The following is a 224,903-nucleotide window of genomic DNA, read 5'->3' on the forward strand; positions in this document are numbered from 1 at the left end:
ACCATTAGGGACCTGAAAAAGATGTTTAGCATACCTAAATGCAATGTGTCCGTTGTATCTGTTTGTTTTCTGTACTATCCAGTTTTGACCGTAACTATAACATTCAACTAAAAATCAGGGGTAAAATATATTTACTGGACCAGAACATCTGTAATTACTGACTGCTATTTACTGCACGCATGCCCATGTTCAGACTCTTACTGTATAATTGTAAAACTTGAGAATGGTTATTAGCGCTAGCTAAAAATGGAGCCCAGCTGAAAGAAGAGCATGACTGACTCAGTTTCAGACTCCACCCTCTCTCTGGAGTTAAAGAATTTTCTGTTTCTGTCTGCTGCTGTTTTACAGCTGTTCAATGATCAAGCCTACCACCTCATCAAAGATTCTTCTCTCCATCTTGATGATTCATGACTGAAAAGTTTTCCATATCCTATGCCAGTTTTCCTCAACCTAGCACCCTACAGATGTTTTAGCCTACAAGTTCCTTCACCTCTAACAGCAATACAAGTTGGTTGAAGCTTGTCAATAAAGGTCAATATGTCTGGAGGCTAGACAGTTGCAGAAGTCTAGGATGATTCTACCTGGGCTGCAGATGATAAACAGGGGGAAATAAAGGGATTGAGTTTTTGCCATGGAGTAGTCATTTGGATTTTCACAACCCAAACATGGTAGCATGCCTATCAATTTGCATTTCCACTGTTCACTTCACACTTTTAGTATTTATGAAACTCAGCTCCTAAATGGAGGCTTTTTAGGGTGCTTTAAATGTCTAATAGAGAACCAGTTTGCTGTAGTGGTTAAAGGCATCAGGCTAGAAACTGGGAGACAGTAAGTTCTAGTCCTGCCTTAGGCACAAAGCCAGCTGGGTGACCTTAGGCCAGTCACTCTCTCTCAGCCCTGGGAAGGAGGCAATGGCAAACCACTTCTGAAAAACCTTGCCAAGGAAACTGCAGGGACTTGTCCAGGCAGTCTCTGAGAATTGGACATGATTGAACAGATTAAAAAAAAAGTCTAGTAATGTACTGTTTCTCATTCACAAAAGGCAGCCAATATTTTCAGACAACTTATATATCTGGAACATGGGCAGGATATATTTTTTCTTTTTTTGTTGTGCCTTAAGTCAGTCTTGGCTCCTGGCAATCGCCTGGACTAATCCCACAGTTTTCTTGGAAAGATTTCAGAAGTGGTTTGCCATTGCCTTGTTCCTAGGGCTGAAAGAGAGGGACTGGCTCAAGGTCACCCAGCTGGCTTTGTGCCTAAGGCAGGACTAGAACTCCTGTTCTCCTGATTTCCAGCCTGATGCCTTAACTACTGTACCAAACTGGCTCTCACATGATCACTATGTCTACTAAATATTCATTTAACGTTGTACTTCTACTCAAGTAGTTTCCACTAAAATTTAAGTTTCTGAACCCTTCATATATAACCAGAGCAATATTGCTTATAGCAATAATTTCACTGAAGGATCCTGACTGCTTTTCACAGACTTAGCTTTTGTGATGTGTGTGTCTCCAGGCTACTGTGACATGGCATTTATTTTGCTTTTAATATGTACTTGGCATAGTATATCTGTGCTGAATGATAATGAGGCAGTTACTAGTTCTTGTTAAATATTTGCATAAAGTGTTCCTCAAACCTTGAAATATAGTGTTATGTATTTACTACTGTTTCAGGGTGATAGATATATCACTATCAAGGTTCAGTTCCAGGTAGTGTTATTTTTCCCATCTTTAGTCTAAACCCAAAGCATATACTTGTCTAAAATATAACTGTTCGAAGTATTATTAGACATTAGATAGCACTGGATATTGTTTGACCTTCAATATACCCTTTCTCACTTATTTGACTGTTCTAGAAGAGTCTGCAAGTTGAACTCTTCTGAGTTTACCTTCTTTGGCTGGTCTGATGTGATCTTTTTTGACTAAGTCAAAGGAAAGAAGGAAACTTGATTTAGTTTTCTTTCTATCAAGCTCTTATTGTGTGAGTACGTATGATTGTTCTCCCATTAAGGGACCCTAGGAATTCAGTGTGTCAAAATACCACCTTATCTAAAATGTGTCATTCCCCCATTTAATAATCTTTATTTCACTCTACCAATATCCCTTTATCTAGATAATAAGATTCAGGGAATGGTAATAGGCAGTAGTCTTGTGTCCCTTTTCTGCTTATTAACAATGTAATCACTGGGATAGCTGTTAAGTCAATGATCTTTTGACCTATATAGGTCACCTTTTCATTGGAGAAAGATTCAAAATCTTGTTTTGTGGCTATCTTAAAATTACTGCTTCTAATAGGTTCTTCACTGTGTGCCAGTTTATTTATCTATTGATTATATTTATATCCTATGTCAGTCAATGATAGATCCATTTAAACATCCGCAATAGGCTTAAAATCAAATCTCAGTGGCAATAAAGGTAACACTTCAAGAAACATACAACAGAAATATAGCCAATCTGGTTAGAGTGGCATCCCGAATGGCTCAGTCTTCAGGATCCCCTGAATAAAATCAGGGAGGGTACCAACCTGATCTCCACTGGAACACTGTAGCACATGTGCTGCAACCAAGAAGTAGCATCTCCTGGGTTCAGCTCCCTTTACTTCCAAAAGTGGGCCACCAGGAGTAGTTTCTTCCTACATGACTAATAGGTTGGATCAATTCTGGTTGGAGCAGCAACCTGTAGGTATCCATGTGCCAAACCCAAAAGGATGTTACAGGTCAATATCAGCACTTTAACCAATTTCTTGGCTTAGCAAAGAGCATTCCAAAAAAGGGAATTTGACAGTAAAAAACTGAACATGGAGAAAGATGCTTATGTCCACAGGCATGATGGACCTACTGACTATCCCTGTGCCTTATTATCTTGGGGTATAGCTTATTACACTGGCAATATCTATCTCAGTCCTCTTGATGCTGCCCAAGTGAGTTCAGAATGCAGTTCTTAGAACCTGCACAGTACAATGTTGGGGCCCTAGATAATGTCACTAAGGTCATGCAGTAAGTTTTCTTTCCTTACCTGTCCTGTGGAATCCTAAAGCTTGGACCACAGCTTGTTTCTAGAGATGAAGTCGGGAGCAAACCTAAAATCTAGAAAGGCAGCAAACAGTATTTGGTGGCTCAAAATATTTTTTTTTCAGGGGATTCCATGCTTCTTCAGGCCTGACAATGTAGTTCTCAGTTAAAAACTTTTGTACCAAAATATAAACACCAGAATAAATTCAGTACAAAACTGTAAATTGTCTCAGACTTAAAACAATAACAACCAAAACAGTTTAATGCAAATATTTGAGGGAATGGGCTGATTACTGAATATATGCAGAACTAAAATCGGACTGGATTTAAAACAATCTGTATATTCCTACCACTACAGAATGTAGTTATTGTTTGGACATGACTAAATGATGACAAAATGACATCTCAGTTCACTGAAGTTCTTTCCAACTGATGCAACTGAGGCTGGAATTGTCAGCAACATCTGCAAAGCTATAATAGTATTTGGGAATGCTTGCTGGCTCAGAGAATGTGAATGTGCAGTCTCCTATGGGAAAGCATCCCACCCACTGGTTTTTATATACTTCTGTCACATTCTCCACATCCACTTCAGGATCTAAAGAAAATCTGATACTGAACATTTTGATGTAACTGATTACCTATCATAAGAAATCCCCAGTTGGAAATCAATTTTGTATTTATTACATCCGGTACAATTTTAATAGCATTGGATGTAATTTGCAAGACAAGACAAAGAATGCTGAATGCTGACCTATCTGCTGACTGGCAAACAGCCACTTTGCAATTTTTATTCGAATTTTTCCTAGCATTCTTGCTGAGTCTGTAGTTGATATTCAAGAGGAATCATAAAATGCTCATAGCAATATGGAAGTTTAATTTCTGCTTGTTCAAAAATTATTGCTCAATAATCTTTGAAATTACCTTTGGGCTTCCGTTGGGGACATGGCGGACTGAACAGCTGTGCCTGAGGGCTTAGTGGGCAGAACTGACAAAGTGGCAATTTTTTTCGGGTTCAGGCAGGTTTTCTTGAAGCCCAGGAGTGTTCTCTGGATAAAGGAAAATACCTGGAATCACCCCATCTGTCCTCTGGATGGCTGCTTGCAGCCAGACGATCACAAACAGCGTTTTGTGTTCGACTGGTAAGAGCTAGCTGGGAGGTGGGGACATCATCATTTTCCAAGCTGTGCTGTAGCTTAAAGGGACACTAAGACCAGCCACCCATTTCTAAATCACCAAATTTATATATACCCTAAGAAAGGCTTTCTACAGCAAGGAGAAGCTGGCTCTCTTGGTGCTTATCTTTATTTTTGGGATTACTTTCTTTAAAAAAATATTTTTTAAGTTTTGGAATTTGTTTTCCTTCCAAATATAAAGGAGGATTGGCTTCTGGTGGGAACATGGCCAACTAAGCAGCTCTACTTGCGAGTGCTGTGGGCAGACCTGGCAGCGTGGGGGCTTTTTGGCGGTGCAGGCAGGGTTTTCCTGATGCCCTAGAGCATTTTCACTGACAGAAAACACTCGGAATCATCCCATTTGTACTCTGAAATGTCACCTTGTAGCCTGAGGACTGCAACCAGGATTACGTCAATCTGGTAAGAGAAGATGAGAATCAGGGACACCATCATTTTCCAGATCACACTGCAGCCCAAAGGGACATTAGGTCGAGCCTTTCCCATTTCTAAATCACCCAATGTATATATTTTTAAGTTTTCCTACCCTAACAGAGGCTTTCTACAGTAAGAAGAAACAAACTCCCTTGGTGCTCATTGTTATTTTCTGGATTAACCTTAAAACTTTCTTTTAACTGCTGGCTTACTTCCCATTTAAATTTTAAGGAGGACTGAGAATAAATAATCATCTCCCCATTACTATTTTTGTAATTAATTTGAAGGACTTAACCTTTGCCTACACGTTGATTTTGCTGTTTTTGAGATTTTAGTTTTTCTATCCACTTTCTTTGGGTTGCATTTTACTAACCCACTAGCTCCTATCTGTGCTAGACAAGTATTCAGGGGCATCTTAACTTCCTGCCTGAAAAATGGACAACCTTAAAGAAATACTCTCAGAGCTTTGTTCTGAACGTCATTGTGAGTTCAAACAGCTTCTCCATGATACCTGCTAATCTATTCTGCAAAATATTTGGGATATTGCAGAAAATATCAGTTTTAAAATGTGTCAACTGTTTGAGGACACCTTGGAGGAAGAAGAGTTCAATCAAGAACAAGATGCTTTTACTGACAGTGTTAGAGGCTTCGAGGAAATGCTAGGAGGCGAATATACTTTGGTGTGGAAGGAGTTAAGGCAGCTCAACTTGCAAGATACTGTTGGTTTTGTTTCCCTGAAAGATTGTTTTGAGAATGAAGCAGCTCCTTTCTGTGGGAGGTTTCCAGCTGGAGAATTTGATTTTGTAAGGAGGGCAGTTGGACTGTTTGATTTCTATATAAAAATTGCCTTATGTGTAATATGGAGACAAGTAAAGGTTCTGGTTTATTTTGAGGTGGGATAAGAAATGAATATGTATGTGGATTGATATTAAGGCTTGTATGATTCTGTTTTTCTTTAATGATTTGGATTAAGAAGTATCCTATTGTTTTTAAAGTTTATTTGTTTTTTAAAGATTTATTTTGGTTATAGGTTAAATAGGGTTAAGACTGTTATAGTATTATTAAGTATAAAATATTATCAGGTATAAAATTTAAATATAATTTGATTTTTATTACAGTGGTTAGAAATATATAGAATAGTGGTAGAAAGGTTCTTTTTTGTGGACAGAAGTGGACTTGGAGGTTTATATATTTGTTATCTCTCTCTCTCTATATATATATATGGAAATAGCAAATGTCTTTTAGTTTTAAAATGTATTAATGGATTGACTTATAGAAATAATGTGATTTTGGTTAGATATAGAATAAGGGATTAATTATGGAAATTGCTGTATATTCTTGTTGAAAGTCAGAAGTCACCCTGATATGTAATCTTTAAAAAAAAAAATTCTTTTTCTGTTTTCTCACTTCTTTCTCTTTTTTTCTTTTTGCAGTTTTTTGTTTTCCTGTAGTTTTTATCTTTGCTTAAACTTAATAAAATTCTGATTAAAAAAAAATATAAAGGAGGATTGAAAGTAAACAATTGTCTTCCTGTTATTATTTTGGTATTAAATTTGAAGATATTGGCATTTTCCTACATGTTGAATTGGCTGATTTAAAACTTCAGCTTTCTGTCTCTACTTTTCCTTGGGAACTGTCTGCTTATCTCACTTTCACTTTGTGTGAACACACTCCAGAACTTTTCCATATCTTTGACTTTCACTGGTTAAGCTCCTAGGGGGCATGAGACATGGAGGAATTTAAGCAGATTTTTTCTGACTTCCACCAAGATTTTAAACAGATCTTTTCTGACTCCTATCAAGCTTTTATACAAGACATTCAGGACATCATGGAAAATATGAGGTCTAAAATTTGCCATCTGGTTGGAGTTGTAGTGGAGGAAATTGAGAAATTCAACAGTGATAGAAATGTTTCTTCTAAGAACGAGATCGGGATTTCTGTTGAGATGCTGAATGAAGATTGGATAGTGGAGTTGGAGAAATTTAAGGGAGAGAGGGATCTGCAAGCAATAAGTGAAACTGACTTTCTGGTGAAATGCAATGAAAAAGAAGGGATCATTATGTATGGGAGGTTTTCTGAAGAGAAGTTGGAATTTTTGAGGGGGCAGTTGGACTGTTTGATTTTTTCAAGAGAAAAGCTCTGTGCACATTGTTGAGATATGTAAACTCTTTGGTTTATTTTGAAGTGGGATAAGGGTTAAAGAAGGTTTACCTGGATCGCTTTTAGGGTTTGACTGATGTTATTTGTTTTTTAAGGATTTGGATTAAGATTATTAGAGTATTAAAAAAAGTCTATTTTTATCAACTGTTATCAACATTGTAATATTCCTTTCACCTCTGTTGTTAGAAGTGGCACATTACACCTTGTTATCCAAATCAAGCTGTGCAAATAAGAAGGGATGTCATCCTCACACTGTCATTTGCCCTCCCACCTCTGCCCATGCCAGCTAAGCATAGTAGGAGCTCACCTTCTACCTATAAAAAAACCTCTGCCCAAGAACAGTCAGGATGCTGGAAATAGCATTTAGAAACAGCCTCACTGTATACTCAGCTTTGCTTACCTAGACTTTGACCTCTGATTGGAGTTTATGATGCTGCTCAGCTGATCCTTTGGACTGTACATTCTACCTCTGGACCAGGGACTGAATTTTGGCCATTTTTTGCTGTAAACTTGCCTTTAAGATATGTTTGGAAACCTGATCTTGGCTGTTTTGATACACTTCCCTTTTGGAACAACTTCAGATTTCCACATTTTCTCCTAGGAGAAGAGAGTCCTATGATTTCTAGCAACCATAACTTAATCCTCAGCACACCCACGCTTTCAGCTTTGTAGATTACTAAGGAAGGCATAGCTGGTAGAGTAGCGTTTTCCTTTTGGGCCAAAGAATGAATGAATTCAAATTTGTTCAGGGGTTTTTCTGTGGAGGCCATTCCAGTTGCCACATATTGCTTGATCTTGAGATTAGTTTCATCTGGGCAAGGGCTGGATGATTTTATAACAGGAATGTGTCATATAGTCTGCCTTGGGGCTTCTCCTAGTCCATACCCAATATTTGCATCTGCTAGATTTTCAGGTGCAATGATTTTTGGTACAAGAACAAAGAGAGACACAGCAATGGGACATTTCAATAAACATTTTAACATCCTCCTCAAAGGATCTCTGAAAGAGGCAATGGGCTGCTCCTACACTATGCATTACCTTGATTATTTATTTTTAGCTGGCCCTTCAAATTTGATGGATCATACGGAATAATAAGAGAGTGCCAGATGCTGAGCAAAGAACTAGGCATGCCTCTTGTGCCGGTTAAGGTTGAAAACCCATGCATTCGGGTGATGTAGCAAGGCTTAGGGTTTATTAATGTTGACCTTGTAAAACAATAAGAAGGACATCTCTACGCAGATCTTTTCAGCTCTACTCTACATGCAGAGTAACTTTCCCCAGTCTATCCTTTTCTGTGTGTGAATGGATAGATTCTCAGAGAACTCTCTCCTCATCACTCAAACAGGTTGATAAAAGTTATGAAAAAAAAAGGGCAGAGAACCATGGTTGTGTGTTTTAGTAATTTAAGTAATGTTTGATTCTGACAACTTTGGCCTAAAAGAGTAGATCTGACCTTGAAGTGAGTTAAGTAATCTTGGCTCTAAGTTTGCTGTCAAGCTTATAGTATATCTGTCATGTTCGCCATTTCAATGTCTTTGATGCATCGTAACGTTTCGCATGTCATTAATTGGATGCGTGTTTCATCTTTCTCGGGAGGATGGGAACGGTTATCTTTTGGCTTTGCTTTGGAATGTATTTGTATTATCTACTACGCTCAAGGTTACTTTCCCAGGCTAGCAACTCTGACGTTTGCTAGCACCTGTGCCGGGCGGGGCTGTTACGAGGGAGGCGGGATACGTTTGCACCAAGGGTTTAAGTTTGTATTTGGCGCGCTTTTGCTCATTCTCAGCTTTCTCTGTATTTGTCTTTAGTACTCTAATAAATCAGATTTCATTTAGCAGCCTCTTGTGAGTCTGAGTATTTGGGGCTAGGGCAATCATTACATAAAGCTGAGAATCTAAGTTCCTAACTCCGCTGGCCCCTGTCCAGGAAAGACAAGCGTCTAACCCTGTGAGGGAGAGAGCCCGCGATGACTGAACCCGACATCATGATGATGGAGGAAGGGGAACCGGACTCGACCGTGAGGCAGTCCGGCCGACCGTCCCAAGGTGGGGAGCTGTCAGCCATCCGAGAGGAGGCGAGCTCCGAGTCGGAGAGTGAAGCCGGGGGGCTGAAAACGGCCCCAGAGACCACCGTAAATTCTCCGGGCGAGCTGCTCACCTGGGATGAGACCCAAGGAGATGCCACGGCAGCGGGGGGTCCCTCCTGGAGGCAGAGATACCCATTATCCCCCAACGTGGTGCAGGTGCAGCCAACGGAGGGCTCACCCACTCCGGATCGGATCCGAGTGTTGGAGTCCAAAATGGATTCGTTGGAGGCTATATTGAAACAGCTGAGCTTGGATGTGACCTCGTTGCGAGAGGTCCGGGAAGAATCAAGCCAAAGGCATTCAACCCCCTCTTCCCAGGGGCTGTCCCCGGAACGGCGACGGGTGGTGCGGAGGCGCGAAGGGGACCAGTCGGTCCAGATGGAAATCGCAGCATCGCCAGGGCGATCGCCCCGGGGCCCCGTGCCGCCCCGAGCCAGGGAAACACAAGCCGCGGCAGCACCGGTGGTGGGGCGCAGCGCGGCGGGAGGCGGCATGCGAGACTTCCCTGTCAAGTTTGATGGGGACCCGACCAAACTCTCGTTCTTCCTGACGAACGCGAAAGCCTATATGGAAGAATGGGGGGTGTTTTTCCAATCGGAAAAGGCAAGGATCATCACCATTGCCACCAAACTGAAGGGGAGGGCGGCAGACTGGTATGTCCAGATGTGCCAGTCGGAGGCGCCTGAACTGGAAAGTCTCGAGGAGTTCCTCGGGGCATTGAAGCAACACTTCGAGGACCCCTTAGCAAAGGAGAGAGCAAAGCGAGCCCTGAAGGAACTCAAGCAGGGGTTCAGATCAGTGGCCGATTATGCTTTGGAGTTTAAAGCGCTAGCTGGGAAGGTGGATGACTGGTCCCAAGCAACCATTATCGAGCTCTTCAAGGATGGCTTGAATACAGAAGTGCTACGCTGGTCCCTGGGGAGGGACGACCCATACACGCTGTATGAGTGGATCCTGCTGGCGGGGAGGGCTGAACATGCCCAGGAGATCTTTGCCCAGTGGAAGACCGCCAAGTCGGGGCGGGAGGTGAAGCCCAGCCGCCCATCGACCACCGGGGGGAAACCGGGACAACGACCCTGGGACGAGGAGCGGGAGAAGCGATACGCAAAGGGCTTGTGTCTGAGATGTGGTAAGGAGGGGCATCGAGTGGCAGCATGCCCGAAGGCGAAGGTAGAGGAACGGCCCGGAAAACCGCCAGCAAAGTCCCCTGCATTGCCGAGGAAACAGAAAGCTGCGGTGGCTGAAACCGAGGGAGACGATGTGATGTTCTTCGAAATTGAGGGGGAGACCGAAATCCCGCAGCCGGCGGGAAACGCCAGCCACCTGCTCTAAAGGGCGCCGCTGGGCAGGTGGTAGAGGACGGGCGCGAGCCTCCATCGGTGAGTGGCACTTACCGCATACTCATGGTGAAATTGAAATTGGGCTCCCAATCCAAGACTGTGGAAGTATGGGCCATGATTGATTCGGGGTGTTCCCGGTGTCTTATGCACCCCGACGTGGTGGCGGCTTTGGAGCTCCCCACGTTCCCTTTACAGCGACCCATCGCTTTTACTCAATTGGATGGGTCCGTGGCAGGGGGCAAACCGGTCACCCATTTTACAGGGCGTGTAGCCTTGCAACTGGGCAGTCACCAGGAAGGGTTGTCTTTTGTCGTGGCTCCTGTTGGGGGGCCATTGGTGGTGTTGGGGGTACCCTGGTTGGTGCAGCAAAACCCCCAAATAAACTGGGTCTACCGAACTATCACGTTTAGGGATGGGTTTTATCAAGCGGCAGAGGGGAAGGGTGCCCCAGAGGAGATGGTGGGGGTTGCGGCAGCTGCGACTCCGCCTTACCCGGCCTCTCCTCTGGAAGGCTTGCCGGCCGAGTACTGGATGTTTGCTGATGTATTCGGTGAAAAGGAAGCCGATCAGTTGCCCCCCCATCGAAAGACGGACTGTGCCATAGAACTGTTGCCCAACACCCAATTGCCTAAACCAAAAATTTATTCCATGACGCAGAAGGAACTGACTCTGTTGAGGGAATTTGTGGACAAAAATCTGGCGCGCGGATTTATTGAGCCGGCGAATTCACCCGTGGGGGCGCCGGTTCTTTTTCGCCCAAAAAAGGACGGGACATTGAGACTTTGTACGGATTTCCGCGGATTAAATGCCGTCTCAATTTCCAACAAATATCCCTTGCCATTGATAAAGGACATGTTGTCACATCTGGCCAAGGGCAAGATCTTCTCTAAGCTTGATTTAAGAGAAGCCTACTATCGTGTACGAATCAAGGAGGGGGATGAGTGGAAAACTGCATTCAATTGCCCGTTGGGAGCTTTCCAGTATAAGGTGTTGCCGTTTGGGTTGGCTGGGGCCCCTGGGGTATTTATGCAATTAATCAATGAAGTTTTGCATGAACATCTGTTCAAAGGTGTACTAGTGTATTTGGATGATGTGTTGATTTATACTGAAACCATGAAAGAGCATGTAGCTCTGGTAAAGCAAGTATTGTGTAAACTCAGATCTGCTGAATTGTATGCCAAGCTGTCGAAATGTGCCTTTCATCAAACCCAAATTGACTACTTGGGGTATAGGATTTCAGCTAAAGGCATAGAAATGGACCCTGCCAAGGTGCAGGCTATCATGGACTGGGAGAGTCCCCGCACCCGCAGGCAACTTCAAAGTTTCCTGGGGTTCAGCAACTACTACAGATTGTTCATAAGGGGGTTCGCTGAGATTGCCTTGCCCCTAACTGAGCTGCTGCGAACCAAAGGGGTGGGAGATACTAGGAGAGTCAAGAATCCCGGAGCGCTGTTGAGGTGGACGCCTGCTTGTCAGACGGCGTTTGAGCAGCTGAAAGCAGCTTTCGTCAAGGAGCCCATTTTACAGCATCCTGATCCCTCAAAGCCGTTTGTTGTACAGGCAGATGCCTCCGATTATTCTATTGGGGCATTGTTGATGCAAAAGGACGAGGCAGGATGCCTCAAGCCCTGTGCCTACTTATCCCGCAAATTTTCCGAGACTGAGAGGCGTTGGCATGTCTGGGAGAAGGAGGCATTTGCTGTAAAAGCTGCATTGGAAGCTTGGCGGCATCTGTTGGAAGGGGCAAATCATCCCTTTGAAGTATGGACTGACCATAAAAACTTGGAAGCTCTTAGTACCCCTCGAAAACTGAGCCCCAAACAGGTTCGTTGGGCTCAATTTTTCAATCGATTCAATTTTCAGTTCAAATTTATTCCAGGGAAAAAGAACTTCTTGGCTGATGCCTTGTCAAGGCAACCTCAGGACTCTGGGGCAGCGCCAGATGTGGTAAGCACCCTATGGACGGCGCCCCAATTGGGCATGCAGGCTGTGACGCGAAGCCAAACGCGCGCGCAGCAGCCGCCCACCACAAGCGCTGTTCAGCCAAGTGCTTTGTCAATTCCCTCCCAGTTGCGACAAAAGTTTCTCAAAGAACTAAAAACGGATACTTGGTTACTTGCGAATAAAGACAATGTTACTTTTGACAGAGGCTTCGCTTGGAAATCCGACCGGCTCTACGTTCCTGAAAGCCTCAGAAAAGATGTGTTACTACGTTCACACGATGACAAACTCGCAGGTCATTTCGGGTTTGTAAAAACCTTGCACCTCGTTCGGAGGCAATTCTGGTGGCCCACATTACGTAAAGATGTTAAAGACTACATTGCCTCCTGCACTGTTTGTGCAATGTCCAAGCGCAAGGCGGGCAAGCCCCAAGGACTGCTGCAACCAGTGGCAGCCCCTTCTTCCCCTTGGGAGGAAATCTCCATGGACTTTATTGTCGAGCTACCGCCCAGCCAACGCAAAACGGTCATTTGGGTGGTCAAAGACTATTTCTCCAAACAGGCTCACTTCATCCCTTGCGTGTCCATTCCGTCGGCACGTCAATTGGCTCGCTTATTCCTTGTACACGTGTACAGGTTACACGGATGTCCCTCCCGCTTGATTTCGGACAGAGGTACACAATTTACCTCGCAATTTTGGCGGGCGTTTCTCAAGCTGTTAGGCACGAAGCAAGCCCTGTCCACGGCTTGGCATCCTCAGACGGACGGGGCCACTGAGGCGGTTAACTCTACTTTAGAGCAGTACCTTCGAGCTTTTGTGAATTATCAGCAGGACAATTGGGTAGACCTCCTACCGTTTGCTGAAGTGGCTTACAACAATGCAGTGCATCAAAGCACTGGCCAAACCCCATTTCGGGTAGCTCAGGGTAAAGACTTTGTACCTATCTCTGATCTACCACAACCTCCAACAGCTGCAGTCACTCCAGATGATTGGACAACACAACTGGCTGACTCCTGGCCAATGATTCAAAAGGCATTGGCTGATGCTCAAGCGGATTATAAATTGTATGCTGATCGGAAGCGGGCCCCCCAACCTGCATTCCAAGTTGGGGACTCGGTGTACCTTTCTACCAAGTTTATCAAGTCATCACAGCCTTCAAAGAAACTTGCGCCTAAGTTTGTGGGTCCTTTCCCGATTATCGCTCAGATTAACCCTGTGACTTTTAAACTTGACTTGCCTCATAACCTTAAACGCTTACACCCTATTTTTCATTGCAGCTTACTCAAACCGACTATTCCTTCTGACCGCTGGCATCGTCAACCTCCACCTCCCACCCCCATCATGATTGATGGTCAGCAACACTTCGAAGTTAAAGAAATTCTGGACTCTAGACGCCTTCGCAATACTTTGCAATATTTAGTTCGTTGGAAACATTTCCCTCATCCAGAGTGGGTCGCTGCACCAGATGTAGCTTCCCCTGTTTTGGTGGCCCGCTTCCACTCTGCTTATCCCACAAAACCGGGTCCCTAAGTGTATTTTTAGGGAGGCGGTATGTCATGTTCGCCGTTTCAATGTCTTTGATGCATCGTAACGTTTCGCATGTCATTAATTGGATGCGTGTTTCATCTTTCTCGGGAGGATGGGAACGGTTATCTTTTGGCTTTGCTTTGGAATGTATTTGTATTATCTACTACGCTCAAGGTTACTTTCCCAGGCTAGCAACTCTGACGTTTGCTAGCACCTGTGCCGGGCGGGGCTGTTACGAGGGAGGCGGGATACGTTTGCACCAAGGGTTTAAGTTTGTATTTGGCGCGCTTTTGCTCATTCTCAGCTTTCTCTGTATTTGTCTTTAGTACTCTAATAAATCAGATTTCATTTAGCAGCCTCTTGTGAGTCTGAGTATTTGGGGCTAGGGCAATCATTACAATATCTATGACTAGGAATGTCACTTTTCTGCATTTTTCCTGGATATTGGCAGAAGTTTAAGTTATGGTGATTAAACAAAACAAAATGAAGTTAGATTTTGGTATAATAACCAAGTAATGAAGAGAGATCTCTGTCTCTGGCAGTTAAAAAGATGTTTAGGAAATTTAGATTGGTAAGCCTGCTGGCTAATTCCTTTTATTTTCTACCTAGTATTTCCCAGGCTTTAGCAATACCTGAACTGCTTTTTAATTAAATTTTGGAAGCAGTTTGATCCCCATGTGCTGGGGCTTACCCAGGTAGATAAGATGAATGGGTATCCATCAATCATTTAGAATCTGAAAGACTCTGAGAAACATATTCCTAATGAGGAGGTCTTCCCATGGCTCCCCTGTTGTCTGAATCATTCCTTGCTTTTTGGGGGGATATTCTCAAGCAACCTCAAGCTGAACCTGTATGGAATGAAGCAGCTAAAGCAGGAACTAAACTTCCAGTTTAGAAAGAAGCAGGTGTCCCATCTATCTGAAGGCCATCAAGAGAATGGACAACTTTGGAGGGGCAAAAAGTCTAGACTTTAAACCATGGAGCAGAAACCTCTGTAAAGCTTTTGACTTTTCTGTACTGGAATTAGCAGCTCATCTGGCTTCATTGTTGTTTATAGTATCTAGCCAAGCCATGCCCGAGAATCTGCTGTGGACTGAGTTTTGCTTATTTTGGTGGTGTAGATGACTAATTGGGGCCATGGGTATTTCTTCTTGGGTGGATTTCTGCCCTTGAAATGAAACTGATGAGGAAATGGTGTTACTTCGTTGAGGGCTGGATCTAAGAAGCCACTGCTCCTCTAACATCTGTTCCAAGTTTGTGAAAAAACAATGAGTATTTTCCCCATATCTTTCCAGATTGTTCAGCTGTGCTTTTGGAGCCACAGTCATATATCCTTCCCTGAAAAAGAAAGTTTAGGTGGTACAAACTATTTTTATAATTCAGTCTACTGTACTGTCACATCCACATAGCACTGGAGTTTCTTGTCAGTGGAGTGCCTGATTCATTGTAGTCCTCTACTTTGATTTTTGGTCTTCAGCAGGCCTTTGCTGCAGAACAGCCTACAACAGAATGGTTGATTCCATGCATGTAGCCTTACTTTATCCCCAGGGATAGAGAGCTGCATCTGGGAGATTTAAATCTAGGCTTGTTAGTAATGTACATGACTGGCTTCCCAGCCACCACTGTTGCTGATCAGACATAGCCTCTGCTCAATTTTAAGATGTGTTTCCCTGGCCAAAAGCACTATCCACTGAAAATATCACTTCAATAATAGTTATTACAGTACACTTGAGCTGATGTATTCTAATTTAAAGCTTGGATCCAAAACAACCATCTCTTATCCCTAGTAGTAATTTGTTCCACAGCTGCTTAGAGAAATTTGATCAAAGGCTGATGTTGAATCAATACAAGCTGCCAACAACTTGAATTCTTTGGGTTTTGTATATTTTTCTGCTAAATGGAACAAAACTAAACAGTGAACCTGGACAGTGTTTTGATTTAAACCAATTTGTTCTTTTCCTAGGATTTTTGTCATTATATGTTATGTTAACTCTGGCTTAATTTCTATATCAGGCAATAAACTTAGCAGAAGAACTTCAGTCCTCTTCAAAATCCTTTTATCAATAGGACTGTAATAGTTTTTGAACATATGAGTGGAATTAGTCTGATTTGCCCTGAAGTTTTCCTAGTTTTGCTGGAAGGATATTTAACCACATTCATGTACCCAAGGGCCAATAAGGGAGAATTTGGGGAATTGTTGAAGATTGTTTAAAGGGATTTTCACAGGACAGCTGGGATATGACAATTAATACCCAAATTATGAGCCAAATCTTAAGAACATTGAGTTTCAGAAAGGGAAGCCATTATCAACCAATATTGGGATTCCAAGTCCAGAAATGACAGTGTCCTATAGCTCCACTCAGGCATTCATTGTCTGGAACATCCAAGCCATAAAAACTCATGGTAATCCTTCTACCAAGATCAATTTAATGCAGTGTTTCTCATCCTCAGCAATTTTAAGATGTGTTGACTTCTACTACCAGAACTGGTTGGGAAACTTCAGCTCCTATGGACTTCAACTTCCATGCTGGCTGGGGAATTCTGGGAGTTGTAGCCTATACATCTTAAAGTTGCTGAGGCCAAGAAATGCTACTTGAATGACACTGACCATTGTGCATTGAGTACAAATATCTGCAGCATCAGAGACTTCATGCATACAATTATATTATCAAGGGCTAGGGTATTGTCAGGATCCTAGACCATATGGAATTCAAAATCACTTTGTTGTTGCAGACATTTGCACTTGAGTGGTGTGTGTGTAGGGGGGAGGGGATATCCAGATTACTCATATATTGAGTGCTTCAGATTAAAGAAAAAAATTAAAAAATCTGAATGGTGTAATGGAAATACTGCACAGGAGATTAGAGGAATCCTTGTAGGACTTAAAAATGAAAATGCAAGTGCAAAAATCCCCATGTACCATTTCTGGAAAAACCCGAGCCATTGCAGAACAGTTGGGTGTTGATTGTTTCACAGGTATGGTTGGTATGTTACTTTAACTCATTCCATGTGGAATCCAGGAGAATTTGACCCTTATCCTTAATTTGGTTGGATAGCTCAGTATATACTATCTGTTACAAGGAACCTGTTACAAGGTTACTTGTTACAAGGTAGTTACAAGGTAGATGATGATATTCTAGAGGTGATGGACTTGACCTTGGGGGAGCTGGGGGTGTTGACGACCGACAGGAAGCTCTGGCGTGGGCTGGTCCATGAAGTCATGAAGAGTCGGAAGCGACTGAACGAATAAACAACAAAACAAGGTAGCCTGGGAGACCCTTTTTCAAAGACAGTTAGGAAAAGACCTACTATAACGGCTGCAAAAAAAATCTGAATGACCATTAGGTAGCAGGTAGTTTGCAAAGAGTTTGGCAAAGAGTTTACAGTTGCTGCTGTCTATTGGTCATTGGAATTTTTGGTCATTGGCATAGAAAAAAATATGATAGATCTAATTAGGGACTTTAACACTAAAAATGGTATTTTAGCTCTACACAACTGTATCTATAGCAGTCCTTAAATATATACATATTCTTAATTCCAAGCTTTTCATATAAGGAAATAAAAATAAGTATAGTAGGCCAGAAGTATTGCTAAAATAAGATACTGTGTATATATCATAGTGCAAATCATAGTGAATACCTGGAACTCCCACAGTCCCACAGTCTTTGCTATCAGCCTCATTGCTTAAAATCTAAAACCTCTGGAGGATGTCAAACTGTCTATCCGTGAGGTAAATAATTTTAGAACAGCTTTTAGGAAAGCAGACTCCTTAACACATACATGCATATGTGTGTTTGGGTATATCTATATCTATAACTATATACACAGTATAGTTACAGATACACCCAGTATATCTCTCTCTCTGACACACACACACACAAACACACACACACAGTTTTTAGCCTTAAATATCTCACATGTACTGTTACACTGTAAATTTTATAGGGGCATTCAGTCACGCTACATTTTGCTCCTAGTAGATAAATTCCCTGGGAATCCAGATAAGAATTTTATGTGAACCATCTTCTTCAGGATCTAAAACCATACATTACGTGTGCAGGAGCCAGGTTTTGTGTTGCTGCAATGAAAATAAGACAAAACCAGCTAAAGAAGTAATTCCCTTGTTTTAAAAGTTACTTTTAAATTGAATATCTTAATTAATAAATTGTTAGGGGATATAATTTTTTATTTTTATTTTATACTTACTAATGTTTTAGGCTCACACTACCTAGGAAACAAATGTATTAATATAGTAATAGTGGAGTGAATGCTTTATTATTATGTGATATGTTTTATTAGTTGGTAGTAGATTATTGTATTTCTTTGTTTTACTTTGTTTTTCTCCTTTTAAAATTTGCTTGTCATTGACCGAATAAACACTATTTTTTACCCAATCTGAATGCAACAATTCAGAGGAATTTGCTGAGCATCTGCAAGACAAAATCGCTCGGATCCGCTCCAAGTTGGACTCCAGGCGTGAGGCGTGGTCTGGAGAGATACCAGAGGAACAGGCTTACCCAGTTATCTGGGAGCAGTTTGATCCTGTTGGGCCTGAGGAAGTGGACAGGATCCTATGGACAGTAAATGCCACCACATGCCATCTAGACCCGTGTCCCTCCTGGCTAGTAAAAGCAGGCCGGGAGGTCACATGTGGTTGGGTCCATGTGATGGTTAATACATCCTTGGGAGAGGGGGTGTTTCTGGCAGCCTTTAAAGAGGCATTGGTACACCCCCTCCTCAAGAAGCCATCGCTGGACCCTACTGTTCTGGACAATTTTCATCCAGTCTCCCACCTCCCCTTTCTGGGGAAGGTGGTTGAGAAAGTGGTGGCTTTGCAGCTCCAGAGGGTCCTGGAGGAAACAGATTATCTAGACCCCTTCAGTCAGGTTTCAGGCCCAGTTATGGGACGGAAACAGCATTGGTCGCACTTATGGATGATCTCTGGCGGGAGTGGGATGGAGGCAGTACGTCCATCCTTGCTCTCCTTGATCTCTCAGCGGCCTTCAATACCATCGACCTTTGTATTCTTTTGGGGTGGCTCAGGGAGTTGGGGATGGGTGGTGTAGTCTTACGCTGGTTCACCTCCTTCCTCCAGGGCTGATCCCAGTCAGTGTTGATAGGGGAGGAGAGATCGGCCTCGCGGCCCCTTCTTTGTGGGGTGCCACAGGGATCAGTACTCTCCCCTCTCCTTTTTAACATCTACATGAAACCGCTGGGCGAGATCATCCGTCACCATGGGATGAGGTATCATCAGTATGCTGATGATACTCAATTGTATATCTCCATCCCGGGTGAAGTAAGTGATGCCATGACCACCCTCTCCAAGTGTCTGGGGGCTGTGGGGGCCTGGATGGGGAACAACAGGCTTCAACTGAACTGAGTGGCTGTGGGTTAATGGTTCTTCTGTATCCAGGACATTAACATCTCTGGTTCTGGATGGGGTTGCACTGCCTCAGACAGACCCAGTGCGTAACTTGGGGGTCCTCTTGGACTCACGGCTCCTGCTCGAAGAGCAGGTGGCAGCCGTGGCCAGGACAGCCTTTGTGCAGCTACATGCTGTGCACCAGTTACGCCCCTTCCTGGACTGGGAGGCCCTTCGAACAGTCACTCATGCCCTTGTTATCTCTCAGATAGACTACTGCAATGTGCTCTACATGGGGCTACCCTTGAAAAGTATCCAGAAGCTTCAGCTGGTCCAGAATGCAGCTGCACGAGCTGTTTTTGGTGCCCCCAGAAGGGCACATGTAACACCACTGCTGCGCGAGCTGCGTTGGGTACCAGTTTGCTTCTGGGTCCAATTCAAGGTGTTGGTCATCACCTTTAAAGCCCTACATGGCATGGGGCCAGGTTACCTGAGGGACCGCCTCTTCCCCATTACATCAACCTGTCCCACCCGATTGTGCAGAGAGGGCATGCTGCAGACCCCGTCTGTAAAAGAATTTCATCTGGCGGGGTCCAGGAAGAGGGCCTTCTCTGCAGTAGCTCCTGCCCTGTGTAACATGCTGCCCCCAGAGGTGAGATTGGCCCCTTCGCTCCTGGCCTTTCGGTGGAGTCTGAAGACCTGGTTCTGCCACCTCGCTTGGGGTGGAGAGGGGAATAGAGCTACATGGGGATGGTTGTTATAGACCACTCCTCCCACACTTGGACTGTTTTAGATGCTTCACCACTTGGATTTTTTATTTTTATTTCTATTATTTTTTACTGTATTTTACTCTTTGTATTATTGTGATGGTTTTAATCGATCGTTGTAAACCGCCCAGAGTCCTCCGACGGGAGGAGATGGGCGGGGATAAATTAGATAAACAAACAAACAAACAATATGTTTTTCCATGCCTTTTATGAAAAACCTTTGTGTGCTTCATAATATATTGACTGTTGATTCCAGTCTGCAGGATTTTCACTGAATTTAGCAAGGGTCAGAGCTGAATGATGGTTTCAATCTACATTTTCTCTTTCATTGCCATGTTTAATCTGTTGGAGTGAATTTGGGAACTTGACATCTAAGATACCCAAAAGGCAAAACTGAAGGTGACAGACAGCACTCCTGCAATCAGCAACTGTGCCAAAAACTTAAAAAAACCTAAATTGCTATGCAAGGACTTGATACAGACCAGATCTAATGTACATGTGGTATGTTTCTGCGAGTGCATGGGTGTTAGGGAGGGAGAGAATTCAAATCTCCTTACACCAGCCATCCCCATCTGTAATTCATTTTCCTTTTTTAAAAAAGAAGGCAATTCATGCAATCGTTAATTACATGTCATGTCCACTTCGGACTTTAGTTTCAAAATGACTGTGCACCACTGCCAGAAAAGGCAGAATTATTGCCCCTGTCTAGGGATTTCTGTGGTAAAATCACACACGTATATATCCTTACTCAGATGGCTTTACTTTTCTTATTCTCATTCAGTGGGAGGCATGATCCGTAAGGGTTTTTTTTTTTTTTTTTGCTTATAGAGGTTGTTATTCTAATTGTTGTTGTTATTAGAAACGAAGGAAGGTGGAAAACAGAAAAGCAAACATACCTTGTGTATTAAGGAAAACTTGTCTTACATATATATTCATGTCATGTTATACAAATTGTTAACACATCAGGCATTTTACTTAAAAGGCACTATCTCCTTAGAGCAGAGTTCCTAAACTTTCTTGGCTCACAGCACCCTTCATGCTTCAGTTATTTTTTTCATGGCACCCCTAGGCAAAACGACCACCAAACCCCCAGCTTTGCAAATGGATGCTGCAAAAATTTAAAATATCCAGTGGCGCCCCGTGGGTTGGTTCTGGCACCCCAGGATGCTGCAGTGCACAGTTTGGGAATGGTGGCCTTAGAGGATCTTTGTCTTGTAGGGGGGAAAGAGCTTGTGCACCCCAGGGATGCTATGACATATTGGAACTGTACACTCCCAGAAATGTTACCTGTGGTGGGCACGTCATAGAAGAGGGGTCAGATCAAATACAATTCACAGGAGAAGGAAATGGTAGCCCACTCCTCTACTTTGCCCAGAAAACCAAATGACGTTCACAACCAGGACAGGATGAGCTCCCCAAGGCCAGAAGGTATCCCAGCAGCTACTGGGGAAGAGCAAAGGGCAAGAATGAGTAGCACTGATGCTTGTGATGTGGCTGGATTAAAGCCAGAAGGACTTGTAGCTGCTGATGTGGCCAGAGACAAATGGAAAGTTCAACACCAGAAAGATATGCATTTTGTTGCTTTGTGGACAAGCTTATAAATAGCTATTACAGGCATGCTATTTTGTAGAGAACATGTTAGATTCTCTAATGCTAGAGGCTGTTCTGCAGCACTCGGGACTACTGGCTTATTTTTAAATATCCAAAGATGTTTTGACTGAAAATATTGGCACTGCACTTTTTGACAGATGATATTTATATCGCAACTCCTCAAATAACAACTGAGCAGCAGCAATAAAAATAATAATTTAATCATACTACTTAAGATATACACTCTGTAATCCATGCTGCTTTTCTACCAAAAGTATTTCTAATTTTTCATTCCCCCGTAAGGTTAATTTTGCATGATCTGAAGGATTAAGCCTGGACTAGTGGGCAATGGAGTCCCTACTAGCCAGTATAGCAGGCAGGGAAATTCTACTTTTTAAATTTTATTTATTTTGTGAGTCTGGGTGACTTAACAAGTGCTTGTGACAATCAAAATTGTTAAAACCCAGCAAATATTCAGAGCAAAAGGCCTGGGGATTTTTTTTTCTTCATTAAAATGTTATACTTGCCAAAATGGCTGGGCCCTCCAACTTGTAAAGGGCATTAAAAGTGCCAATCCAAGATGGCCCATGTGGAGAGGCTTCCGATAGGTTACACTTCCAATGTTTAAGAAAGTAAAGGTAAAGGTTTCCCTTGATGTAAAGTCCAGTCGAATCCGACTCTAGGGGGCGGTGCTCATCTCCGTTTCTAAGCCTTGGAGCCGGCGTTGTCATAGACACTTCCGGGTCATGTGGCCAGCATGACGACTCGGAACGCCGTTACCTTCCCGCCGAAGCGGTACCTATTGATCTACTCACATTTGCATGTTTTCGAACTGCTAGGTGAGCAGGAGCTGGGATGAGCAACGGGAGCTCACCCCGCCGCGCGGTTTCGAACCGCCGATCTTCCGATCGACAGCTCAGCGGTTTAACCCGCAGCGCCACCGCGTCCCTAATGTTTAAGAAGGAGTATATAAATCCAGAAAATCCAATACAGCTCATCATATCACAGATTACAGAGCTTCTGGAAGAAGGACACATTAGAGGATATATTATCCCAGCAGCACTTATTTTTCTTTCTGCATTTAGCATGAGAATGCCTGTTTTTTAGATATTACTCAAGATTTATGAGAATATTTCTCCCCCCCGCCCCCGGGTTGTCCTATTGTCTTAAGGAATTATTCTCTTTTGGAGTCTCTATCTCAGTCTAATGATTCTTTTCTGATACGTTTCATCCCTTTCTTTGCCCCTTAGGGACTCCAATGGTTTTATTCATAAATATCACAGTAGGAATACAGATACATGAGTAACAGTTGATATGCACACTGTACATGCCAGCACACCACAAGATAAAGCTTTGCAATGTTAATTTGCTCTCAAATGAATGAGAAAATAAACACCCTGCAGCTCATTTTTTTTTTGTTCTGGTCCCTGTTAGTTGAAACAGTGTTGTTCAGTAATGGTTTTCATTTTGAAAATAGGTATAATTGGCAAATCAAAAGAGTTGCCACCGTGGGCTATCCTACGGCTCTTGATACTGCCAATTTATTTATGGGCTTCTTCAAAGAACTCAATCCTCTACCACCAACCCCTACAGAACACAGTTAGTAGGGTGGTGGAGATATATTGATGATGATTCACCATTTGGAAAGGTGATTATTAAGGTTTTACAGTAAATGATTCACATGGTTGAACAAATGTGATACCAGTATACAATTTAATATACAATATAATAAGAATCAGATTAATTTATTGGATCTAAGTGTTTAAAAACCCACCAGGGAGTGATTATTTAAATAGGACAGCCAGGGCTGCAACTGGGTGGGGGGGCAAGTGGGACATGTGCCCCAGGTGCTGCACTGTGGGGGGGGGCACCAAAATGACAAAATAGTATTTGTATACTGAGGGGGGGGGCACAGAACCCATGTTTGCCTCGGGTGACACAGACCCTAGTTGCTGGCCTGGGCACAGCTCTCATCCCAGGGACATCAGGCACAATTGATCATCAGAACAAATTTTAGGACTCCAACATAGTGGTTCTTTGGAGACAAATGTTCAGTTGCAGTGTAAGGTTCTAAAGAAAGTAAAGGAAATCCAGCAGTGGCATCTACAAAGGGGGGAATGGGTGTCAATAAAATCAAGATGGCCATCACAGCTCTTTTCTTTCCTCTTCTCCTCCCTTTTCCCCAAAGCATTTATTTAAAATATTTCTTCATCTACAACAACAAAATTCATCCATTCCCTTTCCCAAGCATATTATTTTATTCAGTTAAACTTATCAAGTCAATTTCCCTTTAAGGAAAAGAAATCTCTAAAGACTAAAAGGAGCTTATTAACGCTAGAAGGTAATATAGCTGCTCTGTTCCCGTAAGTCTGATAGTGTCCTTTAACGGAAATGTTTTAGGTGATCAGCACAGGTAAGGTGAATGTATGATCTATATCTCTAATCCGCATTGTTAATCATCAGGACTAATGGTGACTTTATGGACATGTCCATATAGGGTTTTTCTGGGCAATAATGTGAAAGGGGATTGCCACTGGCTTCTTCCTAGCTAGCCTGCAGCCCTGGGACTTCCTTATGGTCTCCTATCCAAGTACTGTGTGGGTCTAGCCCTGCTTAGCTTTTTTATAAAGATTTGTTAGATGTTGCCACTGAGTTGGGCAAAAGGGCAATAAAACACAGCAATTATCCTTTGCTATTTAGGAAAGGAATGTAAGAAAGTTTTGTTGAAAGAGATGATTAGGAATGCCATTAGAAAATGAATTACATTATGGATAACTAAATAACTAGATAGACAGTCTACCTGGGTAAAATAATAATACCGATAATAATAGTAATAGATTATTACTACTAATAATATCATGGTGTAGAACAAATTAGAAAACACAGAGATCTTGAATTATTTTTGTTTTGTTTTGTTTCACATGGGATATAAAAAGGGGCCAGATTTCTGCAAAAACATTAAATCTCAAGTTGTTTGTTTGCTTTGTGGGCTGCTGATGGCCCACAGCTGCCTGCCTAAAAGTTTAGCAAACTGACTGTCAAAAATCATTTATTTCCTTTTCTGAGCTGAAAACCACAAGTGCCCCACTAGAACATGAAAGCTGTCAGGTTTGCCTTGGGCCTCAGCCATGTCTTCCATGGCACATTTTCAAGCCCACAAATGCTTCTCAAGTGCCCTCTCACAGACTCCTGGAGGAACACACTTCAGTATGGACTGGAAACAAAATCACCTGATCATTTCCTTTGCTGTGTTACATGTTGGACAGCTGTTTCCTTCCATCACGCACTGAAAAAAACTCCTGGAGAGAGGCATCTCTGCCCAAAATTCTAAGCAAAAATGACTCCCCCTCTTGGACAATTATATTTCTCCCTCCAATTAAATTCAGTGCACAATTCTTCTGGGCAGAGAGAAACTTATAATTCCCAGTCCCCAAAGAATACTGGGTGCAGCTTTTGAGATCACTCTGCCAGGTTGATTACCAGAAAAAAATTATTTGACAAGAGTTTTTCCAAGAGGATGTCCTCTCAGTGAAAAGCAAGCCAACTTTGCAAACGTGAAAAAGGAATGTGCTTTGAAAATGAAGTGTCCATTTGGTCAGAGTTGTTCTGGGATGGTGACTATGTGGATCAGAACTGGACATGGAGCCTTTCAGTTGTTGTTAAAGTCCTGATCAGCCCTAAGAGGCAGGATGGATGGTGATGAATGACAGAGTTATAATACAATATCTGGACCACTACAGGTTGCCCTATCCGGGGCTAGGTGTTAAAAGTGTTGGTATATTATTTTCTGCTACAGAGAGATTAAAGTTACTATGGTAACTAATCATTCTGGCTGGGTGAAGATGTTGAATTTAATTGTCCTCTTTTTAGGTGATAATAGTTACATTGCCTGAGGCAAGGGCAGCTTGCTTGTTACTTAGTTCCTTCTTTTTAGGTTTGCAGAGAGTATGCAGCTCTCAGAGATTTTACCTCTCAGCACAAAGCCTGTAAATATGTTTTGTGCTTTCTGTAAATACATTTATTTTTATAGAAATGCCTGGTGTGTGACTTTTCTGATCTCTCCTGGGCCAAATGCTTTCCAGCACTCTGCCAACAGGTTATGGGCCCAGTAAGCAGCCCAGTAAACCCAGTAAGCCCAGTAAAACCCCAGAGAGAATAGAGAGATCAGCTCCACAGCTCATGCACAATTTAAAGGCAGGTAGCAAAGACCTGTGAAGATTTTCTTTGGAGCCGCCTGGAGATTTTCCAGCAACTGCCAGTCTACAGGACAAAGAAGCCAGCTGAGGTGACTTGCAAAAGAAGGAAGAAGCCATGGCTACCTCCCAGCCCTCAGCAATGCCTCTGGAGTGCCTATCAGAGACCAACTATTTGAATTGGGCCCTGAAGATGGAGATGTATCTTCGCAGAGAGAATCTTTGGCTGCCAATTGGTGAGCAAACTCCCCCAAATCCCAGTGCTGAATGGCTTAGACAGGATGAGCAGGCTAGAGCCACCATTATCCTGGGAGTTCAGGACAATCAGCTAGTCCATGTGCAAGGTATGCAGTCTGCAAAGCAGCTTTGGGATGCTTTGAGAGACTTGTATGTAAAGGCAACAGCAGGGAGTAAAATTACCCTGACAAAAAAGCTGTACAAAGCCTACCTTGCAGAAGGAGATAGCCTTCCTGAGCACCTGCATTATATTCAGCAGCTGTTTGTTGAGTTGCAGGAGAGAGGAATGGAATTTACACCTCTCACAAAATCCTGTATCCTCCTGTCCTCACTGAATGAAACATGGGACACACTGATTTGGACCCTGGAGGCTATGCCTGAAGCAGACCTCACCCCATTGTATGTTACACAGTGCTTACTCGCTGAATGGGAGAAGAGAGAGGAAAGATTCCCCCCCCCCATCTCTTCTGGAAAGCTGCAGTACCAGAAAACAAGGGAAAAGAAGGGAAAAGAAGCTGAGGCCACAGCACTAGCCAGCCAGTGATGCTTCACTTGTGGTTCAGCTGGACATTTGCAGAAAGACTGTGCCTTGAGACCCAAGAGTAGAAAGACAGAGAAGAAGAACACAGGGGCAACACAGAAGAAGGCTCTTCAGACAACCCAAATTGCACAGGTTGCTGAGAAGGGTAATTCTGATGTATGGGTATTAGATTCTGGGGCCAATTGTCATTTATGCAATTGTAAAAGCTCTTTTGTGTCACTAAAACAAACAGACAAAGTGTATCTTTGGCTGATGGGTCTGTGACCAAAATTATGGGACAAGGTGACTTGTATTTATCCTGCTCAGGAGAAACTGTAAAAGGTGTGTTGTATGTGCCAAATTTACAATCAAACCTTTTATCTGTGGCACAATTGGCTGCAACAGGGTATGTCATAACATTTAAGAAAAATGGTTGTGAGATACGTAAACATGGAAAATTGTGTGCTACTGGTACATTAAAAGACTCCTTGTACATTGTGCAAAATGCAAGGAAGCCAAGCTGCAAGGCTGCAGTTGGCAACACTCCATATCATGACCAATGTGTACACCTGATGCACAGGAGATTTGGTCATGCTAATTTCAAGTATATAGCACAAATGCCACAGCTGTGTGCTGACCTAAAGATAAAACCCTGTGACAAATACCTAGATTGTGTAGTTTGCAAAGAATGCAAAACACTAAAAGCTCCTGTGAGTACGCACAGTGACAGAGTTACAACTAGACCTTTGGAAATTGTACACTGTGACATTATTGGTCCTTTTGCTCCAAGTCTTGGACAAGCAAGGTATGCAATGACCATCAGTGATGATTTCTCAAGATACACATTTATCTACATCTTAAAACATAAAGATGAGGCATTTGAGAAATTATACATGCAGCAACCCCCTGGCTATGAAAAAGGGGAGAATCTAGTCTGTGAACTGCAGAAGTCAATCTATGGGTTAAAACAAGCTGCTAGATCCTGGAACCAAAAATTAGATGAAAAACTGCAGAATTTTGGTTTTGAAAAAGGAAAAGTAGATCCATGTGTATATATGAAGAAAGACCAACAAGGCTGTATGTATCTATGCATTTATGTTGATGATTTGCTGCTGTTCACATCAACAGAAAAAAAAAAGGCTTGATTTTGAAGCCTGCTGAAAAGCCATTTCACATTAAAAGGCCTTGGAACAGTAACAAATTACCTAGGCTTGAAAATACACAGGGAGAAGGATGGTAGCTTTCTGTTAAGCCAAAGGGGAGATAATGTTGAAATATTGTGAATAAAAAGACATGATTGCTGATATTTTAACCAAACCTCTTGCTGTACCAAGACACAAAGAGTTAATAAAGCAAATTGGTCTGCATCTCATTCCATAGCATAAAAAAGGGGAGTGTTGGTATATTGTTTTCTGCTACAGAGAGATTAAAGTTACTATGGTAACTAATCATTCTGGCTGGGTGAAGAGGTGGAATTTAATTGTCCTCAGTTTAGGTGATAATAGTTACATTGTCTGAGGCAAGGGCAGCTTGCTTGTTACTTGGTTAGTTTTCTTTTAGCCTTGCAGCCAGTAAGCAGCTCTCTGAGAGAGTTCTCTCCTCTCTGAGAACCTGTGACAATGCACAATCCTCTAAATATGTTTTTGTGCTCTCTGTAAATAAATTTATTTTTATAGAAATGCCTGGTGTGTGGCTTTTCTGATCTCTCCTGGGCCAAATGCTTTCCAGCACTCTGCCAACAGAAACCACATCTCCACCAAAACTGGAAGGGCAAGGTATTGTATATAAACAGGGAGCAAACCCCGCACTGATGTTACCTAGTTGGGTAATGAAATGTTTGCAAGCAAACAACCAAGCTCAGAGAGCACCAAGGACTCCACAGTTCAGCCTTGAGCTACATACATTCTCTTCTGTTGGATTCATTTAAGCAGTTGGTGCATTAAAAGTAATGCAGTTTAAGGCAGCTGCATCTTTTATTCAAGGAAGCCTGATTAAAAGGGATACTTTTAATGAATAGTAGAGGTGCTGTGCTTGTGCAAAGCACTTCTTCCAAATCACTTTTGAAGTGTGCCCTGCCGAAATCATGATTCATTTCTCTCAAGCACCTTCTGGTGAAATTGCTTCTGGTGGGCTCTTAGCTTCATAAATTCTTCTTACAGAGATTCCTGCTCCTTTCAGTAACCAATTCATATGCATATCTTCTTCTGTTGGAGACTTCTCAAGGTCCAATCCTCTCTTGACTTTGAGTTTTGTCCCTTCAGCCAGTCAAGAAGCAACTCGGGTGTCTGGAGGATGTGGTCAAATATATCAAAACAGTGGCCAGTGAGATTGAAACCCCACCCATTTTTTGAGTGGCATGTGCAGCCTACATAAAAAACAGATGGACTTTCAGTTGCACTGTTGTGGTCACCATCTTAACTTTTTTAACCTGTAGAAGGAGAAATTCAGAGCTGCTGACCTGAGTTTTTAAAAGAGCAAAGGACCACACCTGTACTGCATAGAGACAAAGAGAAACACTGACGGCATAGGGTGTGAGTGTAGGTGGAAAAGAGAAAGGAGACTGAATTGGAGAACTAAAGAAGATGCTAGTTGTACACAGAGGAGGTGAAACTAAAATAGTGTGGTGGAATGAGCAATGAGACTCTGGAGCTACCACAGCTGAGCAAGGAGTAGCAGAGCCTTATGGCCTCACAAGCCTTCCAAAGATGTAAACCAGCTACAGCCAGCAACAAGTCATTCCCTTTTCCCTCCTTCAAACTGATAAGGACTCAGTGATGGAGAAGCCAATCAGTAAAAGGGAACAGTTACCAGGCTACTTCAACCTGCAGAAGGACCTGCTGAAGGATAGGTGCTGGAGGGGGCAGGATAATGTAGGGCTAAGTGTAAGGTACTTCAGCAAAGGATCATTACCTTGTTGTGGTGCTGGAGCTTGAGCACCTCAATGATGCCATGAGCTAAACCGTGAAGGGCCACCCAAGACGGGAAGGTCATGACAGAGAGGTCAGACTAAATGCGATCCCTGGGGAAGGTAATGGCAACCCACCCCAGTATTCTTGCCGTGAAAACTAAATGGATCAGTACAACCAGAGATATGTCGGTATACCATCGGAAGATGAGGCCCCCAGGTCGGAAGATGGTCAAAATGCTACTGGGGAGGAACAGAGGATGAGAGAGGTCAAACTAAATGCGATCCCTGGGGAAGGTAATGGCACCCACCCCAGTATTCTTGCCGTGAAAACTAAATGGATCAATACAACCAGAGATATGTTGGTATGCCATGGGAAGATGAGACCCCCAGGTCGGAAGATGGTCAAAATGCTACTGGGGAGGAACAGAGGATGAGTTCAACTAGCCCCAGACGTGATGATGCAGCTAGCTCAAAGCCAAAAGGATGGCTAGCGGCCGACGGTGCTGGTGGTGAATGGCGAATCCGATGTTCTAAGGATCAGCACACCATTGGAACCTGGAATGTAAGATCTATGAGCCAGGGCAAATTGGATGTGGTTATTGGTGAGATGTCAAGATTAAAGATAGACATTTTGGGTGTCAGTGAACTGAAATGGACTGGAATGGGCCACTTCACATCAAATGACCACCAGATCTACTACTGTGGACAAGAGGACCACAGAAGACATGGAGTAGCCTTCATAATTAATAGTAAAGTGGCTAAAGCAGTGCTTGGATACAGTCCAAAAAATGATAGAATGATCTCAATTTGAATTCAGGGCAAGCCATCTAACATCACAGTGATCCAAATATACGCCCCAACCGCAGATGCTGAAGAAGCTGAAGTAGAGCAGTTCTATGAGGATCTGCAGCACCTACTGGACAACACGCCTAAAAGAGATGTTATTTTCATCACGGGAGACTGGAATGCTAAGGTGGGCAGTCAGATGACACCTGGAATTACAGGTAAGCATGGCCTGGGAGAACAAAACGAAGCACGACATAGGCTGATAGAATTTTGCCAAGACAACTCACTCTGCATAACAAACACTCTCTTCCAACAACCTAAGAGACGGCTTTATACGTGGACTTCACCAGATGGACAACACTGAAATCAGATTGACTACATCCTTTGCAGCCAAAGGTGGCGGACATCTATACAGTTGGTAAAAACAAGACCTGGAGCTGACTGTAGTTCTGATCATGAACTTCTTATTGCACAATTTAGGATCAGACTAAAGAGATTAGGGAAGACCCACAGATCAGCTAGATATGAGCTCACTAATATTCCTAAGGAATATGCAGTGGAGGTGAAGAATAGATTTAAGGGACTGGACTTAGTAGATAGGGTCCCGGAAGAACTATGGACAGAAGTTTGCAACACTGTTCAGGAGCTGGCAACAAAATACATCCCAAAGAAAGAGAAAACCAAGAAGGCAAAATGGCTGTCTGCTGAGACACTAGAAGTAGCCCAAGAAAGAAGGAAAGCAAAAGGCAACAGTGATAGGGGGAGATATGCCCAATTAAATGCAAAGTTCCAGAGGTTAGCCAGAAGAGATAAGGAATTATTTTTAAACAAGCAATGCGCGGAAGTGGAAGAAGACAATAGAATAGGAAGGACAAGAGACCTCTTCCAGACAATTAGAACCATCGGAGGTAAATTCCAGGCCAAAATGGGTATGATCAAAAACAAAGATGGCAACAGAAGAAGAAGAGATCAAGAAAAGGTGGCAAGAATATACAGAAGACCTCTATAGGAAGGATAACAATATCGGGGATAGCTTTGACAGTGTGGTCAGTGAGCTAGAGCCAGACATCCTGAAGAGTGAGGTCAAATGGGCCTTAAGAAGCATTGCTAATAACAAGGCAGCAGGAGACGACGGCATCCCAGCTGAACTGTTCAAAATCTTGCAAGATGATGCTGTCAAGGTAATGCGTGCTATGTGCCAGCAAATTTGGAAAACACAAGAATGGCCATCAGATTGGAAAAAATCAACTTATATCCCCATACCAAAAAAGGGAAACACTAAAGAATGTTCAAACTATTGAACAGTGGCACTCATTTCACATGCCAGTAAGGTAATGCTCAAGATCCTGCAAGGCAGACTTCAGCAATTCATGGAGCGAGAATTGCCAGATGTACAAGCTGGGTTTAGCAAAGGCAGAGGAACTAGGGACCAAATTGCCAATATCCGCTGGATAATGGAAAAAGCCAGGGAGTTTCAGAAAAACATCTATTTCTGTTTTATTGACTATTCTAAAGCCTTTGACTGTGTGGACCATAACAAATTGTGGCAAGTGGGGATACCAAGTCATCTTGTCTGCCTCCTGAAGAATCTGTATAACGACCAAGTAGCAACAGTAAGAACAGATCACAGAACAACAGACTGGTTTAAGATTGGGAAAGGAGTATGGCAGGGCTGTATACTCTCACCCTACCTATTCAACTTGTATGCAGAACACATCATGCGACATGCTGGGCTTGAGGAATCCAAGGCTGGAGTTAAAATCGCTGGAAGAAACATTAACAATCTCAGATATGCAGATGATACCACTTTGATGGCTAAAAGCGAAGAGGAACTGAGGAGCCTTATGATGAAGGTGAAAGAAGAAAGTGCAAAAGCTGGCTTGCAGCTAAACCTCAAAAAACCCAAGATTATGGCAACCAGCTTGATTGATAACTGGCAAATAGAGGGAGAAAATGTAGAAGCAGTGAAAGACTTTGTATTTCTAGGTGTGAAGATTACTGCAGATGCTGACTGCAGTCAGGAAATCAGAAGGCGCTTAATCCTTGGGAGAAGAGCAATGACAAATCTCAATAAAATAGTCAAGAGCAGAGACATCACACTGACAACAAAGGTCCCCATAGTTAAAGCAATGGTGTTCCCCGTAGTAACATATGGCTGCGAGAGCTGGACATAAGGAAGGCTGAGAGAAGGAAGATCGATGCTTTTGAACTGTGGTGTTGGAGGAAAATTCTGAGAGTGCCTTGGACTGCAAGAAGATCAAACCAGTCCATTCTCCAGGAAATAAAGCCAGACTGCTCACTTGAGGGAATGATATTAAAGGCAAAACTGAAATACTTTGGCCACATAATGAGAAGACAGGACACCCTGGAGAAGATGCTGATGCTAGGGAGAGTGGAGGGCAAAAGGAAGAGGGGCCAACCAAGGGCAAAGTGGATGGATGATATTCTAGAGGTGACGGACTCGTCCCTGGGGGAGCTGGGGGTGTTGACGACCGACAGGAAGCTCTGGCGTGGGCTGGTCCATGAAGTCACAAAGAGTCGGAAGCGACTGAATGAATAAACAACAACACCTGTAAGGTAAAAGGATTTTAAGCACTGGGTAAAAGCAGCAGAATTCCCAGTCCTTAAAGGTGAGAGCTCTGGAAAGAACTGTAGTAATACTGCCTTTTTTTGCTAGGAAAGGTGGGCCGTTAACCACACAGAAGAAACAGGAAAGTTGTACCCTTATTAAGAGTTGCTACATGTCACTTACTGATATAACATTGCCACTTAAATCATTAGGTGGAGATGTTGTATATATTAGGGTTAACACAGTAGAAGTGTACATTTTGTATAATGAACCAACATTGTATACATATCAAGGGAAAGCATTCAGCCTCTAGGTCTGTGGTTTGTACTATAACTTAAGTGAAACCTTCTCACATACTGTTACCATACCTTGTGGATATCCCTGAATTAACTGTTGCTCGCTATTTCATTTCTCAAAACTGCTAATCTTAAACCCCCCTCTAAGGCATCCACAACTGATTTCTGAGATACTTGGCTACCCTATGACTTCATACAAAGGTCACTTATATCAGAAATACAACGAAACAGAATAATGAATTTTTCATATCTTACATAGAATGAGAGCCAGTCTGATATAGTGCTTAAGGCACCGGGCTAGAAACCCGGGGACTGGGAGTTTTAGCCTGCCTTAGGCACAAAGCCAGATCCCTTAATGTGAGAGTTTTCCCTATGCATGTGTGTGTTCAGAAAACAACAATACGTGGTTATTATTTTTCCTAAGTGAAGATGCATTTTTACCATATTGACTACTGATTAATTATATTGGCAATTCCAGTTGGGAAGAATGTCATATTAAGAGTCATAAAGAGACACCTCCAATGATACTTGGTGTGCTTTTTAATCCAGAGAGTTAGGACAAATGCAGGTTTTATTCTGTTTCTGAATGAACACCTTTATTCACAGCTTTATTCACGCTTGCCCATACATACAGTTCACAGTCAACCCAAAATCTAGCTGGCAGGCTAGGATTGTGTTCCAGAAGAACTGAGGTGGTAACCCACCATACATGTTACCTTGTTCTGTGTGAAGGCTCCAAAGGACTACAGTTCAACAGTTTTCAACAAGGCTTAGCCCATTTTTAGCATTTTTCTCTTACCTGCTGGTACTTTGCCAGCTGTGTTCCACTGCCTCTTCTAGTTCACAGGGGAACTTTCTGTTAATTTGAGAGCCTTTTTCTGTTGTGAGAATCATAATATCTGGTTGTATCTTCACAATTCCCTAAATTCTTCCAGAGCAAATCTTCCTATGGCCTGCTTTGAGTGGCCTGCTTCATATACTCCATTTTTCACATCTTCACAAAAATGGACAACACAAACTATCTAGTATTAACATTATGATAACTTCATAGCAATCCCGGTGACCATACAGTGGAAAGTAGTTACAACTCTCATTGCTACATGGATGATCTAAATTATGCTGTTGGCCTTGAAAGTACGCCAAATCAAGAAACATTTTTTTTTACTCTAAATAGCTAAACATTTCTTAAATCATTCCAGGAAATTGTGAAAAGTCACAGAATGGGGAAGGGCTACTAATTTTCAGGAAAAACATGGGCTCTTTTTCTACAGCCTTTGTATTGTCTTTAAAATCTAGCTTCTGGGTTTTAGCAGAGCAGACAACACTTTATGTCTTGCGCTAAGCACTGACCTGCTGGCATAGCAAGACTCAGGGCTGGATTTGGAAAGAAAAGTCAGTTGTTCAAAAATAATTTTGGTCTACAATGAATGAAAACAAGTGTCTTGTCAGGAAGCAGAAAAATGAGGACCATCTAAGTAGAGGGGAAATTGCCAGTTTTGCTTTCTGCCCAGTGAAAGAAAGCTTTTGCCAGATGTTGTGTGTTTCTCAACTTGCAAAATACAATAACAGAAGCTCAGTATTGCAAGAAAGGATGAATATATCATTATGATGGGGTCAGTAAATCCACAGCTGGAAGAAAAAGCAAACTCTGATCATGCAAAAGCTATCAAATGGCACTTCTGAAACACATATGGAACCATAAAGTGGAGAAAGATAGAGAATATGTTTAATAATGCAGCCTGGAAGTTAAATTGATGACATAAATGCTATTCTTGGATTTCCATGTAGTAGGTTTTGGAATGCAATACAATCCCACCTGGCATGAAAATTATATTTCAAAGTCCAGATGCTACCCTAAGTATGGTTTTCCAAACTTAATGGTCATATAAAGACTTCAGCCTGTTTTAAAAAGCAATGATCTCACAAATGCACTGTAGCTATATGTATTTATTTTAGGAGATATAATAGCTATTTTAATGCAATACACCCAGGATATTATTAGGTATTTTTACAAAATGGTGGGTTAAGCAAAAAGGTGTTCTATCTCCTTTTCTTTGAACTAAAATCAAGACATTTGGCAACTGTAGAAAACATCCCACTTTGTTTTATATATCCATGTAGCTCCATAAGCATCCTAAATAAATTGTCCTGGTCTGTTGTTTCATTCTAGGGATGCTGCCCATTTTTCTTAATGGGTTCTGGTAGCAAATTCTGGAACCTGCCCAAATTTCAAGGCATGATCAAGAACCATTCTATGGTAATTCATAGTAGGTTTTTAAAAAGATCTGATGTGCCAAAGTGAATTAAGAATGAAGTGGTTGACATCAGGATGCCAGGCTTCTACTTTCCCCTCAGAAAGGGCCATCACTGACAGGATGGTGAAGGCTTATTCCTGTCAGTTTCAAACTGAGTCTCTCATGGCAGGAGCCCCTTGGACTGAGGTTAGAAAAGTGCCCTATTAAAGTGCCCATTAAAAACTGGGGAGGCTGAACTACATGTTAATTACATGGTTACATTTAATTAAAGTTATCTGAAAACAATCTGAAGAATCCATACTGAGATAGTAAAGAATTTGGTTTATATTTATTGATTTAATTTATATGGCTGCCTAACTCAAAGAGTGACTCTGGGCAGTGAGCAGAATTAAAATAGAATAAAAACAATAACAAATATTAGAAAAATTAAAATACAGGCAGCCAAGAAACACAATCCAAATCACTAACAAAAAGAGCCAGTTTGGCCTAGTGGTTAAGGTTCTGGGCTAGAAACCAGGAGTCTGTGAGTTCTAGTCCCACCTTAGGCAAGAAAGCCGGCTGGGTGACCTTGGGCCAGTCACTTTCTCTCAGCCCAACTCAGTGCAATGTAGACTAGCCTCCTCATGGTGCACCCTGGGCAATGTGACTTGTCACGGCTAAATAGTCTACACATCTGGCTGCTGGACCTCACAAGGATTTCCCAGCAAGAAAAAGCAGCATGAACACCAAACTGCTATGCCATATGATTAAAAAAAAAAAACCTAACACAACCAAGAAGCAGGTCCCTGCACACATTTGGTGCCCAAGGCCTGGGCACAGAACTAGAGCCTTATGAAAGGCCAGCAGGGTCGGGGCCATCCTAATCTCTGGAGGGAGAATGTTCCACAGGGTGGGCACTATAGCAGAAAAGGCACATCTTCTAGGCCCTGCCAGCCAGCATTCTTTGGCTGACAGGACCCAAAGCATGCCCATCCTCCTGACTGGATTGGATGGGTAGAAACAACTGGAGAGAGATGGTCCCACAAGTAACCTGGTCCTGAGCCATGAAGGGCTTTAAAAGTGACAACCAGCACCTTGAATTGCACCTGGAAGCACACTGGCAACCAATGCAGCTCATGGAGTAGTGGTGTTACATGTGTCGAGTAATTGGTGCCATTTACTATCCATGCTGCCACATTCTGTACCATTTGTAGTTTGGTTATTACTCTGTTTGTTAGCAGATTGCTCTAATGCAGCAGAAGTAAATAAGAATGAGAGACCAGGCATTTCTTTATAAAAGATTGTATTAAATAAAAAAAACATTACTTAGAAGTAAAACAATAAACAGATTAACCAGCTAACTAACAACAGAGACTTAAAGAGACTGACCAGAGGCTGACCAGCAAGAAGCTGGTGTACATCATTAATATATTCTGTCCTATGTACATCAACCAATCAGGAGCTTCTTAGCCTTATAACGACATAACCTTTAGTTCCTGAGAGTAAGACCCAGACACCAAAGGTCCACTCAGAAAAGCAGCCCCCACCTTTTTTCCCTGTGAGGTGTCTTTAAAAACTCAAGCCTCTGTAATTCTTCTATGATTAAAAAATATTCAACAATGTTGCCCTTCTTCAACCTCTGTATTCTTTAGTTGTTAGGACTTCAATTCTCAGAATTCTGTCTATGGCCATGCAGGCTGGGGAAATCTGGAAGTTCAAGGCCATGCGTCTTGAAGGCACCGTGGTGGGAACAGGTACTCTACTAAATATGCTTCATACCCTACAGCTAATAGAGGTTTATTTCTTCAGCAGATGCCCACAATAGGCAGGAATGGAGGACCTCTAAATATTACAAAGCTACAACTTCTAGTAACCCCAGTTAGTATGGCCAGTGGTGAAGGATTCTGGAAGTTGTTCAGTAACAACTAGAGGGCAACAGTCCTCTCCCGTCTAGAATTCATAACATCAGTAAGCTGCAAAGCTATGGCAAGCTAACTTTGTAAAATATGAAAATTTAATTTGTGTCTGTCATTCTAGCGTCTATCTAGCTTTATCCCTTTAGAGAGAAGGGCACTTTTTTTTTTTTTTTTTTGCTTTTAAAAATATTCCCCAAAATAGTTGCAGATTTGGAGTCAAGGTTCACAGGTACCTTGAAAAATCGTTATGCCATTTGCTGAAGTTGGCTTTCTTTATCCATTCAGCTGCCAGTTATATTCTCTTGTGTTGTTCTGTTGTGTAGTATTTTGATGATCTCACAATATAGGTTTGGAACAGTCTCTTTCAAAGCATGTTGGATTCCAAGTAGAAACTATCCATCATCTGGAAACTGGAATTAATAGAGCTTCTTCTCTTGGCTTCTTTTCATCTGTCTTTGCTTTTTTCTGAGTACACCAGACCTTTCTAGGCAATTAGTATATATATTTCTGGCAACTCAGTGTCTTTTATTTAAAAGCCTTCCATTTTAGAAAGTGTGGGCTCTGCTTCTTAAAGCCAGATCCCACGTAATAAATCTTGGTAAGCTTAATCCTGTAGAACATATTTAAAGATATTTAAACATATTTAAAGATACTTCAGTTCTTGGAATATCCTAAATTGGGTGCTTTGCCTGTTTTCCAGAGCAAGGAGATTTTGGACGGAGTGGTTGGAAGAAGCTACTATTGTTAGTCAGGCTTGCCACTGGCCTTTAATTTAGTGGCTGCTCTCAGAACTCTGGAGACCAGTGATGGAACTAGGATGGAGAATGCACAAGCCTTCCAAGTCATATAGACATCAGAAGTCATAGCAATCTTGACCCATCCCAATTCAGTTTTAGTAAACCACTGCCCCATTTAAAAAGCCACACATGCACAGATACACAACTATGCATATATTTACTTGGATCTTTAGAAGGATTGTAGATGTGGACTTTTCTCTTCCTTTTCCCTGATATAATCTTTATGCCACCTAGAAAGAATGGGAAGAAATACGGTGGCTGCCATGGAAAGAAGAAATCTCTCCAAATTGAGCAGAGGCATATTATAAAAGCAGGAAGAAATGAATGGGAAAGTCTAATTTCTGAGCTGTGGGTATTTCTCAGTTCCCAGCCCTATACTTTTCTAGTTGCCCCTTTCCATAAATGTGAAGACTAAGGCCTTTCTACCAAAGGTAAGGGAGGTTTGAAAGACTGATATATTCATTTGCCTTTTACAAATACATATAAAATGTTATTCTTTGGGGTAAACTCTCAATTACCACATTTATTCCTGTAAAAAGAATATTGGACCATTGCAATGTGTTCTACATGGAGCTGGTCTTGAAAACCACTCAGAAGCTGCAGCTGGTCCAGAATCTGGTGGCATGGGCAGTTATGGGAAGGCCATGGCATGCCCATGTAACACATCTGCTCCGTGAGCTGCACTACTTAACCTGCAGTTAATGTTACTGGAGGGAGTAGCCGTCCATGAAACATGTTTCACAGAGCATGTTTAACCACAGTTTGTTTTAACTATTCTGTTTATTGAATTAACCATAGTGATTAGGTTTATACATAATGCTAAACTAGTCATAATCAGAAAGCCAGTGTGGTGTCGTGGTTAAGGCACCAGCTGGAGAGTTCTAGTCCCACCTTAGGCACGAAGCCAGCTGGATGACCTTGGGCCAGTCATTTCTCTCAGCCCTAGGAAGAAGGCAATAGCAAACCACTTCCAAAAAAATTTGCCAAGAAAACTGCATGGATTAGTCCAGGCAATCTCCAAGAATCAGACGCTGTTGAATGGATTTTTAAAAAAGTAATAATCAAACAAATTACACTGTAACTTAGTACAGTGTGCATGCAGCCAGTAGCAGATGGATCTTTCATTTCCTGCATTTCAAATATGACAATTGTTTCATATTTGTAGCATGTTCCCTTCTTCCTTCACTTTGTAACAACCAGATATTTCCCCATTATTTTAGAATGATCCGAGTCAGACCTGATTATAAAGACTAGCTTTAAGGGCTCTGGGCAGCAGAGAAAAGTAAGAATGTTTCCTTTAATCCATCTTCCATTCCTACTTTCCTACCTGCTGCTCTATATAAACAGAGACCCACTTATCTCACCATCCTGGAATTCTTAAAGTTGCAGAAATAATTTTCAGCCCAGCACTCTCAAAATGCATTCTGGTCCAGCAGGAAAAATTCCCTCCCAATAGCATAGTTATTTTTTCTAGTGACATGAAAGACTACTTAAGGGTGGCCATTGTCCTGGGCTCCCTGCCCAAAATAGAATCCGGTGTTTGAAATGATCAGATGGGTATCTATCTCTATCTCTATATTTCATTCAGGGCAGCAAAACTGAAAAATTAAAATACAAAGCCAAGGATTGTTCCACATGGTTCATATTACTGGGACACTGACTTTAATTGACCCCGTCCAAAAGAGAGAGAGAGAGAGAAAGAGAGAGAGAGGAAGGGAGAGAACACATTGCATTAATATAAGAATGAGAAGAAAGTTGAAAGGGGTGGGTTACTCAAATGAACATTCTGCCTTGGGTATCTCAAAGTCCTAAAAAGCCCCTGAGAACTTTTTTTATCCAGTATCTGGCCAGTCATGTCTTGAACAAAAGTTTCTTTGGGAAGGAATCCCCTCTTTATTTTTTACAGTAATACACTTCTCTCCCCAAGCTTTCTGACTGCACAAAACACAGCATGTATTATTTTTGGAACCGCAGTAACTTTTGTAGATGATGACACTTATTCACTCCCCCGCTTTTTTTTTGCTTTTTTTTTTTTTGCCTCCAACTAAGCAAATCAAACTTGGTTAGCTGAGTCAATGCAAGTGGCCAAAATTTGTTCACATGGTTTGTATCAGTGGTTTCCGCTCATTAAGATCTTTTTCTCAGACTTTCCTTCAAATGAAGGATACCTAGCCAGTGAGTCAGAACTTCACCATATTTGGCTGTCTCCATTTATTTTCATTCATCAGTTGTTGCCTGTGTTTTATGCAGGCTGCACAAAATGTAAAAGATGATGATGATGATGATAATGATGATGGCAGAGACTGAAATGTGACTCATCCCAACAGCTTGAGGTCTGGTTTTGCCAAAGGTGCTTCAGTCAAAGTGGCTGCATTTTCCAAAGAGTTTTATCAACCAAAGATGATCATTGTGGTTCTATTAAGCGAATGTAATGCAATCATGTATAAAGGACCAGGAAAGGACATTTCAATCCACGGGCAGCTCCTCCCTTTGAAATTCGTCTTCCCTTAGTAAATTTGCAGGAAAACATTATCTCAGAGCTTACCACACTGCAGTCTTGAAATGGGAAAGAGAGAGAGAGAGAGAGTTCAGCCTCACCACTTGGTGAATTCGCTCAGAATTTCCAGCATCTACCACTAGAAAGCAGATAAACCACAGCTTATCCGAGTCAGAAACTGCTGGGTGTTAAATCTTGTGGAATTCAGCACAGCAGCTTAGGTTTAGATTACTGTGATGTTGAATGCATGATTAGGAATTACCTTGGGTTTATTTTTATTAATTTACCAATGGAAGATTAGGGCTGATTTTGTTTAGTGACAAGACGTATATGGTCTGTGTATATGATAGTAATGCACAAAAGTGAATCATTTGAATACAAAGATATTGCAAGCTGTTTGACCATAATAATTATTTTTTTGAACTGTAGTAGGGAGGTGCAATGCTTTGGAGTCACAGGCAAAGAGGTTGTGCTGCCACGTGATCCCAGGAAAGATGGGTTTGATTTAAGGAATGACAGACAGATGCCATGTTTGCCCTGCACACTTTGAAACACCTTTCTGCCTTGACTTCCGAAGCTCAGCACAGTCCTAACTTCCAGCTGGTGAATTAAAGGCATTTTCATGAATCTGCTTTTGGGTTTCTGGATTTTCCCCACCCCCATACCATCTTGCCATTGGAGGCATCATTCCAGCTCCACAGCTTTTCATATTGTAGATTGCTCCGAGTCAGAATACAGCTGCTTTGATCCTGTTCATAGAGTCTGAGCTTCTTGCCAAAGATAATATTCAACTGCTTCTCTATAATTTACTACTCCACCAAAAGGTTTCCTGTAGTTATACCAATGGGTGTGCTAAGCTCTGCACATTCTTTGGTATTTTTTCTTAGAACATAATCTGGTCTTGGACTTTTCATTGGTCCTGTGCCAATTTTAGGTATATTCACGCTACACTGCAGAAGTATGTATTTCTTTTTTTAAAAAAACCTTTATATTTTCAAAATGTAGATTAAAAAAGATAAAAAAGATTGAAAAAGGAAACTAAAAGAAAAGAGAAAAACTAAAAAGATGCAGAAATATATAGAAAGGAACACATAAAGGGTGACTTCTGACTTTCTACAGCAAAGATATACATTAAAAATACATCAATCTCTTACTCCAATTTTAGTTATAATAAACATTATTTCTATAGTCCATTTTAGCTTACTAAATAACATTCCCATCTAACACAGATTTTTCTCCCACTTAAAAACATTAAAAAAACCCTCAAGTGCAGTTTTTCACCAAAAACAAATAACTAAATACTGTCCCTCATTCCTATACTTAATTTTTAGTCCTCTCTGCCAACTGTAACTAACAAAAAACAACATGAATACTTCTTATTGCTAACACACATATATAAAAGACTAGCTTTATTAATATCCTTGTTACCAAAAGTGAGAGTGGCATCCTGAAAAAAGCATTCATCTTAACTATTAAAAAATCATCCTGTCAAAAATATTTAAAATATATCCCACCTCAAAATAAACTAAAACATTTACATATCTTAACTTTATACAAAGAACTTTCCCTATTTGCTCCTCCATCTTTTTTTCATCCCACCTTAGAAAGGTCTGGTTTCTGCCAGACTGTTTATTTCACCATTGATTTCTGTGCCTCCTTCTTATCATCTGTGTGAAGATATGAAAGACGATCCTTGCTATTTAATAAGGAGGAAGGCAGCCTGTACTGTCTCAAAAGAGCAGTTACTTGCTGAAGAGCATCCAGGGGACTGCACAATCAATCTCCTGTCTGGCTGCATTGTTGTCCATCTTTATTCTGAAGATGGCCCCTGAAGAATATCTGTGTATATATAACTTTATGTTTGCAATTGGCTATTTGGGAGCTTGGTCTTGGACTACCATTCAGCAGCATGTCTTCCAGATCGTTTTCTTCATGTATTAGGCATCAGGATTAATTTCTTCATGTCTTGGAATCAGAAATCCAGGTAGTGCCTTTACCAGATCTTGGCAATCATAAGAGAAGTTCATGATTCCATAATAGTGACAAGACATTGCATATTCCCTGGTTAACAGTGATGTGCTGCTCTCCAGAAGTTGAGGCAACCTGGTGTCTTGTGCTGTCCCTCCCATCTTTCTCAATCAACCCAAGGAAAACCTCTGCGGCCACTTTGCACAGTGGCCTAACCCTCACCCTCCTCCTCCTCCTCACCCTTTCCTTGCTGTGAAACAAACATGGCAAGGCAAGGAAGAGGATGTGAGGGTGGAATACTTTCTGGAGCAATGATTCTTGGGTTCCACCATTAGCTAGTTGTAGTGGACAGGGTAGTACTAGCCAACTCATGAGGATTCTTGGCCTCCAGAAGGTTGGGGTGCTGATGAGGCGGCTTTAGTGCAATTGCAAGAATTTGGTGGGTAAAAGTGTCACTACCTGAAAGCAGGTTATGATCATCAGATTGCCCCATCTGTATTTAGTAGCAGAAGCTGTTGTTAATATAATGGAATATTTTTATTGTTATAATCTCATAACTATGCTTCAGAGGTATAATATTACTATGTTGCGCTGTTTGGGAGGGTTACCCAATTCTCCAAAGAAGCTTTTCTGAAGACTAGAAGAGACTTAGACCCCACCATATTCCCACAAACAGAACTATGCTGAATGCTTCAAGATCCAAGCTATTGTTTAGCTATCATGGCCTCAACAAATGCCAGAGAATTTAGATGGGGATTATACTGTGTTGCTACTCCTCTGGATTTATCTTTGTCCTCAGTGACCATTGGAAATATTTTAAGAGCTTTTACTAATATTAAGGGATCTCTTAGCCCTTCCTCTCACTTGATCTCACTTGATCTTCATCAGTGACTGATGAATTATTTTATGTTTGGAGAAGATAAATCTTGCTCACGTTAATCTAATGAGTACAGACTCCCACACCAGTTAAAATGTACATTTTAATCTCAGTCAATTCTCTGAGATATGTAGTAATGTCATAGTAGGTCTATAGTAAATCTTTATGTTGACATACAATTCTAGATTTTTAATAAATCTAAGTATATGATCCATAGATTGATAGTGCACAATCTTCAGTATATCTGTTAAAAATATCTTGCAATTTTCTCTAGTCCTATGCTGAGGATTCCATTAGTTTCAAAGCACTGTATGAAAAAAGAAAGGATAATACAATATTATATATTGTAGTATTTACTCTGGTTCTGCAGGCTCTTTACTACACATGCAGAGCTCATGTTGGTTTCGGTGAACAATCTTTTGAACTTCAGAATAAAATATGTGATGTACTTTGGTTGTTCTTGAAAATCTTTGCCTTGTGCTCTCACCCCATTTCAACAGAGTGTTCTAACAAGACTTTCTGATTAATCCCAGGTGTTCATAAAATTATTTCTCCAGAAATACAGGAAGGGAAGGATTCTAGTCTTCCAGAACTGAAACTGTTTATCTCTGGTTTTTGTTTAAGCTCAGCCATTTCTGATTTTGCTCAGAATGGTTTATAAAAAATTGGATATCTGTTCTCTTTCTTCACATTTCTACAGAATTAGCGAATGTATAACAAGTGGACATATCCAATGTAAATCCACTAATCTAATCTAAGACTTAGAAGTTTTAAAGCTGAGGAATGTGTGGATGAAAGATGTTGAGTAGGAAGTGATCTGAACATTCTGTGAACCTTTGGTGGTATGGATTTGTAGTTCCACATGCAAATATCCAGAATTTCCATTAGGGTTTGTATTTCCTGAATGTTCTGACACAATCTGCTATCAAATAAAATATTTTAAAATGTACCTTTCAAATATATTTAACAAATGGCTATGATGAAAGAAAATGTTTTAAAATATTAGTAAAATACAACTTTGTATAAGATTTTTAAAATATATGTATTTTCAAATTAATTGGAGGTAAATTAGAACCGATTTATGAAGAATTACACAAAAAGTGAGAGGAGTTGGATAATATAATATAAATTAACAAAATCTATTCCTACAAACATGACAGGTACAAGAACTATCTTTCTGACAAGGAAATAATGATGGGCCAAAACATATTCAAGTTTGCTTTAAAAAAATAAAAATAATAATAAAAAAATATATATATACACACACACACACACACATACACACACACACACACACAGACAGTACATACATACATACAATATATATATTTATCCTACAGTCAAAACCCTAATCCTAATAAACACTGTAATAGAGAAATTATGCAACAAAAACATACATAGTTCATAGCCTGTTAGATCTTAATTGTATAGGTTTCACACATTTTCACAAATGTTCACACATTTTCTATCTCTGCAGTGCAATCCTGTATATATTGATCTATCAATAAAACCCACGATCATTAATGGAACTTACTGATATTGTTCAAACAATAAATCATTGATAGGAAACCAGTTCTGAATGCCGGTAGCTACTAGGACTAGTTTGGTGGTCTTGTAGGTTAAACTATGGGACTAGATCTGAGGAGACTCCTGAAGATCACTGAGTGACTTTGGGTAGGTCATTATCTCTCAGCCAAAGCTCCCTCACAGGATTTTTGTAAGAATAAAGTGGGTGGGGATGACAGACATCTATATTGCCTTAATTTCCTGAAACAGAGGTGGGACAAATTGTCTCTGTGTATCTCATAAGATAAAGGCAAAATTGAAATACTTTGGCCACATAATGAGAAGACAGGACACCCTGGAGAAGATGCTGATGCTAGGGAGAGTGGAAGGCAAAAGGAAGAGGGGCCGACCAAGGGCAAGGTGGATGGATGATATTCTAGAGGAGACGGACTCGTCCCTGGGGGAGCTGGGGGTGTTGACGACCGACAGGAAGCTCTGGCGTGGGCTGGTCCATGAAGTCACAAAGAGTTGGAAGCGACTAAATGAATAAACAACAAATCTCATAAGAGTCTTGCTGGATCAGGCCAATAGTCCATCTAGTTCAGCATACTCACAAATAGTTAGGGTGGTTTAAAAATGTTATTAAATAAATAAATTGAATTAAATACAGGTAGTCCTCAGGTTACAATGGCAATTGGGGCCTGGATTGCTGCCCCTAAGTGATGCAGTTGTAAAGTGCAACATCACGTGACTGCATCGCTTAGCAACGCAATTCTGGCAGTCCCTGTTGCTGTTGTAATGCCAAGATGCACAGGTCATTAAGCAGGAAGCAGCGGGAGTCCCAGGTAAGGAGCATGGGGGTGCTGCTGGGGGTGGGGGAGGCCCTGGGAGGCCTGGTGCAGACCGCATGTGAGTTGGGGGAGGGAGGTGCTGCGGTGTGGTGTGAGCGGAGGGAAGCCAAGGGAAGGAGGGTGTGGCAAGGCAGAGTGTGCAGGAAGGCTGGGGTGGGGAGGACTTACCAGAGTAACTTGCAACTTTCCCTGCTGGCTTCGCTATTGAGTTTGCTTATGGGTGGGAAGCCAACAGGGAAGGTTGCAAGTCACTCTGGTAAGTTGTAAGTGCGAGCTGGTTTCCAAGTGCCCGAATCACAATCCCATGATTGCAGGGGTGCTGTGATGGCCGGAACTTCGAGGATCAGTCGAAAGAACCACTTGTTCAGTTGCAATCTTGAATGGTCACTGAACTAGTGGTCAGTAAGTGAGGACTACCTGTAGGGTTTTACACAGGAGAGCAATTCATTGTTACTCCCTTCCTGCTGCTATTTAAGGCATCCTGGTAGTAAACAGCAATCAGGACTACTTGTCATTGATAAACCAATGCTCAAAGATTTTTTGCAGTTCCCCTTTAAAACAAACGGATGGTGGCAAATTCTCTTTCCACATGCATCCGGAAGAGCAGAGATTCTTTACCTGAGATATATGTCCATGAATATCTGGTTAAAGAATATTTGCAACTTGAGGAAAATGCATTTTAGCCTGACTTACAGTATGGTGATTTTTTTTTTTAAGTCTCAGAATGAAACTATTCCACAGAATCCAAAATATATTTGGTTAAAGTTCAGAACAATAATTGAATTTACAAGTAGCAAACAGCCACAATATATTTTCAAGTAAGATTTTATTGAGACTTTTATAAAGCATTCAAAAATATGTTCCACATATGGATTCAATCCAGTACAGTGTAAAAAGTTGTAAAACCTTGGAAAGAAGACAACAGGGAGAGAAAATGGAAAAGTAAGACGAGTAAATAAAGGACTTTTCCTTTTAATAAATCTGTTTTTCATTCTGCATTTGAAATCACTAAGCAATTCTTTTTGCAGTTTTATAATATTATTATGCTGGCTACAGTTCCATGGTGACTTACCCAAGATGAATTATATGGTTGGCAGTCCTTCAGGTTCAAAGACATGCTGTTGTGCAGTTCATCTGTGGACATGGAGGTGGCTCTGCAGTCCCAGTCTGGAAGCGCAGAGTCTAGCACAGTGTGGGCACTGGAAGTCCATTGATGTAGCGACTGTGGGTGTTATTGTGTGATGCTGCTAATGGTTTTCTACTAGTTTTGGGTAGTGCCTGTCTTCAAAGCCTGTGGAGTCTTCATAGCACAGGGCTTGCCAGCAGGTTCTGTCAGTAGCCACAGCTTCTAGTTCCCTTGGCTGGATATCACAGGGGTGTAGGGTTTCTTTCACAGTGTCTTTGTAGCACTTGCATGGTCAACCTTGAGGTCTCTTCCCAGACTCCGGTACTGAGAGAGCAACTGGCAAGGCATACGGTGGTCATCCATTCTGATAACAAATCCCACCCACCACATCTGGGCTCTGATAATCAGGGACTCAATGCTGGTGGACCCCGCATGATCCAAGACCTCCAGGTTGGAGACATGGTCTTGCCAACAAATGCTGAGGATGGAGTGGAGAGTGTGCATGTGAAATTTCTCCAGTTGTTTGATGTGCCTTTGGTACAGAGTCCAGGACTCACATCCATATAAGAGAGAAGGGATAACACAGCTCTGTAGACTTTCAGCTTTGTGAAGATACAGATGTTGTGCTGATTGAGCACTCTAGTATGCAGACACCCCAGTGCCTGGCTGGCCTTGCTGATCCTGGAGTCAATTTCTTTGTCCAAAGACCCATCGCTCGAGATGATGCTTCCCAAGTATTTGAAGCTATTTACATTTGTCAGCTGGGTATTGTCAATAGTGATTTTTGGTTCTACAGGGTTGTATTTGGCATGGGCTGGTAAGGTACTTCAGTCTTGTTCAGGCTAATAGGCTGAAGAGCACTACCGTGCCTGAGAATTTGTTCAGCATCAACTGTAAATCACTGTCTTTGTGCACCAGGAGTTCACAGTCATCAGCAAGGAAGGTTTCCTGAATGACTGCATGCAGGCACTTTGTCCATGTGTTCAAGAAACAAAGGTCAAAAAGAGAGCTGTCCAGTTGGTACCTGATGTACACTCCCTCCTTCAGGCCCTGGACAGCATGTGACAACATGCAAGTGAAGAAAAGATCGAACAGGACTGGGGCTAGCACACAACCCTGTTTCACCCTGTTGGAAACGGCAAATGCAGCTGATGTATCTCCGTTGTAAAGAACCTGTTCTGTCATTCTGTTGTGAAGTAGCTGAATAAACTTCATGAATTTCCTTGGGCATCCATTATGTCTCAGGATGATCCAGAGAGTCTCCCTGTTTACAGTGTCAAATGCCTTTGTCAGGGCAATGAAGGTAGAGTAAAGAGGCTTGTTCAGCTCGATGCACTTCTCCTGGACTTGCCTCATGGCAAGTATCATGTCTGCTATACTCTGTTCTGGCCAAGAGCCACACTGTGCCTCTGGGAGGTTCCTTTCCGAGGCAGTGACAAATCTGTTCAGGAGAATCTGGGCAAAGATCTTGCCTGTGATGGACAGTAGTGAGATATCCCTGTAATTTCCACAGTCTGATTTGCTTCCCTTATTCCTATAGAGAGCCACAATGACAGCATTGCAGAAGTCGTCAGGCATCTCCTCTGTGGACCAAACGTCTTCCAAGATGTCTTGGAAAACCTGTAAGGCGTTTGGGTCCAGTGCTTTATAGATCTCAGGAATACCTTCCTGCCCTGTGGCTTTATTTGAGTTCATCTGCGAGATCACTTTCTCGATCTCACCAGTAGAGGGAGGCAGGGCTAGGGCATCCAAGACTGGCAGCTGAGGAATCTGCTGTAAAACCTCATGATCAACTGTGGCTGGCCTCTTGACTAGGTTGGAAAAGTGTTCAGCCCAGTGATTTTTCAGTCCTTCTTGGTCTTTGATCAGGCTCGACCCATCAGATGACAGCACGGGGGAACCTTCTTGACCACTGGGCCATTGATCAGTCTTCTCTGCTCAATATGCCAGGGCCAGACTTCACACGCTGGGATAGACAAATCCCCTATCTTGCTGAGAGTTGAAGACCCATCGGCTACTCTCACCTGGTTTGGCCTGTCTGCCGAAATGGTTTACTGGGGTGTGGCTGCTGTGCATGTTACAGCTACTTGGAGCCACAGGTGAGAACTGAGCTCCAGGTGAGGACCAAAGGTGAACAAGTAGCCCTAAAAAGGGCATGGCAGGCCCTTCCATCAGAGGTACTACCCCTCCCTGGACACCCCATATACCCCATATATATGAATTATATATTTTGTGGTTAATTAGCATACAGATCCTGACCATGGAACCGTGTCTGTTTTCTTCTTGATTTCTATTCTAAATCTATTTTAGAATACTGTAGCTTCCAAACTCCCATTTTTTCCCCTGTCAGTGACTAACAGTTCTTTTAATTTAATTTCCTGGAGACCATTTCTTTGTCCTGATAACTTCTTTGAAGTGTGAGCTCTGACACACTACTCACAGTTCAGGTGCAACACTTGGTCTGAAAAATACATTTTCACACTTAGCTTCACACTTAGGAATTACTTCTATAGAAAATTTAGCGGTTGAATCTTATGGGCCTTATCCCTGAAAGGAATGCACGCACTACATTTCATGAAAATTTATGCTTGAGTATTACACTTTATTCACAGATAACAAAGAAAATGGATTCATTCATAAAAAATGAGCTTTGAAGTCTGAAAGTTCTGTTTGCTCAGATTCTTAAAGCTGAAAATGCCCTTTCTGAAATATATGATTAAGTGAAATGCTACTTAGAAGATGATCTGTTTTTGTTTAGAGTCGTGTTTATTTCATTAATTTTCCTGAAAATTGCTGTTCTCGGTGCCATTTAGTCATTCTTTGTGCAAACAGTGTTCCCACTGCTCAGCTTGACATCTGTGGCTCTAGATGGCTAGTTAGAAGAGTGTTGATGAACTTCATACCCTTGAAACATGTACAATATTCTGCATGAATATTGGAGAGACCACCAGGTTTTGGAATGGAGTCTCTGGCCAAAACTGTTAGGCAGAAAGATATATGCACGTGCCAGCTTATGGAAAAGACATGTTTCTGTTTCCACAGCTGTGGTTTACCAATGTCTATCTTGCAAGCAGATATGTGTGTAATCTTTTTCACACAATGATTAACTCCTTCTCCACATAATTGTAACAGGAGTAACTTGTGGCAGAGCTGCATGCATAACTGTCTGTTAACTAGACTCTGCATTGCGTAATGTGTCTCTCATCACCCCATAACTGATCCTCGGAAAGAAAGCTTATGCTATTACTGTATGTGCCAAATATAAAACAGAGATTAAAAAGACAAATGAACATCCTTTTAATTTTTACTGAATGTAAATCATCTTGGTGATTGTGAATGACTTGTGAAAATATTTATTCAATGCTAGTAAAGGGGAATAAGAAAACACTAGCTACAATGTATATCCGTTTTGTCATTCTTGCATATAATTTAATTTAAGAACTCTGTTATGTCTGCCATAAAGTACAAACTTAGAATATTGAATTAATCGGTTTCACATTTTATGTGAAGATTTTTGGGGGGGGGGGAAGAATTCAGCTACCCGCTTCAATAATCGAAATGGAAAACCATGTCTGCTTGTCTTTGTAACACATTCTCATTCCTTTTCTGCTGCTTGATTACAAATTTTAGTTTGAAGTATGAGGTGAAGACTCCACACTGAGGCCTAATTCATGAGTCTTTCCTCTGAGTTTCTTGAATATCTCCCTCACATGAGGGTGGCTACTCAGCTGTAAAGCAGGATGAAGTAACTGCCTCAGGCAACTGACTTTACTGTCATGGAAGAACATTAAAATCATGCATTGTCTTTGGCATTTTTTGTACTAGACACCAGAATAATAATTTACAGTTGTTGTGACTGTACATATGGTTCCTCAGGAAACAACAAGAATCATCTACCAGATGGGCTTTCATTCTGAGACTGCCCTTTTGCAGTAGCTTCTGTGCCCCAGTCCTTCATTTCTCAGTTTCAAATTACATATTTTCAGGAAGTTAATATTTTCCACACTGGTTGGTAATTCCAGTTCTGAGGAATGTTTTAGGTATACTGAGGGAAATTCCAGGACTTCCTCAGAATTCTTCAGAAGAATCTCAGTGATTACCTGATACTCATCAGCTAGGTCAAATTCAGGTGCCTTTTCCAGAAACTTTTACATTAAAAGCCAGATACTTAAAGAAAATACTTAAAGAAACAGATTTGTTCCAGAGAATGTCCATCAAGGGACCATTTAAGTTCTTGGCTCTTGAAGCCCCCCCCCCCCCCAATATTAGGCCTGTGTAGATCCTTCAGTGAGGAGCCTTGCTCATGACTGAAGCACTTCTCTAAATCAGTTTCTCAAAGGTGAGGAGCATCTGCAGCAGCTTGAAAGCTTAGTGTGGCTACTTTAGGCAGAGTTCCACAAAGCAACCCTGCAGAGCCTTCAAGCAGCTAGAGATGCTTCACAACTTTAAGGTGAAGATCTAGAAAGCAATTTGGACCTAACAAACACTATTATTTTATTTCAGAGTAGTTGATGAACAATTTTCTTCTCTGCATAAACTACTACATCTAGGTAACATTCTCAAAAGTCCAACCCTATTTTCAGTATCTGAACCAGATGATTGACTACAGTAAGCTGTCAACTTTGAAATTCCCAAATGTTGATGGGGAAAGGTCAGACACTCTTATCTACTACTATCCACTACTGAATTGACAGCTAGAATACATACTTGCTTAACAACTCTATATTGGTATAATTTAACAGAAAGAGTCCTATATACTGTAGGTTGTGACTTACTTCTGAAGTGTTATCTTGGTGCAATAGTAGGATAACCAAAGAACTATAACAGCCTCCCATTTATATTGGTGGTAGATATATTGGACCAAAGTTGTCCCTCTCCACCAAATCAATAATTTACAAAGGTCATGAAAAGATGTTTAGTCATACCTTTGATAGCCTTAAAAATGAGATTATTCCATGTAAAAATCTGGCCACTTGTGCTTCTTAATCCAGTTTGCTTCACATGTGCAATGTTTCATGAATTTGTAGTTTATTCAAAAGGGTTCTTGATGTTCTCTGAGCTTGCTTCTCTTCCTGGAGACATTTTATTACCAGGCTAGGTAACATCATGGGAGAATAGAGTACACTTGGGTTTCTGGTTTGCCATCATTTTCCTTGCTGATGACTATGTTCAGAAAGTGTAGTTTGCTGTTCTTCTCTTGTGAATCTGATTCCATGAAAGGTGTTGTTGATGGTTTTATGCAGGTTCTCTAGCTGATCTTTTAAAATAATGATGAACGTGTCTTGCACATAATGGATCCATACTGTGGCTTGTATCTGTGGGAGTACTATTGTTTCCAGATGTTGCATCACTATCTCTGCCATGAATCCTGAGATGGGTGATCTCATGGGTAGTCCTCTGATCTGTTTGCATATTTGTCCATCATACTGGAAGCTGGTGGTGAGGCAGAGGTCCATAAGTTGGGGTATTATGATTTTTTGTGTGTTCTATTAGGTTTAGTGTGTTGTGTAGTAGTGCTGCATTTGATTCTTTGGCCAGTGCTGGATTTATGAATGTGAAGAGTCCCATGACATTATTTAAGAGAAGTTGGCTATATTATTGCCTCAGGGAATAAGCAGAACTTCTTTTGCATACTCAGCACTAGAAACAAACCAAATCATGGTTCAAAATACAACAATATATTTTAATGTTTCATCTGTTAAAATGTAAACACATTGGAGTATAACTTTGCTGACAAATCTTGGTCTAGAATCCTACTCCAATTTCAGCCTGATTTGGCAATGGCGGCAACAATTGATGCAGCTGCTTCAATTGTTCTTAAGCTGGAATCCTCAGCTCATTTATGAAAGTATAAATTCCACAGTATTGGGCTGTATCATTTTTAGTCCCAGAGAATAATTCATCTCAGAGAACATTTCATAACTGTTCTTAGAAGTTTTCCATTGATTTCTGTATACACAGGGCAATAAATAACATGGAAGACTTTCCCTGAAGCCCACTCCCTTCGTTCTGTGCTGGAAAGAAGTGATTGCAAGCCAGTGCCACACTCTGTGAGCTGGATGATTGTCTATCTAGGAACAATGAATGGATTTACTTCCCAATCCCTAATTTATTTTAGTAGGAATTGGACTTGGTCTGTGCCAAGCTTCTCTCTGAATTCTGTGAAGTTTTGGAATTCATTTTTTTTAAAATCCTCCTATGCATAGAAGCTGAAAGTGTGGGTTTAAATAATTCAACTATTTAAAGCTTTCTTTGTGTGTCTTATTATAATATATTTTCCATCCATTGGCAACAGAATATTATACAAATGTCAGCTTATTTTAAAAGAAAAAAGCCCCACTTATGATTTAAAATAATTAATTAAACATACATATTTATATAAATGAGAGCCAGTTTAGTGTAGTGGTTAAAGGCATCAGGCTAGAAACTGGCAGTCTGTGTGTTCTATCCTGCTTTAGGCATGAAGCCAGCTGGATGACTTTGAGTCAGTCACTTTCCTTTAGCCCTAGGAAGCATAAGCTGGCAAGCCACTTCTGAAAATCTTGCTAAGAAAACTGCAGGGACTTGTCCAGGCAGTCGCCAGGAATAAAAAAACTGACTCAAAGACATAAATAAATAAATACATACACAGACATATAAATAAATATATAAGGGGAAAAGCCAAATAATTTCATAAACAAAATCAAAGTTTGTTAAGATGTTATATTTGTTTGCTCATTTAAAACATATAGGGATGGCATCAGAGTTCAGAATAGCAGAACACTCAGCACTCAAGTCCAAAAATGTGCTTAAGCAAGTATGTAATTTAATCCCATTAAGATGTCTCCTGAGAAACCTTGTTGTTTATTCGTTTAGTCGCTTCTGACTCTTCGTGACTTCATGGACCAGCCCATGCCAGAGCTTCCTGTCGGTCGTCAACACCCCCAGCTCCCCCAGGGACGAGTCCGTCACCTCTAGAATATCATCCATCCACCTTGCCCTTGGTTGGCCCCTCTTCCTTTTGCCTTCACTCTCCCTAGCATCAGCATCTTCTCCAGGGTGTCCTGTCTTCTCATTATGTGGCCAAAGTATTTCAGTTTTGCCTTTAATATCATTCCCTCAAGTGAGCAGTCTGGCTTTATTTCCTGGAGGATGGACTGGTTTGATCTTCTTGCAGTCCAAGGCACTCTCAGAAATTTCTTCCAACACCACAGTTCAAAAGCATTGATCTTCCTTCTCTCAGCCTTCCTTATGGTCCAGCTCTCGCAGCCATATGTTACTACAGGGAACACCATTGCTTTAACTATGCGGGCCTTTGTTGTCAGTGTGATGTCTCTGCTCTTAACTATTTTATCAAGATTTGTCATTGCTCTTCTCCCAAGGATTAAGCGTCTCCTGATTTCCTGACTGCAGTCAGCATCCGCAGTAATCTTTGCACCTAGAAATACAAAGTCGTTCACTGCTTCTACATTTTCTCCCTCTATTTGCCAGTTATCAATCAAGCTGGTTGCCATAATCTTGGTTTTTTTGAGGTTTAGCTGCAAGCCAGCTTTTGCACTTTCTTCTTTCACCTTCATCATAAGGCTCCTCAGTTCCTCTTTGCTTTCAGCCATCAAAGTGGTATCATCTGCATATCTGAGATTGTTAATGTTTCTTCCAGCGATTTTAACCCCAGCCTTGGATTCCTCAAGCCCAGCATGTCGCATGATGTGTTCTGCGTACAAGTTGAATAGGTAGGGTGAGAGTATACAGCCCTGCCGTACTCCTTTCCCAATCTTAAACCAGTCTGTTGTTCTGTGGTCTGTTCTTACTGTTGCTACTTGGTCATTATACAGATTCTTCAGGAGGCAGACAAGATGACTTGGTATCCCCATAGCACTAAGAACTTGCCACAATTTGTTATGGTCCACACAGTCAAAGGCTTTAGAATAGTCAATAAAACAGAAATAGATGTTTTTCTGAAACTCCCTGGCTTTTTCCATTATCCAGCAGATATTGGCAATTTGGTCCCTAGTTCCTCTGCCTTTGCTAAACCCAGCTTGTACATCTGGCAATTCTCGCTCCATGAATTGCTGAAGTCTGCCTTGCAGGATCTTGAGCATTACCTTACTGGCATGTGAAATGAGTGCCACTGTTCGATAGTTTGAACATTCTTTAGTGTTTCCCTTTTTTGGTATGGCGATATAAGTTGATTTTTTCCAATCTGATGGCCATTCTTGTGTTTTCCAAATTTCCTGGCATATAGCATGCATTACCTTGACAGCATCATCTTGCAAGATTTTGAACAGTTCAGCTGGGATGCCGTCATCTCCTGCTGCCTTGTTATTAGCAATGCTTCTTAAGGCCCACTCAACCTCACTCTTCAGGATGTCTGGCTCTAGCTCACTGACCACACCATCAAAGCTATCCCCGATATTGTTATCCTTCCTATACAGGTCTTCTGTATATTCTTGCCATCTTTGTTTTTGATCATACCCATTTTGGCCTGGAATTTACCTCCGATGGTTCTAATTGTCTGGAAGAGGTCTCTTGTCCTTCCTATTCTATTGTCTTCTTCCACTTCTGTGCATTGCTTGTTTAAAAATAATTCCTTATCTCTTCTGGCTAACCTCTGGAATTTTGCATTTAATTAGGCATATCTCCCCCTATCACTGTTGCCTTTTGCTTTCCTTCTTTCTTGGGCTACTTCTAGTGTCTCAGCAGACAGCCATTTTGCCTTCTTGGTTTTCTCTTTCTTCGGGATGTATTTTGTTGCCGCCTCCTGAACAATGTTGCGAACTTCTGTCCAGAGTTCTTCCAGGACCCTATCTACTAAGTCCAGTCCCTTAAATCGATTCTTCACCTCCACTGCATATTCCTTAGGAATATTAGTGAGCTCATATCTAGCTGATCTGTGGGTCTTCCCTAATCTCTTGAGTCTGATCCTAAATTGTGCAAGAAGAAGTTCGTGATCTGAACTACAGTCAGCTCCAGGTCTTGTTTTTACCGACTGTATAGATGTCCACCACCTTTGGCTGCAAAGGATGTAGTCAATCTGATTTCGGTGTTGTCCATCTGAGGAAGTCCATATATAAAGCCGTCTCTTAGGTTGTTGGAAGAGAGTGTTTGTTATGGAGAGTGAGTTGTCTTGGCAAAATTCTATCAGCCTATGTCGTGCTTCGTTTTGTTCTCCCAGGCCATGCTTACCTGTAATTCCAGGTGTCATTTGACTGCCCACCTTAGCATTCCAGTCTCCCGTGATGAAAATAACATCTCTTTTAGGCGTATTGTCCAGTAGGTGCTGCAGATCCTCATAGAACCGCTCTACTTCAGCTTCTTCAGCATCTGTGGTTGGGGCATATATTTGGATCACTGTGATGTTAGATGGTTTGCCCTGAATTCGAATTGAGATCATTCTGTCATTTTTTGGATTGTATCCAAGCACTGCTTTAGCCACTTTACTATTAATTATGAAGGCTACTCCATTTCTTCTGTGGTCCTCTTGTCCACAGTAGTAGATCTGGTGGTCATTTGATGTGAAGTGGCCCATTCCAGTCCATTTCAGTTCACTGACGCCCAAAATGTCTATCTTTAATCTTGACATCTCACCAATAACCACATCCAATTTGCTCTGGCTCATAGATCTTACATTCCAGGTTCCAATGGTGTGTTGATCCTTAGAACATCGGATTCGCCGTTCACCACCAGCACCGTTGGCCGCTAGCCATCCTTTCGGCTTTGAGCTAGCTGCGTCATCACGTCTGGGGCTAGTTGAGCTCATCCTCTGTTCCTCCCCAGTAGCATTTTGACCATCTTCCGACCTGGGGGTCTCATTTTCCGATGGTATACCGACATATCTCCGGTTGTACTGATCCATTTAGTTTTCATGGCAAGAATACTGTGGTGGGTTGCCATTACCTTCCCCAGGGATCGCATTTAGTGTGACATCTCTGTCATGACCTTCCCGTCTTGGGTGGCCTTTCATGGTTTAGCTCATGGCATCACTGAGGTGCTCAAGCTTCAGCACCACAACAAGGTAACGATCCTTTGCTGAAGCCTGAGAAACCTACCCACCATTTAAAATTAACATACTGATGTTTCTAAAATTTGAACCAGGTATTTTCCACCTCAGCCAACTTGCCAGGGTTTTAACTGAATTCATGTATTGCATGAAGCTAAAATGTGGTTTGTTTAGCTTGGGCTTAGTGTAGTATGAACCCAACCATTGTTTGTTAAACATGGCTTATGGATTAATGTGCTGCATGTACCCCACGAATTATATGGTTTATTCAGTGAGCCACATTTAATGAAACTATGACATAGTGCAGCATAGGAATCCAGTCAGTACTTACAACTTTTACCATCTTGGGATGGTGGAAGTCTGAAGACAGATTCTTATTTTTCTCTATTGGATTTACTCAAGCCGCAGCGAAGAGACTAGGACTTAATTGTCTGCAAAATCCGAACTAACTGTAAGCATTTGATTGGTACATAATGACAGTTTTGATCTGACTGAGTTCCATTCAGTTCAATTTTCATGACTTCATTCATTATTTCATTCCAAAATGAGTGCACAGTGGTACAAACAACTCCCATTTCAAGAAGTGGGAGTCGTTACTCACTGTTGGTGGCAGCAAAAGCTGCCACTGCTAGTAATTGGACAAGTGGTGGCAGCAACAATAAAAAGAAATCTGGTTAGAAAAAAGCAGCCCGAAAACTTGTTATTAAACTGTTGAAGCAGAAGATCTCATTCAAACACATTTGTGGTTTGCTGAATATGCATATGTTAAGTGTATTCATTTTAGAAATGATCAAAATGTTAGTTTTAGTTTTTGTGGTTATTAAACATCTTAGATCAAGCTTGAAAGCACTATTGCATTTATTGGTTTGATTATTTGATGCTGTATGATAGTCCTTGTTTTTTTAGTTCAAATATGTTTTTTAGTTCAAATATAAATTTGATTTTTCCTTTCTACGTATTATTTCTGCATTCTAATAGTGCCTTATACATTAAGACTGTGCCAAGATAAACATTTCTTGGATTGGGGAACCATGCTGCAGGCACTCCAAAGGTCTGGAATCCACATAAATATTTAGCATGATAAACATTCTGATTGTGTTGAGTCTATAACAACCTTCATGCTGCAAACAATTTTTCATTCACTATTATTTTGCTTCTACACAGAGAGAGAGAGAGAGAGAGAGAGAGAGAGAGACTTGCTATCTAGTGGTTTCCGGGGAAGTTGGATGCAAGACAAATTGTAAGCTAAATAGCTAGATTGCATGAAAGAGAATTTTCTAAGATGGGTTGATAGGTAAATAGATACAAAGTTTGGGAAGAGAGAGGAAGATTTTCTTGTGAGACACATTGACCACCAGGTCATAGTTTTACTAGCCCCAGTCCTAAAGGTAGGCAATGGGAAGGAGGATAGAACTGAGGAAAAAAAGCTAGTCTGGGAAGGTTCATGAAAAGAGGGCTAGCTTAGGAATATACTGTATATATAAGACCCCAGCTATTGGTGTGGGACAGAGAGGGGGAGATGAGTAGGAGAGAGAAAGAGGAAAGAATGATTGAAACTAGCAGGGTGGGGAACCCCTCCTCTGTCTGGCAGAAAGGTTACTCATGAGCAAGAGGTGAAGGAGAGAAGGCATGAGGCTTTGCTTGAGATATCCCAGAATGTCTATTGGCAGATGAGTCAATGTGGTATGAAAAACTGGAGGAGAAGCTGAGAAGTGGTTTGGGATTCTAGCAGAGGAGGGGAAAGATATTATGGTAAGACGGAAAGTAGAAACACAGGTTGAAGATCTGACTTATGGAGCCAGCAGTGAGCAACCAACTACAGGAGACAATTAGAAAGAGCATATTTTTGAAGCGTGGGGGAGGAGTGTTGGTTGGTTCCTGGATTGTTCATTCAATAGCTTAGTATAAAGTTCCTGTTGTACCAGTGTACACTGTTCAAATGTTTGTATGTTGCTTCCTAATGACATGAGTAAAAGCTGTAAAAATTTCACAGAAGTGAATATTCTTTTTCTTATTGGATGTAGGGAGGTTACCCGTGCAGATCCCCCTCTTGACAGAAGGGTTGGTGGCAGGCACAATGAAGACCAATGCTGAAGGAGGCGGAAGTGATTCTGCTTGGAGAACTTTACAGGGAAGCAGCTCTCAAACCCAAGACTGGGTCCAGCGTTAAGCTGGAGCTGCAATCTGATATGTTCCACTATACCCATTATAATTATACAAATAATGTCAGTGGTGTATCTAATTGCAATGCTTGTCTTGTTCTCTTACAATCCATGTTGGAATTTAGCACAGAATACAAAGTAGAAGAATCCAGATAGATGCCTATACTGGGTAAGTTCTGCCAGATGATATTTCTCCCTTCCTATCCCTGTTTAGGGATTGAAAAAGCCACACAGGGGAAAGGACATCTTTGATAATGACATTTATGTCTGGGAATTTATGCCAATTTGGGCAAGTCAAGCCCAATCATGACAGACTTTTAAAAGAGCTCCAAAGATGATGATGATTCTTCTTTTTTTGGCCACATTTTCACTCACAATGATGTGCCTGGGATGTAGAATACAGGTTTACAGTTTTAGCTCGAATACCTATTGCATTCCAATGGAGTAGATATTTGCATATTTGAGTTTTTGTGGATTGCAATTATTTAGCCTTATTATTATTATTATTATTATTATTATTATTATTATATTTTATTTTATTTATTTTTATTTTTCCAATTTGTCCCCGCCCATCTCCTCCCTTCAGGGGACTCTGGGCGGTTTACAGTAATCAATTAAAACAACAATTATAAAATCCACAATATAAAATTACAATAATAAATAATATAAATAAAAGTAAAAATAAAAAAGTCCAAGTGGCACAAGAATCTAAAGCAGTCCATGTGTGGGAGGAGTGGTCTATCGCAGCCATCCCCATGTAGAACTATTCCCCTCTCCGCCCCAAGCGAGGCGGCAGAACCAGGTCTTCAGACTCCTCCGAAAGGCCAGGAGCGATGGGGCCAATCTCACCTCCAGGGGCAGCGTGTTCCATAGGGCGGGCGCCACTGCAGAGAAGGCCCGCTTATTGCAGTACAAGTCACATTGACAGAGCTTTTCCCCCTGAAAGATGAACTACAAATTGTTGAAATACAATAACTGAATAAATCATTGAGGGCTGAAATACTTGTCACATCAGTTTCCATAATAAAAGATACCAGCTTCTGCCTGTATGCATTACTTATATAAACAAGAAAAAGGGGGGAATCTGATACCCATGATTTAGTGTTGGCTGCTAAAGGGAAGTTGGGCATTCAAAGCTCTGGTGATTCCATGGGAACGTACATATAAACGCAAACTTCTCCTCAGCCATTTGTGCTCAGTACTGTCTAATATTGAAAGAGGCACATTCAAGAAGCCATGCAGGATTAAGGTCAAGACCAGTTGCCCCACTGTCTGATCCCCCGATCAAAGGTTTCACAGAAACCATTATCAGGGCATCTCCCATCATTTCATTCTCTCATGTTGCCAGATGGGAGGGGGTGTGAAGTTGTAGTGTAAAGTGGTTTATTATGGCTATGGAGCACATCAAGGATGCGGGGTTGAGATACGACAGGAATACATCTGGATGGGAGGGGGAGTGACATGCTTCATGGGAAAGGGGACTAACTAAGGGGATGTAGTTTTAAATTAGGTTTGAGTGGGAAATCTTTATTCGCAGCTTGCCTTCTGTACCGTTCATTACGCTTCATTAAAACAGTTCAAAGAGATCCAGCCTCTTGACTGTGTATGTGTGAATACTCGAATGATCAGGTGATGACACCCACCCCTTCTGTCCAAAGCTGGCCCTACCATTTAGGTAGACTGAGTCAGCAGCTCAGTCAAATTGATTGGTATTTATTCGTTATTATTTTTATTGTCAGGAGTAGAAAATATTTCTGGTATTTTCTCCTCATTTGTTAAAAGAATTTGATTGGTGTTGGGATCTAAGTGCTTCAACAAGAGTAGGCCAAGAGGTGCCATTTGCTCTGCCTCAGGAGGGAGAAAAATTGTGGGTTGGTCTTCCTGTGCCCCTTTTGTATCTTCTTTTGCCTTGTTGATCTGTTCTTTTATTGCTTCATCCTTGAAGTATGTGAAATACTTCCTATTTAGTATTCCTCGGCATGCATTAATGTGCAGATGGTAAAACAATAGACTAAAACATATTTCTGATAGAGCTTCCAGATGCTTAAATTAGGGCAGAGTATGTGTCTTATTTCTCACCCTTTTTTGTGTCTAAAGAATGGGGGTCAAAGAAGACAAACAAGGAATTCTGAGTTCTTGTGTTTATATTTTAATGCAAGGGAAGAGAAAGTTCAGGAGAGTGGATTGATGAGGAATTGATGTGCATTAACCCTTCACCCACTACCCCCTCTTTCCATATGTTCACAAAGCCCCTCTCCCAGTTTGTACCAATATCAGAAAGAAGTACAGATGTGGAGGACTCCTGGGGATAGGTCAACGAGCCAGCAACAGGTAGCAACGGACAATTTGTAGCAAAGGAAAATGATGTTTAACAGCATTGACGGCATCATATTAATTCTTGTTTTTGACTGTAAATGAAGATGACTCTAGGGACTGCCTAGACTGAGGTTGGAGTACACAAAACCCAATACATACAGTACATACGTATGTATATACATGCATGACACTTAATATGAGGCCCAATTTATATTTGCTGATATAATACTACAGGAGGGAAATGGATTGCATATGAATGCAGAATTGTGGTCATTTAATACTAACCCACTTCACTCTCTGTAGGAAAACCGAAAGCTGTGGCATGGTTTAAGATCACCATGTGTATGGAAGGGATTCTATTTTAATGGCTGGATTCATGTGTTGCATCATAGTGGCCTGGTACATATTTAAAAGAGAACTATACTGTAGGTATGGTTTACAAATCCTTGTGGCAGAATTCAACATCAGCCTAAATCAAAACCAAACCAAATTATGATTTGCTACGATCTGTGAACCCATAATGTGCAGAAAACACATCATTGCATACTGTTTCTAGGGCTTATTAAAACTTGTTACCCTCTTTTTCATTTTTTTAAAATGTACCCCCATGGTCCAGACTTGTGATAATCTCTTAGCAAATACATTTCTGTCAGTGGTGAATAGTCTACAGGCAGAACACCTTTTCCTCCTTGGCCCATCTCTAGTGTGGCCTGGCATGGCCCATCCCCTCCAGCAGCTGTTCACTGTCTTGGGTAGCCATTTCATCCTGGGCTCCAGGCAACAATATCCTGTGCTTGTTAGCAGTGATAATTTTTAAAAACAATCTTGCAATTGATCGAATGATGGCCCAATAAATCAATGCACTCCCATCATGCTCTATTCAGTCCTGACACCCTTTTGGTTCCTGGTCAGTTGGAGGAGGCATGGTCCCATAGTTCTGCAAAGTTTAAGAAACAGCTGGGAACAGCGCAAGAGACATGCAGCTTAGGCTGCTGTGTGGAATTGTCCTAAGTATCCTCACACAGAGGAAAATTCTGAGAGTGCCTTGGACTGCAAGAAGATCAAACCAGTCCATACTCCAGGAAATAAAGCCAGACTGCTCACTTGAGGGAACGATATTAAAGGCAAAACTGAAGTACTTTGGCCACATAATGAGAAGACAGGACACCCTGGAGAAGATTCTGATGCTAGGGCAAAAGGAAGAGGGGCCAACCAAGGGCAAGATGGATGGATGATATCCTAGAGTGGCAACGACTGACAGGACGATTGACAGGAAGCTCTGGCGTGGGCTGGTCCATGAAGTCACAAAGAGTTGGAAGTGACTGAATGAATAAACAACAAATCTTCATACAGCAGACTTGGATGACTGCCTGAGTCCTACCACTCTGGCAGGGCTCAGCAGTATCACTTGTCCTGGCAGTTAACTAGCTGTGCCTGGGAGCTGCTTTCTAAATTTCCCATAATTCCCTAAACAAACATTATATTAGGGAAATTAGAATGGCATCTTTAAGTCACCTACTATGAAGCAAAGCATGTGATTACCTATCAGCTCTGAAAAGGCCACCAAAGAGACATTATTACTATTTCTAATTGACTCTTGCCAGTGGCCTGATATAAAAAGCCTTGAGTCAGCGGGCAGTGTGGTGGCCCTAAAAATTGATTGAATGAATAAAAGGAAATTGAAGCCTTATGATCCTGGGCAGTAGGCAGCATCCATCCATGTCCATGTCCGTGTCCGTGTCCGTGTCCGTGTCCGTGTCCGTGTCCATGTCTGTCTATCAATCACAGCAGCCTCCGGACAGAAAGGTATCAGTGATGAGCAGTAGAAATGTTAACAGCAAGTCTGTGTAACAGCCCTCAGTATTCCTTAATTCACTGCTATGCAATTTCCCAGAGAGAACTGGGATCTAGCCTCTGGCTTACTGAAACTGAGGTGAATGGGGAAGCATCTGAATGACCTTTGTCACCTTGATGCTTTCTGATAGGAATGGACTTCATTCTCCATAATTTCCAGCAGGAAAGTCCTGCACATGCGAAGGGCACCAAGTTGGGGAAGACTGCCTTACAAATGCAACATCAGAAGAAGGAATTTTGAGGCTAGCTGCACCTAGGAAGGGGAATGCTTCCTCTCAGAAGTGAGTGTTTCTTTCTTTTCTTGACCCATCCTAGGAGCCCTCCACATCTGTATTTTGGTCTTTTACTATCTAAAGAGCGCTTCAGCATCTCATTGCCTCCTCATTTTCCAACAGTCTGAACGGCTGAATAATTCTTCTCTGTCAAATATGTGTGGCTCCCAACCCGTTCTTTCAAGGGAGAGCTTTTCCTGAACAACAGCAGGGAGAGGTAGCTGCTCTCAGAAACTGTGTGTAAAAAAAAAAAGAAGAAGAGAAGAAGAGGAAAAGTTTGAGGGAAGAAGAGCGGAGCTTGTCCTGATTCGATTGTTTACCATCAATCACGCGATTCCTTGCCAGGGACTGGATGATTATTAGCCTGAAGACGCTGAAAGGGGGCAGGCAAAGAACTGGAGGCAGCATTCTTCCTATTTAAAGCTGCATCACTTGAGGGGAGAAAAGTGTTTGCAGGCGGTGCAGGAACCAGAGCTGGTTAAAAGGAAAAAGCAAGCAAGAGGGGAGCTTGCAGGCTTTCCATGTGTCCTGTGGGAGTGCTGAAAGAAAAGAGCTGGCTTTATGATGCCCAAATAATTTTTTTTACACTTTTTTTTTGCACTTTTCCTCGCCTCAGGACGAGGAGGATATACATGTCTAATATTTAGACATGATGGCCATCTGGACCCAAAGAAGAACATTTGTCATTCTTATTGCTTTTCTAGGACATTTGGGGACGATACGAACACAAGAAGAGGACGAGTTTGAGGGGGGTGAGTTTCTCTTTGTAGTGCCGAGTGTCACTCTTATACTTTGAAGCTGGAATAAAAGTGGACTTGGAAGTGCAGGATGCTCTATGTATGTTTGTGTGTGTATATTGTGAACTAGGCGATTGATAGGAAGCTGAAAAGTCAATTAATGGGAGACAGATTTTAAAAAGTAAGGATTTTTTTTCCCTCTGCCATTTGCACAGTTCTGTGGACAATGAAGAGAGGAAGAACAATGGGGAAAAATCCACTGAGCTCTTAGGGATAAATGCAGTTGTCTGGTGTTATTTCTGTGTAAGACATTTTAAAAAGAAGTCTTATTACTGTTTGTGGCAAAAGAAAGCAGTTGTGATGAAACTGAAATGCAGTCCTTGGAGACAAGCCTAAACTTTCTGAACAGAGGGAGAGGGAGAGGGAGAGAAGTAAACACAAGGAATTGGAAGGGTGGAGTCCTTTTGCACTGCCTAAACTACATCTGTTTTATTCAATTCTTTGTTAGGGAGAATTGCACAGAACCTCTTTCTTTTTTTAGTTCCCTTTCCCCCCTCTGCTTCTCTGACTTTCTCCGTCCCTTTGCCTCTTGGAGATACCCATTCCCCGCTTTCCCTCAGTGACTTGTCTTGATGAAATCCAGACTTTGTGACACACTGTTTTCTCACCCTTCTGGCTGTGTTATCAGCACCCTGCATTTTGCTCCCTGGTGCTTGAGGACAGGAAGTCTAGTCAGGAAGCATCGTATTTGTCTTCGTGGCATGGCAATGGATTCCACTTAGCCAGCATGTTGGCTTCCAATTCATATCAGTTCAAGGTTAATGTTGGGAGGGTTCCTAAATGGCTTTCTGTGACACCCACTTGGATTCAGCTGTTCTGAATTTGTTCTGGCTAGGCGAAAACTCAAGTGGAACTGTGAAAAGGACAAGGATTTCTGCTTATCTGCATTTACTAAAATGCTACACTGATTTATCAGAAATTGGAATGGTGGATGAGATTTGTATGAGTGTGTGTGCCTGTGTGTGTGTGTGTGCATGCGCATATTGCATGTGTATCTGCAGATGGTTGGACTGCATTATTAAAATGACTTGGGTACTTTTGGGCAGGGGGACATTGCATACTGTATCCAACTTTTTGGGTGGACAATCAAATATGAACAAGGTCAAAGGTCTCCCCCACCCCTGAAAAGTCCAATAAGTCTTAAGATAAGGATGTTTCTGTGCTGTACATTGTGCAAGTAGACCTCTAGGGGGTGCCCTTTATGTAATCTGAGCTGGCTCTAAGAGAATGTCAGATTTGCAGTGGGACATGCTTCAGGGAGATAGATTTGCAATGGAAAGACAAGGCCACTACCCAAACTGACGGCTCAATCCTATGCAGCCTTCACTTGAAATGTGTGTCATGGAATTAATGGGATCTGCAGATCAACCCTTTGTAACTGTTAGGAAGTACTAAGTTCCACTAATTTAATGGGGCTTATTTCTGGGCAAGTGTGAATCAGATTAGCCAGTCCATCCTCACTGTTAAAAGATGGATAAAAGGTGACAGTGGAAGTTTAAGTGCAAGATTTTTAGCTGCCAAAGAAATTAAAAAGCATGCCCTGAACAAGCTGTCTAAGTGGGGTTAGGTTAGTACATGCCATTTGTTTTGTATATGTAGAGCCTGGGGGTAAGCCAGGGATCTTGTATTGGGCAACACATTTTCCACTATATGTCATATGGGGAGAGATTTATATTAAACAAACGAGACCAAAATAGGAGCTACTTGTACTAGGACTGAAATGTTTAATTGTTGTCTCATGTAATAATGTGATTAAGCCCTTGCATTTTAGAGGGCTGCCAGCCTTCTAAAATCAGAACCTAACTCAGCCCAGCTGTATCCTTGTTCTCAGTGGAAGGTTACCAGCTTGTTTCATGGTAAGGATTATCTGATGTCATGATCTCTAATTCAGAAGCAATGCATTTTCATAAGTCCAAGTAATACTGTACATTGTATTTCATATGGGATTATCCCCAGGCCAGACAGTGCAAGGGCTACTGACCAGCCAGCTCCCAGAATGTCAATTCTTCCCACAGCTCCCTCTGCCAACTGGATGGTAATTCTAGAAATGGGGTGATGTCTGGGATCCATCACTGAATGCCTACTCAGGGAAGAAAAAGAAGCTTGGAATCCCTAAGTTTTGCCTAAGTCCTCAAGGGAAACTAGGGCCTCAAGTATATGTTTACAAGGTGGTACTGAATGACATGGCAGCTTTTCAAGGGGTAAACCTAAATCCTTGCTGCTACCAGTGTTTTTAGTAGGACATGTAGCTAGACTCTTCATGTAGGCCTGTAGAGGAACAGAAGAACTGTTGATACTTCTTGCAGAAGCTTGTAGGCTCAACCCAGGTTCCTCCTGCCACTTTGAAATAAAATCTAAAGACTTACAAACTGGCAGAGTCAATCCTGTGTTCTTCCAATGTGATGAATCCCTTGTACTTGGCTATGCTGACTGGAACAGCTACAAGTTTAAAATCTAAAACCTTTGAAGGGTACCAGGTTGCCTATTCCTGCTTGAACTTCTGAAGGGATGTTTGTCATTGTGTGATCAACAAGAGAAGTCAAATCAGATGTCAGTAACATGAGTTTGCTGCAAAATCCTATGTATATGTTTACTCAGAAGACAGACCCATAGTAGTCAATGGGCTTACCTTCTAGTAAGGTAGGTTTTGGACCATTGTTACTAACTAATGTACATTATTATCTGCTAAGTGAAGAAGCAGTTATTTATATAACTTTGTTAGCAGAAACTGGAAATTACAGCTAGCAGAATTAGAGGCAATTTCTACATCTATTTGGCACTTCTCTACTTTATATTGTGAGAACCAGACACGTTACTCATAGTTCTGCAAGCTTAATCCTTTTCCCTCAGTTTTTTTTAAGTGAGTGGAAGGAGAAATATGCAAATAAAGCTAAAGTGTATTCAGGCCTGCATCTAGACTCCTTGCTTATACCATATTTCTACTTCATATGATGATAAGTTTTAGGTAAGAATTACTTTCTGGATGCTTAGCACAATAATGGTTGGTCATAGAATATTACAATTTAAGAAAATGCTAGCAAAATTGTGATATTTGCTTTCTAAATAGCAGTGGTATAATGACAGCTCTATAGGGAATATACAGCTAAAATGGGAGCCAGGGAGTATTGAAGATGTCTTCATGCCAATTTACTATAGAAGAAAACATTTTTTTCTCCTGATGATGAAATCCAGTTAAGTAAAAACTTAGTTTACCAGACGATAAATAGCTTTAACAGCAATGGAAGAAAAGTAAAGATTACCTGCCAAGTTATGCCAGTGATAATAAGCCCATATTACAGAAAAATGCAACCTTATTCAAAGGAATACAATAAATTACAATAAGATGCCAAGGATAGATCAAGGAAAGGCATGCCAGAAATGCCTGTAGGATATGCTATAATGAATACATTCAGAGCAAAGGCAACCCAGATGGTTCCAGTCAAGCAGATAGTGCATGTTTCATACGAATGCCAAGGAATCCATTGAAAATTGTTTCCTTACTTTACATAAACAAATGTGAACATGGTTGTATCTCCTTAACTCCTATGCCACCAATGCTGTCATTTCACTGCAAACCTGGCAGACTGAATTTTTGGGTTTGAAAGGATCACCCAAGCTGCACTACTAGCCCATAAGAGATCCCAGGGAACAGTTCTGTAAAGCTTTGGCTTAGAGCAGGGGTGCACAAACCTTGAGCATGTCCTCCTTAGACCCCTCAAAAAGTTATCTGGAGATAGAATAGACAATTATTGAATACATGGGGAACATGTCCTGTTCTATCCTAGAACCTACCTGATTTTGAGAGTGTTGGCCCAGGATATGATTCCAAGTTCAGCCATGGTCCTCATCCCCAGAGAAGTTGCACATTCTCACCTTAGAGCTTGTGTCTTAATCTGGCAAGTTGAATTTACCAAGGGGACCCTACTTGTAATATGGGGAGATAGACATTTTCCCATTCAGACAGATCTAAAGAGCAGAATGAGAAGTACTGTATTGGACCTCAGATAAACAGTTTACATAAACCTTTTCCTTCTTTCCAGCCCAATGGAATATTGGAAAGGAATTATGTGAAAGAACGTTGGTCTCTGTCTGTCTATTGGTCCACCAGCAAGATAACTGTCTAAGAACAGAATGGGACCAAATTTGGCATGGTGGGAGACGCTGGCAAAAGAAAGCTCAAATTTAAAAATGGGCTGGATCAGCTGGGGGCTGTGAAGAAAAACATTTCCCCAATGCATCCATATGGACAGCAGTTGGGCGGCAGCTACAGATGCTGGTGACTCTTTCATTCTAAGCTCCTTGCCTTTCTCCTTTCTGGTCACATGACCCCAAACAAAGCTATTCTTAAGGAGTTGGAAAGAATTCCAAAAGCTATGCTTTGCATGTTTTCCTATTTTGTTTATAAGTATCAAACAGGTACAGATGATGGAAACCTGTATGCTCCTGAAATCCCATATTTTTAAATGGGAGAGGGTGTTTGTGGGAACCTTCCCTCATGATTAACTGAATTGAGCTTCCAAGTGTAACAGCACTATGAATCTGAGGCCATAAAAAAAGCAAAGATTTCACACGTTCCTTTAAACCATGATTTGTTTAACAACAGTTTATTAAATAGATTGGGGTTGCACAAAACACTAAACTCCCAAATAAACCACTTTATGGTTTAGCACAGTGCATTAATTCAGCCTGTAATATATTTAAAACATTTTTAAAATGTTTGCTATAATGAACTAGAAATCATTTCATCTTATTCATGAACCGTTGTTGATAAACAGATTATACCAGATTGCATTTGTTGTACATTTATATAGGGGAAAATTCTATTGAAAATTATGGGCTTATTTCTAATTAAACATATTTCTGTTTAGGATTTAACATTAGGATTAGACGATGAGGCAGGATTTCTTGGTTGGTTGGTTTGTTTACGAAGGTGCCTGACTCCAAAAAGACATTGTGAGGCTTACAAAGTTAAAGGAACACACTATATAGAAAGGGAACCATGAATGCCCAAACAGAACCACACAAATAACAGCATAAAAGTCATTAAAAGCTCCACAGACTTTAGAGACTGAATATCTCCAATGCACAATTCTATTTCTTTGGGACTTCCACAGTCCTAAAATTGTATTAGTAACTTTATAAATTTTCCTTACATTTTTTCCCTAATCCAATCATTGTTATTCAGTGTGTTATCCCACACAATATTACTTTTTGGGAACATTTGCTGTTAGGTACCTTTTTCTTAGAATAAATTAGATTGCTGCTTTTTCATTTTTTACATTATTTTCCACATCTTCTCTTCCATCCCTCCATAAATCTGCCAAAAAGCAACTAGTTTGTTATCTCTTTACCTGGGAAAATCCATCTCTGCCCCCTGGTTTAAAGCAGGATTTACCCTCATTTTCAGCTGAGCTAACGGAGCCCCAGGAGGTTAAATGGTTTAACCATAATTGAGATTAGAAGTCCTAGCATCGCTCCTTTGCTCCCTTGATTCTTTGAATGATTAGACCACACAAGATCTGCTCCTTTTCAAGATGTAATATATAATGGCCTCTTTTGTAGAAAAGAAGGGAAAGCAGCACAGCTTCTGGATGAAACTAAAACAAATGACAATATGTCAATTCTTCTGCTTCTTGCGTCCTAAAAAGGCATAGCAGAATGGAACTACAAATTTTGTTTTAAATCCTGGATGGATGGCTTGAGAGCTGCATCTGGAGATGTGCTATCTAGTGGAAAAATTCTGGCAGCATTACTGTACCAAATAGTCACAGAAAAAGCTGTGGTAAACATTGCATGATGCGGTGCAAGGTTGTGTCCAAGAGAGTGCATAATACCTTGCATAAATGGAAGTACATCTTTGGATTTCAGTTCTTTCCTGGTGCAAAGGCTGTGAATTAAGTGAAAAAGAGAGAGCGAATGCTGTGCTGCATTTTTTGTTCCTTTATATTTATCTCATTTGTAAAGGTAGGGGTGGGGGGTGGGGATAGTATAAAGTGGAATAACGAGAAATGGGAAGCTGGGAATTCCTTCCAGAAGGAGAAGGAAGGAGGAAAATAAAAGAAGGGGAGTGAATAAGAGGCCTACTTTGCTAGCCAGCTGTTAGGGATTTTTTTTCTTTAAAACCAGAGCTTGTTACATGCACAGGGGTCTCTCCCTTCTTCCTCATCCTTCTTACAAGAATATTCAATTCACCCACAATGGTAAGGCATCCTGTACAGCTGTGAGCAAGAAAACATTTATTTTTAAAAAGAGAGAAAAAGGAAAAAAGGAAAAGAACAAGGCAAAACTATTTCTCTTTCTTTCCTTTGGGGTGGATGTAGGATGGATTAATTCCTAACAAAAGAGGCAGAAAAAACTATGCCTCTTTTACAGGAACTAAAGAATCTCAGAAACTTGGGGGCTGAGAAAAAGTTATTTCATATCACCTCTTTATCCAACTGTGTGGACAAGAAAAGTTTATAAAGAGAGTAGTCATTCCCAACCCACCTTCCTGAAGTGTTGGAACTACATTTCTTATGATTCTTAGCCAGCATAGCTGTTGACCATGGTGACTGGGAATCTTGGAAGTTATAGTCCCAAGACACATGGAATTTCCTGGGCTGTAAAAAGCTACAGAAGAAAAAGAAGACATTGAAGCGTTTACTTTCAGTGCAATCACTGTTCTATTATTATTATTATTATTATTAAAGAAATAATAATCCTTTTAGAGTCTGCTTTTGTTGTTTTGGAAGTGCAACAAGATTCACAGGAGTGTGTAAAGACATAACCTCTATAAAACATTGCACATACGTTCAAATGCCAAAAGGAAGTCTATTTTTTAAAATGGTCATAAAATAGCTAAAAGGTTGAGACTATGTAGCCCTTTATAAAAAATGGAATCATTCATATCCTATTTTATTTGACTTTTACAACCATAGCAACTCTGTAGTGGATGGCCCGGCCAATAGGGTAGCAGTCTGAAGGCCTCAAATCTCCTGTCCCAGGGGTCTTCTGAATCTCCCTCCTGCTCTGGGGTAGAAGCTTGATAGTTTCTGCTGCCATCATCTATCTTCCTAACCAAAATAGCTCTACCCAAAACATCTGTTCTGGCTCCCCAGAAATTATTTTTAAATACCCCCCCCCATCCTGTGGTTTATTATATGAGTAATATAATGAACTCTTCACTTTTCCTGGGCTTCTACTTCTTCGCAATTCCACCTCCACCATCTCTGGTAGACAGAGATGGTAGTCATCTGTCTTCCCCACCTCAGTTCACTGTTTCTGATGATAGTTTTAGAATGACCAAGGTTTTGCTCCCTAGCAGTGGCAGACGCTACGGTGATATGATCCTGAACATGTTCAAAGAGTCATATCTTACCCAAGAGAATATGGATTGAGGTCTGTGTCTTTGTACAAGCAGGCTTCCTTCACAAGTTTTTCATTCATTCATTCATTCATTCATTCATTCATTCATTCATTCATTATTTATACACTGCCCATCTCACTATAAAAGTGACTCTGGGCGGCTTACAAATAAAAGTTATAAAAACCATTATAAAAATACAAAAAAATACAAAAAATAGAAGATAAAAGAGGGAAACTAAAAGGTGGAGAGAGCATCCTTAAACCACCAATCACCCCCAGGGCTGCCACTGAATGTGAATAGTATTGAAAGTTTTCAGTTAATTAAGAGCTGCAAGATTGCACAGTCAGGTGATCAGGGGTCTGTAAAGTAAAAAAAAAAAGAAGAATGGCCACATACTAACAAACCCTGAACTCTGATCTATATCATTCTTTTTTTAGGTCACTTTGGAGTTAGCATACAGTACTCCTTTAACTAACAGGCCAAAGTCAATGCTTACAATACAATACTACTGTAATAGTTAAAGCACTGTGGAAGATCACTCACTGAAACCTCTGACTTCAGGGACGACCAATAGCACAGCTGAAATCTTGTTTAAGGCAAAATGATGCCATCTGGCACTTGAAAGTTTGGGGAAGGGGCAAACAGAAAGAAGCAAACACTATCTAAATAGGAGGAGGTGGGTTAAAAGAATGAAGTCAAGGGTAAGCAGTGTCCTAGCTATAGGAACTCATAGTTATGTGGGTTTAATTGTTTACAATATGAATATGATTATACATCTGAATTAGCATTTAATAAACAAATATTTGGCATACAGATTTGGAGGGGGAGGAATTTAGTAATACATTTTTTCCCTTTCAAAACAGCTGCCTAGATGTCCTCATTTCATCTGCTGTGCTTTGTGGGTTCCTCCCTTTTGTGTTTTTTTGGATTTACGAGTTAGTGGATTTACTAGTTAGTTTATAAAATGTTGCAATGTTACCATCAAGGAAATAACAAATAAGATTTCAGAAGTCACTGCTCTGGAAATCAGTCATTTTTCATTAATGAAAATATGCTAAGCAAATGGATATCGAAGTTAAAAATCCTTACTTTCTTTGACTCCCCAGAGATTATTTTTAAATTTCACCACCACCACCACCACCACCACCCAGTCCTGTGGTGGTTTATTATATGACTAGCAAAATATTATTATGTTGGGTTGGATGGGGTATGGAAAAAGCAAGGCCAATGTGAGTGGTTCAGATGCAATTGGGTAATTGACTCTGTGGCATCAAGTCAGCGTTGTCTCTTAGGGACCACATAGATAGATTTTCTCCATGATCAGATGCAATACCAAATAATAATTTCTCTATCTAAAACTTAGATTTGTATGTTCCTTTTTCTCTACTTCATATCACGATTTCTTTTCTGTTTAAAGGTAAATAATTATTTGCCAGTGTCTGAACAACCCAGACAGTTGTTTGGGCCTATTGTAAAAGATTAGAGATTGATCCTAAAAAGTTCCTGAAGGCATTTGCCTTATGCAAGTTGCATTAATTTATCTTGCAAGAGCCTTATTTCATTATTATCTAAACTAGGACAGATTAGTTAAGCGACCGTAACAGTTGTCTTAAACTAATAACCGTTAATAGACTGAGATTTGTAGCAAGATATCTGGGGAATGGGGGAAATAAAAAAGTAAAAAAAGTTATGATGGCAGCCACAACGATTGATCAAAACCCCACAGAGCTTTAATTGGCAGCCATCATCCTGACCACCCGGAGTTAATTGCAGCCACCATCCTGACTTGTTTGATTCTGTCCCGAGGATGCCCCTGATTTATAATGTAGCATTGTTTATAACACATGTGCAATGTTTTATAGAGATCATTCAGCAACAATATATATATAACCTTAATTCTGTAACATTCCATTAAGCAGTTGTGGGACTGGAATGGATGGGAAAAAACATGTGCAGGTATTCCAAATCTCTATATGTAGATCTGCTTGGGTTTGCACCAATGGATTGGGTTGTGTAAGAAGAGAGTCACTCATGCCCTAGTCACCTTGTGATGGGACTCTGTGTGGAATTTGTTCTACATGGGGCTGCCTTTGAAGACTACCCAGAAGCACACTGATCCAGAATACAGTAGTGTAGGCAGAGATGGGCATGCCACAGTATGCCCACGTGGTATCACATTCTGTGAGCTGCACTGGTTGCCAGTGAGCTTCTGGGCTCAATTCAAGGTGCTTATTATCACCTATAAAGCTCTTTATGGCATAGGGCCAGGATATTTGAGGAGCTGTCCTATATTCCATGGGTTTTGCCTGTCCAGTAACATTGGGCAGAGTTGGTGCACTTTGGGTCCCATTGATTCAACTGCCATCTATCAGGGCCCAGGTCTGTCCCAGAACCTGCCCAGAGATCAGTGTGGCTCCTACCCTGATGGTGTTCCAGAAGTCTTTAAAAACCTGGATGTTCTTCCAGGCTCTGTGGGATTTTTTTTTTTTTGGTAGTATACGGAGTTTGTTTCCTCTGCTTCTTACTGTTTCTTACTTTTTAAAAATGTAAGCTGCCCAGAATTGCTCTGGAGTTGGACCTTCTTTAAACCAACCAACCAACCATTACTGAACCCACTAGTACCCTCACCATGAAAAGCAGAAGGAATGTTTTAAGAAGAACAGAGTCCAGAAAATAATGTCTGATAAACAGGGACAGATGGAGCTCATATTTATTTATTCACTTTTTCTTTAATATCCTGCCTTTCATCCTAGAGACTCCTGGTGGTACGCTTGTTTCCCAAGCATAGGTTTTGTCTTCATAACCATTCAACAAGATGGGTAAAAAACATAAGGTAGTGAAAGTCTCGATATTGCATAGAGATTTTAATCTTGGTTTCTTCAGTCCTAGCCCAACCACTTTTACTTCAGTTCTAGAACCGAAGACAAAACCTTGATTTATGTTAACAACTTTGAAGAAGAGAAAACAAAACCTTTTCATAATAAATTCATGTTTATGTTCTCTCTGCTCTTTTAGTTTTTGTCTAAATGCATAATTATGTCTGCCCTTGATCAGTTCAGTTAAATTAAATGGCATTCCAAAAGATTTTGGCTCTGTACTTTGGCCTTCCAGTTGAAATACTTTTGCTCTTGTTATTAGGCATCCAGGTTAGCCAGTAAACCCAGGAAAAGAGGGATAAAGTTGGCAGATGAAAAGCATCTCCAATTCATCTTTTAAAGCATTTCACGGCATCTTTTATAGCAATTTAAAATAGAGCGGGTTATCACTTAAAATATTTAATCTGCTATGTTTTGATATAGATTCCCATCTTTTTCAAATGTAAGGCATGATATTTCATTTGGTTACATGTTTATTAAAGTATCAGGTATTGCAATCCACATGTTATAATCTTGGTTAATTATATCTTGAGGCACATTCAGATGAAAGTATAATGCATTTTACTAAGGGCTGTAGGTGATATAGATAATTAAGGTGCTTTAAGTACACTACAGTTTATATTTAATGTTTACAGTTATTCTGAGGAAATAAAGTTAGTTCGCAATACTATAATTTGACAAAATGTATTTTTATTGCATTTTTTATCGGATTATGTTCTTTGGCTTGTTTGTTTTTCTTTTAAATCCCCTCCTCCCATTAAAGTAAAATATATATTAAAAAAGTTTCTGATTATCTTATTCACAACTCTTACTGAAAATAACTGAAGCAAGTAACTGAATTCATAGATTAGAGAGTGTGACCACAGCCAGAGCTTGTTCACCAAGCCATGGTTAAAATATGGTTTATGCTTTAGACTAGCCTGATATATGTACCAATAGCTCCACACTGATATTGACAGAGAATATTTCATGACTCTATAAAATAGGTTGTATTGAAATTGATACTTTAGAGCTTCTTTTGTCTTCCTTAATTTTTTGGTTTCTTTGTCTCACAATATTTTTCCTGCAACCATGATAGAAGTAGCTTTGGGAACCACAATAATGGTTTGTCATAGTTTGACAATTAAGAAAGCATTGTTTGGCATTATTTTGCACTATTTATATAGCAAGCTAAATGTTTTTGCCAAACCACGATTTTTCTTTATGATTTATTAGCAACTTGCACAAAACCTGATCTGTAAATACAAATATAGCACAAATCCTAATTATAGTGATGTTTTCTTAATCACAGTTTTATGTGATAGTTAAAACAGATCATCATATAAAGTGCCTTACATGATGGTCCAGGGCTGAAAAGGCTAAAATGAATGAAGCCTGATCAAAAGGTTACATAGTCCATGTAGAGAACACTGAACATTCCTTCTTATGATGGGTTACGTGACCAACATATTGTTTTATCAATCAATCAATAAATTGTGCAATTATCTTGCATAATTAGAATAAAAAGGTAATGGTTTCCAAGTGGTGGCCATAGCAGTTAACACACTTGACCTTAAGAAGAATGTTTTAAGACCTGGGAAAAAACCCTTAGTTCTTGTACATGTAGTAGACCTTCAGATGGAGAAAATTAGTGGAGGAAGATGAATTATTATTATTATTGTTATTATTTTAATGGGAAAAAAAAGTCAATGTTGCTCATAAAAATTGAGGTTAGGTTGGTTTATGAAAAAAATCTGGAAGGTCGAAGATATGATGTAATGGACAGAGAAAGGACAGTAGTGCTATTTATGAAGAATGGATTAAAGCCTTGAAGTAACTCATGATGAATGATAGTTCATAAATGCAAAGCCAGAAACTGGTTGTATAAGTCAACGAATACTTTCTTGTTTCTTTCTTTTAAAAAAATGTTATCCTAAGGAATAGTCACACTGGTTAAGATAAATGCAGCATCTCACTAGTAGAAATTTTGAAGGATGATTTCCAGATGCTTGAAAGCTTGATTTGGCAATAATAAAGGAATACTGAAGCACTTACTGGCTCCATGAGAAAAAAGAAAGTGAAGCATTGATGGAAGATGCATGGAGTTCAGACAGACTGGCATAATTTGCAGAACATGACAAACTACGGAACATATGAAGGCAGTAGGAGCCAACAGAGTAATGTGGCTGCCCAGAAGATGTTGACTCTTAGAGCTATAATTCAAACTTGATCATAGAGAATTGAACACATACTGTATAATTGCAAGTCTATTTTTATTCATCCCTTTCATCAAAAATGCAGGCTGTCCACTTTGTCAAATGCTGCCAGTGCCAAGTTATCCTTTGATTTAAGGCTGGGCTAAATCCCACTCTTTATGTTCAGGAAATGCTTTATTTCCCAGAAGCATGGATTTTTATTCCTCTTTTGTCACATACCCCCCCCCCCATCCCCTGCATGGTCACCTTATATTTCCCAGAAGAAGCTGAAAGAAGCAGGACAGCCCTATGAGCATGCAAACTCACAACAGGATTTTTTTTAAAAAAAAGTTAGAGAAATAGTAAAACAGCACATGCTCTCCTCCTGCAAAATAGAGCATTATAATATATAAATTCCAAAGGACAAAGGTTACCTCATAAATATTTATTGTAGACACTCAAAATTGAGACTAACAACTCAGCTTACTCTAAACTCCTCCCTTTCACTTCCTTCTCAAAGCCTTTAAATCTCTCATCTTCAGTTCCTGGTATGCATTTTCCATCCCTCAGAACCACATACCTTCCCTTTATTGAGGTCTATCCCACAATGAAATCACTGTGAGCCTGCTGCTGAATGCATTTTACTGATGACAAGCCAGGGATAGGACACCTGAAGCTGGGAAATTCTGACTGTTGGAAAACTTATTTCCTCTCTGTACTTCATGACCTTTTTGAACATACTTTCCTGAGAGAGGGTTTTCAAATTATTTTTATTCTTGCCAGCCCAAATGAATGTTGCATGTAAGAGTGCTTGTCCCTCTGTCTGTCTGTCCATCAGCAGGATAATTCTCAACAAACAGAAGAGAACAGGACCAAATGGGCTGTTTGGGGAGAAGCCTACAAAGGAAAGGTCTAATTTGAAAATGGATTGGATCCAGCCGTGGGCTGTTGTAAGGGAGATAGGCTTGAAGAAGAAGGAATGCAAGAACAGTTTTATAAACACCAGCTTGGCGCTGAAAGGGAGGAATGGGTGAGAAAGAAACTCAGGACTGCCCTGCCTTGATCCTCTTGGGTATAATGGTGGTGGTGAATCTCTGTTAGGCTTTTAATATTTTATTATTAAACCCTATAAAGTAGAGATCCAGTAGCCCTTCTGGAATATGTTTCCTGACTTTGCTTATCTCAGAGGGCTGACCGCTACAAGGAAAAGAATTTTGTTTGAGAGAGACAGGTAGGAACCTGATTAGAATACCACTGACTCTTCCATTCTAAGGCCCCCCCTTCTTCCTCAGGGCATGTGCATCCTACCCTGTGCTTCCCAGAGCACACAAATGCACAAATACACACAGATGCAATGTGAGGAGAGAGCAGAGGTGGTGCACATGTACAAACACAAACATGTACATAAACACAGATACTACATGTTACTTTGCTACAGTGAAGAAAATACAGATATCACTTATGACCCTTGCTGAAATGGGAAAGAATTTCAGAAGATACGTTTTACATGGTTTCCCTACCCTTGTTTCTTAATTAGTGAGCTTGCCTTCCATGCACCCCACATCCTAGGTCATGTGACTAAATCCAGCTTGGAAAAATGCCAGAATCACAAAGTAAAACAATGCTGCAAATTGCATAAATCATGCACGGGGCTCATTCAAATAATACCTTCCTCATGAAATCAACTCATGAAGACCATAACTTGACTTCAATGAGTATGTGTGATATATGTGTATGTGTATAATATCAATATATTAATTATATAGTTTCTAGCCCCTATAGGTGTGCTTGTTCCGCTAGGGGTGCTGTTCAGGCATGGTCCCTGCTTGACTATTAATTACCGTCAACTAGGAGAAAGTCTATTTATGTAGTAACTAAGAGTTGGCACTGACTTGGTGGCAGGCATATAATCTGCCAGGATATTTATCATATTAATAACAAATCATAATGAAAAGAGCCAATGATTTGGCATTCTGTCTATGGCAAGCTGCAGCTGGAACACAGTAAGCAAGAGGCAGGTATTCTGTATCTAGTTATCTGACATGCATTAGGTAACTATCCTACACTATCAAATTCTGTACTTATCTAAAAGCAAGACTGATTTTTTCCCCAAATAATTCCCTTTAAAAATGGGAGGGTTGTCTTAGATCAGTTGAAAATAAGGCAATAGAGATAGATATATATTTTATTGTAGCCTTTCTGGATAATAATATTTTTCAGTGTAATAAGACTTCCATGTTGTGTCCCTTTTGGGTATATGTGATACTTCAAGGGAAACTGTTACTGTACAGGTAGTCCTAGGTTAACTATGGCAATTGGGACTGGAATTTCTGTCGCTATGTGACATGGTCATAAGTGTGATGCCGCATAACCATGTCAGTTGTTGTTTATTCGTTCAGTTGCTTCTGACTCTTCATGACTTCATGGACCAGCCCATGCCAGAGCCTCCTGTCGGTCATCAACACCCCCAGCTCCCCCAAGGATGAGTCTGTCACCTCTGGAATGTCATCCATCCATCTTGCCCTTGGTCTGCCCCTCTTCCTTTTGCCTTCCACCATGTCAGTTAGCAGTGGCAATTCTGGCACTTCCCAGTTGCTGTTGATAAGCAAATCCTGCACTGTCATTAAGTGAGGACATCATGCGGTCACCATTTGCGACCTTCCCTGCCAGCTCCCCCATTGACTTTGCTTGTACAAATCCAGCAAAGAAAGTCGCAAATGGCGACAACATGACCATGGGACACTGCAATGGCTGGAACTTTGAGGACTAGTTGTAAGTACCATTTGTCCAGCACCATTGCAAGTTTGAATAGTCACTGAATGAGTGGTTGTTAAGTGAGGACCACCTGTAGTTTCCCCTAATGAAAGATGCCTGGTTTTCTAACATATATAAATGAATCACTCTGAATTCCTGGTGTATTTTCCCCAACCATCATCTTTTTTGGCTCTTTTTCCCTTTTGTTGTTGTTTTTATTGTACCATTTGTCTCATATCTGGATGTAGAGAAATGTCAGTTCTTGTTTCTTTTCTGCTTGCTAGAATGTTTTTGTCCACCAGTGAGTTTGGTAATCACAACAAAGATATATTTGAATGCATTCTACATGATATATCTGTGCAATATTCATGTAACTGTGTTGTTGATAAATAAAAGTTAGCCTGTGTGAATTTATATGCCATTGGGCAAACCCTCTTTGACATGAGATTTTATCACTCGTGGCAGGCAAAAAGGGAACAAGAGCCAAAATGCCTAATTTAGTCGTCTGTGGTCAAGCAAACTTAAGGTTTCTATGTATCTTCCTTCATGTGATAATTCAGCTGATGACACTAGTTGTGTTGTCATGGCATGCCTTGTGGCTCATAAACTTGTAAAAATGGGTGATAAATAGTTTCTATGCTATCCTTTTCAACTCAGTGGTTTGAAGGCTTTTGTTCAAACTCTCTTAAAATATTCAGACCTTCCATATACCTGTAGATAATAGATTGATCAGAGTTAATGACAAATCTTCCTGACAGAAAAGGCTTAAATACTAAAGAAATAAACTGAAAGCTATTATCTGAAATCTAAGGTAGAAGATAATGTGCCCCCACCCAGAATTCAGTACAAGTTTATTTTAGGGGAAGAAGTGGGTGAATTAGCTACCTCCACTGCCTTAAAAAAGATGTGGCTGCTTTAATGGCTTGTGTTAAAGACATGGCTGCTTTATTTATATATTTGTTTATTTGTAGATTTTTATCTTGCCTTCTGTACAAGAGCTCAGGGAGGCATAGATAGCACTCCCTGCTGCCATTTTCCTCCACCAGCCTTGTGAGACAATGACTGGCCCCAAATCATCCAGTGAATTTCCACAGCTGAGAGTTGACTCATTGAAACACTGATAAAAGCAGCTACCCATGGAAGCCTGAAGAAAGCTATAACTACTTTAAAGAGGTAGTACATTCATGCCCCCACCCTTTTGGTAGCACATTTTCTGATTACAGTGACTGACTGATGGAACACCATTAACAAAACTTTTATCTACAGTTTGTGTCTGTGGTTGCAAAAAATGAACAATATGCTCATTGCTTCTATCATACTTTGTTTCTTGACTTAGTTTTGCCTCTGCTTCTATCTACCTAGCCATTTCCTTGGTTTTCCGTAAAACTAAATCAGGTTTTACCAGAAGTTGCTCTCTAATGTGAGAAAACATTGTATTGCCTACCAGTCAGTCCCAAATCATTGCCCCCTACTGTCTGTCAAATTAGAAGTAGCAACAATTTCCCTTAATGCAGCAATATATTGTTTTGCGATTTGTTCTTGCATTTTTCTCCTCTTCAGAATTTATGCTGTTATGCTGCAATGTTAAGTAAGTCTAGACACAAAAATTTTCCTTAACGTATATAAAGTTGTCTTATATTTATTATTTGCAATTGGCAAATTATATTTTCTGACTGTTTGCCCTCAAAGTTCTGGAAGAGTATTCCTGTTCCTTGCCTTTGGAACTTCCACATCATGAACAGCTTGTTTATTAATTTAAGACATTCTAATTCCACATGTAAACAGAATCCCAGACTCGGGCAGAAATGGTGGAATGGGAGTGGTGACTGAATGTAATAATAAATTTTGCTGCACAAATAGTATGCAAAGTAAAGACACCACCAATGCATTTTTTGGGTGTGTGTGTGTTAGGCAAGTATTACACAGATTAATGTGTAAATGGACTTGAGTTCTGAACACCATAGTAATAACTGTCAGCATACAATTTCCTTCCAACAACACCACATAACATGGATTGTCCTTCCTGGTGTCCCTTGAGAATTTTGGAGGAAATTCTTCCCTCCTTCCCCCCTGCCCCCAGTTCAAGCAATTTCCCTTCAATTTGTCTCCATCCTTTATGAGATGAATTAAGGGAAATGAAGAATTCAGCACAGCATTATCTGGATTATCTTCTCTGTGTTAAGGATGACCTCCTTTCATTTTAAGGAAGTTCGCCGACTTTGGTATGTGCAGCTATGATCTGGTGAGATACTGATATGCTTTTGCTTGTCCAAAATAACTATCAGTGGCTCCCTGGTTGGGCTTCAAAAGCATTTTGCTCTGGTAAAGGATTAAGAATTCATTTTTTCCTTTAGTATTGTTGTTTTTGATGATGATGGTGACTGTAATAATTAAAAGAGCAACTACAACAATGCCCCCACCCCCAGGCTTAGGGCACATGGTAAAATGTAGCTGCATGTAAAGTATTGTTAAATACAAATCTGAAAGGATAACTTTAAACTAGTTGCAGTTTTCAGGCCCAAACTAAATATGACACATTGCACATTATTGCTAATATTTTTTAAAACCAAAATCAGCCTGGAGGATATACACGTTGGAACGAAGCATGGGAAAACTGCTGATTTTTTCTTCATTTGTTTAAAATTACCATTTCAAGCATCCTTACATAGAAAAAGGTAGGACTATTAATATTTTTCATCTTGTGAATGGAAAAGCAGCCAGCCCCTCCTTCCCTCTCTCTCTCTCTCAATAAAGATAGAGCAGAAAGAGTTAAATTATATTTCTTATTCTTGAGCATTTCTCTACTTCAAATGTATACCATCCTGAGATTTGTTGAATTCAGATAAGTGTAGTGAGCTTCCTAAATGATTCTAAAGAAAGGTAGGAGGACAAATAAATACTATAATGTTAAGAAGGGTCACAACGGCATTCCTTGGCATAGAGAACTTTAGTATGGTATACTTTAATATTATACAAAGTATAAATATAAATTAGCAATCCAACAAGAGAGAAATTTTCCCTGGGTATGTTAAGTGACTGGCTAATATCCTCATTTTTAGTAATGAATTGGATAAGAAAATTTGGCCATTTCGATAGTCTTTTACCCAGTTGGGACTTTTGTTAAGATTATTGTCTTGGCACAGAGAATATGACTTGTTTTTAGCATATATAACTTCCCTTCTCCTCCTTGTGTTTGTTAACCTTTTTTTTTGGCAGAAACATTGGAATACTGAAATGTTTTCTTGAAATGGGCAAAGTTAATAATTTTTCTGATCTTTTTTTCCTTTGCAAGGAAATATAATTTAAGTTAAACTTCAGCATCCTAGTAGTAGTAGATAAGACTATTACTGCCCCCCCCAGTACATTTAGTTGTCTCTTTTGAAAATGTTTCTTCAACCCCTAATTAGGTATTACAAATGTCATTAGCCTCTTGTTTGTCTCCCTGGGCTTCTAGTATGGTTCTACCTATTTCTCAAAAGCATGAAATACTATCAGAATGATCTACCTACCTTGGAATTAGTTGGCTGTCATTTGCAGGGTACAAAAAAGCATTAATAAGTTGATGTCACACCATTAAGTTTCTTTCATTAAATGTTATTAAGGAGATGGAGATGGGAAGTGGAGGTTGAGGTTTCAGCCATGTGTCTCCCATCATGTGTAGTTTCTTTTCATTTAGCAAAGTTTTGGCTTATGTTAAGTAAAACTTGTGAATGATTCACACATTTCATCTTCACCACTAGTACATTTTATTTACAAATCAAACTTTATCTGAAAACTAAATGCCCTATTGTTTCAGTTTGCAACTGACAGGACTTTAGTAAAGGTAAAGGTTTCCCTTGACGTAAAGTCCAGTCGTGTCCGACTCTAGGGGGCGGTGCTCATCTCCGTTTCTAAGCCTTAGAGCCGGCGTTGTCCCTAGGGACACTTCCGGGTCATGTGGCCAGCATGACTCACGGAAGGACTTTAATGGAGCAAAAATCTGCATATTGTAATAGGTTAAGAAGCACTAGCTACAGATCAAATAAGTTTATTACAGCCATAAGGCCAGAAAAGAACAATATAAAACCAACAAGTGAATATAATTATACATTTATATAAACTGACAAGTATGTGTAGCTATAGGATATATAACCAGAAATAAGAATGAAATATAGAATATAAAAGTACAGGGATAAACATGCAATAATAATAACGTAACATAACATAAAATACCAGTAAGTAAGAGAGTCAATGTAGTGTAGTGGTTAAAGGCATGAGGCTAGAGACCAGGAGTTCTAGTCCCACTTCGGGCATGAAGCCAGCTGGATGACCTTGGGCCAGTCATTTTCTCTCAACCCTGAGAAGGAGGCAATGGCAAACCACTTCTGAAATCTTGCAAAAAAAATTGCAGAGATTGTCCAGGCAGTTGCCAGAAGTCAAGACTGACCCAAAGGTGTGCGCGCACACACACATACACACACGTCAGAATCTTCAATTTCAAGTAGAATGAATAGCACATATACAGTAGTTGTACTATATATAACAGCACTAGTTGTACTTAAGTCAGCCCTTGAATTGTAGAATGTTGTTGCTTCCAGACAAAATCCAGAAATTCTGAGTAAGTTGGCCAAGCAACCTCATACTTCTTTTCTAAACTCTTGCTCCATTGATGAGTGTGAAAAGATTTGGCATTTCTACTTAGCTTTATTCTGTCCTGATTGTAATACAAATTTATCAAGTTTGCATCTGTATGAGTTATAGGCAAATTGGAAGACACACCTATTGCAAAATGTTGGAAAGTGCAGGTTTCCATACGGTTTGCAGTTTTAAAAAATGTGAACAAGATAGATATGTTAAGGAAATGTGCACACACAACTGTATACATTAAGGAAAAATCCATCCAAAATGCAGTACTGTATATTAGGAAATATTGCTTACAGAAACTATGTATCCTGGGAAAAGGAGTGTGCTGGAAAAGCACAAAAGTCTTTTCTGCAGGCTTTTATTCGCAACTTGATGTAAAAATAGTGCCAAACCAAACAAATGTTTGAGAAAATGAAATATGAAGCAAAATCAGATGTGATAGTTTTGTTCCAGAATTGTTAGTGTAGTCCCTCTGTAGTTACATTTCCACAAATGGATCTAGAACAAAAATGTTTCACATTTGTTTTATACATGTACAACTCCACCCTGTAGATAGTGCCACATGGGAATTGTTTTCTGTGATGTAATTTCTTATGGAAGTTTAGGGTTAAATGACACAACCATAAGGGCAGGGTATCTCAAGTAATTTGCTTCGGAACAGCTGTATATAGTCCACATTTGGCCTTAATAAAAGAAAAAGGAAAGGTTGGGAACAATAACTCAATAACTTACCTCAACAGGCAAAACTAGTAGAGCTGCATGGCATGTTAGATGTAAGACAGAAAAGGTGTTTCAGAGCCTGCAGAAGCATAAATATAGAACTTAGCTACAGCCCTCCGAAGTAGTCATTGTCACCTAATCTTACAGACAGGAATAGGCATCTGATACAAAAGGCAATGAGAAAAAGTCACAAAACTTGCACCATGAGGTTGCAACACAAACCCTGAGCTTTCGTACTTCAGTTCTGATGTCACAGGCAAGCCGGTAAATGACATGGTTTGCATTATGACAAGGATGCCTCTGCAGACATGAGTGCTCTGAAGCACTTTTTTGGAATTGAATCTGGTATTTGAATTTTGGAGTTTTCATGGACTTATAGTTTCGTCTGTGTTCTTTCCCTCTGTATCCTAATTTGCAATATTTAGTTCCTGTGGCTTCTCATTTTTAAATGAATGTTTGGTGAAGAATTCCTCAGATTAGATACTCTGCTATCCTAAAGTGAAAAATGGCTAACCTCCCATGTGTGGATAGGCATTAAGTTCAATTTTCTTTTCTTGTTTTGAAGCTATACTGTATGTATGTGTGTGTGTGTGTGTGTGTATGTGTACACACACACTCATGCATAGATAGATAGATAGATAGATAGATAGATAATCAGAACAGGATCTTTAACACCAAAGAATTTTTTAGATAAAACTCTTTTTCAAACTAGGCATGAAGTACTGTAGCTTTGTAAAATTTTCAGTAGCAGTTCAGTTGATATTGTGCAGATTTCTATTCCTGTGAACACAATTCTCCTGATATAATTGGAATGAAAGCTACATGGAAGATGTTATTGAACTACAACTCCCAGACACCTCACTATTGGCCAGGTTTTTGGAAGCTGTATTTATAAATCTAGATTTTGTCGGTTCTCTAGTTATGTGTTCCAACATAAACTGGAATTAGAAAAGAGTGTTGCCTTTGGTGAAAGATGGTATGCATAGAATAAATGCTTCTGATCTCTGAAAAAGCTGATATGTGTGGAATCATCTTTTTAAAACTGTTATCATGTTTTTAAAATTTATTGCATAGCACAGTGCAGTTATGATAAGACCTTTTGGTGACATATATCAACCAAGGTGAGTGTACTGATAGGTAACAGGCATACGATCATGTATTTTAGACTAAACAAAAAGTATTTTTGATGTTTTACCTAGTAATTTAATTCCTCATTGCGTATGATATTGTACAGGAAGGTGGTCAGTAACGACCAGTGCTGCGTTTTCCATGTGTACCTCATGTAGCACACAATTACGCAGATTATAGTATCCATAACAATGGAGAGTATTGTCAGAAAGTGGGTAAGGATAGGAACTGATTTAGACACACATTCTCAGCCCTGAGAAATCCAAGTGTCAATTTTCGTGCTTTGCCAAATTGCAATAAGAAATGGTGCAGTTTGTATGTTTATGAGTGAGTGCAAAAGGGAAGACCCAAGGAAAACTTTAATCATATGTTCTGTATGTCCTTATCCAGCCCCTGTTGATGAGTTCCTTAGTATTTCTTCCTTTGGACACCACTTTCGCCTCCTCCCTTCTCCCACAATTGCTGACCTTAATTGCTGGCTTTGGAATGCTAAGTCCCCTCCTTCGCTAGCCTCGCTGCTGCCGCCACATTCTCTCTCTCTTGCTAGCACTCCAACTGTCTGGGCTTTGCGCTGCAACGATACTGCAAGGCTGCCCTTTCCAGCACTGCTTTGGTTCTTTTCCTCTCTGCCACTTTTTCCTGGATTCTTCCTCAGTCTCCTTCAGGCATCGCTTGGTTCCTCTCTGCTCCTCAGCCATGGATCATTTGGGCTCCCCACACCTCTGGTTGTCACTCTTTGGTCCACATCCCCCATCTGCCTGCCTGGTCCCATCACTTCTCTCACTGGCAGCATCTCCTGCAGAACCTCAAAGAAATGCCCCCTCTCTCTAGCTTCCTACCCTGGTCCTACATACCTTATCTCCCAAAAGCTTCCATGCCAGCTTGCAGCTTTCCTAGAGAATTCAAGCCCCATCCCCCATCTGCCTGCATGGCTGGGGCTTTGCACTCAGCAGTAAGACCTCCTGGGGGGGGGGGAATCTTTCCCCTTGATATGTACAATGCCGCAAAGAAGAACCACGTTCTCAAGTATGGCAGCTCTCCCTGCCACAGGTTTATTTTAACTGTACATTACAGAAAACCTAGAACCTGTATAGAGATTGGCCCAAATTACAGAGTTGTGAATTCTGTATCTCATTTCCAGGAAAGCACTATAACTATACTGTTTGTTAACTTATAGTTTGTACAGTTAAACTAGATCAGGATGTTAAGGTATATGGGTATAAAATGTATGTTTAAACTGCTATTATGGGGCTGTGGATGTTGATAGTACATGGGACAGTAGATAAGATTAGATATGCTTGCTAAGAATCCAAGGGCAGCCCACGTTCTCTCAGTCTTACTTGTTTATCTATAAAACCAGGAGTAAAATTATGACATCATGATTATTATGTGAATGAAATACGGGATACTAACATTGCTGTTTTCCCAGAGTCTTAATCAAGCTATAGTAACTGCAGAAGACTTTGAGATAGGTAGATTAAATGGATGATGTGATTGTGAAATGACTTCAAACATTGCTCCCACTTAGAATTTTCTTGTGACTGTACTAAGAGTTGCTCATATATGGTCCTGATTAAGTAAGCAAGAGCCAGAGCTCAAGATTCCCTTGCTGTTCTCCTTAGCGCTTTGATTTCAAGACGCTGGACAGATACAAAGCTTGTTTACTGTGGTTCATCTCAAGTTTCTGCCCCTTGGAGATTATGAAATATTTTCATAGTGAACCATTTTTTTCTTATTTTAGAACTAAACTGCAGGTCTCTTGCAAAGATGGGGGGAATCTTTAGGTTCTAGAGTCTTAGTGCTTTGGTACCTTAGGCAGGGATAACCCTGTGGGTCAAGGAAATACTCCATACTTCTACTCTGAATATCATAAGCCAGTCAGAATCACGAGACCAGTAAAGCCTAAAACCCGAGTCAGCATTTCAGCCTGAGTAACTGGCCATTTGAAGAAACTGCTGTGCAAACTCAGTCTGTTGTGGTCCCTCCCTGATTTCTGTCTGCTGTAAAATCTAACCTCCAACCTATCTTAGGTTATGTTCTCAGTGTCTTGCCTTTTAGCTGTAGCCTTACTATCTATATTTATTTTCCTATGTCTTTCAGGTTGTTCTTTCATTAAGGAGAATTTTATTATGTACAATGCTGACACACAGGCATCTGCGGAAGAAGTAGGGGAGGCAATAAAGGGTATTAGAACTCATGACTAGTGTACTTGTATTACGAGTATGTAAGGATGGGATTGGCATCATGATATCACACTTTGTGTGTGTCATCATGACGGCATAATCTCAAAATGGATGTTTGTATGCCAACCAAAAGTCTTGTTTCCTTAAAGAGCTCCTCTTGATAAAAGAATAATCTGGAATACATATGGGAATACAAACACACATGCACACACACACACGCACACGCATATATGTTGGTCAGGCAGAGAGGGCATGCTATGGACCCTGTCCATGAAGGATTGCCGATTTGCAGGGTCCAGGAGGAGGGCCTTCTCTGCCGCGGCACCCACCTTGTGGAACAAGCTACCCCTGGAAGTAAGACAGGCCTTTTGGAAGGGAGTAAAAACATGGCTATGCCACCTGGCCTGGGATAGGAAGGGGGACAGCCGTTCATGGGGGTGGTTGGCCCCATGAGGGTGCCAAGATTAAGAGCTTCCCATCTTGAATTATATATTTTATATGCTATATTTTATATTTTAGACCTTGTATTTGTATTTTTTATGTATTTATATTGGATTGTTTTAGTGACTTCCTATTTTAGTATTTGTAAGCCACCCAGAGTCATATATGAGATGGGCAGCAGAGAAATTCAATAAATAAATAAAGATAAACACACACACACACACACGCAGTACATGTGTGTGTATGGTTTTTGAGGGCTTCCCCCCATTGGCTCATTTAGATCCCCCCTTTTTGTCTTTTTTTCCCACCCAGGAGAATTTGGGGGCTCAGGGCTTGGTCTTTGTCTTCCTCTGTTCATTAGCAGGATAAGACTGCAGAGAAAAGAAATCCAGAAAAAAAAAATCTCTAGCACATCCCTGTGGGAGACACAGTTGTGCAGTGGCTTGGAATGTTGGTGACTGTTCCATTCTAAGTCTCACCCCTCTTCCTTCCTAGTTACATGACACAAAGCAGAACTGTTATGAAGGAGTTGGAAATAATTCCAGAAGCCAAATTCTGCATGGTTTCCTTAGCTTGTGTCTTTTTGACATATATCCTGGCTTTCTTTGCCTGAAGCCAGCCAGAAGTTATAGCTGGTCTCTGAACTTAACCAAAGTGTATGAGCAAAGGAAGAGAAGGTGAAGGCGAAGGAGAAGGAGAAGGCGAAGGAGGATATCTCCTTAAATAATCAGTCTTTTAGTATCAGGAGTGCTATCAGAACATGTATATTTGTCACCTGCTATTGTGGTCTATCCATCCAGTTCATGAGCAGATTTTTCAGTGGGTGACATAGAAACAGCTTTAAACTTTGTAATTCTGTCATCTTATGTGTGCTTCTAGATGAGGCTTTCTATACTGTATAAACACCCTGTCTTAGTCATGGAATGTTGTAGGAAGTCCAGACTTCGTTCTCTTTTGTTGTAACTCTTCTGTGTTTTCCATTGTGGTCCTTTCTTTTTTATCCCTTTGTCACAAAAAGTGAGTCACAGGATAATTTTGAACTGGTAGTATTAGGATCCATCTATTTGAATACATCAGATAAATGTAGTAGTAATGGCATTTGGCACAAAATGGTTTTTACATTCTGGGTCTGTTTAACTGATAAAAATAATAAGCAGAACATTATGAAAAAATTATGAAGAGTTGTCTTAGTTTTTTAAATATTTTATTTATTCTGGAAATTTACATAGTGGTCCATCTTAATCAAATAACGTGGGGTGGCTAACAAAGGCAAAAACAAAACAAAACAAACTCCATACATATAAAAACAGTAAAAAGAACAATAAAAGATGTCATATTTAACTCCTAAACAGTGCAGAACAAAAAACACAAACTCAGCTCCACTAACAGCCTGGCCCAAATGCCTGGGGGAATATCCATGTCTGTAATGCCTTAAAGGTAAAGGTAATGCCTTACAAAAGGTTAACAGGGTTGGACTATCCAAACCTCAGAGGGGAGGCTGTTCCACAGGATAGGTGTTGCGACTGAGAAGGTTCAGATATAACATACACAACTTATTTTTAGCATATATAAAATATATAATATAACTGCATGTAAAAATATATATATCCTGATCTCAGTGATATCCAAAGTCCTATGAGTGCATTGTACAAACATTCTATAAATAAAGATATTTTGTTGACATGAATGTATTTTTTAAAAAATAAAACAGTTTTAAATGCTTTTTAATCAAATACCTTTTTGAGAATATGGAGCTGTTTCTTATACCAATTTTAAAAAAGATGACACTTTTCCCAAAAATGATATTATAGCTGTTCTCAATAATAGAGAAATGCTCTGCGCAATTTCTGTACTGAATGCATGTAGCATATAGCATTTTCTGTATGCTACCTGGTATGAAATTAATTTGCTGCTGGGGAAAGGAGAGGGTAGGTTTCAATTTGGATATCCCATTTCAAATATATGTACAGTTACAGGTTGACTTAGTCTGAGGCAATTCTTTCTCCCTTTTGGGCCATGAGATGGATATTTTGGGGCTGCAATACATGAGTAATGGGAAAGTTAACCGGGGGCTGCCTTTACTTGATAACCAATTAGACGCACTCTTTTAGCTTCTACTGTGCAATGTATTCCCTACCAGCAGAATATCCCTTTGAATATTAAATTCCATGCATATCCTCCCACCTGGGGACCCTCCAAAGAAAAGTGGGTGACAGGAAGCAGAATCAGAGATAGATTTCTAGTGTGGGAATGCAGGTTGCAGAATGCATCAGCACAAGCAGTGGTGGACGTTCCTTGGTACATCCACGTAACACCTCTGCTTTGCGAGCTGCACTGGTTGCCAGTTTGCTTCCAGGTGTGATTGAAGGTGCTGGTCGCTACCTCTAAAGCTCTACATGGCAGAGGCCCTGGTTACTTGAGGGACTGCCTGTCTCCCATGGTATCTGCTTGGCCGATTAAATCCTGCAGGGTTGGGGCACTCCAGGGTTCTTCGATTTAACAATGCCACCTATTGTGACCCCGGAAGTGGACCTTCTCTGTCGCAGTGCCTGCCCTCTGGAATGAGGTCCCCCCCGATATCTGAACGCACCCCCCCCCAGTGGTGTTTTGAAGGGGCCTGAAGACCTGGGTCTTCACCCAGGCCTTTGCTGGGTGCCTGAAGCCTCCTTTTAACTTAGGTTGTTTGCTTTTGTTTCCACCTGGTTTGTTATTCTGCCATCTCCACCCTTTTTTTGTTTTTGTTTTTACTGTTTGGTTTTTCATATTCTAAATCATTTATAAACTGCCTAGAGTTGCTGGGAGTTGGGCAGCATATGATTTCAATAAATAATAAATTCGGCCTTTATGCTTTTCGTTCCTCTGCCCTTTTTGGTTCCTGTGTGGGAAAGATGGGAAAAATCTTCTCACCTGCTGTAGCTCCACCGGGTGTTCAATTTCCTTCTCTTTGAAAACACCCTTGCTGTTGAAAGTCTGCAGCACCATTCAAGACTGAGAAGGATAATAAAGATGAAAGCATATCCATTGCTAAAGAGGGGGAAAAGGTGTTTGTTTCCTTTGAATATGGGTGCTCCTCAGACATTGGGTGTTTCCAAAGCCACCCAATGGGAGCCACTCATGCATTTTTCTCTGGTGAAATGTTCATGCATAGAAAGAAGGGTCCCTTGAAGGTCCAGGCAATAATGCATGATCTGCCTTCCAAGAGGATGAGTGGTGTTCCTTTAGGTTTCTACCCTCCAATCCTGTCAAAGCAAGTCAGCAATGCAGTTCTGGTTAAGGAGGTTAAGGAGTTTAACCTGCTACCTAACTTTACAGTATTCTCTTTTAAGAACTCGGAGGAGAGTGGAAAGGAAAGGACACCTAATAGGAATCTGTGGATCAAGAACAGGTTAGTCCGAGGGATAGTGAGTGCCCAAAGTCACGGAATAAATACCATGGGTAAGCAGGGATTTAAAACTGGGTTTCCCCAGTGCCAGTCTCACATTTTAACCATTGCACCACGAGGTCTGCTTTTTCAGTGCACCTGTGTATATACTGGCTTTATCTCTGGAGACTATCTGGGGACACTTCAGATTCATTTGCAGCAATAATATGTTCTCTTTTCTCATTTCTTAAACTGGGAATTCATCAGGCAGTGGAAGGGAGAGAAAGCTGTTTCTTTCTGTATGCATATGGGAAAGTTACTTCTACTTGCAGAATGGAGAAGTTTCCTGATTTCTATGGCTTTCCCCCTCCAGCTGTGCCCCTCTTCCACATTCCTGTGGAATCACACCAGTCTATAACCGGAGAGAACATCCAGCAGGAGGGGGCGGGGAAGTCCCACTGCCTCTACTTCTTTTTCTCTGCATCCAACCCAATCACGAGCCATGTTCAAACAGTACAGAGGATATTTGCTATTGCAGGTGGGTGGGCTTTTTTACCAGGATGTTAAATTGGTCTCACAGAAATCATTACATCCTCTGATCTCATGGCCCAAGTATGTTTCATTCCAATGATGCCTGGGAAAACAACCAGAACAAAATATGGCAAAATGGCTCAGTTCAAGCTGAGCTCTAGGCTTTGTGTCATTTGAGAAGGAATAATAAAATCATTGTAAATATGAGTCCATACTAGGAGCAACCCTACAGATGGCTCAAGTTATGGCGTCTGCTAATGTTGCTGTAATGTATGAAGCAAGTCTCTCAGTGAAGCCTGGGTATTCTAGAGTGGATTTGCTATAAAGTATGTGACTTTCAGTGTTAGAGCAATGGGTTTCAATCTGTAGTCTGTGGAAACTGGTGATCTGTGAGGATGCTACAGGTGATTCTTGCTGAGATCACCCAAATAAATTTTTGGAAATGGACAAACTGTCACAAGTTTGCCCAATCTTATAATATATAATGATTCTTACCAGTACTCTTATAAATGTTTGGCATTATTGTCCCCCAAATCCACACAGTATTATTAATGAGATTGCCTTAGGGATGAAAACTCATTAGATGTAATTGGTATACAAAACCAGGAATTCTTTCCATCCTTGGCACCCCAATATTATTGAGATTCAGATCCAAATTTAGCTGAGAATTAGTGATTCTGGCAGGGATGATGGGAAGTTTGTAGTCTGCAGATAATCCAGACCAACATTGTTCAATATGCTGTACTATCCCAAGGATTTGGCAGATGATTGATTGGATTTATTTTATTTTTTTGTGCCTTCAAGTCAGTGTTGACTCCTTTTGACTGCCTGGATGAGTCCCTGCAGTTTTCCTGGCAAGTTTACAGAAGTGGCTTGCCCTTGCCTGCTTCCTATGGCTGAGAGAGAGTGACTGGCCCAAGGTCCCCCAGCTGGCTTTGTGCCTAAAGTGGGACTAGCACTCACAGTCTCCTGGTTTCTAGCTGGATGCCTTAACCACTGCACCAAACTGGCTCTCTCCCCCAATAGTTGCAATTAGAAGTTAGACTAACTTCTAATTTATGTTAGTCTTATATCGAAGCTTTAAATAATCCCCTTTTATTTATTCATTCATTAGATTTAAACCTCACCCCTCTGCAAGCTCAGGCTGGCATACATGGGTCTCTGTCCTCCAGTTTTCCCCACAGAAAGAGCATTGTGGTGTCGGTAGAGCAGAGTTAGTGACCTAGCACAGAACCACCTAGTGTGCTTCCATGGCTGAGGGTGGACTTGAACCTGCATTTCCCTGATCCTAGTTCAGGATCTTAGCCATTAATTTAGTAAGAGTTATTCTGATTTTTGTAAATGAAAATTTTATGTATTTATCTTAACAAGTTTTAGATAAGAAATAGGAAAAGAATACATAATTTAAAAAAAAAACTCTGAAAAAAATATATGAAAAACTTACAAAAAATACAGCTGACCTAAGTCAACAACAACAACAACAAAAAACAAGCAGAAAGGGGAGAAACTATGTATGCCACATATTAATCAAATATCAAATATTATTTATATAAATAATATTTATAAAAAATAAATAATGATTCTCCAGCATTGTTAGAGGAATTATTCGGAGTAAAGATACATAAGATTAAGTCATAAAATGGTTGCCCTGGTAATGATGAAGTCCACTTAACACTGCTGATAACTATCAAGCTGTAAGAAACAACAGAAAATTGAAACAACTAAGCAATGAGATTTCATGTACCACAAAGTCTGCACAATCCAGCTGGATTGTAGCCTGGCTTTTTTTTTTTTCCAAAGCATTGTAGGAACCCAAATATAACTATGATGATATATTCCAGGAGATCATTAAATTGGCTGCCTTAAATTTTTTTCTCTGCCAGACTTCTCTTATATAGACTTCAATTTCCTTTCTGAGTGGAGAAGCATCTGCTCCTATTCAACCCCAACTGTGGTATCCTTCCTCCACGTCAACAGGGCAGGCTTCCAGTTTCAGCTAGGCAATGTCAGCTGTATGCTTTCTGCAAATGCTTCACTTGCCAGTAGTGCTGGTTATAAATGAATGTTTCAGGACTCCATAATCCTGAGACTGAACATGACTGTAGATGTGGAGAATGGGAAAGCAAGAGGCTTCTGGGAAATGTCCAAACCTGAGCAAAGTGTCTATGATAAATGTCAACAGTATGTGTACTGTACATGTAAAATAATGTCTGGTGTGTTCACTCTATGGATCGCTTTGGATATTTCACAGTTGCAGCCAACATGTTTTCTTGTTTGGCAGAACTATATTTAATCTCAATTTTTGGGGAGTAAGAATCTGTATCATATATTGGTTATGGCCTAGAATGGGTAGTTTTGAAGGAGTCGTCTCCAGTTCATGTCAGCTGAGTTGAATCTACTGTAAAAAGATATTTAAAGCTTCATCTGGAGGGTTGGCCATTCTTTGCTCATAATGGTAGGGTATATGGAATCTCTTCTTGCTGTAAAATTGATACTTGGTTATTGGCTTCAAGTTTCAGATGCAGAGTTTCCATATTTACTGTTATGCTCATATACTGTATGTATTGCTTTTATTTGCCTGATTTCTAAATGCTATTTATTTCTGCAAAGCTTTGTTTCTATGCAAGGATATTTATTTGGGGGATTTCTTAACATTTTTAGAACAGTTATTTGGCTGCTGTCCCTTTAAGAATTTGGCAATATTCTGGTTGCTGAAAGAAGGCAGTTATTTGCAAGTGTTAAATAAAAGAATGCATAGCTTGAACTTTGCTTTGTTTCCATAAGGCTCAGATACTAAACTACTAATTTACCTACACATCCAAAAATATGTAAATTCAGACACACACACGGGGGTAGATGGAAGAACAAAAGGCATGAGAGATGTTCCCACATGTCTGTTATGTCAATTTTTAAACAGAGAATTAATATGTTTCATAGCACTACATCTATTCTTCCAAAGTACAGTCTATTACTTATGAGCAAGATTAATTCCTTGGTGAAATAGGTTATGTTTCACAGCAACTTACGAATGCATTTAGAACAGAAGAGTGCATATTATAGAGACGTACTTAGTAAAGTACATAAATGCCATACTTTTCTCCCGGCAGACAGGCCCACAAACATTTAACACTTATTTTAAACATTTAACCCTGGACCAGAATGTTGTGGGGATGAAGGGAAGTGGCTTACTAGAAGACTTCCAAGCCCCCTTCCAACCCTGTGATTCTGTGATGAGTAATCCTCAAGTCAGAGAGAACCGGACCACCACCTGAACAAGTAAGTCTTTGGATGCAATGAAGTGGATTTCAGAAATTCAGTTGGAAGTCTGAAATAGAATAGGAAAGTTGTACAGACAAAATATCACCAACACTTGGTCCAAAACTCTTTCAGGGTGGCTGCAGCTAGGAAAAACAGTTTGCAAAAGAGCACTGAAAATATTTTAACAGCATGTGATGTGTTATGGCAACTCCATTTTGGGGGAGCCCTTAAATCATTTCTTGTTGGAAGTCATAGTTACCAATCACAAAGCTTTCTTATCTCCCCAGCTCTTCATTTTTCTTTAATCAAGAACTTGAGGAGGATTTAAAAAATACCCATTAACTAGGAAGTGAAGCCCATTTCACTTTTGACAAGGCCTACTTCGTTGAGTAACTAATATTTGATATGACCTGCATTGGTTTGGTTGATGCTCTGCCTGAATTGGATGCACACCCTTAATATTAAAGATAATGAGCAAAGTCCACTCAGGGTTGTATACATGAAGAGAGTGCTGGAAGAAGTGTGTGCCTGAGTTGGAGGAATTTTGGTAAAGAATAATTTGAAGCATGTAGAATTACTCTTTTTCAGCCAAATTCCCAGACATACGTTACAAACATAGAGCTAGAAAATATCACCCAGAGAGCACCATCTGTTTTGAATAGAGTGCCGTGGCATTTCTAGTAGCTTTTGTTTATGTGTTGAAAATACACTGAAACCATAACTTTATGCAACTGGAAATAGCTATCATGACCTACTAGGTACTAATTATTCTAATATCACTTAGTTACAATCATATACTTAATTATGTTCTGTCTGCAATCATTTCATATTTTTGGATATTAAATGAACTTTTAAGGTACAGCAAGGAAAGTGAGATTTCTAATTTGTGCCTGCTGTGGGACATACGATGTGAGCAAATGATCAAGAATATATAGCTAACCAAGATGGAATGTACTCCTTCATAACTGTGACACATCACACGTTGAACATTTTTTTGAGCATGGCAAATTGTTTTTGCATATATATTAGGGAGATGGTCAAGAGTTTTTTCTGCTGTCTTCATAATGAAAAAAACTATCGTCCTTCCTAACTGAATACATACGTTAGGATGTTATTCATTACTTTCAATTTTCTTAACTTTACAGCACAGTTCTCAGCATAAAAAATTACTTAAATGTCAAAACATGTATGAGTGTGCATATCCTTTAAAATATGTATAAATATGCATTTATGGTACAATGTCAACAAAAAGCAGTCATGTGAAGAAGAAAGTGCACCCTCTTTGATACGTATGGTTTTACGTATCAGGACATAATAAAAACCATCTGGTCCTTAGCAGGTCTTAAAGTTAGGTAAAGACAACCTCAGATGAACAACCATACATGACATATTACATCGTGTCATTATTTATTTTACAAAAATAAAGCCAGAATGGAGAAGCCATGTGTGAAAACTAAGTATACCCTTACTGCTTCCATAGGTATTAAGAGGCTAAGTCGCAGCCAGGTGCTGCTAATCAAATGCCCTTGATTAATTGATCATCAGCAAGTGTGACCACCTCTATAAAAGGTAAAGTTTTAGGAATTTGCTGGTCTTAAGCGTTCAGGTGTGTGTTAACACAATGCCAAAGAGTAAAGACATCAGCAATGATCTTAGAGAAGCAATTGTTGCTGCCCATCAATCTGGGAAGGGTTATAAGGCCATTTCCAAACAATTTAAAGTCCATCATTCTACAGTGAGGAAGGTTATTTACAAGTGGAAAACATTCAAGACTGTTGTCAATATTCCCAGTGGACGTCCCAGCAAATTCACCCCAAGGTCAGACTCTGCAATGTTCAGAGAAATTGCAAAGAATCCAGGAGTTACATCTCAGAATATAGGTCTCAGCATGTTAAATGTTAAAGTTCATGACAGTACAATTAGAAGAAGACTGTACAAGTATGGTTTGTTTGGAAGGGTTGCCAGGAGAAAGCCTCTTCTCTCTAAAAAGAACATGGCAGCATGGCCTAGGTTTGCAAAGTTGCATCTGAACAAGTCACAAGACTTCTGGAACAATGTCTTTTGGACAGACAAGACCAAAGTGGAGATGTTTGGCCATAATGTGCAGCGCCCCGTTTGGTGAAAACCAAACACAGCATATCAGCATAAACATCTCATACCAACTGTCAAGCATGGTGGTAGAAAGGTGATGATTTGGGCTTGTTTTGCAGCCACAGGACCTGGGCACCTTGCAGTCATTGAGTTGACCATGAACTCCTCTGTATACCGAAGTATTCTATTCTATTCAAATGTGAGGCCATCTGTCCGACAGCTAAAGCTTGGCCAAAATTGGGTCATGCAACAGGACGATGATCCCAAGCACACCAGCAAAACTACAATGGAATGGCTGAAAAAGAAAAGAATCAAGGTGTTGCAATGGCCCAGTCAAAGTCCAGACCTCAACCCGATTGAAATGCTGTGGCGGGCCCTTAAGAGAGCTGTGCATAAACAAATGCCTGCAAACCTCAATGAACTGAAGCAATGTTGTAAAGAAGAGCGGGCCAAAATTCCTCCACAATGTTGTGAGAGACTGATAAAGTCATACAGAAAACAATTACTTCAAGTTATTGCTGCTAAAGGTGGTTCTACAAGCTATTGAATCATAAGGTGTACTTAGTTTTTCACACACGGCTTCTTCGTTTTGTCTTTACTTTTGTAAAATGAATAATGACACGGTATAATATATCATGTGTTGTTGTTCATCTGAGGTTGTATTACCTAATTTTAAGACCTGCTAAGGACCAGATGATTTTTATTATGTCCTGATAATAAAACCATAGAACTCAAAGAGGGTGTACTTTCTTTTTCACACAACTTGTATATAAAAATACTACATATTTTATTGGGTATTTTTTTTTTAAATTGGAAAACAGATTGATACAGAAATTGAATAGAACAGATTTATCAAGGATTACAGATGAAGCTGATGTAGGCTAAAATAATGTGATCCATATTCTTAAAAGATCTTCAATATAACATATACCAATTTGCTTTCCTCACTTTAACAAATGCAGAAAGAAGATGAATAGATATTTTTCATGAAAGCCTAACAATCTCTAAGTACAGTCAAAGACATACTTTTCAGAAGATTAAGAGACAACAGGGCTATTGGGAAACTCAGATTGCTGGTGTATATTGTATGATGTCATAGACACATTGCTGATCACTATGGAAATACATGTGCAACCAATTAAAGTTGAATTGCCAGCAAAAGACAGATGGAACGTTCTAAAATGGAAAGCATGAACAACACACACCAGCTACAGGATTCAGTGTCAACTACAGCCAATAAGTTTGGCTGATGTAATTTAACCAAATTATTCTTGATTGCCACTTGCTTTTGAGAGATCTTGAGTGATTTGCCTGATTAGAATGCACACTTGTATACTAAATATTAGGAAATTAAAAGTCTGGCTGGAAGAGACAGTGAGTGCCAAAGAATGGTTGTTATTAAGACCACATTTTAATGTTTTTGTATTTTGTATTTTTATTAAGCTCATAGAGAACAGTACATTAAATCCAGCCAAAGTAGGAGAAAATGTTCCATTCAGATTAATGTGTCATATGTACTTTAATGTACTAAGGGCAACAGAGCATATTTAAGTTGCAATTCTATACACATTTGTCTGGGAGAAAATCCCTTAAAATAAAATGGGGTTTATGTCTGAGTAAATATATACAATTTTCCCCACAACCTGGCTTCTTCTAAATATGCTGGGACAACTACCCCCAGGAACCATACTGGGTAGGATCTGGATGCTACAGTCTCAAGATATCTTGAAGAGACCCAGTTGGGGAAGGCTAATTTATATGTTTGCACTGTTTGTGAGGAGGGAGATATGAACACTATATATTTTTTTTTCCTAAGAAATTGCTATTCAGATAATGCTAAGAAACACATATTATTAAACAGTTGATCTCAAGTATTCAGCCAGGGCTATATTTGTATTCCTTTGTATTTAAACAATCACTCCCCAAATGCCTGGAGATACTTTTGCACTCTTTCACGAGCATCCCCACCATTGGTTTTTCCTTTGCACAGGATTGTTCATGAGGCAATCAGAGCTCCTTCAGCTGATCCAAGGGGAATGTAAAAATGGACATCTAGGTTGTATTGCCCAGTCTGTTTTGTTTTTCTGGCCAGGGCAAAAAAGTAGCCAGTGAAATGGTGGCAAGGTGTTATGGTGATTTGACTTCTATATTGCAGTTGAAATGAAGCTCAGTGCAAAGGTGGCAAACAGTCATGGCATCTTAATTTCTACAGCTGTGTGTGTGTGTGTGCTAGTTGTGGTGGTGGTAGAAAGCCAAGGATCCAGAATGCAAACTGAGGTGAGATTTCCCACTAAAGGGAACCAAACTGCCATGTTCTGCAGATGGTATCGCTGAAGAAATGATCTCACTGATGCTATACTACATTGATCTTAGCCCAAAGGCCAAGAAGTGATCTCACAGTGTTTCCTTCTAGGGTGCAGCTAAGCCAGAAAATAATCTATTCAGGTGCAGAAAGACGATAGAAGCTTCCTGATTTCATGCGGCTATGGATGCAGGGCTAATGCCAGTTGGACCCAAAAGAGAGCATGAATGATAAAAAATGAATTTGATAGATACTGGAATATCACCAAGCTGGGTATTTAGGCCACACTTACATAGGTACAGAAAAAGATATGTTAAGCAATTTGGAGAAGAACTGGATCTACTATCTGTAGTGTGGAATGAGCAAGTGGCAACTTAGGAATTGGTGTGGATAGACTAAAATGAGAATTTGCACCTGAATGTTTCAGCAGTAGCATACTTGACAAACCACAATTATATCGAAATGACATCTCTCATATAGTGAAGTAATTGGGCAAGTCACAATTACATACTTGCATCAGGATACCTGATACAAGCATATAAATTGTGGCATTTGCATTATTATGTAATTGTGCAAATGACTTTTGCTCTCCTTGTCTCCCATGAATACCCATTCTAAAAATGTTGGAAGATATAATTTGGACTTTGGGCAGCCAAATAATTTGGAGTAGCACTGCCTGGATTGCAAACAATTTTGAAGGAAAAGAGCTAATCACAATTTGACATTCTGCCACTTAACTGGGATAATTGCCTAACATTCAGTTACTGCTGTAACATTGAACTTGACTCTCTTGTTTTAGGAGTCAATTGAAATCCCCTCTTACATATAAAACCCAGTTTGGACCTCACATAGACTTATTGTCTTCCCCCATTTTACTTTTGAGCTTACTATTCCTTCCACTTTGGATAAAAAATGCTACTAAAGGAGCAATTCAAGAACTTTTTGCAAAGTAGTTGTTATTCAAATCAAATACCATACTTTTGATCATATATAATTCTACTCTGAAGGATCAGACCAATACATAAAGATCAATGATCTATTACGTTTCACCAGATCTGCCATAGATTAATTCTAGTCTCTTGGTGTGTGTGTGTGTGTGTGGGGGGGGGAGTTTTGACTCCTGAAGACTGCCTGGATTAGTCCCTGCAGTTTTCTTGGCAAGATTTTGGAAGTGGTTTGCCATTGCTTGCTTCTTAGGGCAGAGAGAAAGTGACCCAACTGGCTTTGTGCCTAATGTGGGACTAGAACTCCTGGTCTCCCAGTTTCTACCCTGGTGCCTTAACCACTACACCAAACTGGCTCTTGGCAAATTTTAGTCTAGTTCAAAGTATATTCATTGTTATTATGCTTACTTTTTAAAAAAACATTTATATCTCACTGAAGTATCAAATCATTTTCACACAACAAAGCAGTTTTTGTTTTCATCAGTGCTTGATGTTTCAAGTTTTGTTTTATTCCCCTAGTCTTCCTTTCAATAATTCACTCATGTTCCATTCTGGGTGCATATAAGTTCCAGCACTATTTAATTTTTACATAAATTCACTGGTGGCCATCTTAAGCAGTCCAGACTTCCATCCTCCTAAACTGGCCCAATGGCATATTAATTTACCATTATATGCTGATGATACGGTAGCTTTGTCCTTGATTTCTATTGGCCTTTGTAGAGCCTTGTGTGATCTTTTTCCTTTGCTGCAATAACAAAACTAGTCTAATAAACTAAATAAACTAGTCTCGGTTCCTATATTTTCCCATGGTCCCAAGTTACCAAACTGGCAAATACGAGGGCACATTGAATGTCAAAACTTTTAAATACTTAGGGGTAGTTTTCCAAGCCTATGGAGTCTGAAATGCCAATCAAGACCATGTATCCCACAGGGCATGAATATCCTAACCCTTACCAATGTTTTGCCATAGTGGCCTTTTCTTTTTTGTTCTGTGATTCTAATAAGGTCTATTTTATCCCATTCTGGATCCAGGATTGAACTGCTCTCCATGAACTGTAGTCTCTGAGACCTGCCTGATTGGTAAATTACATCCCTCATTGATTCATATTATGAGCACTACAAACTTCAAAATGCAGCATGCCTTAACATAAAAGCCCTCAAATTCCAAAGGCCATCAGAAAGTGAGAGAATTCTTGTGAGCACAGCATGGAAAGAATATGAAATATAGGCTGGAGTTCATTAGATACAGCTGCAGTTCTATGGATAATAATGTGCAGAGCTTGAAAGAAAGATTCCAGATCTTGGGCTATTACCGTCTCTCATTCCTCTCTGTAGGAAGTTTTGTGAACTAGATTTTGAAGTGTATTCTTCAGTGTACTATGTGTGGGCATTTTGTTTCTTTTCTGGCGCAATTTGAAGTGATAAAAATGGTGCCGGGGTTCTGCATATATCCAGTGGGTCGCTCATCTCTGTAACATAATATATGAAACTTTATTGCATAGACCAAGACCAAAGTTCTAGAAATTATAATTAACTTCATTAGACATCTGAAGATAATTAAGCTCTTTACTCCATTTTCAGTACTGAGTATGTGAAAAGCAGACTATATATTTTTAAATGTTGAAATGTTTTTCATTTAATAGACTTAATTAACATATCTAGAGATGAAGATTTTTTTTCTTATTCTTAATTTTGTTCTTCATAAAGCTTTTTTAATGCCCACAAAAGCCATACATCTGCATTATTGTAGGCTTGCTTATGCATGTTAGGAGAACAAGCAGAAATTATAATGCTTATATTCTGGAGCGATTGCTAAAAACATCATGCAGTTTTCCTCAGATGCATGTGTAATTTGTAAGCAAATTGGTTTTAATTGCCTATAAATAAGGCATCAATTATCTTGTTTGGTACTAGATGTTGATTATAAAATGCTGCACTAATACATTCATTTTAACTTGTTGAAGAACATGTCTTGTGAGGGAACAAGTTAATGAGGTAATATCAGAAAATGATGGCTGTTATTTTTGATGATCCAGTGCTAGCAGGTGTCATACTCTTTTTACTTAATTGTTTCTCTTTTACTATAATGTGAAGAATGGGAAATATCTGCACTTCCTTTCCTTTGTGTTAGTAGGTGATGTTAGGTGGGAAATGTCCTAAAGTAAGAAGAATGTACAAAATAGAACGGAACTACAATGTAATAGGAGCAAAAGGGAGAGTAGGCAGGAAGTGAAAGATTGGGATTTAGCCAGAAAAACAAGAGGATAAGATAGGCTAGTTGGCAAGGAGCCTGACAAAATCAAAATCAAGGGGTGGCCTCAGCAAAAACTCAAGCCCAGTTTGCACTGTAAGGGCCAAACTTACTGGCATAGTGATAGCAACAGGTTGTTGCCTCATATCAATCTTTCATTATTTGTCCTGAGTCCCTCGTAAGCATGGTCTAACGTGGTGACTGCCCAGCTGCTATGAGGCTGTGGAATTAAGCTGAGTGGCAGCTCCTTACCCATAACCCTCACTGTGTTGATGTAAATATGGAAGGCATGGGAGAGATGTTGAGTAAATGGTAGATGAAGTCACCATGGCTCTGCATCTGAGGAAAGAGATGGTGGATACCAATTGACCTTTAGCCTTCAGCAGGTGCCCAATTATCTTCACCCGATCCCTGCCTTGCTAACCTGACAGCATATATTAGGCAGGCTACCTTAGAGGATTTGATGAGCTGCATGGGTTTTAGGAAGACAGTACTAGGGTTTGTTTACTTGTTTGACAAGCTCTGAATTGCTCATCATTGCACAGAGGAAGATTCCTTCTTTGAGTAGCTAATACAGCCAGCTGATAGTTCTCAACTCTTTTATACACAACTAGTACTCAACAAGCTAGTGTGTTTTATTTGGGTGTATGGAATATATCTTGAAATGCATAAGATAACTGGGGGAGCATATGAATCACTTGGCATTTCTTGCATCTATTGCCATATTAGGAGATTGGAACCAAATGTTTGTCTGTGCTTCAGCTGTATGAAATGGAGGTCATCCAGCATTAACTTTGTGACTTGGGACACATTTGCTCATCATATCAGAAAAGTGAACTATCTGTTGAGGAATTAGGGTTAGGGATCTTCTTCTGTTTCAAATTTCAATAGAAGTTTATACATTTTAGCAATTACAAGTTCATCATTTCCTTACAATTCTATTTCAGACTCAGACTAACAATGTTCAAAACCATAAACTCTTTTGTCTACTTTCAATCTTTCTAATAACTGTAATGAGAATGAGAAATGAGAAAACCATTGACAACTACATCCCTCTGCCACCAATTCTTCTTTTGATTTTATTTTACATTCCCCTTGACAAAATTCTAGTATCTTATGATAAGTTAGCCATTTGTGTTTGCCTATTTCTTGTCTATAAATGCTTCTTAAGCTGATAGCCACAAAGGTGTTTTTGGGTGCAACCTGGGCTTGTATCTATTCCATATTCTCGATATGACATGTCTGTATCAAAGTGTAATTGTATGAATGTGGCTGGGCAGATATTTGCTATTGTTTCCTTGTGTCCAACAAGTTGTTTTGTCTTCTCCCACCTATAGTACTCTGCATTTGTGATTTATTTCTTTAACATGCAACCTTACGTTGGAAGAAAAAAAAAACATTTTCTTCTGTTTCTCACCTGGCTATGGAGCAATCTGTTTCTGATAAACTGCTGTAATTTCTTTATCTGCTTCCATCTTCTCCATGATGGTTACTTTTGGCTCTGCATTGAATGAGGTGTGTGTGTGTGTGTGTGTGTGTGTGAGAGAGAGAAGCTGAGTTTGAGCTGTAGGATAAAAATATATAGTATTTTCACAGATACCTGAACATGCCTTCATAGCAAGTGAAACAAAGCTCTTGAGTAAATTTGGGAAAGTTTGACTATTCTCCAATATACTGTAAATTCAGATTGTTATATTTAGGTAAAAATTCGCTGGTGTATTCCTTAGTTTTCAGACATTTGACTAGAATTAGATAAAAGAATGCTATTTTCAAACAATTTGAAAAGTTTACTTGAACTTATTAAAATAATTATACATCTTTTAAAGATGGCAAGATAGTTAATGTTAATTCTTTTGGGAGTGCCTAAGAAAAAATGAAGTCATATATGCCCTGAGAATGTTGAAAAATGTAAGTCTGTAGGTACAGATCGTATAACTGGAGGAATATTAAAATACAGATGTGATTTGCTTGTGAAATTGCTGTGATGTTGGCTGAGAACCTGAATTATTTGCAGTAAATGTTAGATTGTAAGATGGAATGAGGAGTATGGATCTGAAAATAGTATTGAAATTTGCAAGTTTTACATACATGCTGAAAATTTAGAAGAAAAAGAATTTGTGCACCTTGGTAAAATATTTACTAAAGATGGGATGGTGTGGGATCTGCTGTAATGAATGAACATTGGAAGTTAAAAAAAATGGCATGCTTCTGGAGATTTTGTTATATGGAATTGAGAGTTTGGCATGTCAGGAGAAACATAAAAGTAGTTTCATGCAGTGGGAATGGGGTACTTAAGAAGGGTGGGTGGTAAAACAAAAGGAGATAGGGTTAAGAATGAATGAATGTTGAATTAATACAAAAGAGAGTGACCTATATAAAATAAGCATGTTTGAGTGGTTTGATCATATAGAAAGAATGGCTGAGGAGGGAATTATATGAAGGAAGAGTAAATGGTCGAGAAGGAAGGAAAAGATCATGATTGGATGGAGTTGATCAGATCCTCAGAAAAAGAGAGGTGAAAAGTTTAAAGAACCCAAGGCAGTCGATGAATTACATGGATATGGTAGAAGCAAGGATGGTTTGCAAGGAAAGAAAAATACAGAGAAGTATAGTGAATGGTGTTAGTGTAAACTTTTAAACTATTTTTTATTACCTGTTTATTTCATGCCTTTAATTCTGCCTTACTAATCATGCTTACCCAGAAAAGGAATAGTGTGATAGGTATGTATGTATGTATGGGGGTTGAAGGCACTGAGTAAGTAGCATAACTGAAAAGCTGTACAAATAATTACAAAGCTAAGGGAAACTTTGCTTTTTTGATCTAATTAGTAACATTGATTTCAGTAATGTAATTTGCTTTATATTATGTTCACCATCAAAGCAATGTAACTTTACAAGTCTGGAAGGAGAGTATATATTTTACTTCCAGTTTCAGTTACTACACAGTAGGAAGGAATTAACTATTCCAGTTCCAGGAACACCCAATTGTCTCATGTTTGTAAAATAAAGGAAGTTTGAGTATGGTATACTGTATATGGTATCTTAACTGCTGACATCTCCTATTTCTCCTGATTTTATTGGCAGAATGTCTACCTTAATTTTGTGTCAGGCTGGGGAACTTCAAGAACTTCATAGGTTCATTCTGCTAGGATTCCTTCCTTCCTGACACAACTCAGTTGTTTTACCACTGAGGAGTTGAACTGCTGTAATGATATGTAGGTGGTTGCTTTAGTGTAATCCAAGTAAAGGGAACCTCAGGACTTCTTTATGGGGATAGCAGGACGGAGGTGTGAAAGAACAGGAGACAGGAAATACAGGAAACAAAGGAAAAAGTCATCAATTAGTATAAATGAAAGAGACTGGTGGCCCTTGTGAAAAAGTATGCCGTCATTCTGTAAAGACGCAGAGTTTTGTTGATGTTTTACTAAACAGAAGCGAGATGTCTTATACTAATTCTTCATATAATTATATTTAATTTTTTTTAAAAAAACTTTGAATTATTCATAATTAATTTGTCTTTTGAATAAACAAGACATAGAATATGACATCCCTATCTGTACCCCTAAGCCCGTGCTACTAGGAAAGGAAGTAACAAGAGGGGAGATGCTTTAGGTAAAAGGACTAAGCTACTGGATTACTGAACAACTAAGTATATATCAATCCACTGAACTTCTTAATAAAATCCTAATTTGGTAAACCTCTTACATATAAAATATTGAATTTGTTAAGATATGACCTTATTAGTCCATTACCAATCAGTTTATTCCAATTATAAGTCAGTGCCAATGTTTAAATTCCATACAATCAGTCTGCTGGGTTAAATCCAGTAATTGTTTAAGCATCTTTCTTATAATAACAGCATTTACTATGTTATTTACAAAGTAATTTTATAACTTAGTGACTTAGTTTTAAATATTTAAATATTTTTAGTATTTTAGTATTCTAAGAGTTAGGATTAGGTTAGTAATTGTATTTATAGTGTGCTTTAGTTTACACAATTATTTTACCTGGAATCTCTAAAGCCTTTTATAAAACTGTATGTAGTTCTGGTTAGTGACAGTGTAAGAATTAAAAAAATGTATCATTTTGAGATGGTGGCAGCTTGTTGTTCAACTTTATTTATTTGTTCAACTATATTAATTTATTTAAACTTAGAAGAAATTATGCCATTTCTGATCAAATAAGTCAAGGTTTGCCACAGCTAGTAACTACTTTTATGGAATAATGTATTTCTTTTTCAAATGTGTTCAGTATTCCACAGGAAAATATAGCAATAAAATTTTTATACTGCATACAGTTGGTAATTTGACATAGTGCTGAATGTGCTGCAAATCAAAAATGATTTGATCTGGCTGATTTCTGCTACCTACTCTGAAGTTTGGGCATTTAGTACAGATGTTGTATTTTTAATATTATGACTGTAGGGCTCATACAGCTCATCTAAACTTATTGCTTATCACTCAGATATGCATGCATGCCACACGTTTGTGCGCATGGAAAGAGTACATACCAACATGTGTTGTAGTTGTAATTCAATGGCTGAGTGCATGTCTCAGTATCTGTGCATCGTCAGCATAAAGACTGATCATAGAGCCCTACTAATTAATATTTTCATTTTATTTTTCACTCCCTCTCTCTTACACATGCTCCCTTTTGCCCTAAGCTGAATTTACCCCTTCCAAAAAAGGAACCAACCTAAGAATATAGCCAGATAATCATCCTTCTGCTTTACTTTCTGGTAGAAGTTAGGAGGACTATTAAATATTTTACAGGGAGAAATAGTGCCATGTCAAAACACAACACAAAGTCAAGGGGATGATAATAAATAATAATAAATTAACTGCACTGCCCAGCTTGGGAGTGAATTTGGTCTAGAGGTTAAGATGCTGGGGGCTAGAAACCAGGAGACTGAGTTCTAGTCCTGCCTTGAGCATGGAAGCCAAGTGAATGACTCTGGGCAAGTCATTCTCTCTCAGCCCCAGGAAGAAGGCAAAGCCAAACCATTTTCGAAAATGTTGACACACACACACACACACACAGCCCAGGTTAGGCATTTTTTTGCTTCAGTAGTTTGAAGTAGTAAATTTATTTTCTTTTACACTGCTAGTATTAGGAACTGAGAACAGCAAATAAACCTCAGATTTTGCAAGATCACTCTCATAATTTACTATAGTTCTGCAACTGATTGGTAAGTTTCCCCTCAGCATCCATTCTGACCCACCAAGCTTTGCATTGATAGAGCTACTTGCACTGCTTGGGGAAAAGAAGCATACTCAAACCAAAACAAAACTGAATCTGACGCAATTATTGACTTTTATTCTTCCCATAGAATATCAAAGTCATGGGGGGGGGGAAATGTCAGTCCAATCTCACCTATCCATGTAAGATTAGTTTCTTTGAAAGCAACTACAGCAATAACTGGCTTTGATTTTAATTTGTCATCATTCCACATTAAAACCTTTGAGAAGAATCAATTTGCTTAAAGCCTGCTATTTGAGCCACTGTGATGGAAATGGATGAGAACTGCCTTTTGGCCTGAATCCCTGAACATGTCCCCACTCAATTTTTAAATTCAACATATAAAATGAAGATTCAATAAGATCTTTCCAATTATTAGCATTACATTGTTTAAATGCTGTATTTATTAAATGTCGAGGCATGTTTAGTTGAAAATAAATTGCTCTGCTCTTGATTATGATAAGAACTCCATATGGAGAGAATCTCAGATTGATGTCATCTGTTTTGTATTTATTTATGGTTAGTGCTAAACCAGCATAGACAGATTTTCTATATATTAAAAATGCACACAGTCAGAATTGGAATTACATGAAAGACTTCAAAGATATCCCAAAGGGGAGGCAAAGAGAAGGCATAAGAGCAGAAATTAGTTTATTATTTTTTGTCACCCAACTTCTTTGGTGAGGTTCAAACACTTAACTCCTTGTATGCTTTTCTGAGCTAAAAAGTCAGATATACTGTACATAAACATACTTTATATTATGTGGTGATTTATACCTTCTTACTATAGCTTTTTTGTTATAAAGAATACCCAATAATCTTGATCATATGTTCACAAATTGTTTGAAATTTTGATGTTCACATTTTATAGCTAATGAGTAGAGACTGAGAAATAAATGGGTTGCTCAAAGTCACTCAAGTAACTGATGATGGAATTTGACTCTACAGGTATTTTACTTTATCTATGGTATGCTGCAGAGCTGGCTAATCAAGTGGCAGCTTACTCTCTCTTAGTAACTAAGACTTAGCCTTAGAAAATTATTCAGAGTATTATATGAGGTAGCCTTTGGTTTTTTTTGAAAGATTTTATATCACAGAACCATTAGTACAAATGTATAATAGAAAAATACATCCTTAAGAAATAGTATCAATTTAATGGTATTCTACTACTATTGCAAATGTATACTGTCAACATAATACCACTATTTCCTCTTCCTCTTCATGTTTGTTTATTGAAATAAAAGACTCACCAAGCCTTGTAAATTCAAATACTTCTCGCTTCTTCCTGTCATCAGATTTTGCTCTTCTAAAATATAGGTAGGAAATGCAATTTCTAAAATATTCTGGAATTAGTAGTTTTTGCAATAACAGGCTTAATGGAATAATGGTCTTCAAATAAAGGGTGCCTCCACACAGAAGATTGTCAGCTGCTAAATAGGGCATATTACTATTTATTATTAAATTTATAAAGCCACCCATCTCATTGCAGTGACTCTGGGTGGTTTACAAGGTTAAAAATAAAAAAAGTTTTAAAAAATCCCCAAATAACTACAGAAATAATTAAAAACATTAAAAAATAAAACTGTTTAAAACCATATGGCCACCCTAACAGGGAAATTTGCCTATAAGTTTGATCTGGCCTGATTTTTAGCCCCACCCCCATCCCCAAATCTCTGAGAACAGAGAAAGTGCTTCCACCATCCTTCCATCACTTGCTCCATGCTTTGGCAGGTGCCACAAACATAATACAAAGAATAATATATTCCCAAGTGGTGCTATAGAGTCTATACAGTTCCTTTGGGATACCTTTGAGTCAATCCTATTGAACTCCCGAATAGGCAGTGATGCAGAGGAGAGGACTACCAGTTGGCCGTGATTCTTTTTTCACTCCAAAACTTTCTTGCTCTCCAAGCCTACTGCTCTGTACCTCATACTGGCCACATACATTTTCTTAGCTGCCCTGAAAATTGCAAGTTTAAAATCCGTAGATGCATTATGCTACGATGGATTAATATCAACTAGGTAAATAATAAATGCACAAACAAGCCTTGTTTGTAAACTTGCCTTTTTGTGTATATGCTCTGAAATGATTTGAACATTCCAGCATGTGTAATTTTAGATTGGAAAATTTGTAGTGTAGCTGAGTTTCTATGATCTCTGGAAAAAAAAAAAACTAACAACTCAAACCAAACCACAATTCGTCCTTTGGTTGTCAAAGGCTTTGCAAGAAGAAACTCTAAGAACTGTGGGTGGATGTGGCAGGAAGCTGCCAGTTATATCCCAAAGAACAGCTCTCTTATTCTCAAAAATAGAAATGCAACGTGGCACAAAGACCTATTGTACCTTGAAGTTGGATATATTGCTAAATGGGTAGACAATCTGCATAAAAATAATTACTCTAGAAGGGTTTATTATATATGATGGAGCAAGGGTTGAGAACCTTTGTACTGGAAAGTGTTGCAATTTTTTAAGAATTATAAATTGTGAAATGCAAAGACACATCTATGTTAAAGACCAAAGTATCTTTAAACATTTATCATAATATGTATATGGTTGTTTCTCATTAGATAAAAAGTTAATTGAAAAGCTATAGTGTAAGTTGAGAGACTGCAGTATTTCTCACTGATATCGGAAATGTAATGCTGATTTAAAAATATCAGCTATTTGCTGTATCTTAATTTGTAAGAATTGATTTACCATCTCTTCAGTTCACTTTGCTAATCTGATGAAATGAATTGATTCATTCAGAAATACCATACTCAAAAATAAAGACACCGGTCTATAAAATGCATTTACTTTGTTATCTCATTAAGATGACACTAGTACTATACTATTGTATATATTATGTGCATTTATCTAGTGTGCATATATCAAGCTACTATTAAAACTAGTAGATAAGTGTATTAGACAATTACGGTTTTCTGCATGAAATTTTTAATTATTAATGATGTTGTAATCTGACATTTTACAAGAAATTATACTACCCAGTGACAATAGACCCTTGGTTATCAGCATCAGGCCCATTGGTTTATATTTAAACTATCTTGGCTTTTTCCAGGTCATCATGCTATAATTCCTCATTTTTTTCCCATGATCTTTAAATAGTGGGGTAGTTATATTTTGCCTCCTAAATATGACATCTGCCATCCTGGCCCAATAGAACATTTTATTTTTTATTTAATTCTGCCATAGTTTGTAAGAAAAAGAGAGATGTTATAGCTGATGGGTGTCTTTTTAAATAGAAAACAAAGAGAGCCACTAGCTAAATGGCCGAAAGATTTTGCCCCTTTTCTCCATTCATCCTCCTTCAAAGTTGTTTCCCACTTCATGAATGGGGGCACATTTGAAGCAGAGATAATTTTCAGCAGACTACCGAACCAAACATACATGCTAAGATCATATATCCCAACCAAACAATGCAGGTATGCATGTGGGTAGAAGTGGGGATCTACTTGGATCTGGAATATTATAATATACTGGCTGGATTTATTTATTTATAGGTTGACTGATTGATTGATATGAATGGAGGCTTGCTGCAAATGGGATCCACTACTTTTACTTTTCCCTGTGTGAGTGCAAACAAAATTGGGAAACAACCATTGACATTTGTGTTAAAGCACTCACTGGGACAGTAAAGACATTGAACTCAGTGGAATTTAGTTCCAGTAAACATGTCATAGTAATTATTCATCTCATTTTTTAACTTATATTTTTACAAGTAAAAATATTTTTGTAAAAAAAACGTGGAACACAGTGTAGGTTATATATAGTTAATTAAAAATGAATCCTTTCATCAACTCTAGAAATAGGGATAATGATATAAAATCTGAAAATGCATTTCTATATTATCTAACTTTGATGGCTTGTTAATGAATGAGAGCTTCTGTACTGTAGTATGTCCATTCCATTCCATTCTTCTTTACAGAGCTGACTTTGGGCAGGCTGATGTATCTGCCTCAGGCAGCAGTAAATAGATGATGGAAAGAAGTATTGAATTTCTGGAAGACTGTTTGTTTGCCCTAAATTTCTTTATTGCCATCAAGTATGGTAGAAGATGTCTATTTGTTTAGCATCGAAACTGTATATGTAATAGGAAAAGCAATCATATAGTGTGGCTATAATATTAGGGCAGAATAGATTACAGTTCAGGAAACAGGATCTTGTGGGTGGCTTTCTTAGTTTTAAATATTCAAGGTGCTCTTCCCATCTGGCATTCCAAGGCATTTCTACAATATCCTCTGGAGAAAATATACAGAATTTTTATTTATGGAATAGATTCATGGACTCATTTTGTTTTTTATAAAGCAGAGTATGGCAATTAACAATTGAATACCTAAATTTTATAAACTAACTTTTTAACCTGCATGTGCCATTTTAAGCAAACTATACCTCAAGTTCTTTTTCCATAGAAGCCCCTTCTATCCACTAAATTATTCTGATTAGTACAGGTGTTAAGACCAGTGTTGTGGACAAACAACAGAGGAATATTTTTTTTTCTGTGAATCAAAGTTCTACCCTTTTCTAAGGGGAGATGGCTGCCTTGGGTAGTTGAATTCAAGAGTCAGGAGAAGATATTTTGTAGTGGTCATTGTTGTTTTATTTTTATTTATTTATTTTCTATCCTGCCTTTATTATTTTTATAAATAACTCAAGGCAGGGAACATGCCTAATACTCTTTCTTCCTCCTATTTTCCCCACAACAACAACCCTGCGAGGTGGGTTGGGCTGAGTGACTGGCCCAGATTCACTCAGCCAGCTTGCATGCCTAAGGCGGGACTAGAACTCACAGTCTCCTGGTTTCTAGCCTGGAGCCTTAACCACTAGACCAAACTGGCTCTATTTAATGCCAAGAGGAGTGTGAGCATTTTCTGGGTGTTCTATCTGTTGTCAAAATAATTTGGCAAACTCTGAGGGGAAGTTTGGCTAGGGGAAAGATAGCGGAAAGATAGCAATTTTCTGCTTCAGGCAGCAACTTGTCTTGGGCCAGTCCTGCTTGATTGTAAATTTCTAAAAGGTATTTTGTAATGTGATTTGCCCCAGGCTCATACTGGGACTTAAGATTTCCCCAGAGAGAAACGCTCTCAAATCCATGTTTTTGTTTCTTGCTACATCACAATACAGATTTCTTTGGAAAGCATAAGAAGTTGAAGACAAAGTATGAAAGAAAAAAATAGCAGCCAAAATATAATAGCCATCCCCCTTCCAAGCTCACAGTATGACATTTTGTTCCTTTGATACCAGAAATAATATACTTGATGTGTGTGTGTGTGTGTGTGTGTGAGAGAGAGAGAGAATTTTCTGTAATTATGCTACCATGTTAAAAAGGCCCCTCTCCTGTAACTACACATTGGACTTGATTTAGCAGGGCCATCTGGAGAAAAGTCTTAGAAAATGATGACAGGATACATATTTCTCCTTCCAAAAATAGCTAGCCTTGACCAAATATTCATTGCAGTTCTATCTTCTCTCTCGATTCCCTTTTGTTATCAGAGACAACATGAAAAAGCAGGCAAATTCACAATTCAGTCTGTCAGCTGTGAGTTGCTAGGTGGCCATATGGATCCTCTATGATTGAAGGCAGTGATACTCTGAATACCAGTTGCTGATGAAGAACACGATAGAAAGATCATAATCTCCTCATTAGTTCTTAGCTTTTGGGAGACCTTCCAGCTTAGCCAGGTCTTGGTTTAACCAGCAGGGTCATCTTAGAGCAACCAGATCAAATAACCTGTTCCACATGTACTGAAAATATTTTCTGAAACTCTGTTGTGATATCATAGTATTTTCTTATGCTGGCACATCTCAATTCTTGCAGGAATATAGCCACTTCTTTTCTACGAAGCCTGAAGCTACGCAGATTTCCTTTTAAGATGATTAAACCTGTCTGTGTATCGTCAGTACATATCACATTCCACTACTGGTGTAATGACTACCACCTGTATGGCGGAATTTAATAAGAATTCCTTCTTTGCTTAGTACCTACTAACAACTTGTCCATGATAATGCGTAGTAAAGGTAAAGACTCTCTTGAGCTGAGCTGACTACACTGAGACATCCATGTGGTTTTCTTGGCAAGATAAAAACAGTTTGCCACTGACTTCTTCCAAAACCTTTTCTCAATTTCCCCAACGTACCTAGCTTTGCTATTTCCCGGAGGTCTCCCATCCAAATGCTAGCCAAGTCTGACCCCGTCCAGCTTTTTCAAACTGCTGAAAAATTACAAAAAAGAGCAGAACGTAGTTTTTAAATACGTTATTATGGTTATTTACACACAATCCACAGGATAGGATCCAAGACTGGATTTGGTACTTTTGACTATTGGATACTGTTGTAATATACCTGTTCCTTCCAAGTAATGTGACTTTTTGTAATTGACGTGTTGAGATTCTGTCCATTCCTATCGTGTCCATAGTAACATATGGCTGCGAGAGCTGGACCATAAGGAAGGCTGAGAGAAGGAAGATCGATGCTTTTGAACTGTGGTGTTGGAGGAAAATTCTGAGAGTGCCTTGGACTGCAAGAAGATCAAACCAGTCCATCCTCCAGGAAATAAAGCCAGACTGCTCACTTGAGGGAATGATATTAAAGGCAAAACTGAAATACTTTGGCCACATCATGAGAAGACAGGACACCCTGGAGAAGATGCTGATGCTAGGGAGAGTGGAGGGCAAAAGGAAGAGGGGCCGACCAAGGGCAAGGTGGATGGATGATATTCTAGAGGTGACGGACTCGTCCCTGGGGGAGCTGGGGGTGTTGACGACCGACAGGAAGCTCTGGCGTGGGCTGGTCCATGAAGTCACGAAGAGTCGGAAGCAACTAAACGAATAAACAATCGTGTCCAAGTGCTTTTCCAGATCTTCCGGTATGGCACCAAGCACACCAACCACTATTGGCACCATTGCTACTTTCTTTTTGTAAATTTGCTTGAAGAAATCATCAGCATCAGCATCACCATCTCGAAAGCACCTTTTCCCACCTTCAGTGCAAACTTCAGTTAAATCTGGCCGAGAGAGAAGAGTATGAGCAATGTTTTTACAATATGTAAAACAGATTATTCTTTCTTGATTTCTTATACAGACATCTGTTTTTCAGTTTCTTCTGTGTTTGCATGGATATATACAGTATGTGTGTATGTGCACATGCATACATATGAACACAAACATATACTCACACACATACCTTTTCTGTTCTCCAAAATAATGTTTATTCAGTGTTTTCCAAGCATATCATTCCTTGAGTGAGAACTTGCTAGTAAGATGTAGGGATAGTTACTGCCAATTTTGAGAACACTGAGAAGAGGGTGCTTATTTCAGAAAAGCTGACACAGCTTTACCTATAAAATAACAGCCCAAGACATCTGTTTTTGATAAGTTTGTTGTTATCTTTACTGCACAACTGAGATCATGGTGTTATTTTTTGTTCCTCTCACATATGGCAAATGCTCTAATTTTTATAATGCTCAGCAACTGCAGAGCTCTTGGTTGAGAAAGAAGGCAAAGGACCATGTGTTTCAATACTCTACCTTGCACCAAAGCTTGTGCGTATGGAAAATTGGACAAGAATTCTGCTAGCACTCCCCAAACTGCTTTCTCAAGTTGCTCAGTCTCAGGAAGTCTGTATTATGAATTTACATTGAATTGTATTATTTGAATTGATACATTTATGTATTACCCTTCAGTTTATAGGATACTGGGGCAGTTCATAATAAGCACCCTGAATATTTTCCATCATTATGTTGGTTCTAAAGAAGCTTTTTTTTTTTTGACGAATTTCATGATGTGACATCATGGAGAGAAAGTTTGAAGAGTTTAAATGTTATGCTGGTCCTGGAGTGAAATACAATAAACTTGGATTTGGATTTGAATAGTCCACTGAATCCTTTTCCTCCAAAAGCAGAACAGATAACTTCTAATGGCTCATTCCTCTTGATCTTTCTCAATTTCTAGACAACCTTTGGGTTGTACGATCAAGAGAAGAGCTTCATTTTCTGGCCAGGACATAAGAAAAACTGCAGCACGCTCTATTTGACTGTGAAGTGTACATTGTACCTTATTCATGGGCTGGGATTCATGATCATCCATCATAACTGATTCACAAATGGATAGCAAGCGGTGTTCCAAGCTCTACTGATCCCAGTTAGCCACCCATATGGTTGAAGGAGGTCTCTGTGGGCCTCTAGTCTGTACTCATCCAATTGATTTTACAGAACCTGATGTTCTCTATCATTCTTGGAATTCACAACCCACACATTCAAGTCACCTGGAGACCATTTTATTCTCACAAGGCTACACTTACTGTTGGTCACAATCTCTCTGAACTGAAGCTCCCAAATTGGAAGCTGCTTTGCTGTAGTTGGAATTGCCATCTCGTCCAACAGCCGGAGTTAGTTTTGGATCTGAGAGACCTGGATTCAAGTGCAATCATGGGGTTTTGAAACAATCAGTTATGTTAAATGTGGCTTATATAGCTTTATTTTAAAAAAGCATATTAAAGCAAGCTGTTGAAATTCTTTTTCTACACAGCTATTAGAGGTGTAGTAGGAAATTAAAAGAATCCTACTCACAGAATTAGAGAATCTTACTACTACTGCTCGGAGAATCTTACTACTGGTGGAGAATCTTACAACAAGAACAAAGTTAGGCTAGTGGTAATTCTTTCCCGGGGGAAAAATGCTACCGTGGGTGTATTTATAGCAGGGCCAAGCTCTTTGAAGCATACTTTCATGGAGTTCCTGGAATAGTTGTGCCACCTCTGTCACCTCACAAAGTTTAGAAAGTGAATGCCACTCCCATCTGGCATTGGATCAACCTAGCAAATGTTCTACAGAAATATACTTTATTAAAAAAAAATGGAAATCTCCCCAAGAGCAAATAGCTTACACTAGTCCACTTATCCCTAGTATGGAATCCTGTTCTCTTTTTCATTTAGCCATTAATGTAGACAAATGCTTTCTGTGGAAAGGTAATTGATGATAGATGAAAATAAAGCAGATTGGGACTAGATAATTCCTGCCTAATTATTAAGTGCATATCCATTGCAAACTAAGATAAAGCTGTTTTATGCAGAGATTTATGTACTGGAAAAGTTCATAGTGCTTGGTCCCAAAGCAGGGAGCCATATGAAAATAATATGGGCATTACGTGGAAGGTGAAAGGTCCCCTGTGCAAGCACCGAGTCATGTCTGACCCTTTGGGGGGATGCCGCTTTCACGACGTTTTCTTGGCAGACTATAGAGCGGGGTGGTTTACCATTGCCTTCCCCAGCAAGCTGGTACTCATTTTACCGACCTTGGAAGGATGGAAGGCTGAGTCGACCTGAGCCGGCTACCCAGAGAGAATCCAGCTTCTTCTGGAATTGAACTCGGGTCGTGGGGAGAGTTCTGGTCGCAATACTGCTGCCTACCACTCTGTGCCACATGAGGCTACGTATAATGGGCATTATAGCCTTTGTAAAACCTTCATTTTATTTCTGTGTCCCAGAAATCATAATCCTAGAAGAAAAGGAATAATAACTGCTATGGGTGTATTGAAAATCATTTGAGAAGTCTGCAGTTGTAAAATGACTTTGGGGCATGACGATGCAGTTCTTTCATTTCACTTTAAAGCACTCATGCCTTTGATTTTATTCGTTTCAGTATTTCTTGGTACGTTTGCCTAGGAAATACTGCCTTTGCAAGTCAATGAAAGATTTTTAACTGATCAGAAAACATTCTAGGTTCTAGCATCTACTGAAATATAAGAAAAATTGAACATCTGATTTTCTTGAACTATACTTAAATTCTAGGCTATGCTAAAATCAGCTGGTTTTGCAAACTGAACTGAATGATTTCTGAGCTCAGGAATTTGTTCTGATTTCCAAAACAGAACTAAACCCTGCCAATCTATCTCAGATCATCCAAAATTCTACCAGTCTGCCTTCTGTCCACTCCCGACTTAAGAGTTCCAGGAAAACACCAGGAGATTAATTAAATCTTCCCACCTCCAATCCTTTAAAAGGGTAGAAAGGATGGTGAAATACAGTGGAGAAACCACTGCCTCTGTCAACTGTGGTGCTATGGTAGAGCAAAGAAAATGGTGTGGTCTGCAGTGCACTTAAGCAGATGCTTATCAACATCATCACCGCTGACAGTGATGTCTTTGGAGCTTCATGAGGAGGATATTGCCATCTCCATGAAGCACCAGGAAGATTAATAGTTTTAACAATTTGGATTAATTACTTTGAGCTGTATGTATGGTGCAAACCTGCAGGTAAATGGTTTGTGCATGAGAGGAAAAGAAATTTGCTAGTTTGAGAAACAAATACAACTAGGATTCTAGGCTGTACCATTATCTTGTATACATGGTTCATTAGTTCAGAGATTCCTCTCACCCATATGTTCTTCCACAGAAATGTACATTTCTTTTCAATATTTCTTTTTTAATTGGAAAGATACAATCCAATGTTTCATGGTGAAAGACTTGTATTGTTGTTAACTCCTCTGCCTTTACTTCCTGGACCTGATACTAATTCACTGCACTTTGTAATAGATTCTCCTCTATGTGCATTTTGCTGTAGTTGTTTACTGTGCAGCAATCTCTCCTGCACCAATTTAGGATTAAGGCTGAACAAAAATGACCTCAAAAAATTCTCCAAGTTATTTTTGGGTGGTGTTCACCAAGTATTCTTGAGCATTTTTCAATAGTTTATGGTGTGTGTAAAAACATTTCTGAAAAAAATTGGCAAATTTAGCATTAAATTAAATGTTATTACAACATTGGGGAAGAGATGAGGACTGAAATGAATAGAGTCCAAGCTGACCACTTTCCACAGTATTAAAATAGCATTAAACAATATTAACATTGGCTCTGCAATTGCACAAAAAAGCTATCCTCACAGAATATAACTTCAGAAACACCATTTTGCCAAATATTCGTCAAGAAATAATCATGGATTTCCTAAGGCAGTTTTCCTCACCTGATTTTGAAGACAATTGGCTGTTCTAATATTTTTAGTTTATTATGTGTTTGATGTTTTATACAGAATTTTGGTATGTGACTGTAAATAAACTTTGATACTTGATTGAAACACAGCCTGATGGCATCCAGATGTTTTGGGGTCTCCTAAAACTGGAAGTTATGCTCCCTGGGAGTTCTGGAAGTTGTAAACCCAACACATTTCAAGGGCACTAAGTTGGGTAAGGTTGCATTAACAGTTCAAACTGATATTGAAAAATGAAGACTTCACACACTGATCAGAAAATATTTCTTCACAAAATTTCAGCATGACCTTAAAGAAACCATAGTTAAAAAAAAAATCTGCCTTAACTGGTCCTTGTGCATTTGAATTGAAGATTCATTCTAGTAAATAACCTTTAAACAGAAATAATACTTTCTTTGTAGTGATTGAATGTTGACTGCAAATCTTACATCACAAAAAGGGTGGCTTTTTATTCACTGCTGAGGGTTGGTGTGTTCTATCAACCTTCTGTGTTTATATAGTTAGCTAGTTACAGTGGGTAATATTTTTCATATCTTGTTGTCTTGATTCATTTTTATCCTCAGTACCTCACCCTGGAATGTCACAGATCTGTTCTTTGTCAACTTGAAAGCTAAACTCGATAACTGGGATGTGGGCAAAGTTGAATAGGAAATAGAAACAGAGTTTTTCTTCTTGGCCTCCTTGCAGCTTTTCTTGCTGGCCATTCTTTTTAATTTCCCACAGGCCCAGAATTGCATTAAATGAATAATTTTTTGTGCGGTCAGCCAATTATCTGCGCAGGATTCCAGCTAAAGCAAAAGCAGTGGTATAATCTGCTTAGGTTGGTGCTTTGGGCGTATCTCATTGCTGTCTTGACAGTACCAGCATAGGACCTGTGTCACAATAGCTGCTTTGCCAACTGAGAGTCAGTTGCCAACTGAGAGACACCTCACCCTTGACTGGGGATGCCACAGCTCATTCTGGGGCCAGAGCAAGAGAACGGAGACTGCAAAACAAATAGGATGTGGGAGTGCCCAGCAGGCAAGGTGAAGTCCAGAGTTTGAATGAATGGCTATAGAAGATCAAGGTCAAAGGTTTTTCTGTAGAAAACGTTTTATTTTTTAGACCTTTTCCAGAACAGGCTTTTTGAGCACAGTATTTTATTTTCAAAATGTCATTGCATTCTGCCTAACTTTCTGGGGCTGACACTAAATATACAAAGATCTGTGTCACGTTTTTAGAATTAAAACATACATACATACATACATACATACATACATACATACATACATACATACATATGATTATTATTATTATGTGCCATCAAGTTGTTTTTGACTCCTAGTGATCACATACGTACATATAAACAAACCAAAACTCCAACGTAGATATAGTGAAAGGGAGCGGGCAGTTGTTATTGGGGGAAAAAAACCCACAAGGAAATGAGGTTTAATCTTGATTTTCCTGCCTGTGATTATGTCTCCCATCCTCCCAGAGCAGTTACTATCTGTATGTGTGAGTGTATGTGTGTTAGTTACGTCAGTAGGAACTTCCTCCTGCGTGTCTAATATCTGCACTCTGTGTGTATATGTTTAGATGGTGCTGGAGAGAACCTTATATCTGTATGTACTATAGTTCTGATGAAAATAGTGCCCCCACTTGCTGTTAAATAATTAGGAAAAATGCTATAGTTTTTAATGAAAGCATCTAGAATCAAATCTTGTTTGGCTGCATAAATTGGGCTTATACAAAGCTGCTGTGTTGCTTAGGAAACTTGAGGGGATACTGGCATGCTTGGTAGATGGCAGAGGAATTTTGGAAGTCGATTTTATGTCATAGGGAGTTTTCAGAAGACAGTGCTCCAACGATTGACTGTAATACAGCTGTTGTTCTAAGTTGGGAGGCCACTGGAAAACTCAGTAATTTCCATAAACATGACAAAGATTTCTAATTCCCAGCTGTGTGACAATAGTGGCTACTCTAAGAAGAAAATATTGGCGGTCAAAGGGTATGTCTAAAAGAACACAAGAATAGATTTTGTAGTGAAAGGAACTTGGTTCTGATACCAACCACAAATTTGTGGTCCAAAATTAGTAGTGTGTATCTGCCTGACTGAGCCATGCTTTGCTTTTGGCTCTAATTGGTGGATCTCAGCTTCTATTAAAACAAAACAGATCTCATAAAAAAAGTCTGCATGCCCAGAGTAAATTGTACACAAGGCCTACTAAATGCACGACGCCCAAACATACTTCGCTTTAGTTTAAAATCTTACACTTTGCATATACTTTAGTTGACTTCTTTAATAATCTTAACAACTATCAGCTCCTGTGAAATCTCTAGATTGGACTCACAAGTATTGCAGCAGAGTGAGATACATGGATTTATCTTCAGCTCTGCAATCTCATTTGGCTCCCAGTTCTGTTCTGTAGGGTCATTCAGTCCTAAAGAGCAGGACTAAAGACAGCAGTGAAGGGACTTTATGCTGCCAGCTGAGTCTGTTCTCCTGACACTTGGACATATTTGGCACATCACTGCCTTCAGGTTGAAAAGCAGCTTTAAAAAAAAAGTTTATACAATGGTTTTAGTTTCATATTGGAGAACTGGGCAGTGTGATAATATGGGCTATATACTTTTTTATACTAATTCTCTTCCATCCCTCAATTACCTGGCAATTTTGGTAGCTGCTTTGCCAAGCTTTGATTGAATGGTCTTAGTAACAAGCCAATGGGTTGTCCTAAGCAAATGAATGTGAATTTCCAAATGTCAGTTTCATTCACTAGTGCAGACATACAATGCTGTTGTGATCTCACATTAAACAGCACAGGCAAGCTACTTATTTTCCTCAGCATCTCAGCAATGTGGTTATTACATCTGCAGAGAAAACTTCCTTTGGCGGAAAGTCAGAGTCCAAGACGACCCCAAGTAAGTCAGACAAATTAGCTTCTGGCCTGTTTTTTGTTCTCCGGGCAAACACAGTTTCACTCAGTTTTAGCTGGGTTCTTCTGCCCCCTAGTGGTTGTTTACCAGCAGATTCCCCCCCCCCCAAATTAGGATCTCTATCCTGAGAAATCAGCAAAAAAAAAAAAAAAAAGGAGGCAGGAATCATTTTCCAGTTCTACTTGTATCAGCCTCCTTAAGGGAAACCAATAAGGTCACACTAATTGCTATTCAGCCTTCTTCATTTATTGAATGCTTGTGTTCTTTTTGTCTTTGTATATAATATTTTAATACATTTTTTAGTGGAAATCAGCTTTGTTATTGTTTTTGTCTCTTTTCTGCACTATTTTCTCATTTTATTATTGTTTCAAAATGAAGTTTTTCTACTGCCTTCATCTCACTTCATTGGCTTTAGATTTGGAATACAGGAATCAACCAATCATGAGAGATTGGTAGAGCCCATATGAGAGAATTTGCTGTTCATTTGTTGTTTTGATACCTTGGGAAATGTTGACTCCCCTTCCAGAATGGACATTAGTATTGCTTGCTGTCTAAGATATTCTATTCAATTTATTTATTTTATTTGAAACATTTATATAGCCACCCACCTTGTACCAAACTCTGGAAGGCTCACAACCAAACAATAAAATGACATCTATCTACAATTAAAAAATATGGGAGTTAGGTGGCCGATACATTTAAACAAACAAACAAACAAACAAACAAACAGTATTAAAACCAAAAATATTAAAACCAGAAAACCAGGCGCCATAGCTAAACTTTCCCATGCAGCCCACAGCAAGTTCATCTCTTACATTTCACAAGATATACTTGGAAATAAGCTTGTAAGCCATGGTATGTGAAGTATTAATGAGCAGGGTTAGAACTGGGGAGACCCTGTACAAATCCTCCCCCAGCTGTGAAAGCTCACTGAGTGTCTTTGGGTTACTTACTATTTCTCCTACAGTGAAGGTGTTGCTGTGGGTAAATCAGAAGAATGATTATCGGGTATACAACCTTTAGTTCAGAAGATAAAGGGAGCTGTAGCGTTAGGTAGCTTTCAAACTTGATACTGTTTTAAGATGCTATGAAAACTCTGAAAACCACAATGTATGTATGTTTGTTTGTTTATTTATTTATTTGATTTCTATAGCCACCCACCTCAACAAGTGACTCTGGGCGGCTTACAACAATAAAACTATAAAATAGTTAAAACAATTACAGTCAGAACAATTAAAATATAAAATAAATACAAAATAAATATACAGTACATGGCTGCCAAGTAAGCAATGTATGGATGTTAATACAGCCAAGAGGCGGGACCATCCACATGCTTGAGGCCCTAGGCCCAGGCACAAAGCTAGGTCTTCACGGCCTTATGAAAGGCCCCCCATCAACACTGACTGGAACCAACCCCGGAGGAAGGAGGAGAACCAGCACAATACTGTGCTGCCCACCCCCAACTCCCGAAGCTGGTCCAGAAGGATACCATGATCGATGGTATCAAAGGCCGCTGAGAGGTCAAAAGAGCAAGAATGGTTGCACTGCCCCCATCTCGCTCCCGCCAGAGGTCATCTAAGAGTGTGATCAATGCTGTCTCAGTCCCATAACTCGGCCTGAACCCTGACTGAAAAGGGTCCAGATAATCCGTTTCATCCAGGGTCCTCTACAGCTGCCACATGACCACTCTCTCCACAACCTTCCCCAAAAATGGGAGGTTGGAGACTGGACAAAAACTGTCCAGACTGGTTGGGTTGAGTGATGGCCCCTTGAAGAGAGGACGCACCACCTCCTCCTTAAGAGCCAGCGGGACCACCCCCTCTCTCAAAGAGGAATTAACTACCACCCAGACCTAATCACCTGCTCCTGGGCAGCCTTGACCAACCAGGAGGGGCACGGGTCTAATACAGAACTGGCTGAACTACTAGCTGCGAGGGCCCTGTCCACTTCCAAAGCTGCAACCGGATCAAACTCCCCCCAGATAACCATGCCAGACTTTGCCCCAGTATCCTCCACTGGCCCTGCCTTAAAGCTGGAGTCCAACGTAGAGCGAATGCAAACAACTTTATCCGGTAGATGCACAGCATATTCCTCACAATGACCCTGCAGGTGAAGCTCGGTATTACTCCCTCCAAGGAGGGACCGAGTCACCCGAAATAGGGCCACCGGGCGGCAATCTGCAGATGCAATAAGAGTGGAGAAATAACCACGTTTCACCACCCTTACTGCTATGAGGTAGGCTCTAATAGCAGCTCTAGCTTGCGTTCGGTTGTCTTCACTCCTGGTCTTCTGCCAGCGGCACTCCAGGCATCTCTTAGCTCTCTTAAGCTTCCTCAGCAACTCTGTAAACCACGGGGAGCCACAGGAACCATGGGCATGGAGAGGCCGCTCAGGCGCGATCCGATCCAAGGCAATGGCCGTTCCCTCATTCCACGCAGCCACCGAGGCTTCAGTTGGACCATGCAGCAGACTTCCTGGAACAACCCCAAGCTCCCTCTGAAACCCAGCTGGGTCCATCAGTCGCCTAGGGCAGGCCAATCTAATAGGCCCCGCCTCCCTGCGGAGGGGGATGGTGCAGAGAACTGGAGGTTCACCAGGCAGTGACCTGGCCATGACAGGGTGGACACCAAGATCTCCCTCAATTTCAGAGAACTCTGACACTGCTCCGACAGAAAAACCAGGTCAGGCGAATGACCACTATTATGTGTTGGGCCCTGGATTACTTGGGACAGGCCCATGGCTGTCATGGTGACCATGAACTCCCGAGCTACCTCTGACACTGCACCCAAGGAAGGCAGGTGGAAATCCCCCAAGACCATAAGCCTGGGGAACTCCACCGCCAACCCAGCTACTGAGTCAAGGAGCTCAGGCAGGGAGGTTGCTATGCAGCAGGGAGGCTGGTACAATAGCAACAGTCCCAGCTGATCCCTGGACCCCAACCTCTGATGTTTCTTCTCCTTCTCCTTCTCCTTCTTCTCCTTCTTCTCCTTCTTCTCCTTCTCCTTCTCCTCATCATCATCCAATTGTTCTAACTTTGAAAACTATAGGATGTGTGCATGCATGGGCAAATTAAATTACTGCAATAAGATGTTGTTGGCTTTAGGCATGGGCAATGCTTTCAAAGGGGTATAAAGGTGGTCTATGGCTGGATTCACATGTTGCACTAATCACTGTGGGCTGAACATAATATGTTGAATAAACCAAGCACACTGCAATTCCAGATATGGTTTGCAAATTTCAGTGGCTTGGTTTATAGCCAAGTAACTGGTAAAATTCATCACAATATATGGTTATGGCCATGAACGTAGATGGCTTTAAAAGAGATTGAGATAAACTCATGGAGGACCGGTCTATCAAGTGCTATTGGTCTTGTGAGTCAGTATTACTTCTGGTTTGGGGCAGCATGCCTCTTAATATCAGCTGCAGTGGTGGGAGAGTGTTCTGTCTCTATCTCCTACTTGTGAGCATCCCAAGGTATTGAGTCGGCCAATGTGAGAAACAAGGCCTTGGTCAGAACCAGCAGGGCTATTCTTGTGTTCTTATGTTCTATACACTAAACCAAAATGAATCAATCAATAATATGGGTTCATGGGTTGTTTGAACCCTATCTCTGAGTTCTAGGACAAGAAGTCAGCATTTGCACAATGCTGTTTAAGTGTGGTGCAATGGGCCATGGATAATATGCTATATCTACTTTATTGTCATCAGCATATTTAAACAAACAAAGTTGATTCATGCTTGAATGGTTAAACTTGTAGCTAAGGTCCCTGTGTTTTTCCCTTCTCCACTCCTAAAAGTCAAGCATTCATATGATAGCCTCTGTCCTTTTGATTTGGCTTAGAGGGATCTCCTCAATTTCTGTGATATCCATATGTCAAAAGATTTCATTATGTTAGGAAAAGATTTCCCCCCCCTAAATGTTAGTGTAATTCTGCATATATGACCAGTGTCTGATGCTTGTTGTTTTGAGAAGGTTTCCTTAGCACTTCTCATTTTTACTATTTTTTCAGTATCAAAGGGTAAATGGGCAGCTCTCAAGGCTCCCACGCTGATTTGGTCCTGCTGCCTGTGCAGACAATAGCATCATAACCACATTGGTATGTGCCTCTCCTGGCTCTAGACTGCAGTTCTGCTCGGTGAATGGCTTTGGATAGTCGTGCTCATGACACCATAAATAAGCCTTCTGAGTCAGGAATATTTTCCTGTTCTTGTGTTGGAAGCTTTTTCTTTACAGTGGAAATCCAATACTGCTAATGTTGGCCTCTGTCCTTTCTCTCTTCTAGACATAGAAGATGAAGAAATCGCCTGCACTCAGAATAACCAGGTGTATCTGAACAGGGACATCTGGAAACCTTCATCATGCCAGATTTGTGTCTGTGACAATGGAGCCATTTTGTGTGATGTGATTCAGTGTCTTGAAGTACTGGAATGTGAAAACCCACAGGTTCCCGCTGGAGAGTGCTGTCCCTTGTGTCCAAACACAGCCCAGAATGGATTTGAAGGTTCTATTGGTAAGGTGTTCTTTTTTTTTAAATTACTTTCAGTAGATCAATTTTTTTAATCCATATATTCAGTGACCATCTGATACTTCTCTAAGTAAAGCATGAACAAGAGAAGATCACTTGTGTAGTACAACATAATCAGTGATTATGAAAGAAGGTAAGAAGAAACTAAATCAAAGGGCCAGGTATTGAAATGAAGAAATCATTCATTGTGAAACAGCATTAATCCTAAATGAATTCATTTAGAAAGTGGCCCTACATGTTACAGTTTTGTATTAATTTAAAGCACTCTCTCTCCCCCACACACATTTTGTTTAGAGATGGATGGTTCTATTTATTTCTAGTGTGCAAGCGTTACACATATAAAGTTGTTAATTCATTCTGTTTTCAGTTATTTTTAATGCATACAAGTTTAATTTGTATACCTTTTCCCCTAAAATGCACATCTTTTTTCACATTTCCCATCCCTGATGAGCATTTAATGTGTACCTCCTCCAAATACATAAAGAGAGCCAGTTTGGCCTAGTGGTTAAGGTGCTGGGCTAGAAACCAGGAGACTGAGAGTTCTAGTCCCGTCTTAGGCCTGAAAGCCGGCTGGGTGACCTTGGGGCAGTCACTCTTTCTCAGCCCAACTCACCTCACAGGGTTGTTGTCATGGGGAAAGTAGGAGAAGGAAGGAGCATTAGGTATTAAGACTATCAGAGTGAAAAAGATAGCCAATAAAAAGGACCACACAATACCAAAAACAATAAAGAACAACAAAATTAAACTAATCCAAACAAAAAATAGAAAAGACACCCCCCCAAAATTTAAAGACCCCAAACACAACTTAACAAATTGCAATATTAAACATCTAATATACTGTATATGTTAAACATATAAATATCACTGGTTTACAAAAATACTTTTATATATTACCAAAATTACCAAATAATATCACAAAATATATATCAAAGAAGAATGTATTGCTTCATTATTTGATTAGTTAAACATACTGCCTTTTCTAAAATGGATAAATTACACATTTCCAAAAGCCAATCCTTAATGTCTTGAATAATATCACTTTTCCAATTTCTCTATATGTATTTTTTCTATCTACCATGCCCAGTATAATCATAATTCCTCATAGATAGTCAGATTCCAGTGTTTTGGAATATAATTCTGCATCACATTAATGTTTAGAGATTTCCCCATGAATCTACTTATTCACATGGAAATATTATTCCAGATGAGTACCAATAGTTCACAAGATCAAATCATATGGGCCAATGAACTGTCAATATTTTTACATCCCCAATGGAGAAGATTTGATGTCCATCTTTTTGAATACATTCTTTGAGGGGCAGGGGAGCCCAATAAACTTAAACTACAATTTTTTGATGAATCAATTTTAGTTTCAAACCCATCAATGCCATTTTAATATTTTGAAAGGCTTGCTGAGGGGGCATTATCAGAGATTCCAATTCTTTACTCCCTGTCTGATATATCCCAGTAGAACTGACTTTAAAAATATTCTTGAACTTTTGGTAAAGATATCTTGTGAGTCAGACGTCTAAATTTATGAATTCATATTCTTCTACCATGCGCATAGAGATCAAGATCAACGAATGGGCCTGAGGCATTCCTAAGCAGAATATCCAATGAATTAATGCATGACTAATCCATGTTGATCTTACTTGAAATTTATTGGAGGCAGAACTTTGTATTTAGATGCAGTGCTAAAGAGCTATGAAGGTCTGCAACACTGCATTATGTTTTAAACTGTAGATGTAAAATGTCAGGACTTCTAAATGAAGTTTTCCTGATATAATCCTGGGATAGTAGAGATTCTAGTTAGCATTCTGCCTCTTTGGACTCATGTCTCTAGCTAATCTCAGTGTTGTAAGTAGCTCTGAGAATTGAGAGCTGCCTCCTGAAACTCAAAAAGAGTTGGAAATGAGAGTTCGGTTCTAGACTATGACCTTAATGCTGCGTAAGTCACATTTTTGGTTGTGTTATGGCATCAAATTGCTACTTGGGCATCTAATGTATACTTTGAGCAATTGGACCTGTTTTCAGTTAGTGCCAGGCTAGTTCCCCCTCCCCCCCCACCCCCAGAATATTAACAGTCCCTTCTGTAGTCACCTTTTATATCGAATTTGGATAAGATTGCCGAATTATGGCACTCTTATGTTTCCTTTGATTTTCTTTTTCTTTTTTAAGCAAAAGCAGCATTATCTTGCTATAAAAATTAGACTAATTTTTAATCAACTAATCAACTAATAAAATGGAATCTGATGTTGGGAAATTAAGAAGCCAGACAAAAGCAGTTAAGAGACTATATTCAGTCACTGATCCCACATTTATGGTTGAACTGCCCAGGGTCCCCTGAGTGGGGGAGATGGGCGGTAATAAAAATATGATAAATAAATAAATAAATAACAGAAAACAATAATGTGGTCCAGAGATGCAAGTACGAAACTTTTAATTGAAATTAGAAATACATTTATTGCATGGGACTCAATCCCTATAAAACTCTGCACTATAGAAGGATTTGGATCATAGAGAAAGCATTGCTTGATAATAAACAGCTTAGCAGGCAGAAGTGTCGCCTTGGCAGCCTTAATGGGCCCTAGCATGGAACCTGCCAGGAGACCAAGCCAGAGTTTCTGGTTCCCATATTAGAGTAAATAAAAAGAGATGGAGCAGCAAAGGCTTGCTAGCTGAGCTTGCTGGAAGAGAAAGAGAAGTGAGATTGATCAAGCAAAGTAAACCATTACATTATTCACTCTTAATAATCAAAGTTTCATTACAGTTTTGGCTTACTGTGACATCGGAGTGCAGCCAATAACTGTCCAGTTTCTTTCAGTGTCCAGCTAGCTATGGAGAAGCAATGCCACAACAGTGCTAAAAGATTCTAGTGAAGAAACAACCCTAGCCAATCTATTGGTCATCAATTATTCAGGAGATGGAAAGGAAGGAACTGAGCATCCCACTTTCCTCTGGTACCCACTATCTGCAGTTCTGTCAGTCTCTGTGGGATAATATGTGCCTAGTTGAAGCTGAACTGGAGGACTGCAATAACCCAGTTCCATGAATGTGCTTTTGTTTGCAATTTTGGTCAGTGACCGTAATAAAAAAATATTCATTCATTCATGCAATGACCCAATTCCATTCTTTGAGAAAATGCTGTTTACAGAGACTCTGGGATGAGCCCTTCCAGAGATGGCCCTCCTTTTAGGGAATGGCTTTACACCTTATTATCCAGTCCCTCTCCACCGTATTGGGGTCCAAAGGGCCATGAAGACACAGCACTTCAGGAGTACTTTGAGGATATGTTTAGCCTACCCCTGGGTTGGCACTATCCCTGTAAATTGATGGATTGATGGTTATTTATACGCTGCATGTATTTAACCCTATGTTTTGGCATTTTATCAGCTGTTTAGAATTTATGGGAATTTAACAGCACAAAAGCTTTAGTAAATATTTTTTAAAAAAATATTAACATATTTTAATTTTCCATGATTAATAATGAAAAGTTATATTATTACACATTGAGTACTTTCTTCCAAAATTCTTACTAGATAGTTCCAGAGTTCCTGAAAAGGGAGAAAAAATCTCTTTAACTTTTAAATGGCAACTTTTAAAGAGTGATTCATTTCTTTGCCCAGAGAAACAGAAACTGGAATGACTCCTAATTGGAAAAAAAGGAACCCATTGCTGGAGAAACTCTGTGACATTCTTTAAAATTGGAAGCCAGCAAGAGCGCACATACGGATCCACCATCCCTTCCTATCCATATTTGCTTTGAAGTAAATTCGCTGGGATACATTTGTATACGCTCCAGTCCCTTATGCCTTCTGAAAATAATTTGTCAGTGATAATACTGATTATGCATAAAGGGTGCTGAGCTGGTTGCTCTACAGTTAAGCAGTAAGACCAGATATGGCTGCTTTAATAAACAGGTAGTACGTGTCTGGAGTGTGTTTAGATGTTTTTAGGTCAAAGGCTGAATATTTATTCAGTAATACAAGTAGGGAAAAATATGTTTGGAAGCTGTAGGCTGCATAAGAGCTCTTAAATATATTAATTTACGTCAGCTATCCCTAACCTGATGTCCTACAGATGTGGTGAGACTACAGCTGCTATAATTCTGGGAACTGGAATCTCAGAATGTGCCAAAGAGATTACCTATGTTCCCCCATATAGTACATCTGTCTGTCTGTCTGTCTGTGTATGTAGGCTCAATTTTAGCATTTCCCCCTAAAAAAAGGTATGCATATGTGCTTGAGGAAAAACAGGAGATTATATGTAGACAATTTTTATTTAATGATTCATGCTACCTAGAAGACTTTTTACTGTGTGAAATAAAGACATAAATGCAAAATACTGGTGTTAAATCTAATCTTAAAAGCCCAGTGCATAGTAAATAGATAAGTTTGAGAAATCTATTCCAATTTAGCAAATACATTCAGTTTATTTTCTTTCCATTCTTAAATTTTTCCATCTCATTTCAGCATAAGTGTATACATCTATTTTTAAATAGTCTGCATTAAAAATGTATATGCTTTTGATATATGTGTTACTCTACTGATTTTTCAGTCTGTGCTTTTCCCTAATACATTGCTGTTTTGGATCATTTCCCCCAAGTATATAGATTTTAGCAGACTTTCCCCTTATACACATTTCTGCATGTGTTTTTAAACTTCCATTTTCAACATTTTAAGAAATCATATCTATATCAGTATTTAAGTAAGTTTCAGTGTGTAAAGTATGGATTTAGTCCTTTGTATTAAAATCTGAACCAGGTGAACTTGGTTTTCCTGCCATCCTGATCAGAAGTAAGACCCAATTAGTTAAATTTATTCCCAGGTAAGCTGTTCAGCTGGGATAGGCAACAAAGGCATCTCTAGATGTTGTTAAACTGTAGCTCTAACTTTTTGCCTAGTCTGTTGCCTGTCTTTGTTTCATTTAGTCTTATGACTCTGATGCCAAGTCCCATCCCCAAGAGTGCTGCCATCTAAGAATTTCTGTTTTTTCCATTCATATCAGTGCCTTGCAGTCAACCAGTCATAGCTAGCCAGAGGAGGTCAGAATCTGTCTTCTAGAGGACCAACTAATATTGGTAAAAAGCTGATCTTAGGAATGCAAGATGAGCTATCTTGTTTTGTGTTCTATATTTGTGTATCTGCACTCCAGTAGCAATTAATATTGAGCCAATATGTATATGCTCAATGACAGTAATAGATCTAGGGGCCTAGAAGCTAACTGATGACTCTTATGTGAGTGGTGCATTGGCTATATGGCTACTCTGAGTATTCTGTAACTATAGCCACTGTCCTATTCCAACAAAAGGTTTTGGGTATGGGTGGGGTTCAAGAGAGAGAGGATGTTTTTTTGCCCCTCAGCAATCTTGGTTGAGAGTCCTTAGAGAAGCAAGAAGGCTGGACCAGCATATGACTCAGGGCTTGCCTAAAGGCCCTCTGCCCAGAGAAATGGTAAGCTGAAGTTGGCAGCGAAAGGATAGAGTAGCCACAGGTTGTAGTGTTTCTTTTCACTGCTTAGTTCTCAAATTATATCTTTGCTCTCATTCACTGTCCCTCTCTCTCTATTTGTTCAGACTAACATTTTCTGGCTTCGCTCTACAAATCTCAGCAGCCACAGTTTCTGAAACCTTTCCACTGTTGCCTTTTTAAAAATTGAACTCCTTTATTCTTTGTTAGTCCAATATTGTGTTTGGTCCTCTCACCATGGACTTCCAAAATGGCTTGGGATTGGTAAGATGGGTTAAAAGGAGAAAACTGGAGCCAATTATTTAAAATCTAATTCCTGGATAGGGCAGATTTCCTGCTCTGCCATCTATAGACTGCAGGTGCGTGGGGGCTTCTTCCCTTGGTTGGATAGATCTCTTTCATCTGGGGGGAACAATCTTACCCAGACAGCCCAAAAACTCAGTAGATGGGATCCCAGGGACAGGGCAGGTAGGGTTTTTTGATGTTTGTGACCAAGTATAGACCCCAGCGTTCAAATGTTAAATATGTTGATCATAAGATATAACTCTACAGACATGAAGGTCACTGTGTGTACCAAGGCTTGGAAATTATCTGTGTCAATCGGTTAATTTTTTTTTTTGCTTCCCTTTTTCTAGGTAGAGGACTGAAGGTAAGCATCATCATCATTATTATTATTATTATTATTATTATTATTATGTTCTCCTAATTCCAGAAAAAAATATTTAAAAAATTATTAAAATAAAATAATAAAATATACAACAACAACAGTGTTGAATATGATACTTCAAAAGTAAGCATCATGGAGGAGAGAAAAAAGCAAATTCAATTTATTTATTTATTAGAGAAATACCAAATACCAGTAAATAAACAAAGAAACAGAAAAAAAGAAAAAAATAGTGATTAAGGAAGGAAGGAAGGATGGACAACTGATGTTTTAAAATGCCTAAGAAAACGTCTGGTGCCTGAATGGTATAAGAGCAAATACCAGATGACTGACCACGGTAATAGCACTAAAATGACAGGGTGCCATTGGCCTTTTGGCTAAGATCAAATATAGTATCTGAGAAGGCCTTTTCCTACCCAGCATCAATCAGAGTCTGGAAAAAGTCTCTTGAAGAAAACTTATTTGGGTATTTAGGCCCTAAGTCATGGCAGTACTAACAATAAATATTCTTGTGAACAGGAAAAAAAAAGTTTCCTTAGGGTGTGTACTCTAGGAGAAGCCTAAGCAGATTGTTGGATTCTTTTTTAAGGCAGTGGGAGACAGAAACCAGAACACTAGAATACGTCTATCCCATTTGGCAACACAGCCCTGTCTGCTCTGAAATTTCGGATCTTAAGTTAGGAAATTACATCTCAGGGCTAAATGGGCCTAGCCTGTGCTTAGTCCTGCCTTTCATGCTGAAAACATTTTCTAGCAATCAGGGAAGACTTTCCACAATCATGTCAGTTTATGCTTTATTGTGAAATGTGAAAAAGCTGAAAAACTATTTCTTGAGATTTTTTTAAAAAAATACTATTTGGCTCAGATAAATTTGTCTTCTTACCTTATAGGGTCAAAAAGGAGAACCTGGAGTAGTCCCAGTGGTAAGTTAGTGTCTGTGCATCTGTGTGTGTGTGTGTGTGTGTGTGATATTACTCTTCACTGACAAGCATTTTATAGAATGTAATCTGAAAAACTCTTTATTCATTTGGGATGCAGTTAGGCTATATTTTTTTACTATATAGATCTGGGCTCTTTAGGGAAAAAATACCAATACTGTATATAGATATTAGAATAGAATATACTATAAATATATATATATTTCTTTACCTGCCAACTTGTGAGGAACAGACACCAGGAATGGTTATTGCCATGTGCCATGCGTACTGTAGCACATAACCCAGTTTCTCTTACTGCTCTCCCCAGGATATATGTTTCTCTACTATGGGAATATTTCTCTTAAGGGGATAGAACCATCAAAGCAAGGTTTTAGTTACTAAAACCTTAGTAAACTTTTAAAAAAACTTTTAAAAAAACTTTTAAAAAACTTTTAATAAACTTTTTATTAAAATTATTATTATTATAAAATTATTTATTTAAAATTATTATTATTATTATTATTTTAATAAACTTTTAGGACTAGTTACTAAACTAGTGTTTGGCACAAGTAGTGTTTGGCACAAGTAGTGTTTGGCACTTTGGGAGCTGTCTTTTCTACCCAAACCAAGAAATATCTCCAAATAAAAGTGACAGCTAACTGGGGCTTGCTTGATCTCTCTCTTTTTCGCTCTTTCCTTCTGATGCGTCCATGCTGCTTCAGTCAATCAAAATGAAACAGATCATAAGACATACATGCATCCATCCATCATAACAACATAAATATAATAAAATGCATATCCATGCAAAATATATTATCAAAATATATATAATCAGTGTAACAATTACGTTGCCAGTGCCCATTACTCATCTCAGATAACCTCCATTCATTCTAGCACTTGTAGTGCTAGAAAATATGGTTGGTCAATGGTGGGATATTGGTGCTTGGACAGCTGATGTCAAAACTGATTAATGCTTATTTCTTCAAAGTATATGGCAGGTAAATCTGGGAAACTTTGCTAGTCTGTGTAACTCTATGCAAACATAGGAAACACAAGCAGGACAAAAGCAGAATACTGTAGTGCTCTTCTGCCCGTTTTTCCCAGCAATTTCAGATATACTTCATTAAATAGTAGGTGTCTTGATTAGAATCCATTGATGGATGTAATCTGCATGAAATTATGTAGATACATCCTACATGAAATTAAAACCATTTGGCGGTAGCACTCAATACATATTATGAGAGTAATATGTAATTTAACAATGTGTTGCATCAAGAAACAATACTTTTCATCTGTCCAGAATCTTCTGCCATTTTACTCCATTGAATGAACAAGGGTTTTAGGATTATGAGAGATTCACTTTTTCCGTCAATGTATTATATTATATATACCATTTTCTTGTCATTTTTTAAGCTAAAAAGCCACAAAAAAGCTTTCTGGTAGGGAAGATTCTTTATCTCCTGGTCCTTTTCTGTATTTCTCCAGCTTTACAATGTCATGATTGTGATGCAGTGTAAAGAACTCTATACACTATTTCACATGTGATAGCACCACAGATATGTATAATGGTATTGTGAAGTTAGCTGTCCTATTTTTTTCTTTTTCTAATGGAATAATTGTCTGCTACAGAGGAAATGGGAAAGGCAAATATCTCAAACTTCCTGCTTTTATCTGTCTCCTGCTGGGCAAGGATACAAATTTTGCATGATTAATCCATTCCCAAATAAGGTTGAGCACCTATATAAACAGTATAACTGTTTTATAATGCATCTGCCCATAACACAGGCTACTGAAGCAGGGTCCAAGTGAGAGTCTTCTTTCATACTAGTTTGTTGGGTTTTCATGTTTTATTTGATGGAAATGCAATGGAGAATCTCCACAATTTGTTTCTGGTAAGCGTTTTATTGCAAAAACAAAACAAAACAAAAAAAACACTGGCTATCCTGCAGTGGATTATGCTGATGTACTCCCACATATTTAACCATTTGATTCAGTCTCTCTTTCTTCCCCCTTCCCAAATACATCAGTAGTTTTGAATATGCCTACAGGTGGTTTTACACAGTTTTTTTTAAATATTCATACTCTGAATTTTAGCATTACAAAATTCTCCTAGGGTACTGATGTCCCTTCCCCAACTTCCTTTTCAGTTATTTGGTACAACTGCTAAATTATTTTTATCAGTTATGTAACAAGGAGGTAAATGCTATTTCTATTTCAGTTATTGGTTTAAAATAGAGTTTGTACTGTATAGTTTTGCTAAGAAGGAAAACCCCTTCTTTTTGAATTGATTGAAGACTTACATCATTAATTTTGCATTGCTTATGATGCTGCATAGTTGGGAGGGTTTGCCCTCATCCTTACCATTTGTGTTCCCCTTAGGAGACAGAAGGTTGGCTGGATATGACAGCAGTTTCATATTCTGTAGTACCAGATAGATTGGGAAGGGAGAAAAAATATAGAAGGAGGTAGAGATTGGAGACAAAGACCTCCACATCTCTATTTTTTAAAAGTATTTCTGTCCTTTGTACAAGGCTTCATACTCCACAGAAGAGCAAGCCAGGTTTGGTTGCCCCTGGCTGAAAATACACCGAACAGGAAGCTACAGCTCTTCTTGTTCATTTCATAACTGTATCCTGGATGACATAGATGTCTCTAGGGCACATTCTCTGCTTAATTTGACCCTTAAAATGCCTTTATCTTTTTTTTTTAAAGTAATCTACAAAAAGACTTTGGCTTGAAAGTATTCAGCGTGTTGACAGTATGCTAAAGGTCAGGGGTAGAATGAATCCCAGGCTGGATTGAGAAGTTACAGGACCAACTTCAAGGCTTGGTGTTGCTGAGCATTTGCCAGAGCCCATGGCTTGGTGTGGAATCGGAGGGGATTGCTAATCCCTAACTTTTGACCTTCCTTCGTATTACAACTGCCTATTCACCTGTTTTTGCTAATCAGGGGAGCAATGATCAAAGGAAAGAAACAAATAACCTGTGCTTATCTTGGGTTCTTATTTGGTCCCAACCTCTTCCAATATGGTGCTTTTGAGAAGTATTAGGATTCTTCCCAGTTCCCAGAATCCCAGGTGACTTGGCCATTGAGAGTTCTAGGATTATAGGAGTTGAAGTCCAGCACATCTAGAGGGCAGTGTATTGGGGAATTGGTGTAGGTATAGGACTCAAAAAATAGAGCAAGCAAGTAAACAGCAAGAACAATGAAGAGGAAGACTACCTTGAAAGCATAATGAGGGCATGAAACTGACACTGATGCACATCTGTGTTTGATGTAAATTATCTCTGTGTGTTTGAGTAAAGGGCACATGGAACAGAACAATAGACACTAAATAAATAGACAAAGAAATAAAGTCTAGCAATTACCGGTGTCTGAGGTTTTCCATTTCCCTTTCCCTTTCTTTTCCTAATGGAAGTTATCAAAGAGAAAAAGATGATATGTTTGCTACAGGCATTACCATGTCCTAGTATGTTATTAAAGTTTATGTCTCCTTTTTGTCAAATAGGTTACAGGTATAAGAGGACGGTCTGGACAACCTGTAAGTTATCACTCCTAGTATTCTTTGTAGAAGCATGAATAGTTTCCTAGTAGAGAATCATTTTAATGGCCACTTACCTTTTTTTTAGTATGATGGTAAACAAAGTATTATGGAGAGATGGGGAATCCATAGTGGCTTATTGCCTTTACCTAAAGCTGAATCTGTGGCTTCTGGGGAATTCTACATTAAAATCCAGCTACATGAAGATAGATCATATTTTATGGCAGTGGTTTTCCATATCAATGTCTTTGCCAAGGAGCAAATTCTAGGGCACATTATCATTTTTTGCAAAGTATGGGCAACCTTGTTGGAATCCTCCCAACCATCCTTTATGGACCCAGATTATGACCTGAAGTTCTTTTTTGTTACTTCATATAACAGGGAAAGATTAGCAGCAATGGATAAGTTGCAAGAAAGTTTTACCATTATCAGTTTTCTTGCTTATTAATTCCCAAATAAGGTCCAGAGACCCAAGCGGTTCTTATCACACAGTTTAAAATCGCTATGGCAATGTACACAACCAAGGAGAGTGGCAATAAATCTATGCACTTATTATTTAATTTCATACCTGTGGTATTATCACTATTTTATTAAATGCCCATAACTGTTCTAATCATTGATTTAGGGACCTCCAGGTTCACAAGGACCCAGAGGAGCTCAAGGACCAAAAGGAAGACCGGTGAGTTGGAAAGCATTCTTTCAAGGACAGTTTAAAAGATTGCTATACTCTCCCCAGATGTCTGAGATGAAATGTTTTTGGGTCAGAGCTACCTAGGTTTGGCTTCTTTTTGAGAGAAGAGATCATTAAAGTTTGGTGGCATTCTATAATGTTTGATTCATAAATATAAAAGTAAGTTAGCTTCAGGAAAACAGCATAAACACTCGTAGTAAATCCACTGCTCTTTCCAGAGATGTACATGGTGCCTTTGAGCCCCTACCTCCTTCCAAATATCACTCTTGCACTCTCTGATTCATTTTATCTCCCAAACTTTGCATTCTTTCACATACAATGAGTCACATACCCAAACAGTTCTCACATTCCATGGATGACTAAAAAAAAAAAATCCACCTCTGATAATTAGTCCTCAGAAAGTGGCATCTACCACTTATCCTTGGTATTTATCTGTAAAAGAGATGATCTGTCACCCCCTGGTTAGAATGTATAATGCCATATATAGTAATTTACTCCACTCTGGTTTTTTAAAAAAGGATTCTAAACGTAAAATTTCCAATCACCAATCCAAAGATAAGCACTGAAACATTCCAATCACCAATTCAACTTTATAGTAAAAGCAGTAGTGATTAAGCATAACAGTAAACTTAGAGGTATAAATCAGAACAATTCATTAAGCTATGAACCAATAGGATCAGTATAAATACAAATACAATGCATTTTGACTGAGCATGGAAAGGACTACAAGGTCAGTAGCACTAAAATGTTTCTTTGAAGGGTCTGAAGGTAGGGCCACCAAAGAAAAAGTCCTGTTCCTTCCGACTGTATCTTCCAGATTAATGGAATCTAGAGTAGAGCCACAAGGGAAAGTTGGAATGCATGGCGGACCAATATGAGATGAGGCACTCCTTTCAGTTTTTAGGTTCCAAATTACTTAGGACTTTAAGGGTAAAATACCAATACCAGGAAAGCAGAAAGAAGAAAATAGTTACCATTTATTCCTTCACAAAGTCATGTTCAGGCAATACGAATAAATGTAGACCCAACCATTTGAGTAGAGGCAAGCAGTCCCTTCCTTCCATTAACTGCTGTGGTGTCAGTGAAGATATGGTCATTCATATGCATATTGTACTGTAGAGGCCTTTCCATGTACCCATGTGAAGGCTTCCATGTAATCCTGCAGTATACACACATATATAGTGAAGTCACTATGTACACCCCACTCAGGTAAGCCGCCCTGTACATAGGAAACACCACATCTTTACTGAGGTCACAGCATGGCTTATGGGGGAAGGTTATCAGTGCTTGCATGGTAAATTAAAAACCTCTCTCTTTCTTCCCTGAATAAGAACAGAATGAGTGTAACATGGCCCCATCCAGTTAAAGTAGTCAGAAATCCAGGTGTTGAATGCCACAGTATTTGAATCTTCTGCCATCTCCAAGGACAATTCCAGATGTGATCCAAACCTTAAGCTGCAGTATGAAACATGGAGATTCAGAGAAGTCTTCAGTGAACCTATGGCTATGAAGGAGTTTGTAGTATTTGCAAACAAGGAACAGATATGTGAGGGTTTATCTAAGAAACAAGGTAGGTAGAAGAGAAAATTTTAACAAATGTAGCTTTTCAGGCAAGTCATACCTACTGAAATTCCCATTTTGCTAGAAGCCCTGTCATAGCTGATATCAAGCACCTCTACATCTTTATCATTAGGATGAGGTGGTTGGCAGAGAACTTGGGAAGTGTCAGAGTGTCAGATAGGAGCTACTGAAGCTGAAGTGCTGAAGAGATGTCGGAAAGGTGACATGGGTCAGCAGTTGCATCACCGGCAATCATCTATAGCACCATAGTGTTGTGGACAACGCAGCAGCTGTGTCTGATCTGATAACCCAAGTTAGTTTTGTTAGATTTTTAGCAGAAGTAGGCAATTTAATCCAACCCATCTTGGCCAATAGTGCATGATATCTGGAAAGTCCCAGGTTGCTAACTCTTGATCTCGCTTTTTAAAGCTGCATTAGGAGCTTTATATTTAATGTTTGTGTGTGTGCGCTGAATTAATTGATATGAATGAATAATTCAGTAACTTGACTGTATGCTTTAGGAACTGCTGAAACATTTCTCAAATATATTTAGGTATTGAATAGGGAAGTAGTGCAAGAGTAAGTGTGTTGAAGTGCCATCTAGTGGCCCTCCCCAGCAAATACTTTTTATAAATGTTTATAAATTTTCTTGAATTGTGGGAGTAACTGACATAAGAGACCTGTATGGCTTGCTTTTGGATAATTGAATTTTCAGCTGTTGACATGTTTCTCAAATAATTGAGCCACCAATGTTTTTTTGCAAAAAAGTAGTGTAATTTTCATTTCAGTTGTGTTGTTGTTGTTCTTTGAATTCTGATTAAGTATTTTTGTGAGTAGATAGCTCTAATCTTAACACTTTACTGTTGTGTACACTTTTACACAAGTAGTATAATATGCACCAATAAACTAATGTAATACTAATATATAAAGAAATAGCATATAAGCCTTTAACATGCAACCATAAATGTACCTATGATGTAAACCTATAGAATGGAGTGGTCCCATCTCCAATTTCCATATATCAGAATATCTGACATTTTGATATAAAAAAGGTGAAAATCCTTACTTGGTATTTTAATTGAATAATCATAATACTGAAGGTTTAAAAACTCTTGACATATTACTTGCAAAGCTGGTGTTAGAGACAATGATACTTACCAGTTAAGAAGGTAACAGATATAATGATCTTTATAATTACATGCAAGGTTTTTTAAGAAGCAGAAATAAATGAAAATCTGATCTCTTAGACCCAGGTTTTACTCGGGCAGAATAATCCAAACCCTTCCGCTCAACCCTAGCAGAATGAGACTACGGGGAGGCTTCACTGCGTTGTCTGGGTGGCCACATTTATCCCATATGCTTCATTAGGCCAACTCAAAGCGCCAATGTGGTGGGTCCAACATGGAAAATTTCAGGAATCGGTATGGGTATTATGACTTTAAAGCTACTGGATCTTAAATCCCCCAGTTTCCCTAAGAGAGACGCAGATGTGATCCCACACATTAGCTTAGTTAAAAGCCTGGTAAAGCTGCTGCCTATCCCACCATGATTAGCCTGAAGCCAGGTTTTTTGGAAGTGATGGGCAAGCTGCCATGACTGCACACCTTTCCTGGCTTCCCCTCCCATGGAAATCCTTTAATCTGCAAGCTTTTGCAGAATAGTTCTATAAAAGCCAGAATAAGCTTTTTTTCCCTCTCACATTTGCTTGGGTATTATGAATAAGTTCTTAAGCAGTACTGAGTTATTCTTCTCTTGACCTCCTTTATTCAGCCATCAACTTCGTTCATTTGCTTTCAGAGCAGTAGAGCAGTGCATAAATGGACCAGGCTACAGAATATATTAGATTACATTACCAAGTCACTTCAGATTTTATTCCAAACAGATTCATGAAATATTTGCACTTATTGTCTTCTGATTTTTCCAGCTGTCTTCCAAACAGCCTGTTCTACTTTTAACATACATTTTTGCTCCATACTCTCTGCCAATATAAATCTGGAATGGTATTCATAGACTTCGAGATATTTCTCTGAATTTATGCCTGCATAAATGGAAATCAAAGCTACTTGTGTGCATGCTTGTTTGTATTTAAACCTTACAGAGATGCAAAACAGGTAGTTTTGACTTTGTTAACTAGAAATGTCTGACATCCACAAAATTAATTTCCTGCTTTAATATTAATTTACTTCAGCAATTTCAACATATGTCCATTCCAAGGATTTTTTAAATTTATGATTAGCAATTCTTAGAACATACTTTATTGTCTCTTAGAGGTCAAGGACATTCATTGGACAGAACACTGCTGATGAAAAATATTAATCCCTGGATTCGTAATTCTTCCAAGAGAAAATGTGAGAATGAAAGTAGCAAAATCTTTCATTTTAGATCTTGTTATTTAAAAATGTGTTACTTAGCAATAAGCTGTTTGGTGTCAGTTCCATTTAAATGAATAAGATTTGCTCATGAATAAGGTATCTGCTGGTTTATCATTTGAGAGATCTCAGTTCCTGTGTAAATGTGATTGGAAATACTTAGTGCAGTGAAGACTCCATGGGAACACTGTAACTTTGGAAGCAGGTTTATGGATGCATCAGTTGTTGGACCTAATGATCAAAATGATTTATACACTGTCTACATGATGGATGTGTAGGCTTTCTTTAAATATGCTTTATATCTGCTCTCTTTTTAGGGTGGCCGTGGTCCTCCAGGAATGGATGGGGAACCTGGTGTACCTGGACAACCTGGTGACCCTGGGCCTCCTGGACAACCATCCACAGGGCCAGATGGCATCGGCAGAGTGAGTGACAATAATAAACCCAATTACCTACATTTAATTAACCCAATTACCTACATTTGCATGCTCTGATAATAATAAATTGAATGATAAACTAAGCACACAGACTGGATTCGCAAATACATCAGATTAAAATGTGATTGGCTAGCTTGTTGCGATGTACAAAAGGTTTCAAATCTGAAACGTCCCTGTTCAAAATGGATGGTTTGATCTTACTGGTAGCAGTTGAAACACTTGAAACTTTTCCAGAATGATGAAAATAACCTTTTCTGAACTCAAAACAACTGGTTTGAACTCTTAACAGGGCATGTCAAGCTGAAAATGTTTTGAATTTGGAGCATTTTATACATACTCTACTAACCTGAGGCTGAATATGTCATGTCACCCCTACCTTTTTAGCCTTCCAGAGGGCTGTGAAGACCTGGCTTTTCCCCCAAGTATTGGGCTAGGATGGGGGGTTGAGCTGTGAGGATGTTTGGTCTGATGCCTGGGGGGAAGGATATGGTTTTAACTATGTTCTATTGATTGTTGTGAGCCACCTAGAATCATTGTAGAGGGAGCACTAACACAGTGCTGCAAGGAAGACCAGCTAGAACTCAATTATCAGAAAACAGTGGTGAACAAAAATTGAACTGATGTATTTAACATGATCATGCTCTCTGTATGTACCATTTTCCACCTTCTGTCTCATTAAAGATTACAGTGTGAAGTCAACTTTTGGAGTGGTTGAAGGCTATACCCAAATCTTTTGGGAGCCACACAAGATGCACCTTGCTATAGACATGTGATAAAACAGTGAGGATTTCCAATAGATTTCCATCAGATTATTATCAATTATATACTCATATACTGCACCCCTATGATCCTTGATAGGGTCATCTCCTTCTCACACTCCATGCACATTAATAGAAGTTTATGTCTTTTTCTCTTTTCCCAGTGTAAGATTTCAGAGGAAACTGGAGGTTCCCAAACATTTTCCTTGGGCTTTTATAACCGTTCTCACCTCCTGCTCCCACTGCCATTGACTATAATCTTTCTACATAGTTTTTGGGAGTTTAAGCCTCAGTGATCCCATGGACCTTGGTAGATGGTGCAAAAAGAATAGAAAAGATATTCCTGTCCTCTCCAGTGCTTCAGAAGAAAACAGTCTTTGAAGCTGCAGTGTTGTTTCCTTGTTTCTACAAAATTTAAACCTGTCATTCATAATGCTTTAAGAAGAATTGTGAATTTCAGTGATACCTGACTTACTGGTGACATTTCAGAAAGGTTAGATCAACAAAAAAGAAACACAGAATGTTAGGAGTTTTGCAGAACAAAGACTGTGGTTTTCATGAGCAGTAAACAGTGTTTTAAATATCTGTGTATACTGATATTTAGCCTGGGCTTTTGTGTCTTGCAGAAAGTTTAATTAGTGTGGATTTAATTATAAATTGTTCCTTTTAAATTAAGTCTGGCATTTTTTATCACAACTTGAGAGAGAACAGAATCACCATTACGGGGCTTGCAGGTAACTGGTTAAGAACCTTGGATAATTTAATTTATGCTAATTTCTCAAATTCTTGAACATCAAGCCTCTATGAAAATATGATACATTTTGTTTTATTAAATTTGGCATATCTTTGGAAACAAAGGCAATCTGAACCATAGGAGATTCAGGGTTGAATTCAAATGATTAGTAAACTTTGGAATCAGTCATCCTCAAGGAAAAACGTAAAGCAAATATACATTCAGCTGTAACGAAACTTGTGTTTCTCTCCAAAGAGAAACTACTTTGAAACCACCATTTCAAAGACCACTGAAATCTGGTTGATAAAAAGAAGTATTAATTGTTAGCAGATGCTGGGAAAGCCTTTAGCCCAGGAGAGGTCAAAAAAGTCACACACCAAGCATTTCTATACAAATAATTTATTTACAGAAAGCAAAACAAAAGCAAAACATATTTAAAGGACTTAGCTCCCCTTTGGAGCAAGCCTTGCTTGGCTACATTGCCGGCAGAGAAAAAAGAGGAAGTAAGAAACAAGTCCGGGCAGGATCCTCCTCCCCCCCAGGCAATTTGCATGAAGCACGTGAAAGGAGACAATCAAATACAACCTCTTCACCCGGCCAAAATGATGAGGTACAACAGCAGTCTTAATCGTTAGTAGGAAAACCTCAACACTCCCCTTTTTACACTATAGATTAAGATGCAAACCAATCTTCTCTGACAACTTTATATGTCTTTCCATTCACATTACTTTACCATTATCTCCCCTTTGGTTTAACAAAGCTACCATTCTTCCTGTGTTTTTCCAAACCTAGGTTGTTATAATTCCAAGGCTTTTTAATGTGAAATGGCTTTTCATGCAGGCTTCAAAATCAAGCCTTTGTTTTTCTGTTGATGTGAACAGCAGCAAATCATCAACATAAATGCACAGATACATACAGCCTTGTTTGTCCTTCTTCATATATACACAGGGATCTGCTTTTGCTTTTTCAAAACCAAAATTCTGCAGTTTTTCATCTACTTTTTGGTTCCAGGATCTAGCAGCTTGTTTTAACCCATAGATTGACTTCTGCAGTTCACAGACTAGATTCTCCCCTTTTTCATAGCCAGGGGGTTGCTGCATGTATAATCTGTGGTCTAAATCACCATAGAGAAATGCAGTCTGAATGTCATAGTGGTTAACTGACATTCGTTTTAGTGCAACTTTTAACAGTAATCTAATTGATTCACCTTTAGTAACTGGTGCAAAAGTCTTGTCAAAGTCTAAATCTTTCCTTTGAGTGAACCCTTTTGCAACCAACCTTGCTTTATATTTTTGGATTTTGCCATCAGCATCCCTTTTCAGTTTGAAAACCCACCTACAACCCAGACAGCGTTCACTGGGAGGTAGATTTACCAGTTTCCATGTTTTATTTTCTTTCAAGGATGCTAATTCCTGTTGCATGGCAGAATGCCAATTCTGTGCAATCTCAGGTGGTAAAGCATTCACTTGTTCTAAAGACTCAGGTTCTGTGAATATGTGAAAAGCCTTTACTGTTTCAGCCTGAAAACGTGATGGAGGAACGCCTTTATTACTCCTCTGAGATCTACGAGGTAATACAGGGCTTAAATTTTGACTCCTATCACTTTGAGAAGCATCTGTCTCATCAGACAGATCTTCAGTTTGCTTTTCTGGTTTAATGTCCTCATCAGGCAAAAGATCACCATCAGCAAGTCCTTGCTGTTCTCTTGTGGTGGTCAGATCAACTGGAGAGCTAGAATTTAATCTCCCCCAGTTTTGTTCAGCAAAAGAAGCGCTTTTGCTAATTATTCATTTCTCTCCCATTATGAACCTGTAGCTCCTCTGGCTTTGTTCATAGCCAACAAAGATGGCTTTCTTTGTTGTGGGGCCTCCTTTCCTTCTCTGCTGTTTTGGAATGTGAACCCATGCAGTGCTACCAAACACTCTAAGATGGCTTACCTTTGGTTTCACACCATAAAACAAACGGAATGGAGTGTCCTGAATCACAGAGTTATACAACCTGTTCTGTACATAAGTGGCAGTAGATATGGCCTCTCCCCAGTACTTAAAAGATAATTGTGAATTTTTAATCATGCATTCCATCGCATTTTGCAAGGTTCTGCCCTTTCTTTCAGCAACACCATTTTGCTGAGGGGTGTAAGGGTTAGAAAGAATTTGTTCTATCCCCTTTTCCACTAGGAACCTTCTGAATTTGTGAGAAAGGTATTCTCCTCCTCTATCACATTGGAGTGCAGATACAGGCCTAGGGAATTTTCCATTTGCCCATGTCACAAAACTTTTAAATTTCTCAAATGCCTCATCTTTATGTTTTAAGATGTAGATAAATGTGTATCTTGAGAAATCATCACTGATGGTCATTGCATACCTTGCTTGTCCAAGACTTGGAGCAAAAGGACCAATAATGTCAGAGTGTACAATTTCCAAAGGTCTAGTTGTAACTCTGTCACTGTGCTTACTCACAGGAGCTTTTAGTGTTTTGCATTCTTTGCAAACTACACAGTCTAAGTATTTATCACAGGGTTTTATCTTTAGGTCAGCACACAGCTGTGGCATTTTTGCTATATACTTGAAATTAGCATGACCAAATTTCCTGTGCATTAGGTGTACACATTGGTCATGATATGGAGTGTTGTCAACTGCAGCCTTGCAGCTTGGCTTCCTTGCATTTTGCACAATGTACAAGGAGTCTTTTAACATACCAGTAGCACACACTTTCCCATTTTTTCGTATCTCACAACCATTTTTCTTAAATGTTATGATATACCCTGTTGCAGCCAATTGTGCCACAGATAAAAGGTTTGATTGTAAATTTGGCACATACAACACACCTTTTACAGTTTCTCCCAAGCAGGATAAATACAAGTCACCTTGTCCCATAATTTTGGTCACAGACCCATCAGCCAAAGATACACTTTGTCTTTCAGTTTTAGACAGTGACACAAAAGAGCTTTTACAATTACATAAATGACAACTGGCCCCAGAATCTAACACCCATACATCAGAATTACCCTTCTCAGCAACCTGTGCAATTTGGGTTGTCTGAAGAGCCTTCTTCTGTGTTGCCCTTGTGTTCTTCTTCTCTGTCTTTCTACTCTTGGGTCTCATAGCACAGTCTTTCTGCAAATGTGCAGCTGAACCACAAGTGAAGCATCGCTGGCTGGCTAGCGCTGTGGCCTCAGATTCCTTTCCCTTCTTTCCCCTCATTTTCTGGTATTGCAGCTTTCCAGAAGAGATGGGGAATCTTTCCTCTCTCTTCTCCCATTCAGCGAGTAAGCGCTGTGTAACATACGATGGGGTGAGGTCTGCTTCAGGCATAGCCTCCAGGGTACAAATCAGCGTGTCCCATGTTGCATTTAGTGAGGACAGGAGGATATATGATTTTGTGAGAGGTGTAAATTCCATTCCTCTCTCCTGCAACTCAACAAACAGCTGCTGAATATAATGCAGGTGCTCAGGAAGGCTATCTCCTTCTGCGAGGTAGACTCTGTACAGCTTTTTCGTCAGAGTAACTTTACTCCCTGCTGTTGCCTTTACATATAAGTCTCTCAAAGCGTCCCAAAGTTGCTTTGCAGACTGCATGCCTCGCACGTGGACTAGCTGATTGTCCTCAACTCCCAAGATAATGGTGGCTCTAGCCCGCTCATCCTGTCTCAGCCATTCAGCACTGGGCTTTTGGGGGGTTTGCTCACCAATTGGCAGCCAAAGATTCTCTCTGTGAAGATCCATCCCCATTTTCAGGGCCCAATTCAAATAGTTGGTCTCTGATAGGTGCTCCAGAGGCATTGCTGAGGGCTGGGAGGTAGCCATGGCTTCTTCCTTCTTTTGCAAGTCACCTCAGCTGGCTTCTTTGTCCTGTAGACCGGCAGTTGCTGGAAAATCTCCAGGTGGCTCCAAAGAAAATCTTCACAGGTCTTTGCTACCTGCCTTTAAATTGTGCATGAGGTGTGGAGCTGATCTCTCTTTTCTCTCTGGGTTTTACTGGGCTGTTTACTGGGCCCATAACCTGTTAGCAGATGCTGGGAAAGCCTTTAGCCCAGGAGAGGTCAAAAAAGTCACACACCAAGCATTTCTATAAAAATAATTTATTTACAGAAAGCAAAACAAAAGCAAAACATATTTAAAGGACTTAGCTCCCCTTTGGAGCAAGCCTTGCTTGGCTACATTGCCGGCAGAGAAAAAAGAGGAAGTAAGAAACAAGTCCGGGCAGGATCCTCCTCCCCCCAGGCAATTTGCATGAAGCACGTGAAAGGAGACAATCAAATACAACCTCTTCACCCGGCCAAAATGATGAGGTACAACAGCAGTCTTAATCGTTAGTAGGAAAACCTCAACATTAATTTAGTAGATAGATGGACACGCCATAGCCCGCAAACTGAATGAAGTTCCAAGCCATAGAGAAAGGTAACAAACATTTTTTTTAAAAAAAATTCTAGGCTTAAACCTATCCTCATACAGCAAAAACACAATACAATGAGTGAAATGTTGTGGCAAATGTGGCCCTGCCTCTTCACACTTTGTTATTGTAACCTATATGGAAGCTATAATATCCCTGGAGAAGTGTGGTCCTTGGCTGGCAATGTTTATCAGTTTCTAATTATAATATACAAACATTATAGTAATCACAGAGTTACACAACTCTTGACAGAAATAATGAGGAGAGAAAAGTGGTAGATATGAACATGATTTTCCCTATTCGTTCATGACATTGGGACAGTCCTGTTTTTATTTCCATACATTTGCAGCTTTTTTTAAAGAAGAAAATTTTAATAGCAAATTACTTTTATTCACTTGTAAATACATTAATAAGCCTCAAAGAAAGTGAAGTATAATTTTCTTGTGTTTTTAAATATGGAACCCAGAAATGAGCCTCACAACAGAATTCAATCAGTTTTGAATTCATAATTGCAATGATTTAAAAAGGTATTGATAGTTTTGTTTACATCCTGAACATCCCTGATGATGGGAGCAGAATTATATTTCATACAGTTCTTTAATAACTGAAATTCTTATGTTTGCAGCCATTTACATCTCAGATGGCAGGGCCAGATGATGGATTTTCACCCGTGATGATGCCTGGTCCAGTGGTAAGGACATCAATCAATCAATCAATCAATCAATCAATTGTGAAATAAGCATTGAAAAAATGAAGGTGGAGCTGGATGGATCTTATAGCACAATAAATTCTGTAAATGGTGCATCACAACAGCTTTATAGGTCAGACAATAGGAGAGACGTATAAAATGCTTGGGGTGACCTGGGAAGTCTATGAACAGGGATGTGATATAGGTACTATTTACATAGCTGTAGCATCTGCTCAGTTGTTTCTACTTCCCCAACCCCATACTTTTATAGGCCTCAGAATATTTTTAAATATTTATTGGGGACTTTTTTGTATGTCCCCTCATGCAGGCGTTTAGAGACAGCTTTTGGTAAATCTAGTCTGCAAAATGTTGCAGTGTTTCTCAGCTTTGGCAACTTTAAGATGCATGGACTTCAACTCCCAGAATTCCCTAGCAAGACCAGGGGATGATGGGAGTTGCAGATATAGAGAAGACTGGAACAGAGAGCCAAAAGTAAATTCTGGAGGGATATGTTGACTAGCTCTTCGTAATGTCACCCCATACTTCTATAGTCTTCAGGATATTTTTAAATATTTATTGGGAAGGAATTAATATTTCCTCAAATGCTTTTCTGGACTTTTCATGCTATAAAGTAATTTGCCATTATTATGTACTCTGTGCATGGTGCATGTATTATCCTTGCTCTTCCCATTGCGGCAGCCCTCATAGATCCAGATGTTGGGTTTGCAATTTAAGCTCAACATTTATGGACCAGAAGGCAGCTACATGTGCAGTGAACTCTAGAAAAATGGAAGGTGGACAATGTTTTCTGTGCATTTTTTACAAAATGAATTTTTGCCCCTGAAGAGGCAAGCTTGAGAACATTTTAAAGAGAAATTTGGGTCAATATGCCAATTTTTCAAGGTAAAATTACATTACCCAGTTTTCATATTTTGCTTTTGAGAACAATTAACTTTTAATTACCTGGCTGTAGGTTGTCCACCTTTGAGACGGATCACTTGAGGTTCTGCTTGTTAGATATGTAAATTCAAATCTAAGAAACAAATGTTATATGTATTTAGTGGTGCTATAAAAGATTCAAGTATTTTATGTGGAAGAAACTGTGTTGCTGTTTTTAGAGAAAAAAGTTTTGATAGGCTGTATTCAGTGATGTATGAAATTTGGGAAACAAGAAAATATTAAATTTAATGTTAATAATCTTAAAGCAGGTAGAATATTATATATTAACTAATTATTGGAAGGCAAATAAAGTTCCATCAACTGGGGAATAGTAAGAGAGATGATAATGCAGTATGATAATAAACAATATTTTTATACAGGTAACTTGAATGTGCATTATATGAGAGAGAGAGAAAACTGTCTAAGTAATTGATATCCTAATTTTCTTTTATGGCAATTATTGTGTTCATGATCAAGCTTTAATACTATCATGCATGTGTGTGTGTGTTGGGTGGTGCCTTCTCCTTTCTTCTTTGGGATCAAAGCAGAATCAGAAGTTGTCAGTCATTGAAAAGTTTAGAGAAATTGTTTCACCTAAGGCTCTCTCTACCTACTTCCTTGGTATATATTTTTAATAATTATACAGAAGTCTCCCATTTCTTTTCAGTTTTCTTTGCATTTTTTCTCTTTAAATTTCTTTTGCCAACATGATGCCTACATGTTGCATTTCTGCACTAGTTCTCACTGTGATAGTCACATCTATGTCCCGTCCCCAAATGTTCCTATGTAAACACATCCATGTGGAATCCATCTGTATAGAAAAGCAGAAAACCAGGGATAAAATTAAACATGAACCCATATCTTCAACATAATATTTTTCTAAATGTGAAAAATGTATTTTAGGATATTAGGTTATGTATGTGGGAGAGTGTAACCAAGTAAGGTTTTCCACCTCAATGAGAACTACGTCTCTCAGTCATATAATTCACTGATCATACAGAATACATATAGCAGCCTCTTTTACATAACCTTATCAGGAAAAATTTGACCCCTTTTTTATTCCTTTCTTCAGAATCTATTTGTTTAATAAGCATATCTGTCCTTCTTCCTAGGGTCCTGTGGGTCCAAGAGGATCTCCAGGTCAACAGGGGAAACCAGTAAGTAGTTTGCTTCAAAATATTTCTATGTAATTAAAATTAGAATGTACTGGCTATAGTTGGTGCCCTCCAGATTCAGAGATCATGCTGGCTTGTGGATTATGGAAGTTAAAGCTCATCTGTATATTTGGGTAGGCTGAATTATATTGGTCATTAGTGGAATAACTTTGGGGCTCATATGTTCCATGACTCCTCCTTTTACGAGGTGGTGCCTGAAATCGTTTGTTTACATTTTATTATTCATCACAGTTTACATTATCTTAAAATTTTTTGAAATAAGCCAGCTTCATAACTCACAATATAGGCTTAAGATGGCTTGTTTCAGTAAGCAAACCATAGTTAAGATTATCCATAGTTTATCTTGATTCAGACGTACTCACAAGACTTGCTTGATCTAACATGGAGGCAGAGAGGTTCCTATCTCTACCTGGGAAGTTCACTGAAAAAAGAAAGTATTGTAGGCTGTTACCTGAATCTACCGTTCTTTGCAACTTATGCCCATAATATCTGAGTGCGATTACTGAGTTATTTTGAGGGTGTGGATTTTTCAGTATGGAATACAGTATGTTTTTGGGCTTCTCTTGCTATACTCTCTTGCACTATAATCAATCAATCAGAGATTAATCAATATAACCAAATGAATTTTAATAAATGCATGGGCTGTTAATTTTCTGAATATTGGAAAGCTTATTGGTGGTGATTTTGTTTTCATGTGTACTTATTTACCATTATGTTTTAATCTTATTCTTTCTTCAAGAACCTCAGAGATAGATAGATAGATAGATAGATAGATAGATAGATAGATAGATCGAGCACCAGTAGTGGTCAAGACACCAGGCTAGAAACCAGGAGACCATGAGTTCTAGTCCTGCCTTAGGCACGAAGCCAGCTGGGTGACCTTGGGCACTTTCTCTCAGCCCTAGGAAGGAGGAACTGACAAATCACTTCTGAAAAACTTTGCCAAGAATTGGACATGATTGAACAGAGATAGATGAGAGATAGATAGATAGATAGATAGATAGATAGATAGATAGTCTTGACAGCCCCCCTCCATTTAAGCATTGAAAACTCTGAGCATTGTCTAAAAGCATAATATAACTTATTCCATCATTCTAAATTATATATAACTCAACTATTGTATTCAGTTGGGAATACATTAATTAATTTCTGTAAAGCTTGCATGGCAATTTACTGCAAGAGTAGTTAGCTAGACTATAGGTTTGCCCCTAGTTTTAAGTTTTTCTAAATAATATATATTTCTTACAATCAATGGCATTCATATACATACTGCAGTGATGATACCAAAATTGAATACTGATATCTGACACAAGTACATACAGTAAGTCACAACATTTGAATGATAATATTATCACACGCAGTTCATCATTTACCCTCCTGCCTTGCTTCTGCCCTGTTTATGTATTTATTTATGTCTGCTGAAGTCTTAGAGACCCTTGGTGGTTTACAATACCTCTGCAAGCAACACAAAAATAAAAATAATATAAAATAAAATAAATATAAAGTTACAATTAACACAATAAAACATCCATGATACAGAGTAAAAACCCGAATGTGTGCAGGGACCCGTTTTTGGTTAATTTAGTGATTATGATGCGTGACTTATTCTTGGCTGCTATCTATTCTAATTTTTGTATTATTGTAATTGTTTTTATTTTAAAAAAAGTTTGTTCGCTGCCCAGAGTCACCTGGTGAGATGGGTGGCCACACAAATTGAATGAATGAATGAATGAATGAATGAATAAAAACAAAATGAATATACAGTAAGTAGTTAGCAGTAATATACTTATGGTTACAGGGCCAATACAGTTGATAGATTTCATATCCCAAATGCTCTCCAGAACAATTCCCTTTTTAATAGCTTGAAGAAATCTGACAAAGGAGAAGCTGATCAAATTTCTGGAAGGAGGCTATTCCAGAGCACAGGAACAGCAACAGCAGCACCTGCATGCCTTTGCCCCCTCATGGCACAGAAGTGGGGATTCTCCCCAGACGTATGAGTTGGGCAGATTGAAACTGGTTGGAGAAGGAATTGCTGCTAGAACCTTGGTGCTAAGCCATTTGGGCTTTAGAAGTTAAGTCCAGCACCTTAAATTGTCCTCAGAGGCATATGGGGAATCAGCACAGAGTTCAGAAAACAGGTGTCACAATCTCATGTCAACCTACACCAGCTAACAATTGGGCTGCTGCATTCAGGACCAATTGAAACTTCCAGGTAGTTTTAAAGGTAGCTCCATGTAAAACACATTGTGGCAGTCCAGAGAAGTAAATACTGAGGACATAGTTATCTTTGGGAAGTCTTTGGGCTCCAGATAGAGCTGCAACTCTCACACTAGCTGGAGCAGGGCAATATTCCTCCCCTCCCCAACCAGCTACAGCTTCTAACATTCCCACTGAGCAGTGGCCAGGAATCTAAGACGGTGCCCCAATTTGTGGATCTGCTCTTTCAGGGGCAGTGTTATTGGGTCAAGAGTCAAGTCTAAAAACCTCAAAGAAATTTGAACAAAAGTCAACTTGTCTTGCTTGGGTTTAACTTCAGCTTCTTTTGTCCCACAGCTTCCACACATAATGAAAGAATGAAATTAGTTTTATGAAATTATGAATTAAGAAATTAGGATTATGGAAAATCTTAATTCTTATAATATATTACATTTAATTTTGTGGATTGTTTCCATTAATAGGTAGGCTACATCATTGTCCTGATTTGCACAATTTCTAATATATATGCATGTATCTAAGTATTTATTTATGTTTTAGGGTTCTGTTGGGCCCCCAGGTCCTCCAGGTGAATTTGGTGACTCAGGACCCATGGTAAGGTCAATTGTGCACATAATACCTAATGATGGGGAGGTAGCATAATAGAGCTTTATAAGTTCTGGCATGTCACAACTTTTTCAGAAGTTACATTGATCAGTCTGGTGAGCAAATTCCTTATCAAAATATGCATAGACAGTACAATTTGGATTGCTTAATATTCTGTTTATATATATATATATATATATATATATATATATATATATATATATATATATATATTTTTTCAGCATTTTAAAACATCATTTAACCTCTTAATGTAAATATGTACCTTTTCTCTACTAGGGTCCACCTGGTGTTCGTGGCCCAGAAGGTCCTCCAGGAAAACCTGGTGAAGATGTAAGTTTCAAAACAGTTATCCTGTTAGATTTCCCAGTGTGTGCTGCATTATATCATAATCATCAGAAAACTATCTTAAAATCAGCAAAGATGATTTAGCAAAGCAAGGGAACTCATGTCAAGGCAACTGTCACTCATAAAACATTTCTGTTTAAATAAAATTCTACTCCATCTGTTGAAAGGATCTTAAATACCAGCAAAAGAAGCTTCTTTGGTCAGGAAGTTCTAGAAGGCAGTAGGCACTAAATGAAAATCCTGTTCCTCATTGCCCTTTTTAATAATAAGACAGATATTTATGTTAATAAAAAAAACCTCTTCCCTTACTGCTAAACTCCATAAGTGTTGGGATTCTACTTCTCCAGAATTATTCACTCATGCAGGCTCAGAATTCTGGGAAAGTATTCCTAATGTCCCTGGAGGACACTAGATTGAGGAAAGGTGACTTAGCCAACAGTATGATAATGTGATGCAACACATTTTGGACTGTTTTCAATATTAAATATTCTCTGTCTATATGGGGTAGATATCATTTTTAATTCACACTGATCACTGACATACTCATAGTGGCGAAATACTGTAACCATCTTCACACATCTGCAGTGGTCCATAAAATATGGAATATTGACTTATCCTTAGTTATATAAATACAGTGGGCTGGATCCAACAAAGACTTTGTACTAGTGTACTCTGCTCCTGCAAGACAAAGCACCTGTTTTGGAGCCATTCCTCTTGGTCCATTGCAACCCTCTCTGTCAACCTGAAAACTGTGATCCTCTGGAACAGTATGGGATGTGGCACAGAAGACTGCTGTAGACAGTGGCTTTCCACAAAATGAAGTTCTGCCTTATGAGAATGGAAGACATTTCTGTGGGTGCAGAGTCACTTTTGCATAGACCTTAATGTTGATATTTAATTCCTGCAGTTGTAATAAAGCATGATTTGCTGTTAGTTATTACTACCACCACCAACTGCACAGTGAGTCAGCTTTCATTAATATAGCAATTGCTACATTCTAATAGAACTTCATTGTCTATTGAAACCTGGAGATACCTCAACCTTTTGCTGATGTGACAATTTCAAAGGAAAAGAGAGACACGCTGATTATAAAAGGCTAGAGTGTTACATATGGGTTAATAGAAACATTGCTTTTAATACGTATTTATGTTTCTTTTTGAAAATACTGGAACAATATTCAAAATGCATTATTTTGAATACACAAACTTTCAGGGCTCTCCCACACCTTCAACTTGAATGTGAATAACATGTTTCAGAGAAAAGAGACCCACTTACGTACAGGATATTGTAACACCCTTATTTTGTGTTTTATGACTTGATTGTTTTGCTCTTTTTAGGGTGAATCTGGCAGACCAGGGCAATCTGGAGAAGTTGGATTTCCAGGATCTACAGTACGTTCAATTAGCTGTGCTTCTGAACAAATCATTAAAATTAAAATCAGGAAAAAAAATCTGTAAAGGATCCTAGACTGCGCTTATACCATTTATATGTGTCATTAGCAAGTATACCTTTTTGACCCAAGAAAAGATTAGCGACCCCCTATCTTGTTAGACCAGCTTCTTAAACTTACCTGATTTTTAGAATGTGCAAGAGATTTCATCTTTGGAAACTATATTGTTGGGTAGGAATGAGAGTTGGGGATAGAAGATAAGAATGAAAAAAACCCCTCCTTATTCAGATATATTTAGGAACAGCTACTCTCAGCTAGGTCCTAAGTGTGAAAAGCAATCTTTCAAAGATCAAAAGATGTATCCATCTAGATCCATAGAGTTCCAGTTGCAAAGTGGATGTAAATGCACCCAGGAAATAACATCTAAACAGACAAAGAATTTGCATGTGGATAGTATCACTATGTGGCATAGCTGCTAGCTGGTACAGGACTTGTAATTATATCAGGATAAGACAGACACTTTCTCTGTCTCCTCTGTTCTCCTTGAAGAGGGACAATAGTTATATCGCTGATTTCTGATCATAGCATGGAAATAAGTTTATCATACCAAGTGTTATCGCTAGACAGAATTATGGAAGGATGTTTGTTAGTAGATTCTGCATGGGGAAAAATAATCAAGAAACCATTAGAAAAAAGGCTACTAAGTGTCACTTCACCTGTTGGCTCAGGAAGCTCTTATTTTTCTCTCATTGAATAATCAATGCAAAATTATTATTCTCTTCCAGTCAGAGTAAATGAATGATTTGCTGTCCTGAAATGCAATACAGTAGCACATTTGAAGGAACCCTATGTATAAAGCCTTATAAAGAAAGCTTCCAGCAATTCTCTTTGGAGGACTGTTGGACCAAAAACTGATTGTTTTCCAAGAAAACACAGAAAACTATGCATAATAGGGCAAATTCCAAAGCTTTATTGCTTATAAAGATGTACATTTCCTGACCAAGAGGCAAAACAATAGTGGCATGTTTCAAATAACAGGATCCTTTGAAAACTTGGGCAAATAAGTAAACATTAAAAGTTTCAAATACTTTTGAAGATTTTAATGACTCAAAATCTCAAGCCAGTATATTGACCTGTAGAAATAGACTTGGCCTTCTAGCAAGTTTTGGGAGTCAGCAGATCCGGTGGATGATCTGTCTGGGGGAAAAGTGAATAGAAAACTTAAGACACTTTTAAAATCAAGCCATTTCAGTTTGGAGGATGCCTTTAGTTGCTTTCTGACCAGGATCACATAATAAGAGAGGTCCCCACTTATTAAATGGTACCTCTTTCCCAGACCCTTGAAGGAAACATATTCAACTCTGTGGGAGACTAACAGGTTTTTATAGGGTATTGTGGAACAAGTCCTGCCACTTCACTTGGTACAATTTTTTTCCTCTTTTTTGAGATTATCATCTTCTTTTTCCTTTAAAGCTTTTCAAAGTTATTTTTTATTTAAACATATGCAGTGAAATTTCTGCATTATTTTCCATCCTGAATCTAAGATTTTCTAGTATAGAAAGCTGAGGTGTACATTATACTTATCCCAGAATGTTAATTTGTGGCCTCTGTAAATGTCTGTTTATTTACTTTTTAAAGTAATTTGCCTCCCTTCCTTATTTTATCTGTGAGCCCCTTTCTTCCTCCTTTTGCCAAGTACCTCAACTCTTCACCCAGCATTCGACTGTTCTACAATTATTAGTTTCAGTAGCAGATGTAGTTGCAGTGTTCGTGATGTGTGATGTGTAATTTATTATCTACCCTTGCACCAAGTATTTAATATTTTCCCATTTTCATCTCAGAAAGAGCCCAGTAAAAAAAAGTTGGATTGGCCTTCCCCAGCTGGTGTCATTTCCTGGGATTATGAAGGTTAAGATGTTAACTACATTATATGCTACTACCCTTGCATCTGGAGACTTGAATAATTCTGCCCTTACCATCTTCATTTTGGATTTCTTTCTCATCCACCCATAGTTAAAAGAAAAAAAAAATCTCTACTGAATGCACATTATGGGCATGATGTAGCATGTAATTTGACTTTAAATTACATAGAGCACTTCCAGGTCTAGAGCAGATTCTCTACTGCACAGATATACTGGACAATAAAAAAAGTGTCATGGTTTGGGCACTCGATCCTCTCCTTGTTATGTGAAGAGGCCACTGAGAAGGAAAGAAGAGTGGAGGGACACCACATTCTTCCCGGCATACCCTTCTCACATGCAGAACGTATACACAGTTCAAATGACTAAAGGCTTGTATGTGTGGATGGATACGTGGTGCAAACATCTGTACTATGAGGACAGGAATGAGGAATACCAGGGCAGCAGTCTGACCTGATATGAAGTGGCATCTTGGGTCATTATATAACTGTGGACTTTCTCATCCTGCTTCAGGGCCCTCGAGGTTTTCCTGGTGCACCAGGTCTTCTGGGTTTAAAGGGCCAAAGAGTAAGTGTGAATACATCAGCTTTCCTACTGAAAGAGTTGGTATTTATTGTTTTGCTAAATGTTTTTTTTAAAAACCCTTCCTTCCTTTTTCCCTTTCTTTAGTGAATGTGACTTCAAAGTTATTTGTTTATTTGTTTACTGGGTTTATATGCCACTGCAGTGGCTGAATGGACTTATATTTATATCACAGGGAGAGAAAGGACTTGAAGGCCCTAAGGGTGAAATTGGAGCTACTGGATCTAAGGTAAAAGTTTGTTTTCGACTGTGTAGTAAAACAGTATTGTTCTATTGCTGCAACTTGTTACGAGATGGATCATATACTTTTAGGGAAGGTATGGAGGAAACCTTCACTCAGTGGGCCAAACCTTCTATGATGTGTGATCTGTTTGCAGAAATATATGTCAAAAATAATTATGGCCCTGGCAGAAATCATGCAAGCAGCCAAATTTAGAGCCAAAAAAGAGACCCTGGTTTTATCATTTAATTATTTACTTACTTATGATGTAGTGGGAGGAGAGAGGAGAAAACAAGTGGCCAATCAAGACAGGATCCTTGAGTTTCTCATGTTTAGCAATAGACAAAATGCCAATATTTAGCATTATTGACTCTGTGCAATAGAAGTAGTTCTAGGAGGATTAAAATTGAGGAAACATTCAGCTTTGCTGCCCACTAGGTATTTTGTGGATAGATTTAAATAAGCTCAAATCACACATACTGTTGCTTCTTCCTGATGGAGAAAAAAGTTTTAGTGTGTTGGATGTACTTTACCCTTGTGTTAATTTAACTACCTTCTTCAATGTAGATAAAGCCAGAAAGAACTATACATTAGGAGGTTCATTAGAGTTTGTTTGTAGCATTTGCCAGGTGACAAAATATTGTAGAGGAACCCACAGAAGGATGCTCTCAGTGTTGCAAGGTTAGGAATATAATTCACACATGAGGAATACTGGCAGAATGAGTATGCCCTAATATTGCTTCATGGTCCTATAGTTCATGGACCAGATGGAGCGTTGAGGGCCATTTCCATCTGGTCCACAGCTGTCCAGCCTGTGCAATAACTAGGTTTTTAAAAAGTTTTCATTGGCAACAGTGGATACCTTTTAAAAATATAATTGAGGTGTACAGGGGGAGAACTGGGGTGGAATACATTCCTGAGAAGAAAGGACTATCCCTTCTAGTATATTGAAATCTGTCCTCAAGAACCTCTCATCCTCACAAGGCAATCTGGTATGAACAAAACACTTCATGTATACAGTATATTTGAAGCTGTCATGGAGGGATCAGTAGAATGAGAAGTAGAAAACATCAAAATAATACAGCAAAAACTCATGAATATTGAAGCAACAAAATCTGATACCTCACTTGGAATAATTTCCAATCATCTGCTATTTGGAATGCATATTGCTGTAGGGATTGTTGCAAGATGTGTACTTTCTTTTGCTTTGTTGCTGAAATGTGGGTCCCTAATTTTGAATAAGCTATTTTTTCTCCATTCAATTTATAGGGTGAATCAGGTCCATCAGGGCAGATGGGTGCAACAGGTCCTATGGTGAGTGTATCATATGCATTATTCACAGTTCTTTTCTTTTTTCCTCCTGTATGTTTTTCTTTAACTGTAGGATGATGAGTGCAGTTTTAGTTTAGTTGTTGAAGAAATATCTTAAGATGTAGGGGTGTGTATAAAACGGAAAATGTGTTTTGTTTTGAGCTTGGCCAAAACAGCTCCACTTAAAACTTTCCAGTAGAATGTTCTGAGTTGGTTGCATATTGATGGAACAAGCCTTAAAGCAGCTTGAGTGTTCTGTTGGGAAAAAAATTGAAATATTCAGGTGTTCCAGCCATAGGAAAAATTGGGAGTTCCTTAGATGTTCCTTGTTCAGTTGCTCTCTTGTTTCACACCCCAGTGTCACAAAATTCGTTGGGATAGCAATCCATGCCAGCTGCTACCTGCCATCCAAACTGCAGGAAAATTGGGCAAAAGGGTGATTTTTAAAAGTGAAAATAGTAATTCCCACAGAAACTATACTAGCAATTTGATTCCTATAAAGGCAGTCAGCCAGACTGTGCCTGGAAGTGATAACTAAATGAATGCAAGGAAATTTTGCTTTTTTTAAACAAAGACAATGTCACTTGTCCTCTACTTATGCTAGGGGAAGAGCTTTTCTCTATGAACTTGAATCTTCCTCAGCTTCACTCAGAAAAAAAATTCTCACCCATATGGGTGGTACACATCTTCCTTAACCTCGGGTCCTGTACCAGAGGCCTGGGAGTTTGAGGGTACTGCACAGTATCTTAGCTGCTACTAGCATTGCACTCTTCTGGACAGAGAGCTCTGATGTTGTTCCTGGGATCTGTTGGAGCCACTCTCCCAGCTTGGGGGTCACAGCCCCAAGTGTCCCTACCACCACTGGGACCACTTTGGCCTTCACTTTCCACCTCCTCTCTAGTTCTTCCTTCAGGCCCTGGTACTTCTCCAGCTTCTCATACTCCTTCTTCCTGATGTTGCTGTCACTTGGCACCACTACATCTATCACCACCGCTGTCTCCTGGTCCTTGTCTATTACCATAATGTCTGGTTGATTGGCCAGTACCTGCCTCTCTGTCTGGATCTGGAAGCCCACAGCCCTGTCATTCTCCACAACCTTCTGTGGAATCTCCCATCTGGACTTGGGAGGGTCTAGCCCATACACTGTGCAGATGTTCCTGTACACAATGTCAGCTACTTGGTTATGCTATTCAGTGTATGCTGTTCCTGCCTGCATCTAATGCCCTGCCACTGTGTTGGACTGTCTCTGAGGCTTCTCTGCAGTCTGCACCTTGGGTCCTGTCTAGTGTGGTGGACCCCTGCTTCTATCGATCTGGATCTGGTGCTTAGTGCCTGTTCTTGTGCTGCTATGATCAGTGCCTCAGTGGTGTCTTTTAGTCCAGCCCTTTCCAGCCACTGGTAGGATTTCCCAATCCTACCTCACCTATCTGTCGATGGTACATCCCTTGCAGGGTCTTGTCTTGCCCTGGCACTTCCTCTGCTTGATCTTCCTTCCATGTCTGCTGCTGCCTCAGGCATTCTCTCAACAGCTCATCTTTAGGTGCCATCTTATTGATGTCCTCCTAGATGCTCTGAGTCTCACCCAGGACAGTGACTTGGAATATATTTGAAATTCCTTAGAGCAACTGCCTTTTCTTTCACCATTGACCTTAAATGGTAACTGACTATACTCCTCCCTGTATCTGCTCCTTCTTCCACATTAACTTTATTTAAGATCTGTCTTTGAACCTGGATATATGATGGATTGTCTTATCCTTTATGCACCTGCCCAACAATCAACACCAAAGTGAAGATGGCACACTTGCATACGTTGCCTCTGTGGAAACTCAGGAGGCATTATTCTCAGTACAGGCACCTACTAAGGGATTTTCTTTGCATCTTCCTATATGGTCCTTTCATAGAGGAAAATGTGTGATACAACATGTTTACTTCATAATGCAAGAGAAGAAAAGGGTTATGTCTTGTTTGAAGGATATTTTGTATTCCATCTCCTGTACTGACTGGGTGTGTCTGTGTGTTTACTTAAGATTCACTGAACTTTTATTCTTTTTATGTTGACTGCCCAGATAATATTTGTTTGGGGGTGGATAAAGGAAATAATCAGTCAGTCATAGCTAGAGTTGGGGAGAATTACAAGCAGATGATCTCCACTTCCTATTTAATTTTGGACTAATGTCTTTTTCTTTTGGTGCAGGGTCCCCGAGGGATGGCAGGAGAAAGAGGACGAATTGGACCACAGGGTGCTCCAGTAAGTAGCTATTTATAGTGCAGAGCCAATATAACTGTTGAACTAGTTTGTTAAATCATCCTACTTAAATATCTCTTTGCTTGCTGTTCAGTTTAAACCTGACCTCTAGTGAAAGTCTAATTCTGAAAAGACTCAGTTTTGGCCAATCGCCCTAGAAAGCAATTAAAAAGCATGGGAAATTTCCAATGGCTTTCTAGAGCCACCATGTAGATAGAGAACAGTGATTATCAGTGCAGACCTATATGTTAAAAACAGCTGAAAATAATCTGAAGCACATTGAAGAAGAAAACTGCTACTGATCTGTTTAAGACCAATACTTTCCCATTAAGTAATGTTCAGAAAATAACAGAGATGACTTTCCTGTGCCAAGTTATTTCCAAGGAAATGTATTCAGAACTTCAGTCTTCCTTGTAAGAAGACTTTGTAATCAGTGAGAAATCAATCCCTGTCTTGAGTTACACGTGCACACATCCTCTCACACAGATACACATATACATAAAACTGGAGTCAATGTCACTGTTTTTCTACTGTTCTGTGTGAAGGTGTTGTCTTACAGTAGCCTTCAAAGGAATCTTGTCATGAGAAGCAATTTTCCAGTTCAACTGCTTCAGCTGTGGGTTAGGGTTCTGTCTTAGGCCATATCTATTTTGACTCCAGTCCAGAAATCTCTGGACACTTCCACAAGGTCATTATTTCCACTCCGTGCTACATCAGAAGGCAATCTGTGAATGTCTTCACTTCTTCCTTTGAAAAACATGGAACAAGGAGAAAAGAGCACCACTGCCAGTCTTAAACTACTGCAGTTTCAGTAATGAAAATCCCCTCCCTCCACACCCCCATTCTACACCGAAGAGAAATAAAATGAATTGCTTGTATTACCCATCGTTCCATTCATGTCCTTATTTCATATTGCATGCATCGGTCTGTCATGCATTTGCAATTTCTCTAAGTTGAGTTGCAAAGTCATCCAGTCACTTTTCCCCTTGAAAGATCCACTAGGGTAACCAAAGCCCAGGAACTGGGAAGTGATGTGAGGACAGAGGTTGTCCACAGGCTCTACAGTCTTCTACTATCGTTTGGTCCACAGAGTAGTTTTACTACGGATTGAGATACCATAAAACATGGCTCATCCAGAAATATATCAGCTCGGCTGCTGAACAGAGACATCAGCTTGAGCTCACACCAGTATGGAGATGATTGTGGAGCAGTGCACAATTGTTTGTGTGGAGCTGCCCTCTGACACAGAGCTTTGGGCTCGATTTGCCCAGTTCTGAATTGGGCTATGGTCCATCAGAAACAACGTTCCTTTTCGTATCTCTAGCCCATACAGAGTCAGTAGCATATTTGGAAATGAATCCCTTGTTAATTCTTAATGGCTCATTTGTTTAATTATTAGAGAGGCAGCTCTTTTTCTCTCTGAAATGAGATTTGATTTGCCAAGTTTGAACTGGCCCAAGAAAGGTTAGGATTGTGATTATTAGTAAGAATAATCTGTATTTCATTGTCTATGTTAGTAGAATAATTTCCCAATCCATGGGATAGTCAAAATGGATAGAGAGTGGGTGAGTGGCAACAAGTGTGAAGAAATATCTGTTTGCAGAGAGAGAGTAGCAGGAGAGGCTGTATATATATCAGGAGTAGGTGGATGAAGCTGAGAAGATAGATGGACAATAGAGAAAATATTTGCAATGAAGGGGTTGGAAACAACATCTTTTTCAGATCCATCTCTCATAAATGGAGAGTTTGTTCAGATTACTTATCAGTGAAGGGGGGATATTAGTAGACTTTGTTTAATGTTGCCTTCCATTCTGTGATGGAGTCCCTGTCTTCCTAATAGAAGCTGATGGCAGATTTCTTTGATGTCCCTAGTAGCAATCAGTATCACTTTGGAAATCATGGTCATATAATCCTGTAACCTCATTTTGTTTTTTATTAGGGGGCTCGTGGTTCATATGGTATGCCTGGGAAGCCAGGGCCAGGAGTAAGTATCTCTCTGGAATCCTTATTTTCTTTAAATGGATTTGGCAGATTGCAATTTGTAGTGTCATGTAGTTTACTAAGATGTTTTACAGAACCTTGCTCTGAACAAAACAGTGTAATGTACTAGTCATTGTTGGTCTTGGACAGCAAAATCTGGATTTTGGTCCCCACTACAGTATTTACTGGGTGACATTGGACCAGTCACTCTTTCCCACTCCAAATTATCTTACAGCCTTATTGGGTGGGGGGAAGGGATAAAATCCTTCCTTCCTTCCTTCCTTCCTTCCTTCCTTCCTTCCTTCCTTCCTTCCTTCCTTCCTTCCTTCCTTCCTTCCTTCCTTCCTTCCTTCCTTCCTTCCTTCCTTCCTTCTCACAGAGAGCTAGAGTTTATGTCTAGGTATGAGTGCCAAGGATATTCAGTTTCCCAATGACATAGGATTACTCTCTGACTTAGTTCACTGCTTATTTCCTTTAACCTCATTACATAGGTTAGAGAAAATTCAGGGTGTTTGCTTTTGTACCAATACTAGGACATTATTAGCTTCTGAGTATTTTATTTTATATAAAACAGACATACCTTTTTGGTAAGGTTCAAAAGTCCAAGCATCACATAAGTCAGGGGTCCCAAAGCTCTTCAGCTCATCAACCCCTTCATGAAATTTCAGATTGTTCACCAACCCCCAAACATTTATTATATGAAAATAATTTAATAAACACTACTTTAATAGTACCACAAATAATAATAATAATACATTATTATATAATAATATTAACAACAACAACGGATGGTCCCAACAACCCTTGGGGGTCGATATTGACCACTTTGGAGAACCCTGACCTAAGTTAATTGCCACTACCTTGTATAAACCCATGGAAGCATATGGCAGATTTCCTTTAAATATTCCTTTAAAGCTTTTTGTAAGGGTAAAGGAGGTTAAGTATGAAGGCAAGTCAGTTATTAGAGTTTGCAAAAAGTAACTGCAGAATTCTAAATTTAAATTTTTGTTCAGAAATGCAGAATAAGAGAGCAGGAGAGCTAAGGAATTACCTTGCTTCTTGCATAAACAAGAAAATGTAGCTAACTAAATCTATTGCAGAACGATTTCTAACTGTGTTCAGCATCTACAAGAAGAGCCTCTTATGTACATCAGTGCATGGGATTCCTCTGCAGGCATCAGGAACAGTCAATCAGCCAAATTCAGGGCCAAAAACCATAAAACCATATTCATTCAGCCTGGTTTTATTATTATTTATTTACTTACTTGTGATGTGGTGGGAAAAGTAAAGAGAAAGAATGTAGCCAATCAGACAGGATCCTTGAGGTTCTCGTGTTTAGTAATTGACAAAATGCCAGTACTATTGACTATCCAGTAGATGTAGGAGGGTTAAGATTGAGGAAACATCCAGCTTTACTGTCCACTAGATGCTTCCTGGATGGATTTAAACAAGCTCCAGATGGAGAAGAAATGTTTAGTGGAATGTATTTACTTTACACTTGTATTAATTCAACTAACTTCTTCACTCTAGATAAATCCTCTTGTTCATGGACCATTTCCATTTGGCCCACAGCTGTCTAGGCTGTCTACAACAACTAGGCTTTTAAGTTTTTATTGGCAGCAGTGGACAACCTTTAAAACCATAACAGCTGTATGCAGGGAGAGAGTTAGGGAAGAACACATCCCCAGGGAAGAAAGGACTATCCCTTCTCATGTACTGAAATGTCTCTTCAAAAGACACATTCTAGGGACCTGATCCACTTTAGATGTAATACAGAGTTCAGATTGATTTTCAGATAACCAGTAGAAGGCTTCACAAGTTAATAATATGATTGAAAGCTGCATTGTTTAAATTGTGAAGCACTTCCAAGCAGTCCCTAGAATCTGTCTCAGCAATCACCAAGTCTAGTTCTTTCCTTCCTCCTTTCTTCCCTCCAAAGTAATACGTTGTGGATTACGTCCAGAATGGATTTGACCAGGTTCATGAATCAGTAATGTTAACTCAACCACCATGATGTTATAGTTCTTGAAAAAAAGAATTTTTAAATAGTAAAAGTAAGGGAATATACAGTAAACTAAAAACATCACAAAAAACTACAATACATGCACACATACACACATGGCTGATAACCATTAGCATTAGATAATTTCCCCATAGTTAATCATTTCTGGAACAGATCAGTCTTCTTATTAAGATTGCCAGGAGATGCATCCTTTACCCAGACAATATTTTATAGTGGAATATGCAACTTGTTCTTCTTGAAGGGCCCAGCCAGCCAAGGAAAAGAAAAAGAAATCACAGGGGACTAGTGAACATTTGAAAGGATTTGGAAATGTTTCTGATTGCTATGCACCACTGCCCAGAGATTGTTCAAGCAATCAATTCAAGCCAGTTGCACCCATTTCTGGACCGGGAGGCACCACTCACTGTCACTCATGCCCTCGTGACCTCCCATTTGGACTACTGCAACGTGCTCTACATGGGACTGCCCTTGAAGAGCGTCTGGAAGCTTCAGCTGGTACAAAATGTGGCTGCCCGGGTTGTAAATAGTATTGGGCCACTGGGCTTAATTGTTAAAGTTTACTAAGCAGTAATATTAGAGCTCCATTAAAGTATCTTATTAGAGTGGAGGACAAATATATTAGTGTGTTGTTCTGTTACTGCCAAAAGCATTTTGCCTAATATGGATCAGAATTAGCACAACAGAAGAACAAGACCTACCTGGGCTAAATTGGATGTAATATGTCTGGCCTTCAAACCATTAACTGGTATGAAGGATGGGGGATTGGAACAGGACTTCATCATAGGGAAGGGAGACTTAACCATTTGCCCCATCATGGTCTAGACTGGGATCCTCCCTTTTCCCTGTAGCCACATAGAGGAATTCTTTGGCAGCAACCTAGACATTCTGCCATTTGCAGAAAGCGCTCATGTCCCTTTCTCAGTGCTGCTTAAAAACATGGTGTGGCCGAGGGTTAAGACTGCTCAAAGCAAAATCCCACTGTACCATTCCTGTACCAGCTCTTGGTTAAGGGGAAAAAGCGAAAACAAAACAGCTTTACAGTATCATACTATGTAATGGCACTACGGAGAATGTTGTAAAATTTCCCCTTCAGGATTTTCTCCCTTAATATTCAGAGTAACACATTCATCTAGTGCTTTCTTAGTTCTTTGAAATTTGCATTATAATACTGTGCTTTTTGGGCTTTCTCTGTCTTGAGATTAGTCAAGTTATATGGCCTTCACTTTTATTATTATTATTATTATTATTATTATTATTATTATTATTATTATTATTATTATTATTATTTTCCACAGAAGTGACTGTTATACTGAAGCTGAAAGCATTAATTTTCAAAATCTAAGTTGTCATTTGTTACTCTGGGGGAGAGATCAGGGTCAGGGTGGATAAATATGCCATTTTCACTTTCTTCCACAACCATTTTTTTAAATGATCGCATTTGTTCTATTCTGCTCATAAATAAATTAGTGAATTTTGTCATGTTCTTATACAGAAATTAACAGGAAAAAAAATGCTTACTTTCTATACCATCCAAATTTGGAAGCTGCAGTAGTTCCCAGCATGGAAAGGGGTCAGGCTGGACTTCTTGCCATGTGTCTACCTTTTAAAAGACAAGGAATCAGTCTGATAAAACCAGGTGACAATCCTGATCCAATGCTGCAGATATGATTGAATGCACTAATTCACACAGCTGAATCCTTAGCTGAGAGATCTGTGAGTTTCACTTTGTCCCACATTAAAAAAAAAAAAAATCTACGTCCATTCACAAGGAAATGTGAAAAAAGAATCCAATGAAAATGTTACCCATTTCTGACCTGAGGCTAGTCATTCCATGCACAGAACATTACCTGGGATGAAACAATATGCAAGTCCCATTGCATTGCTAAATATCAGTAATCCGATTATAGTCAAAATCTCACCACACCCCTTCCACAAGAAAGGTGTGCATGAAACTACATTAGTTTGTTTTGTTTTGTTTTCTTTTATTTGGATGGCTCAGCACTCAATAAATACTGTATACTGATATAGTCAGATGTGAGATAATCTAACACACGTAGAATGAACTTTGAACAGGCTTGATTTCATCTATTTATGCATGTAGTATATGCATTAGAAATATGTATATTACAAATTGCTTACTGCTGTCAAAAGGTCTACAGCCATTTGCTCTTCTTTACAGGTAAGAGATTTAAATTGTATTTGAGCATATGGGGTCATTTAGTCTAGTCTAGTGCATGAAACTGAGTATTTTATTTCTACGTACGTTGCCCCTTCGAGCGCCCTTCCACACTGAGAACCTGTTTCAATTCATGCTCTTGCAAGAATAGTTAGAAGATTTGCTCACTGACGCTCAGCATCTCTTCTTTGTAGGGTCCTCTTGGTATACCTGGTTCACCGGGTTTTCCTGGCATACCTGGCATGAAGGTAAGTGTTTTTTTTAACTTTATTAATCAGTTATGGAATGTACCATTAGATGGCAGCTCTTAGTCAGCCTCAGCTGATCCTCAAGTGGACCTACTTAGTACTTGGATAGGAAATTGGCCAGAAAATCCAGGCAAGGCAAGGACATCTGGAAACCTCACAGAAAGTGGTGATATCAATTCCTTCAATATTGCTGCTAAGAAATCAAGATACATGTCTCCATATAGACATCAGGAACAGAGCTCAACTTGCAGGAGACTTCATCTTTATGCAACAAGTATATTCCATAAAAAAGCCAGTTTGGTGTAGTGGTTAAGGCATCAGGCTAGAAACCAGGAGACTGTGAGTTCTCGTCCCACCTTGGAGACAAAACCAGCCAGGTGACCTTGGGCCAGTCACTTTCTCTCAGCCCTAGGAAGCAGGCAAGGGCAAACTGCTTCCAAAATCTTGCCAAGAAAAGTACAGAGACTTGTCCAGGCAATCACCCAGGAGTCAAAAACCAACTCAGAGGGGTATACACACAAACATATTTCATAGGGCAGTGGGAAATAAGATTGCTCATAATGAAAGACTCTTAATTTAGAATTTTTTTCTCTGATATTATGAACTGAACTATCTATCACATTCAGATTTTGGAAAAGATGAATAAACTCTCCCAGGGATTCCAATTTTAGGAACATGTATTCAGTGATTTTGAATGAGTTGATAGAACCTTTAGTTAATTTAATTTATCTCTCATGATCCAGGTCTAGATGTGACTCTCCTGCTTGCCGGGGTTTTGAATGATTTTTGGGAGAATCAATATTATAGAAAGACTATGCACTCTGCTTTATTTCAGAAGCTACAGCCTCAAACATGGTTTATTACCAAATCTTATTTATTTATTTATATTTCAAATTTTGTCACTGCCCATCTCACTCGAGAGTGACTCTGGGCGGTTTACAATTAAACTAAAACAAATACAGGGTAAAATACAATAAAAACAATATTCTTAAATAACAGTATAAATATAAATATAAAATCCAAGATGAGGATGGTAAGAAGTTTTTAATTAAATTCATGTAATTCACAGGGGCGTCTTCAAGGCGCTAAGGATCCCCAGGATTGACTGCCTCCCTTCCCACCCTAAGCTAGATGGCAGAGCCAGGTCTTCACTCCTTTCTGGAGGGCCAGGAGAGGGGGAGGGGCTGCCTCACCTCTGGGGGAAGAGTGTTCCACAGGGTGGGGCCATGGCAGAGAAGGCTCTCTTCCTGGATCCTGCCAATCAACACTTTCTCATGGACAGGGTCCGCAACATGCCCTCTCTGCATGACCGGGTGGGATGCGTCGATGTGATGGGGATGAGAGGGTCCCTCAGGTAGCCTGGCCCCATGCCATGTAGGGCTTTAAAGGTGATAATCAACACCTTGAATTGGACCCGGAAGCAGACTGGCACCCAGTGCAGCTCCCTCAGCAAAGGTGCTACATGTGCCATCCTTGGGGCACCCAGATCCTGAAGCTTGGCTTGTTTAGGGCTGATTAAGCCTGAGTCTTAGTTCAGATGAAATGCTGAGTGTTTTCTTGCAGCTTATATTCTGCTTGGCTTAGTATAGAACTAGAGAATAGTTGTACTGGGTGGGGGGAGTGTATTTAACATTGGGAGGTAGACTGGGCAGTGATGCAAATGTGGAAAAAGTCATGTCATACACACAGACAGGTCTGAATTGTTCTTTGAAGTTTTTCCATGTTTTTAAAAAAGGTGCTAAGAATGTTGTAGGGCTTGCACAGCAGTTTTTACATGTTTTCTGCTACAAGAAGTTAGAAACCATACAGTTGATTGCAGCAATTGGGGTAAAAAGGGGTTGGTGACCTTAAAAATGGGGAGAAAGGCCCTGAGAGCCCAAGTTGCCCATCACTATTACAATTTTTCACTAGTAGGAGGAGAAGCCTGCCTAAAACATTATTGTTTTGTGAAATAATGTCCTCCACTAAAAGAACTGTGGAAAAAGTAGGTTAGTCAGGATATTGTTGCAGCCCCAGATGTGGATGAATGTACTTTCAGTGGGAGGTGGGTGTGAACCAAAGACAAGCAAGTCTATCACACGTACATCCGGTTATGAAGTGAAGAGGCCTGCTTCCGAGATAGTCACGTAGAGTTAATCAGTTACGTGAAATAAACTTAACTTTACTTCCCAATATTTTTTTTTTACTATTGTGAATGTGATGCTATTTATTTGCACAGATCTGGTTGCAACATCCCTTAGGAAGCTGAAACAGCTGGAAATGCAATCCATTTTAATGGACTTTGGCAGTGCTCCTAGGATTCTGTGCCACGGAATAATAAAGAGCAGAAAAGCTGAGAACAGCCAGAATTTATTACTCATTTATATGGTGTCATTAGCTGTCCACTTCTCATGCAAAGTCGGTGGTAATGTCTCTCCTCCCATGCACAATACCTAAACAAAATTGACAAGAGAGGTCATTTAGTGTAAAGAATCAGAATAAGGAAAATACTCCCCTGTCTTCAGCACTGAAGGGCCCTTCCACGCATTGGCACTGCAGTTCCGAGAATTTCCAGCCAGCGGTGCGGCTGGCTGGGAATTTTGGGAGTTACTGGCTTCACACATTTGAAAGTGCCAGGCTGGGAAAAACTGCCCTAAATGTATTCATTGCCTCATTTCATTGATTTCTTTATCTGCTCTTGAATACCGTTGGTGGCAGATTATTCCGCCGTCATGATAGAAAAGGCAAGCTGGCCACTATCTAGACCAAGGCAGCAGCGCACAGCTCTGCCATTAAATCTGGCAAATCCTTGACTGTGCTGCTAGAGCTTACTGAATGTGATGGAAGAAGCAAATAACTGAATATGTGGAGTTGATTTTTTAAAAAAATATTTCAGTCATGTCCAATTCTCCAAGACTGCCTGGACAAGTCCCTGCAGTTTTCTTAGCAAGGATTTTCAGAAGTGGTTTGCCATTGCCTCCTTCCTAGGGCTGAGAGAAAGTGACTGGCCCAAGGTCACCCAGCTGGCTTCGTGCCTAAAGTGGGACGAGAACCCATAGTCTCCCGGTTTCTAGCCTCATGCCTTAACCTCTACACCAAACTGGCTCTCAGTGAATGTATTAAATTAGGCTAAATCCAGCTGAGTAATTATCTTTGCCCTGCACAATTCTTTGTGCTGAGCCTCCAGCCCCCAGCATGCCTATCAAAGAGCAGATGAGATCTTGGGCCCCCTAAATGTTGTACACCCTGAACTAAGAGCATAATTCTTGAGCAAGTTCTTTAAGTATACTGGGAAGAGAATCTTCAGTGGCCTTACAGAATACTTTTATTCCATGGAATTGAAACAGGAGAAATCTTGAGTATATTACTAGCTGAAGTATTAGACTTTTGTTTCACCAGCTATGGTGTTACCCTTAATTCTGATAAGGGTCTGCTTCCTCAGTCTCTCCCTATGTGTTACAAGTGAGTGTCATGGAAACATCATGGGTTCTAGTAATGAAGTCCTTTTTTCTTCATAACCCATATCCTTGATCATATGAGGAGAACTGAAGAAACTTGGAGAATTTCAGGCTCACTGAATGCTTTTCTCTTACTTCATCTGTTGCCCACACAACTAAATGTTGGTTGATCTCAAAAACCTAAGCAAAGTAAGATCTTGTTAGTAACAGGTTGGGAGACCACAAGAAAACCACAGGGCTATAGACTAAATTGGGAAGTTGAAAAACAAAAATGGAAGAAGGAAATGTAAACCACTTTTGTATTTCTGCCAAGGAAACAGTGTGGTCATGGAGTCACCAGAATATGAGCTTGACTTGGAGGAGATCAGCATTTATGCTGTGTCAGTATATTTCCTAGGAATGTACAATGGGAAATGAGAATGTGGCCATAACTTCTCCCAGACTGTGTATTGCACTATTCTCCCCTATTGAGCAAGACTCCAGATGTGTTGCAAAACAGGCTGGTAGATCAGCTGAAGAGAAACTTTTGTTTGTTTTTTGCTGCCTCTGAGAGTTTTAAAGGCTAAATTTCTGAAGTGCAATCTGGCAAGTGTTGTAGGATTTGGTCACCCGTATCACTGCAGTTAAAGTACTTGGATTTCCTAGCAACTCCCTTTTATGTCCCTTCTCCTAGAAACCCTTGTCTCTGATATGTGAAGCAAAGAAGTACCAGGGTAGTTCTGTGAGATGGTGGTAGTAATAGTTGTTGGACTGAAGTTTCCTGTGCCCTGAAGTGATGAAATCCTGCACAGCACAGCAAACATCTGTTCACCATGGTCTTGGAGAGAAAGGATAAAACTAACAGATGTATTATGTTGTATTTACAGCTGGCAGTTCTCACTGAACAAGAACTTAATAGCCAGTGCAGTAATGTAGTGAATCAAATCGTAACCCTTCTAAAACATGTGTAACAAAGTGAGGCCAGGATTTAACAAATGTCTAAAGGAAAGGCATGACATTTCTGTTTTTTATTGAATTGGAGGCAAGTCCCTCAGTTTTATAGAACAGTAGAATGCTATGAAATTATATTGAGAATCACCATATGCATCCATAATATGCTACCTCTAATTTATGTATTAATTGCATGTCATTAACATGAGTTATATATGGATGCAGTAGATAGATCATATGAGCCCTACCTGGATCTCAGCCCCATTTTTTAAACTCCAGGAGTCTTCCAAGGTCATTATGCCAAAATTTGATGGCAAAACACTGAATAACACTAGCAGTTTTTATAGGGTTTTTTTAAAGCCAAATAATGTCTGTAATAAGTCTCCAGTGGGTCTCACATGTTTATGTTAATTAGACAAATTACTCACTGTTAAAAAAGAGCCATCAGTTCTATCTCAACCCCCTTCTGATTATGGTATCACATCACCCCCAGCTCCCTGTGGCCTTTAGCAGCCAAAAAAAGTGTAAAGTGATGATGATGATGATGAGGAGGAGGAGGAGGAGGAGGAGGAGGAAGAGGAGGATTATTTTAATCCAAATAAGCACTTATCTTTTTAAAAAAGCACCTTCAGTTAATGAGAGACTTAATATGGTTGTTGGGGTGGTTAGTATTAATACTGCATTTCATACTTTCCCTTTAATGTGAAACTTCAGGGCGAAGCTGGTCCAACAGGTGCACGTGGTCCAGAAGGTCCTCAAGGACAAAGAGGAGAAACAGGCCCCCCAGGTCCCACAGGATTATTTGGTCTTCCTGTAAGTTCTTCAGACTGTCATAAGTTAAGCATGTAAGCTACTCATTCCTGACTTGCTACTATGTCTTGTTTATTAATATACAGAGATAGAAGTATAGCATGCAGATGGAAGTTCTATGCACTGTCTCCAACAAAGGCGTATGAACAGAGAATAATTCACTCAAGACCTCAACGTTAGAGATGATTGTAAACACATACACAGAGGCACAGGTTGTAAAAGAGAGCGATCACTCAGTAGGCCCAGTTTTTGGTACAGCAGGTGATACTGTATCCTGTGTCGAGTCATGGTGACACGAGTAGTCAGAAAAGGTTTGAAAATAAAAACTACCTTTGCATCATATATCTTAACTGTACAATAATTCCTTTACTTAGGACAGTCAGATATATGCGCAGTTGCTGGAGATTTATGGATCAGCCAGTATGCATTTTCTTTGCGTCTTTCCATACTATATGCTTTTTATGCAACTTTCCATATGGATGCATTTGTATGTGGTTTTTTGGGGGCCTGGAATCAAATCACACATTCTGGAGAAGTGGGGAATTTGAAGGATAAGTGTTCTGATCCGAGTAGCTGTGCACAAAATATGAATTGGATCCGTTTGTTTAAAAATGTAGACCAGATGAAATTTTCTGACACTTCTATCACCTTATAGAAATTGCTTAAAAGTTACAGTTTTTCAAGGAACTGTAAGAGCTCCCCAGAATAGGCAAGTTCAAAAAGCTTGAAACTGTTTGCATTTAAATGCATTGTCTAGGCATTGTCTAGGCATTTAAAGCACCTACTTCACCCCTTAAAACTCCTAATCCTGAAAAATGTACACTTTCCTATAACCTTTTGGAATGCACTTCTTCAATATGCTGGGCAAAGCTTGGTTACAATATTGTATTTAATTCTTACCACTTCTCTTGTGTCAGTTTAAACAAGTAGCAGCTCTAATTTATATTTCAGTGGAAATAACAAAAGATTTTGTGGCACCTTAAAGGCTAAACATTTTATTATGACATGTTTTCAAAGTGTATCCCGTGAGAGGTTATGCAATAGTAAATTAGTCCATTTTTAACTAAACCTGAATAACCAAAGCTAGATCAGGATCCAAGATTCTTGCTATTTTTAACCTTCTTTGTATGGTTTTAGGGTGGTTGCTTATGGTAAGCAAAGGATAGATGTCCGTAACATTCTAGTCTGTGACCAACTGTTATTAATGTTAAACAGCTGCCAATGTCTACTCACCATGAAAAATACTCCAGTCTATATTGTTCAGAAATTAAGTCACTTGGTACATAACAAATTGACATTTGCTTGTGATATTTCAGTCTAATAAGTACATAGGAATAGCTGTGCTTGTTGAAATTGTATTGATACATACCTGTTTTGTGCTGTTTTAGGGTGCCGTAGGTACAGATGGTTCCCCAGGTGCTAAAGGGCCTTCCGTAAGTAACTGACTCAAGCAAATACTCTTTTTAAGACTTTATATTCCACTCTGTGGACATTGTTGACCATATAAATGTATCTCATAGGGATCTCCAGGAACTTCAGGGCCACTTGGCTTATCAGGTCCACTTGGTTCTCCAGGACCACAAGGCAACACAGGTCCTCCTGGCATTCGAGGACAAATGGTAATGATTTGTAACATCAGAAATGGTAAAGTTTTGCATTTAACACACATTTATTTATTTTGAGTTTTATATCCCACCATAATCCTGACAATTAACAATAGGATTGAAACACCCATGGTAATAATACAGTTAAAACATTTGTATAAAAACAATGTAACAATAATAAAACTACTAGAGCCATAAATCAACAGACAGTGCTGCCCCAAGTACTCTCCAAATGCTCTCCAGAAGAGCTCCATTTCAATCTATTTCCAGTAAACTAATAGAGTGGGAGGTAACCTAACTTCTGACCAGAGGGAGGGTATTTCACAGAGTAGGGACCATCACCAACAAACACTGTGGCTGGGCCCCAATGCCCTTAACTCACAGAAGTGGGGAACCACAAGCAGTTTTTCCCAAGTTGTACTTATTGGACATGGTAACCTATTGGAGAAGGCAGTCCTGAAGCTACCTGGGAACCAAGCCATATACTGTAGGAACCAAGCCACTCTGAATTGCACCTGAAAAACCTACTGGGAGCCAGTGTAGGGCCTGCACTACTGGTGTTATATGGCCATGGAAGCTTTCATTTGTTATGAAACAGGCTGTTGTATTTTTCACCAACTGCAGTTCTTGAATAGTTTCAAAGGAGCCATACATACAGCCTATTGCAGTAATCCAAGCATATGGTGATAAGGGCCTGAGTTACCATTGCAAGGTCCTCCTGTTCCAAGTAGGGCTACCACTAGTGCACTGGCTAAAGCTGGACAAAGGTCCCTCTGGCCAAGGTAGGCACCTGCCTGTCCAGCAGGACACCCAAGCCATGGACCTGTCTTTCAGAAGTTGTGTCTTCCAGTCCAGAGTTAATACAAATATTAGTAGTGCAAGCATAGGGCCTGAAATAATTATTGACAAATTCATAGTGAATCTTAGACATATTTCAGTCAATCTTAGATACATTCCTTTCTGGGAATTCTGAAACAAGAAGTCAGGAGATGTGCAAGAATCCGTCAGATCTGATCTGAAGTATGGGCATGGAGTCAGAACTAAGGCATGTTCTGATATGTAACAGTTCCTGTATGAGAGGGACTGATGTCTAGATGGATGGGCCCAGTCCAGAACTTTAGAATACTGTAACGTCCAAAAAGATGCTCTGGATCACATCATGTGCTTTACTGTAGCATCTAGGGGCAGCTGCTCACACAGCAAAAAATTCCTTTTTCTGGCACAAGTGTCTGTTATCAGTTGATGTGCTAACTTGTTCATTATTTAGTATTTTAATTTATGTTCCATCTTCCTGCCCATGGGGCCCTCAAGAAAGATAGCAATCTAAAGAGAATTATTATTAACAGTAACACAGTTAACATTAAGAGTAACAGAATAAAAATAGGCCTATTTATTAAAACAACACAGGACTTTTAGGGAAATGCTTTCTATAACTTGCAAGCCACCAGGTGGTCAAGAGATTGAGACTGGAAATGACAGTCATATTTAAGGGAGCCTCTTTTGCTGATCGTAATGACTGAGTAATTTTATACTGAGATAAGCAAATTCTCAGATAGTGTTTTGAAGATGAAAATCAACCTTTTAAACTTCTAATGTTTTAGGGATTACTGACATCAATCCATGTTTTGTTTATTTACATACAGGACTGCTCTCCACCCCAGAGCATGGCTGAAGTATAGACCATATCATTACAATACTATTGAACAGATCATATAGATCATACCATGGTCTGTAGCACTGAAGAAACCATGAATTTTGCCTATAATCATAAATTCTGAACAAGACATGTGATTCACAAAAAATGTTGTACTTCCTATCACCTTGGATAATCAAAACATTATTTTTAATGGATGATACTTACTTTCAGGGAGATCCTGGTGTTCCAGGGTTCAAAGGAGAAGCTGGGCCCAAGGGAGAACCCGTAAGTTTTCAAAACATATCCTCTAGAAACCATGTTTAAAATGCCCTTTTAGAAAATAACATGCATTTTTTCTATTATTCAATTCTGTCCTTAATATGCCACAATCTTCATGGTTTAATTTCAAACTTTATTATTCATTTGGGTTGGTATTTTTTCTCATTGTTAATTATTCATTAATACTTGTTTGACTTATATTCTACCTTTCCTCTACAAAATTGCATTCCATCCTCCAGTTTTTCTACACCTTGTGTGGTAGTTTGAGCTGAGGGATAGTGAGTGGTTCAAAATCCTCCAGTGAGTTTCTGTGGCTGAAGTTGGATTTTAATCTGAATCTCCCTGATCCTAGCTGTGAACCTTAACTGCTAATAGTGCTGTCCCATTGATCTCTCCATATTGCAAAGGAATACCATTTTTGATTTTAAGAAAATAAATATGAAACTTGGCCCTGAAATCTTTTTTCTCTTTAAAGATTTATTTGGCTTAAAGGGGTGATTCAAATATGATTTTATTTATAGATATAGATATAGATATAGATGTAGATATAAAATCATTCTCCCCTCCTTGGCAAAGTAGTTGGTAATATAACAAGGGAGCCATCCTAATTTTCCACTTATAGTGCATGAAGAAGCCTTGTTAACAATTTCTAAAGGACATGTCCACATGACATTACTGCTGTCTCATTTGCAGCCTGCTGTGGAGGTGGCCTAGAGTTGTATATATTTATTTGTACACACAAATCTATTTCATAAATATCTACAATACTAGAAAATCTACATTCACCTAATAAACCCTTCCTATTTCAAATCATTATTCACTATTCAATCATTCAATCATTATTCCCAAATTTAATTGCAGAATTAACTTTTCCTCATGCAATTTGGCCAGTGTTCTAGAATTGCTAGATTCTTGGAATATATGCAAGCAAAAAAAAAAAAAATGAAGAAGAAATGTTTGCAGAAATGATATATTTTCAAGATCCTTCTTAAAGAAATATAATAGGATTTTAAATGGGCCATCAGTATTTGTCTTGTGTTAGTAGGAGGGTGATTGAATGATGGGTTTGTACATTTACTTTATAAGTGTAATTTTTTTTCACTAGGGTCCCCATGGCCCCCAAGGACAAATTGGACCTGTTGGTGAAGAAGGGAAAAGAGGTCCTCGTGGTGACCCAGGATCAGTCGGTGTTCCTGGACCTGTTGGAGAAAGGGTAAGAATAATGAGGAAAAAACAAAATCTCAGTAGTTTTATCTTGGGCTAGCTTTGGAAAAGCCCTGCTTATTTTTGTGCTCAAGAGCAGAAAATCCAAAAGGTGTCCTACCACGATAGCAAAACAATGGTTTGGATTTTGATTTCAGTCTCTTCAGAGGAAAGTGTGTAAAATAGCTTTTTTCTAAATTCCTTGCTTCTTCCAAAAATCTTCTCCGAATTTTTGGAAGGCATGTATGGCTTCAAGAGTAAGGAAGAAGTAGCAGATATCACCTTTCCATCTTTTTCTGTAATAACCCATCACAGGAACAAAAGTTTGTAAATCAAAGATTTGGATCCAATTCATTAATTAACAACTTCCTCCAATGATACTCCAAAATCTGTTGCTTTAGAAAAATCACTTTTTTCTTGTTAATAGTGAGAGTTTGTACAATGAAAAACATTTTCTATAAAGTTCAGAATGGCAAAACAATGTTAAAAAACAGCCATATGGGACTAAATGTGATAGGATGTTGTCTTATAATTATTGTAAATATGTTTTTTATCCAAAGAGATACAATATATTTAAAATCATAATTGAAGTGTAAAAGTAAGTTTAAATGTCACAAGCATGGATCATGTATGTAACTATCATATATGTAACTATGTTTCCATAGGGTCCTCCTGGCAACCGTGGCTTTCCAGGATCTGATGGTTTGCCAGGACCAAAGGTGAGTAAATAGGAATATCAGGATCATTTAGAATGCTATGCATATATGGGAAATGGAACCAAAAGCAAAGCTAGTCAAAATAGTGCATCATATAAGGAATTTAATGTCATCCCTTATTTTCTCTCTCAGCATGTCTCCACTTAAAAAAAAACCCCAGGGTATACCTCGGCTGGTAGAAGGATGCTGCTGCTGGAGATTTAGGAGAGGCAATTTTGAGTTTAGAGATTAGCCAAGAAAAAACTTTTCTTTTTATGTTGCTTTAGATTTATCTTGCTTTCCTGATGTATCTTTCTAAAGGAAATTACTCAATAGAAGAAAATGTATGTAGCTCAGGGTTGAACTGTAGAGTCCTTGGTGCTCTCTGACCTTGATTGTTTGCTTGCAGATGTTTCATTACCCAACTAGTAACATCATCAGTGCAAGTGAGTGTGGGGTTTACTCCATTTAGCTATAGTAGCTTGCCTTGCCAGTGTTGGTAGAGATGTGGTTTCCTCCTTGGTAGTTCCTTGATTAGGGTATTGTTTTCTGCTTGATTGTTTGCCTGGTGTTAATCAGTGTTAATAATTAATCTGGTGTTAATAATTAATCAGTCTGAAACAAATTGTTCTGAAAGAGCTGTTACTGGGTAACTCAGAAATTATTTGGAAATCAAATCCAGGCACATACCCTTAAAATCACCTCCCCCCACCTCTAATAATGCCTGAAATGCCATTGAGTAATGTTTCTTTTGATCTCCTTTTCAGGGGGCTCAAGGGGAGCGAGGTGCTGCAGGGGCTCCAGGCCCTAAAGGAAGCCAAGGGGATCCTGGTCGCACAGGTGAACCTGGCCTCCCAGGTGCCAGGGTAAGGAAAGAATCATAATCCTACTAGATACATCCAGATTTAACATGTCTAAGAAATGGAGAGGAAGTCAAAAGTCTTGGTTGATTTAAGAGCATGCACTGTATAAATATTAACACGATTTAGGTCAAAAGGAATGAGAGGACTATAAATGCCAAACAGTATAGAAATAATATATACATGGATAAATGGTTCTTATGAATATGTGTAATTTTTGGATCCAGCTGTTAATCAAGTGCCAGAATTAGCATTGGTTTGTAATACTTTATTTTTACAGGGTCTGACAGGGAATCCTGGAGTCTCAGGTCCGGAAGGGAAACCTGGTCCTTTGGTAAGTAACTTGAGACATTGGTGAGAGAATTTAGCTGACTTGTGTCTAGACTTATTTGACTATAAAGTCGGATTGATTGAGTGGAATATTACTCTTGATATCCTTACTCTTGCTTTCCTTCTGTATCCCTCTCAAGGATATTTTAGAGAGTGGTTCTCATTGGGGTAGGAATGAACGGGTTCTATTATCTGAAAACCCAACCTGGTGAGGGTAGGATATGGGACTGGCATTTTAAAGGCCCCACATCAGGAGCCCATGAATTCTAGTCCTGCCTTGGGCATGGAAGCCAACTCAGTGACTTTGGCAAGGGCAAACCACTTCCAAAACATATCACCAAGAAAACTGCAGGGATTTGTCCAGGCAGTCACCAGGATTCAAGGCTGATTTAAAGGCAAAAACAAAACTAAACAACCCCCACCCTGCCACCCCAGGCTTCAGCTGAACAATTGTTTAGAAGCAATCTTTTCAAAGTTAAATCTTATTTAATAGTTACTTCAGATATATGTATATATAAATTTAGGTAGTACTAACCTATCATTTAGCTTTAGCTGGTACCCATGCCCAAGATTGAACTGTGATTATCATTAGCTGTTAACCATGGGAGTTAAGTGAAATCTAAAGAGACCCAAATTCAGAGACTGTGTATCTTTGAATGTCAGAGACAAATAATGAGAGCAGAGTCAGGATGATGACGGGTGAGCAGCTCTGAATTTAAACTCCCAAAACCCTTTTATCTTTTATCTTTTTATTGCTTTTATACACACATTCAGACAAATAACAAAGGGAAGCCATTACTGTGAGGCCTTCAACATTAGGTTTCCAAAAGTTACTTCCTTCGGTCCCCTTCCCCTTGTTTCAGATGCCTGCAGACCCCACTTGAAAAGGGTTTGTGGGTCTGTTACTGCAATGGTGTGTATTCCCAGATGCCAATAGTTTGAGTGCTTTACTCAATCCTAATGTTGACGATATCCGTGTCACTGAAACTTTAAATCCTAGATCTAAATTAGAAGATGCACAGGTCAAGTGTGGGTCTATTACAATCCAAAAATACTGAAGCCATTTAGTGGCCTGCTAGAACCACTGAATGAGCAGAGTGTAACACAGCTGAGAAGCTGCACACAGAAAAAGCATAAGGAATCACACGCTAAGAGTAGGTTCAAAGTAAAAGTAAAAAGAGTCTTACTGACTTTTTTCTTTGGTCCAGTTACATTCATCTTTGGTGGAAAATGAAGTTCCTTGTTTCTTCTGTTCTTTACCTATACTTGGTGATCTCTTAGCCCTACAGCTACTAAGAGCTGCATGTAGAATGGGGAATTCCAGGTCCACCGCATGGTGCCCAGAGATGGAGGAGAGCAGCACACAGCCATGTGCTTAGCTCCTGGTGAAGAAGTAAAAGAGAGAGAGAGGAAGTGGGAGTGGCAACAAACAGCTTCCTCAGAGTTGCATTATGGGATGAACTCAATTTACATGCTAATGCACATGCTAATGAGGCATGCTGGATTTGCCAGGACCTCCAGAAAATACTGGAGATGATTAATCATTATTAGAACAATGATAGCAATATAGGAATAGGAGCATTCATTTACTGAGAATACTTTTAACCCTTTTTATAGATCTGAGAAGCTCTTAGATTACAGAGTATTTATTTATTTATTTTTCACATTTCTATCACCACCCATCTCCCCCTAAAAGGGGGACTCTGGGCGGTTTACAATAAAATTCACCTTAAAACCTCAACATCATAAAATCACCAAGTCAACAGCTATAATACTAAAATTATAAATAAATATAAATATGGAATCCAAGTGGGAGATTTCCATTCAGTAGGGAGAACTCTACATCACCAGCCACCCCCAGGAAGAGCTATTGCCCTTCCTATCCCAGGCGAGGCAGCAGAACCAGGTCTTCAAACCCTTCTGGAAGGTCGGGAGTGAAGGGGCCTTCCTCACCTCAGGGGGTAGACCCTTCCACAGGGTGGGCGCCACTACAGAGAAGGCCCGCCTCCTGGACCCCGCCAGATGAAATTCTCTTACAGACGGGGTCCGCAACATGCCCTCTCTGCATGATCGGGTGGGGCAGGTTGATGTTATAGGGATGAGACGGTCCCTCAGGTAGCCTGGTCCCATGCCATGTAGGGCTTTAGAGGTGATAACCAACACCTTGAATTGGACCCGGAAGCAAACTGGAACCCAATGCAGCTCACGCAGTAAAGGTGTTACGTGTGCTGATCTTGGAACACTCATCACTGTTCACGCAGCCGCATTTTGGACCAACTGAAGCTTCCAGATACTCTTCAAGGGTAGCCCCATGTAGAGCGCATTGCAGTAGTCTTAGAATAAAAACACATACAGTTGAGGTACATACATGACATGGCATGTATTTGGGATTATTATCCCAGTACATTTTACAGCTATGAATTAACAAATGCTAGAAGTGCTAAAAAAGCGAACTAGCCATTTTGTGATACATATGACCTATACTGAGGAAATAATCAAACATGGAGTCAATAGGACATGGATTTCCAGCTTTCCAGCTCCATTTCCTGAAAGACCCTGTATTGGTGTGTGAGAATGGTTCTGCAACCAATTTGCGAAAAAAAAAGTCTATAAGCAAACTAGATTTAATGTTATCCATATTAGGGATTAAATGCTTGATGTTACTTTAGGGTGCTCCAGGAGAAGATGGTCGGCCAGGCCCAGCAGGTTCAATCGGAATTAGAGGCCAGCCAGGTAGCATGGGTCTCCCTGGGCCAAAAGGCAGCAGTGTAAGTATTGTGCTTCATAGTTTGTTTATATTTATGAAGTTGGATGATGATGATGATGGATGATGATGATGATGGTGATGGTGATGATGATGATGATATATTTAAATAGGGGGATCCTGGAAAACCTGGAGAAGCAGGAAATGCTGGTGTCCCAGGGCAGAGAGTAAGTTAAAAGAAAAAAATTAAACCACATTTATAGTGTGTGTGTGTACACACACACACACACACACACACAGTACATGTATATACCACCTCAATCAACCTTATTTATTATATTACTTTAGGGGGCACCTGGTAAAGATGGTGAAGTTGGCCCTGCTGGTCCTGTTGGTCCCCATGTAAGTTCTGCCTAAATTCTTCTGGTGTGCAAGAATACTGTTCAAGATAAATGCTTTTGTCTGAATACCACTGAAGTAATGGATTCAATCCCTGCATAATGAGTGTCTGGTGCATACTTAGTTATGAATGCATTACCATTTCCTTGCTAAATTCATTTTTTTTTAAAGAGTGGTAGTGGGAAGATGAAGAAATGAGATATGCTCAATGATGGGGTAGAGAACTATTGGAGGACAACACAACATGGCTGAAATACAAAGGCAGAACATTTGCTATTCAGTCCTTTTGTCAGAGGAATTTTAATTCGTTCATAGAATTAATACTACATGTGTTGTGTAGCATACAGATATTAAAAATGTTAAAAAGGAACACTTCCCCCCTCTTCTGAAATGTTGAAAATCATACAGTCATTTTTCTATTCTGAACAGAAAAACAGGATATTGATGCTGACAATCCAGATGTCTTATTTTATCTGTTCTATTGATTCCTGACATGTAAAAAGTAGATTTAGAGAAAAGGACAACCATTCCTAGCCATTTGTTGTAACAACCACAGAGTATCTAAAATCATGCAGATTCAAAGGGAAGTCTGAAAGAATACAACAATAGGTCAACTTAGCTTTTTACTGTATGTAAATGTTAGCAGCTGGTATTATCAGCCAAACTGCAGTGAAATAAGCTATGGGGAGCAATTAACAAAGAACCGTATCTTCCTATTACTGCATCCAGGATATTGACGCATGAAGGTCTAAGCTGTCAAGGTACTATAATTTCAAAAGCATTTGTTGGGTTTTGTTTTCTACAGGGACCAGCAGGTGAAAGAGGGGAACAAGGTCCTCCAGGTCCTACAGGCTTTCAGGTGAGTCATTTTGAAAGCCATTTTCATTATAACCCCACCCCACCCTCGGGCTTTGATATTATTTCGAGTAAAACAAATATAACAAAACATTTACCAAAATAATGACCACCATGTCCTTGGTTAAATTTCTTCACAATGAGTTCAGTATAAAAACTTTATGCTCTTTTCAGAAAACATTGGAGATCTTCACAAAGTAATATTCACAGCAGAAAAAATAACCATTAAACAGCCCTCTAATGGGTTTCCCCGTTTGTATTTAGTGTGCAGATGCATTCATTTTCTGGGGCAGTGAGCAAATTTGGCAATTAATACCTATTGCGAACACTCTCATAAAATGACTGGCATAGTGGATCTGATCTGTCATAAATTTATGCATTTACCAGACTAAATTTACATGATTATTCCTCATCACTTCCTCTGGAACTCTAGAACACTCTCAATACCACCAATCTCTATTTACCTTTTTTTTTTCCTTTGGGCAGATGGGCCCACCTGCAGACAAAGGATTGAGCTATAAGTTTAATTTTCTAAAAACTTCTGTAGGTTTCATTCAATAAACATGATGCTGGATGCTGGTGCTTTGCATTGCTACTTATTTCTATAATCGGTTGTGTTAAAGAAACTATGTTTGATTCCCGTGGGAACTAGATTGGGACCAGGGTACAGAAGGAGTTTTGACTGATTCCACCTGATTGTTAGTGTGACAACCTGCAAGCCACAACAGTCTGTGTAGTAAAAGATATTTTCTTTCTTTCTCATAGTGGCATACCAAACCAAAATATTCTCAATAAACAACACTATAAAAATTAACCTCACTGATTAAAATTGATTCTAAATGGGTTAGGTTGCTGCCACGTAATACAGTAAACATTTCAATGTTCATTTCTTTATCCGGAAGGGCTACTTGGCCAAAAATAGAGCAATTCAGTAAGTTCTTTCATATATAATGGCACTGATGTCCTTCTTGCAAGCAAGTATTCTATCTGTGTTTGGGTTACCTATGAATTACTCTTTATTCTCAGTTTAAAATACCACTGAAGCAGTTCTTTCAATATATAGTCCAATAGATATGCTGACCATGTGCTTTATTTCTGGTTTATTTATTTCCTTTTAGGGCTTACCTGGTCCTCCAGGCCCTCCAGGGGAGGGGGGAAAGCCAGGTGATCAGGTAACTGCTTTATAATGGTTTTGTTTGGTTGATGAAGTTGATTGATCATATTACCTATCCATAACTCATTCATATCTACAATGTGAAAGACAAGGATATATTTCCACAGCTGTTTTTTTCCCCTCAGAAGTTGCCATGTTTTTGAGAGAATCCATATTGTAGTTTTGGGTGGCTTGTCAAATATGTACAATATATAATTAATTTGGCCAGATCGCTGGAGAAAAGCAGAAAATGTAATTCAGAATCTGGAATATCAGTATATTTTCTCCTCACAGTTACAGAAAACCAACCTTCCTTCCTTATTATTATTTATTTATTTAATATCCTGCCTTTATTATTTTTATAAATAGTTGAAGGCGGGGAACATACCTAACACTCCTTCCTCCTCCTATTTCCCCTACAACAACAACCCTGTGAGGTGGGTTAGGCTGAGAGAGAGGGACTGGCCCAAGGTCACCCAGCTGGCTTTCATGCCTGAGGCAGGACTAGAACTCTCAGTCTCCTGGTTTCTAGCCCAGAACCTTAACCACTAGACCAAACTGGCTCCCTCTCTCCCTCCCTCCCTTCCAGCACACAGTAGAAATATCAAGTAGAAGAAAGACATTTTTGTTTTTGGTCTAATTATGTATTTTGCTTCCTATTTCCTTGATACCAAGACACTCCAGTTGCTGGAGAAAGAATTCATCTGGCTGTAGGAAGGAAGGAGTTTGGGAGAAGGTATTTCAGCAACCAAGGGCAAATCCCCAGAGTCCCAACCTAGCCATCACCATGATGAGCTTTCTTCCTGTGCAGCTGTTCCTACTGCTGAACAAAGATACAGCTGGGGCGCAAGTGGGGAGTGCTTGTGGTTCAGCTTCTTGCACATGAACATGTTAGGCATCTCCCTCTTCCCTGTGCTTCAGAAAGGCATGGCTAGAACATTGTGGGCCAGGGGCCCTTTGGGTGTCTAGGACAACTGGGCAACAAGAAGTGTCTCAGTCATCCCAGGAACTCTCCTCTTTAGTCCTCGGACAGCATGTTAGCACGTTAGTGAGATATCCATCTAGGAATGCCCTGCTTCCTCACCTCCTAGAGGTGGGATATTACACTTAATGTTTCTATTGCTGCATTTGTGCTGTAATTCTGGAAGGTCTGTGATCATATGTCTCTTTCTCTACCCGTTGTAATTCCTGATCCTAAACAAGGGATAACTGTTTGCAAGATGCCAGTGTAATTGGTCTTATACAATATTCATGAAGAGGAACGTAGTGAGAAGAACCCAGGGCTTACTATCTCCTGCACTGTTGCTATAATTTTTAAATCACCAATAACTGGTCTCTAACTCTTTCCCTCCCTCCCTCTTCCTCTCTGTAGGAAGTTAGCAATACTTTATCTCTCTTTTTAATAATTGTCTTAGGGTGTTCCTGGTGATTCTGGAGCGCAAGGTCCATTAGGTCCAAGGGTAAGTTTGATTTCTTAATAACGACATTTCATAGCAAATTTGCAGAGTATTTTCTAAATCCAGTTTTCTAAGAGAAAGAATCGTGAATATTATAATACTGAGTTGCAGACATCCCTAAAGGGCAAATTGCATACATTACAGTTTCAAGTCCTTATGATGTGCACATTTTCTCAATGTGCTTTGATAAACAAACAAACAAACAAACAAACAGAACCCTGTGCAATGTTAGATTGTGCAGGCTTTGAATCCATTAATCGGAAATATTTTGAATTTATTTTTTATTCCAGTGGGACTCTTTTCTGTCTCAGATTCTAGAACCCCCTGTATTTTCAGTTTGTTTCTGTCCATTAATCTGCATGCTTATATTGCTTTGCATACTTCTGTGCTATGTACTCCCCATTGTATATGCAATTTTGGGTGCTTGCCATTCAGGTACTAGCTCAACACAGACCCACTGAGCTGTAGAGATGAAAGTTCATCAAAGGACACCACAGTGATGTCTACAACCGCATGATATGATCAAGTTTTAACGAGTAACACCTCCTCCACAATTTATGGCAATTAGGAGAAGCTCTTAGGTTTATATGAAACGTGAGACCACTGTACAAAATGTGCAATGTAAATAGAGGTAGCATCTCTAGGCAACCTGGTGCTCTCAAGTGTTTTGATCCACAACTTGACTTTGGCCACTTAGGCTGAACTGGATGCAGTTGAAATCCAAAATATATGAAGGATGTCAGATCACTATCCCTGAAAGAGGAAGGGCAGACAGTTTTTAATATTCTGTAAAAAAAAAATGTCGCCAATGTTGGCAGGTTGATCTTTCAACTGTTTTTTGTAAAATTAATTTTTAATGTATATGGAATGGGTTATCTCTTGTTTCATGTGATAATCACAAACTTTTAGCCAACACATTTACATTCACTAAATTATTTTAAATGCAATTTCCAGGGAGAACGTGGCAATCCAGGGGAAAGAGGAAACCCAGGATCATCTGGTCTTCAGGGTGAAAAGGGTATGGCTGGTGGTCAAGGTCCAGATGGTCCAAAGGTAAGCAGTACCCATACATACAGTAAATGGGTATGCATGTTTGCATGCACCATATGTCTCCATATATAGAGAGTGGATGATGTTACAGAATGCTTATTTATATATATATATATATTTCATCTAATCAAGTAGTAAAGTAGAGGTAAGGACACCCTTATGGTGAGCTTGACTCCTGGCAACTGCATTCATGAAACTTTGCTGGCAGTGTTACAGAAGTGGCTTGCCATTGTCTTCCTCTGGGGTGTTTTTCCATCTTCCCAGACTGGCCAACAATCCTGGAATTTCTAGGTGGGTTCCTGCACAAGGACCAAATCAGTAGTTAAAATAAATCAGTTTTATACAACTTAGGGCTCCTGTGGACCTCATTAACTCCATCTCAAGATGGTTGACAAGTAGCATTTGGCATCTATGGAGTATAAATAGTACTTGGCATATGTGGAGGTCAAATGAATTTGGTAATCAACCTGGGATTATGCGGAAACAGGTTTCACTCCTTTTCCCTCTTAAAAGGTTACAAAGCAGGAGAGGTCCAACTACAGTTAGGCCCTGTTGTTACGCTACCTAGAGGTTAAGCTCGGCTAGCCCTAGAGGAACTGTTTTTGTTTAATCATAACATGAAGCTTGCCTTGCAGAAAAAAGATAAGCCCTGTTGCTAGAAGTCAGAGAGGACTGACTTTTTAATTTAAAATAGGAGAGAGGATTAAAACACAACTAGGTTTTTTGCTAATTTACTAGTATGAACAACATATATTACACAGAACAGAGTTTCTCTAAAGCATATATCAATGGGACCGTATGAGTGAGGATATTTTGATGCATTACAGTCCTTCTTCTATGGACTTACTTTCCATTGCAATTGTCCCTAATTTATTTTGATAATAAAAGAGCTGAAATGAAGGGAAAGAACCCACATTTATATATGCCTTGGAGGGTTTGTCATCCTGAATTGTGTGAACTCACAACATCTTTGACACCTTTCAGGTTTTAGGAGACAGATCTAACTGAGCTCTAAATGAGCTCCAATAAAACCCATTCTGAAGTAGTTCTGTTGAACAACTACATTCAGACAGTGAAAAAATTGTTGAGTCACTATTTATCTGACACGGTCGCATTACCATTTATGGCTGGTAATGCAATAGTGGAGGGCTGTATTTTTGGTGGACCAGAAGTTGTAGATGTCTGAACTACTTTTCAGTTTAGGAGAAAAGTGACTCCTTATGGTACATCCTAACATGACATTCTTGTGTTCTGGACATAGGGAAATGCACTCACCTAGAAAATTCACGAAGGGTCTGTCCAATAAATAAATAAATACGACAACAAATTGGTTGCCACCCCCCAAATTACCTCCCACCCTTTAACTTCCCCTTTCTTTTGTTTCAGGGTAATCCAGGCCCCTCAGGAACCCCAGGGGATCAAGGCCCTCCTGGTCTTCAGGGAATGCCAGGAGAGAGAGGCCTGGCTGGAGCCCCTGGCCCCAAAGGTGATCGGGTAAGCCTTTTAGAAATGTCCACAGCTGCTTCTTCCCATAAGAAGAATTTTCTTTTTCTACACAATCTTATATCTCTATATAATTGTTTGTAAATGACTCAAGTTTTCCTTATGCTTTTTTCAGGGCAGTGTAGGAGAAAAAGGAGGCGAAGGCACGGCTGGCAATGATGGGGCCAGAGTAAGTGAAAACTCCTCTTTTTCTGCTAATAGTGCTGGGTCTTAATGAGAGATTGTAGCTAATAATGTGTTGCAGCATGTTTCTGATATCAAAGTGTTAGTAAACCAGAACTGATTTGTGGGAGGGGATCATGTGCTATAAATGTTTTGTTTTTAGAAGCCAGGTATGTTGTTTGAAAGCACCAGAGTTCATTCTAAATGAAGTTTTGTTCTGATCCACTGGGGTTCTCGACTCTTACGCTACTACAGAAGTTTTGATATGCTTAGCCTCATAAATATCAGTGGACCAGCATGGCTTTCTTCTCGGAAGAAAGGAAGAAAGGCAAAAACAAGAGCTTGTACAAACCATGAAAGTCTGCTTGTCTTACTGGAATGTATGATTATCTCCTAGGGGCTCCCAGGTCCATTAGGCCCCATTGGCCCTGCAGGTCCGGCTGGTGAAAAGGTAAAACAGCTGGTGATACTATCAACTTTGCCGTGGGTTTATTATTTTGTTATAGTATAACCATTCAGGACTGTGCGTGATAATATCTCATAGTCTTTTTTCATTTAAGGGTGAACCTGGTCCTCGAGGTTTAGTTGGCCCACTAGGCTCCCGTGGAAATCCTGTAAGTAAAGAATCCCATTTTCATAAATCGGTATTTTCATAAGTTGGATGATGGTATTGTTATTATGCATGATGGCAATTGTTTTCACAGTTTTTTCTTCTTTCAACTCATTCATTCCTCTTTTTCTCTCCTCTCTTTCCATGAAACTGCTAATTGAATAAATGATTGCTGCCTATGAATTTATAAAAAGAACATCCCATTCTGAATGTAATTGTACAATATTTAAAAATTATTGGATAGTTTGCTTCAATTAAATTATATATTACAGCAGCATAATTCTACATACCATATTTTCTCAGGAAGACTCAGATTTTCCATTCTAGCAGTTACAGAGTTCCAGTTAGGTGGTGGTGGTGATGACGATGATGATGATTAAAGCATTTAAGTATATTAATGATACAATGTCTATATAAATGTGGGTGGGTATTTATTGATACCATTAGTTGCTTCTGGGAAACATATTCTGTAGATTCATATAGCATAAATCAGCTTATTTTTTCCCAGAATAAATCTGGTTTATTCATGAACTGCTTAAGTTACATTATATAAAAATAGCGTTTTTTGTCCTCAAATAAATGTTTTTAATATTCTTTTGGAACCCATTTTCCTTTGTTTTTGTTTGCTCAGGGTTCCCGTGGTGAAAATGGCCCTACTGGACCAGTTGGATTTGCTGGCCCTCAGGTGTGCAGTTTCTTTGAATTATTACCTGTTATTTCAGAGAGGGAGATCTTGAACTATTTCGCAGGACTCTTAAACATGAGGTGCATTCTGGGATTTTTAAAAATATCATTTATATCAGTTAAAAATAACATTTATGACATAGGCTGGGATAGATGAAGGAGCTGGACTGGTTATTTCTCTGAATGTTTCTAGGGTCCCGATGGTCAACCTGGTGTGAAAGGTGAACCTGGGGAGCCTGGGCAGAAAGGAGATGCTGGATCCCCAGGACCTCAAGGTCTTGCAGGTTCTCATGGTCCACCAGTAAGTAAAAGCAGCACTGAAATAAATTCTGCTTATTCTCCATTTATTTATTTATTTATTTAATATTATATTATATTATATTTTTTGGCAACTGAATATTTATCTTCTCTTTCTTATTCCCATTCAGGGCCCTTCTGGGGTTCCTGGACTCAAAGGAGGCCGTGGTACAAAAGGACCCCCTGTAAGTTGAATGAATAAAGTTCCTATGAGGAAAGTGCTAGCTTTTATTCTGATCAGGATGTTTATGACTTTCTTAGCATCATTGTACATTTCAAACATGATGTTTAAATCTTTATACAATAAAGAATGCTTGTCAATATAGTACACAATATTTGCTAGGTCCCATGTATGTTTGTTTATTTCTAGGGTGCTACAGGTTTTCCTGGATCTGCTGGAAGAGTTGGACCCCCAGGACCTACAGTAAGTTAGATGTTTAATTAGATATATTACAGTAAGAATTTCATTAAAAACAAGCATTTTAAAACAATATGAACATACTGAAGACCAAATTATTTGTAATATCAGAAGTACAAGCCAATGCCATTTTGTGTTCAAATAATACAGAGGCAGAAAACTTGTGGTCCTCCAGGTGTTGCTGAACTATGACTCCCATTCATCAATGGCAAAACAGAGGGATGCTGGGAATTGAGATTCAGGAACACTGTTGTTTCTTGGCCTTTTGGCTAAGATCAAGTGTAGTATCTGTTCTTATCAGGATCACAGGTTTCCAGCCCTTGAGATAATATGTCAATGTGTTATAGCAGATTATGAAATATATGGGGAGGGTTTCTCCCCCACTGTTCTGCTGGTGCTCTTAGGCCAAGTCATTGTCTCTCATACACTGCAGGATTGTCATAAGACTAAAAAGGTGGAAACATGGGCATCCACAAATGGTGAGTAAAAATTTACAAGTTGGTGAGCATGGTGTTATAACTGGAATTTCAGTCACAACACTGTGCTCAACAACTTGCAGTTCTTTAACCCTCCTTGTGTATGCCCTTAGGTGGGAGGATGATATTAATATTAATAAAGACATTACACATAAACAGTTATGGCTGGAGACCAGTGCTACACAATACATTTCTTGTAAGATAGAAGATGTCGCAAATAACATGCTGTTTCATCTGGAAGGGAATTCTATTTTGGGTGCATGAAATACTATATATATTTAGAAGTTGGATGAATTCTTTCACCTGGCTCAAGACAGTACAAAGAGATTATTGGGACTCTAAAACTTTGAGGTCTGTCTTGCATTAAAGCAAAAATGACTGTCCTATGTGTATTGTTATATTGAAGAGTAAGTCAGTCAGTCAGTCTTTATTGCGGTCTTGGACCGGCTTGAGAAGATTTCAACGAAGAGATAAGAAACAGTAATATTAAAATCCAAATTAAAAATTATAAAATTAAAATTAATTACATGAATGTTGAGACCAAACACAGAGTTGTATTTAATAATACAGAGAGTATGTGGAAGATATATTTTGACAATAAGCTAATGATAATCTATTACATTTTCAGGACATGTAATATAGGCAACACAATTATTTCTTAGAAAAGCAAGATGGAGGAAATACTTGAAATAAATAGTACATTTTGCTGAGGCTTAGGTTAGGGTCTGGATCTGATCAGCATAAATAAGAATGGAAGACTGCTGATCAGATAGGAAGCATCCTAGCTAACCTCTACAGAGCAGTAGTACGCTGGAAATGCAACGAAGAAAAGAAATTATATCACTGTCCTGTCTGGTTCTAACTGAAGCTTCTATTTGCAGGGAGCTCCTGGTCCAGCTGGGCCTCTTGGTGAACCAGGCAAAGAAGGTCCTCCCGGTGTTCGTGGAGATCCTGGTGCTCATGGTCGAGTAGGAGATAGAGGGGCAGCAGGACCACCTGGCAGTCCTGGAGACAAAGGAGACTCAGGAGAAGATGGACAACCTGTAAGTAGGGGCTGGGGCTGGGAAGTAGCAAAAAGTATATGCATGCAATAGAAATAAGGAAAGTTTCCATTCTAAACTATTTCTTACTTCTTTCAAGAATTTAATCATTTATATACCCTTAGAAGTATATCAAAATCATCTCATTAGCAGGAGCTACAAAATCTACAGAATATATTTTTATGGCAATGCTTCTGTTCTGTAACATGGCTACTCCTTTTGTTTCCTAAGTTTGCTAACTCTCTTTTGCCATAACAGCCTCTACTTCTTCTGTTGTTTTTTTTCTTTCATCCATCCTAATCCACATTTCCTTCAGGCTTTTTTTTTTTTAAAAAAAAAACAAGGACTCTGTTTTGTAGCTAAAGAAAACAGTTAAGTGTTGGGTGGAGTTACCATATCTGAGCAGACAAATCCTGGACAACCACTGGACAGCAGCAGAGAACTAGAGCTTTCTGTATTTCTTTGCTGCTTTTTAGATGGTTGTCTGGAGTTTTGCAGCTCAGATATGGTAGCCCTGATGTTTGGGAAAGAGTAGAGAGAAGCCTTGATGCCAATTCAAAATTCAAAGGGTCATAGAGCCTTTATCTTCAATCTTTTTCTCCTAAATCACTCCTTTTAGGGCAAGGGCTTCAGCAAAGGATCGTTACCTTGTCATGGTGCTGGAGCTTGAGCACCTCAGTGATGCCATGAGCTAAACCGTGAAGGGCCACCCAAGACGGGAAGGTCATGACAGGGAGGTCAGACTAAATGCGATCCCTGGGGAAGGTAATGGGAACCAACCCCAGTATTCTTGCCGTGAAAACTAAATGGATCAGTACAACCAGAGATATGTCGGTATACCATTGGAAGATGAGACCCCCAGGTCGGAAGATGGCCAAAATGCTACTGGGGAGGAACAGAGGATGAGTTCAACTAGCCCCAGACGTGATGACGCAGCTAGCTCAAATCCGAAAGGACGGCTAGCGGCCGACGGTGCTGGTGGAGAACGGCGAATCCGATGTTCTAAGGATCAGCACACCATTGGAACCTGGAATGTAAGATCTATGAGCCAGGGCAAATTGGATGTGGTTATTGGTGAGATGCCAAGATTAAAGATAGACATTCTGGGCGTCAGTGAACTGAAATGGACTGGAATGGGCCACTTCACATCAAATGACCACCAGATCTACTACTGTGGACAAGAGGACCACAGAAGAAATGGAGTAGCCTTCATAATTAATAGTAGAGTGGCTAAAGCAGTGCTCGGATACAATCCAAAAAACAATAGAATGATCTCAATTTGAATTCAGGGCAAGCCATCTAACATCACAGTGATCCAAATATACGCCCCAAACACAGATGCTGAAGAAGCTGAAGTAGATCAGTTCTATGAGGATCTGCAGCACCTACTGGACAACACGCCTAAAAGAGATGTTATTTTCATCACGGGAGACTAGAATGCTAAGGTGGGCAGTCAAATGACACCTGGAATTACAGGTAAGCATGGCCTGGGTGAAGAAAATGAAGCAGGACATAGGCTGATAGAATTATGCCAAGACAACTCAATGTGCATAACAAACACTCTCTTCCAGCAACCTAAGAGATGGCTTTATACATGGACTTCACCAGATGGACAACACCAAAATCAGATTGACTACATCCTCTGCAGCCAAAGGTGGAGGACATCTATACAGTCGGTAAAAACAAGACCTGGAGCTGACTGTAGTTCAGATCACGAACTTCTTCTTGCACAATTTAGGATCAGACTAAAGAGATTAGGGAAGACCCACAGATCAGCTAGATATGAGCTCACTAATATTCCTAAGGAATATGCAGTGGAGGTGAAGAACAGATTTAAGGGACTGGACTTCGTAGATAGGGTCCCAGAAGAACTATGGACAGAAGTCTGCAACATTGTTCAAGAGGCGGCAACAAAATACATCCCAAAGAAAGAGAAAACCAAGAAGGCAAAATGGCTGTCTGCTGAGACACTAGAAGTAGCCCAAGAAAGAAGGAAAGCAAAAGGCAACAGTGATAGGGGGAGATATGCCCAATTAAATGCAAAATTCCAGAGGTTAGCCAGAAGAGATAAGGAATTATTTTTAAACAAGCAATGCGTGGAAGTGGAAGAAGACAATAGAATAGGAAGGACAAGAGACCTCTTCCAGAAAATTAGAACCATCGGAGGTAAATTCCAGGCCAAAATAGGTATGATCAAAAACAAAGATGGCAAGGACCTAACAGAAGAAGAAGAGATCAAAAAAGGTGGCAAAAATATACGGAAGACCTGTATAGGAAGGATAACAATATCGGGGATAGCTTTGATGGTGTGTTCATTGAGCTAGAGCCAGACATCCTGAAGAGTGAGGTTGAATGGGCATTGCTAATAACAAGGCAGCAGGAGACGATGGCATCCCAGCTGAACTGTTCAAAATCTTGCAAGATGATGCTGTCAAGGTAATGCATGCTATATGCCAGCAAATTTGGAAAACACAAGAATGGCCATCAGATTGGAAAAAATCAACTTATATCCCCATACCAAAAAAGGGAAACACTAAAGAATGTTCAAACTATCGAACAGTGGCACTCATTTCACATGCCAGTAAGGTAATGCTCAAGATCCTGCAAGGGAGACTTCAGCAACTCATGAGTGAGAATTGCCAGATGTACAAGCTGGGTTTAGCAAAGGCAGAGGAACTAGGGACCAAATTGCCAACATCCGCTGGATAATGGAAAAAGCCAGGGAGTTTCAGAAAAACATCTATTTCTGTTTTATTGACTATTCTAAAGCCTTTGACTGTGTGGACCATAACCAATTGTGGCAAGTTCTTAGTGGTATGGGGATACCAAGTCATCTTGTCTGCCTCCTGAAGAATCTGTATAACGACCAAGTAGCAACAGTAAGAAGAGACCACAGAACAACGGACTGGTTTAAGATTGGGAAAGGAGTACGGCAGGGCTGTATACTCTCACCCTACCTATTCAACTTGTACGCAGAACACATCATGCGACATGCTGGGCTTGAGGAATCCAAGGCTGGAGTTAAAATCGCTGGAAGAAACATTAACAATCTCAGATATGCAGATGATACCACTTTGATGGCTGAAAGCGAAGAGGAACTGAGGAGCCTTATGATGAAGGTGAAAGAAGAAAATGCAAAATCTGGCTTGCAGCTAAACCTCAAAAAAAACCAAGATTATGGCAACCAGCTTGATTGATAACTGGCAAATAGAGGGAGAAAATGTAGAAGCAGTGAAAGACTTTGTATTTCTAGGTGCGAAGATTACTGCAGATGCTGACTGCAGTCAGGAAATCAGAAGGCGCTTAATCCTTGGGAGAAGAGCAATGACCAATCTCGATAAAATAGTCAAGAGCAGAGACATCACACTGACAACAAAGGTCCCCATAGTTAAAGCAATGGTGTTCCCCGTAGTAACATATGGCTGCGAGAGCTGGACCATAAGGAAGGCTGAGAGAAGGAAGATCGATGCTTTTGAACTGTGGTGTTGGAGGAAAATTCTGAGAGTGCCTTGGACTGCAAGAAGATCAAACCAGTCCATCCTCCAGGAAATAAAGCCAGACTGCTCGCTTGAGGGAACGATATTAAAGGCAAAACTGAAATACTTTTGCCACATAATGGGAAGACAGGACACCCTGGAGAAGATGCTGATGCTAGGGAGAGTGGAGGGCAAAAAGAAGAGGGGCTGACCAAGAGCAAGGTGGATGGATGATATTCTAGAGGTGACGGACTCGTCCCTGGGGGAGCTGGGGGTGTTGACGACCGACAGGAAGCTCTGGTGTGGGCTGATCCATGAAGTCACAAAGAGTCGGAAGCGACTAAACGAATAAACAACAAAGGGCAAGGGAACTGAAAACATATATTACAGCTGAAGCTTTCAGTGGTATCACACTTTCTCACATTGGTTGTTTCTGGATAGGCTCAAATGCTAAACTGTGACACCCTGGTTGAATGCAAATGTTAGAGATACCTAATTGAGCCTATTTGTTACTTATATATTCCAGGGTCCTGATGGCCCCCCAGGTCCAGCTGGAACTACTGGGCAGAGAGGCATTGTGGGAATGCCAGGCCAACGTGGAGAGAGGGGCATGCCTGGCCTGCCAGGCTCTGCAGTGAGTATTGCCAGAACTGGCATTTTAAACTACTCATTCAACCCTGTTTTACACCTGTAAGAGTGTAGCTATGGTTGACTCCCATTTGAACTGACCTTCAGACCTAGACCATGTCTGATTGTTTTGCTATGTATCACTTCTGTGGATTTAATCATTGACATGGTCTCTCTTTTCTTGCCAGGGAACTCCTGGAAAACAAGGTCCAGCAGGACCATCAGGGGACAAAGGTCCTTCTGGGCCCATAGGTCCTCCAGGCGCCCATGGTCCAGTGGGTGAAGCAGGACCAGAAGTAAGTGGTTTTTCCTAGGTAGTTTTGACATAAGAACACATTAACAGCATTAAGGAGTCAAATAATTGCTGTGAATAAATGTATGAATTTCAGAGCTTATAGAGATCTATTTCTTTCACCAAAAATCTATTTTAATCTCATTGGTCCTTAAGGAAGTCAGTCCCAGGTGTGGGCAAGTTTTTTCTACTGAGGATCTCTCAGTAGAAGTACTGAGGGAGATAATCTGTTAGAGGCTACAATGTGGGTGGAACTGAAGGGGAAGAGCTAAAAGTGGCTGGTGGCATCTATTTCTTTTGGACATGTTGTTTTTCCCCGTCTTTCTGACATTCAGTTTTTCTCTCATTCATTTTTGGCTGAAGGAAAAATTCATATAGGTGTTACTAAGGGTTTTAACTGATCTCTTACATTTGAACTCTGAAAAGCTGAGAGCTACAGACTGTCCATTCCTGGCCTAGGCTATAAAGACTAGGAGCTTGAACAAGAGTACTTGTTTTAAAAATGGCAAGTACTGTAAAGCATTCTCTGTTAGCATTATAATCTACAGTAGTTGGTTTTAGTAGTTTAAAAAAAATGCAATCAAAAAGAGATTGCTGCAGCAAGCAATTCTTTTGTTAAGCAATATTCATGAAATAGAAAAATGAATATTACTCTTGATAAGATATTATCAACACATATTAAAACTGCAGTCATTGGAGCTTCCTTTTGTATGTCTGTGGTCATTCTGCAATTTCCAAGCCTTTTTTACAGGCAATCCCATATATAAAATACTATTTTAAGATGTATCTGGTGTCACATTTAATCCATTTTCCACTTCTTGTTCAACTTAGGGTCCTGCTGGTAATGATGGGACTCCTGGACGAGATGGAGCTGTGGGTGAAAGGGTAAGTGGGTTTAAAATTTCAGTGAATAAAGCTGTTGTTTCCTTGTTATTCTAGAGTCTTATATATCACACTTTATACTTTAATCTTTGAGAAAAATCAGTCAAAACTCTTAATGAGGATGGATGCTTTAAAGCAGACCCAGTTTTAAAACTGAAAAAATGTGTACTATAAATGTGTCTAGTCTAGAATATAAACCCAAGGATTTTGCCGGGTGGGTGGGGGGCTATATCAGTATAATTTTAGTAAGGACAGGAGTGAGAAGAGTATAATTCACTATGCCTTATATTATATGTTGGAAGCTAAGGTAAGTTAGCAGAAGTGGGGCCTGCAACGAAATGCTGTTTTTGCCCTTGTTATCACCTTTACTGTTATTAAAAGTTCTATGCTTCCCCACTCCCAATGGCTCAGAGTGGTGGAGACAGAAATACCTGAGGATTAAAAATAACAAGACAGTAATAATCAGTGTGCATTGTCATGGCACTGTTCAACAGGGGTAGATACCAAAATCTAATATCCCCCAAATGCTTTTTCCCAGAGTCAAGTTCTTACTTCTTCATAAACACACATGAGGGAGGAATGGCTCTTATACGCAAAGGCAAATTGTTGTATAAGGGGTGCAAAAACCTTGCCGTGTAGAGTGCTTCACTAATTCCTTCATCCCATTCTTTTCTTCTGGTATTCCAGGTTCTTTTTCTCCAACACACACACTCATTTGGCCGCTGAACATGCCCTGTCTGTATTGGACTGTTTTGCAGCCATGGTTCCTATCTCATGGTTTTCTACTGATCTGTCCCAGTTGTACATAGATGATAGCAGTATGCAGTATCAGCAGCAGTAGTAGTATACAGGATGGCATCATTTTGTCTATATAAAGATCTGCACTTGGAAATGATCTATATATGATTATAGATCTGGGATAATATTTATTGTAGGGTGATCGTGGTGAGCCTGGACCTGCAGGACTTCCTGGTTCTCAGGGTATTTCAGGCACCCCAGGGCCAGTTGGACTTCCAGGGGATCCAGGACAAAGAGGTGAACCAGTAAGTATTGCTGTTTCCTTATTATTTCCCTTTTGTTGACAGTTAAAACTCTTGATCAAGCAATCAAGTCCCCATTATCATTTACCCTTCTTAGACAGATTTCATGAAAGAAGGATTAAGGGATTATCTGGCCATGAAATGAGGTGGATGATGAATTTCTGTTAACATTTCTGAGTTAAGTAACTTTTTTATTGGCTAGTAGATTTGCTGCTGTAGTTTCTTAGATGGCCTGGACCTGTCATTTGCCAAGCTGTCCTGTAGGTCTTTTATGAAGATCTTATATGAAAGATGCTGACTAAGTGAATGAATTCTCTAAGTCCTAGGTTCTTAATCTGGGTTCCATGCATCCCTTCTGTGAATAGATTTCAGGGATCTGTGAGCTTGGATGGGAAAAAATTTACAACTCCAGCAACCTTGGGGATCCCATGGGGAGCCTGTGCTATGGTTGTACTGTGTTTAGATGGATGTTCTCCCACAGAGGAGGAAGGAGTATTAGGTATGTTAGCCTCCTTGAGGTATTTATAAAAATAATAAAGGCGGGATAGAAAATAAATAAATAAATAAATAATATCATTTTTATTTTTTTTGAAGTGTTTTTAACAGATGTGACATTGTTTTAATTGCTGGTTGCAAACCACCCAGAGTCACGTTCAGTGAGATGGGCAGCCATATAAATATGTTTAAAAAATAAATAATAAATAATACACTTTGTTTTCACAAACCTCTAGCTGAGATTTAGCTTTTCATTCAGTTATAGGCAACAAAGGAACTTATGGCTTCTAGTCTCCAAAAATGTTTGTTCAGTAAATCTCATTATCTAAAATTATTACAATGACTTATACTTTGATACCTGTATTTGAGCATAATTGGTTTCTTCTGCAATGCAACCTATATCTATGTGTTTTACTTTATGCATTTAACTACATTTTTCTGATAAGGGGTCTGTAGGGTTCAACAGACTCTCAAAGGGGTCCATGGCACAAAGACATTAAGAAGCTCTGCTCTAAGTGAATAAATGCAATCATAAATGAAACCATCTTTTCATTTCCTTGCAGGGTTCACGAGGCCCAGTAGGTCCTCCTGGTCGTGCTGGAAAACGAGGTTTGCCCGTATGTTCTCTAAAAGTTTTTTTTAATGGAAATCTTAATTTCTTGATAAATAGTTGTACTTTTGGTTAAAAATGAGTTCAATAATACAAGCTTCATATAATCTATATTTTAAAGCTGAATATAACTGAAGCTTATGAAATGTAAATTAGTAATTAAAATATATTAGTCACTCATTTTAGATTCATCTGCACTTTAACTAGCTCCAGGTAGAAGATAAATATTCTTAAATATTCTTCATTGCAATTTTTTAATTTTTTAAAATGTATTTTTATGCACCATAAACCATTGCAAAAGATTAATTAAAGCTAATGGGAAAAATACACAATTATAACAAAGGTGGAGACTGTCTAGACTCTAGACAGAAATCTTCCTAGTACGTGCCAGTCCACACTGTGAACAGCTTTTCACTATTCAATATATGTACAACTCACACACACACACACATATGTGAATGATATGCAATATAGTAAAAAAAAGTAAATTTTGTTGCAGGTGTTTAGAGAGAGTGTGTATGGTTATGTAGGTGTTAAGGATATTTATTATGGATATTCATTTAGGGAATCAGAGTTATACACTCTTATTCCACTGAAATCAGTGAGAAACTGAACACATGGTTAATGCCTGATTTGAAAAGCATACAAATGTGCTTAATTTTAGCTGGATTGTACCTTTATGTTTTATTTTTCTACTTTAAGGGTCCCCAAGGTCCTCGTGGTGACAAAGGTGACAACGGTGATCGAGGGGACAGGGGACAGAAAGGTCATCGAGGTTTCACTGGCCTTCAGGGTCTCCCTGGACCTCCTGTAAGACACTATGCATTTCTTTTATTCCAATACTCCATTGGCAACTACTGTTTTTGTGCATACATTGTATTCTACTTGGAACTATCGTCTGCCTCTGCTTCCTTATTTATTGTGGTGGAACATTCTGGGTGATGTGTTCATTCACCTTTTAGAACCTCACACCCCAAAGGCTCCAGTGGCTGCCTTGCAAAAAAAAAAAAAAAGTTCACAGTAGCTACTAATCTGCACTAATTGCCTATCTTCACCCTCAAAATGGCATATTTATCTGGAGATGAAAAAGAAAAATACCAGTTCCTTTTAGCTAGCTACTTATTTTAAATCCTTTAAAAGACTGCCTGGAGGTTTTTGCCACAGGATAACTGTTGAGTGGCTATTTGTCAACAAGAACAAATGTATGCAAGGTGCAGTACATTGTATAACACAATGGAAATGATTGCTGGATGATTCTGCTTTTGCTTCCATTGATCCAGTTTCTACTGAAATCTGGAGTGCCTTCAAAATAATTTGTCCGTCCTACATTTTGCTATTAACAAGAGATTCATTGGAGAATAGTAGCCTTTTTCATGCATTCTGTACCTCCATGCTGATAGTGTTGCCTAGGGAGAATGAGGACTGATTTTGTAGGAAGGAGTTTTCTCACACTGGATTCCCTCTCCATCTAATTTCGAGCTCTCATTTTCCCATAACCCTGGGAACCAAGATTCAAAACTGCACTTTCCTGCAGTGGTTGGAGGCCAAACATGGCTTCCTTCACTCCAATGTGATCTTAGTCATAAGTATGTCTATGGACTTAGAACTTCCTGCAACAGTTTTTTTTTCTATCTTGATGTTGTTATTATGTCATGAACTAGATGCCAAAACTTTAAAGTAAAGAATAATTGGACATCACTGGATACTTAGTGTTGATGTATTCAAAACCATCATATTTTCTTCTTTAAAGATAAAATGTAATTTGAGAAAATAGAGACCATCCACACTGTGTTTTGCAGGGACCTACTGGTGAACAAGGCAGTGCTGGGATTCCAGGCCCGTTTGGCCCAAGAGTGAGTAAACCAGATACGAAGTACAATATGGAAACAATTAAATTCCTCCCCCCTCCCCCTTGTTTAAGTTTGCTGTTGTGCAGATGGTGTTTGTTGATTTCAGAGTAAAATTAATTTGGATTGGGATTGCAGAGTGCTTTTATTAAGCAAGGTTATACTTGAGGTCATTTACCCTCTCTAATTCCTTTGCGTGTGGAATTCTGAATGTAATCTAGTATTTGGCAAAGATGCTAACCTGTCGAAGACCTCAGCTTTCAGTCCCCCCCAAAAAAGGTTCTATCCCTCAAGGTTGTCAAGCTACAAGAACAACCTCAAATTTGCTGGTATCAGCTAATGGCAACTATGTTTCATATTAATGTGTACTTTTCTGAAAGATAACTAATGGCCTTTAGTTATCCTTCCTGCACACAGATCTCAGTGTTCTTCATTCTTTACTTATGTTATACCCTTTCCCAAATCCCTATGCCTTTCCAATTTTGTGTACAACTCAAACAAAATTTAATGGGCCAACTTACAATATAAACAACTAAAAGCTTAATATTGCTCTGGGTTTAATTTTATCAATGCTTTCATTGCTTATATTGGCTGGCTGGGATATTTGAAAATTTGGGACCTGTGGATTTTATCACTGTCATTATAATTTTTAAGAAGCTTTAACCTACGACAGAGTATAACTTTTAAGAAGAATAAAAAGTGAATAAAGATGTAAAATACTGGGCAAACTTTTTCTTTTTGTGCCAAAATGCATCAAATTAGATATCAGGCAAGACTTCTTCAACTACCAGCCAAGGCTGCAACTTGGGGGGGGGGCAAGCGGGGCATGTGCCCCGGGCGCCATGCTGGGGCGTGTCAAAATGAGCCCTGGGGGGTGCCAAAATGGGTGCGGAATCCATGTTTGCCGTGGGCAACACAGATCCTAGTTGCGGGCCTGCTAATAGTTCCAATTTACCTGTCAGCACACCAGAGTAGGCCTTCTGAAGAGTAAGTAATGGGGGAAAAGATCACTTTCTAAGTATCTTGGATCTAAGAGTTGGGCCACAAATTTAAAGTGAGTTTAAACTATCTAACTAGTCAAGGAAGATTGTGAACTTTTGGCATCACCAGTTTTCCCAGAAAACACGGGGAGGAAAAGTTAAAAAATGAATGTGTGTGCATGTGTGTGCTTACCAAAATAAATGATTACATGGAAGGAAGTAAAACAAAAAACAAAACAAAACAAAAAGAACACCCTACTTTAGATTTCTACTGGATTGTCTTTGGAAGGTCTAGAAGAGAGACTTTGCCTCATCAAAGGTAACATTAAAGTTGAACGTGGGTTTGGTGGCATCCAGCTTTTCCAGTTTCAAATCCACCCCCCCCCCCAAAAAAAATCCCAAGCACAGTGGTTTAATATAGCTAGTGGCAACAGTTACTGAAAAGGGCAATTGGAGCATATTCCAATAGTCAGTGGTCATCTACCTGCACCACTTTCCCAAAGGGAAAAGCCAGTTTCATTGTAATGTCTGAACAGCCAGCAACAAGGAAGCTTCTCCCTACAGTGGCCTCTTGGGAGCAATTGTATGTCATGGTTCACATCTTTCCTAGGAGCTCTGTGGAGTGCCCAAATCATGGGGCCTCTATGTCTCCCCAAAGGAAACACCTGATAGTAGGAAGACTTTGGGAGAAAAGTGGTCACAGAGTGTAGTGTAATTCTTTTAAAATAACTTGAACAAGGGGAGCAGGGCTCTTTGCCTGCTTATTTGGTATTTATTCAGTCTCGGCATTAAAAAAAAAAATCTCAGACAATATTGCTGAAAAGCTCCCCTGGGGTCTCAGCCTGTTGATGGGACTGAAAAAGAGAAGAGGGTTGCTTTGGAAGCATTTTAGCTGGTCAATCTAAAGAAGGTAAATCTCCTTCTGGGAGACAATATCTAAAAGAAATGAAGTTAGCAGACTCAGATGACAAAAAGGTGCCTCTGAGTTCAACTAATAAAGATGTGGATGCCAGAAAGCCTATTCTTATTCCTCTCATTCTAATTCAGTAGCATTTGTTATCCCATTCACCTTTGTATTGCCCACTGAATTAGTATTTTAGCATCACTCAGTTAGCATTTTTATCCCGTTAGTATTTTTGTCATCTGCCCCAAAAGCATCAAGAGCCCTTTACATGCAATTAACAAAAAAGTATGACACTGAAGAGAAAAGAGCCAGTTTGGTCTAGTGGTTAAGGCACCGGGCTAGAAACCAGGAGACGGAGAGTTCTAGTCCCGCCTTAGGCAGGAAAGCTGGCTGGGTGACCTTGGGCCAGTCCCTCCCCCTCAGCCCAACCCACCTCACAGGGTGGTTATTGTGGGGAAAAGAGGAAGACGAAGGAGTATTAGGTATGTTCGCCACCTTGAATTATTTATAAAAGTAATAAATGGGGGGAAGAAAATAAATAAATAAATGGGGGAAGAGCAAGAAGAGGAAAGAAAATCAGGCTCAGAAATTAGTTCTTAAGGTTAAATAATAATGCTTAAATAATACGCAGCAGGATCTTTGGATACATTTGTGAGCATTAGCAGAGCCAGTGTGCAGTTATCTTGTGGGAAGCTTGGAAAGGCCAGAAATACAGGAAGTATCGTTTAGTTGAAAAGGAAGGAAATGGTTTCTGTGTCCTTACTGATATGATAAACATGAACATTTTCTTATAATACAGGGTCCTCCAGGTCCAGTTGGGCCTTCAGGTAAAGAAGGAAATCCTGGACCACATGGACCAGTTGGGCCTCCTGGTGTAAGAGGGACTTTGGGAGAAGCAGGACCTGAGGTAAATAATGGGAAATCTATTCATTCAAAGAGACAAGCAGTTCTGTCCATGGAATTTTTCCATGGAGTGAAATTACATGCCACTTCGGAAGAAGCCACATCTTTTTTATTATAAATGCAGGGGACCTGATCTGGATTGAAAATTTAGTGAGCTAGGAGTCTGGCCCATTTGCTCCTTGTTTCAGGAACAGTCCAGATCAGTCTTTTTGTTCTTGTCCTTTGCACTAAAGGTAAAGGTAAAGGTTTCCCTTGACGTAAAGTCCAGTCGTGTCCGACTCTAGGGGGTGGTGCTCATCTCCGTTTCAAAGCCAAAGAGCCGGCGTTTGTCCGTAGACACTTCCTCCATGGTCATGTGGCCAGCATGACGACACGGAACGCCGTTACCTTCCCGCCAAAGCGGTACCTATTGATCGACTCACATTGGCATGTTTTCGAACTGCTAGGTGAGCAGGAGCTGGGACTAGCAACGGGAGCTCACCCCGCCGCGTGGTTTCGAACCGCCGACCTTCCGATCGGCAGCTCAGCGGTTTAACCCGCCGCGCCACCTTTGCACTGCCAGTCCATAATTTGCTTATTCAATGGATCGCTTTTTGATGATGACAGGTGTGATGGAAGTCACCCAGATCCAAATCACATCAGGCAATAAAGGAGCAAAAAACTTTCCTACCCCTCCTATCCTATCAAGATTAGGTCCTCGAAACTTAAAAAAAAAGAGTAAGCTCTACTTCAAATTGTGTTCGATGTCTGGTGATTTCATGGGCACTTCTATGTGTTTTTCATGACAACACTACAAAAATGCTTTACTATTGCCTCTGCATATGCTCAACAGTAAAAAAAATAAAGGCAGGGGGAGGGGTGACTCTGCTTTACCGTGAGAAGAAGTACATGAAATTGTTTGTTATAATGAGTTTAGGTCTTGTCAATACCATTTACAATTTGATTGCTTTGTTATGAATTGCTTTGAATGCCTTTGGCAAGAAAACAAGATATAGATTTATTTTAAACAAGCAAACAAGTAAAGTATTCCTACTGCTGCACTTTCATGTTTCATTGAAAAAGGGAGGGGACAATTAGTGTACTGTGTTATGCTTGTTCTGTCAGAGGTTAGCCCTACCAACTTCAATGCTTATTCTCAAATGTGTGTAGGATTGCTGTTAGAATTCCTCCGGATCAATCTTCCCCAGCCTGGGGCACTTTGGATGAATTAGGACTAAAAATGCTTGAACTCCCAACCAATAAATGGCCAGAAATTCTAGGAACTGTAGTCTCAACACATCTGGTACAGGCAGTGTTGGGGAAGGCTGCTCCAAATAGTCATTCTTAATATTGGTCCAGGTATTAATCAGCTGGAGCTACAACATTCTATTACTGAGACAATGTAATTGTTCCTCTGCTTCACCCACTGCACATAGCTTCTGAATCTGAAGCAAACTGAGTAGCTAAAAGAACACATTCCTTCAGTTAACTTTTTTGAGTTATAGTGATTTGAACTAGCATCCAATATCTTGTAATTTGTGTCCCAGATTTTATAATCCTGGGTGTGCTCTGTGTTACTGCTTTTGTGTGTAGGGTCCTCCTGGTGATCCTGGCCCTCCAGGCCCACCAGGTCCCGCTGGCCACCTTACTGCCGCAATTGGTGACATTATGGGACATTATGATGATGGTCTAGCAGATCCACCACCTGAGTTCACTGAAGATGAAGCTGCTCCAGATGACAGCAATAAAACAGATCCAGGAGTCCATGCCACATTGAAGTCACTGAGTAGCCAGATTGAAACAATGCGCAGCCCTGATGGATCCAAGAAACACCCAGCCCGTACTTGTGATGATCTGAGGCTATGCCATCCATCCCAAAAGAGTGGTAGGTGTTTGTTTGCTTGTTTTAAGAAAAAAACAACAACAGTCATCAAGTGCATTTAAATAGAAGTGCAGGCCTAGCTTTGCTTATTTCTGGAAGGAAAATATAATCAGGGTCTGGAAGGAGAAATTTATGAGGAATGGTTGGAAGAGTTGTTAGCTGAAGAAGAGAAGACTGAGGGGAACTTGATAGCGGTCTTCAAGTATCTGAAGAGGTGTCATATAGAAGACAGGGTAGAGTTGTTCAGAGTTGTTCCAGGTGACAAGAAGCAATAGGTGTAAATTACAGAAGTAGATTTCAATCAGACGTGATCAGAAAAAAGTATATAATTCCCAATGGTTGGGATCAGAAAAAAGTATATAATTCCCAATAATTCCAATTGAACAATGGAACAGACTGCCTTGAGAGGTGGTGGACTCTTCTTTGCTGGAGGTGTTTAAACAGAAGCTGGATGGCCATCTGTCAGGAATGTTGTAGTTATAGATTATAACACTAAGTGGGGGATTGAATTAGAAGATGTCAAAGATCCCTTCCATTCTTTGATTGTCCTTATTAGCATGTCCCCGTTCTCTTCACTTTTTATCTCCATTATATCTGCACCAGAGTAAAGGAACTAAGATTTAATCAGCCTGCTACAAGATAGCCAAAACACAAATAACGGAGGCAGCCACAAAAGATGAGAAAATATAAGAAACACTTGTGCAGATTGTCCAAATACGCACCAAAATTATTTGATACTTAGTAAGTGCTTCCAAGGAAAAGAATTCTTGTATGAGTTGTCAGCACAAATTATGAAAAATAGGCTAAAGATCATGGAGTTGTCAGATAATTAAGCCAATTCTACTCTTACTTGCTTGAGTCTTAAATGTAAGGGAGATTGTTTAATTATGAATAAAGAAAGTTAATATTAAGGTTTATACAAACATATTTGATTGAAAAGGCAGTAATGTTATAAATGTGGTTTAAACTGGCCCAAGTTTGAAATATTGGACAACAAAAATGAAGCATTTGAATATTAGTTTAGTTGTCTTTGAACATTGAGCTTCTGCAGACTATCAAGCCCTCTTCCAGTACCTTCTCTTTTACCATACCAAAGTGCTTCATCTGTTTGCTACATCATCCCAGACCTTGATCCTTGAACAGTTGATATTGAACTCGAACACTGCTTGACTATATGCATTTTTATTTGACAATACATCATTCTTAAATAAGAGTTATTAATAGGTGGGCACATGATTGCAGTTTTAAATTTGAATAGGAAGGAAAGTATGTGGAAGTTATGCTCTATCCTTAATTGAAATCGGACTATAACCCGGAGAAGCAAAAATTGGTTTGTTACACTGTAAGATTTCCTATTTTGCTTTCACAGGAGAATATTGGATTGACCCTAATCAGGGCTGTGTGGAAGATGCAATCAAAGTATTCTGCAATATGGAAACAGGAGAATCGTGTATAGCTGCAAAACCAGCTATTATTCCACGTAAAACATGGTGGACAAGTAAATCATCTGATCTAAAACCAATATGGTATGGGCTTGATATGAACAAAGGTTCACAGGTAATTTGAATCTTCTTGGTTTTTATTTCAATTATTATTTTGGAATAGGCATATGCAGATCAATCTAAACCTGGTCTTCCTTATTACAGCATGCAGTCAATTCTACCCCACCCCAATTCTACCCCACCCCACCCTATTGTGCAATTTTTGTCATATGCATTCTCTGTTAACATAAACCTGCTATCATGCAGTTTTCCCTTATATACATGTACAGTGTGTGTAGGCATCTATGCTAAAAGACATATCTTTGTTTTCAACTTTCTCAAACAGTATATCAATTTTTAATGCAATTTCCCTAATTATATGCTTCTTTATATGCAGCTTCCCCAAGTACATACATTTTCATTCAATTTTTGAGCCAATATTTACTTTGAGATAGATGCTAGTAGGTTCTCTAAATTATGTTCTGCCTATACCACAACAGATTCAATTTTGGTGGGTATCACATTTCAGTTGAAAAGATATCCACGATGGATCCTTCATACCCCTGTATTGAAGGGAGTTAAATATTTCCTTTTAATTAACTTCAGTAATGAAAGAAATATTTGAGATAGATGCATTTAAATTAAATTTATATATACAAAGTTAAAAGCTTCAAAATGCATATATATGAAGACATAACTAGCAGCTTTAAAATAATAATTCCCTACTTGCATTTTCCTACCTTTTTCTGCACAAAATCTGTGGCTGTTAGAAGAGGTCTGTCTCACAAGCATAGTGGTCATAAATTGACTGAACCCTGGTAGGAATGTGATTTCTTTTTAATTAAAAAAAAGCACAGTGGAAAAGTACAGAGGTTAAGGGAAAGAAAAATAGTAATTAAAAAAAAAGATTCCTGCTGGACTTCAAACTGGGAGTGTTTGCCTGTTAGGCAATTGTTATAGCCACCATGCTAGGAAGGAAAGATTGCTATTACAGAAGCCGTCACAGACATGCTGGCTGGGGAATTCTGGAAGCTGAAGGCCACACAACTTCAAGTTGCCAAGACTGAGAAATACTAGCTTAGAGGAAAGCAAAGCACAGTAGGCAAACCAGACAGCACTGTTTGAAAATAGAGCATTGACATACATTTGGGGGTCCCCTTCCTAGTGTGAGTGGGGGTGAGCACTGGCAACATCATCGATTCCTGCCCTCCAAAAGTGGTTGCTGGCTCATACTGGCGATAGATCAACTTGGCAGTCCAGATAAGCCCTTAGTTATTAATATATTTAGTTATGGTATTTATATTATCTGTTCAATTATTTGTTTACTGTTCTTCAGCTTACAGAGTAAATTATTGAAAACAAATGAATACTACATACTGGCCTGGAATGAGTTTTACTCATGTTTAGTGTTGGTTTATTGAATTTAACTAGCCAGTTAAACCACAAATAATTTTAGTTTCTAAGGATAATAGAGGTTTCAGTCTTCTGGTTCCTGGAGCAAAGGCCTAAAAAGGCAAGAAACCAAATTACAGAAATACAGAATCGTATAGTGGAAGAGGCCATTTAGGCAACTGAATCTGACCCACTGCTTTGGGATCAGGGAGAATGGACAGTTCCCAGTATGGGGAGAACTTTGCACTAGCCCTGTTACTAGCATAAAAATTTTACTTTCCCTGATAAGGTAATAAGGAAGGGAAAAAATCCTGCATTTCCTTCCTGCCAAGAACTCATATGGGACCACTTGTTTCTGTAGTTGAACCTATCCAAATATACAGCAAACTATTAAAGGAAGATGCAGGAACATCTGCCAAGGTACAAGTCCCAACCCATCTGAAGAACGGTATTAAACTTCTCAAGAATTGTAAAAAAATAATGCCTACTTCTTTCTGCTTTTGTAGTTTGTTTATGGCGATAATCACTCACCCAACACAGTGGTCACGCAAATGACTTTCCTGCGCTTACTCTCCAAAGAGGCCTCTCAGAATATCACCTACCACTGCAAAAACAGTATAGGCTACATGGATGACCAAGCCAAGACCCTGAAGAAGGCTGTGGTGCTGAAGGGAGCCAATGACCTTGAGATGAGAGCTGAAGGAAATAGCCGTTTTAGATACACTGTCCTTTCTGACACCTGCTCTGTAAGTTTGTTGTTTGCTCAGCATTGAACTAATCTTGGGGCTGTTACTTCAGTTGTTTCTCATGAGGAAAAAACAATCCTCACAGCCCTGAGTTCTAAATTAGGGTAACGTATAGCAGTAGAGGGAGTTGGGAAAGGAAAGTGGTATCAGAGCTGATTTCTCTTTGTAATTTGCAGCTATATCCTTGAGGAGGTAGAAAGGCCCTGTGTAAATACTGGCTCTCAGGACCAAAAGCCAACCTGAGAGAGGAAACATCTTGATTTATTGTTGTGGTATCCAGAGAAAGGATTGTAGAACTTTTCTGTTGTGCAGCATCAACTAACTGATAGTTATCTACCTGCTAACAAAGTGTAAGCAGGGTTACGCCTACCAAATTACTGTATATACAGAGGGTCTGGACTGGGGTGATGCTTATTAATGAGAACTTGCATAGAATGTATCAATTAGCTTGATCTGGTTTTCTTCTTGGTATGCAAGGAATTCAACAGATAACCTTTTCTTTCTTTCTTTCTTTCTTTCTTTCTTTCTTTCTTTCTTTCTTTCTTTCTTTCTTTCTTTCTTTCTTTCTTTCTTTCTGTCTTTTGATTTGTTCTTCCAGAAACACAATGGAAATGTGGGCAGCACAGTCTTTGAATACAGAACACAGAATGTGGCACGCTTACCTATCATTGATATTGCCCTGATAGATGTTGGACGTGCAGACCAAGAATTTGGAGTAGAGATTGGACCAGTTTGTTTTGTGTAAAAAAAAAAAAAATAAAGAAGCAAATAAGTAAATACGTAAATAAATAAATGGGCTTATCTTTTAAAAGCATTGCGGATGACAGCGGCACCAACAGAACGCAAGAACTTAGACTGAGTGAAGTTAATCCTGAGACTCTTGAAGCTATGGCTGATATTGTAATCAGCAGTGTATATAACAGTTCTTTCTAACTCCTTGGCCGCCTTTAGTGTATTTATTTTACTTACAAACCTTCGGTCTCACTGTCCAGGTCAACATTTTAATGAAGTAAATACTACTTTAAAATGACAAGTGACCAGATCTGGATCTAAAATAACAACAGTAATTCAAAACTAATCTTTGTTTCCTAATTAGAAATGGCAATAATGATTTTTTGGAGGTTCTGCTCAACTTTAAAAAGCGTAATTCATATAATGGAAGTATGTTAAACAGCAGTAGGAAATAAGTAAGAGATTCAGATTTTCATATCAAGATTACCACTCCACCAATGCAGTGCCATAGGGCACCTCCACAGGCAATCATCGCCCTTGCTCAAACTGAGGCATCTGTATGATCCCATACTATCCTCAGCTCAGCAGCTGTGAATTTCAAACACAGTTGAAACAATATCCCTTTTGATATGCAGATGTTTTGGAGAGTGGTTTCCCTTTGGTTACATCACCCCAGCTTCTGAACTTCACCCAGTCTCTTCCAATAGAGGTTTAGCCGCTGTGACATCTTAACAAAATGCAGTTATCTTGCAGAACCTTAAAATACAGCAGGGGGACACTCCACAGCCTTTCCCAAGAAACCATTAGGATTTGTGGGGGGCAGTCACTGGAGAAATGCAGACATGAAATTCAGATCTGCTGGGGCACTGATTGAATATTGTATTTTGCTGCCAGGGCAGATAGAGACTACACAGGTTGGCTCAGGATTATCTCATGGTTTCAAGACCAGGAGCAGTGCAGATGATCCATGGGTCAGTTTCAGATTGATTCTTAGAAACTGGGGAATGAAAATGGTGGCAAGAACCCATAGATTGCAACATAATAATGTGATGCTCTACTGTCTATTTAGAAGCATCTCCCACTGAATTCAGTAGGCTTTGTTCCTGGATAAGTAGGTATAGGTTTGCCAGGCAATAGGTACTAGACGCTGGCTACACTCTTGAGGAAGATCATTATTCACATTACTGAAGCCACTCCCTAAAAAAATGTGTTTCTGCAACTAGTCACAGCAGATGATGGAAGTGAATCAGTCTTCCTCAACATGATGCACTCTAGGTGTGTTGGATGTTAAATCCTTTAATTCTGCAATCAGCATTGGTGATCATGGAAACTAAACATCTGGACAATAGGTTGAGAAAGCTTGAAGAAGATAATATATATGTTTTTAAGGCTTATAATTCTGAGGTGTCCCAGAGTTCAGAGCTTGCTATCTCATTCCATAAATCTATAATCCAAAAAAATGTGTTTTCCAAAGTAAGTTTCAGAATCAACACTTAAAGATTTTGGTTGAGAGGATTAGTTGTTGACTAATTCTCAAGCCAGCAGGGCCATTACTGAGAATTTTGGTGGTTGGAGTGGACACAACACAGATTGTGGAAGGTTGTCCCAACTCCTTCAAGTATATTGTCCAGTTATGTGTGTTGTTGTTTATTCCCATGTATTAATCCCAAATCAGGTATTAACATAAATATTAGAGTTTTACTGTGGCTGAGATAATTGTTTCACTCAACAACTGGTCATGCATCATCAGAAATTGTGACATGGCATGTCTTGATTTATTAGGACAAACCAAGGGTCCATCATTTCTTAGCATGAGCTACCTCATCTCTAGAAGCTGGGATGCATTTAATAATCTAGTGTTAATTCTAGATACGACAAGGTGCTATGCTTCTGTTATAATTCCAAGAATGGAGATACACAGGGCAATGTAATAATGAAGTAATAATAATTATTAAAATGTTTTCTTTTTGAAAAAAGGGAATGGTGCTAAAATGGTTTCTGTACAATCCTGCAAAAATAAATATATTGTCATCAACCTTTTCTTTTTTTAATAGAATTTAGATACTACATTTTTGGTGTCTGGGAAAAATTCTTATACATTATGTTCCTTTCTCTTATTGTTTTATGATCTACAGAATGGGGTGTACATCACCATATTTTATTTTCCATGGAGCATTTGGCTACAAACCTAGTTCTTCAATTGGTTTCTTTGTTGAAGACCTATGTTCTCCTGTTTCTTGTTTGTTTGTTTTTCTAAAGAAACACACACACAAAAAGAAAAGCCATACACATAGCTTTATTCATGTATCTTTGCAAAACATTTAATTAAATACAAATTTCATGTTGAGTAATGGCTTCTTTTGTGTAGAGTCCTTCTGACAATTTCAGTCTATTTCTAGGGAAAGGCAACAGGATTCTGTGTGTGTGTGGACTGTGCATGGTAGAGTGTATGATTGCTATGTCATCTGTGAATTAAAAATGTAGCACTCAAAGCATTTAATAAATTAAATTATAAAGGGAATTTTGAGTTATAAGTGTTTGTGATGGTGCTTAAAAGGCTAAAGGTGACTTAACCAAATGATTTCCATCAAACACATGTCTGGAAATGTGGGATTTGAGAAGTCTGGCTTTGGAACTCTGAAAATTCAAGATTTATCGTTGTTGTTGAATAAAATATTGTGGTAAAATCAGTGCCTCGGTTTAAATTACACGGCATATTTCAGGGAAGCCATATGGGCCTTTCCCAAACTAGGAAACAATGCTTCAATTATGGGAGATTCAAAATAAATACCTGTTCAGCTATGAGCAATTCTAGCATTTCAGTATAGCTGCTAGAACAACTACATGCTGTGATCTGGAATGTTTGAAGGTTCCTGATAGCTGTTCTACAACCTAATTATATAACAACTGACAATCTGAGTTTACAAGCCATGCACAATCATGGTTTGTTGAATAAGCCATAAGTGGCTGGGTCACACACCACACCAAGCAATTAACCATGAGTTATTTGCAAGGTTAACATGCCAATCCAAAGACCACTTGGTCATTCTTTCCTGCTCCCTGTCACTGTGTGTAGAGTGAAGAAGAGACACAAAACAATAAGAGTTCCCAGGCAGTCTCCTGTAAAGTGGAAAAGATCCTTCCAGTAGTGCTGAAAGCAGCTGCAAAGCAGAGGATGCAACTTATCCAATTTGATCAAAGGAAATTGGGGGGATTTAAACATGCCTTCAGGGGAGTATCTACTGAGAAATGCAACACTTTTTTCATAAGATTCAATCTTTTCTAATTAAGCTCCTTATTCTCTCCCATCCTTCTCCTCAGATGGAAGATGGGGTAAAGAATGAAGGCTAAGACTTAATACAAGCACTGTAGTGAGATGGCAAAGATCAGTTCCTTCTTTTTTCTCGGATGTGCAACACACATTAAAAAATGGGTGGAGCTTCATTTGCACCATCATGGACACCATCGTGACTATACATTGAGGAAACCCTGTTTCAGACTCTTCCCAGGATGTGATTCAGCTTGGAATCAAAATTATGATGGCTAGACACAGTGTTTTCTTATGGACTTGGCATATTGTCCCAGCATCTCAAATTCTATAGAAGTTAAATTTTTCAGGGAATGACATCCTCACCCTCCTGTTTACCATCTGAAATAAAAAGGGAACCAATCTTCTCCATCTAATTTCCTTTTCAGCAACCTGTTTAGGAAGTATAAAAGAAGACAGAAGGGAGCAAAATGCCTTTTGCAGAGGTGTCCACAGGATCCTCTTTCAACCAAATAACGAAAGCAGCATTGCATCATTGTGATGCAAGCTTTGCCCCTTTACTTTTTAATTATTTATCTTATACCCTGCTACAATCAACCAACTCTCAGGAGGTATATAACATGTAACATTTAAAACATCCAGAGTATAGTAGCAACATAAATTACAATGAAAAATAAAATAATTAAAATGGTGCAATGCAACCAAGAACATGCTCTCTGGAATAGTTGGCTTTTTTAGCAACTTCCTAAAAGCCAGCAGGGTCAGCATGACACATGTATAAAAGAGGTGGCGCTTGCTTTTGCATTGGGCTAAGCCTTTGAACATCTCTAAAGCTGGAGCTGAAATTACCAATGACAAATGAGCACAAAAATTGTCCCTCCCTTACTTCAAATACATGGGAGATGCCATTGTTTTAGCCAAATCCTTCAGGACGTTATAGTTCCAGAAGCTGATAAGAAACTCACTTTTCTTTTTAGCTTCCACAGAAAATAGGCACACAAAGCTATTCTGGATTTGAAGTAACTAAATGATTTTATGGAATTGTTCTAAGGTGAAAAATAGCAAGTCAATGCAAGTAGCAATCCACAGGAATAATTTCTGGCCTCCATCAATGTGTTAGAACTTCATCTGCATGTTATTACCCAGGAAATTAATCAGAGATCCTTTGGCTTGCTTAGAAAGTCTGTTCTAATGCACGGTCTTGTTGTTTGGGTTGACATGAATCACTTCAAGTCTCCACAAAAGTGCTGGTGGCTTTGGGGTGCACCTACAGTTGCATGCATTTTTTAAAACGTTTATTTGGATGATATTCTTAACAAAGTACCATGCCTCAACAGCATCCCTCTGAGACTCAAAGCAATCAACTTCCATGGTTTCTTGAGCTCACAGTGATTGGCATATCTCAGGGTGACCTTGGATATCTGTTCATAAGCTTTCTTATGCTGAAGAATCTGAAGAAGATTCAGCCCTAAGGTTGCTGCAACTGGCCAAATTCTTATTGTATCTTCTTAATTTTTTAAAAAAATACGGTTCCCTTAACAGTTATGTGATTAAATACCATCTTAAGAAATAGGATGACATTTAATTTTAATAGATGATAGTGGGGCATCATTAGATGCAATAATAGAACCTGTCTGTTCTGCTAAGGATATTCTTGGTGTAAAGATGAAAAAGTGATAAGACCACCAAATTAAACTTCGTTATGTAAGTTTCCATTATTTTCTACACACAACGCTAGACTTACATGAGATAGTATTGCAATCTAAGAATGGATGTAAAACCTGATCAAAATCACCAGGTTCTGTTCTATTAATTATTTATCTGTTTATTTATTTATCAGATTTGTCACCGCCCATCTCCTCCCACCAGAGGGACTCTGGGTGGTTTATAATAAAAGTAGTCAGTTAGAACAATAAGCATAAAATAGGCCTCTTGGATTTTATATCTATTTTATCTTTATTTATTGGTTTGTTATATTGTAATTTATATGCTTTTAATTTTTGATTTTATTGTAAACTGCCCAGAGTCCCCCTTTTGGGAGAGATGGGTGGTAATAAAAATTTGGAAAATAAATAAATAAATAAATATAAAAATAAGAATAAAATCCAAGTGGCAGAAGGTCTAATTCAGTCCATGTGTATAAGGAGTGCTCTAAGGCACTAGCCATCCCCAAGCATAACTACTCCCCTCCCTGCCCCAAGCAAGGGGGCAGAGCCACATCTTCAGTTTCCTCTGGAAGGCCAGGAGCGATGGGGCAGAATGTTCCGGAGGGCGGGGGCCACTGCAGAGAAGGCCCACTTCCTGGACCCCGCCAAATGGAATTCTCTTACTGACAGGGTCTGCAACATGCCCTCTCTGCATGACCGGGTGGGACAGGTTGATGTGATGGGGAAGAGGCGGTACCTTAGGTAACATTTCAATGGATTATGAAAGTAGGTTAAACTATTTTTTATTCTGATTGCACGGTGGATTTCTTGATAGTTTGTTTTGCATATGTAAACTTTAGGAGTCAAATGAATTCTCCTTTACTGAAATGCTTTAAATGGGTGGAGGTATGAAGTAAGGCTGACCCAAAGATTCTTTGCCAATATCTTTGCATTGAAAAGGGGACTTCAAGGAGGATGGAGTTTTCATGAAAGAGCCATTCATTCTCTTGGGGTTTCTAATGACCCTTTCGTAACTATAGGAAAACAGAGGAAGGACAAAAAACACTGACCTCACTGTACATTGGCTGCAGCCCTCATCCTATACTTATTTAGAGCAAGGAGGACACTTTTCCTCTGAGGCCAGGCTGCTTGAGCAAGAGTGAGGAACATGATTGCAATGGTATTTCCATCCTTGTTCACAGATTCTGACAAAATTATTGAAATGACCTGATTCTCCAACTTCACAGCACATGAACTGGTTGGCAAAATTGGGAAGCATTTTCAGCTCAGCCTAGTTTATAACCTGCACCAGCTCTCTTCATGAAATATAGTTCTGAATGGAAAGTGAGGTCAAATGAAGACACAAAGGAGTATATGGCTTGATTTTCAGCAAAAAAGTGAAATGAGCTTTTAGTAACTGCTTAATTTTGGCAAAAATCAGGAAATAGTGCCCTCCGAGGAGCACTATTATTAAATCTGGCTCTCTACCCCTTGCTTTCCAGACTCCCTCTGAAGACCTGGTCCTGATTTTTCAAGACCCCCTTTTCTATGGTTCTGTTTTTTAGATATGGTAGAAATTGTTAATCTGAACCCTGGGAGTAACTTTCTGTTTTGCTTTATCAAGCTGTGCTGAGAGTCAGAAAGGGAGGAACAGAACAATGTTGAAAGACAACTAGAAAAACAGACAGTGTTGAGGAAAGTGGAAACGTGGTTCTCTTGAGTTTTCAGATGTGGGGGCGATGAGCAGGAGTTGGAGAAAGAGAGAGGGCAATGGGAGCAATAGCTTGAATATTATAAGAAATAAGGTTGTGTCATGTTCCCCGTTTCAATGTTCTGTTAACATCGTAACGTTTCACATGTCAAACCGTTTCTCCGTGTGTACTCAGCTTGCTCTTTGCTGGTATTTCCCATTCATGCTCTCTTCCTTGTTTTGCAACATTGGAATGTATGTTTGGGTTTGCACTCCTATTCAAGGTTACTTTCCCAGGCGCGTGTAACAGTTGCTAGCACCTGGGAGGGGGTGGTGGCTGACGGGTGCTCGGGGCGGGACTGGATTGAAGGCAAGGCTTTTAAGTTTGTATTTGGCGCGCTTTTGCTCATTCTCAGCTTTCTCTGTATTTTGCATACTATTCCTTTAATAAATCAGTTATCTTTAAGCCCGAGCTTGTGAGACTGAGTATTTGGGATTAGGCAACCATTACATAAAGCTGAGAATCATTTATATCATCTTCCGCTAGCCCCATCCAAAGTTGGGTAGAGAGGAGCGCTAGCGATGATCAAGCCTCAGCTTCGCGAGAGTGAAGGGAGCGAAGAAGAGCCGGACTCGACGAAGACTCTGGTCGCTCCAACTTCGAGAGCGCAAAGGGCAGCATGTCGAGAAAGGCGGGATGTTCAATTGGATGATCTATTGTTGGCGGTGCAGGGCACCACAAGGGGTGAACCCCAACCCGAAGTGGAAGTAGCACCGGGGAGGGGATCTCCACAGCCATCCTGGGAGCCTGAAATCCCCTTATCACCGAGGGTGGTGGTGACCAACAGACCCTTAGAAGAGCCTGTCACTCCTGCCCGCATGAAAGCAATAGAGGACAAAATGGATATGATAGTGACCCTCTTAAAGGATATCCCCAGGGGCCCGGGGTCACTACAGGAAGATTGGGAAGAAGACCCCTCCCAGCTGGCTTTCCCAAGAGAGAGGTCCCTGCCACTCAGGGGAAGAAGTAAGACTCGGGCTTCCCGACAATTGGGAGGAAGGGAGTCGAGGGCAACCAGGGATCGGCCACCACTGGGGGCTCAACGTGCGTTGACGTTTGCGGAGCCACCACAGCCGGTGGAGCCGGTAAGAACCTTCCCACCGTTTGGGGTGAAGTTTGATGGGGACCCTACCACGCTCTCCTTTTTCATTACAAATGCTAGACATTATATGGAGGATTGGGGTCGAAGTTTTCGTTTGGAGCAGGGCAAAATCAATTTTATTGCCAACAAGCTGAAGGGGAGGGCAGCTGATTGGTACGTACAGCTATGCCAAGCAGAGGCAACGGAGTTAGAGGACTTTGATGAGTTTCTGTGGTCACTTAAACAACACTTTGAAGACCCCTTGGCTCAAGAGAGAGCGAAAAACGCCCTGAGAAAACTTTATCAAGGAACCCTCTCTGTCGCCGACTACGCTCTAGAATTTAAAGCCCTGTCGGGAAAAGTGGAGGATTGGTCCCAGTCGACTTTAGTGGAAATGTTCAAGCAAGGGCTGGAGCCGGAAATCCTCCGTTGGGCTTTGGGAAGGGACGATCCTAAAACGTTATACGGATGGATTCAGTTGGCGGGCAGCACAGAAAACGCTCTACAAATGTATGCCCATAGCAAGGAACTGAGACAGACCCGAGTCACTAAGGGGGCTCGTACTACTGAATTTTCGAGCTGCCCTAAACCAAAAACTTGGGAGGAAGAAAGAGAACGACGCTTTGCGAAAGGTCAGTGCCTGAGATGCGGAAAGGACGGGCATCGTGCCACTTCATGCCCAAGACGCCGACCAGAGGAACGGCCAGTGAAAGTGTCAGGAAAATCGCCCTCTCTGCTGCACAAGATGAAGGCTGCCTGCGCTGAACTCGACCCTCCAGACCTTCCATTTGGGGAAGAGGAAGAGGAATTACAGTTCGACCAGCCGGCGGGAAAAGGCTACCACCTGCCCTGAAGGGCGCCGTTGGGCAGGTGGAAGAAACCGGGCGCGGCCACGATTCGGTGAGTGGGAATTTTCCTACACTGACTGTCAAAGTAAAATTGGGCTCTAGAACCAAAACTGTGGAAGTCTGGGCCATGCTAGACTCGGGGTGTTCCCGTTCACTTATGCATCCTGATGTTGTAGCTGCCCTAGAACTGCCCACGTTTCCTTTGCCACGGCCAATGATCTTCACGCAATTGGATGGAACTATGGCGGGGGGGAAAGCAGTCACTCACTCCACAGGACTGGTGGCTTTACAAATGGGCACCCATTGGGAGAAATTGCCTTTTGTCATAGCTCCAGTGGGGGGGCCTTTGGTTATTTTAGGAATGCCTTGGTTTGTACAACAAAACCCTTTTATCAACTGGCTGCATAGAACTGTAACGTTTGCTGATGGATTTTATAAAGTACCAGAAAAGGACTTGTTAGAGGACATGGAGGGAGGACGGGTGGCTAACACTACTGTACAAACACTTCAGCCTCTAGAAGGACTGCCTAACCAGTACCAGGATCTGGCTGATGTGTTTGGGGAGAAGGAAGCAGATCGCTTGCCACCTCACCGAAAAACAGACTGTGCCATTGAATTCCTCCCCAATGTGAAATTACCTCACCCAAAAATCTATCCCATGTCTCCTAAAGAGCTAGCTACGCTAAGGGAGTTCATTGACAAAAACCTGGCTAGGGGTTTCATTGAGCCTGCAAACTCCCCGGTGGGGGCACCTGTTCTATTTAGACCAAAAAAGGATGGCTCTTTGAGGCTCTGTACCGATTTCCGCGGGCTCAATGCAGTCTCAATATTAAATAAATATCCTTTGCCCCTTATCAAAGATATGTTATCACATCTGGCCAGAGGCAAAATCTTCTCAAAATTGGATTTAAGAGAAGCCTATTTTCGCATTCGCATAAGGGAAGGGGATGAGTGGAAAACAGCATTTAACTGCCCTCCTGGGGCTTTCCAATACAAAGTTTTGCCCTTTGGTCTGTCGGGGGCACCTGGGGTTTTTATGCAACTTATCAATGAGGTCTTGCATGACCACCTGTTTAAAGGGGTACTGGTGTATTTGGATGATGTATTGATTTATACTGAAACCATGTCAGAACATATTCACTTGGTGCGTCAAGTGCTTACTAAATTGAGAAAAGCTGAGTTGTATGCTAAACTGTCCAAGTGTGCTTTCCATCAATCACAAATAGACTATTTGGGATATAGAATTTCTGCAAAAGGTATTGAGATGGACCCTACCAAAGTTGAAGCAATTTTGGCATGGGAGCCTCCCCACACCAGGAGGCAATTACAAAGTTTCCTTGGATTCGCCAATTTCTACAGGGCATTTGCCCAAAATTTTGCAGAAATCGCCCTCCCCCTCACTGAACTGCTAAAGACTAAAGCTCAGGGTGATATGCGCCGTTCATAGAACCCAGGAGCACTCCTTAAATGGACTCCAACTTGCCAACAGGCATTCGATGCGCTCAAGCAAATCTTCACCACCGAACCGATTTTGCAGCATCCTGACCCCACTAAGCCTTTCGTAGTGCAAGTGGATGCCTCTGATTTCTCCGTTGGGGCACTACTGCTCCAGTCGGATCACTCTAACACTTTAAAACCCTGTGCCTACCTCTCTCGCAAGTTCACTGAAACGGAGAGACGCTGGCATGTTTGGGAAAAAGAGGCTTTTGCTGTAAAAACAGCTTTGGAAACCTGGCGCCACTTATTAGAAGGGGCTTCCAACCCCTTTGAGGTGTGGACTGACCATAAGAACTTGGAAGCATTAAGCACCAGTCGAAAACTCAGCCCCAAACAACTTCGCTGGGCTGAATTTTTCAGTCGCTTTGATTTCACCCTCAAATTTATACCAGGCAAGAAAAACTTTTTAGCTGATGCTCTATCATGCAGACCCCAAGACGCTGGCCCAGGGCCAATGGTGCAGGGTACAGTATGGACAGAAAAGCAATTAAGTTTGGCAGCTGTGACACGCAGCCGGGCGCGAGCGCAACAGACTCAGCCCCAAGCCGCTCCACCTCCCTCCCATCCAGCACGCTTGCCAATTCCCTCAGACTTGAAACAACAGTTGCTTTTCCACCTCAAAACTGATACTTGGTTGCAAGCAAACCTACACACTATAACTTTCACTGACAGTTTTGCCTGGCGAAACGATCGTCTCTATGTCCCTGAGGTGTTACGAAAGACGATCCTCCAGCGCTGCCACGACGACAAGTTGGCTGGACATTTTGGGTACCTCAAAACTCTTCACTTGGTTAGGCACCAATTCTGGTGGCCATCTTTACTAAAGGACCTTAAGGCATATGTCACTGCATGCCCTGTATGTGCCACAACGAAGCGCAAAACTGGCAAGCCGCAAGACCTCCTGCAACCTGTGGCAACCCCATCCTTCCCATGGCAGGACATATCCATGGATTTTATTGTTGACCTCCCATCCAGCCAACGGAAAACCGTCATTTGGGTGGTCAAAGACTTTTTTTCAAAACAAGCTCATTTCATACCATGTGCCTCCATCCCTACCGCACAACACCTGGCACGCCTATTCCTCATTCACGTGTACCGCCTCCACGGAATCCCCTCCCGTTTGGTGAGTGACAGAGGCACACAATTTACATCACAGTTTTGGCGGGCATTTTTGAAACTCCTTGGCACCAAACAAGCCCTCTCCACTGCTTGGCATCCAGAAACAGATGGATCTACTGAAGCCGTTAATTCTACCCTTGAACAATACTTGCGTGCTTTTGTCAATTATCAACAGGACAACTGGATGGACCTACTCCCATTTGCTGAGGTTGCCTACAACAACGCCGTTCATCAAAGCACTGGTCAAGTTCCCTTTAAAGCTGACTTCGGGCGTGAGTTCGTCCCCATACCCGAACTCCCGCACCCGCAGCCACTGCCAGCCTCTCTCACTGACTGGGCTGAAACTCTCAAAGACTCATGGCACAATATTCAACAAGCTCTGACCCATTCACAGACCACCTATAAAAGACATGTGGATGCCAAACGCTCCCCCGAACCTACTTTTGCTGTGGGGGATAAAGTCTACTTATCCACAAAATTCATCAAGTCCCCACAACCCTCGAAAAAACTTGGTCCTAAGTTTGTTGGTCCTTTCCCAATTATTGCACAAATTAACCCTGTTACTTTTAAACTCGATTTGCCCCATAACCTCAAGCGTTTACATCCTGTTTTCCATTGCAGCTTACTCAAACCGTATCTGCAGTCGGACCGCTGGCACACCCAACCAGCCCTGCCACCTCCAATCATGATTGATAACCAGCAGCACTTCGAGGTTACCGACATCCTAGACTCCTGCCGCCAGCGCTCCACGTTGCAGTATCTCGTTCGCTGGAGGCATTTCCCTCATCCCGAATGGGTTTCTGCTAAAGATGTTCGCTCGCCTCTCCTTGTCAGTCATTTTCACTCTGCCTACCCGGACAAGCCGGCTCCTTAGCATTGTTTTGGGGGGGGGGGCGATATGTCATGTTCCCCGTTTCAATGTTCTGTTAACATCGTAACGTTTCACATGTCAAACCATTTCTCCGTGTGTACTCAGCTTGCTCTTTGCTGGTATTTCCCATTCATGCTCTCTTCCTTGTTTTGCAACATTGGAATGTATGTTTGAGTTTGCACTCCTATTCAAGGTTACTTTCCCAGGCGCGTGTAACGGTTGCTAGCACCTGGGAGGGGGTGGTGGCTGACGGGTGCTCGGGGCGGGACTGGATTGAAGGCAAGGCTTTTAAGTTTGTATTTGGCGCGCTTTTGCTCATTCTCAGCTTTCTCTGTATTTTGCATACTATTCCTTTAATAAATCAGTTATCTTTAAGCCTGAGCTTGTGAGACTGAGTATTTGGGATTAGGCAACCATTACAGGTTGCCACATTTGGACTGTGAAAATCTAGGGGGCCATGTATCTCTTTTCCGCCATATTTAATGGTGATCCAGATTTTTTGCAGCCTATATAAAGTAGCCATACCAAGAGAAATGACGGAAGTCTGGGAGGCAGCTTTATGTAAGGGGTGAAGTTGGTGGGCTGAAAGCCCCTGACTCTCATGCCAGAGAAGGCCATCTAATAAACATGGGGCAGAGTTTCAAGGCTGAGAAAGGGAAGCCCAAAGTCAACTGATTTGAAAAGATAGGAAGAAGAGGCCCAGGATTTGAGCTTGGGACTGATCTATGTACAGGAAAGGGTTTCTTGTGTGTTGCTATGGGCAGAACTATATCTATGATTTCCTAATTATCTATAATAAAGTTACTGGGTCTGCCTAGGAATGTGGAGCAGAGAGAGAGAGAGAGAAATTGAAGAGAGATTTAGCCATTCCTGGTATGAAGCCATGACAGCTTGAACAGGAAGAGTGATAGCTGAAGCAAGAGAAGGAAGAAGAGGAGCTTCTCAGCTGAATGGAATTGAAAAATAACAAAAGCAGATGGTTCTTCTGCTGGGAAGGCCCTGCTTTCCCTCCTGAGGAGCAATGGGAATGCAGCTTCTTTAAGAAGAATGGTTAAGGAAAGGGCATCAAGGGAAGAGAAAGAAAAGAAAGGAAAGGGAAGAAAAGACTATGGGCCACTTTGGTCATACCTCTGGCTCAATACCCAATATTTCCCTGGAGAAATGAATCCTTGCACATAACTATGTTTTCCAAGATTCAAGAAGGATATACTGTATTTTGCTAAGGAAAAAGGGGTGAATCTGATTCAAGAAGGATATACTGTATTTTGCTAAGGAAAAAGGACTGAATCTGATCCCTCCGCTTTCCCTTTTCTCAGTTCATTCTCAGTCCTACCCAAAGGTATGCTATTCATTTGTTCATTTGGCAAAGTTGCCATTCAGTTAAGTTCAAATCCCAATCCCGGCATCCATACGTTTTGCTAGGTAGCATTATGGAAGAAGCTTATTGTTACTTTCTTCCAAAATATGTTTTTGATGCTCCATCACTGGCACAATTCCCAGATAATGCCCATCCCAGTACTAATGAGGACTAAATCTGTTTAGCTTTGATGATCAAGCTGCATGGACTAGATGTTGCCACTTCTGAGGCTTATTTACTGGACTGACTACATATGCCTAATTGGGCACCCTCTTACTCACTCCTTGCTGTTGCTATTTAAAGAATAAAATCTTCATTGG

General features: G+C 39.8%; 1 protein-coding gene and 1 pseudogene across 1 annotated transcript; both read left to right on the plus strand.

Annotated features, from left to right (window-relative positions):
* The first annotated feature begins 63,554 nt into the window (after positions 1 to 63,554).
* On the plus strand, positions 63,555 to 213,492 carry COL5A2 (collagen type V alpha 2 chain). The gene is made up of 54 exons (XM_063318081.1): positions 63,555 to 64,006; positions 126,448 to 126,675; positions 132,794 to 132,807; positions 133,713 to 133,745; positions 137,249 to 137,281; positions 137,907 to 137,960; positions 142,219 to 142,326; positions 148,847 to 148,912; positions 150,961 to 151,005; positions 153,781 to 153,834; positions 154,123 to 154,176; positions 155,529 to 155,582; positions 158,014 to 158,067; positions 158,258 to 158,311; positions 159,572 to 159,616; positions 161,808 to 161,861; positions 163,798 to 163,842; positions 168,232 to 168,285; positions 173,367 to 173,465; positions 174,851 to 174,895; positions 174,983 to 175,081; positions 176,934 to 176,987; positions 178,087 to 178,194; positions 178,850 to 178,903; positions 179,647 to 179,745; positions 180,020 to 180,073; positions 182,739 to 182,837; positions 182,947 to 183,000; positions 183,122 to 183,175; positions 183,978 to 184,031; positions 185,146 to 185,199; positions 186,596 to 186,640; positions 187,592 to 187,690; positions 189,074 to 189,181; positions 189,306 to 189,359; positions 189,750 to 189,803; positions 189,913 to 189,966; positions 190,594 to 190,647; positions 190,840 to 190,947; positions 191,075 to 191,128; positions 191,314 to 191,367; positions 192,719 to 192,880; positions 196,880 to 196,987; positions 197,169 to 197,276; positions 198,104 to 198,157; positions 199,090 to 199,197; positions 200,253 to 200,306; positions 201,002 to 201,109; positions 202,099 to 202,152; positions 204,830 to 204,937; positions 206,506 to 206,797; positions 208,164 to 208,351; positions 210,174 to 210,413; positions 211,012 to 213,492. Exons 1-54 carry the CDS (start codon positions 63,904 to 63,906, stop codon positions 211,156 to 211,158), a joined length of 4,494 nt encoding a protein of 1,497 aa, XP_063174151.1. The 5' UTR covers positions 63,555 to 63,903; the 3' UTR covers positions 211,159 to 213,492.
* Positions 191,611 to 191,776, plus strand: LOC134488733 (U2 spliceosomal RNA; annotated as a pseudogene).
* Positions 213,493 to 224,903: the final 11,411 nt, after the last annotated feature.

The sequence above is a fragment of the Candoia aspera genome, chromosome 1 (genome assembly GCF_035149785.1).
Source record: "Candoia aspera isolate rCanAsp1 chromosome 1, rCanAsp1.hap2, whole genome shotgun sequence".
Classification (NCBI taxonomy): domain Eukaryota; kingdom Metazoa; phylum Chordata; class Lepidosauria; order Squamata; family Boidae; genus Candoia; species Candoia aspera.

Excerpts from the sequence above, each read along its gene's own strand:
- COL5A2 (XM_063318081.1), top strand. The coding sequence starts at position 63,904 with ATGATGGCCATCTGGACCCAAAGAAGAACATTTGTCATTCTTATTGCT. Across the intron at positions 180,074-182,738 it reads AAGGGAAACCTGGTCCTTTG|GGTGCTCCAGGAGAAGATGG; the intron begins GTAAGTAACTTG and ends ATGTTACTTTAG. Across the intron at positions 186,641-187,591 it reads AAGGTCCATTAGGTCCAAGG|GGAGAACGTGGCAATCCAGG; the intron begins GTAAGTTTGATT and ends TGCAATTTCCAG.